This window comes from Leptosomus discolor, chromosome 1 (genome assembly GCF_034619465.1).
Source record: "Leptosomus discolor isolate bLepDis1 chromosome 1, bLepDis1.hap2, whole genome shotgun sequence".
Taxonomy (NCBI): Eukaryota; Metazoa; Chordata; class Aves; order Leptosomiformes; family Leptosomidae; genus Leptosomus; species Leptosomus discolor.
The window spans coordinates 141,686,974-141,972,132 of record NC_141391.1 but is presented as its reverse complement, the minus strand read 5'-3'; the positions used below and the strand labels follow the sequence as shown (position 1 = coordinate 141,972,132).

At 47.6% G+C, this 285,159-nt stretch overlaps 4 protein-coding genes across 5 annotated transcripts; all 4 read left to right on the top strand.

Annotated features, from left to right (window-relative positions):
- Positions 1-76,143: 76,143 nt before the first annotated feature.
- On the top strand, positions 76,144-95,614 carry LOC104353564 (1-acylglycerol-3-phosphate O-acyltransferase Pnpla3). Its single transcript, XM_086466258.1, has 9 exons — positions 76,144-76,330; positions 81,295-81,527; positions 82,294-82,359; positions 85,267-85,476; positions 86,576-86,636; positions 89,829-90,044; positions 91,008-91,140; positions 91,986-92,102; positions 95,323-95,614. Exons 1-9 carry the CDS (start codon positions 76,144-76,146, stop codon positions 95,612-95,614), a joined length of 1,515 nt encoding a protein of 504 aa, XP_086322384.1.
- A 2,858-nt stretch (positions 95,615-98,472) lies between these two features.
- Positions 98,473-116,700, top strand: SAMM50 (SAMM50 sorting and assembly machinery component). The gene is made up of 15 exons (XM_086466248.1): positions 98,473-98,496; positions 100,685-100,795; positions 102,039-102,140; positions 102,914-103,001; positions 104,120-104,226; positions 106,181-106,311; positions 106,530-106,617; positions 107,177-107,305; positions 107,935-108,006; positions 109,142-109,228; positions 111,134-111,204; positions 113,624-113,691; positions 114,485-114,631; positions 115,548-115,689; positions 116,496-116,700. The coding sequence occupies exons 1-15, from the start codon at positions 98,476-98,478 to the stop codon at positions 116,539-116,541; spliced, it is 1,410 nt and encodes a 469-aa protein (XP_086322374.1). The 5' UTR covers positions 98,473-98,475; the 3' UTR covers positions 116,542-116,700.
- A 10,430-nt stretch (positions 116,701-127,130) lies between these two features.
- On the top strand, positions 127,131-186,985 carry PARVB (parvin beta). Of its 2 annotated transcripts, XM_086466224.1 has the most exons (13): positions 127,131-127,245; positions 151,418-151,507; positions 154,344-154,414; positions 162,667-162,769; positions 164,396-164,536; positions 165,386-165,501; positions 171,205-171,263; positions 172,942-172,961; positions 174,718-174,779; positions 176,454-176,522; positions 178,749-178,850; positions 182,226-182,298; positions 186,615-186,985. In XM_086466224.1, the coding sequence occupies exons 1-13, from the start codon at positions 127,131-127,133 to the stop codon at positions 186,689-186,691; spliced, it is 1,098 nt and encodes a 365-aa protein (XP_086322350.1). In that variant the 3' UTR covers positions 186,692-186,985. The 2 variants fall into 2 exon arrangements, with proteins under 2 accessions (XP_086322350.1, XP_009946489.1); XM_009948187.2 differs by lacking the exons at positions 127,131-127,245; positions 176,454-176,522 and having other exon boundaries at positions 151,462-151,507.
- Positions 186,986-198,212: 11,227 nt separating this feature from the next.
- On the top strand, positions 198,213-259,026 carry PARVG (parvin gamma). Its single transcript, XM_086466210.1, has 12 exons — positions 198,213-198,291; positions 198,792-198,856; positions 243,793-243,895; positions 244,921-245,061; positions 245,484-245,599; positions 247,613-247,668; positions 248,555-248,577; positions 250,507-250,568; positions 250,691-250,759; positions 251,920-252,021; positions 256,951-257,023; positions 258,947-259,026. Exons 1-12 carry the CDS (start codon positions 198,213-198,215, stop codon positions 259,024-259,026), a joined length of 969 nt encoding a protein of 322 aa, XP_086322336.1.
- Positions 259,027-285,159: the final 26,133 nt, after the last annotated feature.

Genomic DNA, 285,159 nt, shown 5'->3' with positions numbered 1-285,159 from the left:
CCATGTCCCTAAGCACCACATCTATACGCCTTTTCAACACCTCCAGCGATGGCGACTCCACCACTTCCCTGGGCAGCCTGTCCCAATGTCTACCACTCTTTCCGTAAAGGAAAGCCAATCGAAATCTTCCCTGGCGCAGCGCGAGGCCATTCCCACTTCTCCTGTCACTAGTTACTTGGGAGAAGAGACCAACACCGGCCTCACTACAGCTTCCATTTAGGGAGCTGTAGGGGGCAATCAGGTCTCCTCTCAGCCTCCTCTTCTCTAGGCTAAACAACCCCAGTTCCCCCAGGCGCTCCTCATAAGACCTGTTTTCCAGACCAGTGCTGAGTACAGGGCACAACCCCTTCCCTACCCCTCCTGCTCACACTGCTTCTGATACACGCCAGGATGCTCCTGGCCTTCTTGGCCACCTGGGCACACTGCCCGCTCACGTTCGGCCCGCTGTCGACCAGCACCCCCAGGGCCTTTTCTGCCAGGCGGCTTCCCAGCCACACTGCCCCAAGCCTGTAGTGCTGCATGGGGTTGGTGTGACCCAAGCGCAGGACCCAGCGGCACTTGGACTTGCTACACTTCGTACAGGTGACCTCAGACCATCGACCCAGCCTGTCCAGGTCCCTCTGCAGAGCCTCCCTACCCTCAAGCACATCCACACTTCCGCTTAATTTCGTGTCATCTGCAACCTTGCTGAGGGTGCACTCGATCCCCTCACCCACGTCGTTGAGAAAGATAGCAAACAAGCCCGGCCCCAGTCCCGAGCCCTGGGCAACACCGCGTGTGACTGCTCGCCAACCGGGTTTAACTCCCTCCACCACGACGCTCGGGGCTCCGCCAGCCAGCCAGTTTCTAACCCAGCAAAGACTACACCTCCCTAGGCCACGAGCCCCCAGCTCGTCCAAGGGGATGCTGTGGGAGACTGTGTCAAATGCCTTACCCAAGCCCAGGCAGACAACATCCACAGCTTTTCCCTCATCCCCACGGCGGGTCTCCTGATCGTAGAAGGAGATCAGGTTGGTCAAACAGGACACGCTTTTCATAAACCCATGCTGGCTGGGCCTGATTCCCTGGATGTCCTGCACTTGCTGGTGAGCGCACCCAAGATGAACCGCTCCACAAACCTGCCCGGTACCGAGGTCAGGCTCACAGGCCCGTAGTTCCCCGGATCCTCCTTCCGGCCCTTCTTGTAGATGGGCGTCACATCGGCAAGCCTCCGCTCTTCCGGGACCTCTCCCGTTAACCAGGACTGCTGGGAAATGATGGAGAGCGGCTTGGCACGTTCCTCCGCCAGCTCCCTCGGCGCTCTCGGGTGGATTTCATCCGCACCCAGAGACTTGTGAGTGCCCGACTGGCAGAGCAGGTCATTCACTACTGCTTCCTGGATTAGGAGGGAATCCTTCTGGTCTCCATCCCTGTCCTCCAGCTCAGGGGGCTGATTACCTTCAGGGGCACTGGTCTGACGATTAAAGACTGAAGCAAAGAAGGCATTCAGTACCTCGGCCTCTTCCTCATCCTCAGTGACAATCCAATAACGGATGGAGATTCCCCCTGGCTCTTTTTTGATTGTTAACGTACTTCTAAAAACACTTCTTATTACCTCTTGCAACAGTGGCCAGACTGAGTTCTAACTGGGCTTTTGCCTTCCTCATGTTCATTCGACACCACCTAATGAAATCCCTGTACTCTTCTGGAGTAGCCTGCCCCTTCTGCCAAAGGTGGTAGGCTCTGCTCTTTCTCCTAAGTCCCACCAAAAGCTCCCGGCTCAGCCAGGCCGCTCGTTTCCCCCGACAGTTCGTCTCATCGGCACATGGGGACAGCCTGCTCCCGTGCTCTTAAGATTTCCTTCTTGAAAAACGTCCGGCCTTGCGGGACCCCTTTGCCCTTTAGCACTCACTCCCAAGGGACTTTCTCAACCAGTGTCCTAAACAGGTCAAAGTTAAGAAGTCCATGGGAGAGGTCTTCCTGCCCCTCCTCCTTACTTGGCCAAAACCTGAAAACTCTATCATTTCACGGTCGCTAAGCCCAAGGCGGCCTCCGACCACCACATCACCCACCAGTCCCTCTCTGTCAGTGAACAGGAGCTCCAGCGAGGCCTCCCCCCTCGTGGCCACACTTACCAGCTGCGTCAGCAAATGAGCCTCCACACACTCCAGCAGCCTCCTCGATTGCTGCTTCTCTGCTGCCTTGTATTTCCAGCAGATGTCTGCTAAGGTGAAGGCCCCCAAGAGAACAAGGGCTGGGGATTCTGAGGCTTCTGCCAGCTCTTTGCAGAACACTTCATCAGCCTCTTCATCCTGGTTGGGTGCCCTATAACAGACTCCCAACAGGACGTCTGCCTCGCCGGCCTTCCTCCCCATCCTTACCCATGAACCACTCCAGCACAGTTGTGGAGTTCTGCAGTCAGAACACTCCCCAACATAGACAGCCACCCCACCGCCTTGTCTGCCTTGCCTGTCCCTTTTCAAGAGCTCAGAGCCATCCATTGCAGCACACCAGTCAGGGGGGTCATCCCACCACGTTTCTCTGATGGCAACTACGTCATCGCTGTGCTTGCCCACGCTGCGTGCAGTAGCGTAGATGCACTTGAGCCGGGCTAACGATTTCTCTCCCAGCAGTGGCCTGCCACCCTTAGGCTCAACTCAGTTGAGACCGGTTTTATCCCCTTCCCCCTTCAGATCCAGTTTAAAGCCCTTTCAGTCAGCCCGCCCACTTCATAGGCAAGGATCCTTCTTCCCCTTTCAGACACAGGAACCCCATCCCTTGCCAGCAGACCCTGTGTAGTGAAGGGTTCCTCGATGCATAGCACCAAACAAATAAAACGCACTCGTCTTTTTTTCTTAAAAAAGGTGAGATTATATACATTAAAAACCTACACACAAAAAAACCAATCGAAGCTGGAGTAAACAGGCTCAGCAAACGGAATTTCCTTCGCCAGGGGGGCTGCCTCTGCTGGGGGGGCTGCCTTAGTCGGGCGGGCTGCCTTCGCCGGGGTGGTCGTCTTCACCACGGCGGTCGTCTTCACCGGGGGCGCTGCCTTTACCGGGGGCGCTGCCTTTACCTGGCATGTTGTCTTGGCCAGGGTGGCTGCCTTCGCATGGGCGTCAGCCTTCACTGGGGGGCCAGCCTTTGCCAGGGGGGCAGCCTTTGCCAGGCGGGCAGCCTTCGCCACGGGGGTTGTCATTGCCACTGGTACTGCCTTTGCCACAGTGGCAGCCTTTGCCGGGGGAGCAGCCTTCGCCGGGGAGGTTGTCTTTGCCCGGGGGGCTGTCTTCTGCGGGGGTGATGTCTTGGCCGGGGGGGCAGCCTTCGCCACGGAGGCTGCCTTTGCACGGGGGGCTGCCTTCACTGGGGATGTTGTCTTCGCCAGTGGTGCTGCCTTTACCAGGGGGGCAGCCTTTGCCACCGGGGTTGTCTTTGCCAGCGCTGCTGCCTTCACCACGGGGGCTACCTGTGCCACGGGCGCTGCCTTTGCCACGGGGGTTGTCTTCGCCAGGGGGGGTGTCTTCGCCAAGGGGGTTGTCTTCGCCACGAGGGCTGCCTCTGCCAGAGCGACTATCTTCTGCCTACAGGGCTTGTACCATCCCCACAGACTGGCAAGCGCTCTCCTCCACCAACTCTGCTGGAGGGGCGGCTGGCCGTCCTTGCCAATCTGCCCATGCTCCACCACGACACACAGCGAACCGCTCGACGGACCTGCTGGGGCTGAGAGCGTGGTGGTAGCAGCAGCCTCTCTCCTCTCCCACTCTCGCTCCTCCTGCCAGTCCCTGGTCGGGAGCTGGAACCGCACTTGCTTGGGACGGCCGTTTCTCTGCCCTTCCTTACGCAGCATGGCTACCAAGCCCACTCGGAGACACAGATGCTGCTGCGCTGGCAAAGCCACAGGACACCCGGAAGGCGTCAAAGTACTCCTCCAGCTGCAGGGGTGCGGGAACCAGAAAGCTGCCTCTCTCGCCTCCTCCCACCTCTGCAGTCACCTCAGGAGTGAGGGCACCTGCCGGCCCAGGCCCCTGTGACACCACAGTCCGGGAGCAAAGGCTCCTGGGAAACGCTGCAAGCAGCCAGCGGGCTTCCACATGCAAATGAGCGCAGTGACACCGGCCACCAGCATGGCCTCGGGCCCTGGCCACAGGACCCCAAGGGCACCAACCGGCCCCTTCTCCACCGCCTCTCCTTCCAGAGCCCTCCGCTTCCACGGCCCCCGCACAGGCTCCCAAGAGCACCCATCTCCCACCACAAACCCCCCAGCGCCTTCTCACGCCCTGGGCCAGTTCCAAACACCTCCGGCCAGCGAAGGGAAGTCCCATGGACAACGTCGCCTACCCAGAACCACCAGGGAAACACAGGCGCAACTCAGAACCTCGCTGCTCAGCACCTCTGGTGCAGGGCAAGGATGAAGCTCCAACACACCTTTACAAACCACAGAATCCGCCTGCAAAAGCAAACCCAAAGTACCCACAAGCCCCACTTGCCCAGAACCTACTCCCTCCTCACCACTCAAGACACAACGCAAGGACACACCAGGTAGCATCCCTTCCCCTCTGTCTCACACACGAGCGAGCCCCACCTCGGCCTTGCTGCCACCGACTCTGCAAGCCTGACACACGAGCGCAGGAAACAAACCTGAGGAGAGATTGGGTCAAGCAGCATTACCTTCCCCTCCCCAGAAACCTCACACCGCCTTTTACCACAAAGGTTTCCCGACGCTGCCATCCTCCATCACAGCCCTTAGTCTCTTCTAGAGACCTTTCTGGCTCTCGCTACACGCCTTTGGAAAAGCCCCTGCAAGAGACTGGCGGATCACCACAACCAGCCTGCCTACCCAAGCACGACCAGGGACTCTTCGGCACGCTCCAGGGGGCCACTGCCAGAGCAGAGTTCTGAAGCCAGAACTCCCTTCAAAACCAAACTAGGCCTATTCCCACCACCTTGTTCTGACAGCTCCTTCCTAACGGTGCATCTGAAAAACCTCGGCCCTCAGTAGATGTGCTGCCACCTTCCCCCGACCATGCTGATTTTAAACATGTATTTGACCACGCTTTTGGCAGAGAAAGTTAGTTAACAACGGGCACAACGGGATCACAGCAGGCAAAGAATTTCATAGAGCCATAGAATCACCGTGGCTGGAAAAGGCCTTTAAGAGCGTCAGGTCCAACCGTTACCCTAACACTACCAAGCCCACCACTAAACCATGTCCCTAAGCACCACATCTATACGCCTTTTCAACACCTCCAGCGATGGCGACTCCACCACTTCCCTGGGCAGCCTGTCCCAATGTCTACCACTCTTTCCGTAAAGGAAAGCCAATCGAAATCTTCCCTGGCGCAGCGCGAGGCCATTCCCACTTCTCCTGTCACTAGTTACTTGGGAGAAGAGACCAACACCGGCCTCACTACAGCTTCCATTTAGGGAGCTGTAGGGGGCAATCAGGTCTCCTCTCAGCCTCCTCTTCTCTAGGCTAAACAACCCCAGTTCCCCCAGGCGCTCCTCATAAGACCTGTTTTCCAGACCAGTGCTGAGTACAGGGCACAACCCCTTCCCTACCCCTCCTGCTCACACTGCTTCTGATACACGCCAGGATGCTCCTGGCCTTCTTGGCCACCTGGGCACACTGCCCGCTCACGTTCGGCCCGCTGTCGACCAGCACCCCCAGGGCCTTTTCTGCCAGGCGGCTTCCCAGCCACACTGCCCCAAGCCTGTAGTGCTGCATGGGGTTGGTGTGACCCAAGCGCAGGACCCAGCGGCACTTGGACTTGCTACACTTCGTACAGGTGACCTCAGACCATCGACCCAGCCTGTCCAGGTCCCTCTGCAGAGCCTCCCTACCCTCAAGCACATCCACACTCCCGCTTAATTTCGTGTCATCTGCAACCTTGCTGAGGGTGCACTCGATCCCCTCACCCACGTCGTTGAGAAAGATAGCAAACAAGACCGGCCCCAGTCCCGAGCCCTGGGCAACACCGCGTGTGACTGCTCGCCAACCGGGTTTAACTCCCTCCACCACGACGCTCGGGGCTCCGCCAGCCAGCCAGTTTCTAACCCAGCAAAGACTACACCTCCCTAGGCCACGAGCCCCCAGCTCGTCCAAGGGGATGCTGTGGGAGACTGTGTCAAATGCCTTACCCAAGCCCAGGCAGACAACATCCACAGCTTTTCCCTCATCCCCACGGCGGGTCTCCTGATCGTAGAAGGAGATCAGGTTGGTCAAACAGGACACGCTTTTCATAAACCCATGCTGGCTGGGCCTGATTCCCTGGATGTCCTGCACTTGCTGGTGAGCGCACCCAAGATGAACCGCTCCACAAACCTGCCCGGTACCGAGGTCAGGCTCACAGGCCCGTAGTTCCCCGGATCCTCCTTCCGGCCCTTCTTGTAGATGGGCGTCACATCGGCAAGCCTCCGCTCTTCCGGGACCTCTCCCGTTAACCAGGACTGCTGGGAAATGATGGAGAGCGGCTTGGCACGTTCCTCCGCCAGCTCCCTCGGCGCTCTCGGGTGGATTTCATCCGCACCCAGAGACTTGTGAGTGCCCGATTGGCAGAGCAGGTCATTCACTACTGCTTCCTGGATTAGGAGGGAATCCTTCTGGTCTCCATCCCTGTCCTCCAGCTCAGGGGGCTGATTACCTTCAGGGGAACTGGTCTGACGATTAAAGACTGAAGCAAAGAAGGCATTCAGTACCTCGGCCTCTTCCTCATCCTCAGTGACAATCCAATAATGGATGGAGATTCCCCCTGGCTCTTTTTTGATTGTTAACGTACTTCTAAAAACACTTCTTATTATCTCTTGCAACAGTGGCCAGACTGAGTTCTAACTGGGCTTTTGCCTTCCTCATGTTCATTCGACACCACCTAATGAAATCCCTGTACTCTTCTGGAGTAGCCTGCCCCTTCTGCCAAAGGTGGTAGGCTCTGCTCTTTCTCCTAAGTCCCACCAAAAGCTCCCGGCTCAGCCAGGCCGCTCGTTTCCCCCGACAGTTCGTCTCATCGGCACATGGGGACAGCCTGCTCCCGTGCTCTTAAGATTTCCTTCTTGAAAAACGTCCGGCCTTGCGGGACCCCTTTGCCCTTTAGCACTCACTCCCAAGGGACTTTCTCAACCAGTGTCCTAAACAGGTCAAAGTTAAGAAGTCCATGGGAGAGGTCTTCCTGCCCCTCCTCCTTACTTGGCCAAAACCTGAAAACTCTATCATTTCACGGTCGCTAAGCCCAAGGCGGCCTCCGACCACCACATCACCCACCAGTCCCTCTCTGTCAGTGAACAGGAGCTCCAGCGAGGCCTCCCCCCTCGTGGCCACACTTACCAGCTGCGTCAGCAAATGAGCCTCCACACACTCCAGCAGCCTCCTCGATTGCTGCTTCTCTGCTGCCTTGTATTTCCAGCAGATGTCTGCTAAGGTGAAGGCCCCCAAGAGAACAAGGGCTGGGGATTCTGAGGCTTCTGCCAGCTCTTTGCAGAACACTTCATCAGCCTCTTCATCCTGGTTGGGTGCCCTATAACAGACTCCCAACAGGACGTCTGCCTCGCCGGCCTTCCTCCCCATCCTTACCCATGAACCACTCCAGCACAGTTGTGGAGTTCTGCAGTCAGAACACTCCCCAACATAGACAGTCACCCCACCGCCTTGTCTGCCTTGCCTGTCCCTTTTCAAGAGCTCAGAGCCATCCATTGCAGCACACCAGTCAGGGGGGTCATCCCACCACGTTTCTCTGATGGCAACTACGTCATCGCTGTGCTTGCCCACGCTGCGTGCAGTAGCGTAGATGCACTTGAGCCGGGCTAACGATTTCTCTCCCAGCAGTGGCCTGCCACCCTTAGGCTCAACTCAGTTGAGACCGGTTTTATCCCCTTCCCCCTTCAGATCTAGTTTAAAGCCCTTTCAGTCAGCCCGCCCACTTCATAGGCAAGGATCCTTCTTCCCCTTTCAGACACAGGAACCCCATCCCTTGCCAGCAGACCCTGTGTAGTGAAGGGTTCCTCGATGCATAGCACCAAACAAATAAAACGCACTCGTCTTTTTTTCTTAAAAAAGGTGAGATTATATACATTAAAAACCTACACACAAAAAAACCAATCGAAGCTGGAGTAAACAGGCTCAGCAAACGGAATTTCCTTCGCCAGGGGGGCTGCCTCTGCTGGGGGGGCTGCCTTAGTCGGGCGGGCTGCCTTCGCCGGGGTGGTCGTCTTCACCACGGCGGTCGTCTTCACCGGGGGCGCTGCCTTTACCGGGGGCGCTGCCTTTACCTGGCATGTTGTCTTGGCCAGGGTGGCTGCCTTCGCATGGGCGTCAGCCTTCACTGGGGGGCCAGCCTTTGCCAGGGGGGCAGCCTTTGCCAGGCGGGCAGCCTTCGCCACGGGGGTTGTCATTGCCACTGGTACTGCCTTTGCCACAGTGGCAGCCTTTGCCGGGGGAGCAGCCTTCGCCGGGGAGGTTGTCTTTGCCCGGGGGGCTGTCTTCTGCGGGGGTGATGTCTTGGCCGGGGGGGCAGCCTTCGCCACGGAGGCTGCCTTTGCACGGGGGGCTGCCTTCACTGGGGATGTTGTCTTCGCCAGTGGTGCTGCCTTTACCAGGGGGGCAGCCTTTGCCACCGGGGTTGTCTTTGCCAGCGCTGCTGCCTTCACCACGGGGGCTACCTGTGCCACGGGCGCTGCCTTTGCCGCGGGGGTTGTCTTCGCCAGGGGGGTTGTCTTCGCCAAGGGGGTTGTCTTCGCCACGAGGGCTGCCTCTGCCAGAGCGACTATCTTCTGCCTACAGGGCTTGTACCATCCCCACAGACTGGCAAGCGCTCTCCTCCACCAACTCTGCTGGAGGGGCGGCTGGCCGTCCTTGCCAATCTGCCCATGCTCCACCACGACACACAGCGAACCGCTCGACGGACCTGCTGGGGCTGAGAGCGTGGTGGTAGCAGCAGCCTCTCTCCTCTCCCACTCTCGCTCCTCCTGCCAGTCCCTGGTCGGGAGCTGGAACCGCACTTGCTTGGGATGGCCGTTTCTCTGCCCTTCCTTACGCAGCATGGCTACCAAGCCCACTCGGAGACACAGATGCTGCTGCGCTGGCAAAGCCACAGGACATCCGGAAGGCGTCAAAGTACTCCTCCAGCTGCAGGGGTGCGGGAACCAGAAAGCTGCCTCTCTCGCCTCCTCCCACCTCTGCAGTCACCTCAGGAGTGAGGGCACCTGCCGGCCCAGGCCCCTGTGACACCACAGTCCGGGAGCAAAGGCTCCTGGGAAACGCTGCAAGCAGCCAGCGGGCTTCCACATGCAAACGAGCGCAGTGACACCGGCCACCAGCATGGCCTCGGGCCCTGGCCACAGGACCCCAAGGGCACCAACCGGCCCCTTCTCCACCGCCTCTCCTTCCAGAGCCCTCCGCTTCCACGGCCCCCGCACAGGCTCCCAAGAGCACCCATCTCCCACCACAAACCCCCCAGCGCCTTCTCACGCCCTGGGCCAGTTCCAAACACCTCCGGCCAGCGAAGGGAAGTCCCATGGACAACGTCGCCTACCCAGAACCACCAGGGAAACACAGGCGCAACTCAGAACCTCGCTGCTCAGCACCTCTGGTGCAGGGCAAGGATGAAGCTCCAACACACCTTTACAAACCACAGAATCCGCCTGCAAAAGCAAACCCAAAGTACCCACAAGCCCCACTTGCCCAGAACCTACTCCCTCCTCACCACTCAAGACACAACGCAAGGACACACCAGGTAGCATCCCTTCCCCTCTGTCTCACACACGAGCGAGCCCCACCTCGGCCTTGCTGCCACCGACTCTGCAAGCCTGACACACGAGCGCAGGAAACAAACCTGAGGAGAGATTGGGTCAAGCAGCATTACCTTCCCCTCCCCAGAAACCTCACACCGCCTTTTACCACAAAGGTTTCCCGACGCTGCCATCCTCCATCACAGCCCTTAGTCTCTTCTAGAGACCTTTCTGGCTCTCGCTACACGCCTTTGGAAAAGCCCCTGCAAGAGACTGGCGGATCACCACAACCAGCCTGCCTACCCAAGCACGACCAGGGACTCTTCGGCACGCTCCAGGGGGCCACTGCCAGAGCAGAGTTCTGAAGCCAGAACTCCCTTCAAAACCAAACTAGGCCTATTCCCACCACCTTGTTCTGACAGCTCCTTCCTAACGGTGCATCTGAAAAACCTCGGCCCTCAGTAGATGTGCTGCCACCTTCCCCCGACCATGCTGATTTTAAACATGTATTTGACCACGCTTTTGGCAGAGAAAGTTAGTTAACAACGGGCACAACGGGATCACAGCAGGCAAAGAATTTCATAGAGCCATAGAATCACCGTGGCTGGAAAAGGCCTTTAAGAGCGTCAGGTCCAACCGTTACCCTAACACTACCAAGCCCACCACTAAACCATGTCCCTAAGCACCACATCTATACGCCTTTTCAACACCTCCAGCGATGGCGACTCCACCACTTCCCTGGGCAGCCTGTCCCAATGTCTACCACTCTTTCCGTAAAGGAAAGCCAATCGAAATCTTCCCTGGCGCAGCGCGAGGCCATTCCCACTTCTCCTGTCACTAGTTACTTGGGAGAAGAGACCAACACCGGCCTCACTACAGCTTCCATTTAGGGAGCTGTAGGGGGCAATCAGGTCTCCTCTCAGCCTCCTCTTCTCTAGGCTAAACAACCCCAGTTCCCCCAGGCGCTCCTCATAAGACCTGTTTTCCAGACCAGTGCTGAGTACAGGTGCACAACCCCTTCCCTACCCCTCCTGCTCACACTGCTTCTGATACACGCCAGGATGCTCCTGGCCTTCTTGGCCACCTGGGCACACTGCCCGCTCACGTTCGGCCCGCTGTCGACCAGCACCCCCAGGGCCTTTTCTGCCAGGCGGCTTCCCAGCCACACTGCCCCAAGCCTGTAGTGCTGCATGGGGTTGGTGTGACCCAAGCGCAGGACCCAGCGGCACTTGGACTTGCTACACTTCGTACAGGTGACCTCAGACCATCGACCCAGCCTGTCCAGGTCCCTCTGCAGAGCCTCCCTACCCTCAAGCACATCCACACTCCCGCTTAATTTCGTGTCATCTGCAACCTTGCTGAGGGTGCACTCGATCCCCTCACCCACGTCGTTGAGAAAGATAGCAAACAAGACCGGCCCCAGTCCCGAGCCCTGGGCAACACCGCGTGTGACTGCTCGCCAACCGGGTTTAACTCCCTCCACCACGACGCTCGGGGCTCCGCCAGCCAGCCAGTTTCTAACCCAGCAAAGACTACACCTCCCTAGGCCACGAGCCCCCAGCTCGTCCAAGGGGATGCTGTGGGAGACTGTGTCAAATGCCTTACCCAAGCCCAGGCAGACAACATCCACAGCTTTTCCCTCATCCCCACGGCGGGTCTCCTGATCGTAGAAGGAGATCAGGTTGGTCAAACAGGACACGCTTTTCATAAACCCATGCTGGCTGGGCCTGATTCCCTGGATGTCCTGCACTTGCTGGTGAGCGCACCCAAGATGAACCGCTCCACAAACCTGCCCGGTACCGAGGTCAGGCTCACAGGCCCGTAGTTCCCCGGATCCTCCTTCCGGCCCTTCTTGTAGATGGGCGTCACATCGGCAAGCCTCCGCTCTTCCGGGACCTCTCCCGTTAACCAGGACTGCTGGGAAATGATGGAGAGCGGCTTGGCACGTTCCTCCGCCAGCTCCCTCGGCGCTCTCGGGTGGATTTCATCCGCACCCAGAGACTTGTGAGTGCCCGATTGGCAGAGCAGGTCATTCACTACTGCTTCCTGGATTAGGAGGGAATCCTTCTGGTCTCCATCCCTGTCCTCCAGCTCAGGGGGCTGATTACCTTCAGGGGAACTGGTCTGACGATTAAAGACTGAAGCAAAGAAGGCATTCAGTACCTCGGCCTCTTCCTCATCCTCAGTGACAATCCAATAACGGATGGAGATTCCCCCTGGCTCTTTTTTGATTGTTAACGTACTTCTAAAAACACTTCTTATTATCTCTTGCAACAGTGGCCAGACTGAGTTCTAACTGGGCTTTTGCCTTCCTCATGTTCATTCGACACCACCTAATGAAATCCCTGTACTCTTCTGGAGTAGCCTGCCCCTTCTGCCAAAGGTGGTAGGCTCTGCTCTTTCTCCTAAGTCCCACCAAAAGCTCCCGGCTCAGCCAGGCCGCTCGTTTCCCCCGACAGTTCGTCTCATCGGCACATGGGGACAGCCTGCTCCCGTGCTCTTAAGATTTCCTTCTTGAAAAACGTCCGGCCTTGCGGGACCCCTTTGCCCTTTAGCACTCACTCCCAAGGGACTTTCTCAACCAGTGTCCTAAACAGGTCAAAGTTAAGAAGTCCATGGGAGAGGTCTTCCTGCCCCTCCTCCTTACTTGGCCAAAACCTGAAAACTCTATCATTTCACGGTCGCTAAGCCCAAGGCGGCCTCCGACCACCACATCACCCACCAGTCCCTCTCTGTCAGTGAACAGGAGCTCCAGCGAGGCCTCCCCCCTCGTGGCCACACTTACCAGCTGCGTCAGCAAATGAGCCTCCACACACTCCAGCAGCCTCCTCGATTGCTGCTTCTCTGCTGCCTTGTATTTCCAGCAGATGTCTGCTAAGGTGAAGGCCCCCAAGAGAACAAGGGCTGGGGATTCTGAGGCTTCTGCCAGCTCTTTGCAGAACACTTCATCAGCCTCTTCATCCTGGTTGGGTGCCCTATAACAGACTCCCAACAGGACGTCTGCCTCGCCGGCCTTCCTCCCCATCCTTACCCATGAACCACTCCAGCACAGTTGTGGAGTTCTGCAGTCAGAACACTCCCCAACATAGACAGTCACCCCACCGCCTTGTCTGCCTTGCCTGTCCCTTTTCAAGAGCTCAGAGCCATCCATTGCAGCACACCAGTCAGGGGGGTCATCCCACCACGTTTCTCTGATGGCAACTACGTCATCGCTGTGCTTGCCCACGCTGCGTGCAGTAGCGTAGATGCACTTGAGCCGGGCTAACGATTTCTCTCCCAGCAGTGGCCTGCCACCCTTAGGCTCAACTCAGTTGAGACCGGTTTTATCCCCTTCCCCCTTCAGATCTAGTTTAAAGCCCTTTCAGTCAGCCCGCCCACTTCATAGGCAAGGATCCTTCTTCCCCTTTCAGACACAGGAACCCCATCCCTTGCCAGCAGACCCTGTGTAGTGAAGGGTTCCTCGATGCATAGCACCAAACAAATAAAACGCACTCGTCTTTTTTTCTTAAAAAAGGTGAGATTATATACATTAAAAACCTACACACAAAAAAACCAATCGAAGCTGGAGTAAACAGGCTCAGCAAACGGAATTTCCTTCGCCAGGGGGGCTGCCTCTGCTGGGGGGGCTGCCTTAGTCGGGCGGGCTGCCTTCGCCGGGGTGGTCGTCTTCACCACGGCGGTCGTCTTCACCGGGGGCGCTGCCTTTACCGGGGGCGCTGCCTTTACCTGGCATGTTGTCTTGGCCAGGGTGGCTGCCTTCGCATGGGCGTCAGCCTTCACTGGGGGGCCAGCCTTTGCCAGGGGGGCAGCCTTTGCCAGGCGGGCAGCCTTCGCCACGGGGGTTGTCATTGCCACTGGTACTGCCTTTGCCACAGTGGCAGCCTTTGCCGGGGGAGCAGCCTTCGCCGGGGAGGTTGTCTTTGCCCGGGGGGCTGTCTTCTGCGGGGGTGATGTCTTGGCCGGGGGGGCAGCCTTCGCCACGGAGGCTGCCTTTGCACGGGGGGCTGCCTTCACTGGGGATGTTGTCTTCGCCAGTGGTGCTGCCTTTACCAGGGGGGCAGCCTTTGCCACCGGGGTTGTCTTTGCCAGCGCTGCTGCCTTCACCACGGGGGCTACCTGTGCCACGGGCGCTGCCTTTGCCGCGGGGGTTGTCTTCGCCAGGGGGGTTGTCTTCGCCAAGGGGGTTGTCTTCGCCACGAGGGCTGCCTCTGCCAGAGCGACTATCTTCTGCCTACAGGGCTTGTACCATCCCCACAGACTGGCAAGCGCTCTCCTCCACCAACTCTGCTGGAGGGGCGGCTGGCCGTCCTTGCCAATCTGCCCATGCTCCACCACGACACACAGCGAACCGCTCGACGGACCTGCTGGGGCTGAGAGCGTGGTGGTAGCAGCAGCCTCTCTCCTCTCCCACTCTCGCTCCTCCTGCCAGTCCCTGGTCGGGAGCTGGAACCGCACTTGCTTGGGACGGCCGTTTCTCTGCCCTTCCTTACGCAGCATGGCTACCAAGCCCACTCGGAGACACAGATGCTGCTGCGCTGGCAAAGCCACAGGACACCCGGAAGGCGTCAAAGTACTCCTCCAGCTGCAGGGGTGCGGGAACCAGAAAGCTGCCTCTCTCGCCTCCTCCCACCTCTGCAGTCACCTCAGGAGTGAGGGCACCTGCCGGCCCAGGCCCCTGTGACACCACAGTCCGGGAGCAAAGGCTCCTGGGAAACGCTGCAAGCAGCCAGCGGGCTTCCACATGCAAATGAGCGCAGTGACACCGGCCACCAGCATGGCCTCGGGCCCTGGCCACAGGACCCCAAGGGCACCAACCGGCCCCTTCTCCACCGCCTCTCCTTCCAGAGCCCTCCGCTTCCACGGCCCCCGCACAGGCTCCCAAGAGCACCCATCTCCCACCACAAACCCCCCAGCGCCTTCTCACGCCCTGGGCCAGTTCCAAACACCTCCGGCCAGCGAAGGGAAGTCCCATGGACAACGTCGCCTACCCAGAACCACCAGGGAAACACAGGCGCAACTCAGAACCTCGCTGCTCAGCACCTCTGGTGCAGGGCAAGGATGAAGCTCCAACACACCTTTACAAACCACAGAATCCGCCTGCAAAAGCAAACCCAAAGTACCCACAAGCCCCACTTGCCCAGAACCTACTCCCTCCTCACCACTCAAGACACAACGCAAGGACACACCAGGTAGCATCCCTTCCCCTCTGTCTCACACACGAGCGAGCCCCACCTCGGCCTTGCTGCCACCGACTCTGCAAGCCTGACACACGAGCGCAGGAAACAAACCTGAGGAGAGATTGGGTCAAGCAGCATTACCTTCCCCTCCCCAGAAACCTCACACCGCCTTTTACCACAAAGGTTTCCCGACGCTGCCATCCTCCATCACAGCCCTTAGTCTCTTCTAGAGACCTTTCTGGCTCTCGCTACACGCCTTTGGAAAAGCCCCTGCAAGAGACTGGCGGATCACCACAACCAGCCTGCCTACCCAAGCACGACCAGGGACTCTTCGGCACGCTCCAGGGGGCCACTGCCAGAGCAGAGTTCTGAAGCCAGAACTCCCTTCAAAACCAAACTAGGCCTATTCCCACCACCTTGTTCTGACAGCTCCTTCCTAACGGTGCATCTGAAAAACCTCGGCCCTCAGTAGATGTGCTGCCACCTTCCCCCGACCATGCTGATTTTAAACATGTATTTGACCACGCTTTTGGCAGAGAAAGTTAGTTAACAACGGGCACAACGGGATCACAGCAGGCAAAGAATTTCATAGAGCCATAGAATCACCGTGGCTGGAAAAGGCCTTTAAGAGCGTCAGGTCCAACCGTTACCCTAACACTACCAAGCCCACCACTAAACCATGTCCCTAAGCACCACATCTATACGCCTTTTCAACACCTCCAGCGATGGCGACTCCACCACTTCCCTGGGCAGCCTGTCCCAATGTCTACCACTCTTTCCGTAAAGGAAAGCCAATCGAAATCTTCCCTGGCGCAGCGCGAGGCCATTCCCACTTCTCCTGTCACTAGTTACTTGGGAGAAGAGACCAACACCGGCCTCACTACAGCTTCCATTTAGGGAGCTGTAGGGGGCAATCAGGTCTCCTCTCAGCCTCCTCTTCTCTAGGCTAAACAACCCCAGTTCCCCCAGGCGCTCCTCATAAGACCTGTTTTCCAGACCAGTGCTGAGTACAGGGCACAACCCCTTCCCTACCCCTCCTGCTCACACTGCTTCTGATACACGCCAGGATGCTCCTGGCCTTCTTGGCCACCTGGGCACACTGCCCGCTCACGTTCGGCCCGCTGTCGACCAGCACCCCCAGGGCCTTTTCTGCCAGGCGGCTTCCCAGCCACACTGCCCCAAGCCTGTAGTGCTGCATGGGGTTGGTGTGACCCAAGCGCAGGACCCAGCGGCACTTGGACTTGCTACACTTCGTACAGGTGACCTCAGACCATCGACCCAGCCTGTCCAGGTCCCTCTGCAGAGCCTCCCTACCCTCAAGCACATCCACACTCCCGCTTAATTTCGTGTCATCTGCAACCTTGCTGAGGGTGCACTCGATCCCCTCACCCACGTCGTTGAGAAAGATAGCAAACAAGACCGGCCCCAGTCCCGAGCCCTGGGCAACACCGCGTGTGACTGCTCGCCAACCGGGTTTAACTCCCTCCACCACGACGCTCGGGGCTCCGCCAGCCAGCCAGTTTCTAACCCAGCAAAGACTACACCTCCCTAGGCCACGAGCCCCCAGCTCGTCCAAGGGGATGCTGTGGGAGACTGTGTCAAATGCCTTACCCAAGCCCAGGCAGACAACATCCACAGCTTTTCCCTCATCCCCACGGCGGGTCTCCTGATCGTAGAAGGAGATCAGGTTGGTCAAACAGGACACGCTTTTCATAAACCCATGCTGGCTGGGCCTGATTCCCTGGATGTCCTGCACTTGCTGGTGAGCGCACCCAAGATGAACCGCTCCACAAACCTGCCCGGTACCGAGGTCAGGCTCACAGGCCCGTAGTTCCCCGGATCCTCCTTCCGGCCCTTCTTGTAGATGGGCGTCACATCGGCAAGCCTCCGCTCTTCCGGGACCTCTCCCGTTAACCAGGACTGCTGGGAAATGATGGAGAGCGGCTTGGCACGTTCCTCCGCCAGCTCCCTCGGCGCTCTCGGGTGGATTTCATCCGCACCCAGAGACTTGTGAGTGCCCGACTGGCAGAGCAGGTCATTCACTACTGCTTCCTGGATTAGGAGGGAATCCTTCTGGTCTCCATCCCTGTCCTCCAGCTCAGGGGGCTGATTACCTTCAGGGGAACTGGTCTGACGATTAAAGACTGAAGCAAAGAAGGCATTCAGTACCTCGGCCTCTTCCTCATCCTCAGTGACAATCCAATAACGGATGGAGATTCCCCCTGGCTCTTTTTTGATTGTTAACGTACTTCTAAAAACACTTCTTATTATCTCTTGCAACAGTGGCCAGACTGAGTTCTAACTGGGCTTTTGCCTTCCTCATGTTCATTCGACACCACCTAATGAAATCCCTGTACTCTTCTGGAGTAGCCTGCCCCTTCTGCCAAAGGTGGTAGGCTCTGCTCTTTCTCCTAAGTCCCACCAAAAGCTCCCGGCTCAGCCAGGCCGCTCGTTTCCCCCGACAGTTCGTCTCATCGGCACATGGGGACAGCCTGCTCCCGTGCTCTTAAGATTTCCTTCTTGAAAAACGTCCGGCCTTGCGGGACCCCTTTGCCCTTTAGCACTCACTCCCAAGGGACTTTCTCAACCAGTGTCCTAAACAGGTCAAAGTTAAGAAGTCCATGGGAGAGGTCTTCCTGCCCCTCCTCCTTACTTGGCCAAAACCTGAAAACTCTATCATTTCACGGTCGCTAAGCCCAAGGCGGCCTCCGACCACCACATCACCCACCAGTCCCTCTCTGTCAGTGAACAGGAGCTCCAGCGAGGCCTCCCCCCTCGTGGCCACACTTACCAGCTGCGTCAGCAAATGAGCCTCCACACACTCCAGCAGCCTCCTCGATTGCTGCTTCTCTGCTGCCTTGTATTTCCAGCAGATGTCTGCTAAGGTGAAGGCCCCCAAGAGAACAAGGGCTGGGGATTCTGAGGCTTCTGCCAGCTCTTTGCAGAACACTTCATCAGCCTCTTCATCCTGGTTGGGTGCCCTATAACAGACTCCCAACAGGACGTCTGCCTCGCCGGCCTTCCTCCCCATCCTTACCCATGAACCACTCCAGCACAGTTGTGGAGTTCTGCAGTCAGAACACTCCCCAACATAGACAGTCACCCCACCGCCTTGTCTGCCTTGCCTGTCCCTTTTCAAGAGCTCAGAGCCATCCATTGCAGCACACCAGTCAGGGGGGTCATCCCACCACGTTTCTCTGATGGCAACTACGTCATCGCTGTGCTTGCCCACGCTGCGTGCAGTAGCGTAGATGCACTTGAGCCGGGCTAACGATTTCTCTCCCAGCAGTGGCCTGCCACCCTTAGGCTCAACTCAGTTGAGACCGGTTTTATCCCCTTCCCCCTTCAGATCTAGTTTAAAGCCCTTTCAGTCAGCCCGCCCACTTCATAGGCAAGGATCCTTCTTCCCCTTTCAGACACAGGAACCCCATCCCTTGCCAGCAGACCCTGTGTAGTGAAGGGTTCCTCGATGCATAGCACCAAACAAATAAAACGCACTCGTCTTTTTTTCTTAAAAAAGGTGAGATTATATACATTAAAAACCTACACACAAAAAAACCAATCGAAGCTGGAGTAAACAGGCTCAGCAAACGGAATTTCCTTCGCCAGGGGGGCTGCCTCTGCTGGGGGGGCTGCCTTAGTCGGGCGGGCTGCCTTCGCCGGGGTGGTCGTCTTCACCACGGCGGTCGTCTTCACCGGGGGCGCTGCCTTTACCGGGGGCGCTGCCTTTACCTGGCATGTTGTCTTGGCCAGGGTGGCTGCCTTCGCATGGGCGTCAGCCTTCACTGGGGGGCCAGCCTTTGCCAGGGGGGCAGCCTTTGCCAGGCGGGCAGCCTTCGCCACGGGGGTTGTCATTGCCACTGGTACTGCCTTTGCCACAGTGGCAGCCTTTGCCGGGGGAGCAGCCTTCGCCGGGGAGGTTGTCTTTGCCCGGGGGGCTGTCTTCTGCGGGGGTGATGTCTTGGCCGGGGGGGCAGCCTTCGCCACGGAGGCTGCCTTTGCACGGGGGGCTGCCTTCACTGGGGATGTTGTCTTCGCCAGTGGTGCTGCCTTTACCAGGGGGGCAGCCTTTGCCACCGGGGTTGTCTTTGCCAGCGCTGCTGCCTTCACCACGGGGGCTACCTGTGCCACGGGCGCTGCCTTTGCCGCGGGGGTTGTCTTCGCCAGGGGGGTTGTCTTCGCCAAGGGGGTTGTCTTCGCCACGAGGGCTGCCTCTGCCAGAGCGACTATCTTCTGCCTACAGGGCTTGTACCATCCCCACAGACTGGCAAGCGCTCTCCTCCACCAACTCTGCTGGAGGGGCGGCTGGCCGTCCTTGCCAATCTGCCCATGCTCCACCACGACACACAGCGAACCGCTCGACGGACCTGCTGGGGCTGAGAGCGTGGTGGTAGCAGCAGCCTCTCTCCTCTCCCACTCTCGCTCCTCCTGCCAGTCCCTGGTCGGGAGCTGGAACTGCACTTGCTTGGGACGGCCGTTTCTCTGCCCTTCCTTACGCAGCATGGCTACCAAGCCCACTCGGAGACACAGATGCTGCTGCGCTGGCAAAGCCACAGGACACCCGGAAGGCGTCAAAGTACTCCTCCAGCTGCAGGGGTGCGGGAACCAGAAAGCTGCCTCTCTCGCCTCCTCCCACCTCTGCAGTCACCTCAGGAGTGAGGGCACCTGCCGGCCCAGGCCCCTGTGACACCACAGTCCGGGAGCAAAGGCTCCTGGGAAACGCTGCAAGCAGCCAGCGGGCTTCCACATGCAGATGAGCGCAGTGACACCGGCCACCAGCATGGCCTCGGGCCCTGGCCACAGGACCCCAAGGGCACCAACCGGCCCCTTCTCCACCGCCTCTCCTTCCAGAGCCCTCCGCTTCCACGGCCCCCGCACAGGCTCCCAAGAGCACCCATCTCCCACCACAAACCCCCCAGCGCCTTCTCACGCCCTGGGCCAGTTCCAAACACCTCCGGCCAGCGAAGGGAAGTCCCATGGACAACGTCGCCTACCCAGAACCACCAGGGAAACACAGGCGCAACTCAGAACCTCGCTGCTCAGCACCTCTGGTGCAGGGCAAGGATGAAGCTCCAACTCACCTTTACAAACCACAGAATCCGCCTGCAAAAGCAAACCCAAAGTACCCACAAGCCCCACTTGCCCAGAACCTACTCCCTCCTCACCACTCAAGACACAACGCAAGGACACACCAGGTAGCATCCCTTCCCCTCTGTCTCACACACGAGCGAGCCCCACCTCGGCCTTGCTGCCACCGACTCTGCAAGCCTGACACACGAGCGCAGGAAACAAACCTGAGGAGAGATTGGGTCAAGCAGCATTACCTTCCCCTCCCCAGAAACCTCACACCGCCTTTTACCACAAAGGTTTCCCGACGCTGCCATCCTCCATCACAGCCCTTAGTCTCTTCTAGAGACCTTTCTGGCTCTCGCTACACGCCTTTGGAAAAGCCCCTGCAAGAGACTGGCGGATCACCACAACCAGCCTGCCTACCCAAGCACGACCAGGGACTCTTCGGCACGCTCCAGGGGGCCACTGCCAGAGCAGAGTTCTGAAGCCAGAACTCCCTTCAAAACCAAACTAGGCCTATTCCCACCACCTTGTTCTGACAGCTCCTTCCTAACGGTGCATCTGAAAAACCTCGGCCCTCAGTAGATGTGCTGCCACCTTCCCCCGACCAGGCTGATTTTAAACATGTATTTGACCACGCTTTTGGCAGAGAAAGTTAGTTAACAACGGGCACAACGGGATCACAGCAGGCAAAGAATTTCATAGAGCCATAGAATCACCGTGGCTGGAAAAGGCCTTTAAGAGCGTCAGGTCCAACCGTTACCCTAACACTACCAAGCCCACCACTAAACCATGTCCCTAAGCACCACATCTATACGCCTTTTCAACACCTCCAGCGATGGCGACTCCACCACTTCCCTGGGCAGCCTGTCCCAATGTCTACCACTCTTTCCGTAAAGGAAAGCCAATCGAAATCTTCCCTGGCGCAGCGCGAGGCCATTCCCACTTCTCCTGTCACTAGTTACTTGGGAGAAGAGACCAACACCGGCCTCACTACAGCTTCCATTTAGGGAGCTGTAGGGGGCAATCAGGTCTCCTCTCAGCCTCCTCTTCTCTAGGCTAAACAACCCCAGTTCCCCCAGGCGCTCCTCATAAGACCTGTTTTCCAGACCAGTGCTGAGTACAGGGGCACAACCCCTTCCCTACCCCTCCTGCTCACACTGCTTCTGATACACGCCAGGATGCTCCTGGCCTTCTTGGCCACCTGGGCACACTGCCCGCTCACGTTCGGCCCGCTGTCGACCAGCACCCCCAGGGCCTTTTCTGCCAGGCGGCTTCCCAGCCACACTGCCCCAAGCCTGTAGTGCTGCATGGGGTTGGTGTGACCCAAGCGCAGGACCCAGCGGCACTTGGACTTGCTACACTTCGTACAGGTGACCTCAGACCATCGACCCAGCCTGTCCAGGTCCCTCTGCAGAGCCTCCCTACCCTCAAGCACATCCACACTCCCGCTTAATTTCGTGTCATCTGCAACCTTGCTGAGGGTGCACTCGATCCCCTCACCCACGTCGTTGAGAAAGATAGCAAACAAGACCGGCCCCAGTCCCGAGCCCTGGGCAACACCGCGTGTGACTGCTCGCCAACCGGGTTTAACTCCCTCCACCACGACGCTCGGGGCTCCGCCAGCCAGCCAGTTTCTAACCCAGCAAAGACTACACCTCCCTAGGCCACGAGCCCCCAGCTCGTCCAAGGGGATGCTGTGGGAGACTGTGTCAAATGCCTTACCCAAGCCCAGGCAGACAACATCCACAGCTTTTCCCTCATCCCCACGGCGGGTCTCCTGATCGTAGAAGGAGATCAGGTTGGTCAAACAGGACACGCTTTTCATAAACCCATGCTGGCTGGGCCTGATTCCCTGGATGTCCTGCACTTGCTGGTGAGCGCACCCAAGATGAACCGCTCCACAAACCTGCCCGGTACCGAGGTCAGGCTCACAGGCCCGTAGTTCCCCGGATCCTCCTTCCGGCCCTTCTTGTAGATGGGCGTCACATCGGCAAGCCTCCGCTCTTCCGGGACCTCTCCCGTTAACCAGGACTGCTGGGAAATGATGGAGAGCGGCTTGGCACGTTCCTCCGCCAGCTCCCTCGGCGCTCTCGGGTGGATTTCATCCGCACCCAGAGACTTGTGAGTGCCCGACTGGCAGAGCAGGTCATTCACTACTGCTTCCTGGATTAGGAGGGAATCCTTCTGGTCTCCATCCCTGTCCTCCAGCTCAGGGGGCTGATTACCTTCAGGGGAACTGGTCTGACGATTAAAGACTGAAGCAAAGAAGGCATTCAGTACCTCGGCCTCTTCCTCATCCTCAGTGACAATCCAATAACGGATGGAGATTCCCCCTGGCTCTTTTTTGATTGTTAACGTACTTCTAAAAACACTTCTTATTATCTCTTGCAACAGTGGCCAGACTGAGTTCTAACTGGGCTTTTGCCTTCCTCATGTTCATTCGACACCACCTAATGAAATCCCTGTACTCTTCTGGAGTAGCCTGCCCCTTCTGCCAAAGGTGGTAGGCTCTGCTCTTTCTCCTAAGTCCCACCAAAAGCTCCCGGCTCAGCCAGGCCGCTCGTTTCCCCCGACAGTTCGTCTCATCGGCACATGGGGACAGCCTGCTCCCGTGCTCTTAAGATTTCCTTCTTGAAAAACGTCCGGCCTTGCGGGACCCCTTTGCCCTTTAGCACTCACTCCCAAGGGACTTTCTCAACCAGTGTCCTAAACAGGTCAAAGTTAAGAAGTCCATGGGAGAGGTCTTCCTGCCCCTCCTCCTTACTTGGCCAAAACCTGAAAACTCTATCATTTCACGGTCGCTAAGCCCAAGACGGCCTCCGACCACCACATCACCCACCAGTCCCTCTCTGTCAGTGAACAGGAGCTCCAGCGAGGCCTCCCCCATCGTGGCCACACTTACCAGCTGCGTCAGCAAATGAGCCTCCACACACTCCAGCAGCCTCCTCGATTGCTGCTTCTCTGCTGCCTTGTATTTCCAGCAGATGTCTGCTAAGGTGAAGGCCCCCAAGAGAACAAGGGCTGGGGATTCTGAGGCTTCTGCCAGCTCTTTGCAGAACACTTCATCAGCCTCTTCATCCTGGTTGGGTGCCCTATAACAGACTCCCAACAGGACGTCTGCCTCGCCGGCCTTCCTCCCCATCCTTACCCATGAACCACTCCAGCACAGTTGTGGAGTTCTGCAGTCAGAACACTCCCCAACATAGACGGTCACCCCACCGCCTTGTCTGCCTTGCCTGTCCCTTTTCAAGAGCTCAGAGCCATCCATTGCAGCACACCAGTCAGGGGGGTCATCCCACCACGTTTCTCTGATGGCAACTACGTCATCGCTGTGCTTGCCCACGCTGCGTGCAGTAGCGTAGATGCACTTGAGCCGGGCTAACGATTTCTCTCCCAGCAGTGGCCTGCCACCCTTAGGCTCAACTCAGTTGAGACCGGTTTTATCCCCTTCCCCCTTCAGATCCAGTTTAAAGCCCTTTCAGTCAGCCTGCCCACTTCATAGGCAAGGATCCTTCTTCCCCTTTCAGACACAGGAACCCCATCCCTTGCCAGCAGACCCTGTGTAGTGAAGGGTTCCTCGATGCATAGCACCAAACAAATAAAACGCACTCGTCTTTTTTTCTTAAAAAAGGTGAGATTATATACATTAAAAACCTACACACAAAAAAACCAATCGAAGCTGGAGTAAACAGGCTCAGCAAACGGAATTTCCTTCGCCAGGGGGGCTGCCTCTGCTGGGGGGGCTGCCTTAGTCGGGCGGGCTGCCTTCGCCGGGGTGGTCGTCTTCACCACGGCGGTCGTCTTCACCGGGGGCGCTGCCTTTACCGGGGGCGCTGCCTTTACCTGGCATGTTGTCTTGGCCAGGGTGGCTGCCTTCGCATGGGCGTCAGCCTTCACTGGGGGGCCAGCCTTTGCCAGGGGGGCAGCCTTTGCCAGGCGGGCAGCCTTCGCCACGGGGGTTGTCATTGCCACTGGTACTGCCTTTGCCACAGTGGCAGCCTTTGCCGGGGGAGCAGCCTTCGCCGGGGAGGTTGTCTTTGCCTGGGGGGCTGTCTTCTGCGGGGGTGATGTCTTGGCCGGGGGGGCAGCCTTTGCCACGGAGGCTGCCTTTGCACGGAGGGCTGCCCTCACTGGGGATGTTGTCTTCGCCAGTGGTGCTGCCTTTACCAGGGGGGCAGCCTTTGCCACCGGGGTTGTCTTTGCCATCGCTGCTGCCTTCACCACGGGGGCTACCTGTGCCACGGGCGCTGCCTTTGCCGCGGGGGTTGTCTTCGCCAGGGGGGTTGTCTTCGCCAAGGGGGTTGTCTTCGCCACGAGGGCTGCCTCTGCCAGAGCGACTATCTTCTGCCTACAGGGCTTGTACCATCCCCACAGACTGGCAAGCGCTCTCCTCCACCAACTCTGCTGGAGGGGCGGCTGGCCGTCCTTGCCAATCTGCCCATGCTCCACCACGACACACAGCGAACCGCTCGACGGACCTGCTGGGGCTGAGAGCGTGGTGGTAGCAGCAGCCTCTCTCCTCTCCCACTCTCGCTCCTCCTGCCAGTCCCTGGTCGGGAGCTGGAACCGCACTTGCTTGGGACGGCCGTTTCTCTGCCCTTCCTTACGCAGCATGGCTACCAAGCCCACTCGGAGACACAGATGCTGCTGCGCTGGCAAAGCCACAGGACACCCGGAAGGCGTCAAAGTACTCCTCCAGCTGCAGGGGTGCGGGAACCAGAAAGCTGCCTCTCTCGCCTCCTCCCACCTCTGCAGTCACCTCAGGAGTGAGGGCACCTGCCGGCCCAGGCCCCTGTGACACCACAGTCCGGGAGCAAAGGCTCCTGGGAAACGCTGCAAGCAGCCAGCGGGCTTCCACATGCAAATGAGCGCAGTGACACCGGCCACCAGCATGGCCTCGGGCCCTGGCCACAGGACCCCAAGGGCACCAACCGGCCCCTTCTCCACCGCCTCTCCTTCCAGAGCCCTCCGCTTCCACGGCCCCCGCACAGGCTCCCAAGAGCACCCATCTCCCACCACAAACCCCCCAGCGCCTTCTCACGCCCTGGGCCAGTTCCAAACACCTCCGGCCAGCGAAGGGAAGTCCCATGGACAATGTCGCCTACCCAGAACCACCAGGGAAACACAGGCGCAACTCAGAACCTCGCTGCTCAGCACCTCTGGTGCAGGGCAAGGATGAAGCTCCAACACACCTTTACAAACCACAGAATCCGCCTGCAAAAGCAAACCCAAAGTACCCACAAGCCCCACTTGCCCAGAACCTACTCCCTCCTCACCACTCAAGACACAACGCAAGGACACACCAGGTAGCATCCCTTCCCCTCTGTCTCACACACGAGCGAGCCCCACCTCGGCCTTGCTGCCACCGACTCTGCAAGCCTGACACACGAGCGCAGGAAACAAACCTGAGGAGAGATTGGGTCAAGCAGCATTACCTTCCCCTCCCCAGAAACCTCACACCGCCTTTTACCACAAAGGTTTCCCGACGCTGCCATCCTCCATCACAGCCCTTAGTCTCTTCTAGAGACCTTTCTGGCTCTCGCTACACGCCTTTGGAAAAGCCCCTGCAAGAGACTGGCGGATCACCACAACCAGCCTGCCTACCCAAGCACGACCAGGGACTCTTCGGCACGCTCCAGGGGGCCACTGCCAGAGCAGAGTTCTGAAGCCAGAACTCCCTTCAAAACCAAACTAGGCCTATTCCCACCACCTTGTTCTGACAGCTCCTTCCTAACGGTGCATCTGAAAAACCTCGGCCCTCAGTAGATGTGCTGCCACCTTCCCCCGACCATGCTGATTTTAAACATGTATTTGACCACGCTTTTGGCAGAGAAAGTTAGTTAACAACGGGCACAACGGGATCACAGCAGGCAAAGAATTTCATAGAGCCATAGAATCACCGTGGCTGGAAAAGGCCTTTAAGAGCGTCGGGTCCAACCGTTACCCTAACACTACCAAGCCCACCACTAAACCATGTCCCTAAGCACCACATCTATACGCCTTTTCAACACCTCCAGCGATGGCGACTCCACCACTTCCCTGGGCAGCCTGTCCCAATGTCTACCACTCTTTCCGTAAAGGAAAGCCAATCGAAATCTTCCCTGGCGCAGCGCGAGGCCATTCCCACTTCTCCTGTCACTAGTTACTTGGGAGAAGAGACCAACACCGGCCTCACTACAGCTTCCATTTAGGGAGCTGTAGGGGGCAATCAGGTCTCCTCTCAGCCTCCTCTTCTCTAGGCTAAACAACCCCAGTTCCCCCAGGCGCTCCTCATAAGACCTGTTTTCCAGACCAGTGCTGAGTACAGGGGCACAACCCCTTCCCTACCCCTCCTGCTCACACTGCTTCTGATACACGCCAGGATGCTCCTGGCCTTCTTGGCCACCTGGGCACACTGCCCGCTCACGTTCGGCCCGCTGTCGACCAGCACCCCCAGGGCCTTTTCTGCCAGGCGGCTTCCCAGCCACACTGCCCCAAGCCTGGAGTGCTGCATGGGGTTGGTGTGACCCAAGCGCAGGACCCAGCGGCACTTGGACTTGCTACACTTCGTACAGGTGACCTCAGACCATCGACCCAGCCTGTCCAGGTCCCTCTGCAGAGCCTCCCTACCCTCAAGCACATCCACACTCCCGCTTAATTTCGTGTCATCTGCAACCTTGCTGAGGGTGCACTCGATCCCCTCACCCACGTCGTTGAGAAAGATAGCAAACAAGACCGGCCCCAGTCCCGAGCCCTGGGCAACACCGCGTGTGACTGCTCGCCAACCGGGTTTAACTCCCTCCACCACGACGCTCGGGGCTCCGCCAGCCAGCCAGTTTCTAACCCAGCAAAGACTACACCTCCCTAGGCCACGAGCCCCCAGCTCGTCCAAGGGGATGCTGTGGGAGACTGTGTCAAATGCCTTACCCAAGCCCAGGCAGACAACATCCACAGCTTTTCCCTCATCCCCACGGCGGGTCTCCTGATCGTAGAAGGAGATCAGGTTGGTCAAACAGGACACGCTTTTCATAAACCCATGCTGGCTGGGCCTGATTCCCTGGATGTCCTGCACTTGCTGGTGAGCGCACCCAAGATGAACCGCTCCACAAACCTGCCCGGTACCGAGGTCAGGCTCACAGGCCCGTAGTTCCCCGGATCCTCCTTCCGGCCCTTCTTGTAGATGGGCGTCACATCGGCAAGCCTCCGCTCTTCCGGGACCTCTCCCGTTAACCAGGACTGCTGGGAAATGATGGAGAGCGGCTTGGCACGTTCCTCCGCCAGCTCCCTCGGCGCTCTCGGGTGGATTTCATCCGCACCCAGAGACTTGTGAGTGCCCGACTGGCAGAGCAGGTCATTCACTACTGCTTCCTGGATTAGGAGGGAATCCTTCTGGTCTCCATCCCTGTCCTCCAGCTCAGGGGGCTGATTACCTTCAGGGGAACTGGTCTGACGATTAAAGACTGAAGCAAAGAAGGCATTCAGTACCTCGGCCTCTTCCTCATCCTCAGTGACAATCCAATAACGGATGGAGATTCCCCCTGGCTCTTTTTTGATTGTTAACGTACTTCTAAAAACACTTCTTATTATCTCTTGCAACAGTGGCCAGACTGAGTTCTAACTGGGCTTTTGCCTTCCTCATGTTCATTCGACACCACCTAATGAAATCCCTGTACTCTTCTGGAGTAGCCTGCCCCTTCTGCCAAAGGTGGTAGGCTCTGCTCTTTCTCCTAAGTCCCACCAAAAGCTCCCGGCTCAGCCAGGCCGCTCGTTTCCCCCGACAGTTCGTCTCATCGGCACATGGGGACAGCCTGCTCCCGTGCTCTTAAGATTTCCTTCTTGAAAAACGTCCGGCCTTGCGGGACCCCTTTGCCCTTTAGCACTCACTCCCAAGGGACTTTCTCAACCAGTGTCCTAAACAGGTCAAAGTTAAGAAGTCCATGGGAGAGGTCTTCCTGCCCCTCCTCCTTACTTGGCCAAAACCTGAAAACTCTATCATTTCACGGTCGCTAAGCCCAAGACGGCCTCCGACCACCACATCACCCACCAGTCCCTCTCTGTCAGTGAACAGGAGCTCCAGCGAGGCCTCCCCCCTCGTGGCCACACTTACCAGCTGCGTCAGCAAATGAGCCTCCACACACTCCAGCAGCCTCCTCGATTGCTGCTTCTCTGCTGCCTTGTATTTCCAGCAGATGTCTGCTAAGGTGAAGGCCCCCAAGAGAACAAGGGCTGGGGATTCTGAGGCTTCTGCCAGCTCTTTGCAGAACACTTCATCAGCCTCTTCATCCTGGTTGGGTGCCCTATAACAGACTCCCAACAGGACGTCTGCCTCGCCGGCCTTCCTCCCCATCCTTACCCATGAACCACTCCAGCACAGTTGTGGAGTTCTGCAGTCAGAACACTCCCCAACATAGACGGTCACCCCATCGCCTTGTCTGCCTTGCCTGTCCCTTTTCAAGAGCTCAGAGCCATCCATTGCAGCACACCAGTCAGGGGGGTCATCCCACCACGTTTCTCTGATGGCAACTACGTCATCGCTGTGCTTGCCCACGCTGCGTGCAGTAGCGTAGATGCACTTGAGCCGGGCTAACGATTTCTCTCCCAGCAGTGGCCTGCCACCCTTAGGCTCAACTCAGTTGAGACCGGTTTTATCCCCTTCCCCCTTCAGATCCAGTTTAAAGCCCTTTCAGTCAGCCTGCCCACTTCATAGGCAAGGATCCTTCTTCCCCTTTCAGACACAGGAACCCCATCCCTTGCCAGCAGACCCTGTGTAGTGAAGGGTTCCTCGATGCATAGCACCAAACAAATAAAACGCACTCGTCTTTTTTTCTTAAAAAAGGTGAGATTATACACATTAAAAACCTACACACAAAAAAACCAATCGAAGCTGGAGTAAACAGGCTCAGCAAACGGAATTTCCTTCGCCAGGGGGGCTGCCTCTGCTGGGGGGGCTGCCTTAGTCGGGCGGGCTGCCTTCGCCGGGGTGGTCGTCTTCACCACGGCGGTCGTCTTCACCGGGGGCGCTGCCTTTACCGGGGGCGCTGCCTTTACCTGGCATGTTGTCTTGGCCAGGGTGGCTGCCTTCGCATGGGCGTCAGCCTTCACTGGGGGGCCAGCCTTTGCCAGGGGGGCAGCCTTTGCCAGGCGGGCAGCCTTCGCCACGGGGGTTGTCATTGCCACTGGTACTGCCTTTGCCACAGTGGCAGCCTTTGCCGGGGGAGTAGCCTTCGCCGGGGAGGTTGTCTTTGCCTGGGGGGCTGTCTTCTGCGGGGGTGATGTCTTGGCCGGGGGGGCAGCCTTTGCCACGGAGGCTGCCTTTGCACGGAGGGCTGCCTTCACTGGGGATGTTGTCTTCGCCAGTGGTGCTGCCTTTACCAGGGGGGCAGCCTTTGCCACCGGGGTTGTCTTTGCCAGCGCTGCTGCCTTCACCACGGGGGCTACCTGTGCCACGGGCGCTGCCTTTGCCGCGGGAGTTGTCTTCGCCAGGGGGGTTGTCTTCGCCAAGGGGGTTGTCTTCGCCACGAGGGCTGCCTCTGCCAGAGCGACTATCTTCTGCCTACAGGGCTTGTACCATCCCCACAGACTGGCAAGCGCTCTCCTCCACCAACTCTGCTGGAGGGGCGGCTGGCCGTCCTTGCCAATCTGCCCATGCTCCACCACGACACACAGCGAACCGCTCGACGGACCTGCTGGGGCTGAGAGCGTGGTGGTAGCAGCAGCCTCTCTCCTCTCCCACTCTCGCTCCTCCCGCCAGTCCCTGGTCGGGAGCTGGAACCGCACTTGCTTGGGACGGCCGTTTCTCTGCCCTTCCTTACGCAGCATGGCTACCAAGCCCACTCGGAGACACAGATGCTGCTGCGCTGGCAAAGCCACAGGACACCCGGAAGGCGTCAAAGTACTCCTCCAGCTGCAGGGGTGCGGGAACCAGAAAGCTGCCTCTCTCGCCTCCTCCCACCTCTGCAGTCACCTCAGGAGTGAGGGCACCTGCCGGCCCAGGCCCCTGTGACACCACAGTCCGGGAGCAAAGGCTCCTGGGAAACGCTGCAAGCAGCCAGCGGGCTTCCACATGCAAATGAGCGCAGTGACACCGGCCACCAGCATGGCCTCGGGCCCTGGCCACAGGACCCCAAGGGCACCAACCGGCCCCTTCTCCACCGCCTCTCCTTCCAGAGCCCTCCGCTTCCACGGCCCCCGCACAGGCTCCCAAGAGCACCCATCTCCCACCACAAACCCCCCAGCGCCTTCTCACGCCCTGGGCCAGTTCCAAACACCTCCGGCCAGCGAAGGGAAGTCCCATGGACAATGTCGCCTACCCAGAACCACCAGGGAAACACAGGCGCAACTCAGAACCTCGCTGCTCAGCACCTCTGGTGCAGGGCAAGGATGAAGCTCCAACACACCTTTACAAACCACAGAATCCGCCTGCAAAAGCAAACCCAAAGTACCCACAAGCCCCACTTGCCCAGAACCTACTCCCTCCTCACCACTCAAGACACAACGCAAGGACACACCAGGTAGCATCCCTTCCCCTCTGTCTCACACACGAGCGAGCCCCACCTCGGCCTTGCTGCCACCGACTCTGCAAGCCTGACACACGAGCGCAGGAAACAAACCTGAGGAGAGATTGGGTCAAGCAGCATTACCTTCCCCTCCCCAGAAACCTCACACCGCCTTTTACCACAAAGGTTTCCCGACGCTGCCATCCTCCATCACAGCCCTTAGTCTCTTCTAGAGACCTTTCTGGCTCTCGCTACACGCCTTTGGAAAAGCCCCTGCAAGAGACTGGCGGATCACCACAACCAGCCTGCCTACCCAAGCACGACCAGGGACTCTTCGGCACGCTCCAGGGGGCCACTGCCAGAGCAGAGTTCTGAAGCCAGAACTCCCTTCAAAACCAAACTAGGCCTATTCCCACCACCTTGTTCTGACAGCTCCTTCCTAACGGTGCATCTGAAAAACCTCGGCCCTCAGGAGATGTGCTGCCACCTTCCCCCGACCATGCTGATTTTAAACATGTATTTGACCACGCTTTTGGCAGAGAAAGTTAGTTAACAACGGGCACAACGGGATCACAGCAGGCAAAGAATTTCATAGAGCCATAGAATCACCGTGGCTGGAAAAGGCCTTTAAGAGCGTCAGGTCCAACCGTTACCCTAACACTACCAAGCCCACCACTAAACCATGTCCCTAAGCACCACATCTATACGCCTTTTCAACACCTCCAGCGATGGCGACTCCACCACTTCCCTGGGCAGCCTGTCCCAATGTCTACCACTCTTTCCGTAAAGGAAAGCCAATCGAAATCTTCCCTGGCGCAGCGCGAGGCCATTCCCACTTCTCCTGTCACTAGTTACTTGGGAGAAGAGACCAACACCGGCCTCACTACAGCTTCCATTTAGGGAGCTGTAGGGGGCAATCAGGTCTCCTCTCAGCCTCCTCTTCTCTAGGCTAAACAACCCCAGTTCCCCCAGGCGCTCCTCATAAGACCTGTTTTCCAGACCAGTGCTGAGTACAGGGGCACAACCCCTTCCCTACCCCTCCTGCTCACACTGCTTCTGATACACGCCAGGATGCTCCTGGCCTTCTTGGCCACCTGGGCACACTGCCCGCTCACGTTCGGCCCGCTGTCGACCAGCACCCCCAGGGCCTTTTCTGCCAGGCGGCTTCCCAGCCACACTGCCCCAAGCCTGTAGTGCTGCATGGGGTTGGTGTGACCCAAGCGCAGGACCCAGCGGCACTTGGACTTGCTACACTTCGTACAGGTGACCTCAGACCATCGACCCAGCCTGTCCAGGTCCCTCTGCAGAGCCTCCCTACCCTCAAGCACATCCACACTCCCGCTTAATTTCGTGTCATCTGCAACCTTGCTGAGGGTGCACTCGATCCCCTCACCCACGTCGTTGAGAAAGATAGCAAACAAGACCGGCCCCAGTCCCGAGCCCTGGGCAACACCGCGTGTGACTGCTCGCCAACCGGGTTTAACTCCCTCCACCACGACGCTCGGGGCTCCGCCAGCCAGCCAGTTTCTAACCCAGCAAAGACTACACCTCCCTAGGCCACGAGCCCCCAGCTCGTCCAAGGGGATGCTGTGGGAGACTGTGTCAAATGCCTTACCCAAGCCCAGGCAGACAACATCCACAGCTTTTCCCTCATCCCCACGGCGGGTCTCCTGATCGTAGAAGGAGATCAGGTTGGTCAAACAGGACACGCTTTTCATAAACCCATGCTGGCTGGGCCTGATTCCCTGGATGTCCTGCACTTGCTGGTGAGCGCACCCAAGATGAACCGCTCCACAAACCTGCCCGGTACCGAGGTCAGGCTCACAGGCCCGTAGTTCCCCGGATCCTCCTTCCGGCCCTTCTTGTAGATGGGCGTCACATCGGCAAGCCTCCGCTCTTCCGGGACCTCTCCCGTTAACCAGGACTGCTGGGAAATGATGGAGAGCGGCTTGGCACGTTCCTCCGCCAGCTCCCTCGGCGCTCTCGGGTGGATTTCATCCGCACCCAGAGACTTGTGAGTGCCCGATTGGCAGAGCAGGTCATTCACTACTGCTTCCTGGATTAGGAGGGAATCCTTCTGGTCTCCATCCCTGTCCTCCAGCTCAGGGGGCTGATTACCTTCAGGGGAACTGGTCTGACGATTAAAGACTGAAGCAAAGAAGGCATTCAGTACCTCGGCCTCTTCCTCATCCTCAGTGACAATCCAATAACGGATGGAGATTCCCCCTGGCTCTTTTTTGATTGTTAACGTACTTCTAAAAACACTTCTTATTATCTCTTGCAACAGTGGCCAGACTGAGTTCTAACTGGGCTTTTGCCTTCCTCATGTTCATTCGACACCACCTAATGAAATCCCTGTACTCTTCTGGAGTAGCCTGCCCCTTCTGCCAAAGGTGGTAGGCTCTGCTCTTTCTCCTAAGTCCCACCAAAAGCTCCCGGCTCAGCCAGGCCGCTCGTTTCCCCCGACAGTTCGTCTCATCGGCACATGGGGACAGCCTGCTCCCGTGCTCTTAAGATTTCCTTCTTGAAAAACGTCCGGCCTTGCGGGACCCCTTTGCCCTTTAGCACTCACTCCCAAGGGACTTTCTCAACCAGTGTCCTAAACAGGTCAAAGTTAAGAAGTCCATGGGAGAGGTCTTCCTGCCCCTCCTCCTTACTTGGCCAAAACCTGAAAACTCTATCATTTCACGGTCGCTAAGCCCAAGGCGGCCTCCGACCACCACATCACCCACCAGTCCCTCTCTGTCAGTGAACAGGAGCTCCAGCGAGGCCTCCCCCCTCGTGGCCACACTTACCAGCTGCGTCAGCAAATGAGCCTCCACACACTCCAGCAGCCTCCTCGATTGCTGCTTCTCTGCTGCCTTGTATTTCCAGCAGATGTCTGCTAAGGTGAAGGCCCCCAAGAGAACAAGGGCTGGGGATTCTGAGGCTTCTGCCAGCTCTTTGCAGAACACTTCATCAGCCTCTTCATCCTGGTTGGGTGCCCTATAACAGACTCCCAACAGGACGTCTGCCTCGCCGGCCTTCCTCCCCATCCTTACCCATGAACCACTCCAGCACAGTTGTGGAGTTCTGCAGTCAGAACACTCCCCAACATAGACAGCCACCCCACCGCCTTGTCTGCCTTGCCTGTCCCTTTTCAAGAGCTCAGAGCCATCCATTGCAGCACACCAGTCAGGGGGGTCATCCCACCACGTTTCTCTGATGGCAACTACGTCATCGCTGTGCTTGCCCACGCTGCGTGCAGTAGCGTAGATGCACTTGAGCCGGGCTAACGATTTCTCTCCCAGCAGTGGCCTGCCACCCTTAGGCTCAACTCAGTTGAGACCGGTTTTATCCCCTTCCCCCTTCAGATCCAGTTTAAAGCCCTTTCAGTCAGCCCGCCCACTTCATAGGCAAGGATCCTTCTTCCCCTTTCAGACACAGGAACCCCATCCCTTGCCAGCAGACCCTGTGTAGTGAAGGGTTCCTCGATGCATAGCACCAAACAAATAAAACGCACTCGTCTTTTTTTCTTAAAAAAGGTGAGATTATATACATTAAAAACCTACACACAAAAAAACCAATCGAAGCTGGAGTAAACAGGCTCAGCAAACGGAATTTCCTTCGCCAGGGGGGCTGCCTCTGCTGGGGGGGCTGCCTTAGTCGGGCGGGCTGCCTTCGCCGGGGTGGTCGTCTTCACCACGGCGGTCGTCTTCACCGGGGGCGCTGCCTTTACCGGGGGCGCTGCCTTTACCTGGCATGTTGTCTTGGCCAGGGTGGCTGCCTTCGCATGGGCGTCAGCCTTCACTGGGGGGCCAGCCTTTGCCAGGGGGGCAGCCTTTGCCAGGCGGGCAGCCTTCGCCACGGGGGTTGTCATTGCCACTGGTACTGCCTTTGCCACAGTGGCAGCCTTTGCCGGGGGAGCAGCCTTCGCCGGGGAGGTTGTCTTTGCCCGGGGGGCTGTCTTCTGCGGGGGTGATGTCTTGGCCGGGGGGGCAGCCTTCGCCACGGAGGCTGCCTTTGCACGGGGGGCTGCCTTCACTGGGGATGTTGTCTTCGCCAGTGGTGCTGCCTTTACCAGGGGGGCAGCCTTTGCCACCGGGGTTGTCTTTGCCAGCGCTGCTGCCTTCACCACGGGGGCTACCTGTGCCACGGGCGCTGCCTTTGCCGCGGGGGTTGTCTTCGCCAGGGGGGTTGTCTTCGCCAAGGGGGTTGTCTTCGCCACGAGGGCTGCCTCTGCCAGAGCGACTATCTTCTGCCTACAGGGCTTGTACCATCCCCACAGACTGGCAAGCGCTCTCCTCCACCAACTCTGCTGGAGGGGCGGCTGGCCGTCCTTGCCAATCTGCCCATGCTCCACCACGACACACAGCGAACCGCTCGACGGACCTGCTGGGGCTGAGAGCGTGGTGGTAGCAGCAGCCTCTCTCCTCTCCCACTCTCGCTCCTCCTGCCAGTCCCTGGTCGGGAGCTGGAACCGCACTTGCTTGGGACGGCCGTTTCTCTGCCCTTCCTTACGCAGCATGGCTACCAAGCCCACTCGGAGACACAGATGCTGCTGCGCTGGCAAAGCCACAGGACACCCGGAAGGCGTCAAAGTACTCCTCCAGCTGCAGGGGTGCGGGAACCAGAAAGCTGCCTCTCTCGCCTCCTCCCACCTCTGCAGTCACCTCAGGAGTGAGGGCACCTGCCGGCCCAGGCCCCTGTGACACCACAGTCCGGGAGCAAAGGCTCCTGGGAAACGCTGCAAGCAGCCAGCGGGCTTCCACATGCAAATGAGCGCAGTGACACCGGCCACCAGCATGGCCTCGGGCCCTGGCCACAGGACCCCAAGGGCACCAACCGGCCCCTTCTCCACCGCCTCTCCTTCCAGAGCCCTCCGCTTCCACGGCCCCCGCACAGGCTCCCAAGAGCACCCATCTCCCACCACAAACCCCCCAGCGCCTTCTCACGCCCTGGGCCAGTTCCAAACACCTCCGGCCAGCGAAGGGAAGTCCCATGGACAACGTCGCCTACCCAGAACCACCAGGGAAACACAGGCGCAACTCAGAACCTCGCTGCTCAGCACCTCTGGTGCAGGGCAAGGATGAAGCTCCAACTCACCTTTACAAACCACAGAATCCGCCTGCAAAAGCAAACCCAAAGTACCCACAAGCCCCACTTGCCCAGAACCTACTCCCTCCTCACCACTCAAGACACAACGCAAGGACACACCAGGTAGCATCCCTTCCCCTCTGTCTCACACACGAGCGAGCCCCACCTCGGCCTTGCTGCCACCGACTCTGCAAGCCTGACACACGAGCGCAGGAAACAAACCTGAGGAGAGATTGGGTCAAGCAGCATTACCTTCCCCTCCCCAGAAACCTCACACCGCCTTTTACCACAAAGGTTTCCCGACGCTGCCATCCTCCATCACAGCCCTTAGTCTCTTCTAGAGACCTTTCTGGCTCTCGCTACACGCCTTTGGAAAAGCCCCTGCAAGAGACTGGCGGATCACCACAACCAGCCTGCCTACCCAAGCACGACCAGGGACTCTTCGGCACGCTCCAGGGGGCCACTGCCAGAGCAGAGTTCTGAAGCCAGAACTCCCTTCAAAACCAAACTAGGCCTATTCCCACCACCTTGTTCTGACAGCTCCTTCCTAACGGTGCATCTGAAAAACCTCGGCCCTCAGTAGATGTGCTGCCACCTTCCCCCGACCAGGCTGATTTTAAACATGTATTTGACCACGCTTTTGGCAGAGAAAGTTAGTTAACAACGGGCACAACGGGATCACAGCAGGCAAAGAATTTCATAGAGCCATAGAATCACCGTGGCTGGAAAAGGCCTTTAAGAGCATCAGGTCCAACCGTTACCCTAACACTACCAAGCCCACCACTAAACCATGTCCCTAAGCACCACATCTATACGCCTTTTCAACACCTCCAGCGATGGCGACTCCACCACTTCCCTGGGCAGCCTGTCCCAATGTCTACCACTCTTTCCGTAAAGGAAAGCCAATCGAAATCTTCCCTGGCGCAGCGCGAGGCCATTCCCACTTCTCCTGTCACTAGTTACTTGGGAGAAGAGACCAACACCGGCCTCACTACAGCTTCCATTTAGGGAGCTGTAGGGGGCAATCAGGTCTCCTCTCAGCCTCCTCTTCTCTAGGCTAAACAACCCCAGTTCCCCCAGGCGCTCCTCATAAGACCTGTTTTCCAGACCAGTGCTGAGTACAGGGGCACAACCCCTTCCCTACCCCTCCTGCTCACACTGCTTCTGATACACGCCAGGATGCTCCTGGCCTTCTTGGCCACCTGGGCACACTGCCCGCTCACGTTCGGCCCGCTGTCGACCAGCACCCCCAGGGCCTTTTCTGCCAGGCGGCTTCCCAGCCACACTGCCCCAAGCCTGTAGTGCTGCATGGGGTTGGTGTGACCCAAGCGCAGGACCCAGCGGCACTTGGACTTGCTACACTTCGTACAGGTGACCTCAGACCATCGACCCAGCCTGTCCAGGTCCCTCTGCAGAGCCTCCCTACCCTCAAGCACATCCACACTCCCGCTTAATTTCGTGTCATCTGCAACCTTGCTGAGGGTGCACTCGATCCCCTCACCCACGTCGTTGAGAAAGATAGCAAACAAGCCCGGCCCCAGTCCCGAGCCCTGGGCAACACCGCGTGTGACTGCTCGCCAACCGGGTTTAACTCCCTCCACCACGACGCTCGGGGCTCCGCCAGCCAGCCAGTTTCTAACCCAGCAAAGACTACACCTCCCTAGGCCACGAGCCCCCAGCTCGTCCAAGGGGATGCTGTGGGAGACTGTGTCAAATGCCTTACCCAAGCCCAGGCAGACAACATCCACAGCTTTTCCCTCATCCCCACGGCGGGTCTCCTGATCGTAGAAGGAGATCAGGTTGGTCAAACAGGACACGCTTTTCATAAACCCATGCTGGCTGGGCCTGATTCCCTGGATGTCCTGCACTTGCTGGTGAGCGCACCCAAGATGAACCGCTCCACAAACCTGCCCGGTACCGAGGTCAGGCTCACAGGCCCGTAGTTCCCCGGATCCTCCTTCCGGCCCTTCTTGTAGATGGGCGTCACATCGGCAAGCCTCCGCTCTTCCGGGACCTCTCCCGTTAACCAGGACTGCTGGGAAATGATGGAGAGCGGCTTGGCACGTTCCTCCGCCAGCTCCCTCGGCGCTCTCGGGTGGATTTCATCCGCACCCAGAGACTTGTGAGTGCCCGACTGGCAGAGCAGGTCATTCACTACTGCTTCCTGGATTAGGAGGGAATCCTTCTGGTCTCCATCCCTGTCCTCCAGCTCAGGGGGCTGATTACCTTCAGGGGAACTGGTCTGACGATTAAAGACTGAAGCAAAGAAGGCATTCAGTACCTCGGCCTCTTCCTCATCCTCAGTGACAATCCAATAACGGATGGAGATTCCCCCTGGCTCTTTTTTGATTGTTAACGTACTTCTAAAAACACTTCTTATTATCTCTTGCAACAGTGGCCAGACTGAGTTCTAACTGGGCTTTTGCCTTCCTCATGTTCATTCGACACCACCTAATGAAATCCCTGTACTCTTCTGGAGTAGCCTGCCCCTTCTGCCAAAGGTGGTAGGCTCTGCTCTTTCTCCTAAGTCCCACCAAAAGCTCCCGGCTCAGCCAGGCCGCTCGTTTCCCCCGACAGTTCGTCTCATCGGCACATGGGGACAGCCTGCTCCCGTGCTCTTAAGATTTCCTTCTTGAAAAACGTCCGGCCTTGCGGGACCCCTTTGCCCTTTAGCACTCACTCCCAAGGGACTTTCTCAACCAGTGTCCTAAACAGGTCAAAGTTAAGAAGTCCATGGGAGAGGTCTTCCTGCCCCTCCTCCTTACTTGGCCAAAACCTGAAAACTCTATCATTTCACGGTCGCTAAGCCCAAGACGGCCTCCGACCACCACATCACCCACCAGTCCCTCTCTGTCAGTGAACAGGAGCTCCAGCGAGGCCTCCCCCCTCGTGGCCACACTTACCAGCTGCGTCAGCAAATGAGCCTCCACACACTCCAGCAGCCTCCTCGATTGCTGCTTCTCTGCTGCCTTGTATTTCCAGCAGATGTCTGCTAAGGTGAAGGCCCCCAAGAGAACAAGGGCTGGGGATTCTGAGGCTTCTGCCAGCTCTTTGCAGAACACTTCATCAGCCTCTTCATCCTGGTTGGGTGCCCTATAACAGACTCCCAACAGGACGTCTGCCTCGCCGGCCTTCCTCCCCATCCTTACCCATGAACCACTCCAGCACAGTTGTGGAGTTCTGCAGTCAGAACACTCCCCAACATAGACGGTCACCCCACCGCCTTGTCTGCCTTGCCTGTCCCTTTTCAAGAGCTCAGAGCCATCCATTGCAGCACACCAGTCAGGGGGGTCATCCCACCACGTTTCTCTGATGGCAACTACGTCATCGCTGTGCTTGCCCACGCTGCGTGCAGTAGCGTAGATGCACTTGAGCCGGGCTAACGATTTCTCTCCCAGCAGTGGCCTGCCACCCTTAGGCTCAACTCAGTTGAGACCGGTTTTATCCCCTTCCCCCTTCAGATCCAGTTTAAAGCCCTTTCAGTCAGCCCGCCCACTTCATAGGCAAGGATCCTTCTTCCCCTTTCAGACACAGGAACCCCATCCCTTGCCAGCAGACCCTGTGTAGTGAAGGGTTCCTCGATGCATAGCACCAAACAAATAAAACGCACTCGTCTTTTTTTCTTAAAAAAGGTGAGATTATACACATTAAAAACCTACACACAAAAAAACCAATCGAAGCTGGAGTAAACAGGCTCAGCAAACGGAATTTCCTTCGCCAGGGGGGCTGCCTCTGCTGGGGGGGCTGCCTTAGTCGGGCGGGCTGCCTTCGCCGGGGTGGTCGTCTTCACCACGGCGGTCGTCTTCACCGGGGGCGCTGCCTTTACCGGGGGCGCTGCCTTTACCTGGCATGTTGTCTTGGCCAGGGTGGCTGCCTTCGCATGGGCGTCAGCCTTCACTGGGGGGCCAGCCTTTGCCAGGGGGGCAGCCTTTGCCAGGCGGGCAGCCTTCGCCACGGGGGTTGTCATTGCCACTGGTACTGCCTTTGCCACAGTGGCAGCCTTTGCCGGGGGAGTAGCCTTCGCCGGGGAGGTTGTCTTTGCCTGGGGGGCTGTCTTCTGCGGGGGTGATGTCTTGGCCGGGGGGGCAGCCTTTGCCACGGAGGCTGCCTTTGCACGGAGGGCTGCCTTCACTGGGGATGTTGTCTTCGCCAGTGGTGCTGCCTTTACCAGGGGGGCAGCCTTTGCCACCGGGGTTGTCTTTGCCAGCGCTGCTGCCTTCACCACGGGGGCTACCTGTGCCACGGGCGCTGCCTTTGCCGCGGGGGTTGTCTTCGCCAGGGGGGTTGTCTTCGCCAAGGGGGTTGTCTTCGCCACGAGGGCTGCCTCTGCCAGAGCGACTATCTTCTGCCTACAGGGCTTGTACCATCCCCACAGACTGGCAAGCGCTCTCCTCCACCAACTCTGCTGGAGGGGCGGCTGGCCGTCCTTGCCAATCTGCCCATGCTCCACCACGACACACAGCGAACCGCTCGACGGACCTGCTGGGGCTGAGAGCGTGGTGGTAGCAGCAGCCTCTCTCCTCTCCCACTCTCGCTCCTCCCGCCAGTCCCTGGTCGGGAGCTGGAACCGCACTTGCTTGGGACGGCCGTTTCTCTGCCCTTCCTTACGCAGCATGGCTACCAAGCCCACTCGGAGACACAGATGCTGCTGCGCTGGCAAAGCCACAGGACACCCGGAAGGCGTCAAAGTACTCCTCCAGCTGCAGGGGTGCGGGAACCAGAAAGCTGCCTCTCTCGCCTCCTCCCACCTCTGCAGTCACCTCAGGAGTGAGGGCACCTGCCGGCCCAGGCCCCTGTGACACCACAGTCCGGGAGCAAAGGCTCCTGGGAAACGCTGCAAGCAGCCAGCGGGCTTCCACATGCAAATGAGCGCAGTGACACCGGCCACCAGCATGGCCTCGGGCCCTGGCCACAGGACCCCAAGGGCACCAACCGGCCCCTTCTCCACCGCCTCTCCTTCCAGAGCCCTCCGCTTCCACGGCCCCCGCACAGGCTCCCAAGAGCACCCATCTCCCACCACAAACCCCCCAGCGCCTTCTCACGCCCTGGGCCAGTTCCAAACACCTCCGGCCAGCGAAGGGAAGTCCCATGGACAATGTCGCCTACCCAGAACCACCAGGGAAACACAGGCGCAACTCAGAACCTCGCTGCTCAGCACCTCTGGTGCAGGGCAAGGATGAAGCTCCAACACACCTTTACAAACCACAGAATCCGCCTGCAAAAGCAAACCCAAAGTACCCACAAGCCCCACTTGCCCAGAACCTACTCCCTCCTCACCACTCAAGACACAACGCAAGGACACACCAGGTAGCATCCCTTCCCCTCTGTCTCACACACGAGCGAGCCCCACCTCGGCCTTGCTGCCACCGACTCTGCAAGCCTGACACACGAGCGCAGGAAACAAACCTGAGGAGAGATTGGGTCAAGCAGCATTACCTTCCCCTCCCCAGAAACCTCACACCGCCTTTTACCACAAAGGTTTCCCGACGCTGCCATCCTCCATCACAGCCCTTAGTCTCTTCTAGAGACCTTTCTGGCTCTCGCTACACGCCTTTGGAAAAGCCCCTGCAAGAGACTGGCGGATCACCACAACCAGCCTGCCTACCCAAGCACGACCAGGGACTCTTCGGCACGCTCCAGGGGGCCACTGCCAGAGCAGAGTTCTGAAGCCAGAACTCCCTTCAAAATCAAACTAGGCCTATTCCCACCACCTTGTTCTGACAGCTCCTTCCTAACGGTGCATCTGAAAAACCTCGGCCCTCAGTAGATGTGCTGCCACCTTCCCCCGACCAGGCTGATTTTAAACATGTATTTGACCACGCTTTTGGCAGAGAAAGTTAGTTAACAACGGGCACAACGGGATCACAGCAGGCAAAGAATTTCATAGAGCCATAGAATCACCGTGGCTGGAAAAGGCCTTTAAGAGCGTCAGGTCCAACCGTTACCCTAACACTACCAAGCCCACCACTAAACCATGTCCCTAAGCACCACATCTATACGCCTTTTCAACACCTCCAGCGATGGCGACTCCACCACTTCCCTGGGCAGCCTGTCCCAATGTCTACCACTCTTTCCGTAAAGGAAAGCCAATCGAAATCTTCCCTGGCGCAGCGCGAGGCCATTCCCACTTCTCCTGTCACTAGTTACTTGGGAGAAGAGACCAACACCGGCCTCACTACAGCTTCCATTTAGGGAGCTGTAGGGGGCAATCAGGTCTCCTCTCAGCCTCCTCTTCTCTAGGCTAAACAACCCCAGTTCCCCCAGGCGCTCCTCATAAGACCTGTTTTCCAGACCAGTGCTGAGTACAGGGGCACAACCCCTTCCCTACCCCTCCTGCTCACACTGCTTCTGATACACGCCAGGATGCTCCTGGCCTTCTTGGCCACCTGGGCACACTGCCCGCTCACGTTCGGCCCGCTGTCGACCAGCACCCCCAGGGCCTTTTCTGCCAGGCGGCTTCCCAGCCACACTGCCCCAAGCCTGTAGTGCTGCATGGGGTTGGTGTGACCCAAGCGCAGGACCCAGCGGCACTTGGACTTGCTACACTTCGTACAGGTGACCTCAGACCATCGACCCAGCCTGTCCAGGTCCCTCTGCAGAGCCTCCCTACCCTCAAGCACATCCACACTCCCGCTTAATTTCGTGTCATCTGCAACCTTGCTGAGGGTGCACTCGATCCCCTCACCCACGTCGTTGAGAAAGATAGCAAACAAGCCCGGCCCCAGTCCCGAGCCCTGGGCAACACCGCGTGTGACTGCTCGCCAACCGGGTTTAACTCCCTCCACCACGACGCTCGGGGCTCCGCCAGCCAGCCAGTTTCTAACCCAGCAAAGACTACACCTCCCTAGGCCACGAGCCCCCAGCTCGTCCAAGGGGATGCTGTGGGAGACTGTGTCAAATGCCTTACCCAAGCCCAGGCAGACAACATCCACAGCTTTTCCCTCATCCCCACGGCGGGTCTCCTGATCGTAGAAGGAGATCAGGTTGGTCAAACAGGACACGCTTTTCATAAACCCATGCTGGCTGGGCCTGATTCCCTGGATGTCCTGCACTTGCTGGTGAGCGCACCCAAGATGAACCGCTCCACAAACCTGCCCGGTACCGAGGTCAGGCTCACAGGCCCGTAGTTCCCCGGATCCTCCTTCCGGCCCTTCTTGTAGATGGGCGTCACATCGGCAAGCCTCCGCTCTTCCGGGACCTCTCCCGTTAACCAGGACTGCTGGGAAATGATGGAGAGCGGCTTGGCACGTTCCTCCGCCAGCTCCCTCGGCGCTCTCGGGTGGATTTCATCCGCACCCAGAGACTTGTGAGTGCCCGATTGGCAGAGCAGGTCATTCACTACTGCTTCCTGGATTAGGAGGGAATCCTTCTGGTCTCCATCCCTGTCCTCCAGCTCAGGGGGCTGATTACCTTCAGGGGAACTGGTCTGACGATTAAAGACTGAAGCAAAGAAGGCATTCAGTACCTCGGCCTCTTCCTCATCCTCAGTGACAATCCAATAACGGATGGAGATTCCCCCTGGCTCTTTTTTGATTGTTAACGTACTTCTAAAAACACTTCTTATTATCTCTTGCAACAGTGGCCAGACTGAGTTCTAACTGGGCTTTTGCCTTCCTCATGTTCATTCGACACCACCTAATGAAATCCCTGTACTCTTCTGGAGTAGCCTGCCCCTTCTGCCAAAGGTGGTAGGCTCTGCTCTTTCTCCTAAGTCCCACCAAAAGCTCCCGGCTCAGCCAGGCCGCTCGTTTCCCCCGACAGTTCGTCTCATCGGCACATGGGGACAGCCTGCTCCCGTGCTCTTAAGATTTCCTTCTTGAAAAACGTCCGGCCTTGCGGGACCCCTTTGCCCTTTAGCACTCACTCCCAAGGGACTTTCTCAACCAGTGTCCTAAACAGGTCAAAGTTAAGAAGTCCATGGGAGAGGTCTTCCTGCCCCTCCTCCTTACTTGGCCAAAACCTGAAAACTCTATCATTTCACGGTCGCTAAGCCCAAGGCGGCCTCCGACCACCACATCACCCACCAGTCCCTCTCTGTCAGTGAACAGGAGCTCCAGCGAGGCCTCCCCCCTCGTGGCCACACTTACCAGCTGCGTCAGCAAATGAGCCTCCACACACTCCAGCAGCCTCCTCGATTGCTGCTTCTCTGCTGCCTTGTATTTCCAGCAGATGTCTGCTAAGGTGAAGGCCCCCAAGAGAACAAGGGCTGGGGATTCTGAGGCTTCTGCCAGCTCTTTGCAGAACACTTCATCAGCCTCTTCATCCTGGTTGGGTGCCCTATAACAGACTCCCAACAGGACGTCTGCCTCGCCGGCCTTCCTCCCCATCCTTACCCATGAACCACTCCAGCACAGTTGTGGAGTTCTGCAGTCAGAACACTCCCCAACATAGACAGCCACCCCACCGCCTTGTCTGCCTTGCCTGTCCCTTTTCAAGAGCTCAGAGCCATCCATTGCAGCACACCAGTCAGGGGGGTCATCCCACCACGTTTCTCTGATGGCAACTACGTCATCGCTGTGCTTGCCCACGCTGCGTGCAGTAGCGTAGATGCACTTGAGCCGGGCTAACGATTTCTCTCCCAGCAGTGGCCTGCCACCCTTAGGCTCAACTCAGTTGAGACCGGTTTTATCCCCTTCCCCCTTCAGATCCAGTTTAAAGCCCTTTCAGTCAGCCTGCCCACTTCATAGGCAAGGATCCTTCTTCCCCTTTCAGACACAGGAACCCCATCCCTTGCCAGCAGACCCTGTGTAGTGAAGGGTTCCTCGATGCATAGCACCAAACAAATAAAACGCACTCGTCTTTTTTTCTTAAAAAAGGTGAGATTATATACATTAAAAACCTACACACAAAAAAAACAATCGAAGCTGGAGTAAACAGGCTCAGCAAACGGAATTTCCTTCGCCAGGGGGGCTGCCTCTGCTGGGGGGGCTGCCTTAGTCGGGCGGGCTGCCTTCGCCGGGGTGGTCGTCTTCACCACGGCGGTCGTCTTCACCGGGGGCGCTGCCTTTACCGGGGGCGCTGCCTTTACCTGGCATGTTGTCTTGGCCAGGGTGGCTGCCTTCGCATGGGCGTCAGCCTTCACTGGGGGGCCAGCCTTTGCCAGGGGGGCAGCCTTTGCCAGGCGGGCAGCCTTCGCCACGGGGGTTGTCATTGCCACTGGTACTGCCTTTGCCACAGTGGCAGCCTTTGCCGGGGGAGTAGCCTTCGCCGGGGAGGTTGTCTTTGCCCGGGGGGCTGTCTTCTGCGGGGGTGATGTCTTGGCCGGGGGGGCAGCCTTTGCCACGGAGGCTGCCTTTGCACGGAGGGCTGCCTTCACTGGGGATGTTGTCTTCGCCAGTGGTGCTGCCTTTACCAGGGGGGCAGCCTTTGCCACCGGGGTTGTCTTTGCCAGCGCTGCTGCCTTCACCACGGGGGCTACCTGTGCCACGGGCGCTGCCTTTGCCGCGGGGGTTGTCTTCGCCAGGGGGGTTGTCTTCGCCAAGGGGGTTGTCTTCGCCACGAGGGCTGCCTCTGCCAGAGCGACTATCTTCTGCCTACAGGGCTTGTACCATCCCCAAAGACTGGCAAGCGCTCTCCTCCACCAACTCTGCTGGAGGGGCGGCTGGCCGTCCTTGCCAATCTGCCCATGCTCCACCACGACACACAGCGAACCGCTCGACGGACCTGCTGGGGCTGAGAGCGTGGTGGTAGCAGCAGCCTCTCTCCTCTCCCACTCTCGCTCCTCCCGCCAGTCCCTGGTCGGGAGCTGGAACCGCACTTGCTTGGGACGGCCGTTTCTCTGCCCTTCCTTACGCAGCATGGCTACCAAGCCCACTCGGAGACACAGATGCTGCTGCGCTGGCAAAGCCACAGGACACCCGGAAGGCGTCAAAGTACTCCTCCAGCTGCAGGGGTGCGGGAACCAGAAAGCTGCCTCTCTCGCCTCCTCCCACCTCTGCAGTCACCTCAGGAGTGAGGGCACCTGCCGGCCCAGGCCCCTGTGACACCACAGTCCGGGAGCAAAGGCTCCTGGGAAACGCTGCAAGCAGCCAGCGGGCTTCCACATGCAAACGAGCGCAGTGACACCGGCCACCAGCATGGCCTCGGGCCCTGGCCACAGGACCCCAAGGGCACCAACCGGCCCCTTCTCCACCGCCTCTCCTTCCAGAGCCCTCCGCTTCCACGGCCCCCGCACAGGCTCCCAAGAGCACCCATCTCCCACCACAAACCCCCCAGCGCCTTCTCACGCCCTGGGCCAGTTCCAAACACCTCCGGCCAGCAAAGGGAAGTCCCATGGACAATGTCGCCTACCCAGAACCACCAGGGAAACACAGGCGCAACTCAGAACCTCGCTGCTCAGCACCTCTGGTGCAGGGCAAGGATGAAGCTCCAACACACCTTTACAAACCACAGAATCCGCCTGCAAAAGCAAACCCAAAGTACCCACAAGCCCCACTTGCCCAGAACCTACTCCCTCCTCACCACTCAAGACACAACGCAAGGACACACCAGGTAGCATCCCTTCCCCTCTGTCTCACACACGAGCGAGCCCCACCTCGGCCTTGCTGCCACCGACTCTGCAAGCCTGACACACGAGCGCAGGAAACAAACCTGAGGAGAGATTGGGTCAAGCAGCATTACCTTCCCCTCCCCAGAAACCTCACACCGCCTTTTACCACAAAGGTTTCCCGACGCTGCCATCCTCCATCACAGCCCTTAGTCTCTTCTAGAGACCTTTCTGGCTCTCGCTACACGCCTTTGGAAAAGCCCCTGCAAGAGACTGGCGGATCACCACAACCAGCCTGCCTACCCAAGCACGACCAGGGACTCTTCGGCACGCTCCAGGGGGCCACTGCCAGAGCAGAGTTCTGAAGCCAGAACTCCCTTCAAAACCAAACTAGGCCTATTCCCACCACCTTGTTCTGACAGCTCCTTCCTAACGGTGCATCTGAAAAACCTCGGCCCTCAGTAGATGTGCTGCCACCTTCCCCCGACCATGCTGATTTTAAACATGTATTTGACCACGCTTTTGGCAGAGAAAGTTAGTTAACAACAGGCACAACGGGATCACAGCAGGCAAAGAATTTCATAGAGCCATAGAATCACCGTGGCTGGAAAAGGCCTTTAAGAGCGTCAGGTCCAACCGTTACCCTAACACTACCAAGCCCACCACTAAACCATGTCCCTAAGCACCACATCTATACGCCTTTTCAACACCTCCAGCGATGGCGACTCCACCACTTCCCTGGGCAGCCTGTCCCAATGTCTACCACTCTTTCCGTAAAGGAAAGCCAATCGAAATCTTCCCTGGCGCAGCGCGAGGCCATTCCCACTTCTCCTGTCACTAGTTACTTGGGAGAAGAGACCAACACCGGCCTCACTACAGCTTCCATTTAGGGAGCTGTAGGGGGCAATCAGGTCTCCTCTCAGCCTCCTCTTCTCTAGGCTAAACAACCCCAGTTCCCCCAGGCGCTCCTCATAAGACCTGTTTTCCAGACCAGTGCTGAGTACAGGGGCACAACCCCTTCCCTACCCCTCCTGCTCACACTGCTTCTGATACACGCCAGGATGCTCCTGGCCTTCTTGGCCACCTGGGCACACTGCCCGCTCACGTTCGGCCCGCTGTCGACCAGCACCCCCAGGGCCTTTTCTGCCAGGCGGCTTCCCAGCCACACTGCCCCAAGCCTGTAGTGCTGCATGGGGTTGGTGTGACCCAAGCGCAGGACCCAGCGGCACTTGGACTTGCTACACTTCGTACAGGTGACCTCAGACCATCGACCCAGCCTGTCCAGGTCCCTCTGCAGAGCCTCCCTACCCTCAAGCACATCCACACTCCCGCTTAATTTCGTGTCATCTGCAACCTTGCTGAGGGTGCACTCGATCCCCTCACCCACGTCGTTGAGAAAGATAGCAAACAAGCCCGGCCCCAGTCCCGAGCCCTGGGCAACACCGCGTGTGACTGCTCGCCAACCGGGTTTAACTCCCTCCACCACGACGCTCGGGGCTCCGCCAGCCAGCCAGTTTCTAACCCAGCAAAGACTACACCTCCCTAGGCCACGAGCCCCCAGCTCGTCCAAGGGGATGCTGTGGGAGACTGTGTCAAATGCCTTACCCAAGCCCAGGCAGACAACATCCACAGCTTTTCCCTCATCCCCACGGCGGGTCTCCTGATCGTAGAAGGAGATCAGGTTGGTCAAACAGGACACGCTTTTCATAAACCCATGCTGGCTGGGCCTGATTCCCTGGATGTCCTGCACTTGCTGGTGAGCGCACCCAAGATGAACCGCTCCACAAACCTGCCCGGTACCGAGGTCAGGCTCACAGGCCCGTAGTTCCCCGGATCCTCCTTCCGGCCCTTCTTGTAGATGGGCGTCACATCGGCAAGCCTCCGCTCTTCCGGGACCTCTCCCGTTAACCAGGACTGCTGGGAAATGATGGAGAGCGGCTTGGCACGTTCCTCCGCCAGCTCCCTCGGCGCTCTCGGGTGGATTTCATCCGCACCCAGAGACTTGTGAGTGCCCGATTGGCAGAGCAGGTCATTCACTACTGCTTCCTGGATTAGGAGGGAATCCTTCTGGTCTCCATCCCTGTCCTCCAGCTCAGGGGGCTGATTACCTTCAGGGGAACTGGTCTGACGATTAAAGACTGAAGCAAAGAAGGCATTCAGTACCTCGGCCTCTTCCTCATCCTCAGTGACAATCCAATAACGGATGGAGATTCCCCCTGGCTCTTTTTTGATTGTTAACGTACTTCTAAAAACACTTCTTATTATCTCTTGCAACAGTGGCCAGACTGAGTTCTAACTGGGCTTTTGCCTTCCTCATGTTCATTCGACACCACCTAATGAAATCCCTGTACTCTTCTGGAGTAGCCTGCCCCTTCTGCCAAAGGTGGTAGGCTCTGCTCTTTCTCCTAAGTCCCACCAAAAGCTCCCGGCTCAGCCAGGCCGCTCGTTTCCCCCGACAGTTCGTCTCATCGGCACATGGGGACAGCCTGCTCCCGTGCTCTTAAGATTTCCTTCTTGAAAAACGTCCGGCCTTGCGGGACCCCTTTGCCCTTTAGCACTCACTCCCAAGGGACTTTCTCAACCAGTGTCCTAAACAGGTCAAAGTTAAGAAGTCCATGGGAGAGGTCTTCCTGCCCCTCCTCCTTACTTGGCCAAAACCTGAAAACTCTATCATTTCACGGTCGCTAAGCCCAAGACGGCCTCCGACCACCACATCACCCACCAGTCCCTCTCTGTCAGTGAACAGGAGCTCCAGCGAGGCCTCCCCCCTCGTGGCCACACTTACCAGCTGCGTCAGCAAATGAGCCTCCACACACTCCAGCAGCCTCCTCGATTGCTGCTTCTCTGCTGCCTTGTATTTCCAGCAGATGTCTGCTAAGGTGAAGGCCCCCAAGAGAACAAGGGCTGGGGATTCTGAGGCTTCTGCCAGCTCTTTGCAGAACACTTCATCAGCCTCTTCATCCTGGTTGGGTGCCCTATAACAGACTCCCAACAGGACGTCTGCCTCGCCGGCCTTCCTCCCCATCCTTACCCATGAACCACTCCAGCACAGTTGTGGAGTTCTGCAGTCAGAACACTCCCCAACATAGACAGCCACCCCACCGCCTTGTCTGCCTTGCCTGTCCCTTTTCAAGAGCTCAGAGCCATCCATTGCAGCACACCAGTCAGGGGGGTCATCCCACCACGTTTCTCTGATGGCAACTACGTCATCGCTGTGCTTGCCCACGCTGCGTGCAGTAGCGTAGATGCACTTGAGCCGGGCTAACGATTTCTCTCCCAGCAGGGGCCTGCCACCCTTAGGCTCAACTCAGTTGAGACCGGTTTTATCCCCTTCCCCCTTCAGATCCAGTTTAAAGCCCTTTCAGTCAGCCCGCCCACTTCATAGGCAAGGATCCTTCTTCCCCTTTCAGACACAGGAACCCCATCCCTTGCCAGCAGACCCTGTGTAGTGAAGGGTTCCTCGATGCATAGCACCAAACAAATAAAACGCACTCGTCTTTTTTTCTTAAAAAAGGTGAGATTATATACATTAAAAACCTACACACAAAAAAACCAATCGAAGCTGGAGTAAACAGGCTCAGCAAACGGAATTTCCTTCGCCAGGGGGGCTGCCTCTGCTGGGGGGGCTGCCTTAGTCGGGCAGGCTGCCTTCGCCGGGGTGGTCGTCTTCACCACGGCGGTCGTCTTCACCGGGGGCGCTGCCTTTACCGGGGGCGCTGCCTTTACCTGGCATGTTGTCTTGGCCAGGGTGGCTGCCTTCGCATGGGCGTCAGCCTTCAATGGGGGGCCAGCCTTTGCCAGGGGGGCAGCCTTTGCCAGGCGGGCAGCCTTCGCCACGGGGGTTGTCATTGCCACTGGTACTGCCTTTGCCACAGTGGCAGCCTTTGCCGGGGGAGCAGCCTTCGCCGGGGAGGTTGTCTTTGCCCGGGGGGCTGTCTTCTGCGGGGGTGATGTCTTGGCCGGGGGGGCAGCCTTCGCCACGGAGGCTGCCTTTGCACGGGGGGCTGCCTTCACTGGGGATGTTGTCTTCGCCAGTGGTGCTGCCTTTACCAGGGGGGCAGCCTTTGCCACCGGGGTTGTCTTTGCCAGCGCTGCTGCCTTCACCACGGGGGCTACCTGTGCCACGGGCGCTGCCTTTGCCGCGGGGGTTGTCTTCGCCAGGGGGGTTGTCTTCGCCAAGGGGGTTGTCTTCGCCACGAGGGCTGCCTCTGCCAGAGCGACTATCTTCTGCCTACAGGGCTTGTACCATCCCCACAGACTGGCAAGCGCTCTCCTCCACCAACTCTGCTGGAGGGGCGGCTGGCCGTCCTTGCCAATCTGCCCATGCTCCACCACGACACACAGCGAACCGCTCGACGGACCTGCTGGGGCTGAGAGCGTGGTGGTAGCAGCAGCCTCTCTCCTCTCCCACTCTCGCTCCTCCCGCCAGTCCCTGGTCGGGAGCTGGAACCGCACTTGCTTGGGACGGCCATTTCTCTGCCCTTCCTTACGCAGCATGGCTACCAAGCCCACTCGGAGACACAGATGCTGCTGCACTGGCAAAGCCACAGGACACCCGGAAGGCGTCAAAGTACTCCTCCAGCTGCAGGGGTGCGGGAACCAGAAAGCTGCCTCTCTCGCCTCCTCCCACCTCTGCAGTCACCTCAGGAGTGAGGGCACCTGCCGGCCCAGGCACCTGTGACACCACAGTCCGGGAGCAAAGGCTCCTGGGAAACGCTGCAAGCAGCCAGCGGGCTTCCACATGCAAATGAGCGCAGTGACACCGGCCACCAGCATGGCCTCGGGCCCTGGCCACAGGACCCCAAGGGCACCAACCGGCCCCTTCTCCACCGCCTCTCCTTCCAGAGCCCTCCGCTTCCACGGCCCCCGCACAGGCTCCCAAGAGCACCCATCTCCCACCACAAACCCCCCAGCGCCTTCTCACGCCCTGGGCCAGTTCCAAACACCTCCGGCCAGCGAAGGGAAGTCCCATGGACAACGTCGCCTACCCAGAACCACCAGGGAAACACAGGCGCAACTCAGAACCTCGCTGCTCAGCACCTCTGGTGCAGGGCAAGGATGAAGCTCCAACTCACCTTTACAAACCACAGAATCCGCCTGCAAAAGCAAACCCAAAGTACCCACAAGCCCCACTTGCCCAGAACCTACTCCCTCCTCACCACTCAAGACACAACGCAAGGACACACCAGGTAGCATCCCTTCCCCTCTGTCTCACACACGAGCGAGCCCCACCTCGGCCTTGCTGCCACCGACTCTGCAAGCCTGACACACGAGCGCAGGAAACAAACCTGAGGAGAGATTGGGTCAAGCAGCATTACCTTCCCCTCCCCAGAAACCTCACACCGCCTTTTACCACAAAGGTTTCCCGACGCTGCCATCCTCCATCACAGCCCTTAGTCTCTTCTAGAGACCTTTCTGGCTCTCGCTACACGCCTTTGGAAAAGCCCCTGCAAGAGACTGGCGGATCACCACAACCAGCCTGCCTACCCAAGCACGACCAGGGACTCTTCGGCACGCTCCAGGGGGCCACTGCCAGAGCAGAGTTCTGAAGCCAGAACTCCCTTCAAAACCAAACTAGGCCTATTCCCACCACCTTGTTCTGACAGCTCCTTCCTAACGGTGCATCTGAAAAACCTCGGCCCTCAGGAGATGTGCTGCCACCTTCCCCCGACCATGCTGATTTTAAACATGTATTTGACCACGCTTTTGGCAGAGAAAGTTAGTTAACAACGGGCACAACGGGATCACAGCAGGCAAAGAATTTCATAGAGCCATAGAATCACCGTGGCTGGAAAAGGCCTTTAAGAGCATCAGGTCCAACCGTTACCCTAACACTACCAAGCCGACCACTAAACCATGTCCCTAAGCACCACATCTATACGCCTTTTCAACACCTCCAGCGATGGCGACTCCACCACTTCCCTGGGCAGCCTGTCCCAATGTCTACCACTCTTTCCGTAAAGGAAAGCCAATCGAAATCTTCCCTGGCGCAGCGCGAGGCCATTCCCACTTCTCCTGTCACTAGTTACTTGGGAGAAGAGACCAACACCGGCCTCACTACAGCTTCCATTTAGGGAGCTGTAGGGGGCAATCAGGTCTCCTCTCAGCCTCCTCTTCTCTAGGCTAAACAACCCCAGTTCCCCCAGGCGCTCCTCATAAGACCTGTTTTCCAGACCAGTGCTGAGTACAGGGGCACAACCCCTTCCCTACCCCTCCTGCTCTCACTGCTTCTGATACACGCCAGGATGCTCCTGGCCTTCTTGGCCACCTGGGCACACTGCCCGCTCACGTTCAGCCCGCTGTCGACCAGCACCCCCAGGGCCTTTTCTGCCAGGCGGCTTCCCAGCCACACTGCCCCAAGCCTGTAGTGCTGCATGGGGTTGGTGTGACCCAAGCGCAGGACCCAGCGGCACTTGGACTTGCTACACTTCGTACAGGTGACCTCAGACCATCGACCCAGCCTGTCCAGGTCCCTCTGCAGAGCCTCCCTACCCTCAAGCACATCCACACTCCCGCTTAATTTCGTGTCATCTGCAACCTTGCTGAGGGTGCACTCGATCCCCTCACCCACGTCGTTGAGAAAGATAGCAAACAAGCCCGGCCCCAGTCCCGAGCCCTGGGCAACACCGCGTGTGACTGCTCGCCAACCGGGTTTAACTCCCTCCACCACGACGCTCGGGGCTCCGCCAGCCAGCCAGTTTCTAACCCAGCAAAGACTACACCTCCCTAGGCCACGAGCCCCCAGCTCGTCCAAGGGGATGCTGTGGGAGACTGTGTCAAATGCCTTACCCAAGCCCAGGCAGACAACATCCACAGCTTTTCCCTCATCCCCACGGCGGGTCTCCTGATCGTAGAAGGAGATCAGGTTGGTCAAACAGGACACGCTTTTCATAAACCCATGCTGGCTGGGCCTGATTCCCTGGATGTCCTGCACTTGCTGGTGAGCGCACCCAAGATGAACCGCTCCACAAACCTGCCCGGTACCGAGGTCAGGCTCACAGGCCCGTAGTCCCCCGGATCCTCCTTCCGGCCCTTCTTGTAGATGGGCGTCACATCGGCAAGCCTCCGCTCTTCCGGGACCTCTCCCGTTAACCAGGACTGCTGGGAAATGATGGAGAGCGGCTTGGCACGTTCCTCCGCCAGCTCCCTCGGCGCTCTCGGGTGGATTTCATCCGCACCCAGAGACTTGTGAGTGCCCGATTGGCAGAGCAGGTCATTCACTACTGCTTCCTGGATTAGGAGGGAATCCTTCTGGTCTCCATCCCTGTCCTCCAGCTCAGGGGGCTGATTACCTTCAGGGGAACTGGTCTGACGATTAAAGACTGAAGCAAAGAAGGCATTCAGTACCTCGGCCTCTTCCTCATCCTCAGTGACAATCCAATAACGGATGGAGATTCCCCCTGGCTCTTTTTTGATTGTTAACGTACTTCTAAAAACACTTCTTATTATCTCTTGCAACAGTGGCCAGACTGAGTTCTAACTGGGCTTTTGCCTTCCTCATGTTCATTCGACACCACCTAATGAAATCCCTGTACTCTTCTGGAGTAGCCTGCCCCTTCTGCCAAAGGTGGTAGGCTCTGCTCTTTCTCCTAAGTCCCACCAAAAGCTCCCGGCTCAGCCAGGCCGCTCGTTTCCCCCGACAGTTCGTCTCATCGGCACATGGGGACAGCCTGCTCCCGTGCTCTTAAGATTTCCTTCTTGAAAAACGTCCGGCCTTGCGGGACCCCTTTGCCCTTTAGCACTCACTCCCAAGGGACTTTCTCAACCAGTGTCCTAAACAGGTCAAAGTTAAGAAGTCCATGGGAGAGGTCTTCCTGCCCCTCCTCCTTACTTGGCCAAAACCTGAAAACTCTATCATTTCACGGTCGCTAAGCCCAAGGCGGCCTCCGACCACCACATCACCCACCAGTCCCTCTCTGTCAGTGAACAGGAGGTCCAGCGAGGCCTCCCCCCTCGTGGCCACACTTACCAGCTGCGTCAGCAAATGAGCCTCCACACACTCCAGCAGCCTCCTCGATTGCTGCTTCTCTGCTGCCTTGTATTTCCAGCAGATGTCTGCTAAGGTGAAGGCCCCCAAGAGAACAAGGGCTGGGGATTCTGAGGCTTCTGCCAGCTCTTTGCAGAACACTTCATCAGCCTCTTCATCCTGGTTGGGTGCCCTATAACAGACTCCCAACAGGACGTCTGCCTCGCCGGCCTTCCTCCCCATCCTTACCCATGAACCACTCCAGCACAGTTGTGGAGTTCTGCAGTCAGAACACTCCCCAACATAGACAGCCACCCCACCGCCTTGTCTGCCTTGCCTGTCCCTTTTCAAGAGCTCAGAGCCATCCATTGCAGCACACCAGTCAGGGGGGTCATCCCACCACGTTTCTCTGATGGCAACTACGTCATCGCTGTGCTTGCCCACGCTGCGTGCAGTAGCGTAGATGCACTTGAGCCGGGCTAACGATTTCTCTCCCAGCAGTGGCCTGCCACCCTTAGGCTCAACTCAGTTGAGACCGGTTTTATCCCCTTCCCCCTTCAGATCCAGTTTAAAGCCCTTTCAGTCAGCCCGCCCACTTCATAGGCAAGGATCCTTCTTCCCCTTTCAGACACAGGAACCCCATCCCTTGCCAGCAGACCCTGTGTAGTGAAGGGTTCCTCGATGCATAGCACCAAACAAATAAAACGCACTCGTCTTTTTTTCTTAAAAAAGGTGAGATTATATACATTAAAAACCTACACACAAAAAAACCAATCGAAGCTGGAGTAAACAGGCTCAGCAAACGGAATTTCCTTCGCCAGGGGGGCTGCCTCTGCTGGGGGGGCTGCCTTAGTCGGGCGGGCTGCCTTCGCCGGGGTGGTCGTCTTCACCACGGCGGTCGTCTTCACCGGGGGCGCTGCCTTTACCGGGGGCGCTGCCTTTACCTGGCATGTTGTCTTGGCCAGGGTGGCTGCCTTCGCATGGGCGTCAGCCTTCACTGGGGGGCCAGCCTTTGCCAGGGGGGCAGCCTTTGCCAGGCGGGCAGCCTTCGCCACGGGGGTTGTCATTGCCACTGGTACTGCCTTTGCCACAGTGGCAGCCTTTGCCGGGGGAGCAGCCTTCGCCGGGGAGGTTGTCTTTGCCCGGGGGGCTGTCTTCTGCGGGGGTGATGTCTTGGCCGGGGGGGCAGCCTTCGCCACGGAGGCTGCCTTTGCACGGGGGGCTGCCTTCACTGGGGATGTTGTCTTCGCCAGTGGTGCTGCCTTTACCAGGGGGGCAGCCTTTGCCACCGGGGTTGTCTTTGCCAGCGCTGCTGCCTTCACCACGGGGGCTATCTGTGCCACGGGCGCTGCCTTTGCCGCGGGGGTTGTCTTCGCCAGGGGGGTTGTCTTCGCCAAGGGGGTTGTCTTCGCCACGAGGGCTGCCTCTGCCAGAGCGACTATCTTCTGCCTACAGGGCTTGTACCATCCCCACAGACTGGCAAGCGCTCTCCTCCACCAACTCTGCTGGAGGGGCGGCTGGCCGTCCTTGCCAATCTGCCCGTGCTCCACCACGACACACAGCGAACCGCTCGACGGACCTGCTGGGGCTGAGAGCGTGGTGGTAGCAGCAGCCTCTCTCCTCTCCCACTCTCGCTCCTCCTGCCAGTCCCTGGTCGGGAGCTGGAACCGCACTTGCTTGGGACGGCTGTTTCTCTGCCCTTCCTTACGCAGCATGGCTACCAAGCCCACTCGGAGACACAGATCTGCTGCGCTGGCAAAGCCACAGGACACCCGGAAGGCGTCAAAGTACTCCTCCAGCTGCAGGGGTGCGGGAACCAGAAAGCTGCCTCTCTCGCCTCCTCCCACCTCTGCAGTCACCTCAGGAGTGAGGGCACCTGCCGGCCCAGGCCCCTGTGACACCACAGTCCGGGAGCAAAGGCTCCTGGGAAACGCTGCAAGCAGCCAGCGGGCTTCCACATGCAAATGAGCGCAGTGACACCGGCCACCAGCATGGCCTCGGGCCCTGGCCACAGGACCCCAAGGGCACCAACCGGCCCCTTCTCCACCGCCTCTCCTTCCAGAGCCCTCCGCTTCCACGGCCCCTGCACAGGCTCCCAAGAGCACCCATCTCCCACCACAAACCCCCCAGCGCCTTCTCACGCCCTGGGCCAGTTCCAAACACCTCCGGCCAGCGAAGGGAAGTCCCATGGACAACGTCGCCTACCCAGAACCACCAGGGAAACACAGGCGCAACTCAGAACCTCGCTGCTCAGCACCTCTGGTGCAGGGCAAGGATGAAGCTCCAACACACCTTTACAAACCACAGAATCCGCCTGCAAAAGCAAACCCAAAGTACCCACAAGCCCCACTTGCCCAGAACCTACTCCCTCCTCACCACTCAAGACACAACGCAAGGACACACCAGGTGGCATCCCTTCCCCTCTGTCTCACACACGAGCGAGCCCCACCTCGGCCTTGCTGCCACCGACTCTGCAAGCCTGACACACGAGCGCAGGAAACAAACCTGAGGAGAGATTGGGTCAAGCAGCATTACCTTCCCCTCCCCAGAAACCTCACACCGCCTTTTACCACAAAGGTTTCCCGACGCTGCCATCCTCCATCACAGCCCTTAGTCTCTTCTAGAGACCTTTCTGGCTCTCGCTACACGCCTTTGGAAAAGCCCCTGCAAGAGACTGGCGGATCACCACAACCAGCCTGCCTACCCAAGCACGACCAGGGACTCTTCGGCACGCTCCAGGGGGCCACTGCCAGAGCAGAGTTCTGAAGCCAGAACTCCCTTCAAAACCAAACTAGGCCTATTCCCACCACCTTGTTCTGACAGCTCCTTCCTAACGGTGCATCTGAAAAACCTCGGCCCTCAGGAGATGTGCTGCCACCTTCCCCCGACCATGCTGATTTTAAACATGTATTTGACCACGCTTTTGGCAGAGAAAGTTAGTTAACAACGGGCACAACGGGATCACAGCAGGCAAAGAATTTCATAGAGCCATAGAATCACCGTGGCTGGAAAAGGCCTTTAAGAGCATCAGGTCCAACCGTTACCCTAACACTACCAAGCCCACCACTAAACCATGTCCCTAAGCACCACATCTATACGCCTTTTCAACACCTCCAGCGATGGCGACTCCACCACTTCCCTGGGCAGCCTGTCCCAATGTCTACCACTCTTTCCGTAAAGGAATTGTTCCTAATAGCCAATCGAAATCTTCCCTGGCGCAGCGCGAGGCCATTCCCACTTCTCCTGTCACTAGTTACTTGGGAGAAGAGACCAACACCGGCCTCACTACAGCTTCCATTTAGGGAGCTGTAGGGGGCAATCAGGTCTCCTCTCAGCCTCCTCTTCTCTAGGCTAAACAACCCCAGTTCCCCCAGGCGCTCCTCATAAGACCTGTTTTCCAGACCAGTGCTGAGTACAGGGGCACAATCACTTCCTTACCCCTCCTGCTCACACTGCTTCTGATACACGCCAGGATGCTCCTGGCCTTCTTGGCCACCTGGGCACACTGCCCGCTCACGTTCGGCCCGCTGTCGACCAACACCCCCACGGCCTTTTCTGCCAGGCGGCTTCCCAGCCACACTGCCCCAAGCCTGTAGTGCTGCATGGGGTTGGTGTGACCCAAGCGCAGGACCCAGCGGCACTTGGACTTGTTACAATTCGTACAGGTGACCTCAGACCATCGAAAAAAACTTTCAGTAAAAATCTTCACTTATACTGTTGCATGCCTGGAGTGGGGGAAAAAAAGAAGTGGCATTTCTTCTGAGCTAGTCTAGAATTATCTCCCCTCTTCTGTGGAGCATCCAGAAATGATTGAACACTTTTGCTGTGGTAGGAAAAAATCTGTTGTGTTCAGAGAAAAAAAAGGAAGAACTTTCTATAGGAGAGTGAATCCTCTGCCTGGCACGTGTTGCAGTCCTTATGAGCTTCCTGTGATCTTGCTGTATTTCCTGGGAATAATCAGTTTTAGCCTCATCTCTTGTGCAGTGAGATATGTTTTATCCCCTTTTAGAGGTGGCAAAGAAGGGGTTGACCTGATAACTATCAGGAGTGCAGTGTCTTACTCCACACATCATCTTTTGCTGAAATGAGGAGCACAGTTCAGCTAGATAAATTTTCTTTCTTTCAGTAAAGAAATTTTTCCTAATATCCAATCTAAATCTCCGCTGGCACAGCGTGAGGCCATTACCTTTTGTCCTCTCATTAGTTACTTGGGAGAAGAGAGCAACACCGGCCTCACTACAACTTCCTTTTAGGGAATTGTAGAGGGCAATCAGGTCTCCTCTCAGCCTCCTCTTCACTAGACTACACAATCCTAGTTCCCTCAGCCGCTCCTCATAAGACCTGTTTTCCAGACCCTTCACCAGCTTCGTTGCCCTTCTCTGGAAAAGCTCCAGGACCTCAACGTCTTTGCCAGCTTCTCAGTTGTGTTCTTTTGACTGCTTCTGTGGATGCTCATTCACCTTGCAAAATAGACCATGATGAGATAAGACAAGCTGCAGTCTTCTGTAAGTTCAGAGTTTTCACTGGGTGGAGGAAATAAAAGGTGTGGAGGTGTTGACAGTGCTTAACTGAGAATGATCTTCTGTTAGGGAGTCATGATTCTAGTTGGCAGAATATCAGTGAATGAAATACAGAATTTATACAGAATAAGATTTTTCTTTACAAGAAAACCAGAAATACATATGTATTAGGAATAATACAACACAGAAGTATTCCCCATTGGTACTGCAGGGTACTGTTTGTTTGACCTAAAGTCTGAGCACTACTGACAGGCCACAGTAAATGAAAGAGAACTGAGAAATCTTGGCAAAAATGGAAAAAAATCTCCTGTCCATTCCATTCTGGGAAAATAAAAAGATTTTATAATCTAATATTTAATTGTTAGTAGATGGTGACCAGGATGGCAATACTGAACAAATTTCCTTAGGTTTATTTGGAAACCAGTTCAGTTGTCATTCGGTTATCTCTTGCTCTTTTTAAAGGTGATGTGGGCATCTGAGGAATTAGTCGCTTAGCTGCAACTGGAAGATCACAATGAGATGTAGGGACAACTTCCTTTTTTCCACATTTTCTGTGGATGTTTCTTAGGCAGCTGAATTGGAAGTATGCACACTTTCTTCAGAGCTAGGAAGCAGTATGTTATGGCTTCAGTCAGGAGACTTGGTAAATTTTGAGGACAGCTTTGGTTTGGTTTGATTTCTCAGAAAGTGAAAAGCAATAATGGTGTTGGTTTAAGCAGAAGACTGGGACTGAAGTTCTGGATTCACTAAAGCTAGCAATAGATAACAAGGAAGGGAATGGATGCATCCTGTCAGTAGGGGACTCACAGCCAACTCACGAGATTAAGAGTTGTAGGAATGTGTTTTATCAGTGTTGGTTGCATTTTGAAAGGCTTTTTGAGGTCTTGAACTGAGAGCTGACTGAGGTCTCTACAAATCAGGATGAATAAAGTGCTTGTCAGCAGTTTGGAATATGTATTGTTCAAGCTGTGTACAATGGGCCTCTATCTAACATCGGACCTTTTGTACTTCTAGGATTCACCAGTGAGTGATTAACAGCTGGACAGCCAAGAGCTTCTAGGTGGACCTTCCCATCAAACTATGGGGGAAAAAAAATCACACATGCTCCTTCTGTTGGACAATGTATTTGAATGTAGATTATATGAAACTGTGTTTTACAAAGTGACTGGTGACTTTAGACTTGTAACTTTAGACTGGTAACTTTAGACCTTTTCAAACAAGCTACACCGCTACCCCACCAACTCAGAAACTGATCCAGGAAGAGCGGTTTGTCTCTACATGCTCCTTGAAAGAATTATAGAATTATAACTAATCTCAGTTGACCCATCAGTGGTGACCTACATGAAAATCTTTTTAGCTGTAGGTTCAATAAACCTCTTAACACCTCTTTAAGAAGGCATCCATGAAAAGTTTTTTTTCTGGATTTTTAATTTTCCACAGGGCAGATGGCCTTTGGAGTATTGATGTCAAGAACTGGCTTTTACAGCTTACCTGTTGCTAATAGGTATTTTCTATGAAGAGAATAGATTGCTTGCACCTGACAACAGGAGAAGGTGCCGTATTTATCAATGTTTCCACTTTGAAAAGCCTTTTGGCCAGATTAACGGGCACAGAGCTGCAGCACGTGCTGGAGAAAGGCTGGAGTGCTGCCTGGTGTTATGGCAACAGACTAAGGAGTCTGCTGCTTGCAAAGAAAAAGGGCAAGGAAGAGGGGCATTCAAGGACAGGCAAAAGTGCAAGTGGTAGCAGTCCTAACACCAGGAAGATAGCAGATCTGGTAATATAAACCCAGCTGATGTCACCTTCTCTTCTAGTAGTTATTGTAATGAATCACGGAAAAGAGCAGCTGATGACTCCTGAGCAGGTGCTGCAGCTTGGACAGCTACCTGGTGTCATGAGGGGTTACGCTGCTTTGTTGCAACAGGCTTCCTAAGCCTAGAGGGCAGAGTCAACTGCAAGACAGCGCTCCCAAGACTGATCTTGTCTTTCTCTCTGACCTTCACCGTGTCCCTTGTTTATCTTTTTCTAGCTAGACATGTCCCTAGGCCGGCTTCCTGGCTTCCTACATGCACCAGTATGCCTTAACTCTCTAACTTTAGAGCAGACAGCTGACAAGTACCTCTTTAAGAAATAACCTCTCATCATGTCTGGATAGCAAATAGAAAGGGGAAGGAACCTTTACGTCAGTTGTTCCTTATTATAATCTTAATTATGTTAATAAACATACCTCAACCTCAGCAACTATTAGATGTGAAATGCAGCCATTAAATGGATGCCTATAGAGCTTTGGATATGGAAACACTTCCTGTAGGCTGCAGTATGGTCTCCTATGGTCTCCTGTATGCTTGTCTATAGCAAAAGTTTGAGATTTGCCAAGATTGAATGAATAGCCCAGTAACAGCCAATGGGCATGGACTGAAACAAATTGTATTCACCTTAGTGACAGCTAATCAAGACTGAATCTTGGTATTTCCAGAGGGTGCAGCCTCTTTGGGGCCAGGATTTCCATGGCCCTACACAGAACAGCATACTCTTGGTACTCATAAAAAGGCTGAAAAATGTAAGCAGACACCAAGGTTAGAAAGTCTGTCTATAAGCATATACATATCTACGTAGTTAAACCACCTATGCTAATAGTTTATGGTAGAGTAACACCTCAGTTTGTAAATCTATGATGCAGTGAAAGACTTAAAATTATATTTCAGTGCTTATGCTGTTAGTTGTTCTGTAGATATATGTATTATTTTTTTGTGGCACGATGGAGGTAGCCAAAGCCGCATGGAAGTCTTCTCTGAATAGAGAGATATCAAAATATGTGCCTTAAATTATGCCAGAAAAATAGCTTACCCTGATGATACACTGAAAGTCCCTGTGCATAAGGCATGATTATCTAGCTGAACTTTGAAATGACCCCATGAAATCACGCTAAGCTTCTAGTTCTGCTTGGCAAATTTAATGGAAGGTAAAGATTAAAGCTACCAAATGCATTGTCCTTTTGTTTTGTGAACAAGCAGAAATTGTGCTTATTGAGATTAAAAGAGGTCATCCAAAGATAAGATTGCTTATCCCAACCACCTGTACTCTTTCTTTCTTCCTTCTAGTCTCCCAGTTAATCTTCACTTATACTGTTGCATGCCTGGAGTGGGGGAAAAAAAGAAGTGGCATTTCTTCTGAGCTAGTCTAGAATTATCTCCCCTCTTCTGTGGAGCATCCAGAAATGATTGAACACTTTTGCTGTGGTAGGAAAAAATCTGTTGTGTTCAGAGAAAAAAAAGGAAGAGCTTTCTATAGGAGAGTGAATCCTCTGCCTGGCACGTGTTGCAGTCCTTATGAGCTTCCTGTGATCTTGCTGTATTTCCTGGGAGTAATCAGTATTAGCCTCATCTCTTGTGCAGTGAGATATGTTTTATCCCCTTTTAGAGGTGGCAAAGAAGGGGTTGACCTGATAACTATCAGGAGTGCAGTGTCTTACTCCACACATCATCTTTTGCTGAAATGAGGAGCACAGTTCAGCTAGATAAACAAGTTTGGGATTGTGCTTTTCCTAGGTGTGTGTATGCACACTAAGGAGGGCTGAGTGGGAAATCTGTGAGCAGCAGGCTGGCAGAGAGCGACGGGGCTCCCTGGAAGAGAAGTGGATAGAAATAAGGAATTTTCTTATTCAGAACTTGACTCCAGTGAGATTAAACTTTATTCTTTGCTTTTGAAACTGACTGAAGCAAACAAACCTTGTTTCTTGGGTTGGCAAAGTCAATATTTAATTAGGGAAAGGACAATCCTTGTATTTACTCCTATTTTTGGAGTAATATAATTTATTCCACATGACAAGTTAGGGCCAGATTTATCTGTGGGTAAAGTTGAAGTTAAGAGTTTCTCTGATTGTACCAGCTGGGGATTAAGATCAGAGTCTGGTTGTTTCACAACATAACTGACATGTCACTCCACAGCCAAATTCCCTACAGCAAGCCAGCATTCAGCAGCTGGGAAAGAAGGGGGAGAGTGGTGAGTATGGCATGGTGGTGTGACATGTGGCCTGGATTACTAATTTAGATTAGAGTAGGAAGAAAGGGATTTTGTGCCTCCCCAGTACATGGGCAAAAACTTAAGGCACAAGAAAGTGACAATTACTGTTTTGTACACAACTTGAGATGGTTAAAAATGTAAACAGAGGTCAAGGACAATAGAAAAGGCTTCTTCAAATACACTGCAGACAACACTAACACAGGGACAATATAGGCCCACTGTTAAATGAGGCAGGTGCCCTGGTGACAGAGGATACAATGAAGGCGGAGCTACTGAATGCCTTCTTTGCCTCTGTCTGTACTGCTGGAGACTGTCCTTAGGAGTCCCAGATCCCTGAGGCCCCAGAGGAATTCAGGATAAAGGAGAAATTTGACTTGGTTGATGAGGACTGGGTTAGGGATCAATTAAGCAAGCTGGACATACATAAATCCATGGGCCCTGATGGGCTGCACCTGCAGGTGCTGAGGGAGCTGGCGGAATTCATTGCTAGACCACCCTCCATCACCTTTGGTAAGTTGTGGGGAACAGGAGAGGTGCCTGAGGACTGGAGGAAAGCAAACTCCAGGCTTCAAAAAGGACAAGAAGAAGGACCTGGGTAACTACAAACTGGTCAGCCTCACCTCAATCCCTGGAAAGGTGATGGAACAACTTATCCTCGGTGCTGTCTTTAGGTGTATCAAGGACAAAAGGGTCATTAGGAGCCGTCAACATGGTTTTACCAAGGGGAAGTCATGTTTAACCAACCTGATAGCCTTTTATAAAGATGTAACCAGGTGGATAGATGATGGTAGTGCAGTGGATGTGGTTTATCCTGATTTCAGTGAAGCGTTTGTCACCGTCTCCCACAGCATCCTCGCAGCTAAACTGAGGAAGTGTGGTCTGGATGATTGGGTAGTGAGGTATATCAGAAGTATCAGAAGTATTAGATATCAGAAGTACATCAGAGGGCATCTGTATGTGTCTGGGCTATACAGAGGGCAGATTTGTGTGGAGAGGGGAAGGATGGACCAAAAAAAATGCACCCTTTTGTCACTCTTTTGTACAGCAGAGACAGAAACTGCAGAAGACTATAGACCTCTCACAGAACTGAAGGCAGATACAGCAGCAGTCTGGCTTACATGGCATGTTTTTTGGGGGAATGGCAAAGGGCAGAGGAGGTGAATGTCAGCCTCTTCCCATGCCAGAGGCAGCTGCCTGACCCACTAACCAGCTTTGGCTGGCACTGTGCTGTGCCCTCTCCCTTGCACGCCCAAGGGAGGGAAGCAGGGGCTGCCCACAAGTCACGAGATGAGATGATTACAAACGTGCCTCAGCACCCACAGCCTCGCTGCCCTGACTCCCATCTTAAGGTGAAGCTATGCTACAGACAGAGCCAATCCACCAGCTGGATCCTGCCAATAAAGGAAAGACTGCCTCTGGTACGTGCTTAGCTGTTCCTTGCGAAGCCTATTCAGCTTTCTAACCCAGCAAGCGATTCACTTTTGTCTTTCTGAATTTAACTAATTGAATTAGCTAAGCCTAGGATCAGAGAAGTGGCAAGAGAAGGAAAGGAAGGTGGAGAGCACACAAACATGGAAGCAGAGGAGTAAGGAGCAGAGAAATCAGGAGCAGGACAAGGGGCAAAGGGATGAAATATGGAAGTAGCAGGAAGTGAAGACTCCTTGGTCTTGCAGTACAGAAGATCTGGGAAAGATGTCAGTACTCCTGGTCCAAAGAAACACCTACCATAAGCTGCATAATTACTTATTTCAGAATAAGAAATATTACAAATAAGGATAAAATAGTGAGGAAGATCACAGAGAACAGGGTGTCCCTTTACATGAAAGGTTTGAGCAAATCTGACTGAGAAAATAGATGAAGTAACCAAAAAGGGGACCAAGAAGTGGTAAACAACCACCCATACGTCCTGGGAATACATTCACATACTTCTGTTGTGAAAACAATGGGCATCTGTAGATGCCTATGGCTATCATTAGAGTGAGGAAAGGACAGTTGGTTTAAGGTGAATAAAGGCTGTAATGTCCTATATGTGGCTCTCAGTTTAATTGTCACTGTCCTTGTCTGTAAGCACAAGTGAAGATCAAAGGGAGGATTATTCAAACTTTTGTGATTTAAAGTTTGGCCAAAGGATGAATAGATAAAACTAAAGTTTTATATAATTTCCAACTAAATTACAGACAAAAAACAGAACCAGTTCTTCCTTCAGAAAACTCAATCTCATGGAAATAATAAATCACAGGAATGTGACAGTGAAATAAAAATTTAGCAGAGCATCATCACAGTGTATGAACTGACAGTGTTGGTTTGGGAAATCTGCTTCAGTCTTCCCGAATTTAGTCAAAACTCTTCATATGAATTTATTTTCTCCAACGACAAATTCTGAACATATATGGTTATCAGAGTAAAATCTTTATTATAAAATATGTATTGCTATGGGCTATTCATTTAACATTAGACAATGAGCCCTGTAGTATGAATTTGACTGAACTGATTGACTCAGGAGCAGAAAAATGTAAATGTACAATGAGAATGTGCATGCAATTTTTTCTTTAGAAACAACAAAAAATTCTGTAGCCGTCAGCACTGACCTATAAAAATAACTTTAAAATGACCTCACTCTACATACAAAATCAAATTCCAAGATGAGCTATGTGAGTTAGTTTCAGAATGATTCAGTTATAATGGGATGCTTGTATTTTAGCAGATAAATCTTGGGATGGGCTGCAATTTAGACAACTTTGGTCACCACAGTGTTTTAAATGAGGCCTTCAGTCCCTTCCTGTGGGGGCCAAAAGAAGTTTCTCGAATCATGCAGACCGTGATGCTGATGTTGCTTATGCAAATTGTCTCTAGCTGAAGAAGTAACTCGAGTCACATTTTAGTTGTAAACATTAATGGCTGGCGGGGGGGGGGGGGGGGGGGGCGGGGAATCTATCTTTCTATCTTTCAGTTGTCATCTTATGTGCTTTCAAATCCCTCATTAATTTGTGCTGCTGAGTTGCTTATAGGATTGTTGCACAACGGTGTGAGAGAAGTGGTAAGTCCTGACAAATGTTTACTTTGTATAGAGATGATTGTTTAACTGTTCCTTCACCACCACATCCTACACTGTTGTGTGAAACCCAGGCCTTAATTCTCTGAAGCCTTATGTCCATGCTTAAAGACTCCAGGGTCTCTAGTCAAACGGAAGACTTTCACTGACCTCACTTATCACTGTAAGATTGGAGTGTGAGTTTGAATGCACTATGAGAAATTCCTTTTCATACAATTGTTCTAAGATTGATAAGGAGTTGCATTGGTCTGAGCATAGTAATACTTGGCTGGGGACACTGGGCAAATTCTCAGCGTTGTGCATATGAAAGACCACTAATGTGACTACACAGATGCGCTGAATTTCTGCTCTCGCTGTCTGCCCCCGCCTTTGTTCCTCCTCTGTGCTATTTTCTTCAATCAAAGATGGAGCAAGAGCCCCCTTCTCTTCTTTAGCAGAAGAAGAGAATGGGAGCAGTCCCCATCCTGTCATTCACCACCCAGGGTAGCATGTTTGCTCAGGATCACAGCCCCCTCCTCATCTCAAACCACACTGCAACATGCAGCCTCACTTCTAGTTACCCCTGCTTCTCAGCTGAAGTTCAGCATAGTTTCACATAGGTGGCATGTTTCCTTTCAGTTAATCACTCCTGTCCTATTCTGTGGGTATAGAAAAACACTTTGTCTTTCTGGTGCAAATTTTATACTATTTTTCTCACTGAAAAGCATCGCTGTAAGAGGGACCACTCAATGTAAAAGTGTTATTCAAGCAGAGCAGTTTACTGATTTCTAAAATTAAATGCAAATTCACCAGCAGATTTGAAATGTGAATACAATGATTTGCAGTAACTGAAGATCTGGACCTGGCATTTATTTTTAAATCCTAAACCAATGGATAAGGAGTTGTTGATTTATAAGGGCATTTAAACAACTGATGGCACTGGAAGTCTACAGTAATTTTCTTGCTGTTTGTGAACTTCTGTAGGATTCCTGGACAAGTTGGGAGGTTAACAGGTTCTCATTCTCTGCTGTATAGATTATTTGCCTAGTAAACAATTAGATCATATCTAGTGCCATCTAGACGAAAATGAAATAGTAATTAGACCAACAAAAGGAATTAAATATTGTTATATTTGTCATTTCATCAGCTTTGTTGAAACACTTGATCCCCTGGGGTAAAATTTAAAGCCTAGACTTAAGGCTGTGCCTAAATTTCCTGTGCAACACTTGGGAAGATTGGTGAATTCTTCAAAATGGGATTCACGACAGCCAGGGCCTTGCACAGTTAACTGCCAAAAATAACTGACAGGAGGATGATGAGGATGGATGTTTACTTTAAGCCAATGAGAGATGCACAGCTAAGATGCCTTCCTCACTGATGTTAAATAGCATCCTTCCTCTATAAACAAAAAGCTCTCTATTTTTGTCAAAGCAGACCTATAGGATGAAGAGCTTTCCCCAAGTCCTCCTCCTTGCACTATAATTCCATGATTAAAACAAAGGTCCAGGCTGAGAAAGGTCATTTATGACAACTCCTGTAACACAGCTGGTTGGCCCATAGGTGAAGCTGTAGCCAGCTCTGAGGGTTTCAGCCACCCTGCTCAAGCTACGTTCTGGAATAGCTGCTCCAAACTTCCAGCTCCACAAACAGGGTCCTCGGAGACCTTTTGGGAAAAGGCAGACTCTCTAAATTGTCTCTTCTTTCTTTCCTCCTCATTTTTAGGAAGCCAAGAGGCTACAGAATTAATTTAGTGTAACTGGCCACAATGGGCAGTGGCCGGTTTTCCAACATCTTCACTACACAGGGATAACTTGCATTAAGTCCCTCAGACCTCCAGTATAGTTGAAAGGTCCCTAAACACTGTGCAGCAGCATACAGTGTACATCACTCCCATCTATGCTGCCTCCTCTCCCACCCCCAGTCTCTCAGCTCCCCTCGCCCTCTCTTAAGTGACCCTGGGTCACCTGGCTTACATAAGCAGCAAGGAAGCTTGTCCATGGTGAGGCGGCGGGTAGTTAGCTGTTCAGCAGCAGAATGGTTTAAGTTGAGAAACACCCCAGAGGAAAAAAGTTATGTCCGGCAGCGTAGTTCTGTCAGCCAGTCCACTGGGCTTGGATGCTTGTATGAGCACAGCCAAGGGTGGCAGAGGGCTGGCAGTGACTGCTCAGGTTGGTATTGTTGCCCAAAAGCTCACTAGAAATTTTTGCTTTGCAAGATAAACTACATGAACTCCTTTGGGCAACTTTCTGTGGCACTTGTGAAGTCCTTTCTCCTTTTGTGCTGGCATTATACGGTAGTGTCACCCAGCCTGTGGCTTGGTTTAGCCATCCAAAGGTGCAGCTCTTTGGTATAATTTTCTTCCCTTCTCCAACTGGAAGGAAAAAATCCAAGAATTTCAAATCCCTGGTATTTAAAGAATCAAGGGAACCAGGACTACTACACAAAAGCCTACATTTATGCACAGTGCATATGTTTATATCCCACCCACACACTCTGCTGACAGCACCTTCACCTATGTTCAGCTCCATAATCTCTTCTCCAGAATTTACCGCATTGTCAAATGTTAAGAAGGGGCTAATGCATGCTAAGCGGCTTACTGGTTACTATGTACACAGGCAATAATTTCCTTGTATTACAAATGTTAGTTCCACACTGTTCTCACGAGTTTCCACCTCTCAGGGGTGCAGAATGAAGGAGCAGAACAAGCTGTTCGTGTCCACAGTTTCTCTGCAGAATGGGAACGTCTGTAAGTAGGTGAATATAAAATAATATTAATGTGTATTTCCTGGCTGATGGATCATTGTGCTGCAAGCCAAGATTAAAACTGCATCATAACTCTTGCGAAATATTCTGCCAGATAAATTGTTCCTTATGCACGTATCTATCTGTAGGATAATTCCCTAAATTTTATTGATCTTAAAGCTGGGAAGACAAATACCAGGTCTTTAGAGCAATAACATGTTTGACGTCTTTTCTTAGGTCAAGACCAAGGAGGAGGCTTTGCTGAGAATCTGTCTCAGCAGCTGTTGTAAGGTGCCAATTATTAGGCCTTTTTATGACAAGATCTTAGGTCTTTAAGATGCAACATCATTTGCCACCCAGCAATTACCAGATATAGCAATATCCACAATTGTAGTTAAAAATAATATAATTAATTTAGAAATTACACAGCCTAAGAGAGAAAACTAGCTCCATTACAAACAGAAAAAGGAACTTGTACTCTGCAAGACAAGATTTGAAAAATCTGACTCCAGTGGCTATTCTATTTCCCCCCCAGATTGTTAGCCATACTCTTTTTTTTCTTAGTTTTCTTTCTTAAAAAGTAATCCTTCAAAAGTAACTAAGAAAAAAAAGCTGAGGTTGCAAGTTAGCAATGGGCATGGTCATTGCTGTATCTCATTTCTAGGATATATAAAGCTGTAGGGGATCTTTTGCAATAAACTCTTGCCACATATCAGGCCACAAAGTTATGAAACAAAAATAATGTGAAAATATAAGAAAATGGACCATGTTCACATGTATATTTGTTCCATGCAATAGTTTTGAGATTAGGAAGAGTGAAGGCAATGGTTGTGATATCGAGCCTGAGAAGCAAATTGTAACTCTCAGGATTTATCTGTTTGAGAATGAAAAACACAGATCACACCAAGGAATTCAAGATATGAAAATTCATTGCTTCTCCTACCAGAACCAGTTACACTGGTTTCCAGCCACCCTCCAGTATGAAAACACGCTAAGTGCTGGAGGATTGTTCCTGCTTTTAGAAATAAATGGACAAAGCACGACTCTGGTCACAGAATTCAGGTGGATAGCTCTGGGTTACTGGTGAGTGGATCACACGCACCGTGGATTAACTACACCCTTACCAGCAGCACAGTGATGCTGAGTGCACGATGTATACAGTGTGCCCCTTGCACTGTGCTCTTCTCTACCCACTGCCATCTAAAACACGTTACGTGCTTGAGAGAGACCTGTTTATAAACAAGTTGGTCAAAGGCAAATGCACTCGGTATGTTTTGTTAGTTAACACGTTTTGTTTCATCTTTTCTAAATTTGGATTACCACGTTTCTCCTTCCCGCATCACTTGGAGTAAGCAAGGGTTAGCAGCAGAATTAGCATTTCAACAGACAGAATTTTTAGGACATGGGATGCACCTAGATCTGAGAACCTCCCCTATATTTTGAGGTTCAGCAATAGTTGCAGAATAGTTTACACAATAACCAGAGAAAGTACTTCTGATATAGCTTCCAAAATGAAGATTCCAGATATTTCTACAAGCATACAGCTTGAAACAGGACCTCTAAAGAGATTTTTCTAAAGTTAGCGTTACTACCCCCGTGCTTCCGCCATATTACAGAGAAAATAGGGGTCTACTTCTACAGAATGACTTCGTGTTGGATCCTAGCAAAAGGCACGTGAAATGGATGCTTGATTTTTATTTCCTTTAAAAGAGATTATGGCAGAAGCCTACAGAAAACTCCAGAGGTTGCTTTATCTATCTGGCTTTAGATTCTGTATTGTTCCTTTCATACAGATCTTCACAGCTGATTTCCTTTTGCCCAAATTTGAACCTGTTAGTCCACAATCACTACTAAAACTCAGAGAACAGACCTCTTAGCTTAGTTCAAAGCAATCATCAGGAGTATGGTGTGAAGCTTGGAAGCTGCACTAAAATTGCTCAAACCATCAGCATCTACTGTATTAGATGTGTACAAAACAACTTTTGATATCATGCTCTTAAATTTCTACAGCTTTACTATGTGCTACCATAATCACTTAGGAACACAATCACCAGACTATTAACCCAACCCCCAAAATCTTACTCAAATGCTAGATCAGGCCCAAGGGAAAAGCAGGTCAGTAGCTTTCACTAAAATGACCTACTTTCCATCTCTTGCCACAGAAACCTGAGAGTAGTTAACTTGAGACCTTCGCATGCTTAAAGGGCCATGATAGGACATGCCAAGAGAAAAAAATCCCCACAAAGTGCCTGTGTCTTTGATGGTTGATATCACTGTTTTGAACAGAGCTGGAAGCCAATAATGGAACAAGAATGATGCTTGTGCCAAGTAGTTTCTCTGTGAGGGTATTTCAGTTGGTGCTGCAAACAGGTTAAAAACTGTGAAAACTTACTTTGACCAGGAAAATTTACGTATCCTTTCTCCGCCCCTCCTCCCCAGTGTACAGCCCTGTGGCAGAAGTCGGTGAAGAAAGCGGAGCAGTGTGCATGTGGGGACTTGGCTCAAGGAATGTAATGGGATTCCTTGTCCAGGTTATGATCAGTGTTTGTCCTCAGCTTACCTCCCGCTGTAACTCAACGCTTGTCTCTTCCTGCCCTGTGGTTTCTTGTGCGTTTTAAGCAGTGAAGGCTGTTCAACAGTCTTCTGGCCACCGATCCAGTAGGATTCCCCTTATGGTCTGCCCATGTAGGATGATCATACAGGATGACCATACAAAAGGAGTAAAATTAATCTCTGTTACTGATTATCATTTCTGTGACAAATCAGCACCTTCGGGGGAACATAAACAGGGTTACCCAAGTAACAAAGACAGCATAGCTCATACTCTTTCTCCCCTGCATGCATTGAAACAAGAGGGGTAAACTTGCAGCATCCCATATAAGAGATCTCAAAGGAAGTGTAAGCAATCCCTTGGTTTTGCTCTTTGGATCCTTTGAAGGAGAGGAGAAGGCAGCTTTCTGCCATGAGACAAGGTTGTATTATTCACCAAAGGCTCCTAAACTGTGCCAACAAATGCTTTGTGTTTCTTCAGCAAATTTTCATGGTTAGAGCATTCCCAGAAAGGTGTTAGGCAGAGATGAGGTTTTGATGTGTTTAGGTTTGGTAACTTATCACTTGATAAAGCCAAAATAATGTCACACACACATGTGTGATAGACTGCTCTAGCAAATGAAGGCAATTTTCCTGGGCTCCAGAAATTCTAGTAGGTACTTTGTCATCCTTCTGGAGAAGTACTAGGCTACTGATCTGGCTTAGCACTCAGTAAATCAGTCTCCTCTTCCAACTTTGAAACTGGCCTTGCTGAGTGATACTGGGCCGATTTCACTACTGTATCCCTTTCCACTTCCCTCATGAAAATGCCTATCGTGATATATCAATCTCTTCTAAAATGCCTTATGAAAAGTGATATATCAATGATTACTAATGAATCCCTGAAAGTTAAAAAGATCATAGAAAAAATTAGCTGTTTCCAAGCAGGGCTCAGCAATCATCTCTTGGAGCTCATATCCTTCTCTTTGCGATGACAGAAATTCTCATCAGATTTCCGAGGCTGGCCAGGATCTCAGACCTGATGACTTGCCACCTGTCCAGTAGTGCTCTTGTTACCTCCTGCTGGTGCTCTGTCCTACGTGGCTCCTTTTCCTATCAATTATATGCCTTCAGCTAGCCTAGTACTTAAACGGTACCTTTCCTCTAAGGAGTTAAAGGCGCTTCACAAGTGCACTATCTGTTTCTCTCTTCTTTTATGATAGATTTTATTTAATCTGTATCTTAGGAAAATGGCATGCCTATATCCTCATAATTAACTTGGTAGCTAAGTGGAAAGGATTAAGGGAGAAGCTTTTGGTGGTTAAATGATGGACAAGTGGCACGCCTGTTAAATTTACGTGCCAGACGTTGGGTGGGGTTGGTACCTGTTTACAGGAGTTTGTAAGCTGCATGCAGGTTTCCTGGTAGACTGTACCCCCATCAAACTATCTTTGATTTTCATCACGTGTCCCTTCAGGCCTTTTACTTCATATTCCTGCAGTTATGGGGAAACGGTTATGGACTGGATTCAGGAAAAGATTCAGGATATGTCTGCAACACAGATTGCAGCATAGTATATGTAGTGATACTGGAGATAAATGGGACAATCTTGAAACTGCATGTTGTACAACTGCAGTAGGGTTAGTTGGTAATGCCAGTGACAAGGTTGCATCAGCTTTCTCAGATGTCCCAGGTTTTAGAGCTAGCTATCCTAAACAGCTATGTGCAGGGCAGCTAAACCTGTAATTGGAGTTAAATGAATAAACTGAAAAATATTAAGGAAAAAAAAAAAAAAAGAAAGAAAAAGAAGGGATTAGAACAGGTTTTGGGAGGAAGGACAATTATCTTTATAGGCCTGGAGATAAAAGGGAGATGAGATAGCCAGTGATTAGGCAAAGGTTCAGTGTGTCAAACTAATCTACCTTTTTGATGAGACAGCTGCTTTTCCTGGGAAGGGAAATGGGATCCATCCTGTCTATATGCACCTCAGCTGATTTTTTTCTGCATGAGAAGCTATTTGCTAAGCTGGAGATGATGTAGTGAAGAAATTGCAAGATCTGTTAGGGAGCAGCCCAAGGAGATAAAAACAGGTTTGAAAAACAGTAGGCATACACTGGGAGTCCAGTGTTGGGAACAACCTTGGTGTTGTGTACTGGGGAATTGCAATACATTTTAAAAAATGATGTAAGCTGAGATGGGGAGGGACCTGGATTTATCAGCTGATCATAATGATTGTAAGTAATCAGAATCAGTGATTCAGCTTCCCTAGCAAAGGCTGTGTAAGGCTCTAGTGAAACCCCGTCTGAAGGACCGGTTGCAGTACTGGTCGGGGAGCATTTGTAGCGCCTTTCTCATGAGAGGAAGCTAGAGGAGCTCAGCTCCCCAAGTATCACAGAATGAGAGTGGGCAGGGAGTAAGTCTTATCACTCCAACCATTGTCAGTGACATACAGGAGATATTAATGTAAAAGGACAAAGTACAAGAGCAGATGGTTATGAACTGGCCATGTACCATTTTACAGTAGAAATAAGACTCCTCCTAACTATTAAGGAAATGAGGTTCAGGAATAGCCTTCTAGTGACAGTTTAGGGGTAAAAAATATTTTTAAATGGAACTGATCTCTACCAGCAAAATTGAGATTAGCCCTGAAAAACCTATTGATGGGATAATGCTCTGAAAATCCCCTCTTCCCCTGCCATTTGTGTCTCCCCAAGAAATTTCTGCAGATCTTCAGAAATGTCCCACTCTGAACACCTCAGTGTCTCTTTTCCAAAAACACGGATTAAAAAATGGTATTGTCCTGCACTTAAGCTCTGAGTAAACAATGTGACAGCACACACGGAGAGAATACAAAATACAGCAGAGCTGGCCCTTTCCTTTAGAAGAGAACGGAAAAAGGTAGGGGTCACAGTCACCTCTTTAATGAAACGGGACTCTTCTAGGAAGTGTGGGATGTGGTTCCATCTCCCTTTTCAGCTCCCTCCTTCCCTGTGAATTTAAATGGGTTCAGTCTCGTGCCTTCCTCTTCCCTAAATGAAGTGACTAAGTGACAGGCAAGACTGGGATTAGGACACTCTCTGCTCTGGTCTTCGAAATGGTGAGACGATGAATGGAGGAAGACACACAGCCCAACAAGGCAGAGGTGGCTAGAGAGCTAAGTTAGAGGTGGGAAAACTGGCAGTATGGCCCAGTGCTTGCGGTGCTCACTTAGAGGGCAGAATCCCGAGTTTCTCATCACAGTGTTTTGCCTGAGACTTGTTCCGAATCTCCCTGGTAAAACTATCTAGTGATTGCAGAGTATGGCTTCAAGCCCACTCGAACTGAAAAAGAGTTTGGCTCCTGCTCTCTCTTCCTGGCAGTGTGCTTTCTATAAATAAATAAAAAAATAATTGCACAGCACAACCTCTCCTTAGGTGTATTTGGAAAGTATGAGCTCCTCTCAGACTCTTTTGACATGTTTTTAAATCACATTGTTAGGATATGATGGTGCATGAAAGTAGCTAAAGAGGTTTTGTGCAGCCCTGAGTGAGGCAATTAAATCCTAGAGGATTTCAGACATGCTGTTCTCCGGGGTTTTTTTATAGACCAGCTCTGCTGAGCTCCCCACTGGGCAAGATAATTGTTGTGAATTCCCTTCTGAGCCACTCAATCTCCACCAGCATTACAGCAGGAGCCTAATGGAAACTCTGAAATTTGTGGTGATGGGGTCACATACAAATACCAGTTCCTCTTACAACTTTTAGAGAAAACCAGCACCTTTTACAAGGAGCTAAACCCTGCCTGGATGCGTTCAGACGCATTTAAGATTTCCTGAGGACTTGAGCAGAGAAACATTTAGGGCACGTCTCTGGCCTGCAATGCAGCACGCCACAGAAATACCTGAACTGGTGATGAGGAAAATAGTCTGCAGAGCTGAAAGCATGACGGTATTGGTATACTGACACGGACAAGAGTCAGGGCTGATTGACACCAACACAGCGCCTGCTTCATACAAGCATATTGCATAGCAAACAGATCTTGCACAGTGCCGTGCTAATAAATCTATGGGCCTGCTTGCAGCTCAGTTAGACATCGTGATGCGGCACTGCATGAAGCAGTTCTGTAAAGGCAATTGCAAGTGATGATACTAATTGGTTGGTGCCAATTGCTCTGTCAGCATCCTTTGGTTTTTCTGGAGGTCTTCAGGTGCTTAAAGGTGCCATTATGAGATCTCCAAAAGTCCCATTGGTACCTGACGCCTGGTTTTGATGGATCAGTCAGCTGGGTGCTGTTGAAACTCTGTCAGATGACACTGTTCTAGACTTCGAATGGCATTTAGCTGCTTTGCTTGTACTTCTGTCTGTAAAATGTCAGTAGAACATGAACACAGAGTTCATGTTGTGTAAGTTTTAACAGTTTAAAGTACTCGGAGAAAGCCAGATTGTTCTGTAATCTCCCCTTTATAAGCCTAGTATTATCATCATTAATTTCCTTCTCTTAAAGTTTATTAGAGGATTATTAAACATTGCTTGTTCTTACAGCAGGTCACGAAATACAGATGACTGTACACGCCAGCACGAAACATCCCCCTGAGCCTTGGATAATCCGGGTCATTGCTAAACCCGCACCTCCCGCTGCCCGCACGGGAGCTGCGCCGCGTCTCGACACCCCTCCGCGACCGGCGGCAGCAACAGACCCCGGCGCCGCCCGCCTTTCTCACCCGAACACCCAAAGCCGCGTTTCCGCCTTGCCCCAGCCCGGCCGACAGCGCCTCACCCAACCCTGCCTGGGCCCCTAGTTCGCGGCGCGCACGGCCCTCAGTGGCGTGTGCGGGACGGGCCCCGCGGGACCGGTTCGCTCGGGGGTAGGGAGAAGCCAGCCGCCCCACGGGGCGGGGAGCCAGGGGCAGGAGGGGCAGGAGGGGCGGGACGGGCAAGAGGGGCGGGAGGGGCGCGGGGGCCCGGGGAGGCCGCCCTGGGCGAGGGGCCGAGGGGGCCGAGGGACCCGGGGCCGCGACTCTCGCCCGGCCACGCGCGGCGCCGGTCACGCAACGCCGCAGCCTCCCGGCGCTCGCCCTCTCTCCGCGGGGGGGGGGGGGGGAGGGGGCAGAGCGGGAGGAGGCGTGGCCTTATTTGCATCTGCCCTTGGGTTGGCTGGGGCGCCCTGGGCCACCGGGGCGGGGCGAGCGGCAGCGCGGGATTGGCTGCTGCGCGGGCCGGCGGCGCTGGGCGCGGCCGCCATGTAAGCCGGGGGAGGGCGGCCGCGCCGCTCGCGCCCCGGTCGCTCAGTAACGGCGGCGGCGGCGGCGGCTTCTGCGGGAGCTGCGTCCTGCCGGGCGGCCCGCGCGCCGCTCTTCGCCCGCCGGTGACGATGCTGGACCGCGAGCGCGGCTGGAGCGTCTCGTTCGCCGGCTGCGGCTTCCTGGGCGTCTACCACATCGGCGCCGCCACCTGCCTGCAGGAGCGCGCCCCCCACGTCATCCGCGACGCCCGGCACATCTACGGCGCCTCCGCCGGGGCGCTCGCCGGCGCCGTGCTCGTCGGAGGCGGCTCTCTGGGTCAGCGGCTCCGCGCCTCTGCCCCGCCGGCGGCGGCGGCGGCGGGGGGCGGGGGCTGAGGCGGGCTGAGGGGAGCGGGGCGATGGGAAGGGGCAGGTGTGGTGGGGCGGCGGGGCCGGGCCGGCCGCCGTTGCGGTGGAGGGCGGCTGCGGCGCGGCCCCGGCCCCGGGGAGCGCCTTGGCGCGCCTCCGCCGGCGCTGGGGGCTGGCGAGGACAACCGCGGCATCGGCGGGGGTGGGCTGGGCTGCCCTTCCCGGCGGGGCTGGCTCTCTTGCTCTGTTTCTCGTTTTTTGGCCCCAAAGTGGACCTCCTGTGCCATGAAATCCGAAGGGGTTACGTGGCCTTGTGGGTGCCGGGATGCCTTTTCTGCTATTCCCTTACGTCTCGTGCCGTGCGCGTATTACCTCCGAGTAAAATACAGAAAAAATCCTGTGTTTCCTTGAGGGTGGGGGAAGAGGTGGGGGGGTAAAGTTAGCATGTCTTCACCGTGGATGGATATTTAGCGACCTGCCGGGCTCAAGAAATGGTCCTGCCGATGCCTCATCCGATTTCAACACTTGTGTAGCCAAATAGTGGGGGTTTACTACCCAGGTGCAGGTGCATGTGTCCGTCTACAGAGTTTCCGTGCCTCCCGGCCTCGGAGTTGCAAACCCCGCGTTGATGATAACTCCTCTTACCTTCGTGTGGAGTAGAGGAATTAAAAACTGTTGGGATAGCGGGAGGTACTTGCATGCTGACACTCTTCAAAGCAAGCAGACCAACCCTGTCATCGGTTTGAAACAAAATATTTATGCTTTATTGGGAAGTAATGCATCTCTTCTGCAGTTACCTTTGCACATGAAGCTTTAGTTGGCTTTAACGTGCTTCCACTAAGCTTCTCCTTTCTTGGGGTAGGGCTAAGAGAGTTAAGGTCATGGCTTAGGTTAGCTTTAACATGCTTTTCCTTTGTAATCTGTGCGCAGTGTATATTGCATAGGTCACTTAGGTATATGATTAGGAACAGTGGATTGATTAAAATCACTGATTTTAATTGTGATTTTAAGTAATAGAGTTAATCTTGTTTTGTATTTATACCAGATAGAAGATGTTAGTTTGCAACTAAATATAGTATCTCTTGTGAAAGAAAGTGCTTATTTTCTAGCAGTAGGAAAATTATACCTTACTTATACCTATTTAGGGCTTGTGAGAACCCAAATATACTTTTATCTTGTGAATCAAACATACTAGGCATTAAAGCAAGCTTGATACAAGTAAAATATGAAGGTGTTTAGGATAGGGATTGGGATGCAGTTAAAGTGTATGAAATATCTGGAAATCTGAAAATGGTTTTCCCTTTAAACCAAAAAAATGCACTAAGAGCTTGGCTAGTTTCAACACTGATTGTTTTTGTTAACAGTACCCTTAGGTGTAGAACTAGAGTGCTTTGTAAATTCACACTTCATTTTACTTATAGATGGAGGAGGAAAACAGTAAGTACTCATCTTGGATTTGGAGAGGGTTTGGGTTTTGCTTTTAAATTTCTGAGGGAACTCACTGACTAAAATGGATAGAAGTTCTCTGTATGTGCGAGAGAATAATGCTGTGAAATCCTTGTCCCTGCTGCTTAGCCACTGATCTCTGTCACATATGCTTAATTTCTTCAAAGCTTTAGCAGTAAACTTGTGCTACTTCAACTTTTTAATTTAATTTTGCTGTAATGTCCTAACATAATACACTTGAGTTGTTATGAGCCTAATACCAGCTTTTAAAACAAACTATTTATCCACAATATCTACTTATTTTTAGAATGTATCCAATTTTAAGTCCTAAGTCATCGTAAATGACTTAAGAAGGAAGCTGCTTTAAATATTTGAAGTGCTCTTAAGCACAAAAAATGTATATTGTTTACCTGAAAGTACATGTTATTAACAGCTTTTAAAATTTTTAGCATTTTAACAATTGAGACTTGCAGACTTCAGATTACTCCCTTGTCTTTCCCTTCTCATACACCAGTTGAGATTTTTTGCTTTTCTCTAATAGAATAGCTAGTATGTGTGTGATCGCTGCCCAAGGTACTGTATTTCGTGGGCAAGTGTATTTCTTCTGTAAATTTAAAAAAAATAAAGCCACTTGGGAATGTTACAGACAATTCAAAACCAGCCACGTTCTAACATCTGTGAGTCATTGTGAATTAATCAAGCTAAGAGTTATTCCCATGTTAATTATTTATCTTTTTAGCTGTTAATTTTTTGTGAGTTTGTGTGAAAGCAGAGGATTGTAAATAACCTCTAAAGAAACAGTATGCGGTGTAATAATTTGCTATATTTCATTAGTTCGTATTGTACGCCTCCCTTGCCTTGGTATACTTTAATATGCAGGTTTGGTTATTTCTGCAGTTGTGGTTATAAATCCCACGTGTTTTCACAGTTGCATTTCACTGTGGGAAGACAGAGCTAGACTCTTCTCGGAGATGGGTAGTGGAAGGATGAGAGGCAGCAGACACAAGCTTGAACGTGGCAAATTGTCATTAGGTGTAAGGAAAAGTTACCATGAGGGTGGTAAAATACCGGAGTAGGTGCCCAGAGAGGATGTGGGACCTCTGTCCTTGGAGGTGTTCAAGACTTGACGGGACCCATCCCTGAATTAGTATGCTGCTTGGTGCACGTAAAGCTTATTAATTTTTTTCTATTTTTTCCCCTATAGACTGCCTCAAATGTAGAAATTCTTACATTTGAGGTAGTCTATAGGGAAGACTACCCTATAGAGTGGAAGAGATGGATAAACTGTGAAATTAAATTTCATTTTGATGGGTAGTTATTTTCTGAAAGAAAGTTGAAACAAGAGAAGTTCAAATCCAAACTGTTAGAGGTTGTCAGTTTTGCAGCTCTTTAACGGGGTGTGTAAAGTGAGCTGATAGTTGCCTGATTTTTTTTTTTTTACCATGAGAGGTAAATAATCCCAATGCAAGGTTAGTAGAGGGCACTGATTTACTTTATTTTTTTCTGCAGAAACAGACCTGCAGTGCAAATCAGTAAAGATGGTACCGTACTTGAAACTTAAGTAATAGCTTGAGCTTCAATTTCATGGGATGCTAGCTAGAAAAAGAGGCAAGACCTGGCAGAGAAGTGAGAGAGTGTGTATTTGTTTGTGTGTCCATGCACCCAGTGCTCTTGGCCTGTTTTTTTAAAACTAGCAATTTACTTGCTTGGTGCATAAGTTTTCAAGAATGTACTTATTTTGCAGAAGGAAATTAATGCATGCACTAAGGCTGCTATTCCTGGACAGGGTTCTAATAGTTCAGTGTCTCAGACTGCTGCAATGTGCCCAATTTCTCTCTTTAGAAAGTTTAGAAGGTTGAACATTACTAAATTGGTTTATTTTAAAAAAAAAAAAGGGGGGGCGAGATGGTGATTTAAAAAAATAAAAGGACCTAAAAAATAGAACTGCTAAAACTGTTTACATAACTGCTTTTGGAAATTCATCACTTGCCAGAATGTGTCTTGTGCCATTTTTTTAATCACATGTAAAATGTGTTTTACTAACATAAGCATATGTTTGACCATGAACAGAGTGCTATGTCTGAATTGTCTGCTGTCTTCTGGGCTGGGAGGTGGGGTCAGGCTGCTGGCATCAGTAGTCTCAGGGCCCAAGGCTTCACTCTGCAAGGGTGGAATAAAAAAAAATGTCATGGTAAAAATTGAGTATGTCCGATACCTCAGATTTTTTGAGAGATACTAATTTGAGCATAGACTGTTGTTGTACTGTGCTGAGAATGAGAAAGGCTTAGGTATTGCTATTTTGTGTGTGTGGGAATAACGTTGTAGAAAGATAGTGGTTTTGGAAATTAAACTGAATTCAAAGGCTTAAGCCAAGTTGTTTCCAGGGCAGTGCTGACATTTAACTTGGTAAGTTGAATCCTCTCTCTCTTCTAGAATGAGTCTGTGTAAGTTAAAATATGCAGGTTCTGAAAAGATTTGTGGATGACCTTGTAGTGTGTCACTCGGGTTAATAACCTGTTACTTTGACCTTCCTCCCCAACCCCTTTCCTCTACCAAGTTGATGAGCTTATCAGGTAATTTCCTTGAAGCGTGCCCTGGAGAAACATGACATTAAAAATTCAAACAAAATTTTGCAGGTGGATGAGCTGCTCTGCTTACTATGACTAGGGATGTGCTTGCTAAATTTATTTTAGTGTTCTTTGGGAACAGTCGTGTCTTCTGTAGTGGCTTGATCTAGTTCCCAAATGCTGATTTAATTGGCAAAAAAATCATTACATGTCTGTTATGTATTGGTAAAAATGCACCCATTTAGGTGGAGGCCTGTGTGAGAGGCGTTACAGATCTCCGTGTTCCTTACCTACTGCTTTAAAAACTTTGCTCCTGACATTCCTCACCGTAAGTTCACATTTAATTTTTCCTTTATTGTATTTATGTATAAATGAAGACTTATACATAAATACAATAAAGGTGCCCTCATGCCTTAAGGCTTGTTAAAGTCCAAGAAGTGTTACTGGCTGTGATGAACCCAGGTGCTCTGCTTCTTCTGCAGGCATCCTGTGGACCTTAAATCTGTGCGTTATGCACTGTAGTTTTTATGGATGTTACATATGGAATATGTCCATACATACATGCTTACGGAAGGTCGCTCATCTTTGTTTTTTCTTAAAAAACGTGTTTCTGGAATGAATAATTCCTAGTGGAAGAGTCTTATGGTTATTTTACACCTAGAGTCTATATATAAATAACATATAAGTAACTTAGTGGCTGGGTCTTCGCCAGGAGTTCTGTTTGAAAGTCTAAAGTGACTTTTTTCCTCAGAAAATTCCTGAACTCTGTTAAACACCAGCAGACAGTTATTTTATCTGTTAAAAGCTCTTGAATTTTCATGTTAGCAGTTAGAGCTCTAGACATGCTTTATTATTGGATGTGTGTTTTATGTTTTTTGACTTACCTTCTATTCTTAAATGAAATACATTTTATTTTCAGCTCAAGCTTGTGCAGACGTTCTGGCATTAGCCAAAGAAGCTAGGAAGCGAAATCTTGGTCCTCTTCATCCTTCCTTTAATGTGGTAAAGATAATAAGAGATGGACTGATGAGAAACCTTCCAGAAAACACTCACCAGTTGTCATCGGGCAGACTGTGTATTTCACTAACGAGAGTGTCAGATGGTAAAAATGCATTGATATCTAATTTTAACTCTAAAGAAGAAGTTGTCCAGGTATGTTTATTTCTGGCAACTTTTAAAAGTTTCTATAATCTTAAATTTGTTTGATGTCATCCACTGGATTTCCATTTAAAACATTTTAGGATATTGTGACTTTAACAGTATTTAAAAGATTAATTCAGGCTTCATTACACTAAATTTACTTACTAGTTTTCCCAGTCAATGTATCTGCAAACGGTTTTAGCAATTAGGTGTGAGGGATCAAACTTAAAAAGGGTGCCTTTAAAGTGCAGTATCTAATGAAACGATATCCTTCATGAAGAACTTTTTTTTTAAGGTAATTCTTATAAAAGTGGTGATCAAGACACAGTCAAAAATAGCTTTTTAAGGTTCTTAATATCAGTTACAAAGCTAGTTTAATATGATCCCAGAATGGTAATATTTGTGTCCTCAGTTACTTTGGTTACTGAACCAAAAGTACAGTTTGAGTGAATGATCATAAAATTTTTCTTGCAAATTAGCATTTCTAGAAACGGTCTTTTAGTAAGTCTTAAAGTTTGGGTTTGTGTTTTGTTTTTTTTTTTTTTTTTTAGATGGAGTGTGGTTTCTTTCTAAAAAGGAAATGTGGAATACCCTCATCTTGTTTGAAGTCATGATCAATAATAGCTTTTTCACCCCTTTTTATTCAAATGTACTTGCTGGGGATTTTTTTGGTTGCTTGCTCGGTTGTTTTTGCTAACATCTAAAGAGATAATGATATATGATAATTTCAATTATAGAACAGTTACCATTTAATTTATATGGTCTCATTTTCCTACAGGCTTTAATCTGTAGTTCATTTGTCCCTATTTATTGTGGCCTAATTCCACCGTCATTTAGAGGTGTGGTAAGTCTTTATTGTTAAGATCTGAAAATAGTTCTAGCTATCCTGAAAATATTAAAAGGCAGTGTATGGCTTTTTTTAGTTATCCTACTGCACAATAAATACCTTCATTATAGCTTCTAGTAATGTAGCTCTATCTTACAACTTTTCAAAAGAGCGAGGAAACTCTAAATGTCCGGAGGATCTGTATGTATATTTCTTCTCTACCCTGCAAAGTACACACAAGCACACTCTTTCTCTCTTTAATTTCTTGCTTGCTGATGGAGTAATTAAAAGAGGATATTCTAAACTATCAAGTATTTAACTTAAGGATAAATGTTTGTTGAAGAAAGTGATACTCATTTACTTGCACAAAATTATAGGAAGGGTCCCTTATACTGGTTTAGTGTTGTTTTTTTTTAAAAAAAATCTTGTAAAATAGTTTATTGTCTATCTTTGTGTTCTTGCTGTAGGTGGATCTGTCTTAAAACTAGATTAAAGTTCCATGTTCAGTTAGATATAAATGTTTTCTGTCGTTCGTATGCAGTGTGAGAAAGGCTGCTTTTTAAAGGTAAAGGGTCAGTACATTAGTCTGTTCTATTGCTTCACAGGAACTGTTGGTTACAAAACCTCTTAATACTTCTTGGCTGTAGTGGGCTTCCTGAAATCCCCCATTAAAGGGGCAACAACTGCAGAAAAGTTAGTAGAGTTTGTTGTAGGTGTTTTGATTAACAGGTCTGGAAGCAGACGTGCATTTCAAGACAAGACAGTGACATTCGTGGTGTTTTGTTATAATGTTATATTAACTTGCATTTGTTTTCTTTCCAACTTTGATGCTCCACAAAGAGAGGGGAAGAATGTTGAAAGAAAACTTAGAACATCTTTAACAGTGATTGATTGCAGACTGTTCTCAAGGCAGTCTGGAAGTGCTAAAAAGTCAAGGATAGACATGGAATGTATTTTCTTCTTCATGCTGAAATTTAAGCAGAAGCGATTAGGACGGTATAGGGATTTTTCTTTATCTGTACTTCTAAACCTTGTATGTCTCCTTAAACTCTTCCAGATTAAAGGTGTTATGAAAACAGGACGTTGGACTGAATCCAAGGTTTAGGTGGATCCAGGCTAATCTGGCTATTTGGTTCTTGTCACCAGACAACAATGTTATTTTAAAAGGCTTAGTTCGGAGTACAAAAACATACAAGTGATGCTTTATTTGGTCCTATGTTGAAGGAAGGGGAATGAAGGAATCATTGTTTCCTTTTGATCTTTGCAATTATTTTGATATGATTTTAATGCTTAAGCAGCATTTTTGATGTAACTTTGTGAGAATACTACAGTTGCACATGCTTGACATGACTCCTGTAGGGTTTAAACACAGCAGAATGTCAAGTATGTAAACTTGTAGCATCGTGTTATTTACTGGCTTGGTGCTTCGTGCATGTATACTTTAAATCAAAGACTTAAGATAACTTCCAGTAGCTATATCTAACTGCCAGCTGTGAAGGTTTTGGATGTGGTACATTCTGTTGGGGTTTTTTACCCCTTTCAAACACAGCAATGGTTTTAGATTAAAAAATTGTTAGAGGGAACAGATAGGCAAAAACTCGAAATAATTAAAACTGCTTACCTCAGTAGAACAGTGATTCAGATGTGTACTTCTGCCTTTAAATAATTTCATGAGAAGGCTGCATTCTATGGCTCCTCCTTTGCCAGACTTGTTGTATTGTACTTTATTCTTCCACAAAGGACTGGGTGATTGCACGTGTACCTTAGTGATTGCATGATACACCTATAAGAAGTTTGTCAGTAGCTGGTGGCTGTGTGTTGCTGGGTCTGAGGAGTGTCCAAGTTAGCCGACAGGTAGGAACAGGCTGTTCTGGGAAGTGTGTTGGATAAATTGCTCAGAGCTGTCCTCTGCCTAATTCCTAATCTGTTTCTCGGAATGTTCAGGAAGTGAGTATCACGGCAGATGAAATTGGTAATCCAGGTTGCTCCTGCTCAAAACACCTGCTCTGTTACCTTTACCTTCTACAAGGACCTACAGATTATGTCTCTTGCCTAGTTAGGAAAAAGGAAACTGCAGCCGTTAAACCAGCAAGGCTGGTAGTGTGGAGTGGTCTTCTGCCACTGTCAGAACAAACTGACTACAATTGGTCCTGCTGGAGAGATGGCTGTTGTGCTTGACTGGAGGAGTTGCCTTTGGCCCCAGCAGCTTCTGCACTATAGATTAGTTACCCTGATAGATCTTGGATCTTAAAGCGTGTGAGGTGATGCTGCACTAAAACTGCAGAAATGGGCAACTGACCACGAAGGAGACAGAAGCATAACCTGGAACAGCTTCTAAACTTGCACTCAAAGCAGAATAGAGAATCCACAACTGTTGCAAGGTTTCTGAAGCGTTATCCATTTTTACTTGCAGTTTCTTTACGACCAAATATTTTTAATGCTTTTCTATCAAATTCTAATTACTAGGAGTAATTTTAAGTTACTTTTATTTTAACTGAATGGTTTAGTATCATGGAACTTGAGCTTTGAAGTCTAGACCTATTCTTTTATTCATACGCTTTCTGAAGAAGTACCCTGGTAGCTGTTTGGTTGGTGCTCTCCTTTGAGGAAGAAGAGACAGCTGTGCTCTTTTTCTCTGCGTATTGTGTAGGATTATAATCTTTAAAATGGATTTGTTTTTTTCTTAAACATCCATAAAAATCCCAAATAGTATACTCTTAGGCTATCTATAGAACTATAGGTAGGAATATTTTCTTTTTTAACTGGCATTAGAGGACAAGGCATGCTATTCAAAATGTTCAGCCCAGGAGCTTAGGCAGAGCCTCTTCTGTTACAGTCTTAAATGCTATTTAATTCTTGCATGAGAGATCTGCTTGTTGGAAATTTTCAGCCTTTGAGAATTCTTGTTTCTCTTCATTTTTGTAGCGCTATGTGGATGGAGGAATCAGTGACAACTTACCTCATTATGAATCTAAGAATACCATCACAGTTTCGCCTTTTGCTGGGGAGTGTGATATCTGCCCAAAGGGGAATTCTGCCAACTTTCATGAAATGAATGTGACCAACACCAGCATTCAGCTCAGTTTGGGGAATCTTTATCGTTTAACACAAGCACTCTTTCCACCAGAACCTAAGGTAAATCACTGCCTTTGTGTAGTTACTAAACCATCTTTTCCTATAAAAGCCTTCGTTCTGCAGAAAGCTACAGTAATCTTAGCATCTCATCTAGTCATATAAACTTTTCTGGTGACATTTCTCTTCTTGTTTCTATCTTTTCATAGTTTATCTTCATTGTCCGTATTTTTAGTCTTTCTCAGACTAAAAATGCATGTCCTGCTATTGGACTTCTGTATTTATTTGGAGTTAGCACCGGATTCTATCACACAACCAACATTGGTAAATTAATAACTGTCAGTTGGTAGTCCTTTCATGTTTACCTGCTAACCTGGTGCTTCAGAACTTAGAAGTTCTAAAGCTTCATGGTTTTGTAAAGTTCTCAATTAATACTTCATGCAGGCAAATTGCCTTTAAACTTTGCTGTTAATTGCAGATCTGAGGAGGGAAATGCTCTTGAATTGCCATTGTGGAAGCTGAAAAAATGAAAACAGACTTTGCCAATTGGCTTAGGATGTACTAAAGAGAAGTAATTTTCCTGACTGCTGTAGATGTGGGTTTTTTTAATTGAGGGCTTTTTGACCACTTGAAGAATAATGTTAAGTTCTACTTATGTAGGCTTTAAATTTTTTTAATTTTTTGTGTCTAGGACTACTGTGTAGGTGAGATGGTGTTGCTTTTGGTGAAAGGTGTTTTCATATGGAAGACTAAGTCTGAGTTTGAGAATTGCACAGCTGACTTTTCATAGTTGTGGGAAGTGGGAAGCACTGGAAGGGAGGGAGGGGAATTGGCATACTCCAAGGCACCCTGGTTCATTGTTTCATCTGCTGAAAGGCTAGTCAAAGAAACAAAAGGGAAGCAAATTCTTGTGAACTGTTAGAATGCTGTCCTTTTAGGTGAATAATTCTGTGCATCTGTAATACTGAAAGGTAAGTTCATGTATGCAGGATCATGTATGCATCATCACAGTAGCCATATTAACAAGAATCTGTAGAATTATAGAAAATGTAAATTTTTATTACAACAGTGGAGGGTGGATGGAAGTGGCTCTTCATTCTGCAAACTGTCGATAAGTTGAATCTCCTTTTATTTGTCTGACTCATTTACCGTGTGCTTGCAGGTACTAGGGGAGATCTGTGAGCAAGGATATTCAGATGCTCTTAAATTCCTGAAAGAGAATGGTATGTTACACTTGTGGATAATTATTGATGATGTGGTCTTAACCTGAGTTTAAAAAAAAAAAAAAAGGGTGAGGGGGTTGTATGTAGCGAAGAAGGGGCTAGGTCTTTGAGGTTTTTGAAGGGATCATAGTAAGTTTAGTTCTTGTAGAAATCACATAGTTGCAGTAACTGTTCACCTGAGGCAAGTTGTGCTGCCACACAGAAATTGGACTTTTGGGTTTCTGTCAAATTTGTGCAAAGTGAATGTTAAGGTATTGTTAAGTGTAATTACCAAAGAATTCCAGTTCTAGGGAAATCATATTACTAGTTTCTTTTGTGTTAATCATGAAGGATAGGAATAGGTTATTGTTTCCCACTCCTATGAAACATGTGTTGTCTTATCACCTCCTATCTGCTATCATACAAATGAATTTCTAGGTAAAGCCTTGCAGTCCAGAACTGGGAGATGGCTAACAACAATATAAACTCTGTGTCAGACAAATCCTTAGACTGTATCATGAAGAACTTTAGCAGATGACTTGTAATGTAGCAGATGTTGGGACCCAGATAAGTTATTAGGAAGAAGAATTGAAAGTTGCTCTGTTCTACTCCTATAATTCTAGTAACATTTCATATTAATAAATCAGAGTCATAGAATCATTAAGTTGAATAGACCTTTTAAGATCATCAAGTCCAAGTGTTGACCTAATACCACCACGCCCACCACTAAACCATATCTCCAAGTGCTACATCTACATGTTTTTTGAACACCTCCAGGGACAGTGACTCCAGCACTTCCCTGGGCAGCCTGTTCCAATGTTTGACCACTCTTTTGGTAAAGAAATTTTTCCTGATATCCAACTTAAACCTCCTCTGGCACAGCTTGAGGCCATTTCCTCTTGTCCTATCGCTTCTTACTTGGGAGAAGAAACTGATCCCCACCTCACTACAACCTCCTTTCAGGTAGCTGCAGAGAGCAATAAGGTCTCCCTTCAGCCTCCTCCAGACTAAACAACCCCAGTTCCCTCAGCTGCTCCTCATCAGACCTGTTCTCCAGACCCTTCACCAGCTTTGTTGCCCTTCTCTGGACACGCTCCAGCACCTCAGTGTCTGTCTGGTAGTGAGGGGCCCAAAACTGTACACAGTATTAGAGGTGTGGACTCACCAGTGCCAAGTACAGGGGCACAATCACCTCCCTACTGCTGGCCAAGCTATTTCTGATACAGGCCAGGATGCTGTTGGCCTTCTTGGCCACCTGGGCACACTGTCCGCTCACGTTCAGCCCGCTGTCGACCAGCATCCCCAGGGCCTTTTCTGCTGGGCAGCTTTCCAGCCACACTGCCCCAAGCCTGGTGTGCTGCATGGGGTTGGTGTGACCCAAGCGCAGGACCTGGCACTTGCCCTTGTTGAACCTCATAGCCTTGCCCTCAGCCCATCGACCCAGCCTGTCCAGGCTCCTCTGCAGAGCCTCCCTACCCTCGAGCAGATCAACTCTCCCACCCAATTTGGTGTTATCTGCAAACTTACTGAGGGAGCACTCAATTCCCTCATCCAGATCATCGATAAAGATATTAAACAATACCAGTCCCAGTACTGAGCCCGGGGGATCACCGCTTGTGACTGGCCACCAGCTGGATTGAACTCCATTCACCACCACTCTCTGTGCTCAGCAGTCCAGCCAGTTTTTAACCCAGCTTAGTGTGCACCTGTCTAGGCCATGAGCTGCCACTTAGAGACGAAAAAGGTAAAGACGGTAACTTGATATTATCATGAAGCTAACCATGTGTTAAATCTGCCTAGCCCCTGTAGTCTTGAGATGCAGAAGCAAATTGGTGCTGGGTCACATTAGAGGAACGGAAGCTGAAATATGTTTGCACTGTTACAGCTGCAGTATTGCAATGCAGTTACAGCTTGATGTGCTCACTGCTTGTACTCTGTTATAACTAAACATTAAATAGTCAAGCTTTCTTGGAACAATTTTCTTCACTGTTAAAAGAATGTCACGGTTCTGCTGAAGAGTTTGATTTTTCTAGTAATAGTATTATTTAATGAGGGAGTTTTGCTTTATACCTTTTACCAGATAATTAAAAGCACAAGCTATACAAAGAGCCTATAACTTGTGGTTGTCTGTGCTAAGATGGATTCTGTTGCTGTACCACACCCACAAGTTTCCTGTGTGCGTGTTTCCATCTGACACCAGTATCTGAGATTCCTTGCAGGTTTCCTTGGTGTCTGACCCCATGTCATGTGTATTGCACTCTTGTCCTCCTTTTTCACAGTACTGATCCTGTGATCATCTTTGTTCTTATTCTGTCACAGGTTTGTCTTGCTTCAAGCTTAGTCAGTGATAATTATAGCTTTTCCAAACTCATTCGTTCTGCATCGCCTTTCTTGTTATATTATTTCAACTGTAGGAGTTAATTTTCCACCCCCAGTCTGTAACTCTTCAGATAACTTTTCTGGTAAATTCACAGTATGTTCTTCTGACACTTGTCTTTTAGGAGTAATTGTAAGTAGGGTACAGATTCTGTTGTACGTAGGTATGGATCCCAGTCAAATGTGTTAGTCTTTCTATATAAATGAATTTATAACGATTTTCTGGAAACTGACTATAAATATGCTTGTTGTATCTCTGTGCTCATTATGTACTGTTTGTTTCTAAGGTAGTTATCAGTGCTATTTCTTAATTGGCACCAGTTTTGCAAGGCAACCAATATTGGTTTAGATCTGTACTTTGGATATATTTTAAAACAATATTGTACCCTACTCGCTTTCCTTCTCCACCCTGTTGTAGTAATGCCTCAGAGTACTCATGTGATACCTGCCGTGTCAAATTTCCCAAATGTTTCATGTATTTTAGGTGTTTTCTTTCAAATAAATATTAGATCAATTTTCCTCCTCTCCTCTAAATAATTTACTTTCTTGCTGGAAAACAACTTTGTTAAATTACTGTGTTTCCGGTGCAGTTTCAGTTAGTTTTGTTCACTCTTGCCTTTTCTTTAGAACCTGTTTTAAAGTGAGAGCTAAACCTGCAAAAGATTATTCATCGGTGTGATTAAATGTTTGTGGGATTATAAGAGTGAGCATGTTTGACGTTGGGTAGATAATGATCCCTCAGGATAGGCCTTTGTGCACATACACAGAGTACAGGTACTGTACAGGTGCTCTGAAGACCGTGGATCAAGCCTAAGTGGAAGCTCTTGACTCTTTCAGGTATTCTGAATGACTCAATTTATATCCACTTGTCCTTCACAAAAAGAAATCCTCATGAGGCTGCGCAATGCATTGACCATATGAAGAAAAAAAAATTGTCAGAAAATAACAGAGTAGAAACTTTGAAAATGGAAGCGCTTAATGACCAGCTGAAGCAAAATCCATGGCCTTTGGAAAAGAGCATATTTGAGAGCCTACCTCCTAGACTTCGTAAAGGTACATTATTCAGACTTTCATGTAATTTTGAATGGCCAACTTTGATTTCCACCCCGCCTCCCCCTGCTTACTCTAGCATAAGATGCTATTTCTTATAACTGCCTTTCAAATTAAAGACTAGCCCAACCCAAAAAAGTTCTTTAATTACTTATTAAATATGAACCTGTGCATTTTGATTTAGCTACAGAAATAAGATTGAAGCAGGAGGAAGGAGCTACATTCAACACTGCAGCATCGTGAATTGAATTCTCATTTGGTTTTGGACAAACTTTGTATGTGCACAGTATTTTTGTAAGCATATATTTCACACTGAAGCTGAACCTCAAATCCAAACACTGGTTATCTCCATCTTGTTTTAAAAACAGACTTCTGTAGACTTCTAATTCTCTGGCTTTCCTGGTTTTTTAATAAGCTGTTAATAGACCAAGCCCACTTTTGGTATTTCCTTAATCTATAACTTTTATCAAGGTTTTTTTGTGGATGCTGATGGGTATTTTCAAGATCTGGAATTTGTGATCCCAGTGACCTAGGAGAACAAGATTTGAAGTGTGATATTTCTTGTGACTATATGGAACAACTGGAATATGCAGAACTCTAGAATTTAAACGAACTCCTTAGTTACAGAGTTTCTAACAAGACAGGAGTATTATCTAAAATACATAAGTATTTTTGGAGAGGTGAACTTTACATCCTCTTATTATAAATTAATTCATAGACTTACTGCTTAAAAGTTCTGGGTAGTGCCTTTTGTCCCTGTGGTATGAGTCTGTATTTCCCATATTTTAAAATAGCATAGAGAAGGTTTATGGTAAGAATGCCTTGAGATGAATTCTTCCATTTTTCTATCTAAGCCTTATTGAGTAACACTTGATAATGCTGACTGAAGATCACCAAAGTTTGAACAAATTATTGAAACTGTTTTCAAATAGTCTAACATCTTTTTCAAAAATAATTATTCTTAAGCACTGCAGGAAGCTTGCAAAGAACAGAATGGGTTCTACGCTCAGTTCTCTAAACTCTTCCCAATGCGGGTGATATCCTATCTGATGCTACCATATACACTACCAGTGGAGTCTGCTTACTCTGTTGCTTTACGGTAAAGAACTCTTAATGAATTTCTTTCTGAAGTCAGGAGTGAAAACCAGGTTGTGCTCTTGAAACAGGGCTTAATTTTATAAGTGTTTCATTTCTCATAAAAGAGAAATTATGCTAAATGAATGCACCATGAACCCTAAGCTTTATGCTTGCTTAAGAGAATTCCAGTCCTTGAACAACAGATGTCATTACTATCTTTAGCAAATACTTTAAAAATCAAATGTTCAGTGAATGGAACCACACAGAATTCCAGTAAAATATTTCATTTCTGTGGCACTTCTGTGCCATTTTTTGGTGGATGGAGATGAAGCAGGTTTCAATAGAATTTTAATGTGTTTTTTTCCCCTTCATCCCCCTCTGGCATAACTGACTTCTGTCAAGAGCATCATAAGGGAAAAAGTATGTTTGTGACATTGTTCTGTTTCTGCCTTCTATTTGTTGTTCCATTGTGCTTTTCTTTTGTTCGTCTTTCCTCTACCATCGAACTTTAAACTGACCAGAAAGTTTCCACCACAGAGAAAGAGGTCTCGGACAGGACTTTTCTGCAGGCTTCCTAAACGTTGGTCACCAGGTGTGGATTGCACATGCTGGTCAGGTGCTCTGCATAAATCAGAGATGCAGTTGTCCGTCCTGCCATTTTTTCTTAGCTTGTAGAAAAGCAATGAGTGGGCTAGAGGGAAATTTAGAGAGGTTGGAAAGATCTGGAGACTTTGATGGGGGATTTAACTTGGGGAAAATGAAAGCTGTGTTATTTGGTTGGATGTTGGACATGGTATGTAAGAATATAATGCAGGTGAGATCTACGGCTTTCAAAACAACAAGTGTATTTTTGTTTTTTGATTGTAGATTAGTAAACTGGTTTCCTGACATGCCTGCTGATGTTCGGTGGATGCAAGAACAGCTTTGTCAGATTGCTGGTACAGTTTATTCCCAGGCTAAAAGCAAGCTATTCTGTACATCCAGGTAAAGTGGAGTGCTGCTGGATGCAAACGATGCATTTTTAGAAATTCTCTCTTTTGTCACAACTTCAAGTACTAATAAGTTTCTCTCTTAAAACAGGGTTTGATAATTTTCTCAAAGGTAATGCAAACCAGTTCTCACTGCTTCTAATCCTTAGCATTGTTTCTTAAGTATATTTTCTGGTGCTTTTTGTTTCTAACTCATCAATGACTGCTACACATTGTAGATGAAGAGGTGCTGCTGGTTGGCAGGCTTATGCTTTCGGGGGAGAGGGGTGGGTTATGGAGCAGGCATTGGACTGAGAACAGAGAACTTGTCTCCTCTGCTCCACAGTAGCTGGAGCGATCAGGAGGAAAAGGTTGCTCAAGATGTTCTAGATCAGATGTAGCAGGTAGGAACTGGAAAACATTGGGAGAATTGCTAGATTCTTAGGAGTCTGGACAGGGAAGGTTGTAAGACTGAAAGTAAATTAATATGAAGGACAGTCTTGTAAGATAGTTGGGAAGAAATAACACACATGGAAAACTTTTAGGAACCTGTAATTCTGTGGAAGAGAAACCTCTAACCTGATTCTAACTAGGTTCATTTTACTTCTCTTACCAAACTGATGTGAGATTCAGCCTTTCAGAATTTTTACTTCTGTTAAACTTTGTAGCACTGTGTGTGGAGGAATTGGTGACAACTCACCTCAGTATGAATCAAAGAATACCATTACTGTTTCACTTTCTGCTGGGGAGTGTAGTATTTGCCCAAGGAGCTCTGCGAACTTTCACAAAATGAATGGAGGCTAATATTCAGCTTAGACTTCCGTGCTAGAAAATGGACTTTGCTGGAACAGAGTTGCACAGACATGTCAGAGTAGTGCTATAAACAGAGAAACAACGTTGCTGTCTGAGGTCCAAATGCTTGTAAATACGATGTCTCCTAAGATTTGGTCTGAAAAGGTATAAATTCAGACTTCTGCAGAGTAGGTCATGTCTATTTTACTGTAATTTTTCTGATGATTGTCTCAACTCCTGGAGTTGCTGGGTAGGAGGTAGAAGAAGGGGGAGAGAAATTAGCCCAAAAAGCTATTAGCAGTGAACAGAATTCTTAAATGCTTGATAAAAGCTTCTGAGAGAGCGCTGTAGCACTGGACTCATGACTGCAGCAGTCATTTCAATGAAAGCATTGCCATGTTCTATATACAGCACGTTTTTAAAATAAAACAAAAAATACCCTTTTATTTGAGCCATAAGTCTTTGAGCTTTTGCCTTCCTGATCTTTTTGCCCTGGCAATGCTATGCATTGGCCAGTCAGCCATGCAGGTTTTGATATGTCTGAGAAGAACTGCTTGCTCCTGCTTCCTTCTAAGAAGTTGTGCCAGGTTCTGGATTGGCATTGTGAAAGATCCGATCCATGTGCTCCATCCCTTAGAAGTACGGAGTAGTCAAACTTTTCCTGTGAAGATTCTGGCTTAATGGAAAACTTAATGAGGTTCACCCTTGGGTTTCCTTCCCCCTTTGGAAGTATTAAATGGTGGCTTTAATATTAGGTTGTAAAGATAACTTCCTTTTTACAATATTCCGTTTTATCCAAAGTTCAGAAGCATTTAATTCTTGGATACAAACAGCCTCTCTTCTCCTTTCCTGAAATCAGTTAAAGCCTTTTCTTGTACAACATTGGTTAGCTTTTAATGCCATCTCTCTGAGCAGAAATGCAGTTCTTGATATAGATTTGCTATCACCTTACTGTCATCTCTTCAGTTATTTGATACCACATGTAATCCAGTGTCCTCTTTTCCTTCTTTTCTTAATGATATTTCTGACTCCTTTCCACAATAAATTTGGGTATAATGATTTTCCTGCTTTTAGCCTTGTTTAGCAGCTTCTTGATGTTGCTTATATTCCATCCAGGCTTACCAGTCTTGAGACTCTTCATCTGAAATGGGCATTTGGAAGGCACACAGTCACAAGACTGTCTCAGATGGAACTTCTCAGAGGGGTTATTTGGTCACTGACTCATGATTAACCAGAAATACTGTTTTCTCTTCTTGTGGAAAGAGCAAGCTCTTGGCCATAAAAACTGAACATGGTGGTAATGTGGCTTTTGCTCTGTGCTTCTATGATAACTTCAAGGTGATCAGCTCCCACTGAATTGTTTACACTGTCGAACTTCTAAGTTTTCTGAAGCCTTCCTTTTAAGTGGATTCCCTCTTCAGGTAGCTGGGTCCCAAGGCTCTGTATGTAGAACCCTGCCCTGTATTCTGCAGGTGACTCTTTGTGGGCTTGTCCTTTGTTTCAACATCCACTGAGAACTTACTGCTGCTTTTGCAGAAAGTAATCCTCCCCCCTCGCCTTTTTTTTTACACTCTTCCCCTTATGTCATCAGGTCTAGCTTCTGTTTTGGAATCAACCTTAAATCTCATGAAAATTTGCACTGTTTACAGTTTGAAAATCCTTTTAGGAAACTTAACCTGATGGATGATATCTTCTAGTGCACCTAAACTTCAGGTATGGAAACTGGTGTTGAAGTGTGTGTATGGCTAGTTGGGTTCTTTGTGTGTGAGAGGGGGCGTTGCGGGTTGTTTTGGGTTTTTTCCCAAAAGCACTGCAAGAGAGGAGAGTGAGCTTTAAAAAAACCAACCAAACAAACAAAACAACCAACAACTGGGTATTCTTGGTGACAGCTTTAGTCTCCTGTTTTTCAAATAGGAAAAGACTAACCTGGTGATTCAGGTGCTGTTTTAGAGCGTAGGAAAGATCTGTTCAGGTTGATGGTAGCTGGCTGTGAAGTGGAATGCAGAGATGGCATTTGGGAAGTTGAACAACTATTTTTGCTACACAACTCGAGACTGTTGTTGTTGATGTTCAGTTAGTGCTGTGATGGGTAAATTGGCAAGTATTCCAGGTGGATAGCTGGGGGCAGATCAGGACTATTTAAGAGGTAATGTACAGACCTGGGTCTACTCTTCTGAACTCATCAGAATGGTGTGACTTTTAGTGTAAGTATCTTATACCTACTTCTGAGGACAACACATAATGGCAGAGTGCCCCTCTTTTAGACATGATCGTTTCAAGATCCTTTTCTTGTTGTCCCATATCTGAACCCGCTAAATGCATTTAGAATTAACTAATTTCCTTAAGTGTTCTTCCTTGTGTGAAGATTCCCTGCCAGACATCTGAACAGTAAGAGAAGTGTCTTTGAAACACTAATATCTTTCTCTTGTTCTTTTTTTAAACAGGAAAGACAATTATGCATCACTAAGAAAATGTCAAACTGTCCCGTCTGCTATGGAATTTCATTCTTCATACTGCCACCTTAAAATGCCTCACTCTTCTGGGGACCTTGAAACCTGGCTCTGGGAATCTTCATGCTTCATGCACTCAGCTGTGAAAAATGCTTCTGCTATCATGCAGGAGCGTTCAGACTTAAACTCCTGTCCTAACTTTCTCCCAAATTCTGATGAGTCTGGGTTGGAAATAGATTTTGACTCTTCCTCAGAGACAAGTTTCCAGACTGCTCCAGAGTATTAATTTGGAAGTAAGTTCCACAGTTCCCAGAATTCCAATTTGGCAGAGAAATTTAAATCCCGAAGGACTAAAATTGACTTTGTTTATTGCCAATAAGTCTCAGAAAAGTAATTGTTTACAGTTTCCTGACAGATCTGCCTTGGGAATTCTTCTGTTCTAAGGATTTTAAAAAGAGTGGCTGCTATACTAAGTAACAGATTTCAATTCTGTCGAAGCACCAGCTCAATCAACTGTAGTAAGACTTGCAGTAAATGGTGTGTCTCTGGAAATTTTTTTTTTAAAAAAACTACTTTCAGAATAAAAATGTAAGTTCTGTAAACAGTTAGACAAACAAGCATTGATAACAAAAGATTTTTAAAAATACAATTCTTAACAGTATTATGTGCTAGGATTACTTTTATAGCACTTAGATGAAATTGGACTTTCACTTCATAAAGGGAAATACACAAATGAGCTTTTTAGTGGCCTCCAGTGTCCATTTGCCTTATGTTTAAATGTACTGTTGTGTTCATGGAAAAGTTGTCTGCATGACATACTGTAGGAACAGCATTATTCTACGTTGTAGTATGTATTCATATTACTTCTCTCTGGCTCCTTCCCTCTTGAAATACTTCAAGGGAAAAAAAACATAAGAAATGGGACATATTCTCCTTGAAGTGTAAATAGATACGGTTTCAGTAATTTCAGAGGACGCTTTTTTTTGGTACTTAATAAGGGCTTAATCCTTGACCAAGTATTGAAAAATAGGTAAAATAGACACTGTGACTAGTAGCAAACAGTAACTTGAGAAGGTGGTAAACTTCACAGATGATGTTAACAAAAATCAACATATAGCAAGTGGTGAAAGATGTTTAGGTCTTCTCTCTGCTGCCTGATTGTTCTCAATCATTTCCCCCCCCCCCCCCCCCCCCCCCCGACTTGAAATTTTCTTTCCCTTCTTTCACTTTCCTTTTGATAAAGGAGGGAAGAAAAAAGGGGTCCCTCATGTCTCAATGAAGTGTGGTAACCCAAAGGAAGCTTTCAAAGACTGATTGTTAGAAGAAGCAAAGATTTAAGATTTAGCAGAAGTATCTGTATCCAGGGAACTGTGCAAATAACAGATTGAAAGTCAGCCAAGTAGTATCTGTATTGAGCAATGAGCATTTTGAAACACTTTACAGAGGTTCTGCATAACTTTAATATAAAGACAACGCATTAGTGTATGAATACACCAGGAGAAGTAAATAACTTAAGATTAACTACTCTTTTGATGGTTTGTTACAATGTCCTGTACAATCTTTTAAAGTAGAAGGAAGCAGTGATGGCTTTAAAGTTGAGGTTGTGCATGTGCTTAGGGGTGGGGGGGTGACATTTGAAAGCTGCTAGTTCAAGAATGTGAGTTCTGTGGAACACAGATGCAGCCCAGGGAAGAGACCTTAGATGCTTGCTGAGAGTGTCTTGTGCAAGGAGAAGCGGTGATTAGATTGTGATACTCAGGAGAGGGAACTTTGGAGTGTGAACTTTGGCTTCAAGAAGTCTGTCAAAGAGCAAAATGTAGCATTTCTGAACTGGACCAGCCTTTAACTGGTTTCTCAGTTGTGATTTCCCTAAGCTTGAAGTGCTAAACTTTACAATACTAAAATTGTTTTTAGAATGGTGGGGGATGTCAAGCTATCCATTTCCATACTACAGAAGTCTGGTGCTATTTTACTTCAACTCTTTTGTTCATTTCTTCTGTGTATGTGTCTTCAAATTTGTGAGAAAAGTTGGAAATGTTACTCTAACTACAATTAAAAGATACAAGATCTGTTTTATATTGTCTCTATTTATAACTTTAAACTTTCTATAAAGTAATTTTATAATGTTCTGCAAAATGTTTTACCTGTATGTGTTAGAATTTAAACAGGAACACCAAGTTTTGCCTCCTTTCTGTGTACTGGAATAGTTCTGTGAACATTTCAATCAACCTTAACCACTTCTGTTGTGCACATCTCCTCTTTTGTCTCCTTTTTCTAAAATAAAAAGACAGTCTTTTCTGTTACGATGTTCTCTAAGCTTTCTTGAGTAATTCACCTAGAGTAAGTTAAATCAGAATGCGTTAGTTTCATTGGGCATTTAAAAGATACAATCTTTCTTTAAAGTTGAAGCTTGAGCAATGCTTATTTAAAACCAGCTTTCTTTGCAATCTGTTAGTTTACCAGTAACTTGAATTTCAACAGAAACAATTCAAAACCGGAGGTTATTACTGTGGGTCTGGAAGAAGAAAACATTGTCTTCTTTCTTAGCTAAAACTCAGTAATTTCATGGAGTCACAGAACGGTTTGGGCTGGAAGGGACCTTGAAGATCATCCTGTTCCAACCCCCCTGCCATGGGCAGGGATTCCCCTCAGACCAGGTTGCTCCCAGCCCCATCTAGCCTGGCCTTGGACACTGCCAGGGAGGGGGCAGCCACAGCTTCTCCGGGCAACCTGTGCCAGTGTCTCACCACCCTCACAGCGAGGAATTTCTTCCTGAAATCTAATCTAAATCTCCGCCCTTTCAGTTTGAAACCGTTACCCCTCGTCCTATCACCGCCCTCCCTGATCAAGAGTCCCTCCCCACTTTTCCTGCAGGCCCCCTTGAAGGACTGGAAGGCCGCTCTAAGGTCTCCCCGGAGCCTTCTCTTCCCCAGGCTGAACAACCCCAACTCCCTCAGCCTGTCCTCACAGGGGAGGTGCTCCAGCCCGCTTCCTCCCGGCAGGAAGCACACCCTTCGCCCCGCCTCTTCCCTCTCCTCCGACCAATGGCAGCGGGGGCGGGGCTGCCTGTCATGGCCGCCCCCGTGCTGCGGCCTTGAGCGTTAACGGCCCGCTGCCACCCGGCCGCCGCCGCCGCCCCTTGCCGCCATGGGCACCGTGCACGCACGGGTAAGCGCTGCGGGGCAGCGGGGGGGGGTCTGCAGGAAGGCGGCCGGCGCTCGTCCCCGACCCGGGCCTGGTCCGAAGGTCGCCGAGGCGACCTTCGGGCCAGGCCCGGGTCGGGGGCGAGAGCCGGCCGTGCTCCTCCGCTGGGGTCCAGGTGGGCTCTGGGCTTGCTCCGGTAACGCCCATAACTCCCATCCTGACAGGGGCGTGCGCGGGGCCTGGTTGGTGACAAAGCGGTGGGGGGGAAGGGGCCCGGCCGGGCCCCGCTGCTGCCTTCTCGGTGCTCGGAGGCGCTTTGCCTTCTCTTCCCAGGTCTTTCCATCTTCCCTGAAGGCGGTCCCGGGGTGAGGGTTGGAGAGGGAGGGAGGGAGGGAGGCGGGGGGGGGGGGGGGGGGGGTGGTGTGTGTGCGCGGCTGGGGGCTGGACTGGTTGAATGAAAATGGAAAAAAAAACCCACAACCAAACAAAAAAAAACCCCGAACCAAACCACGACGCAAGGAGGAACTGCCCCAGGACTGCAGGTCGCAGGGTGAGACGTGGAGGTTGTAGGTTTGCACTTTCCCAGTAACCAGCAGTATTGCTAGTGGTGTCTCAGACCTGGGGAGCCTCATGAACAGGAGTGTAAATTTCCAAAGCCATACATCGTTGTTTAAAGAAGGAAGGTAAAGTGTTTTCTGTGGTAAGACAAGAAGTAGTAGTGATAATGGCAGCAGGAAAGAGTGTGGCTTAACCATCAGAAAATAGTTTTAAAGAGTAAGGATGTGTTCACTTTGAAATACTTTATGTAGGCAATGAATTCTCCGTGCCTCAAGGCTTCATTAGAGGAGCACATCTCAGGATATTCTACACAACCAGTCTGCTCTAACAAAAAGTATAAGAGCTGTGTGAGACAGGTTATGAGAAAGTCAAGCTATAAAAATATCAGTGTAATGTAGAAAATGTCAGTGGTGCTATTGACTGTAAAGCAAAGGAATCACAGAGCAAATGTTAAGTCTGTGCTGTGAAATACCTTGTGGATTTGGCTTAAACTACTTTCCCCTTAAAACAACTATGGGGAGCCTGCATAGGGTGTTTAAAGCTGTGAGGTAGGTAATTCTGATACGATTAATGAGTGATTTATTTGGGGGCTAAGAATGGTCTGGGTGATTCCTCAAGATCCCAGGTAAAATACCTCTTTTCTGTGAGCCTGTTGAAAACGAGCAGGCTTTTACATAGACTAAGGAACAGCTGCAGGGGGCTGTTAATGCTCTGGAGTATCTAATTACTGTGACTAATTTAAGTTCTGTTTCAAATTTTTTTCTGGTATTCTTGATTTTATATCCGTCTGTAGCATAAACTGATACACAATATCGTCTGGATGCAGAGTGTTTTGTTCTTGCCTGAAAATTATTGGGAGTGAGGGAGAATTCTGTCTTAAATTAACTTGATTCTGATCTGTAACAGCAATTTACTATTCCAGCAGAACAGCTATCCTTAAGTCATGCAGCAAGAACTGTATTAGTGACTTAAGACTGAAAGTAGATTTACTGAGTTATCCAATCCTGACCTCTGCTTTTGCAGGTAACTCTTCATTCACTCATGCTTGAATCTGTTATCTTCTGATAAGTCTTATTTTAGGGCTCTTTCAGGTATAGTAAGTAAAGTTGTGCTGTGATGGAAACCAGTTTGGTTAAAATGTTCACCTCTCATGATAGGGCCTGAGGTTCTTGAGCATTACTTGGAAGGTTACTTTTAAAAGAAATATTAAAATGTAAAAGAATATAAATCTATGCCAAGCAAAGTAACATGCTGAAAACACCCTTTTAAAAAAAATTGTTCAACATTCACACTTCTCTCCCTCCCAAAAACCCAAAGTAAGTGGTGACACCCTGATGAGATATTTTTTTTTAAGAAGGTAGAATTCATCTTTAACACAGGAACGGAAATAAGGTTATTGGAAGAGTGCAGAGGGGTTTTTTTTGAGAAATCATTCAACGTGGAAGCTGTTCAGCTTTCATTAAAAATTTCAGCAAGCAGGTAGGTAACAAGCGTGGTGGTAATTCCCCTCATTTCAGTTCTCCTCTTTTGCTTTTTTCCCCTTAGGACCTGATGAGCACAGCGTCAAGAACCATAGGTTTTTTTTTCCTTTGCTAAAGGCATAAATCACAAATCTGCCTACTGTATTAAATGTGGTTTTCTTTTATGCTTTCAGAGTTTGGAGCCTCTTCCAATGGGTGGGCCTGACTTTGGTGCCTTGGGAGAGGAAGCTGAACTGGTTGAAGTTGAACCTGAGGCCAAGCAGGAAATTCTTGAAAACAAAGATGTCAGTACCTGAACAACAGCCTGATGTTTTTTTCTCAAGAGTAATGTCTTGGCACCCTTGCTTGGTTCTTTTTCCTCAGGGAACTTTCTAAACTGTGGTTTCAGATGTGAAAGAATTAGATTTAGTGCTGTGAATTTAATCTGGTGTTGTCTAGTTTGTGTCCTTTTTTTTTTTTCCCTACCACAGGAGTTGTTATTAAAATTCAGCTTTGAGCTAATAGACCTGTTTCCAGGTGCTACTTTCCCCTCTCTCGTAAGAGATTGCCGTTTGCTGCAAGAAGCAAACCAAGCAACTGTCCTTAATCTGCTAGAGTGCAGTATTAGCTAGGTTAAACTGCCACGGCATGAATTATGTTGCTAAGGGAAATACTAGCTTCAGCAGAGGATGGTAACTTATTTTTAAAAAAAATATTTCACGCGTAAGAGCATGTCTGTCTTGGCCCAGACATGTTTAGCCATGTTAAAGGCTTCCTTTCCCTTATGCTGTTCAGAGTCATCCTCACTACAAGCTTGGTAATAACATTTGTTTTTTATTTAGTTCATGATGTATATATTCTGATAGGATTTTTTAGTGCAATTTGCAGTAATGCTAGGGGTTTTTTGACACTTTTTTGGTCGCTTTTGACAGTGACAACTTTTTTTGGACACTTAATCCTAAAATTATAATACACTGAAAAGGTTGGAAAAATAAGGGAAATGCAATCGCTGTAGTCCATTTGTAGTGGCTAACCTGGAGTGTGTTTGCTCTGATTTTTAAGATAAAATTGTCTCAGATGATTGTATATCAAGATGAATGATTTCAAGAAAATATAAAACCTCACGACGCTAGTGGTGGCAAGATGCATTTTAAACTACAATGCTCCAGTGGTTGTAATAATTTTAATAGTTAGAGTTTAAATATTATGGCTTGTGGGTTGGTTTTCTCTTTTAACTCTTTGCTTATGTGTAGCTGATACTAGAAATAGCTAACCACAGCTAACTACATGTTTTATCTCGCATGTCTTAATGTCTCAGTGCATATATTCTGCAGTGACTTATTTGTCCATACAACACTTAGGACAAAAATCCCAGCAGCTACAGTCTGTTACTGTCTCTTCTGCTACAACTAGTGTTAGCTTTGGTGTTACAGTTGTATTTTCTTTCATTTTCGTGTTAAGGGAACGACTTTCCGGAATTTTGATGACTTTGATGCTCATTACTACATGGAAATTCAGTATTTGTGTTGAACCATCTGTTCTGTTTAGGTGGTGGTTCAGCATGTGCACTTTGATGGACTTGGAAGGACCAAAGATGACATTATCATGTATGAAATCGCTGATGTTTTCAAGGCTAAAAATCTCATTGATGTAAGTACTGTAGTGAATATCAGACCTACTGTTTAAAAATTCGGGTTACGATTTTTTCCTCTTTTTCCCTGCTTTGGGCTCCTCCCTTCAGACATGGGGCAACTTTGTAAGTTTTGTGATGACTTTAAACTTGTGAAAGGAAGCCAAACTTAAATAGGAAATACTGGAAGGTACTGTATTTTCTGATGTGTTCAGCTCAAAGGTGTTGTGAGATGAGAAGCCGTACTCTCAGATATTTTTTCAGCTTCCTTCTTCCCATTTGAAAATTGCTAACTGTGTAGGTGACACTTTCAGTTAATTTGCTTAAGATAAGTTATTTGATCTCAGCACAGATAACTGATGCCAGTGTCCACAACGGATCACAGTGTGAGTTAGGCTGTGTGTCCTTGTCCTTTTAGGTGGTGATTCCTTCTGGAGTATGGCTGGCAATTAGACCTGTAAATTGGTCTAAATTCAAACAGATGAGGGTGTTTAGGTTTTTTGTTAAAAGCATGGGCCCCATGAATAGATGTATAAGTTTTAAGTGCTGAAGCCTATTTGAATAATAGGTCTAAGTATTAGGATGCAAACTAGGAGAAGGTAGGAATTGAGCTGGATGCTCTGGGTTTAATGTATTTCTTTACATATTAAAGTGTTAAAGCGGTTGAAGGCCCATATGTGTGTCTTTGTATACAAAATCTGTGAATATTGTATGATTTAGCCGCATTTTATCTATTTTATCCTAGTTATATTTTGATAACCAGAAAGACTGAGCTACTTATCTCATCCTGTAGGTGATGAGAAAATCGCATGAAGCTCGTGAAAAGTTGCTTCGTCTAGGAATCTTCAGACAGGTAGAGGTTCTGATTGATACCTGTCAAGGTAGGTATTGCCTCATTAATCCTCACCTTGTTCCTCATGCACCCATAGCACATGCATACCTATAATGTATATTTTCCTGTGTAATAGGTTGGACTTTTTTGTGTGTATAACTACTGTCTCATACACCTTCATTGTATTCTAGATATACATGTAGGTGTGATATATATAGGAAGGTATGTGTTGATATGCATTACCCATATGCAGAAGACGTATTTGCATTTGTCTATATATGTGTATGTAAATATTACTTGTATGCGTGGAAAAATGAGTGAATTTCCAGCACTAAAAAAAATACAGTACGCATCCCTTAATCCAAAGTTTCAGAGGAACACTTGAGGAAAAGCTTGAAAATGTGTCCTGTGCTTCCATGTATTACACATCCCATAACTGACATTATATCAGCTCATCCTTGGTGCTTAAGGAAATACTAGTAGTTCTGTCAGTGCTTGTGATTAAAAATTGGCTTATAGGATATATGGGGCAGGTGGATGTGTGCGGGTTTCACGGTAAGGCTCAGCTGGCATTCCTGGGCTTGTGGTTGCTTTTCAAACTCGTTGCTGTTCTCTTCAGCAGAGGAAAGTTGTGTTGTTGAGAAGGAAACGCAGTGCAGTCCCACAGGTTGCTGGTGACAGGATGCTGTCCTGTTTGCTTCAAGCAGAATTAGGTACCCTTGGCAGCTGTGTTTTGGACCAGCTGCCATAGCCAGACCCCTGAGGGAACTGGGCAGATTCTGTTGTTCAGCACTTACCTGCAGAGTGCTGGGAGCTCTGCTCTAGTGATGGCGTTCTTCTTGCCATGTCAGGAGCACTTTAATTTCTGTTTATTCTAATGTAAGAATTTGCATACATCTTTGGTTTTAGTGGTAGGTAACAAACAAGTGTTACTATTTCATAATTAAACTAACGTGTTGGTGATTAAAGCCAGTCATGCTGTGGTTGAACCAAAATCTGCACTCCTATCCAAACCACGTCTTTTTGTCAAGCCATTTTTCTTTGTAATGTAGACTTTTTATTATCATTTCATTCAACCAGTTTTCAAATAATTCAAGTCATTTTCTGTCTGCATTTTTTTAAATAGCTCTTTAGAGAGAAAATATCTTTGTTTGTTTGTTTATGTAGGAGATGATGCCCTTCCAAACGGTTTAGATGTAACCTTTGAGGTAACAGAATTGAGAAGACTAACTGGAAGCTATAATACTATGGTTGGCAACAATGAAGGCAGTATGGTATGGATTATTTCAAGTAATTGTTAATCCCTTTTGATATGCCTCTTTCGTGTTTCAAACCTAGCAAGGAATTTAGTGATTAAATAGATGAGGACTTGATCCAAGCCAAATTATTTCTTGATCCAGCTTTAGTAAGGCTTTGCTAGACCTTTGTCTCTAAAGAGTCTTTGTATTAGTCAGGCTTCCATTCAGCAGAAGCCTATTTTGAGCTAGAGAAGAATGCTTTAGCTTCCAACTCAGGATGTTAATTTTTTAATTCTTAAAATGACTTAAATTATTTCTTGATAATATTTAAGACGCTTTATCTACTGGAGAGATTAGTAAGGAATTTGTCATTTATTCTCTATGAGATCTATTTGAAGTATTTTTTGTCTCAGTTGAAATGCTTTACGTTTGAACTAGAAATTTTTCTTGGTTTTCGCTATTTTAGCCCCCGTTACCAGTTATTCTGGGCTGCAAAATGCAAGGTTTTCCAGAACCCTACAAACTCTGGAAGTTGTTTCCATTTGGCTCAATTATGGATGCATCAGCTTAAAATCTTGTGTGAAAAATACTTACCAATTGACAGGAAAAATAACAGCCGTACTGTTGTTCCGTTAATGTGCTTTTAACAGAAGTGCTGGTGTAAGTAGATCGTGCTTTCAGGTGCTCATTCCTGCACCCCTTCTGCCTTCTCATGTGCACGGTGCAGCTGTGCCTGGGGCTGGTAGATAAGCCAGATCAAGGGACTCATCCTTTTCTTCTTAGGGGTATTTTTAACCTGGATAAGATACTGCATGACTCAGGTGATGGTGTTTTGCAAGTGCAGGGAGAATAGGAACTAGGTGAGTTGAGAGCTGCTTATGCAGCTCTGCTGAGAGCAATGTCCAGGGTGTCGTGGCCTGAATGAAACCGGTGGGGAATCCTACTCGTTGGTTCTAACGCCTTTGAAAACAGTCTGAAAGCTACTTTGGTTTCTTTTTTTGTACTCAGCTTCCCCTTCTATTTGATTTTAGTTTGTTACAGAGAAGTAAAATGTTTGAATGATATAAAAGCATGATCTGTATACACTGGTATTGGCAGCAGAGATTATGTTTCCTTAAGAGTCGAGTAGCTTTGACGTTTATTCTAATCCCTTAAATTCATCTGAAGCCTACAGACCTAATATTTCATACTAATAGCCCTTTCTCTTAGTTGGATAATTGCATAGTAGCCATCATCACAAAGTTCAGGTGACTCGTTTGCTTCCAGTAGCTGTTAGACAAAAGCAGTCAGGATTTGGTAGCTTTGTTACATTCTTTTAAAATAGAACCGCAACAACAGAACAGTCCTGGTAGTGTCTGTGCTTGGGGGAAACCTGCTCCATCCTTTCTGCCAAAGGGCCGAGACCCGCCGAAGGGGTACGAGGAATTTCTATCAGAACAGGCAAAAGCGTTTAACTAGTTTCTGGAGAATTGTAATGGGATGATGTACTGCCGTCAGGACTGATTGCAGAAATACTCAAAAATACAGGGGAGTGGGTCTGTACCGATAATTTCCCATTGGCTTATTGCTGTGGTTCCGATGAACCCTACCTGACAGGTAGTTTTCCTGATGATCAGCTGGAAAGTCTGCAGTTGCGGAGCAGCTCTTTATTATGCCAAAGACCTGTTCTCCTCAGCTTTGAGACTGGCCGGGAGATTTTACCTGAAATAATAGCAGCACTCATGATACAGTGAGAATGCAGATTAAGTCAGCAGCTACTGGACAGCAATAAAAATCAGATAATTAACTGTAACTTGTGCTATTGTGGTGGCCTTTGCTGCCAGTGCAAAGAGAAGTCTAACTTAAAAGAAAACACATTCAGCTGCAACTATTTTTAGTGTCTTAATTTCTCGTTCTCATGGTAGATGTGCTTGTCTTCAGCATACAATTAACATGCAAGACAGCAAACTATATGAAAAGAGTGAGGCTGGGTTTTTTTTGTTTTCTGTAGGTGCTTGGGCTCAAGTTCCCAAATCTCTTTGGACGTGCAGAAAAGGTAACCTTCCAGTTCTCCTACGGAACAAAGGAAACTTCATATGGCTTGTCATTCTTCAAACCACAGCCTGGAAACTTTGAAAGAAAGTAGGGGATGCGTTTTTGATTTTTTTTTTTTTTTTTTTTTTTTAGTGAAGGACTATAAAACAATGAATAAGATATTGAGTTATGTATTAAATGTATTCCTTCCCTGAGAGTCTGTTAATAATGTAGAAGAGCTGGTTTCTGAAGTTTTTGTGATAATTTAAAACTCCACCTGTGTAAATAGTTTCATTTTCAGACTTACAAGTAATGTTGTGTTTCAGTTTTTCAGTTAACCTATATAAAGTAACTGGACAGTTCCCTTGGAGCTCTCTTCGTGAAACTGATAGAGGAATATCAACAGAATTTAATGTAAGTGTAGCACAAGCATTTGTGAAACATATGCTTGCTTCCTTTACGTTTAATTCAGGTCACAGCTGGCTGTTCTAAATACTTGGTTTGCTTTTTTAATGGTTGAAACACTTGTGCACAGGGCTAGCTTGTCATTGTTTGAAGGAGGTCAACAGTTTTAAAATAACAGAGATAATACACCTTAGTCTTTTTGTTAAATTCAATCTTATTGTGGCTGTATAAAAATACCAATGTCTTTTTCTCCTAATTTTTAATGTTTAAAGTGTCATTTCATAGAGGCAGCTGGTTTCCTAGCTCACTGTATCAGCCCAATTCAAGATATTTTTCATTTGGGGTGGATTAAGTAGTGTGCATCTGCTTGGAGAAACTCTCTTGGCTGGAGCAGAATTAGCATTACTCTGAGATGAAAAAGGGTTTCTGTCTGATCCAGGAAGTTTGGAAAGAAAAAGAGTAGATTCGTGTATAAGTAGACTTTAGAGACAAAGATTTTTCAGGGAAATGTTTATTTTAATTTTGTAGCAAAATTTTTTTCATGTCTTACTCAATTCTTTGTTTGTAGTTTCCAATCTGGAAGACCAATCACACTCTGAAGTGGGAGGGTGTGTGGAGAGAGCTTGGCTGCCTTGCTAGAACAGCATCCTTTTCTGTTCGAGAAGAAAGTGGACACTCTCTCAAATCTTCTCTATCTGTAAGGCTTTTCCCTTTTTTAAAAGGCATTATTTTGAGTCATTTAATACTTACAAATGATACCAAAGGAGCTTTTTGTCTTAGTAGGTATTGTGTTTTACTTCAGGCATGTTTTGCTGTGTTTGGGCATTCACACAGGGTCATCCAGGAGGTCCAAATAGAAACTGTGTTTTCATAGCTGACTCTTGCGCAATTTTGACTGTTGCTTAGGCTGGCTTGGTCCTTCTGCAGGGCTTCCCTCCGTGTCATCTCCTGTCTCTTTTTGCAGGATTGTCTTGTTTTGTAGAAGACAGGATCAGTAACTTCCTTTTGTAGGAGATAAACTATTTGCAGGTTGCTGTCACAAAATTGTTGATTTACACTGGGGCATTGTAGTTGCTATATTTCTGGAGTGTACCATGGACAAAAAGTGTATATATATATATATATATATATGTATATTTGATGTGGCTTCTAAAGTCAGAACTAAGTTAGTCTGTAGGTACATTGTTCCCAAATCCATAGAGCTACAGTAGCCTTAGCTGGATCTGTCTTGCACTGTATGCACAGTTTTTGAAGGAAAATATTAGTGTCACTGTGTGCTATTCAACAGGTGTGAGAACCTGAAAATAATTATTTGATTCTTTTCAGCATGCTATGGTAATTGATTCTCGGAACTCTTCAATCTTGCCAAGAAGAGGTGCTTTGCTAAAAATTAATCAGGTAGTATTAAGTTACTTATACTATTACTGGGTTTTATCTGTAAGTGTGTTTGACTAAGTCTTAATTCATCTAATCGATGTTCATGTTAAAAACTTCTAAAGTTAGAAATTAATAGTAAATTGACTAGGAGACAGTGATGGTCAGAATGAACTTTTTATCTTTACAGTGTGCCTTTTAAAACCTTTTTTGTGGTGGCAAATTTTCATTTGTATACCATTGGTCAAACAGCACAGCCATTTTATCTCACCAGTAGCATTACATTATTTATTAGCTGAGATACATTATCCCTGACAGTATTTACGCTACACTTTACAGTAGGTATTAGTCCTTGTTTTCTGACACTGTAGTGTAAGCCTGCCAGACTGTGGTCCTGTTGCTACTTGCAAAGTTTGTAAGTCTTAGAATTAAAAATGAAAGGCTGGGTAAAAATAACTCTGAAAGGCATACACATGTATCACGTTGGCACAGAAAATGGTTTTCACTCTTGTTAGGCTCAGAGCTTGTAGAAAAGCTGGCTTTGCTGCTGTATGGGTTGATACTTCAGAAGCATTAACTTCCGCAGTGCTTTAGCAGCAGATTGCTTTGAAATGCCGTCGGAACTAGAAGTGCTACTGTTCCTGTAAGCAGCAGTGAACTGTTCTGCTTCTGAGTGAGAAAAGAGGTTATAACTCAGGGTTTAGTTAACATATCATTTGTTAGATGCTGCCTCTGACACGTGATTCAGTCACTTCACTTGTTATTTTCAGCTAGCACTGCTGTAATGCAACTGGCTGGCTGGTTCTTCAGCACTGCTTTAGTACGTATGAAATCTTCTCGGATCTAGGTAATGGCAGTAAGAGTTTTGAGTTTGGGTGCTGGATTTTCGAGCTCCATTCCATTTTGCCATCATGTACAAAACAGCTTAGAAAGCAATACCTTGGTTTAATATTTTGAGGAGAAAATTGGAGCTTGTTGTTCTCAGAAACATGTCATGCATGGTTTTTCATTGGTCCAAAATTCAGGTGTCTCTCCATACCAGTGTATCTGTATTTGTTGTACAGAAAGCACTGCTTCTGCTGATGCAGAAATGATGAACTTCTAGAGGGAAGAAACATGTAATATCCGTTACAACTTTCATAAATTTATGTCTTTGCAGGAGTTGGCTGGCTATACAGGTGGAGACGTGTGCTTTCTAAAAGAGGATTTTGAATTTCAGTTGAATAAGCAACTTATCTGGGATTCGGTAATGTTTTTAAAGATGTTTAGTAATTGATCTGAGTTAGCAAATGAGGTTATTGAATCTGTGTCTTATGATTTTTCACCGTGGATTAGAAAAAGAAGTGGAAGATGGGTGGTGTGGATATCTTGATTTGTGTTTTTTTGGAAGTGAAATGCTCTTTATTTTTAACCTGACGTTCCTGCCATGTACAGTCCCTTGAGAAGCGGGCATTTTGGAAAGAGCGACTTGTTTGACAGTTAGCCATGTGAACTGTTTTCCTTTCAGAAGTAATGTTGGGCATGTCTGTTCTTTCTTAAGAGTGATTTTTTTTTTAAACTTATTACAGCCTTTGTTCTGTCTCTTTCACCTGGTTATGAATACTCTGACTAATCTTGGTTTAGTTTTCTGTTATTTTAAATTATGAATATATGACTGCTAGTTTTGGTATCATAGCATGTAATTATTCTTCTATGTAAAGTGGTCAGGAAAGAGTGGAAAGACTGATTTCACTACAACGTGAAGCTTGCGCTACAACATTTTGTGCACAGTGAACAATTTAAGTTCCAATAAGACACACACGTGGTACCGTGAGAAGTTTATATGAGAGCGCAGTCTGCCGGCCCGTAGGCAGAGCACATCACAGATTTTACGGTGTGGTGTCTACGTTAGTACTTTGGTTTGGAGTCACTGCGTGGTTTTGAAAGAAATTCTTGTATCATCATCACTTAAAGTCTTGGTTTGGTTGGCAGAGGAGTTCTTGGGTGTAGCAACTAGATTTCCTTCCTCTGAAATGACACCGGATGACTCCACTCCAAGTTCATGTTTAATGAACTTCAGCTTCTTATGAGAACGTAGTTTCAGGCAGCTTTGACAGTGTAGACCTAGTATTAGGTAGAAATAGTGTTTTTTTCTGCTTAGTGAAATAAGAATTTCAATATATCCAGGAAATATTTCTCTCTATGTTTAGAAAGAAGTCGTTTATTACATGGAGATGGTGCAGTAAGTTGTTGTTTCATCGCTGAATGGAGAATTAAACAGCAACTTCCATTATGAAGATTTAAAAATCAGAGGTTACAATAATTTGCATCCCAACATATTAAAAAAAAAAAACCCTACAAAACCAAACCAAAACAAAAAAGCATTAAGAAGATCTCTGCCTCTTGATAGCTTTTTAAAAAGTACTGGAATACTGGTAACCAGACATGCATGTGCCGCCTGATGACTTCTCATCGGCTAATGGCAGGGGAGGCACCTGGGGCCTCTCAGGGCAGAAGGAGAGGGGGGCGTGCTGCAAATTTAGAGATGTTATCCAACACCTTTAGCCTGGGTATTGACAGTACACCTCGCCATCTGGCAGTCGTAGTTCTACTTCGTACACAGGCAGCAAGCAAAATGATTGCGTGTATTTAATATAGTGATTTGGCTCACAAGAATTACCATATAGATAAGCAGTAATGCTGTATGTGTATTTGATGTCAGTGTAGTGAATTGCAGAAGGTAGTTTCATTTAATTATAAGGAAAATTTACAGACAGGTAATAATTGTACATTTTTGGTAGCCATTTGCTGGACTTAGCCTCCTGTGGGTTTAAAATTACCAGGAATAATTGATGTCAGCAGTGTTGTCTTGTTTCAAGACATGAAAATTTATAAAATAGGAGCTGTGAAAAAGGCACTTGGTTCAAATGGGCTGTATTGACTTTTTTGAGATGCAGCACTGCATAAAAGAAAGAGGGCAGCAATGATCAAGAGTTTCCTGAAAATAGCATTGCTGATGGTGTGATGCCCATGCATACACTGGGATCATCTGTGACTTTCTGTCAGACTGACAGGAACTCTGCCTGCTACTGAGCGATGAAATTTTACTAATACTGTTTTTAGGGAAATTAAGTAATACATGTTAATAAACAACTTCTTTTTCTCTCCAAAGGTTTTTTCTGCATCACTTTGGGGTGGAATGCTAGTACCTATTGGAGACAAGCCATCCAGTATAGCTGACAGGCAAGTTTTTAAAATGTTTCTTAATTTTTTTTCAGTCAACCCAGGTAATGTATAAAGAAAACTCTATAGTAGAAGAGAGAAGCAGTAGTAGTTCTGGTTCTGAGGAGGAGGAATGTTTCTCATTAGCTTCAGTTGCATGTTAGTACTCAAGCCATGCATTCTGGGTTTGATTTTCATATTGGGGTAGCATAAATTTATAATTTACTATGTAGTAGCTCTATCTGCCAATATTTATGGTTGCAAAATGGTATTACAATCAGCAAAATTTTGTATCAGGCATAAGTAACACTGTAGGTATTTTTAGAAATACAGCCATATTGTAACTATGTTGGCTTTTTAGACAATTTTGCCCTCTAACACCTATGTTTAAAGGCCGCTATCAGAAGCCACTTAGACTTAAATTTATTTACAATAAATGCTGAGCGTTGACCTCACATGATAGATATTAACTACAGTATTTCTATCAAAATTATTACAACAGACAGAATCAGACAGTATTTTGGTTCTTCTTCAGTGCTGGGGATCCTTCTGTTTTGATCTTTGTAAGTAATGGAAGAATGATTTTTATTTTTAGTACTTCCATTTATTTTGAATTTTTTGCCAAATGCATCAGGATTTTGATTTAGAATCACAGAATCATAGAATAGTTTGGGTTGGAAGGGACCTTTAAAGGTAATCTAGTCCAACCCCCCTGCAGTGACCAGGGACATCTGTAGCCATATCAGGTTGCTCAGAGCCCCGTCCAGTCTGACCTTGAATGGGATGAGGCTTCTACCACCTCTCTGGGCAACCTGTGCCAGTGTTTCACCACCCTCATTGTAAAAAATTTCTTCCTTATATCTGGTCCTAATCTTTTAGATTAGGCAATCCTAAATCCTACTGCAACAGGCCCTGCTAAAAAGATTGCCCTCACCTTTACTGTAGACCCCCTTTGAGTACTGAGAGGCAGCAGAAGACTATAAGGTCTCCCCGGAGCCTTCTCTTCTCCAGGCTGAACAGTCCCAACTCTGTCAGCCTGTCCTCACAGGGGAGGTGCTCCAGCCCCCTGAGCATCTTTGTGGCCTCCTCTGGACCCACTTGAGCAGGTCCATGTCTGTCTTGTGCTGGGGGCCCCAGAGCTGGACGCAGCACTGCAGGTGGGGTCTCACCAGAGCAGAGCAGAGGGGGAGAATCACCTCCCTTGACCTGCTGGCCACGCTTCTTCAGGGTGCGATTGGCTTTCTGGGCTGCGAGCGCCCATTGCAATTCAGTCTTTCACCCACCAGCACCCCCAAGTCCTTCTTGGCAGAGCTGCTTTTGACCCATTCATTGCACAGTCTGTCTCTGTGCTTGGGATTGCCCTGACCCAGGTACATTTAGATATAATGTAGATATTTTTTATGTAGATGGTTAAAATAATCTATTCTTTAGATATTATTTTTATATATTGATATATATAATATGTAATACAATATAGAATAAAAAGCATATTATATTTAATAACTAATGTTACGTATTTGATGTAAATATACATAATATAAAAATATATGTTAAATAATACATACTCTATATGAAATATATATATTAGTCGGTTATATAACATATCTATATTATATGTTACATAATACATACTCTATATAGGGTATTATATATGTAATATGTAACATACGTGTCATATAACATTGTATATATGATATGTTACGTAATACATGCTCTATGTAGGTTATATATAATATATAACATATTATACATGTTATAACTGTATAATATTATATGCTACACCATATATCATATGTATTATATATTGGATATTACATATATAATATATAACATATATTATATAACTATGTGTTACATAATAAATATATAGTATATATGAATTTATTTAAATTTAAAATATATTTATATATTAACATATAAAATATATTACATATTATGACATTTAATATATAAAATATATTACATATTTTATATATAGCATATTACATATATAATATATAACCTATTGTACATTAAATAACATGTTATACATATGTTATATATATTACATAATACATATGATATTGGATATTACAAATATGTGATATATATATTATATGTTATATAATATTATATCAATATTGTATATTATATATTATGTTATATAATTCATATTATATAATGTAACATTTTAATTAGTACATTTTAATACATAATAAATGTTTATATAAAATAATATATTTTATATTATATATTTAATATAGAGTAGGTATAATCCTATAATAGAGAATTTAGATATAATATCATATTTAGATATAATTTCTTGTGTTTCTTTAAGTACACTTTACTCAACCAATTACGAAGTTACCTGTAACTCTGAGGAGCAATGTTAGAAGTATGGCTCGATGTTTTCAAATACGTCCTTTTGAAGCATTAGATTAAATTTGCCTGTATTCGCTAGGTTTTACCTTGGTGGACCAACGAGTGTGCGTGGATTCAGTATGTACAGCATTGGACCCCAGAGTGAAGGTCTGAAACTTTTCAATCCCACTCCTCTGTAAATATTCAGTGTGTAACTAAGAATCAGATTCTGTCCTTAAGCTTTGTGTAGCTTAAAAATCGTTGCACTCACTTTGACTCTGAGAAGCGTTCTGTCTTTGGTCTGTCGTTATTAGTTCACAACAGAATAAAGCCTGGTCGTTCTTAGTTAAAGCCATAAGCTGATTTTGTAAACCTGTCTGTGTGGTCAGACGTGTATGCTTCCAGTATGTCACGTTAATCAGTAAGCAGCCCTCAAGCTGAAAAAGTTCCCAAAAGATGGCTATAGCAACAGTCACACTTGTTTGATACAGCATATGATCAGTTAGCTTAGGGGAAAGGTGATCTGATCAACAGAGGTGTTTGGAGAGCCAGGAGCTTCCTCAGTTCTGTTCCTTACTCTGCTGCTGACTTGCTGTTACCAGTGGATTCAGGATATTTTAAAGCTACTTGCTTAGTTGTATCAATTTCCCTTTTTATCACCAAGGCAGGTATTTCAGAGGTGTTCAGGAGGCAGTCTCTGATGAACCACAAGTAGGTGCATGCCTCAGGCTGTTCTGGTGAGGGAATGAAGAAAAAGGGCCCTTCACTTGGAAGGTTTAAACGTTGTGGACGTGCTGATTTTTTACTAGGTAGTGGTGAGGTTGGAGAGAGCTAGAAGCAAATGGCAAGAGCTGTAAAGGGTCGAAGTGCAACGTACAACAACTTAAGGATGTGTTCTTGTACTGGTTCTTTTAATATATTCCATAGTAAATGCTTTTATTCCAACATTTTACTTAAATAGGTGATTACTTGGGAGGAGATGCCTACTGGGCTGGAGGCCTGCATCTGTACACCCCTCTCCCTTTCCGGCCAGGCCGGGGAGGGTTTGGAGACCTTTTCCGAACACATTTCTTCCTTAATGCTGGAAACCTCTGCAATCTGAACTATGGTAAGGCTCAATAGAATTGCACATAACAAAACCTACTTCTCTCTCTCTATATATAAAAGCAAAAAGGAAGAGGAGAGCAGTTCCGTGTCTGTTTACCCAGAAGCAGTTTGTTTACTGTGTATATTTTGGTGCCTGTCAAAAAGCTGCTGCCGTTGACTTTTGTAGTTGACAGATTGCCAGTACATTTTTAGCGCTCCCTATAAATTCTAGCACAACTTGTAGGCAAGAGAGCTCGGGTGGTAACAGTAGTATCTGTGGACTGGTGATGTTCGCAGACCAGTGTGGTAATTGAGTAATACCTGCTGTCTTACACCGTTCTGAAGGGAGTTTGGAAGTTGATGTTTTAGTGGGATTCTAATGTTTATGGGGATGAACTAAATAAAAAGCAGTGGCGTTAGAATGTGGATGAGGGCGTGGTGGCTGATGTGACTTTTTTTTGACATCCCCAACTTTTTTTAAGATAGATTTCAGTGTAGTAGTGTATGACTTTTCAATCACTTTTGGAATATATCTCTTTGCTGTCTGTCTCACTTGATGGAACAGAGGCGGCATCCATTATGGGAGGGAGACACTTCATGCACAATTGAAAAGCAGATTAATCAACTTTAATAGACACCCACTATTTAAGTCTTTAGTACTCATTTCCAGGTTCATGCAAGTAGGTACCCTGTGGTGGGAAATGAAGATCAACCAGCAATCCAACTAAAATCATGCCAGTTTGAGTCCAAGGTACTACTTGGCATTTATGGGAGCTGCAGGTAGTAAATAAATTGTGAATCTGCAGGAGCTGCGGGTAGTAAATAAATTTTGAATCTGCAGGAGTTGCTCCTAAGTAATCTGTCTTCTAGCTTTGAAAATTAGCCTTTGAGCACCTCGACAGTCTACTTTGGTGGTTCTTCTGCTCTTTTGCTTTCAGGTGATGGTCCCAGAGCTCATCTGCAGAAGCTGGCAGAGTATATCCGATGGTCTTACGGTGCTGGAATAGTGCTCCGACTTGGAAACATTGCTAGATTAGAACTTAACTACTGTTTCCCCATGGGAGTACAGTCTGGTGACAGGTGTGGGTTTTACACCAATTTCTTTAGTAGTAACTGGTTTTAAAGCTTACTGCACTTCTATCTGGCATTGTCAGAGAGAATTGCTGTCGTTTCATTTTGTTTGTTCTGTGCCAATTTAGAGATTTTTCAGCACTTGATGCTCTTCTTTCAGCTCACTCTATTCATGTTGGTTTCACAGTACTTCTTGGTTTAAGGCTCTTTTTCTCAAGTTTCAAAGTTCACTGAACTTGAGATCAGCTGTTGAAATGTATGAATAGCCGTGTATCAGGTTTTATTTCTTAGGGGAAATGATCACTCAGACAGCTCATGGGATTTTCTTAAGCCTTCCAAAAACAAATGATTGGATAAATACAGAGTTTAATGTCTTTGCTTGAAAAATGAAAACAAGTTTAGCTATAAAGGGGGAACAAATTAATGTGTTAGCAACCAATTACCCTACATCAAGCAACTATTATAGTACACAGTAAAAAAGCTTCAGGGGATCTGTTCTTGCCTGTGAATACTGTGTGAGATCCTCTATTTCGTACAGGAGTTGAATTGTGTTTCTACTTGTCATTCATGCGAAATGTGAATGAATAATAGCAGTTTGAAATTATGGGCCTTATTTTGCAAATGTAAATATTTTACAGATGTAAATAAGGATGACAGATTGGCAAAGCGTTTGTTTAAAAGAGCCTTTGTCAGCTAAAATTTGAATTGGAACTTTCCATAGATTGAAAACCTTGGGAATTTGGGGATAGGGAGAATGGATTTTGATTTCACCAGTACCATATATATCATGTGATTTATTATTTGTTTCTTTTCAGGATATGCGATGGTGTTCAGTTTGGAGCAGGAATCAGATTTCTATAAAACAGAAACATTTTACATCAGTATATGGATAGTGCTCGGTAATTGAAATCAAGACTGTAATACAGCTCGATACGGTCTAACTTTTGTCTTGAAATACAGATACACATCTGAGTGATTTACCTCTCAGACTCCACAAGAAACTACATTAAAGAATTATGCTCTAAAGGTTCATTGTACCTCTGATTCTTATCGAAGATGGGAGAGTGTTTGTAGGATTCTAGCTATTTTAACTTACACCTTTTCGTTATTAGTCGTTATTTGAAATATTAGAGAGTTGTGTCAGAAACTAGCTCTTGGAAATGGTTCACATGATTGTAATTGCCATTGGCCTGGGCAGCCTTTGCTCTTCCAAGCACAATTCTCACAAGTGTTGGGATGACTGAGTGTGAGTACGGCTGGAGTGGAAATTAAGGGGGAAAAGTTCTTCTCCATCATCAACCTCTGTGCGCAAATGACCTTGAAAAAATTCTGTTATGTGCCAAAAATTATTTTTTACAAGTAATGGTTGTAAGTGAACCAAAACGCTCTGATTTGAATAGATTTCACTATTGTAAATCATCTCTATTTAAAAGCCTCCTACAATCTGAATTGCATACTGTAAAAATTCAAGTCAGCTGTCTAGGACAGTAAATTCAAGAATAACTTGGAAAGGTTCAGGGTTCTTAACTCTGAGGTGGTTTTGAGTGGTTTAGTGCTCTCAGTGAAGCCATTGATTTGGGTCTTGCAAACATCTTTGTGTAGCAGTTGCAAAAAGATGTGTAGACATGATCATGCGATACTACCTGATTTGCTTTTGTGAGGGGTACACCTCTGCTGACTTCTTTAGATGCTAATTCCACTTAGAGGTGACCCCCTGCTCTATCGCTTGGCATATATTCCAGTTTTTATTATAAGGTTGGACTAATTCACCAGTTTAGTCCTAACAACTCACCTTTGAAGTCAGTCACATATTAAATTTTTTTATATGTATCAATCCTGAATTGTCAACCTAAGGGAATATGAACCTAGAATCCACTTTCTCTGCATCTAAGTTTTTACAATTTTTTGTTATTAAGTGTTGGCAAATATAAAATCATAATGCGAAGAAGATTCTGGGAGAGTCAAACAGAAATACACAAGCCATTGTACTCCTGATTTCTTCTATTCAGCTAAAGACATACTTCGCTGAACGCTGTCAGGACTGGCATGAAATCTTGTTCCCAGTCAGGTTAGCACTGAGACTCACTCTCTTTAAAAAGCCACGGTGTTACACATTGCTTTAGCATTGGTATATATTGCTGTGGCTGTAACTAAATCTGTTTCTGTTGATAACTCGCTTTCTAAAATATGAAGGCTAGAAACTAGTCTGCCTAGTTCTGCAGAGCCCCGCCTCACTAAACATCCTTCCCTTCTTACAAAGTTGCAGCAACAGGCTCACAGATGCTCAGAACAGAAAATTGTGTGAATGACAGCAGTCAGGTCTGTTTCAAATACCAAAATGAAATGCGGAAAACCTTTTTCAGTGTGTGTATCTAATAGCTACTGTAGCAAATACGTATTTAACAAGGCATTTCTGATGATTTCTTGTTGTTATGAGATAAAATATGACACTATGTTAAGAATGTCAACAAATGTTACTAGTTTTTCTCCAGCACTATCTACATTTTGACATATACAAATATTTTTAATGGGAATGTTTAGATACCAATACTGTTAGGATTTTCTCATAGGAGTTCAAAGTTTGTTTTGGTCCTTTGGGTAAAATTAGATGTTTTCTATTGCCTTAAAGACTCTTTTTTTTTGGTGCACGTTATTTGTTACCAAAGTGTAGTACATTAATACTACATGAGAGCACCCTAAGCGAGTATCAGCTGGTCATTTCAGAGGGCATAGTAGTCTTCTGAGTTGAGCAGGCCTACAGAAACAGCCTTAACCTCAGCCTGCACACTAAGCAGCAGCAAGTCCACAATTAAGTTTTGAGATAACTGTGATCTGTATGAGAAATAGGGGATGTATCAGGGAAACTGCTGAAGGCTGAAGAGACCTTTCCAGCACATGTGCTGAGAGACCTCGCTGTATGGCACACCGTAGAACTCACCAGTAAGAATAAAGAGAGAAAAATCACCTTACGTGGGCCTTTACCTGGGTCACTGTTTCCCTACCTGTATCACACTACATCGAAAGATAACGTTCTCTTACGGCGTGTAACAAGTGCACAAAAGCTATCACGGTGTATAAAGTATTCTGGTGTTCCTCTGGAAGCAACATCTGGATTGTGTGGTTACTTCTATAGAATATTGACATAATTAATATATTCCCATATAAAATTTGTTGCAGAGGCTCTAATAATTAGGATGGCTAAGACAGAAATCAGAATCCCACTAGAAGCTGCTGTAGTGCTAAGCAGACTCAGTGGCAGAGCAGCTCTGGACAGATCTGAAGCAATTCTCCCCTTGGCTGATTGCATTTCTGGCCAGAGTGTATCTGTGAAAGGATCAAAGGCGTAAGGATGGCCTGCAGTCGTAACTGATTCGAAAGCGTGGTATTTGCTTAAAGGGGTAGTTTTGGATATCACTTCACCTACTGAGTAGTGAAGATGCTCTTGCTCTTATAGCCGTGCCCACCGTTAGGGACGGTAAGGTGGTGATAAACGCCTCCAAGCGGTACGCCTGCGATGATCATCCATGTGCTTGTGGGCTCTTTAATTTAATGAGAACGTTGCAAATACCACCTGAAGCACAGAGTTTCTTTGGCTGCATTGTTATTTATTGCTTACAGTCCTTTCTAGGGACTAAAGGAGGCCTGGGGAGGAGAGGAGGGGTTTTTGGGACGAGGGCTGAGCCAGTGAGACGGCAGCAACAATATGTCAGAAGTGGGGCTAGTACTTGTATCACCATCTATAAGACTGTGAGTTATTTCTTGGAGCTGTTCCACCTACATAAAAACATTGAAAATGCTATTTATATTTGGGCAATCTGGGGGTATTGGGTACTGCTCATGAGTAAGCTGCTAGGGAGCTTTAGGGGAAGGCAGAAGAGGAAATTGTGAGGTTAGAATGTAAGGGGCGGGTTTGCTGTCTTACTGTTAAGAGCATAACTGTATTTGATTTAAAAATACAAGCTTTAAAAATAAAATATGACACTGACCTCTATAATACGGAAACATGCTTCAATGTAAGTATGTTTGCTGTTGTTCTGTGCTTTTTTAGTACAGGTCTCTAAATAATCCTCTTTTCAGGAGGATTTTTACACAACTTCTCTACCTTGGAAAGGTTTTTGAAATAGTGTCATTGAATGTATGTTCTATGGCAGTAGTGCTAAATTGCTGTTAGCAACTGCAGTGCTCTGGTATGCTTTTAACTTAATTGGGATGAGACTTCATGCTGGATGAATTCTGTGCAAGTTGGAGCATTTGGCTTTCTTCTGTTGTTAAGCAAAAAATGCAGCCCGTCTGCAGCTGGTAGAGCTATTGTCTGTGTGGAATAAATGGTCTTTTAAAAAGTTTTTCAGCTGAATAGAATACATAATAGAAATTATTCTGAAGCAAATCGGTAGCATCAGTTAAGTGGTACACTTCTGCATCAATATTAAATAAGTAACATTATTTATTTAAAAAAAAAAAAAAACAAACCCCAAACATAAATTCCCCCCAAACATGTTTTCACTCATTTGGTAGACCAGGATTAAAATTAGCTATAACTGTCTTGTGTCTATAAGGTACCTATCACCTTAGAAAAATCAGTAGAAGTATTATTGTAATGGAACAAGACTGTATGTAGTGATTTTCTAGTTTAACAAGCGGCTTGTTTTGCTTTGCTTCAGTATATGAAGAACTGTGAGAGACCACATATTCAATGTCAGTGTTATTTTGTGATACATCTACTTACAATAATCTCATGTAGTCTAAAATCTTGAACACAGTATAATAAAATGCTCTAAGGGTACTGTAGAGGAAACAGAACACCTCTACAGAAAAAGAAGGCGAGCAATGTGAAAATGGGCAAATGTGAATTCAGACTTTAAAATGTTCAGCTAAATATTAAAGCTAACAGTTCGGGGCTGAAGTTAAAGATTTCAAACTGGGTTTAGTCTTTCCAGGGTAATTCTCCAATTGTGAAGAGACATGTTTATGCTCTGACAGATTTCTTAATGAATATACACTCAGAGGAGTCACATCCCTGAGGAGAGGTGGGGTACCAGAGAGAATTTTCTGGGATGTAGAGCGCTGGCGTATCATTCAGTATGGAAGGTTTAAACAAGTAACGCAGCTGGCCTTCTCTATACTTGTCTTCAGACAGAGCACGCGCTTCAAACTGCAGGCCATTCAGCTCGTGCAGCAGCAGCAGCTGTGTCACTTTTAATGGCCATCAGCCAGTTCAGTTATTAAAGACTAACACACACTTGATGAACAGTACTGATACAAGCTGTCCGTTTCCTATTTAGAAGAGCACTGTTTGAACCACTGTGATCTGACTCAGAATGACTCCAGGTTTTGTTTTGCTTTTCTTGAAGTGTAATTTTACTTTCTGTTGCCATAGGCTCTCTCTGTGGCTCAAACAACCCGGCCTCCTTTTGCTTTGCAATAGGCTGACATACTTTTTCTACTTTCACTACAAATTTAAGCATTTCTTTATAAATACGTAGGACAGCAAAGTTGGAGATTAATGGATCTCTCTGGTTTTATTTCAATTATTGAAAGATACTTGCTTATAAGTGGTTACATTGAGTGCTGTACTTGAAGCTTCATATGCTGCTTGGACTGTGTGTACAGCTTGTGAACCAATTCATGTGCTTTCTTGCTTCAAGTTTATACTCAAAGATTTTCTGATTATAATTTCATGAAGACATTCAGGTATAAAACAAATTGATTTTTATTTCTTTTCCCCCAGAGGTGGTTGGATAAAATGCTTTTTCCACACTGCCTTAAAGATAAGTGTAACCGAAGACTTCAGTATGACTTTTACTAAACGAAACATCCACTCTGCTAGTCCTGCTGCAGATCAACACTTACGCGTGCTTTAGTGTTACTAGTGCTTGTCATAGGGAGTCATTTTTGCTGCATTGGAAATGAAGCTTGCATCTGTGAAGTGTCTCGTTTGGCCTGTACCAGGAGAAGGCAGTTGACTTCCTTGCTAATTATTCAATTTTGCAAAAATGTATAATGACCTTAAATGAAATGGGCAATTTAAGCAATGAATGTCTTTCTGTGTACATCTTCAGCATAATTAAAGCTACTCCGTTTTTTTAATTGGCTTTTCCCCCCCTCCCTATTATTCCTGAAGTATTGATTATGATGTTAACTTACGACTTAGAAAGAACTGCAGGGACTGTTCTTCTTGTGGTGTGTGCCTGGTCTGTGTCTTGGTGCATTTGTTGCGTGGGAGGTAATTTTGCCACCCGTGCTTCTGTTGTACACACAAGTCTCATAGGTCGTGTAAATTCCACTCTATGAAGATTTTGAGAGCATTCCTCCAAAAAGCTGGAGGAGCTGTATTCGAATTAAATTATTTAAGACATCATGCAACTTTTCAATGCTGGCAATACTGGCACTGCTGCTGTCAAACGCTGCAACGACACACTTTACTGGCAAACCCAGTAGTGAAGGAGAGTGGCAGCTGTGGTTTTGGATATGTAGACACAGAACTGTGTGAAAAATGCATGTATTCATACTGTGTGTGAATCTGGATGGCAAACTGGGTGTGCATCTCATTAGCAACTCCAGGGGTTGAAATAGTCACTAGAAAAATGCGTAATAGTTGAAGTGTAGGTATTTGAGCAAAGTAGAATAGCTGAAGTTTTTGGTATGCTAATCCACTTTTTCCACTAGCAGAAGCACAGGGAGGAACTCTCTCTTGCACAGGAAATCAACATAAAACATTCATTAGGTATAGCCTGAAACCTCAGAATCATTTAAGTGAGGTGCAGATTTGTAACTGGTATTGATCCCCAGCCTCAATAGCTTCTCACAGTCTAAAAGCCTTTGCTATGGGCAACACACTGTTGTTTCAGGAAATAGAATTTATTTGTTCCTCCAAAGAAGCACTATCAATAAAAAACCATCATTATCATTGCCTTTATGGGCAAACACAACACAGGCTTGTCTTGCTGTGAGGTTTAAAGACCAAGTATTTGCAGGGAGGAGGTTATTTGACTAAAGCTGGGGCAGTAGGCTCTAATTAAGAACAAACCATTTTAAGTTTCAGGTTTACTACACGTTTAAAATCAGCATAGCATAAAGTTCACAGCTTTTTAAAGGCTGTGTTATCTATGAGCTAAGGCAAACATTTCTGTAACAAAGCAAGACATGAGTGTCCTGGTGGAGCAGTAACCTTTAAATCTGAGCTGGTTAGGGAAGATGTGAGCATGTGAGATTATCACAGTGCTTCGTACATGGGAGCACGGAGCTGGGACGATGCAGAACGAGACTGTGTGATGCAACTTGCATCAGGTATGCACTAAACATTTAGTGCAGACAGGCCTTTATAAAATCCCTTCTGTGTGCTCCATGCAACAGACCACAGCACGTTTCCTTGTATCCTGCAATAACATTAGGTCAGGATGGAAAGCCATTGGCAGGTTTGGGACTTGCTAAGGAAACGTGAAGAGAAGTTGAGGGAATAACCAATATCTTGAGGAGGATTTCCACTTACTGAAATTGATTTCTGAAATCGGGAGAAAGAAACTTTGGAAGGAATGAGGAAATAGATTTAGTGTAAGTTTCAGGGTACCTTATTGATGAGTACTTAAGGCAAAAAATTATGCTTTAAAAAAATAATTAGACTGCAAATGTAGGGCATATTTATCTGGACACCAATTTAACAAATGGGCACTTAAAGCTCTCTGGTATCACCTTCCGCTTGTGCAGCACCTCAACTTGACAGAGTGGTTCTTTTCATTCTGGGCAGTGCCACTTACATACTAGGGCTGCATCTGGGTCAATTATTAAACTGTTTTGCACCCCTCCGAGACAGTCCATGGGTTGAATGAGTGGTTTGGTCAGTGAATGTCATTCCCTCAGGTGGCTGGAGCCTTTGCTGTAGTCTACAGTACCCCAGCAAGATGAGGTGGGCGCCAGTGGTGTGGTCTGGTCTGGGAGATAGACCTACTGGAATCTGGAAAGCGTGCAGAATGCACTGTTGATGCAACGGTGCCAGGGTACGCCTTGTTTGTATGTTCTTTGTCATAGTTCTCACTGCTCTTTACGCAAATAAAATAGTGAAGTTTTATAATTGTTTACATGATGGATTCTGTGATCAATTAGAGTCAATCCGTGTGTTGCACTCAGGCCTGGGCCAGATGTGAGGGACTGCCGTAACGTACACCGGGGCTTGCTGTGTTCCCTGAAGTTCTCAAGCATAGTGCAGTTACAATTTTGGTTTTGCCTTACTTGTTTTTAGAGAAGTCATACTTTCTTCAGAGAGGCTTTGCCCAGGATTTCCTGAGATTTTTTGGTTGTCACCAATCCATTCTTAAGCTCAGTGTTCCCAGGGCTCCTGAGTAAAGCAGCTCAGCAGGGCAGGATCACCACTCAGCCGCCTGGCTGGTGGAGCAGGCCACGAGAAACATGGCTTGCAGGAACAGCTAATGCTGCTTGCACAGCCAGTGAGAGTGACCATTACGTTAAAATCCACAGTATATATGATTTTGTGAGATATTTAAATGACATGGTAACACATAACTTAATGATAGTATGGGGCTGGAGGAAATTACGGATGTGGAAATACTGCTTACATGATGAGGAACCCCTGGTCTAAGCTCCCTGCAATGCAGGACTTCTGAGATGTAGAAACAGCACTCCTGGTTCTTGGTTCCTTTTGCCAATGATGCACAGCGATGCTGCGGGTGATTTTGGACCTCGCTGCGCTGGAGCAGTAGGTGGCTTGGGCAGAGGAATGTTATAAATTTAACATCTAATCCATTAAAGGCAAATATTAAAAGTAGCCACAGGTCCTACTCCAAACCTGTCACTACCCCTCAGTTCTACACTTTGAAACAGTATTTGTCTGTTTGCCACTCTCCTGTTGATTTGCAAAATACAACAGAAATGGTGCAAACGTATGGTTCGGATGCAGAAAGAAAACCAATTAGAGAAACGGGTGAGGAAGCATTGTTGTTTTCTTGAATGTTTCATTAGCTACTGTGTTAAATATTACTTTCAACAGGGAAAAGCAAAATATTTTTACATAAAAATTTACAGATTTAATACAAAAAATATACAGATCTTAAAGTGCAACATAGGTAAATTAACAATATATTTAGAAACTGCTCCATGTTCTGCTAACAGCAGTTATGACAGAAATGCAAAACACTCGGTCTCTTAAAAATTCTATCAGGCAAACTCAAACTGCATCCTGCGCTGTGTAACACTTCGGACAAAAAGCCGCATTCCACTTCCAACACCCTCCTGTTTTGGGTTTGTATTCTGAAGGATTCTCCACGGCTGCCATCTCATTTAATGAAAAGGCATTTTCATGAAGTGCTGAGTTTCGTGCAGCTTTTCTTTTCTCACAGTTTAGGGCAGCCCTGCTCCGTTTTGACTGGTATCATACTCTCAACAGACATGGTGGGGTAGATGCTGGGTGCAGTGGGTCCCTGTGGCCTGTGACTGCAGGGTGAGTTACAGGCTCTTGATTATCAAGTTCCCTGCAGTGCCTCAGCTGGTGGACTGCACTGCCCGCTCCTGAAATGCGTAGTTCTTCTTAAAAAGCATCTGAACTTCCCATTACTGCTGTTCTGCCAGTGATGGCAGCAATACCCCTCCTGTTCTTTGGTAATATCGCTATAATTGCAAAGCTGGATTGAAATGTATCAGTCCAGTCTGGCACCTTCCTCCGAAAGCATCATCTTAAAAAAATAAAGTACAATTAAAAAAAGTTAGTGAGTGCTTTTGAATGTATTTAGAGTTGCATCCCCAAAGAATTAATGTCTAGTCAAAATAAGTCATAATTCCATCATATACCAAGCTGCAAGTTCATGATAACCTCCAGTTCATAGAAGTCCACACTGCTGTCCAAAGGGGTCTTTTCAGCCCCAGTCATGTGTTCCTTCTGCTTCCCTTCTGCTGGCACTTGCCCTTGGGTGACTTCACGCTCAGTCACACTGGAAAGATGGGCAGGGTGGGTTTGGTTTTGGTTTGTTTGTGGGTTTTTTAATTAGTTGCTGAAGTGCCTGTAGAAAAGCAACAAGCAGCTGCAGGTTGGGGACAAGAGCAGGTCTTCGTGACAGAGGGGATTAGCCTGGGTTAAATCTCTTACGAAACTGCACACTCAGAAAAGTATCTCTGCTATTGTATGCTCTGGATGTGTCATGCAGTGTTAGTTCTGTGTCAGGTCAAGCATGAAAATCTGTCCTGTAAGCTGGGTGTGCAGATCCTCTGCCAAGTTGCGTTGATTTGAATGTGGTTCTTTGTTGGGGCAAGGGCTGCTGACAGGGAGCCACTTGCAGGAGCACGGCCAAAGGTTGTGCATGACTTTAGGTACCCAGTAGTCTCATTAAAGTCAGTGGGACCACTTCAGGGGCTTAAAGTTAAGCAGGTGCATGAGATTTTGCAGGATCAGAGCCTAACACTATAAACTCTTCAGGATCTGTTTTTAACGTGGATTCCACAAAGCCCTTATCATGCTTCTGGGTACTATAAAATAGTAAGTAGTCTTTGATCTGTGGGATCAAAACCAACTTTCTGGTTTTGGCTGTCCGTGTGTGCATACGCTGCGCTGACGGCCACAGTGGTGCCTGGAGACCTGGGGGGTGGTGGCTCCCTTCTCAGAGGTGTCTGCAGGCCTCAGTACGCGTGAGTTTGGTGAACGTGGAGCCTCCAGCCCCCTTCCCCTCAACCTTACCGCAAGGGAGATGGCAAACCTGAGAAGCAACGTGCCAGGAGGAGAAGGCAAGCTAGTCTGACAGAAGAGGTGCTTGGCTGCAAAATTAGGAGGCAAATCTGAATGTAGCCAGCAAGGAACTGTAAGCAGAGCCCTGACGAATGGCACACGCCAAGAGTTCGCCCTCAGTTTTGTCCTCTGGTCTGGCTGTGACCCGGTGCCTCGGCCTGGGCTGCCACCGCCCCCCGCCGGCCCGTCACCCCCCACACCCGCCCGCCCCCCGGGCCCCTCTCTCGGCCGTCGCCCACGGCCGAAAAGGGAACCGCACGGCGCTCTACAGGTGAAACCTCGGTGCTCGCCCGAGGCCGGCTGGGTGCCGGCAGCCCCGGCGTTAGCCCTGGGCACCTCCCCGGGCCTGTCACCGCCCCGCGGCCCCTCGCCGGGCGGAGGTGACGCCGCCGAGCCCGGGGGGCCTCCGAGGCGGCGGGGCCGGGTCGGCGTGGCGGCCCGCCCCCGCCTCCCGCGGACTTCCAGGCCGTGGCAGGGCGCTGTGGCCGCCGGCAGCGGCTCCCAGCCCGCCCCCTGCCCTCCGTGCAGCTCCGGCTCGCACCCCCCCACCCCCCCCCCCCGCCTCCCGCCGCCGGCTCTCCCCGCTCGGTCGCGGCTGGTCCGGTGATTCACCCGCTCCGGGGCTTTGTTCGGCTCCGCGGGCCGCTTCAGCCAGCCCCCGGGCAGGGCAGGGATCGGGCAGGACGCGGGCAGGCTCCCCCGGTGAGCCCGTCTGGCCAAGCCGATGTCCGCCGCGCCCGTCCGATCCCCGACGCTGCGGCCCCACAGGATGAAGAAAGACGAGTCGTTCCTGGGCAAGCTAGGCGGGACCCTGGCGAGGAAGAAGAAAGCCAAGGAGGGTGAGTTCGCCCGCGCCGAGGGGAGGAAGGAAAGTGCACCCCACCGGCGCCACTGGCAGCGGCTCCCCCGTCCCGTCCCGTCCCGTCCCTCGGCGGGAAGCCTGCGGCGGGAGCAGGCGGCAGGCTGCGGGGCAGAAACCCCCTTTGTTCGGAGGAGGCAGCTCCGCCCGGGGAAGGGGGCCGCAGCGGGGGGCGGGGTGCCTGCTCTCTGCCCCCGCAGCGGCGGCAGCCCCGGCGGGGAGCCGGACCTCGCCCGCCTCAGCCCGGCCGGGTGGCGGCGGGAGGGCGGTTCGTGGGGGCCCGAGCGCCGCGGGCGGCTGTCGGGGGGCGCTTGGCAGCAAGGGGGGGTGGGGGGCGGGGGGTCCCTGCGGCTGGGAGCGCCGGTGTGGGGTAGTCGTTCACCGGTCGTGCCTCGGGGCCGGCCGCGGGCTTGGCTGCTCGCACCACCGTTGCCCGGCTCCCCTTTTCGGTTGTCCGCCGCAGCTGGGAAGGGAACCCCAGAACCCGCTTTCTGCTGTCACATAAACTTCTGGTGACCAAGGAGACTGTGGGCATCGTTTTGCCTAGTTTGAGTGTTGAGGGAGCCACGAGGGAACGACTAAATCCACCCGTGTTTCGTTCCAGGCCCGCTTCACCCATAGGCTTTATGTTGGTGTAGAATCTTTGCCCAGAGTGTTTTTCATAACCAAACATATTCAGCAAAACCACCCAGCCCTCGAGAACCACGGTTTCTCGTGGGTGCGCCGGGGTATATCGGCTGTGTTCATTTGGGTTGTCACCACCGGTGCCAGCCGGGCAGAGAGGCGTGAGCCACCCCCGTTGGCGTGGGGAGCCTGGAGAAACTCCCTCAGCCCAAACCCAGTGGACCAGCACCTGCGTTGGGGTGGCTCAGCCCCCGCTGTGCCCACACTTCTGCCGCGGCATGGGGCAGAGGCCTCTGCCTTGGCGCCACGCCCCCAGCACGGCCGTCCCGCGTGGGCACGCGTGCGAGGCGTCCCACAGCGGTCTGCTCACACCGGGGGCTGTGCGGAGATAGCGCTGTTTACTCTCAAGCAACGCGACTTTTTTTTTTTTTTTCCTTTTGTAGATAGGGAGACAGCGTCTTGCCACCAGACGTGATAAAGATGGTCCATCTCTGTATACACAAAGCGTACCTTTCTCCTGAGTGTTGTCTCCAAGGATGGTGTACTCTGTCCTCCTCTGCTTCCCCGACTGACCAGATACTGGCTTCTGCAGAGAAACTCTTCCTCTGTGTTATCCCCAGACTGTTGCTGTCTGCTAGCGGGAAATCTGGGCATCTTTGCATTACGGTTTAATGCAATTTTGACTTTCTGCCTGGTTAAAACTGGCCTTGGTTTTGTTCTAGCGTCTCATGGGTGTAGGGTAGGGACGTGATTTGAGTTTAAGCCTCCTTTCAGCTGGCTATTGAGTGAGCACATGTTTTATCCATATTGAGTCTGTTAATTGCCAGCAACATTGAGAAGGCAGCTTTTTAATATTTAAAAATAAAATACTTGGCCTCAAAACCTGCCTCGGGGTAATTGCTTCCCTTTCCTTCTGCTGGCTGTTTTGTGTGGCTTACTGGTATTTCCTTTATTATCTATTTTTGATCAAGTTTCTCTGACGTGGCTCTGCTGAGGAGCAGCAGAAGTGGTCGTGTCTTCCTGATGATCTCCTTTTTTTCTGAAGGAAGGTGGTGGAGAAAACTCACCTCCAGCGGGGGATGCCGACCACACTCTCAGAAAGAGGGTATTTCATTCAAAGGTGGCTTCTGGGCTTAAACAGGTTGGCAGCATCCCTTCTTAAATGAGAAAGTTCAGCATCACCAGGCAGTGTTTTTGAGGCAACCGCTTTCAGCAGAGGCCACCCACTCGTTTTGCTGAGTTTGCCTGTTATTTTGCCTACTCTTGTGGCCGCAGCTCCGCTTGGTGATGGAAGGGCCCATTTTGGTTACTGCCCTCGGTGATTAGTGGGGAACTGCTGCTGCAGCGGTGTCAAGCATGACAGTCACGCTTCTGTCAGTGTGACGGGGAGGAAACTGGAACATGTGAGGCAGCTTTTAGTTTGAGTATTCCTTCCAGTCTGACAATGTGAAGGGAGGAAAGACCATCTGCAAGCCCATGGAGCCAGCTGTTGGGTGTGACACGCTGTGGTGCTGCAGGTGCCCAAGTACCTTCGTCATAAGGGGAGATGGCTTATTACCCTTTTGGGTTTTGCACTTTCTTTGTGGGGTAGCTCTCAAATGCAGGCTGACCAGACCTGAAACTGGAGGGGGGGGCAAGGGCTAAGCAGTGATGAGGTGGTGGGGTGGGGTCGGCACCAGGGGCAGAGGGGCTGGTCTATGGCTTGTGGTAGGACCTGGGCAGCTGCAGAAACGAAATCTTTCTATGTGAGTGCGAAGCAGAAGTAAATTGGAAGCTCATCTGAGTGGCGTTCCTTGAATGAGTTGATAGACCATATAGGAGCCATGTGGTCAGCTTTTTGTGTGTGCTTGGGAACCGCTCTGCCCTCTGGGGATTTCCTCCCTCTGTCCCTCCCTCCCTCCAAGCGGTTTCTGCTGGGTTTCCCTGAGGGGACCAGCAGAGGTCAGAGTGATCTTCCCGGAGTGAATACCGCCCTCTCCAGCAGCTGCTCTTCACAAGAGCAACTGGAGATGCAGGCTGCTGATTTGCCACAACCAAAAATCATTCTTGCCACTAACAGCATGAAAAGCAAGAAACCCAGAGGGCTTTTTACACATACTTCTTGCTTTTGCTGCCTGTCTTCTGTATTGTAGCGTAAATACGGGACTGCCATCACCATCTCAGCTGTATTCATAAAACAACCTTTAACCTGGCCTGTGCAAGAGCTGTAATCCAGTTGTATCAATCCTTTTCATCTTTGTGCACGTGTTCTGAGCCACGCAGCTCAAAGATCTTTATAATGATACTGAAAAAGTTTTCATTTCATACTTACCTGGTTTTCTTTTTTTAATCGTGGGTGGCAGCCATGTCATAAATAACCGTGATGTGGGGCGACCAACCCATAAGCAACTAATTTAAATATTTTTTTGTCTAACTACTTTATAACAAGCTGCAATCTATTTTTAGAGAGGCTGTATTGGGAGAGGAGGGTTCATTAGGCTTATCAAGGCGGCCAGCGTAAGCTCATACCCATGCTTTATGCCAGGAGGGTAGGTAAGGTTCCTGGGTACGTTGGTGATAGTCACTGTGGCAGTATTTGAAGTATGTACTGTAGCATGTAAACAACTCTGCTGCTGCTCTTGCTTTAGCAGTGTGGCCTGACATAGTGCTTTGTAAGTGGGTGCTGGCAGGTGAGGCAGGATTAAGACCTCAGGTCAAATTTGTCAGTGTTTTAAGTCAAATTCTATAGGTTGCTTCACTGCTTGGGGAAGACTTTGAGCTTCTACCTCAAACCTCTGCTTTATACTATTACACCTTGTATTTGTGTTTATGATTTTTTTTTCTGGCTGAACTGACTTTTTAGGCAGCTCTGACTTAAAAGAAACAGCAGCCACTGTTGTTCGCGGGGAAGCCGTTTTTACCCTGGTTTCCTATGGAAGTATGGGGTGGGTGATCTCACTGTCTGTTTGGCTCCTCCCTTCCTCTTCCTTCCCAGGAATGTTTTTAACCCATAGTTTGGCTAAGAATGCCCCTGAGAGAAAACTACCAGTCTTAAGGATTATTAAATGACTGCAGATTGTGTCAAAATGGGTCTCCAGTGAGTATATAGAAAGACCGTAGTTAAGTCCCGCAGCAGGAAAACCTGCAGATGGGCTCAACCCTTACATGCTACTAGAGAGCCCACATGGGAGGGACAGCCAGAGGTCTGTGAAGAGAGCAGTGCATGGAGAGGTGTGTTCTTCATCTTACAATCATCCTTAGAAAAGCAGGATGTGTTAGTTCCAGTGCTCGTGTGACCACTTGGTTTTTACACCCCCCCCAACCCCACTGCTCCGCCTCCATTAGGCTATGTGGAAATGGGCAAAAATCAGTTTGCCTGATCTTACTGTGACATGGCACTGGCTTGGTGTACCTTGGGCTTTCAAGATGTGCCACATCTGTACTGTGATTAATAAACTTATCATACCTGTTCAGGAGCTCCAAAATCCACTTTAAATACTTTAGGGAACTATTTGGGGTGCTGGCAGGGCTCATAGCAGGATGCAGTTTGTAAGCTAGATGATCCCTTAGCTTCTTTTTCAGACCCTGTAAAAGATACTGTTTCAGATAGTGCTGTGTTTTATATCCATCTATAAAAGGAACTTAAAAAAAATCTCCCCTTTCCTGTCAGTCAGTGGTATCTTTGTACTGAAATAAAGGAGGGGGTTTGCTGCAAGCTTTGCTCCAAGCCGACTTGCAAAGCTTTGTTTTCCTCATAACACACTGTATGAAAGATCTGTGCAGCAGGTGTTTGGCTAAATAAACCTTCTATTATTGTACCTCTGTGTGTGCGTGTGTCTATATAGCCAGTGTGGAGGAGTCAGTGAGAGAAATACAGCAGACTTAATTGCTTAGTGTTGTTTCCCTGTGACACAGTTGAGGGTGGGCTTAGGGGTGAGGAAACTGCTCCAGAAAAGAGCGATTTATTGTACCTGATGAATCAATAGGACAGGGGGAAAGAAGGAGAGATGGCAGTGCTGCAGAGGGTAGAATTGTTGTAACAGCAGCTGAATAATATGAAGATTTTACTCATATCAAGGGAAGTTAAAAGTATTGTTCTTGGGGTCTGTGGCTCGGCGTAACAGTGAGATGGCATGGCTGTGAAAAGTTTACTGTTGCATTTGCCTGCGGGCACACCGGTTTGCAAAATAGCTTGGTGGATGCACGTGTCACTAGATGGCAAGGTTTTTCTCCCAGAGAAAGGTGGCAGTTGTTTCCTCCATTTTGCAGGGAGAAAAGGTGGAGGGTGAGGAAGTGAAGTGGTTTGTTCAAGGTCATCTGGCAAGTCAGTGACCAAGCCAGGGAAAGAAGCTATCTCCCGAGTCGTCTCTGGTGCCGTGATCCTTAGGCAAAGGAGCTGCGTAATCTGCCCGTTTCCCACAGCTGTACCGTGCTAAAACCCATCTCCAAATTGTTCAGGCAGGACTGCTTGTACTGCCTGATCCACTTTGGCTTTCTGGAGGGAAGAACATGGGGAAATAATCTCAACAACAGAATTAAATTAGAAGAAACCATTTCTTTATCATTCCTTTGAAACTGATGGGGCTGCTTGTGTGGGTAATTGCTCTCTGGAGGAAAAAGAGGTTCAAAACCAGATCTACTTCATTGCCTTTATATTGATGAACACATCTCAAGTCTCTAAGGCATCCCTTTTGACGCAACAGGATAGGAGAATTTGACTTGCTTAGAAAATGGATCTCATCTTTCATTTGAATATGGTATACTGAAAATACTTGAAATATCTTTTTAATGCTACCTGTTATGCAGTCTCCAGAGGTGTGTCTGTATAAACAGTCTGCAAAAAATTGAACTTCTCTGTCTCCATGTGCTGCACCTTTGCTTTAGCCACTGCCTAATGGCTGCTTGCGACTTCTAACAAATGTATTTACCTTTAAAATGATGCTGAAAGATGCCTGTTCAATAGATCTTAAAAAGTTGTAAAACTGTAAGGAACTCAATCTTCATTCCCCTTGCAGGTATCACTCATGTTGGTGGTATTTGCCCAAGATTTGTCCCGGTCACAACCATTCCTGGCCATTGCAGGTTGTGTTTCATGCTGGCTGTGCCCATGTATCCTACTTTATGAACTGGTGCTGGTGGAGTAATTGCTGTAACCTCTCTGATGTGGAAGATCTGGGACTTTGGCATCACCTAGTGCCTAGAAAGCTCAGGGTGGAGGTGTGCCACTGGTGTGGTGCCTGCCCTCCAGCTTTTGTCCTGAGACATGTCTGCATTTCTGACTAGCAGTGCTGGCTAGTCTTGTGGTATTTCTTAGCCAACAGGAAACTTCATGAGCAAATCTGTCTCTCCCAGATCTTGAGGTGCAATCTGAGATAAGCTTTGACTGGTTGCTTCTTACTGTCTCCTGACCTGATACTCAATGTATTTTTAAGGCTCTTCCTTTCAATAGACTGGTGTGGGAGCTCACCCCCATCTTAACATACTTTCCATGCTCATAATGTGTGGCAATGAATTCTTAGTCAGATGGAGAGACAAATACAAAGTATGGGATCCTGGTTCACGCGAGTACATTTGCTGCAGTCTGAGAGGATACTTGGCTGGGGAAGCGTGTTTGTGCATTGTAATGGGCTACTGCTGCTGAAATATCCAAACAGAAGGTGAGATGTGTGCTGGTTAAGCAGAATTGCTTGCTTGTTAAGAGAGGAATATGCATATAACTATATTGAAGCTACGTACCGTTCCAGATAGATGTATATATCCATAGAAAGACTGTGCAGACATATGCAAATTCAGGTTCAATTTATTATCCTTTCTACTAACAGTTTAAACAGAGAGAGATCTAAGTTTCCAGTTGGAACCTGTGTAGCCTAATTGCTGAGTTTCTCCTGTAGGGCGCAGGCATACCTCTGACCAGGTCTGTTTTCAGTTTTGCTAGAGCAGTGCCAGCTTGGGTTCTGACACTGTGTTCTATTCTGGAAAAAGCTGTACGGTGTCAGCGTCTCAACCGAAATGAACTTTACATGCACAGGAATCATCCTTTTAACAGTGTCATAAACCCCACATTTTTCTCCTGTAACTGTAGCAAGGCTAGCATGGTTCGCCCAATGCAGCTTTAGGCACAGTCTCTTGGTGAGACAAGAGTGTTGAATTACAACTGAAAGTTTTCTTCCAGACAGGATGGAGCAACATATGTGGAATAGCTCTGTAGCTCTTCAGTAGTGAACTGAAGAAAGTAACTTGCTTTTATTTAAGAAAAACAGATGTTTCAAAGTTGTTTTATTTTCAGAGTTGTAATCATTAAAATAAGATTCACTGTAGGAACGCTGTAATGCTTCATCATAAAACCTTAGCGAGGTGGTTACCAACACTTCTCATTTTCCAAAAGCGGTTTTGAATTTCTTAAAAATACTAATGCAAGGATTTGGAAAGGGACTCCTTTTCTCCCTTAAGGTCTACCCTTACTCAAAAGCAATTGTTCAATGATACCTTTTTTCATTTCTTCTAAAGGATTTATTAATGCTAACATCTTGGGAGAGGCTTCTAGAAGCTGGCGTCTGGCTGTTTCTCTTTTGAGGAGCATGTGGATGAGCCCTGTGAGACTGATGTATGGAGGGCTGCATGTGGACCTGATATGAATGGGGGGAGCTGCAGTGTCACGAATTCATGCGAAGTCTGTGCAGATGCTTTTTGCTGGACGATGTGGTGGCAGGATTCTTGGTCCCACTGGTGGATCAGTGCAGGGAGATCAGGCTGTATTCTGCAATGCATAATCATAAATGCATTAATCATATTGCCTTAACTGCTTGTGTTTTTAAAAGTTTTGATATTTAGATTTCTTTATTAATATAAATGCACCCTACTGATTTACACGTTGGCAATATAGCCGTCCAGAAGATTCAGTACAGTTATGCATAACAGTGCTAAATGTTGTTTTACGTACTTCGAGAACTGTTACAGGCCAGCTGATGCAAAACCAGATGAAGCTGGTGGAGTTTTCCAATGCACTGCTTTGAGCTTTGGATCATACTTTGATGTTAGGAGATTTGGGAGATTAGCTGGCAAGCTCTTTCCATTGCGAAAGCGTGTCAGAACAACTTGTTGCTAAGGGATCCAGGGTTATCTGGTCTGTGGCAAGACCAGTGCGAGGCAGTCTATTAGTTGCAGGAATTGGTGTTTTAGCAGTTACAGCTTTGCTGTTCAACTGGGGAAGAAATCTAGTGTGTGTACCTTATGCATACAAGTGTCATAGACACAGCTGAGGAGATTCAGGTTTGTAGCTGTGGAAGTGACAGTGTCACTTTGGTACTTCAAAGGTGCTCATGAGGGATTTGGATGCTAAATTGCTCTTAGTTTTCAAAGGGAGACAAGTGTACAAATGTCTTGGGCACCACTAGAAATCTTGGCCTGCACATACATGCCTGAGATGTTGTCTGTGTCAGGGGTCCTGGGACATGATGTCTTGATGGGGACATACGACCATACAGACACACTGAGATGTGTCATAAGGAGGAAGAGTTTTTCTGCCTCACTTAGAACATCGTCTGTTTGTGATCCTTGTCACCCTTGCTGCTGGTGGTAATGCAGGAGGCTGTCTGGGTACCTTCTTAACCCTGGAGTCTTGTTCCCTTTTTGGTGTTTTCAGTCTGTCCATGTTCTTGTGCTGGTAGGGCAAGGTCTTCACTGCAGCAGTGGGCTAAGGGCTAGCCCTCACAGTTGTTTTAGGAGACCTGGAGGCCAGCAAGAAAGAAGGAGGGGAAGCCTTGTTTCCCCGAGTCTTCTCCTTGTGCCGACATCTGCGGATTACAGCAATCATGACTTCAGCAAACCCCCAGATTCTCTGAACTAATGGGATCTATGTATTGCGTTGCAGAAGCCATCTACTTGAAAGTCAACCACGTGGCTCCAGAGAAAGATCTGACCTGTGCCAGTCTCTGGACGTGACCAATGGCACAGGCTCTGTTCTGGTCAGCCGTCATGATGTCCACATGCCTTACTCTGCACAGCCTTCTAAAGGAGCTCTTCTGCATGGTGACTTTGGTAGTTGCTTATCCCCTCCCTTGTATGTCCTCTGCCTGCTCTGCGAAATGTGTTATATATGTGCATTGTTGCTGATGAAGCTCAGTTTTTCTCCTCAGGGCGCAGCAAAATGAACTGATGCTGTTGTCAGAGTTGTTTACTAACTTGCAAAGCGTGCACGTCTGCGGCATTTCCCCCAGGGTCTGTATGGCATACATGGACTGGCCTTTGCTTCACGTGCCCTCCCGGCGGATGCGCTGTACCTGCCTCTGGTTGTTGTCGTAGGCTGCATCAGCACTTCTTACCCTGGGCTGAGGGGTGGGCGGTGGGGGGAAGTTTGGCGTGTGTTGTGGTGAGAGAAGTGGAAGGAAAGAAGAGGCAGGGTGAGCAGTGGGGGAGCCCCGCTTTTCAGGGGGCTCTTGCAGGCTGCCCTCAGGGGGAGTGCTGGATCCTGGGACCTCTGCTGCAGGACAGGCTGCTTGGTGGTGGTGCATGCCCTCTCCACCATCGCAGCGGGGGCTCTGTGCGGGGGATCTAAACCAGCAGTTCTTGTGTGGGTGACAGTGGCTCCTGTTTATCTTTGGGGGTGGGCTGAGCATGGAGGGGAAGTGGGAACCTCTGTGTTGCACAACTAATAGGTCAGTGGCAAAGTGACCTCTCCAAGGTGAAGCGTATTCTGCTCAGGTATAGATTTCCTAATTTATACTCTTCTGTTGTCCAAGTAGAAAGCTGCAACCCCAGGCTCGTGACTGCTGTTGTGTATGTCTAGTTTAGCTAACATAAGTGGTTCCAGGGTTTTGTAATTTGAATCTGGTTTAGTCTTGCTCTGAAAACCAGATGTGGAGAGAACGTGCACACCTGGCAGCGTGTACTGGCTGAGAGTAGTGGCTCCATACTCTTTGGGCTCTTAAATCACTGTCACTTCCTTCTGAAGGAACATATATCTGCACAGTGGAGCTTCTAATTATAAATCCTGTACACACCATTTGTTTCTGTGTACCTGCTGCAGACCCCTCTCCAGAGCCCTTAGGCTGAAAGAGGAGGCCATGGGATGGGATTCTGGTTTTGGCTTTGCTAGTGGTGAGCACCAGGATCATTGGGAATTCAGTTTTGCCTCACGGTGATTGTTTCTCCAAGTTAAAAAAGGCTTCTTTATAATCCCCAAGACCTGTCTGGCAATCAGATATAAACTCTTATAAAATCTCTTTTCAGTGTATGCTGCGTTTTGGTTATAAAACAAGCAAGCTGTTCTGGCTCCTGGAATTCCAGTTCCTTCTTTAGTACTTCTTTCATTGCGTGGTTGAACCATAATGAAATCCACTGAAAAAGGAAATAGTGTATTTTCCATTATAGCTGCCATATGGCCTTATTGCTAATTTTTAATTAGCTGAGATGGTTGCATACACAATTTATTTGGTGTAAGGAGACAGAGCTGGATGAGGAGGAGAGCTATTCTGGTATCTATGTAGAGGCACAGTGTCTTTTTTACTGTCTTTAAATAAAAAACCATGTAATCCTCAGAAAGTGTCTTTCCACTAGATCTGTTTGGCAGATGCATGCATCTATGTTGTTAAACAGATGCAGACACTTCCGTCATTTTAAAATAGAATAGTGTTGTTTGCTCTCTGGCTTGCCTAATCCAGCCAATGGATTTAGAGGCTTTGCAAAATTGACAGGATTTTCTTTAGAAATGGTAGAATAGGAGTAAGTACCAGGGCATCCGGGCTTTCCTTTTCTGCTTAATATTCCTTCTCAGGAACAGGGTTACAAAATTGTCCCTCAGGATTACTCTTTGCCTTCTTCCTTGCCTCCCAATATTGTTAGAGTGAATTGATTCCACTGGAAAATTAGGCAGGCTGCAAGAACGCTAACACTATAGATATACCTTGGACCTGTACTGAATTTTGTCTGACAGGGATCTTGACTCTTTAATTAGGTAATTAAATAAGCATGTATAATGGAGCCCTATCATTGGGAAACTGGATTTTAATTGGGTGCAGGATATCATGCTCCAAATGGTCCTGCTGTGCCAGGAGCAAACCAGATCTGCTGCCTGCATAGCAGAGCTGATGCTGTCTGCCACACAAACTGATAGGGTTTTTTTTTGCATGTGGAAAGGGAGAAACAGTCATGACCGACCTCATCTAATGTGGCAATAGTCCAACTTCAAGCTGGACTTTGGCAGGTCCTTCCAAGCAATGTTTCTCTGATTCTGTGGAGCTGGGTTTTTTGAGGGTTCCTTGTCAGGGAGAGAGACAGATGATAATGGGAAGGGAAGAGGGACTGGCCTTAGTATACACTCTCTGCTGTATGATTGGAGGAGAAAGGTATATATTTGTTTCCAAGATGTGTCCAGGATAACTGAGTGTGAGTTTTTGCTCTTGCTGCTCACACAGATTCAGACTAATAGTTTCCCACTCGAGCATTTACGCTGTGCTTAATTAGATTGCGTCTTGCAAATACCCACTTTTACTGTGGCACTGCAGCTGTAGCTGCATTAACACAGTGAGGGGCCATAGTGTAAATTATCACCTTGGGTACTCAGTATCATTTCGCTTCATATCATTTAGTTTAAAAAACTAAACTGTGGTGGCTTTGCTCTGCTGACATCAGTAGTAAGAGCAGTAAGAAGGCTAGGGAGCTATGCTTGACCAAGCCATGACTCTGACATTTAAGGTGGTTGGTTGTTTTATACTGTCTTTCCAATTGTATATTTCTGATCACTTAATCCCTGTTGTTTACAGGTTAACAAGCAGATCACAGATACCAACGTTTGCCAGGCTAGTTCAGCACCTGGTAAAAAGCCTTTCTCCATCAGCTCTTTAACCAATGAGGAGCACGTGTGGATTTTCTTTTCTGTGGACAAACTGGTAAAACAAATTGTAATTTTTAGTGAGTGACTTTTCTTCCCATGAGTGGTGTTATGTGCAGATGTTGTACCATCCAGAATCTTCGTAGAAGGTGTCCTCACCTGGTTCCTTCACTTGCTAAACAAATGTGCTGTTGATCCAGTGGTTGTTAAGAGGTTTCTTCAAGAATGCAAACACAATTACTTTGAAACTGTCTGAGCTGGGGAATTCCGCTTTTCTACTGAATGCATGGGAGGTGGGCACTGTTGAACCAGGAAGGCTGAGTAATTTGGAGTGTCGCACCATAGCTGGCTAGATGTGAAGAAAGATTTTGTAGATATTACATTGGAAGAGTAAAACCAGAGTAACTAATCCCCATGCAAGAAAAGGGGGGAAAAGATCCTCATGGCTGCCGGTGACACTGCCCCTATGTCGTGTGTTCTGTTTGTCTCGTGGTCTGTCCTGGGATGTGTCCTGTTTAACACCTTCATCAGTGATTGGAGGAGGCGATGTTGTGCATGCTCGTACAGTTTGCAGATGGCACCAAACTGAGTGACCAGCTGATACACTTGAGGGCAGGAGAAATGGGCTGGCAGGAACCTTCTGAAATCCAACAAGAGCAAGTGAAAACCCCTGCAATGGTAGGGGCTGCACACTGCCTGCCTGCGGGGCAGCGAGCTGACCACCAGCTAGCAGTGTCCCTTTGTTATGAAGAAAACCAATGATATCCTGGACTGTATTATGAGAAGTATAGCCAGTAGATTGAGCAAAGCAATTATCCCCCTCTACTCAGCACTCCACAGCTGATACGCTGTCCTGTTTTGGGCTCCTTAATACAGGAAAGACATGGCTAAACTGGAGCACCCTCAGCAGTGGGCCACCCCTCTCTGTGAGGAGAGCTGAGGATGCTGGGCTTGTTCAGCCTGTGGAAGAGATTGCTTAAGGAAGATCTTTAATAAGCAGTCTGCTGATAGCTGTGAGGAGATTATTGAGAAGATGGAGCCAGGTTCTTCACCGTTGTGCATAGCAGAGAAGAGAGACAGTAGGTATAAACTGAAATGAATTAAGTTCAATCTGGACAAAGGGAGAAACTTTTTCATGCTGGGGACTGTGAAGCAGTGGGACAGGAAGCCTAGAATGTTTGCGCAGCCTCCGTTTTTGGAGATTTCAAGGCGCGACATGATAAAGCCCCAAGCAACCTGGTCTGATCTCAGAGCTGACCCTGCTTTGAGGAGGAGGGTCAGCTGGAGACCTCCTGAGGTCCTTTCCACCCTGAATTATCCAGTGATCTTATGCTGCTCCGTGGCAGTTTAGACTCTTCAAAGGCTGGAGTAAGGACATTTCTTAGATGGTGTGAAGCCTGTGGATTAATGATTTCTGAGCATGTGAATATAAGGGAGTGCAGTGGAACTGTGCTTCTCGTCAGGGTCCTTTTACTGGTTTTGCACTGAGGTACTAATAAGAGTACAGTTTTTTTTTTCTGTCTTTTTTGCCTGTTTAACCTTCTAGTGAGGAGGAAAGCAAGCATTCCACTGGGCTGCTGCTTTGGGTGCTGCTTTAGTGAGGGTGAGTCAGAGAGGCTGTGTACTTAGCTATTTTGGGACTGACCAGTAGCTGAGCTTGATAGTCTTCAAGATGTCTAGCCCCACTGAAACACCACCTTGTTTAGCTCATAGGACCTGGTATTATCAGTGCAAAGGCTTTACAAGAGACCACAGAAAGCTAGAACTGCAAATCGTGTAAAACTTTGGTGTGCTGACTAAGTAAACAATAACAGCTGCAGGTCTTTTTGATACTTGCTGAAATGTGTCATTTTCTTGTGCTTTGGACTTGTTTTGGTTTGATTCTTGGGCTGGCTGTTGTTTCATGGTTGCATATTGTTATCCCTTGAAGGCTGTGTTTGGGAGGCTGAACTGGAATGGCAGTTGGAGGCCTGGGCTCCGCTCTTTCTATGTGGTCTTCAGCCGCTCTGTTAGAAGATGGTGGTGTTTATTTCTTAAACCTGGCAGAGTTAAACATCCAAATGCTTTTATGGCAGCCACTATCTTCACTGTTCCGTCCCCTCGTGGACTGGTTTTTATCTGACTGTGGGCTTTGAGTTCCGGACTTTCTTTTAGTGTGAGGTCTGTAGTGCTTATCACTGAAGTGCTTGTCTGGGCAGTCTCCCCTGGTGCTCAAAGCAACAACTAAAATAATTTTCCACATGTGACTTGTTTGGAAACGAAGTTTGGAAAAGTTTGAGAAAACTTTTTTTTGTATTTTGCAGCATCTGCTTGTATAGTGAGATATTTCAGTTCATTTTCAATACACTGCTTTACTGCCCTGAATGCAGGTGGGACACAAGAAAGGTAGAGCTGGGCATGAGCAACATGAGTATATGGTACTCTGAAAGCTGTGTGTTGATTGTTTAGGTTAAAGCTTCTAGTCTGGAATGCTGCGTATCCCTCCCTTGGTCCTGTGCTCTTGAACTGAAAACTAGTGTTTACTAACAAACCCTCAACGAGTGTGTTTCAAGTACAGTTGCTGTATATGACTGTTTTTCAGGGTTTTCCTTGTCTTTCTGGATGACATTTGGGCAACTCCAGCGATTAGGCATGTGCGCTTTTTGTGGTTTGCAGGATCATTTATCTCAGCTTGTTCTTCCTGTAGAACCATGTTGCACAAGCAAAAAAAGTTGCTTTTTTTTGCATTGCAAGTCATAGCTGTAGCCTCCTTTCCATTTGCATGAAGCTTGTTTGTTGAGCTCTGTACTATCAGCTGGAGAAGACGGTGCCTCTTGCTTACTTCTTGTGCTCACCTGCCATCACTGCTATCAGAAGTGAGTCTGTTACTCTGTGCTTCTCTTGACATGTTCAGAAGAACAAGCAACATCAAATGTTTCCATATTTTCACAGTAGACTGCTTTTGATGGTGGTTGTTAACCTTTTCGTGCCTTTGGAAAGGGTTGGGTGGAGGATCTGGGGAAAGCAGTAAGCTGAAGCAAGTAAAGCTGCTTGGGCAGTTAACTAAGGGGGTTTCATTCAGGTGCCTACAAATGAAGTGTCAGACCATGAGAAGGAGGTGGAAAGAAGTCGGTGGAAGGGTGGAAACCAGCTCAGTTGTAAAATGTGTTACCAGGAGCCACAGTATTGACTTTTTTTTGATGCTGAGTATTCTGCTTGATAGAGTTTGCACAGTTAGATTTGTATGTGGGATCAGAGGTAGAGCTTGTGGGAGGTAGTAAACTGAGGTACTCTTTTTCTCCCAGATTTCTTCATGATGCAGAAGACAAGAATTGAATGAATGGACTAGGCATCTCTATTCCAGAGCAATGCTATTAGCTCTGCTTGTGACAGCTTCTGCTGTCTCTCCCTTGATGATTTGCTTCGGCTGGAGCCATCAAACATGGATACCTTAAGTACTGAATTGATTCTGGTTTCTGGAATTGCTTTTGGTTAAAGGAGTCTTGTTGGTGCTTGGCACCTTGTGGAAATCAACCTGCTTCACTGGGGATCTCAGACTGAGTTCCTAGACTGTGAACATGCTGTTCCCTACCTGCTTGTGCCCATCAGCTTTGGTTGTAGGAGTGCACAGAAGCCTGGGGGAGTACTAAGCACTGTATAGTGGAATACAGTATTTTATGGTGAATTGATGACAGTAAATTTAAAATGCCTTACAGGTTTTCTACTGGAGGTCGATATAGGCCAGAAGTTTCCTTCAGTCCTTTCCTTTTCTTATCAGGCTTTTTCTTTCCCTCCATTCTCATCAGGTGGTTTTGACTCCACATCCTTCTTTCAGGTGGAAGCTGTCCTGGTGCTCATGCAGCATGCTTGGGAGAACATAATCCTCCACCATTGCTTTGTGGGAAAAAATGAGCTTTTGTATGCTGTGTTGGAAGTGTAACTGTGCAAGAGGCTGGGAAAGTACGTTTTCCCCATTTTCAAGTAGAACTTGTGTGCAAAGGGAGAAGTGTAGCTTTCCCTAGTTGCTTTCGGGGTCCTCTTAAGCTGCAGTTACTACCTGTGATGTTTGAGGCAGCAGCCTGCCTTTTCCCTGTCAAAAAAACCTGTGGAACTGAAGCAATTCGTTTACAAGTTCAGGACAAAGCAAATGCCAAAGGTATGCCCAATTTATATCCTGAAGTGTAGAACCTATATAGTTTTGATGCATATTATGTTAGTGCTTAGGAGAGCTGAATAACAGGTAGACACTTTTAGAAAGTATTTTATTTTTGCCTTAGAAATAAAATGCATGCTTGAAGGCTTGGGACCCTCTATTTACCTGAAGCATTCTTCCATTTATTGACAAGGCTGTGCAAAAGCTAGTGCAAGAGGTAGGAAATGGGGGAGAAAAATCTCTTGTCCATGAAATGAATGGATACACGATGTTAAGTTGTGGGGTCCTGCTCCTAGCCAGGTGCTGGTTCCAGACCTCAGAGTGCACACCGTGTCTAAGCGACACCGAGCTGTAACAGCCAGTGTGGATCCTGAGAATGCTGCAGCACATTACGAGTAACGAATGCAGCTTGTTGACCTCTTCTTGTTCATCTTCATGAAGGGAAGTTTTATTCCATTTCGGACAGGGAGGACAAAATGTCAGAACTGTTTGCTGGGAGCTACTTAAAAATATACTTACACCTTTCAGGCATGAAGGAAGGTGATTAAAAAAATGTGCCATTTTCAAAGCTGTGGGATTGCTGTTGTAAGGTCCATGCAGGGAGACTGAAGCAGAGATGACTAGGTTGGTAGGTCAGTATGTCTGCTTGGTATCCTGCTGGGTGGCTTTTTCTATACTTGAAAACCTCACCTAGGTGGAACTTTATAAATATTTTAAAACATTATTCTTTCCACACTCTTATTTCCACTAGTTGGTATTTTTTTTTTTTTTTTCCTCCCCAACATTAGTGTTTGTGTATCTACACAGTGAAAATTAACTTTATATTTTCTGCCTTTCTTATCTGGTTAGTTTTCAGGCACCCTGTGTACTCATTCTGTGCCATAATAACCACTGGTGCCAGCAAAAGGGAAGGGGTGAGTGGCAGCTGGGGGTGGAGGCAAAGTCTGGAGTGCCTCTTTGCTGACAGCATGGATGCCTGCCTGATGAAGACAGCTACATAACTATGGCTTAAGACAATAATGAAAGAAACGAGGAACAGGAACTTACAGCAAAACGATGAATCCCAAATTTGGCCTGTAGTTTTAGTTCCATAGCTCTCTGTATGCTTCTGTCAAAGTTTGCATCTTGCTTTTTTGCCTTGCAGAACCTATTTTGAAGGATTCCTAGTTAAGTATTGACTAAGGGGGTGTTAGACCTGTTACATGAGCTGAGCAGGAGGCTAAAAGAGCTGGGGAGCTAAATGCTGAGATGAATTCTGCTCTGATCCTTTGGTATCTGTGAGACTTGAATGCGATTAGTATGACTGCTGGAAAGAAGACCTGAATGTTAAATATGATGGCTCTGTGTTGGTACTGTGAGCTCACGTTTGCTTTTATCACTGTCTGTTTATGCCCAGGCAGCTGTGGGTCAGCTCTGGCTTTGTCAGTTGCCGTCAGAGCCGGATTAATACTAGAGGGGGGATCTATCTGTTCAGTTATTCCAGCAGCGTAACAGCAGAGGTAGTCCTGCTTTGCTGGCTGTGGTGTTGTCCATGGCTGAAAGACTAAGGTGAGGCTGCCCAGTGTGGCAGAGGCAGGGTGAGGACGTGATCCTCTGTCCTCCTCGGCAGCATCAGCGCTGCATTTGCAGGGCCTTGCAGGGAGCTCGAGCAGAAAACTGTTTCAGCGTGCAGCAGCTTGCTTTTTGTAGGATTCAGCTTTCTTGCTGAATTAAAGTGGGCCACATAACTGGCTGAAGATGTGTCTGCTTAGTAATTACAGAGTCTCTTTTTGTTTGATTTGGTCTTCAGTTGCCAGTGCTGGTGATGTTGAAAGCCACTCGCGGCTGCTGCGGTTTCTTCAGTGCTCCTCTCTCCCAAGCTGCTGCATCTCTGCCTGTTCCTGTCCTGCCTCAGCACACCCTTCCTTTTGCAGAAGGGCTGGTACCTGTGCAGGGCTTGGGCAGGACAGCTGTAGGTGTGTTAATATTGGCTATCTCAACACAGATGTCACCCATCAAAAAATGCAAATTCCCCCCCCCCACTTGATAGAAAGGTAAGAATTTTCATGGGTGAAAATCTGAAAGCAGTATTTTGCCCTCACAAACAAAACAAAGCCCCAGCTTCTCATAAACATTTCCAACTGGCTCAAGTGTTGAATATGCTGCTATCATGCTAGATACATATTTTACCCTTGGCAAAAATAAAGGGGAGATCTTTGTTCTGGCAGTCACAGAATAGATCACTCGTCTGTGTAAGTTTAACACATCCGTAGAAGCAAGCTTGGCTTGCTTTTTCCAGCTAAACCAAAAGCATTATTACAGCCCTTTCCTAAAAGTTACCTTTAGCTTTACTTTTCCTGTTGTTTTTTTTTTTTTTTTTGGTTTTTCCATTTCTTTAAGTGACAGAGCCTGGCCATTGTGAGTGCCTTGTCTGCCTACTGAGGCATATAAATAATTTGCTTTATTACCACAATTCTGCTTTGAATGCTGTCCCTTGATACAGTGCCTTTATGTGGGTTTGATCAAGTCTTTGCCTTTGATCTGCCTGGGATTATTAATTCTCTATTATAATTAATGGAGGCTTTGTCTTTCTCCTGCAGTCTCTATCAAAAGATCTTAGAGCCTTTTGTAAATGTTAAGCGATTAGTAATGCAGCAGCAGGCTGGTGAGTTGTGTGTGTGGTTTGTCTCTAGAAAAGAGACAAAGACTCTCAGTGTATCAGCACGCATTATGTTTGAGGCTGGTTTTGAAATCTTTCAGTGCAACAGTTTTTCTTGGAAAATGCCCATTTTTGTAAAACTTTTCTTATGTTCCTAGAAGGCTTACAGTTTTGAAGATGACTTTTCATGAAAGAGTTTGAGGTGTCGGGTGGAAATTCTGCACGTGCATGGCTGCGTGTGTTGGTCTGTGACAGGTAAAGAGAGGAGCAGGCTAAGAGACACTGCAGGGTCTTTACCCATCAGGGACTTGTTGCTTTCTGGTCTGATACCTCCTGTGGGAAGTGGGAGCTCCAGCAGATGTTTGGTCTTTTATGCAAGGGTTGGCTGCTTCATCAGGGGGATTTGTCCTGTGGCCAGGTCTCACCTGAAATGTGAGTGAATGAGGGTTGTATCACTGGTCTGAATGGGGTAGAAATGGTCTTGCATATGGACTTTGTATTTTGCATGTGATTATCTGAACTCAGGATATAAGTTGCAGGCAGGTGAGTCACTGTCTGAAAAAGTACAGCTGGTCATAGTTTTGTTTCTGGGAAGAGCAAGGAAACTTGGGAAGCAGTAAGACACAGGGAGCAGGAAGAGAGCTTCCCGTGCAGTTCGAGTTACATGGTCATTGCACGTTTCCCGTCTGTGTGCTGCTCCGACCAAAGAGGATGACAAAGTTACTTGAACAAATCATCTGTAATGAAGCCAAGAGTAACAAAGCTGTCTAATAGCTTCCAAAGTTAGGGTTTAATCACGAGGTGGAAGTACATCACGTAAAAGTTGTGGTCAGGCAGCACTGTGGAGCCAGCTTGGCACTGGTTGAATGTGAAGGAAAGCACCGTATCCAGAAACCCGTGATTAGTGTCATGACAGCTGCTGCTTTCTGCAGGGTGGGATTCAGCCTTGTAGTCAGAAATAACTAGAGCTAAAATTAAGTAGCATTTACCATATGTTTTTGTAATAGGCAGAGGCTTGCAGTCAATTTTTTAATAACAAGGCAGCAAATGGTAAGGACTTAAGAGGTGAATTGTGCTGTTGTTGATACCTTTGAAAATTATGCTAAAATTATTAGGAGTGAAGGTAGAAAGGATCAAATTGTTAACTTGACATCAGCTTGCTCTTTCTTATAAAAAGGAGAAAGCAGGGACATCTCTTTTTTTTATAGTACTGCTGACTTTAAAGGCAGTTTCCTGACTTGTGAGAAATCCTTGACAGCTCTGGTGTCAGCTTTCTGCAGCTAATTGCTCCTGTTCTGTGCAGTTTGCCTGTAATCCCATGCAGTGGAACAGCCTGCCTGGCTTACAGATGTAGTGCTGTATAGCATGTGTGCATGTGATCCAGTCATTATATTAATTTGTTTGAAAGGCCAGCACAGCTTCCAGTGTGACTAAATCACGTTGACTGCTGACGCTGCCAGGAGGTTGGTACAACATTGGAGGGCTGCCAGGAACCCTTGCTGCTTTCCTGGGGACCAGTAGAGAAGTGACCTTCTACTTGTGAATTTAAATTTCTGGTTTAGGGAAATACTCAGGGTTTTTGCTGAGTGCCTTGGCCACTTTCCCATCCCTTGTTACATTTGGATTTTGCTAGTGCTGGCTCATGGGTTACTGAAGCGGTTCAGAGGACCAGTGCTGCCTGTTAATTGAGGATCTGCTCAGAGAGATCTCCAGCTGGAAGGGAGGGAGGCTATAGCAGACATCTGGGAGAAATCATGGTTAGTTCTGCCAGATACCTTTCCAAGGCATCGTCTTTCTATGCCTGGAGTTACGTCTGACTTGTCCTGTGTAAGTTTACAGCTGAGTCACTTAAACCATCGGCAAGTTTTATGTTAAGGCTGTAACCATTTAGCAGAGTCTGCGTTGTGGGTCGAGGTGGGGGCAAACTCTTTTTGTGGGCAGGAGAGTATTCCCTGGATGCTGGGGCTGCTCATGGGAGTTCTGCTGGCATGTCTGAGGGAGAGCTCTGGCATGGCGTGATGTGGTGAGCCTGTGGGAGCAAATGAACCAGCCCGGGGCCACAGAGGAAAGGTTCTGCTGGGGACCGGCCCAGACTAAGTGATACTACTCCAGTCTGTACTCAATTTCGTGCCCCTTCCTGTTTTCCCCTACTGCAGGTTTCCTCTGACCGATCTATGAAATGAAATGATCAGGCTTTAGAGAAAGATGTTTTACACGGATCTCATTTAGAGAGCAAAGAACTATGCCAACACAACAGGGGAAGATGTTTCCTGAGGGGAAGGGAAGGGGAAAAGAAGGGGACCTGTGAATGGGCAGGTGGAGAGCAGGCAAGGAGCAGTTATACTTTGTGTGGGACCTACCATAACTATAACCTGTTGTGCAAGTGCACCTCTGCTCTACCAGTAAAATGCCCTCTTGCATGGATGGCTTGTTTGATGTAAGGATCTGGTATAAATCCTACAGCAAATCTGCTGTTACTTATACAAAGTCGAGGAGGTTGGCGTTTGCCAGTCGATTAATATCCATAATCTTTTACAGTACTTTGGGTTTGTGAAAGCATGGGCTGAAAGCCATTCTTTGTTGTAAATTTGCATTTAAACACCTACCAGGTACTTCTTAGAAATGTACTTGTTGTTCCATCCTGACTCTTACTTTAACTGCCTCCCCTTGCTTGTTTGTGGGTTCTCTGCTTTTTTTCCAGTGTTGTGGCTCAGTTTCCTTTTCCTGCTTCTGTTTCTTTGCTCGAAAGTGATAAGTGAGTACTGGGGGCAACGAGCAGGGAAAAAGTCCTCAGCATTTGTTCAAGCGCAGCGTGAAAGGGTGCTGGAGTGCATCAGGTGTTGGGAGTACCCTGGCAAATTTATGTTCCTGAGCGCAGTTGCTTCTTCTGCATGGTGGCTGTTGCTCTGTGAACCTGTGTGTTCCTGGGGCAAGTTTTCATGGTGGGGAACCTGACTGTGCTTTGGCCAGAGAGTGGAGATGACTTTTGCAGGAAGTTCCTTGCAGAGAAAACACCGTCTCTGAGGTGCCTGCTCTTAGGTGGCCAGCAGCAGGCCAAGGGAGGCACTTGGCTATCTGCAGAAGCAGCAAGGATAGGGAGGGATTCCTGGCTGGGAGTCAATGGCCAAGTGCTGTGTCCTCCCTCCTGGCCCCCCCTGCCCCGCCACCTAGCAGCTGGGAGGCTATCTTAGTGCCTCCTCCTGTGTCAGCATGCCCAAATTAACGTAGGTTTGGCAGTCCCGAGGTGGCAGCCCCTTATCCAGTTGCTGCTGCTCCTTCAGCATTCAGACGACCTGTCTGTGCTGCTGGGGCTGGGATGGCAGGGCTCCTGTGTAAGAGGCGCAAAAAAGGAGGTAGGAGACATGACGTTTGTAGCAAGGATCTCTTCCTAAGCTGTCTGCCTAGGACGTGATGTAGGGGCTCTCTGTAAGCAGGGCTCTCCCTAGGCAGCAGGCTTTGGGAGGCTCTCTGCTGACATAGCCGTGCTTTGCCAGGAGCTGTTGGAGAGGATCTTTTGATCCTGTGGGATCTGGCCCAGCCGCACTGGATCTGAAGGCAAGTGTAAGGGTTACCCCTGGCTCTTCATGTCATGAGGGATGGCGGCTTAATACAGAAATTTGCATTAATGTTTTCTTTCAGTTTAGTAAATTGCTCAGAAACAAGGTATTTTTGTGAGGAAGAGTGGAGATCATTCTTATATTAAAAAAAGAGAAAGCTCAAGTATATCATCTTAATTGAACTTTTGGGAATAAAACTAGTTTAGATGCATTTAAATTATTCTGGTTTCAAATGTGTGCAGCATTTTCTTTGTATAGCATACCCTGAATACAGTACCATGTATTCACTGCCCAGAGGAACTTAGCAGGTCTCTTCTGCATTTACAGAACATTAGAAACAGAGATGCCCTGACCTTACTGAATGCTTGGCGTTCCCAAAATGACAGCAATGGTATAATAATGAAAAAGGAGTTACATCTAGAAACAAGGCTGGAACTTCCAAAAGGAGTCTGATTTAAGTGGAATTTAGGCATTTATAGTCCTAGCAGGGTTTTAAAAATCTTACGTGTAATGTCCAGTTTCCACATGATTTTTCTTATGCCTCCTGGTGGCTGTATGCCTGTTGGCATCACATGTAGGAGCTGCTTGGGTGAGAAAGCTCTAGTTGGGCATAATGCAAACAGGGCTGCATAAGGCATGCTGTTAGAGCTGTTTTGGTCTGTTGCATGAGGCCTCTTAGCTCCCTGACTTTCATTTGGACAGTTTTCCAAGGAAATGAGAATGAGTCCAGAAAAGGTGTAACTGAGAGATTCTTTAACAACAACTTTATTCAGGAGGGTGGATCTCAGCCTGCAGACATTGTATTCTGTTTGCAGTGGAGAATGTTGTTCTCTTCCCTCCTCTTTGCAGGAGGTACACAATACGTAAAGCAAGCCGTGCTTACTGCTGGCAGGCCCCCTTCCCCCAGGTTTTGTGCCATGTTAGCTCTAACCAGCTGCTCTAACAAGGTTCGTAAGCCATAAGGTCTCAAAATATGAGACTAGTGTTTCTTGCATGCAGAACATAAGAACAGCATTTCATAACTGAGGATTTTAGTCATGTTCAGTATCACGCTGTGAACCAGAATTAACTAACATCTTGGAACGGCAATTAAGAAATGTGGTCACTTGTTTTACGCACCTATTTCAGGTATCTGAGAGAAGGAGTGAGGATTGTAGTGTATTCTTCTTCCTTGTCCTCCTCTGGGGCAGTAGGATCTCTGCGTTTTCCTTTTCTATCGAGCAAGAAAAAAACAAGTACTGATGCAGGATTTTGTAACCTTTGCAGATGGCATGCAAGTGATTAGTCTGTGGTTTGATTTTCCAGTGGGAAGGGGGAATCGTGACTGTTCTTGAAGGAAGTGCTTGGTGGGATACTGTGACTATTAGTTAACTGTTCTTCCTTTTCTTTCCCCAGAAAAGTTAGTCTAGCAGATCTTACTTATTTGGAAGTCCTCAGACCTCTCCCAAAGGAGACTGCAGTACCACAAATGCTGCCACAAATGATCTTAGCCCATGCTAACACAGAACTGTAGCTGAATAGATGGGGCTGTTACAGTGCCTTTGTATCTCCTATTTGAAACACATGTTTTATTTATTATAGTAAATAATCATTATCTGAGTTTAGGGGGAGATGTGCCCTGGAGAGTGTAAAAGTGCTATAATATTGCTAATGCTTTTCTTACTGTCAAGCTCTGTGAAGATAATGAACTATTCATTACTTGTTCTCAAGTTCAGTTCCTCCCATGTGTCAAGACATAGGGAAGTATTTTGATACCCATTTTATTGATGAAGGGTACTTTACTGACTTTCCCAAATGAGAGTTGTAGGTTTAGGACAAGAGCTTGAAATCACAAATCCCAGATTTGTATTAGCTAGATCACACTACATCTATTTTTCAGTCAGCAGCAATGCTAGAATTAAATACATTTTCATCTTTACTTGATAGGTCTCCCTGGGATTCTCTGAGGCTTTTAATAAGGCCAGTAGCAACTTGCAGTTTCTGGTGTTCTGCAGCTGGAAAAGGTGGTGATGAGTGGTGGTCGTGCTATCAGAAAAGGAGTTTGTTTTTACAGATTGCTGTCTACTCTAGGTCTGGGCTGTCATGCAGGCAAAACTCACCCCCCTTCCTTCTGGAGAAACAAGCACTCTGGAGTTGTTCTTACCACAGAATTGGGTTTCTTGCAGAATATTTTCGTCCAGTTGTGTGGTGGCTCAGTTTAATGAGATGCTATAAAAGGATGTTACTTTGATTTTATTTTCCACTGCAGCTGCAGTTCTTAATTCCATCAACTGTGGGCCAATTTTGAAATAGATCTACCAGATGTTTTCTCTTATTATGAATACCCTCTTCAACCCCTACATATCTGCAAACTTTGCATTCATTACAGTCTTACTCTTTTTTCCTTCTATTCAGTGAGTGACCTCCAAGAAGAAGGTAAAAATGCTATCAATGCACCAATGAACCCAAGCACCGTGGACATCCATCCAGAAGACACACTATTAGGTAAAGTATTCATGCTACAGACCTCGACTAAGCGATTATTAATGAAGTTGGCCACTGTGACCCCCATGTCCATTGCTTTACTGTTCAATGTGGATTGCTCAGTTGAAATTGAGAGAATTGGGAGAGAGAATTGGGAACTGTAGCATATGACGTGTAGACTAGAAATTAGAAGGGCTAAAATGAAATTTCAAGAGCAGTGCCAGCTGTGCAGATACACTTGAACTAGGTAGTTTATGGGAAAGTAGACTTGTTCCATGAATTGGCAGAGAACTTTAGTTCTTCTGTCATCATCCTGAATGTAGACAGAAAGTTGAGGTTTGCAAAGAAGTAGATGGAAATTTGTTGAATGCTGAATTTGTCTGCTCAAGATTTACTTCAGTTCCATTAACCCATTGGTCAAGTGCATCTTGGACAGCCTTCTTTGGTAAGGAAGTTCTGTCTTCTTTCTCTGGCTGTACAGATGGGGAACTGAAGTGCAAAAGGATCAACCTACAGAAAGCCTGTAGCAGAAGTGTGTGTCATGGTTCGTGTGGAACCCTTAGACTGCCTTGTCTCAATGTACATACCACACTGTTGTTAACTAGTGCATGCCGTGTTCCTCCTTGGGTTACTGCTGCCACTTTGCAAGTGACAGTACAGCAAAATGGGACCTGATACGGGATGAACAGATAAGCATATAGGCTGCTGAAACTAATAATTAAATATGATTACAATAGAAGTATGTAAAACAAGCAATGCTTTATAGAAAGAAGGTCAGTGTTAAAATTCCTGTTCTCTCTGTTCCCTGCCTCCCGGAGACCTACAAGAGCAACAGGTTAATTTAATACCAAAAAAAGATTTAAACTTGTTGGAATAAAACACCTTTTTGTTTCCTGGCCATATGGCTCTCAATCTACGGAATTAGCTGAAGCAAGCTGTCATGGAGACGAATAATAAAACCGTAAATTAGAAACAAAAAAGTGTTAGTCATTTAGACTTTCTGATTAGAAGAGTGGTAGGAAATGTAAAGTACTGTTCTTCTGAGATAGGGGCAAAGTGTTGATTGCTCTGTGTATATGTATGGATCAGGAGTGTCTCCAATGATTTCTTCTGGGTACCACTAAAGGTGTGCATGACTTTAGAGAAGATGCAGGACCACTCCTGAAGGCCTGTCATGCAAAGACATGATCACTGGTGAACCTTAAGCAAAGTTCTGTGGTCAATCATATACTGTTATGGGTCAAATCTTGTTCAGGGTTTCAGTTAGCCACATTTTGGGTGTGTAGTGGGTGTTGCTTCCTTATGGCTAGACTGCCTGACTCATCCTAGGCAGTAATGAGGAAGTAAAGGAACAGGGAGGGGGGAAAGCGTAGGTTTTTTCGTAGGTTTGTGGAAACTTTTCAAGTATGTTCAGATAGCGGGGTCTTATTTTTTTAATAAAGATAAGGGGCCCTGGAAAATGCTGAACCCCAATGTCTGGGTGAAGTCTAAGGTAACTGGTTGGATGGTATAGTCTGTCTTGTACCTAGGATGTGCGAGTGTCATGTTTTCCATCTGACAGCAGTGAAGTCTAGCACTGCAATAGGAAGTCACTGTAGGCTGGTCATTGTCGGGTTGTAAAGGGTTCCTTTATGCAGTGTGGCAATGACCTGACCAATGGTCATACCAAAACTCCTCCTTTGTTGTCATGCTGGAAGGAATTAAAAAAATCAGTAGGAAAACAGGATTCCATATGGCCTGTCTAGACTCAGCTAAAGATAATTCCGTGGGGTTTATAAATAACTATATGGGTGACACTGTCACCCATCCTTGTGTTCCTTTTGTGTAGTAGCCAGGGTTTGCTCTCCACTGAAAGGAACGGATCTAACCTAGATCACAGGTACCACTTGGCTACTAAAAGAGCTCAAATGAAGGGTGGAGGGGAGAGGTCTGCCACTTGAAAGCAAGCACCAGAATGTAAAATATGAGACTTGCTCCAGCTGCTTCCTAAATACTAGTATCCATGTCTACGGTAGCATATAAACATGCACATGATGCATTTGTCTGTGTGTGCTGTTGTGAAGATAAATCTGCCAAAGGTTGTTTGATTCTTAGCCTCACTGAGCTCAACATTCTGTATCAGTTCATCCCTTCTAAAAATAATCTTTGTATTCACGCCTTTTGTGATTGTCCTGCTGGCCACTGGAGAGCGTTTCTCACATCTCTCCATCTCTCAGCAACAGAAGGAATAGAGGACTTTACACTTGAGAAATCTGTTTTATGTTCTTCCCTTGTGCAGAAGTACAACTGATATGAATGAGGGTAATTTTCGTTCTCCAGCTTAACCAGAGGTTAAGGAGTTCATGCACTCAGGGCCACATGTGTGACCAAGTTTCAGGGAACCAGAGAGTGGAGGCACAAACTGTCAGCCCAAGTCTCAGCAGTTGCACTGAGTGTAGTGCCATAAGCTCGCTATACTTTTCAAGGTGGTGTAATCTGGGCCAGGTGTTTTCAAATAGAAATTAAATACAAATTGAGGAGAGGGAGAAAAGTAGTTGACTGCACTTTTTGGCATGTTAATGTTAACATACCTCACAGGGTACAGAGGACAGTGATTTTCCTGACGTATTTTGCATACATCAGGGTCTGAGCTGGGGAAGGTCAGTGGAAACAGTGTGATTTTAGGGAAGTTAGGGCTGTGTGTCTCTAAAAATGCCTAACACTTGGCTCATCGGATATTCCCTTGCTGAAATGATGACTAGGCACTGTCATTTCTTGATCAGCTGACAGGCCACTTCATGATTGGGAATTGTTGCAGTATTTCAGCAGTGTACATTTGAAGTGGATCTCACTAAATTTTCCCATTTTACTTGGACAGAGGAGAATGAGGAGCGCACTATGATTGATCCTAACTCAAAAGAAGACCCTAAGTTCAAAGAACTGATCAAGGTAGGAAATCACTATTCTGTTCTTCGTCAAATCTTTAATTACTGAGCCGGAGTTATTTACAAGCTGGTTACCAAGAAGACAGTTGAGGAATAACAACTTGTTACTGAAGTGTACCTGTGAAAAAAAACATTGTCGGCAAGGTAAGGCTAAAAGCAGCAGTAAGAGACACAAGAAAAGGCTGACTGTCAGAGTGCTCGTGGTAGTTACGGAGTAAAGCTCCGTTGTCCATTTATATCCTTGTGGTTATCACAGTGACAGTCAGTAATCTACTGGCAGCCACTGCACATAAACCTACATTCCTTCTGTTTATGAAAACAGGGAAGGAGCTTTGGAAAGCATTAGTGAGATTTCAGGAGAAGAAAGAGTAGGACTGAAATGAGCAAGGGCATGGTAAGGGACAATGAGGAGTCCTCTGGTGTTTTAGGGAAGTTGGAACTGAGATTCTTCTTGCCCTGTATTCTATTGGGTTTTTTTAAAAGAAAAGTCCTCAGTTCAACTGTGTGCTGGGGCAGGGGCCAGATTCTCCTGAGTCTATATTGTCACTGGAGACACCTGCCCAAGTTGTTGACAATGGTGTTCCCAGCTGCTGATGTGAAGTGTGGCTTCCAGCCTCAGCAGTGCTCATAGTTTCTGCCAGGTATGATGGAGGTTTTTATCTTGAGGAACTAGTATTTAAGGAAAACTTTTCTATGCAGTAAGTTGTTGAGGTTATCATAGTGAAAGCTTGAGGAGGAAGAGAAGGTATGGCAATTCTGAACAAATGTGATCTTTTTCCAAGACGCATTTGTGCGTGTGTTACACTTCCTGCTACGCTTCCTCTTTATTATTTTAGAATTATTTTTTAAAAATATTTTTGTTAGAAACAGCAATGCATCTGTAGCTGGGTGGGTCTGAAAACTTTGGATAGTGTATACCATCTCCAGATAGGCGGCTGAGCTGTGGCAGATTCCTTTTAGGATAACTTTTGCATCCTGGCTGCACTCATACGCTTCACAGTTTGCCTCTGCAAACTGCTTACCTGGTAAATCTTTAAAAGAAGCTCAGTGATCTGTTATTAACGCTGCAATAACATGTTTAGGATTACAAAACTGCATCAAACCGAGTTTACAAAGGTGCTGTGCTCAAATGTCTTTGTTATTCTAATTCACCCGGAATGCATTGTGGTTTTAAATTAAGTGAATTTGCACATTCTTTCTTTGTTAGTACCTAAATCCATTAATTCTCTCAAAAGGTACAGTGGTCTTGCACCAGTCTTTCAAAATGCACTGTGGTTTCTTTGCTGGTGGAGCAGCAATATTCTGGATAATTCAGCTGAACTAAAGTCGTTGCAGTGAAGGAACCAGATGCACTCTGTGATGCAGGAGACCTGATACCGAAATCAAAATTGCTTTTAAATTGGGAATTTTGCTGTTGGATTTAATATGAGTTGGTGAGTTTTCCCTGGAAGTTATAGTCTAGCAAGGTTATGTTTTACAGTTTAAAAAACTGAAAACCTTTAGGAGCAATGAAAATTGGGGCTAGAACAGCACTCAAGAATGTGTCTGAGAGCTTACAGTGCATTGCAGAATCAGGCTCTGGTTCACTACACTGGGTTACACTTGAATGAAGGGAGAGTAACATATTACCAATTGAACTGGAGCAGCTGGTGCAGGGAACAGCGTGTAGCTGGAGATTGTTTCCTTGGGATCATCCTCAAAGGAGAGATGTGTCCTGTAGAGTGCCTACTTGATAATTATATAATTTAGGTAATTGCTGAACATTTGCATACCTCTCAGCAGTTGAGAGTTTTTACAGAGATTCAGATAGAGAAATATTTAACACTATGTTGGTGTGAATCTGTAAGGCAGGGAGAGGTTTGAATTATGTTGGCAAAACCTATGTTATGCCACAGAGTTTGAATAATTCAAAAAAAAAAAAAAAAAAAGAGCAGTTTATGCCTTGTTTTCTGTTCTTCAGTGGTTAATGAAATTTTCCAAGAGCCCCAGTGCTGGATGAGAATTATCTGTGCTAAGTGCTATACAGCAGCAGCCAGCAGAAGAGACTGCCAGCCTCACAGACCTTGACATGAAAGGTCTCCAAGGACTGGCAAGGAATGAGGAGTTGAATAGATGGAGGTTTTTGTAGTTCCAAGTGGTTCTCTTTCTTTTCCTCTCAGAGAGGAATGTGTCAATAGCAGCGATAGAGCCTCATGTCTTTTGAAATCTGGCCATATGACATAGTTTCATTGGTGGCAGCCCAAATCTCTTTCAACACTATTAGACATGCCAATGGTTTGCCATCACTGATTTTGAGTGTTTCTGTTCTGTCAGTCACATGCGGTTGGGTAAATGGATCTCAGTGCAAAGAAGCAGCAGAGATATCTGTTGCTGACGCTGCTTTAATGTGTCTTTGTCTCCACAAAATGTTGGTTTAATTTCTGCTAGCCTCATGCCATAGGAATTATATGCATAGTGGACTGATCAGTGCAAGCTTGTGTGAGCGTTTGGAAGTGATTTTGACAGAACTGTTGTAACTCTGGAGAGACAGATTGCATAGCATTGTGGTAACATGGAGAGACCAACAGAAAACAAAAAACCCAACAGCAAAAAGCCTCATTCTTCACTCTTATTAAAGCAAATATACAGTGAATCCCCTTGTTGAAGGCTGCTTGGTTGGGCATGCTAAAATACCTGCTTTAAGTCCTCCTTTAAGATATGAAATTCATCAGGAACTAGAATTATGCCTCAACATGTTGTCTGTTATCATCATTGATGGTATTCTAAAAATAGTTGGCCACAATTTGTCAATATGAAGTGTTCAACTAAGTTCCCTCTGTGGCCAGCAGCTTTTTTTTCCTCACTTCATTTGCTCTGTGTGTAGTCAAACACAGTTTGGTACATGGCTGAACAGACCTAAAGCTGGAAATTCAGATCAGGGAAAGAGACATGAGATATTGTTTTATTTATATATATGTATACATAATTTATTGACAAAGTACTCCTGGTGTCTGAAATGTGTGAGCTTCTTTTACTCCTTGCCCAGTATTTGCCAAGTGACAAGTGCACTACTAACTAAAAGTAAGCACTTGAATTATAAGTTTGGGCTTTTTTGTGATCAGATACGGACGTATCCTGTGATGTATTGTTTCTTCTTGTATACTTCAGAGTCAGATTTCTAGTCTATGTGCTATTGTGAATCTGTTTAAAATTCAGTTTCCTTTAATATAAAGTTCCCTTAGTTGGTCCATGTCACTAATTGTAAAGAGTGTTTGGGGGTTCTTCTGTCTCTCTTTGGAGTACTTGGGGGGAAAAAAAAAAAGGAGGCTGATCTGTGTGTGCTTTCCTTGTTGATTGTGTGTGTTTCTTTGTGTATTGAATGTAAAGGTGGAAGGAATCTTTTTTTCCCCTTTCTGGTTCAGATATGGCCGAAGGGTAAAAGTTTCTAAAGCTTCATTGCTGGTTGTCACCCTCGACATAATTAGAGTTAATAGGCTTAGGAACTGAGTTGGAGACTTTGAAAACATATTTTAACATTTCACATAAGTGGCAGATTTCCTAGGGTTTTCTTACGTATTTTGGTAGGAAAAGTATGAAGAAGAGCGTCTGCTAATTGAATCAAAAATTTTAGAACAGCAGTTTGCAAGAACTAGGTCCCGACTGAAAGTGCCTTGCCTTGCCTTGACAAAAGACGGCAAGTCACAGTTGCAAGATGCTTTTCCTCCCTGCAAAGCCTTCTGTAAGATCGGCTGATACTGCAACGACTTTTCGCCTTTAAAGCCTCATCTAAACTTAATACAGATCCAAACACTGCTTCTCTAGGTAATGCCTGAAATGAGTAAACATTCTCATTTGTAGTAAATCGTTCACTGTCCTAGAAATTATCACCTTTTTCCATGTCTAATTTGATGGCTTTTTTAAATTCACTGCGGTGAAGAGAAAACCAAAATGAAGCCACTGTCGTTTTGGTAAGGTTTCACACGTGGCCAGGTGAAACTATGCTTCCTAAGTGCTCTGTAGTCTGCTTTTGAAAACAAGAAGCTTTCTCTTTGTTTAGAGGCTGCCAGTGCTTTGTGCTTAGTCAATAGTTTCCAGGCCTGAAGGTGAATTTTTAGTATTAATTTCCATACTCAATCCTGAAGACAGTTAAACTTTCATACCTTTGATCTCTGCTTCCTAAGTCTCTCAGAAGTCAGGGGGGAAAGGGTCATTGAAATCAAAGTTTTCTTTCTTTGCTGTTTTTGGTGACTGGGCTTCCTGTTTTCCCATTGTGCCAGATGTGTTCATGTATTTTGTCTTGTTTTTAATTTTGTTCATTACTGTGTAATGGTGACTGTGGGGTTCTTATGCCCTTGAACTCTGCAGATGAACTCTGAATGTGCCTCACTGCCATGGGAGCAGCCAGCCTGCAGAACAAAAATACTTCACTGAGCTGGTACAGTTTGATGTAAAAATCCATCTTGCATGAACTAAAAACACAAATCAGCCAAGCAGACTGATTTTTCCTTCTAGATTTCTAGCACTCTTTTGTTTCAGCTGTCTGCCTCATGGTGAATTTCAGTTTTCTGCCCAGTGTTTAGTAATGCAACATGGCTCATTTAACCAGACATATGCATTTGTCCTAAAAATTATGTGGTAAATGGATGTGTCAGAATTTAAAGCACCACTGGAAATTTTACAACTACAAACGTGTGTGTCTGAGCATTTGACGCAGTTCAGAGATGTTTTATATGAGTATGGATATGCTTGAAAGGGCAGGCATGGTTTTGAGGACATGGGGATATTATATTAAAGTGCTGCTAATCCCAAATACAAGGGAAGACTACAGAAAAGCAGCTTTTTATGAAGGTATGACAAGTTAAGTGACCTAACAAATACTTCCATGTACCTGCATCTGTTTTGTGAGCCTCCCAAGCACTGAACAGGATGAATCTCAGGTGCACTGAAGATCATTAGCTATATGTGGGATCTTCTGGTGTCTTCACCAGATACTGTGTGTAAGCAGAGGCATGGCGTTATGGCTGACACTGGGAGAACAGCTGTTGCAATAAAACACTTCAGTCCTGCGGTATTTCTCTTACACCCATTATTTACTGCAGCAATTGTAGCCTGAGTTAAGAGGCAATATTGAACTGCAGGTGGATGAAACGCAGGCACAGAAATGAAGGAATGGGTAGAAGAGCGTGAGACCAGACAGATCGAAGTTAAGCGTGTCTGCTTCCCACCAAGTACTCTGTGCCTGCATCAAGCTGTTTAAATTTTCAGACATTCAGGTTATTGAATATGTTCTGCTTCTGTCTTTACATGGTAGAGCAACTACAAAGAACTGGAGAGCTGAGTTTCTAAGAGTAGAGAGACAGAAAGTATTTCTGAGTGTTCGTCATTTCTATAAGCAATATGGTGCTTTATTTCCCTTGTAAAAGTTAAAAAAAAAATAAAATTCTGCGCAGAAAGATTTTTCCAGGCTCCTAATTAAGCCACAATCAGGAAATCAAGAGGTGGGACAGCAGACTTTTGGGTTTTGTTTGTTTATTTTTTAATTACAGCACTTGTCAATCTTCAAGGGCTGTCAAAAAAAAAAAACACCTGGATTTTTTTTTCTTAAATATAGATTGTGAATTCATTTTTTCTAGCAAAGCTGGCATTGTAATCTGAATACTAAAGAAGTTAGAATGTTCTTTGGGGTACATTCAGGTTCTGAACTATTAAAATAATAAGATAACTATGGCTAGACCTTGTTTAATTTGTAACTCTTTTATGCACATTTTTTGCCAACAGCTTTTCGGTGCTAAATTTCTCTTCCAACATTTAAGTAGCACATAGTGTAAGTACTTCCCTTTATGAACGTTGTGATTCTTGTGTACCTACACTCTTGGGAATGAGATGTTGGCTCCAACATTAGAAGGTACTTACAGGCTTTTATTTTTAATTCCTTGACGTTTTCTAGATTCTGACTTCAATATCATTCAGCACAGGACAGACGAAATAAAAAGTTTATTAATGGTTTAAAATAGTTTAGCATCCTGAGTCTTCCTTTAACAAAGCTTCTGAGAACTTTTGGAAATGTGGCCACTTCCTATAGGGACTGTAATGGGATCTGGTGATCAAATGATAATTTCGGCTGAACTACAGATTTGTGAAAGTCTGCTAAGTAGATCGCCTGAAAGACCCAAATCTTCTGTGACTGATTTCTTCATTTGTTTTTCTGTTGATGTCTATGTGTGTCAGACTTGTATAGTTTTGGAATTGGGCAGTCATCTTAATGACAGGCTTCAAAAATCTCTTTCTAGATGAACTGGGACAAGAAAGTATTGTGTTATTTAGGTCTCACTTTTCTATATCACTGGTGAACACTTTTCAAGGTGAAAGATGGTATCCCCCTTCTCATTGTCTTCCAGCTGTGGTAATCCTTTGCTAACTCTCTCTCCAACCCTTTACCATAGGTGTCCTTCTGTCCCCTGAAAAAGATTGAAAGAGATTGAAGTTTTCTCTCCAGATGTGTTCGTTGTTCCCCAGCTGTGGAGCAGTGGTGGTAGCTGTAAGCGCAGAGTGGAGGCCCTCTGATAGAGTGAATGGCCCAAGTGACAGATAAGGTTCCTGCAAGATCCCAGGGGAGCAGTGGGGCAGTAATACTGGTGCAGAGCATGTGCTTGTATATCCACATCTCTCTTCAAACGTCACCTCCACTTTTCTTTTACCTGCTCTAGAGAAGACCGCTTTTGATAAAAGGTGCTGATAGTGACTAATGAATAACTTAGCAGAAAAGCTTTATTTTGAAAGAAAGCTCTTTAGAGGGGTCATTTTTATTATTGAGATTATTCATCCCTCTGAGCATCTTAGAGGGCAGAAGTGATTTACTTACATGACCATTGATGCTGATACTTGTTTTCCATTAGTTGACTAGTTGCCATATCACTGGCTAAAATTTGCTGCTTACACTAATTTTAGAGCTGAGTTTTCAGCCGTGCAATTTTCAGCATGCTGTGGAAGTACTAAAGATATAGGTTAGAGGTACGTGAAGCGTTAGTATTTAATGTTTGGATTGTAAACTTCTTTGTGGACACTAAGCATAGCAAAACTTAGTAGCCAGGCTGAATTACTTAAATGTCCTTGTGACCAACATATTCAAATGCTCGTGTTTACTAGGATTGCCAAGGTGGGTGTTTTTCAGTGCAAGACTGTCTATATTTTGTTTATTTGCTTTCATTTCACAATCTCTTGTATATTAAACCCCCAAAACTTACTTAGCCATCATGACTGCCAAGAAGAGGCAGAAGTATGGGATCTAACCAGAAAGTGAATTTAAAGAATCCACAATTTTATATGAAGCAAATTAAAAACTGCAGAATTTTAAAATGAGGCTCATTGCTTTAGGTGGCTCTAGTTAACGGCTTTTGTGTGTCTATGATTGGCAATACTCTTCTCCTCTTACAGAGTCAAGGATTTAGCAGGGTTTAACATTGCATCTCTTCCCACAGAACTATATTATTTTTGCAAAAGAAATTTAGTTTTCCAAATAATAAACTAGAGGAAAGCATCACTGCCAGCTTCAAACAGTCAAGGCTGTTTTTCCTGTAGCTGTTTGGAAATTATTTTCTTTGGCACCTGGAAAACTTAACCCAGTTCCTTTTCTTTGTAAAAGTTCTTTATGTTCATTCCTGTTTTGCAGGTGTTTGAATGATTTTTATATTGATGGTAGTCAGCATATGGGGACTATTATATATGTTGTAGAATGGTTATCAGGCCCATTTGACCAAAATTTTAATTCCAGACTTCTGTATTCTGCAACAGCCTAAGAGAAAATGCCTCGTCCTGTTGCTGATGGCAGGGATCTAGCTAGTGGGTCTGTTTAGACCTTGTTGGTAGGAGCGTTGACTCTTTCCCCTATGAAGCTCTTTCTGACACACCGCTTGCATCTGGTCAGGGAAGAGATCATGGTGGGAGTGTGGGACTATTGTCATCTATCGGGAGGTCTGCTGTGAAACAGGTAAGACACGAATTTTGGGACCTGGAGAGCATAGATACTAGCAAAAGTTATTGTTGCAGGGCTGCTAGTTGCTACTTGCTTTAGAATTGGTGCAATAAGGAGACATTTTAATGAGGAAAAGTAGAGGGCCCTAAAATTGCCATGCTGCAAGCCGTCTCTCTGTTATTTCTCTGTAACTTGGAAATACGTAATATGATTACTCTTGCTCTGTTTTGTATTCCTGATTACTGCCTTGAATGGAAGGAACATATTTCAGCGGTTTTTAGACATTTGCCTCCTTTTTCTGCTAGGTTCTAATTGACTGGATTAATGATGTGCTGGTGGAGGAGAGAATCATTGTCAAACAGCTTGAAGAGGACCTTTATGATGGGCAGGTGCTGCAAAAGCTGCTGGGTGAGTTCACACAAGAGAAGGCGGCCCCAGAGACTGGAAGGGGCCCAAATCTCTTCCAAAGCTGCAGACAGCAGCAGGTCTGTGCAGTAACTCACCATCTCACCAGGGATACAGTTTGTTTCGCTGATAGCTACAATGTCAGATTCTCCATCTGTTCTTCTTAGGCTCTCTGCTGAAAGGGGGGGGAGATGCAGTTGATTCCTAGGTATCTGTTTCACGGACTAAGTATAGTCCAGACAGCTGAAATGTGTGGCAGAAAAAAGATGAAGACATTCGTATTTACAGTGGGGGACCAAGCAGAAGCCGTGTGGTCCAAAATTTTGTCTGTGTAGTTTGCTTCTGAAAGTTTTTGGGCTGAGAGCTTTTTTGGGATCCTGCTAGAATTACTTTAAGGGGGGGAAAATGAGAAAGAGAGAACGTGTGGCAGGAGGAACATACTCATAATGTGCGCTTATGTGCAAGTAATTCACAAAAGGATGTACTCAGTTAAACAATTGTGCTTTTGCAACCCCCTTACGTCTTTGCAATGTGTGTGCATGCAAGAAGCACAATGGAGAAAACCTTATGATGGTGTAGTGATTTATGGGGGTACTTTTAGCAAACCAAGAGAATTGAAGCTTCAAATGCCATTGTAAGTCCACACTTTCTTGGAGACGGATAGTCAGACTGCTCTCAGTTTACTTATGACATGTTTTCAAGAGTGGGCTGGGGTGTGGGACGCATTTGTCAGAGTGGGGCAAGAGGACCTAGTGGTGTGAATTCCACTGGTGCTAACGGATGCTGCTTACTCATTTTTCTGCATATGCTCCTTAAATAACAGGTCTGCAGCGTTTTGGTGAACATTCACAAGCTTTTAAAATTGTTCAACAGCAATTAACTTTATATGCAACTAAAACTCCTCAAAAATAACTTGAGGAATCAAATAAGAGTACTTTTAACACTGCTTGGTTAGGCTGCAGCTGGGACCCTCCTGCATTAGTTCATTTTTAGAAGTAATCAACCATGATGTGACAATGTCATAAAAACATGACGTGATTGTACCAACTTACTTCTTTCTTTGGATGAGTTCTAGTAAGCCAGTACAAATCTGTGGGTCATGAGAGTCTATGACTCTTGACGGTTTGAGGAGGCAAAGTTTGCTTTAGCTTAAATTCGTACCTTTGCCTAACCTGAAACAAAGCTTATCAAGCTAAAGTAAATGTTCATGTTATTTCCCCTTTGTTGTCCTAAATTAAATATTAGAAAAGTCCATTAAACCTGTGCAGATTCCTTGTGTAGTGAAGCCTGTGTTGTGCCAAATGCTTTTCATCAGTGAAATAATATGGGAAGTACAATAAATATTATTGCTAGCTTGGTGCCTATCTGCAAGTTGTTACGTATTTTGATACCTGATTGATGAGCATGTTCTGCCAGACCTTACCAGTTTTCTGTCATAGGTTTTATTGGAATTGACACACTTTGAGAAGTTTGCTTTCAGCTGTTTTGCTTTCTGAGAAAAATCATTCTCTTGGAAAATTTCTAGCAGAGTCCAGCTCTGCCCAGTGCTCTGTCCTCTTTATATGCGCCCAGGCCCTTGTTTAATCTGATTTTGCCCGTTGCTTTTGTTGTTCTTTTTTTCAAATACAGAAAAATTGGCTGACCGTAAACTGAACGTGGCAGAAGTGACGCAATCTGAAATTGGTCAGAAACAAAAGTTGCAGACCGTCCTGGAAGCTGTCCATGATTTACTCCGACCCCATGGCTGGACAATCAAGTGGAACGTTGACTGTAAGGACTCTGTTATGCTTTCTGTCTCAGCTTCGCAGACAAGGGGGGTATGAGAATCAAGAGGTTGATCATATTCTCTGTGATGCAGTGTCTTTTTAAAAACTACTTATTTATTTGCATAGAGGGTGTTACCACATCCATGTATGGATTGTAACTGGTACCTTGTTCTGTGGTACATGGCTATGGGGTAATTGAAGTAATTTGTTCTTTTAAGAATATGCTTTCATTAGAAAGGTTTGTGTTCACTTTCTGTATTTGCATCCCTACAGATATGAGGAATGTGTTAGTCATTCAAGTACTAGGGGGTGGTCTAATCCTTCAGGCCATCACAGTGAGAGTAAAAGGATCCTGCATCCTGCAGGAGGATACAGCTTCTGACAGGCTAAGCAGAAAGTGCCCTCTGTTCAAGCACAACCTGTTACAATCTGAAAGTGAGAATGCAATTTGAGAAGTCCCTTCAGCTAGGTAATGGGTGGGATTAATCTCTCACTTCTAGGAAAACTTGTGTTAACACATTGGAAGTCTGCTAAAAGCAGAATTCTCTAGTGTTCTCCAGTACAGCGGAAGGCAAGTGATTTGAGTCTGCTTGTCTTCGTTGACTGGAGAGGGAGCTGAAGTGTTTGGACTCATAAGTTAAGCATGTAATTTAAAGGCAGGGTTGAATCTAGGCTTTGCTACCTGTAAAATTATATTGTAGGCCTTGTTAATTTAGGAAAAAGAGGAAGAAGGATAAAAAGGACAAAGACTCTATTCACCAAAGACATTTTTCCTACCTTTTTATCAGAGCTGTTTGTTTAAAATAAGGCCTCAGTACTAATTTATTGGCTTCATTTTCCTTGTTCCCTGCAGCAATCCACGGCAAGAATCTGATTTCCATTCTTCACCTTCTGGTAGCTTTGGCAATGCATTTCCGGGCTCCCATTCGACTGCCTGAACATGTGTCTGTACAGGTGGTAGTTGTACGGGTGAGTATGAACTTACAAGAGAAATTGATCAGAACAATCGTTGTTTATCACTCTGATTTTGCAGTACTGGGCTGCTCCCGTCCATTGCCCCCCAATCTCTTGTTGTTTAGAAAATTCTTGTCTCAATTGTTCAGTGAGTCCCAGTCCTGGGAATGCATTTTTGATGTGCTTAAATGTGATCCCGAGACTATTGTATCTTTAATATATTTTGGACCACTATTTGCTACTGCATTATCAAGCTAAAAACATGTGATGGGTTGTTGTATAAGAGAGTTGTGTCTGTGGTTTCTGGCACTTTAGTAAATGGTTTTTGCCATGCATTTTTTTGTAGAGAAGCCATTGAAACATAAATGGCACAGAAAGGAGTTTCAGCATGTAGAATCTCCCTAGTCTGGGAAGCCTGTTACTGATGTTGTTTTCCCCCAGTGACTTATTATGCAGATTTAGACATGTTGTTTTTGTTGGCACGCTAATAGACTTTCATCATTTCTTTCACAGCCTTGTGTTTTTATTAGCTTTCCTTAAATATGAAGAAGACATCTGACCTGAGGAACCCTGGCTTCTTTCCTCATGCTCTAGATACTGCTCTAGTTGTTCCTTTCTCTGCTTGATATTGACCATTTGCTTTCACTTTACAAAGACTCTAGTTTCAGAGCATATGTACTCTTGCTTTTTATTTCACCTTCTATCCCAGCTGAAGCTTCTGAGGCAGTACAGTCTGTAGCATGCGAACTCAGCTTTTCTCAACAGCTGTTGAAACACCAGGCAGAGCTCTTCCAGCTGGCACCCTGATCGTGCAATGACTGTTTGCTGTGGTGCTCAGCGCTGTCGTTGCAAGGCAGGCTCAGGTGCTGGCAGCAGGCTGTCGAAGAGCTTTCTGTACGTACCATTTACTGTTGGAGCTGTCAGGCTGTAGCAGATTTCCTTTCAAGAATAAAGAAGATAAAGTGATCTTGGATTCTGTTTTGCAAATGTGGATCCCCTTGCAAGATGCCATTGCAAGGTGGTTGATTAGTCAAACCCGATTTTGCTCTACATGTAAATAATGGCATTTTCCAGGCTGCCTGCCTGAATGCTCTGGAGGTACAGGGTGTGATGTAAATGAGTAATTGATGGATACTCCCTGGCTCACAATAAATGTATGTATTAACTTTAAGAGGTGATTTTGAACTTCTTTCAGGCTGCTGTAGTTCTTTGATTTTAAGAATGGTGAGTTAGGTATAAAGTAACATGAACGTAAATAGGAGGCTAATTTCTTTTTAAATTTCTTTTAACTGTCTTGGAAATGTAAGGAGGAAAGTGTAAATATAAAGTGGTGAACAGTCCTCTGACACCCTGATGCTAGAAATCTCCTTCTGCCTAGTACAGTGAAGTGCCTTCTGTAACTGATAAGTCAGAATCACCTCCCCCCCGCCCCGCCACCTTAGGTAAAGAGGTAAAGCCTCCCTTTCGATGTCCTTAATTCAAGCTTCAGGACCCTCCACCTCTGTAGCACAGGGAAGGCTTTGGAGAAGGTGTTTTCACATCTTTTCCCTGTTGAAGGGATATAGAGAAGACACCTACTGAAAGCATCTGGTTGCCAGAGTCCCTGCATCTTGAGACTAGACAAGGCTGAGGTGAATACAGGATGGGATAAAGGCTGACAGAAGCTAGGGAAAGAGAGAAAGAGCAGCTCCTGTGTCCCCAAGGGAGTGCCTGAAGGTGTTGGAGCAATGGTACAATGAGCTTGAGAGTCTGTAAGCTCTTGCTCTTGGACCTAGAGCCTGGAGTTGTGGAGTTGGTTATGGCAACTGCTGGCTGTGAGCCTTACCTCAGTTGGCCCTGTGCAAGAGGAGGCTTGTTTGAGCTCCCCTATCCCACTGCTAGGAAAAGCTTGCAACTCTTCAGCTTTGCTTATTTAAATGGAAAGCAAGTCACAGTGTAAACTGAAGCATGTTTCTTCTGGAACAATAACTTTTGCCTTATAGTTTGGTAGATTGAATTTTTGTAGTTCAGCATCCATAATCGAGTCTAAAAATACATGCTAGTTCAGTAACACAGATCTCTCTAAATGGATTTTATTTAGCCTGTGTTACACTAATGACAAACAGAAGAATGGTAATGAGGTTAATACTATTCAAAATCCAAGTAAGAAAACTATTATTCAGAAGGTTATTATTATTATAATGATCAATTTATTGTTAAATTATCTCTTATTACAGATCCCAATAATGATTAGGGTTCTGTCAAACTCAATCACAATTAACATAAGATGTCTGCTCTGAGAGGTTTTAGTTTAAATGCCTCTTCTTGCTTGAATATGCGTTTAAGGGGATTAATCAACAGTTTGTTGAGTGACTTCTTTGTAAACTTTGCAGAATTGACCCTGCAGCAAGAAAACCTTTCAAGATGTTGTGGAAGTATTGTGCAAGAACACATCCACAGTGAAATTTTCAAAACTAGTTAAGCCTCCCTTTCATGGGTGACTTTGGCATTTAGGATCATCATTATTGACTTTATTGAACTGTCTTCACACTGTGCAGATGCTTGAGGTGCTTCTAGCCCAGAAGGGCTGTGCTTACACTATGAAAGTAAGAGTCATACTAGTTTAGCAAGTTACTGCTTAGCCAGGTTGTGTGCATTTCCATAGCTCATCCCGGAGCAAAGCAGAATACCTTATTAGCTTGTGAAAGTGTTGTGGGCTTTTTTGTCTCTAATTTTTGGTGTCCTGCTCCATAAAATGAGATAATATGGCAGCACTGTGATACGTGGAAATTATTTATCAAGATCTCCACAGGCTGGTGGTGATACTGCCCTTCCCTTAAATTCTGCCCTTCCTTTAGCGAATTGAGGTGACAGACTGAGACTTTCCTAAGGTACTCTATTTTTTTTAAAAATTAAAAATAGTTAATTTAGAGCCTGAGAAAGGTCTGTAGCTGGATCTGTATCTGTCAAACAATACACTGTCATTTTTTGGTCCTGCACTGTATAGTTTGCTCAGAAACCCACAAGCATTTTGGAAGTGACTTTCTGCTTTACCTTCCTTGGCATGAAGAACCTTTACCTATCTGTCTGTCAGTATTACCTAGAACAATTACAAGACTAACCTAGCAGAAAACCACTTTTGTTTATATTATAATGGGCACCATGAAGTAGCCCCTCTTACGAGTAGAGTTCCTGAAACCTAGTTACCTTAAAACCTTTTTGAAATCAACTTCCAGAATTGGTTTTCTTGTGAAATAGAAAATTTTTTAACCATGGCAATGTATGTCCAAGCTATACATGAAGTGTCCTAGCACTACAACGGTTTAGGTGGATCTTCTAGTTAAGATCCTGTTGATAGCTACTCCCAAGTGCTGAGTTAGGAGTTGAAGATGATAACGTTTTAGTATTGGTGTCACTCAGCATGTGCCTGTCGTTCCAGCCTTCCCCAGTGAGAGCAGGGAGGAGAGAAACTTTGTGGTTTCAGTGCGTGCTTCCAGTGAGATTCTTCTTCCAGCTGGCTCTACTGCTTGATATTTGAAATGTAAACTCGCATGATGAAAAAATACCCTAATTCAGGAAAACAAAGACGTTCTCAGAAATAAGTGTAGAAATCGTTCTTAAGTCTCACTGTGTTGTTTTTTTTTACAAGGCTTGGGAATTACCATCTTTTGCACTTAGCTGTCCTCACCCTCATTTTTAAAACTGCAGCATGTCCCACTGTAGTGCTGCTGGGAGATCTGAGGTGTTTTTACAGTAATTCCCTTGTAGTCTGAGTTGCAGACTGAAAGGTCAGAGGCAAGGCTGGGTGAAGAATAAATTTATCTGGTGGCAGTGATGCAAGGAATCAAAGTTTTGTCAAAGAATGACATTTACTTTTGGATTGCAAGGCCAAGGGACCCAGGCTTGCTGTGCAAGCAACATGCTCAGCTGCCTAGGAGGGGGCTATGCAGAAATGCTGCTGTTTCCACCTATTGGGAAGTCAGTGTTGGTGTCCATTCCTCTTTCTTATCAGGCGTTTGGAGGCATTATTCACTAGTCACCACTTACTGAGTTTTTGTTCACAGTTTATAGCATCTTCTCCCAGGGGTGTCTGAAAGATCCAGAAACCTGTGTTAATGAAGCAGAGACGTGGTGGGTTGGAATAAAGACAACATTGTTTTGTGTGCAAGAAAACATTGTGCTGTCAGATGCTTCCTCATTTTTCCATCCATGCTGTCATCCTGGCTTGTTTCACCAAACCTTCTGGCACTGCTCCTGTGGCTCCCTTGCGGGAGCAGGATGAGATGTATGCATGGTAGGGAAGTGAGGGGCTGTGAAGACATGGCCAGCTGGCGGCATCCAGCACAGGGTCCAGCTCGGGCACGGAGCTGTAACAGCACAGCAATGGGAGACTGTGTCTCCCACCGTGCTTTCAGCCAGGTGCCCTGGGTGGTGGCTCAAGAAAGCAACGCTGCCTTCATTCATTGAGTAGGGAGTGGAAGGGCAGGAGTTCTTACTGGGTTTTAGATTTCAATTTTTATTTCTCAGATTGCTTCTGGGGAAGAATGTGTTTCTCTTCAAAGCTGTTCTCCCTAATAACTTCTTGTCTGGGGTTCAGTTGGTGAAAGTGATTGAGATGGCATATGCGTACAGAGCTTGTGCATGGGGGGTGGTTTCCCTGCTTACCTGAGCTTGATTAACCCTGCTGTAAGTCATGCTGACAGACCCATTTCCTAGATGGCTGCTGAGATTGATGGCTGCTCTTTGTGTCAGCTTTTTAAGCATAGAGAAGGGAGGAAAGAAATTCCTTCGTTCAGGCATAAGGCTATATCCCATAGTTTTAGAAGGGACCCATGGAGATGTTAAGTAGGCTTTTGACTCGGTTAAAAGCACTTCCAACCTCCTGGAGGCATGTGCCATGTCTCCAAAACTCTGGAGAAGCTCAGAAACATTTGACCCCACCCGTGTCAGGGTGTCTGTGTCTTAACAGAGCTGAAGAAGCTGTTATAAAGCTGTTTTGAAACTGAGTCTCACCACATACTAACTCTTTGTTTGGTAGGAGACTCCTTATTCATGCAGAAAATTATCCCAAGGAGAGAAAACCCAGGAACAGGGAAATACTATTTGTTATGAAATCACTAGTTGGGCTTTTTATGCTCCCTATGTTTCTTTGGTGGATGTGTTCCTGACAGGTGTGTGGCTGGTGGCGTCAGTAACATGCCTGCTCTAGGAAAGCCGCCCTTATGCCCCGAGAGCTTTGCTGGCACACCGGAGCCCTGGCCTGGGGGCAGCTGTCCATGTTATTTCAGCCCCAGACCTCTCCAGAGGGCTAGGCTGCCAATTGTGTCAAACTGGTGGTTGGCACCGTGACATGAAAGAGTGCCCTTGGGGAATTTAAGACGGCGCCGACAAAGTCTCTCTAGTTTGTGTTCCAGGCACGATGTTGACTCTGGTCTCAGGAGGAGAATTGTTAGCGAGTTTGTTGGCTGCAAATATATATATGTGTATATATATATATACACACACACACATATCCATTTCCCAAGCATCCATTTGGCTGTCAGCCTGATAAATGCCACTATTCTGGGAGTAAGCCCTCCTGTGTCAGCTCTTTCACCTCCACCTCTACAAAACTTAGCGAGCATACTTTACCCAGTTTTGTCCTCTGGGATTCTGAAAGATGCTGAGTACTGCAGAGGCGTTAATGAGCTTCACCTTTACTAATGCTGTCACAGTTTCTAACTCCATCTTCCTTTTCAGAAACGTGAAGGCCTCCTTCAGACCACTCATGTTACAGAGGAGCTGACAACTACGACAGAGTAAGCACGAAACACTTTAGCTTTGGAGTGTGTCTGTGGTGCATGATGTGAGACTGTTTACAAAGATGAAAGAGAGACTTCATGTTCCCCCTGCCCTTACTGGGGTGCTTTTTTATCTATTTAGAGATAACTTGGTCTCTGGAAATATGTTACAAAGGAGAAAAGTGTCTTGTTGACATTCTTGTATTACAGAAGGTTTTAACTGAGTAGTTCATTGAAAGTGACCTTTGTGGGACTTTTTTTTTTCCACCTTCCTTCTGGAGGTAGCTATATATAACTAATTTCTGCCCAGTGCTGTTGCCTCTCTCAAGTGGAGGGCTAATGTAGCTATTTTGGGGAAGAATTAGTTTGACAAAAGACAGTTCTTGGAAATAAACTTCTCAAAACTGAAGTGATACCCTGTTAAAATTGTAAGGAGAGATGATTTCTGTTTTCAGTAGTACCTGAAGACTACAGCTCAGCAAAAATAAATTAAATAAATAAACCTCTTCCCTCTCCAGTTTTTGCAACAGATTACTTTGCTTTATGTTTTTACAGTCCTTTTTATAAAGAGAAGGCTAGACATGCACTTTGGCTGCAAATAAAAGCTGAGATTTTCCTTCACGTGGCCTGAAGGCAACTCTGAGGGGCTTACATGAGCCCTTCTTCAGTTTATCAAGTGTATTGGCTTCCTGTGGAGTTGGCTCAGCTTTCCATGACTTTGAAGATAAATGAAGTACCATTTGGCTAGCTCAGTGGGGAAGATCTTTCAGATGGAAATGCTCAAAAATGAGATCATAACATCTCTGTGTGGACATTAAAGATCCCATAGTGGTTTTCGTAGATTCAGAGCTCTGCCTCAGGTTTGTGGGCCAAAATTCCTCCCCTCGCTCCTATGCTCTGAACAATGTAGTTAGCTTGTCCTCTCCTTCAGATGTGGTTTGTAAGATGTGATCTGCGGAGTGGGGTTTAGGCATTTTTTAGCAGGGAAGATGTTTACAGATTTGCATGTGTGTTTATACATGTATTTTATTAACTTATGTAACAGTACACAGTATTAAGAGCTTTACTGTTTAATGTGTTGCATACCCAGATGTAAATATAGCTGCGTAAAATGCTATGATCAGCAGAATCCAGAATTCACTGAATACTTTCAAATTCCTTTGTGCAAATCAGCGCCTGATTCTTAGCTGATAAACGTCTGCATAAGCCTGGTGATGTCACTGGCTGTGTATATAATTCATATGTGGCAGTTTTATTTACATAATATCCAGATATGATATATGTTTTGTGTCTTCAGAGGAAACAGCTTAAAGTGAGATAGATAGCCTTGCTCCTTCTGAGCCGTGTGGTGTAGCATCTGATGACTATGTTTGTGGAAACTGTACACAGAAGTACATTTGTTCATTCACTCTTCATCATAAAAATAGTTATGTGTAAGAAATCACAATTGTGTGTAAAACATAATCGTGCATTTCCATTCATTTCAAATGTATCTCTCTTGACATCACTGGTGGTCTGCTGGGCACATTCCTGCAGCAAGTTGGGTCTGGTCTGTGACATGCTCAGCCTCCTGACTTGATAGGAGTGGTTAGCCCTTGGCGTCTTGCAGGAAAAGGCCCATTAAGCCCATGGTCTTGTCTTTTCAAAGTGCTTATTCATGAACTAACCCAATATTGTTGAATGTTCTGACTTGCAGGATGATGATGGGAAGATTTGGTAAGTTACAAAAGTGACTCTGAAATTTTTTTAGATTTATGTCAGGCCCAGAAATCTTGTCTGTTTTCCTTCAGCAGATCAAGACAATGGATTGAGCAATTCTACAGGGTTGGAATGTATTACGGGGGCAGGTTTCCTTACTCCACACAGATGTGGAGTGTAATGGGAAGAGCCAGATCATCCAGTGTATTGCTAGTGCTCTTTAGACTGGTCTCTGTTGGTTTGTTTTTATTTGTAAGTAATGAATAGCAAAAATGCTGCACAGGGCAGTGTTTCCTGGTACCGTTGTTAGTGGCTTTCAAGTAAAAATCTTTGCAGCCCCCGGCAATAAGAGTTACACCTTCTTCATAATGTGACCATTAAATTTATATGTAAATGAATATATGAAAATTACTGGAGCAAAGGTGTATGGTACAAGGTCTAAGAAAGCTCTGTTTATGTGTTATTTCAGCGACTAGTCAGCCCTCTCTAATTGCTTTGCATGGAGTATCTTACCTGCTCCATGTTCGCTAGATTTTAGAGTATACACCTTACCAACCGTAGCTCTTGTCTTCTAAACAAAACCAAATTATTTTGTGTTGCTGCTGAGAGACTTCTCTTTTTGTATCTAATTTTGTTAGTGGCATTAAGTCAGTTCTTCTCACCAAAGAGATGTGGTCTTCTGTAAGAGCTATGTGCTATGAAGAATGAGTAAATTAGTTTCTCTCTTCCCCAGTTATAATATGTGAACACTACCATTTCCCCTCTTGCAGAGTATCTACATTAATAAGGTACTTGGAAAATAGGTAGTATCAGGGGGCTATAGGGGCTACATAACATGTCTTCAGATACCAAAAGAATTTGAATTATAAACATGTTTGTTTATTTAACATTAGAAAACTATTAAAATGTGCTCTGTAAATAAGAATTTGAACTTGGAAAAACTGTTAAAAACTGTGTTGAAAATTTAACAGCTTAAAACCTGCATACTTTTCCAGCATATTTTATTTTTTTATTTTATTTTTTTTTTTAAATGCAACTGCAGTTGATTTGATTTCTCATTTTTTCTTGTGTTACCTGATGATGACAGTTGTCATCTGAAAAACTCAAGTGTTTGGAAAATTTCTGTCAGCCCAAAGCCGCCATGATGTGAAATGTTGCACTAATATAGTCAATTTGGGAGATTTTAGATTGAATAAGATATTGTTACACAATGCTTTGAAGGTCTAAACATAATTTAAATCTTCATACTGTGTATAGGCTTTGCTCTTCATACACTGCTGAATCAGATTTCACTCATGTTTGGTTTTAAGCTTTACTGAAGTTAGAGGTACTCCCAGTAATTTTAAATTAACCAAATGAATATCTGGTTTTGACACTGAGTGGTGGATGCAACCATAGCTATTATCACTGTAGCTGTAGTGCACCAAAACCAGGTGATGTTTCAGTGGCTCATTATTTAAGTTAGGATTGAGGCATAGTCAAAATTTTTCATTTTAATTTTTCTTCCACCTACATTTTGTGTACAAATTATGAATGGCAGACAAGGGAACTCAGTGAATGATATGGTTGTTTTCAGTTACCTCTGAAATTCCCAAGGGAGTTTGCTCTGACATTCAGTTAGATACCAAAATAGGGTGATAATTGTTAGCTTGAGTCTGTTGCATGGCTTTCTGAGAAAGACCCTTAAGCTTGGGACACATAACCTGCTTGCCATACTTGGATGTTGGAGGTATACTGATTTTTTTTTTTCTTTTTTTTGCCCCCCTCAAACCAGAGCGTGATGCCTTTGACACACTCTTCGATCATGCACCAGACAAACTCAGTGTGGTCAAAAAGGTAAAAAATAAAATTCAAGTTTTATTTTCTATATTGTTTTTTTTTTCTTATGCTTTTGGAAACATATCCAGAAAGATCTGGAAAACAGCAGAAGATTCTGAAATAGTGAAAAGGGTGTGTATCCCCCAAAGATCACTATTTCAAAGCCAGGTGATACCTGGATTCATTGGCTTCTGTGAGGCTTGTCTCACTACTCTGGTGTACTGGCCAAGACTTTTCTAGGTAGCGCTGCTAGATTCAATCAAGACAATGCAGGTTGGAAGAAGCTGCTCTGCAAAGTGTTCGCAGTGGTACAGATCGTTCTCACTGGACCGTACTCACTTTTCCATCCCAGGTGCTGTCCTCCAGCGAGGAGGGGCTGGGCTGTAGGCTAATGAGCAGCTGGCAGTGGTGACCCCTTCACTAGGGTCAATGCCAGCCAGTTGTGCTTGTGTCTTCAGCGTCAGTCTCCCCAAGAAGCACTCACTGTTTGCTTTTCAGCTCATTCTTGTACTAAAGGTGATCTTCTGCAACTGGAAGATATTTTCCACAATACCCTGAAATGTGATTCTCCCATAAAAAAGTTTGCGAAATGTAAAGCTTTTACAGAAAAGTTGCTTTTGTCCTAGGGCTCTTCTACTTAGCCCTAATTCATGTGGTCCTCTGGTCTGTCCTCTAAGGCTCAGCATCATTGCAGAGCACACCTGTGCAGTCATATTCTTGACATGGCTCTTTGTGCTAGACAGAGCAGAGGGGTAAAGTAGCTGTTGATCTCTGCCAGCACTTGTTAGTTTTAGAGAACCCATAAGGAAGAGACTCCGTGTTGTTCCATCAACTAGTTTCAGTGTGTCTGTTAAGCTATTTATTAGAACAGATCAGTGTTGTAGTTTGTCCCTTTGCTTCATATAAAACAGAGGATGTATGTGTTTAAAATAATGCTTTGAAGTCTGTGGAAGATTTTATCTTTCCAGTCTGAAATGTCTTCTAGAAGAGTGTTTTTAAAATTGATAGAGAATTAAGCTAACTCTATCCGTGCAATAAAAGTGTTAAACACCCAACTCTGTGTCCCTTTCGGAAGTGTTATAAGCAGGCTGGCAGATTTCTGTGCTTCAATACGTTAGCATGTATCTGGCTTATAGTAGCAGGATCTTGCATGTCTGCTTCCTGCGGGAATGCCAGACTTGGGTTGCGTCCTCACTGTAGTTTGCTAACTGATGTGCACACGTCAGTCCAGGAACAGAAGTGTGTGCAGAACAGTGTGCTGTTAGCATCTTCTCTTGGGAGTCTTAGCTCGCTGCTGCTGATGCCTTGCTTCCAGGCAGTGGATCTTTCCAAGAACGTGAAGAGATTAGTGTGGACACTAAATGCACCTACTGTTTGCTTCATTTCATGAAGAACCTACAAAAGAAAAATGTCATCACAGCTTTTTACCACTATGCTGAAGTATGCTTTAGGTGCTAGGAAAAATAACTAGTAAGCTGTATGTAATAGCACCATCTGGTGACTTCTGGCATATGGTGCAACAAAAATGACTGTATGACAGTTTTCAGTTTTATGTACTTACTTATGCAAAAGCAAATAGCACACGTGTATTTATCAAGCTTAAAAAAATGTCCTGAAATATTATGTTAACCCTTTCACACAGGCACTGACTGTGGCATCTAACATCACTGATTCTGGTGTTTTATTTTATAGTCTCTGATCACCTTTGTGAACAAACACTTGAATAAACTGAATTTGGAAGTGACGGAGTTAGAAACCCAGGTACAAGACTTTGTCTTTTTTGTTTGTAACCGTAACTGTGTGAATTGCAAATCTAGGCCCTTGCTTTGTAAAAACTTGTTATGGAACTGTTTATCGTTGGGCATGTCAATTTACGGGATCAGGGCTCTGTCTTTTAAGTAGCAATGACATTCATGGATGCTTGCTTCCTTTACTCATGTTTATATGTACTTCATATTGGTGTTGATTTGTACTATAAGGTGAAAGTCATGGTTGTTTAATAGGGTCATATTATTGACTGCAGAATATGGCTGGATTTTAGGGCAGCTTGTCTCTCGGATCAAAGTGGAGTGCTGCAAAGCAATTGGCATAGTTATGGATGGCTAGTGGGTTGTGTCTTTTCTGTCTGTGAGGGTTCTTAATAGCTGGCTTCCTGGGGCTCTCGGGAAGAGTGTGAACTGCACTGTGCAGTTCGTCATAAGAGATACCAGTGCTAGCTTTGATGGCATCAAAGTGGGACTGGAAACAATTTTGCTGTTGCAGCAAAGGCCTTCATATCCTCCTCTTTACCCTGCTATCTTGCAAGCACATGCACTGTGCTTGCTTCTCCGCAGTGTGGCTTAACTACTCGGAGCTCCTGTACGGCAGTGGCTTGACTGCCAGTGGTGTCCAGGTTAGTTTGTTTAAAGCTAGCGGAGGTGACTGTCAACCAGCACCGTACGCCTAGCGCGGAACTGGGTGCTGAGTATCTTTGGAAACCTTAAGTAAGTGTGAATTTCAATAGCAGTGGGGTAGTACTCACTTTACAGATAAAATTAAGCAATTTTCAGGCATGGGTTTGTCTAAGCAGAAGCAGATATTCTTTCCGGAGTCCACTGAACTGTGGAGAGGTGGTTTTCTTATTGTCCCAGAAAAAAAATAAGCATGGCATCTAGAGAATTATACCAGGAGTATGGGTAATTGGTTTGAACCTGGCTTAGTTTAATACCAGTCGTTCACTGCTATTTTATAGCTTTGCTGAAATAAATGGGTGACTGAGTCTGATCTGTCACAAGAAATTGTTGCTTAATGCAGTGGAAGTACCCACTTTTTTAAAAGGTTAGAGGATGTCATGTGCACCGTATCAGGATCACGAGCGAGAAGTCTGTTAGAAATGCATAACATTACCCCCCTTAGCCAGTAAGTAGTTGACCTATCTGATAGGAATACTGAATAGTATTGCTGAAAGTGTTTAGTGTATTATTTAGTATATACTGAAACTGTAAACAGTCTGTTTTGACTTGGGGAAAAAAAAAAAATCTTTTGTGAAGTTAAACTTCCTACCCGTGACAGGGGAGACTTAATTTCAAGTTCTAATTAAGGGCAGAGATTTGCTTGTCCAACACACATGACTTAAGAGGGATTGTGGTTGAAATGACCAGGTACTGTAGGAGTAGGACTGGGAGTATGTAATGTGCAAACATGTTTCCCAGGAAGTCTTTTTTTTTTTTTTTTTTTTTTTTTTTTAATCAAAAAAACCTTAGTGAAATACTGTAGTGAAGTTGGCAAGATTCCTCAAGCAAATAAAATAAATACGAGGAAAAGCAAGGGCAGACATACTACTCTAACATCACCCCAAAGTATTCAGTAGCCTAGTAAGTAGGTAGCTGGCTGGAGATAAAGATCTTGTTTCCAGTCCCTGCCTCTTCAGACCAAATACTCTGCACAACTAAGGAGTACAAATTCTAGATAACTCCCAGGTAAATTGCCTTTACTTTCTTCTGCTTAGAGCTATTTACTGTATGTAAGTAATTTAAATGGTCGTTGACACATGATCTTGCATGGGTTAATGCTATAGCAATAGCTGATGGGCTTCCTTGTTTTGCTGAGGAAATGAGAGTAGGGGAAATAATGCTACCAGATGTAGGGAGAAAGCCTTGTATCCTGCGTTTTTCTTTTTTTTTAGAGAACTGACAAGAAAGCAGCTATATCAACAGGCTCTTAAGAAAAGACTGATTTAGCTTGCTTGGCTGCAGTGGTGATTGCAACGGTATAGGTGAATCCAGGGAGCAGATGAAACAAAGCCCTGAATGTGTGTTACGCTTGCTGTCGGTTCCTTGCCGTGCCTGAAAGGAGCAGTCTGTGACTCCTTACGCTTCTATGCTAGAAAACAGCAGTGGTAGAAATCAAAGTACATAATTTGGGCCAAGCATTCTTTGTTCTTGCTTATGAATGCTTATTTGAAAACAGATGCTTTCACCTAGGAACGTCATCAGTGTTTCTGTTTAGTTTGCAGATGGTGTTTACTTGGTTTTGCTCATGGGTCTCCTTGAAGACTATTTTGTTCCACTTCACAACTTCTACTTAACACCTGAAAATTTTGATCAAAAGGTGAGTGGAAACTCCAGATTATATTCTTTTAGCTGTTTCCACATGGTATTTTGCAGTCATTGTGTCCTTTCTCTTTGTGCCCAGTAAATCAGAACCTGGTATATTCTCTTCAGGAGCTGTAGCAAAGATGCACTGGCTGTGACATTTGATAGTTAATACCACTGAAAGTTGCTTGTGAAATGAATGGGTAAATTCACTGTAGTTAAGGAAGAAAGATATTCTGTTACTAGTATCAAACGACACATAAAGCTCCTGAATATCCAGAACGAAAAAATCAGTAATAGGTGCTTTGTACTGTAGAGTACTTTGCATAATCAAAGTGGTTTATTAAATTCTAGTACTGCCTGAAGTGTTTTCGTGCACAGGGATGCCTTACTGTGCTAGACAGCAGAGCTGATGCCTGGCCTTGTCTAATATGTACTATGTAAATAGGCAAGAAACACAAAAGGTGAGAGGTGGAAAGCTTTGCTTTAGCTGCATCCTATACACTGGGATTGACATGGAGATAGAGCTTCTTCCTAAGGTCATAGAATGTCATCCCTAAAAACTGCCACCTCATCTCATTGGTATCAGTTGCCTGATACCCATTAGTTCTTTTCCTGTAGTTTATTTAATGTTCCTACAAACCAAGGGAATAGATATCATTACTTGATATGTAAATGAGATACTGTAATAGAAGAGGTGGTACCTGGGCCATGATCTTTGGTTGATCTAGGGTTAGAAACTATGTGTTGGGTGCTCACAGGTAACATGGTTTGGAGCTGATCTAAAGCCAAGATGGATGCCTTGATCCTGCCAAGGAGGGAGCATGCAAAAAGTTTCCTGTCTGAAGTCAGTTTGTGAGTGCAGACATCTGGTTCTGTGTCCAGTTCCTGGCAGGATCATTGCCAACATTGCTGACTTTAACTTTTGAGACGATGTGCTAGCTTGTCTTTTTTGGATATTTCTTTCTGTTTGGTGAGGAGTGAATGACTTACTGCCTAACAGTGTCTCAGACAAAACCAGCTTTGAGGAAGAAGAGTGGATTCTTTGCATTCTTAGATTGTCTTACTCATAATCAGGGCATTAGAGATGGAAGGAGATGAAATAAGTATCTTGCTCTTAGTCCCACACTTGTTCCATTGTCCTATGTCATTCCTAGTGTTAACAATGAGAACAGTGCTTAACACGTATTGTATTGTCATAATCAAAAAGTTTGCCTTTTTCTGCAGTTCTTCCTGAGCAAACATGCACATCTGTGTATATGTGGTGCCTGGTATCAGAATACTCTGAGCCTGGTTGTGCTGGAATAATGCATCTGCCCCCTGCTTTTTATTCTGCCAGATTCTGCGGTGAAGAGGAAGCAATTATGGTGTTGGCTGAGCTGGAGCAGGAGATGGCTAGGTCAGGAGTGGAAACGTTGGCAAAAGTTAGAAGATCGAATGCTTTGTAAGGCGAGGGCTGTTTAAAATGGAGGGGTTTTCACAATGGCTTCAGCGCAAATTGTTGCTGCCAAGCACCCCTCAGCAAAGGTACCTGCTCTCTGAGGGGTTCGACTTGCCGTCGGTAGAATAACTCAGCTTTGCCTGGGTGGATCATATCAGCATTGCAAGAGGAAATTGAGCTGCACCAAATGAGTGCCGTTACAGACAGCTAACATGCTGAGCTGGTTCTATAGGTTATATAGGGTTTGTTGACTTCCTCAGGAGGTGACTGGTTGCTATTTCGGAGCTTAAAGGGGCTCGCTAAAGGCAGGAAATTGGACTGTGGTAAGAGGGGCTTCTTTAGGTGTTAAGTTTGGGGATAGGATGGGGATTAGTTCGTTTTGAATGTTGTATACTGCACAAGAACTTGCTAGAGCAGTGGGAAAATGACTATCTGTTACGTATCTATACAAGCTGTCCTTTATACCTTTCTCTTGCTTTTTTATCCTAGTATCTTGAATTTTCAGCCTTATAGAAATACAGGATGCTGAGTTGCCACCAGCACCTGTTCAATTTTGTTGTTAACGGTTTGAATTCATAGATTATGCAGTATTCCTGAAGTAATGTTGTGGTTTTGTGTGGAAACTCTGCCTTGAGGAAAGGGGATTTGTAAATCAAAGAAGAAGAGGTAAGCTCTGTGGTTTAGGGAAAGGAAAAAATATTTTCGTCTTGAAAGTGATTGGTTTTGTCACAATGAATAAGGAGGAACTGTAGCAGGTAAAAATTGATTAATAAAGTCGTGAGCAATAAGCGCCAGTGAAAGGGGCCTTTCTTCCTTGTTGTAGGGAAGCTTTGTATGCCTAACTCCATGATTTTCAAGATGAGTAGCTTTAATTAAATCTCTCTCCCTTGCTATGTATCTCCAGAACTGTCATTTGCAGTAACAAAAATGCACAGAATTCATAATCCAAATTACCTTGCTTAAGTTTCAGTAAGCGTGGATGAAAAAACTGCTTTGCAGATGTCTTTAAACCATAATGTTAGCTCCTCAAAGGAGAGATTAAAAGAAGACACCCACTTTCTTGCATTGTTGCTTTTGGTCCATTTTCTTTCCTCTGATTTTATATTCATCTGTGATCCTTGGTGGCTTGTTCAGAAAGCACTTTCTGTACAGTTGTGCCTAGCTTGTTTTGCAAGTTCACTGCACAGTCTTTCTAGGAACTGACACCACCAAGCGTTTTTTGAAGCATTTGCTTCATTAGAGAAACTTAATTTGACTTTTATCTCTGTTTTCAAGTAGAGGAAGCCAAAGCACCAAGAGACTAAGGGATTAGCACAAGGTCATGTATCAAGCAGCCTGGCTCCTTGGTGATGTGATTTTGATGTTGCTTGATATGCAGATAATAATAATGCAGAGAAGACTAATGTTGTTTGAAAATTATTCCATTTAGTGTCCTTATTCTTCTTTCTTACACACTCGTATCTTATTTTCTCACCTCTGTTCAGTTATGTCACTTCTGCTGCATTCCTTGTTGCCTGCATGGCGAGTGGTCTCTTGCCTTGTAATTGGAAATGGTAGGGGTACTGGCAGGGAGAACTCAACAAAATGCAGGTCTGTTGTAGTTGTTGCTGGGAGCTCTCCGGCCTCTGCCATAGAGACTGAGATCAGGGCTTAATGGGGTTTCCTGGTTCATGTGGTACCCAGTCACAGTTTTACACTTGAAATTTGGAAATCTTAAATTACTTCCTTTGTATCAAAGGAATATTTGCACTGTAGTGATACAAGCTTTCATTTCTTAGTCTCTCGTACGTACTTCCTGCCATGCTTAAACATGTAATTGTTTAATATTTATTTAAATACAACTATCATTCTGTATGTCATGTATAGAGAGAATAAAGTGTTTTTAAAATTTGGTTAAAGGTTTTTAATGCCTGTATAACTTTGAAATTCTAAACACTTTACGTCTTTCAGGTCCATAATGTTTCCTTTGCTTTTGAGCTGATGCAAGATGGAGGGTTGAAGAAACCAAAAGCTCGCCCTGAAGGTATGGACATGCTGTGTGGCTTTAAATTGTATATAAAGACATAATTGCAGGTGCATTTCAAGTGCAACTCCATTCAAAGACAGTAGCGGTAGTACCACAAAGTGGAGCTGTAAATGTGCCCCTTGACAATTTTCCAAAGGATTCGTTGTCTGTGTCTGGGGTATATCCTTACCTGTGTTTCTTGTCTGGAATAGATTCACTGAGGTGTACAAGTCTCGCTTTAGTGAATGATTCAAGAGCTGTTCAGTGCTTTATTATAAATTCAGCTGGTATTCTCAATAACCATAAAAGCAGGAAGCTTTTCATGGCCTAATTCTCGTAATTCTTACAGCTAGTTCTAGTTTGGGCTCTCATGATCAGTTTTCAGTAACAGATAACTGAAAGACTTTGGGTTTTATTAGGAGAATTGGTAGTGAACTCTCTTCTTGATTTAGGTGGACTTGGAAGTCAGAACTGAAAAGTGTAAAAACTAGGTGTTTCTTTTTAAGACACTGAACCAGGAAATTAATTAATGATGAGATCTGCATTGTTGCTTGCACTAGGGATAAAAAGAGGAATGAAAACTTTATGACTGCTAAATGAACAATTTTTAATCCTGATGTTACAAACTACATATACATTAGAGGTTTCCGCAGAACAAAGAAAAATGAGGAGCCCCCAAGAAATGTTCACTCTGACTTAAAATGAGACAAACTGGTGACAGTAAATAGATTAACAAATAGTGAAGCTGATTATAGTGGGGAAAAAAGGCAAAAGGCAATATTAAATGTGTATGTATCCTATCAGTGCTGTTCTTTTAAATTTGGGGATGAAAAGTGTTCCTGAAGAATTCGGTGAAACAAGACACTGACTTGGGAAAGTAAAGGAGTGTTCTGAGTATTGGAGCTGAGTCAGTGGGTATATGAGGGGGATGAGGAAACTGGAGAAGTACGAATGCACAATCAAGAATGACAGGTTTTTGAGTGGAAGAGTTAAAGAGAGTGCAGTAGGAGACCAGGCAAGCTAGATAAGCCTGTTTTGAGAGAGAGAAAATATTAAAAACCTAGGAGAAGACTTCTCTGTTGAAAGCTTGTCCTTTGTTTTTGATTTTCATAGGTTGATCTAACAGAGGAGATTACCTTCCCATGAGGCTATCTATATCCTTACACTATCATGAGTGGTAGAACACTATAGCAGATCTTTTGTTCGCTCTGGACAAGATGTGTAGATTCAGTAAGCAGTGGAATATGTTTAAGTGTTTTACTGATTGAAAATTTAACTATGAATGGAAGTTAGAGAGCCAAATTAGCTCATAGAACATTTGTTTTCATTTTTTTGCTGCTGCAGGATGTATGGTCTCTTGTGTGTATTCCTTCCTCTTCTGTGTATGTACCAATTCCTGGCAGCAGAGCTTCACCGCTGTTGGAGTGAGTGTGCTTGTGTGGTGTCTGTGTGGCTGGAATTGCCTATAAAACTGACTGTTGCTGTTGAAAAGCTGCTCCTGTGGAGAGGACAGTAACGTCTTGGGCTTTGCTTGTCACTGTAGTTTCATTGAATCCTCTGTAGGATCTTGACAGTCAGTAGAGTCATGTAATACGTGTTTCTTAGAACAAGATTTCATTTTGTCATAGACTCTGATGCTCTGCAAAAAGTGTTATGTATAGTATACTCTGTTAATGCCATACTGATCTATTGTTCATTCCTAAATAGGCAGGAAAACCTGTTAGGTGAATCCATGTTCTTTAGCATGAATTGGGTAGTAAATGCCTCTTGAATTAGCCGTAGGACTTCCATGTAAAACGTTGTCCAGAACAGAACATCATAGGTTTTATTTCTATAGCCCATGCTTTCTGCGATGCTTGCAAGAAAGAGGTCTTGTTTAGTTAGTGTGATGCATCTCACATCTCTTTACCGTACTCTTTAATGCAGCAAACAAAAGCATAACAAGGTCTGAAAGTTAGGAAAATGTCAAACTAGAATTACAGTGTAACTTTTGCAACAGTGAAGATAATTAACCATTGGTCTGAATTATCAAGGGATGGAGGTGGAATTTCCACCACTGGAAGATTTAAAAAGAAAAAAAGGAAAAACATGCAATGTTTAGCTTAAATTTTAATTCAGCCACAGATTGGTTCTTAAGATCAATACAGGATTTCCAAGGTAATGTTCTCTAAGGACTGTTGTAAATGAGATCAGATTATTTGACCACAATAGTTTCTTCTGACTCTTAAGTCTACACGTCATTACACTGCCAGATAAAAGAGCTGGGTCCATTCCTTCTTTTAGTGATGGGCCCTCCCATTCCTCTCATTCCTCAGGATAATCACCAGGGACGATCAGCAGCCAGTACCTAGCTCACATTGCTGTTGGAGATTAGTAGGAGTCAGCCTTAAATGCCTCTGTGAGGGCAGATGGGACTGTAGCTGCCCAGCACAGTGCTGCAGGTCTGGACCCCCTTCCAGCTCCCGCTTGGCCTCTTTCTGGTGCCCTTAGCTGTTGCTCTGGCACTTCACTGCCTCTTACTCGTAGCTGCTCTCTCCTTGGGTTGCGCCCTGGTTTCCTAGCTGTGCTTCTAACTTCCAGCGATGATTCTGCTCTGCCCTCGAGATTTCTGTTTCTCTTCACTAGCATCTTGATCTTGGTTTATAGCATAGGCAGTTCCTGCCTCTGAACTGATGTCAGCCAAGAGTCAGGAACTGAACTCTGCCAGACTTGGTCACGCTGCTTCATGCCGTGTCAGCTGAGGTGGAGGTTACGGTGGTCAGGGAAAAGACCTATCCTGCTTTCAGTGGGAAGCTGAAAATGTGTAGCATGGGGAAAAGAAAACCTTTTGGCCTTGAGGAATGGGTCAAATACACACTACAAATCTCAGACTGCTACAGAGCTGTCTGGGCCAGGTGGTTTTTTTTTTTTTTTTTTTTTTTTGCATTTTCATAGTGCCAGCAGTATTTTGTTTAATTGTTTAGCAAAGAAAAGTGACTGCCAGCATCAGTGGGTCAAATCTGCTGGTAGTTGTCTATTTTCCAGATATTTGGCTTTATTTCCCAGCTTCAGAAATGCATGGCTGTTGCAAAGTTTTGTTTCCCATGGCTAAATTTGCGTTTTAAATCCATCTCTGGGGGAACTAGGTCTTGGTACAGAGGAATCAGTGCTGGTTCTGGCTGTTACCTTACGGAGAATGCTATGTTATTAAGCAACTTTCTATGATACCTGCAGGAATTAGAAATGTGTTTCATATTTCAGTTTTCCAAGTAAGACATCTCTTTTTTTCAGGGTGTATCACTTCACAGCAGTTAGGATCTTTCCTTTCTTTGGGGCAGGAGAAGATTCTTTTGCAAATGCAAAATACACAATCATAAATGAAATAAGAAAAATAATATAGGAAAAAGGGTAGAAAGTTGAGAGATTACTGAAAATACCAGATGAAATGTGTGGGGTTAGAGTGTTACCCGGTATGGGAGGGGGAGGGAAGGGCGGAGAGGTCCTGGCAATGATTCTTCAAAACAGGTAGTAGGTGTTTCCCCTGGACCTCACATTAATTGTATTTCATCTGTTAACTGTTTGCTGTCTTCCTAGTTCTTTGAATGATTAATTATCTGTTCTTCCTTACTTCGGCTTCCATGTATATTGTTTACTCTGTATTTTTTGCTTCCTGCTTCTCCTTTCTGGCATATTATATCCAACCTTTCTTTCCACCTCTTGAGCCTTCTCTGTGCTATGCCTCCCCCCATAGTCCCTGGATTACATGTCTGTGGTATTTCCTGGCATTTTATTATAGTAATAGGTTGGGAGGTGCTAGCAAAAAAGCTTTTTGTTGAGAACTGTTCCAGACCTGTTCCCTGGCCTAGCATGGTAAGAAGGTGTATGAGGTAATAGAAAGCTTTGAGTCTGCTAGAAGAATTCAGGCTTTGTTTATCTGTGGCCTGTATCATTGCAGAGTTGTGGATGTGTGGGATTTGGTGTCTCATATGATGAGATACCTGCCGTGACTACTTGTTTGCCACTTCTGTGGCCAGTGAAGTCATCAATAGTATTTCCCAAAGCCTTTATCCCAGGTCTCAGACAGAAGTAGACTTTCCTGTAACCAATTTTATATGAGGAAGGGGATTGTCTTTCTTTCATTTCCCAAAGAAGTTAGCTGTGACTGTATTATTGTGAAGGTGTTTTGAAGGACATTTAAAAAACTTGACTTTTTAATCTTTAAGAGATCAGAACTCTGTGGAGTGAGTTTTTTCTTGCTGATCCCACTGGCTCAGATATGTAGGGACTTCTGTTCCTTTGAGGGCAAATGAAGTAGAACAAAAAGCAAATTAAGGATTTCTCCTTTTCTTCCACAGATGTTGTCAACTTGGATCTGAAGTCTACCCTCAGGGTTCTGTACAACCTGTTCACAAAGTACAAGAACGTTGAATGATCCTGGAAGCTGCTGGGGTCTTCATCCTTCCAACCTCCTTAGGCAGAAACTACAATAAACACACGCTCTGCACGCTCCCGTTGTGCCTTATGCTGTACTTCATGCATTCTTTCTACAGTTGATGTGGTCTCTTTGTAGCTGTTTGTATGACGATCCCACTAAAAATAATGCATGTGTATTCTCTAGGTCACTTGAAAATGTGTAGATATTTCACACTTTTACCAGAAGATGCTGTTGGGTCTGTTGTTTCTTATGATTAACAAATGTTCTTTTGATAAAGGAAATACACCACTAACTAGTAAGCGGGGAAAACATGAGACCTTCCTCATGACTGGAGACTCTTTGATTCTACAATAGACTTGCTTTTTCATGCTCCCTGGCTGCAATTGGCATTTGATGATTTTCCAGGCTTAAGTGTTAGGAATAGAAAATCAGCATTGGAATTTGTTAAGAAGCTGAGCCTTTTCTTTCAAATAAGGTTTTGTGTGTTCTGTTGGGTGCGTGGAACTGAGGGCGATCACAGGCACTATCTGAAGCTAATGGCAGAAGCTTCAGTTTTTGTTTAACCTCATGCTACTCAGTGTTATTTCCATTCAGTGTTTACACAAAATAGGTCTTGCAATGGGATGACCAGCTAATCTTTTGATGTCTGGCTTTTATTTCATCTCCTTTCTATGTGAAATTTGGTTGCTAGAGCCACTGTCATCCATTAAGCACAGAGCTTCAATGAGATCAGTCAGGAGCTGGTCAAATAGGCACAGGCTGGATTAATGCATTTTGCTCCCGATCCTTTCTGAAATGCACATGGGGAATAATGAACTTGGCAGTTTAAAGGCTGATTCTTCGTTTCATGTAGCTGAGTTAAAGGATCAGATTCATTCCTGTTGGAGTTATTGGCAGCTGTACGGATTTGGGAGTCAGGTTTTTATAAACAAAGTTTTATGTATTTTGTTTCCTAAAGAGTAAAACTGAATTCCTCTGTAAATAAGAGCTTGCCTATACGTACAGATTGCACTGGGCTATGGAAGGCATGTGGTATACATAGTGCAAGCCAATGGTTAGCACTCAAATGTGAAGCTCTTCAGTGATTAGTTATTCTGATGAGTAGATCTTCAAACTATTTTAGTCGAATTGCTCTGTGCCATCCCAGGACATACTCGGCTAGGCTCTGGCCTAGACCTGTAGTCTTTTAAGTAGTTACGGATTTTAGTGGGAATCTGTTTTAAAAAAGGATTGCTAGATTCATCCAGTAGACTCTAGTTACCTCATAGTACCTGACAGGTTTCATCTGTAGAGCTGTTCCTGGCTGGTGATATGCTAGGTACGGCAGTGTGTACAAGGAGGCTGTGCTGGAACGTGAGCCATCTGAGTAGATTTTTGAGGAGAGCTGTGTGAAGGAAATGGGGCTGTAATTTCTGGAGTAAATTATTTGTGGAATATGCATATAATAGGACTTCTTTCCTTGGAGTGTGTAGGGGAGAGATCTGACTGCTTTTATGTATCACAGCAGCAACTTTTTTTTTTTTTTTATGGGCAGCCATGATTTTGTGTGAAACATTAGGCAGTGCCCCAAAGAGGAAGCAGGTAATATTGCTCTGTTCCATGGGCTCACTTGAGTCGTGTTGTAAGTAGGCATCTTCTTCCACTAAAAATGAATTTCTTACACCAAACATTATTTACCTGTCTGAGTTCAAGAGGAAATGCTATTTGAGTGGTATAATTTTACAATTAGGATTTTCTCCTTCCCTCGTTAAACGTTTTTTAATCTCAAAGGGAGAGAAATGGGCTTCTGCTTCTTTGTTTCTTGGTTTTGGGTTCTGAGTTCTAGTATTTGAATTATTTGGGTCATCTCCCCTCCCACCTCCAAAACAAAGATGGAAGGAAGTTGCCCTTTCGTTTCATGAAAAATTCAGATCTCATCTACTCTATAAGGTTCTGTGGGGAGTCATTGCTTGCCTGTACTTCAGGAGGGAGCTGACCTCTCGCTGTTTATGCAGAGCCTAGAACAACTGGACTTGAATTTCAGATGGGGCCACTAGACTCTCCCATGATGCTGGCAATTATTACAGAGGAGACTTGCAGAGGCACTAAGGCCTGCTGGGTCAGCTCTCCTGGCAAGTTAATAAAATTGGTCTAACTTTCATGCTGTGAAATAGGGGTATCATGAGGCTGCAAGGCAATTGAACTGAAAGGTCTCTCCAACTTTCAGTTTAATGCAGTGGGAGACAAGTCTGTTAGAGAGCTGTGATTGCATGCACCTCCCTTTGGGTGATGTGGAAGTGCCAGTGCTGTTTATATTCTCTGAGTTGCTGGGAAAGACCTCCAGAAAATCTATTTTTTGAAATTGTAAGCAATATTAATATCAAAACCAAACAGAAAATAACAAGAGGAGATTGTTAAGAGCAGTTTGGCTTTGGGAGGGGGAATGGCTATTTCTGAGATGAGATTATACAAACTGGCATCTTCATTGTGCGTGAGCAGATGTGAACATACCACCAGATCTTAAAAAGAGTCTCTGTTTTGTTCAGTTATGTGTTTCTGGTCACTCTGGAGAAAGCTGAGCCCCTGCTCTACAACCTGAGGCATGGGTTCCCCTTAGCATTCCTTACATTACTATCCCTGTCAGTCAAGACTGCGGGCTTGGTGCCCTGAACAGGTTGGTGGCAGGTGTCATACCCAGTTTTGTTACATTTTTAAGTCTGTTGGTAGATGTTGCACAGGGAAAATACATGTTTCATTCCTTGGCTCCTTGCTGTGTAGCCAGGTCACTCTTCCTGTAGACGCTGTATTTATTGTTAACCAGATTGGGAGCAGAGTGGATTTAACTGAACTGGAACTTCATCCCAATCAGTCCAGTTTCCAGGAAGAGCAATGTAGGTAAAGCTTCTCTAAACACCTGCCTTTGTCATGCCTTTCTGTTACGTATGTATGATACTTACTTCTTTTACTCTCAAAAAGATCTGTCAATGTTAAAAATGTTATTCATGAACTCTTTGTATTACTGGAGTTTTAGATACGTTCCGTGGGCGCCAGTGGGGTAGATGTGAATCCTGTTGATTTCACCTGGAATGCTGAATGCTCTACAGCATTAAATCTTCCACATTTAAAAGTGCTTAACGAACATCTGTCTTTTCTGGTCCATACAACCTGCCTTTTAGGTGCATCTGCTTGACATACCAGTGAGCTGTATTACCACAGAAGCAGCCCAGGTACTCCTGAGCTGCATCCTGTTTTTCAAGATGAAAAGCCAACAGTGGCAGATTTTTTTACATCAGTTTAAACCTTGTAGGATTTCTTACCCCTCTTCCCCACACCCCAGTGCTTGCAGTATTAATGGGTTTTTTAAGAATCTTTTCTACTGTTTTTAACAGTGTTTACTCTGTATTTCTAATTACTGAAAACCAGCCTTGCGGATAAAATTCTGGACTTGTCATATGCTGGAGACATCCAGCTTTGTGACAAGAGTTGTGTACTGTAAGCAAGTTACAATGCAATGCTATGTTTGCTAAAAATCACAGCAGGAGTGTTATGCATGGTTTGTGACAGTTGTACTATTTATTCAAATAAATAAATAATGCCCAGTTGGTTTTCTACATCTTTTTTTTTTTTTTTTTTTTTTTGCTAAATGGGGAAGTCTGTGGGAAGAACTTTTGAAAGGTGAGCTTCAGCCGTCTTCATCAAGGGTCCTAGATATATGATGATCAATGCAGACCTAGCAAAGCATTGATCTCGGGTTTCTGGCCCTGGTACAGGTGGTGAGATTGTGTGGGCAAACACAGATGAGATCTTCTGTAGGCTTCATCAGCCACTTGTTTTAAAAATTATTTTTATATTACTTAGCTACCTACTGGACCTCATCAAGTTGTTTACTTTTTTCCTTTCACAAGAGAAAAGTAACTGAATTATGTTCTCTGATACCATTAGAAGACCTCTTCGACACTTGGGAAGCCAGAAGCCCAAGTAAGTCTCGAGTGACATTGAAAATGCCTGTGTGCATATCTTTGCTCTGGTATGGAGAGAGCATAGAGTGGCTCTCCAATAAAGCAAGGCCGTGTGGAGAAGCAGGAAAATGCATTATCAGAACTTGTTATTGGTGGGAGTGCTGTTGATTCCTTGAATTGTTCTTCAGTGGCTATTTTTATGTGAGGGCCAGGTGTGTGTGTGTGGGTTTGTGTGCATAAGGTGTGTGCTTTGGGAATGTACAGAAAGACTGGCAGGGAGAGATGGGCAGGAAATCAAATGCAACTCTGATGCGGAATTTACTAGTACTGTTCTTCAGAAGACCGGGTACTTCATGCACTGGTGGCAACGTCAATTTTTGGAGGAAAGAAGATGCTTGTCTGTCACATGCATTTCAGACTTGTTCTTTTAGCGCTGATGTGCTGAATTGTGAACAATGCTTTCAGGAAAGAAATCCTTTGAGTTGCCAGTTGAAGTAGGGAGAGACCTAGTAATTACAGATGGATTTCCTAACGTTTAATTCTTCCTGCTCCCTCTGCCTGCTGATATGAAACTGGATTTGTCCGAAGTTCCCAATAGCATCTCCAACTATACCTTCCTTTTATTTTTCGCTCACTTTGTTTCTAGGCTGTGGTATGGACTTCCGTATAGTTAAGAAGGTACTCTGGGTCTTTGCTATTTTGATGTATTGTTGTGCTTGTAATCTGCTTAGAAAATACAGTTAAGTTTGCCCTTTGGTTAAGGATTTTGGGTTACGTTCTGAGTTACTAAGGATTCATGGCAGCTGGAAATCTGTTTTCAACCCACTTTCCTTTATCCCATTTAGCTCATGCTGAACTATCCATTCTTGTTTATGGCATGGAGCTAAACACAGGAGTCAGTCAGTCCCTTAACAGCATTAAACTAGACCAGCTTAATTAGTGTGGTTGTGTACTGTCTCATTCGGGGATTTCATGGAGGACTGCAGAATTGCTTTTGCTTTATGGAGGAGTTAACTAATGTAACTGGTACCTGAAAGATATGTCCAGGGAAAGTTGTTGCTGTAGGGAGGTTTCTGATGGAAAAGGGAAGGAAGAGCAGCAGCACTGCCTAGTGGAGATAACTTGTCTCAGATGGGAATTTTGGGCCCTGGTGTGGCTAACTAGCTCTCACTCTCTAAGGACAACTGAGTTAATGTCATTCTGCCTAGGTTTCTTCTTCTACCAGGTAGGTAGGGTAGTGCTGATCAGCTTTATAAAATGCCCAAAGGACCATGAGAAAAAGATGTAATGTAACGTGATGGTTTTGTCTGTTGTTGACTGTTATTATTACATGCAAAGAAAAAGTGCACTGTGGGTCACCCCAGATGCAGACTAGCAATAGTCATGCCATACAGTACTATGGAAGAATGATCATATCTTTCTAATACTTTCTGGTATTTCAGGAGTTGTGAGGTTGCATGTTTCCTGCATTTGTATTTCTGTTTATTTTAGTCTCCAGCAGGGACCAAGCACATAGACAATTACGTTCCGGATATGGCTGTGGTTTCGTTTTTAAGAGTAGTCAGTACCGTGCGGCACAACTTCCCTCTCGCCCGCTCTGCGTGCTTTGTGCTGCCCTGCATGTGAGGCTGCAGCTTTGGCGCAGGACGCTCCGAGCCTGGGGGTCAGTCCCCTCTCCCCATAAATTTCATCGCACCTGCTCTGAGAAGATCTTGGAAGAACTTCTGGAGAATTACTGAAGGAAAGAATAGTAAGTTTGGGAAAAGGGACTCTTTTTGGGTGCTTTTAAAAAATTATTATGTTTTTTAACTGTAAGACTTTCTGTGTCCACGTGGATTGTTATTGCTAAGATGACATCTCTTCTGATGCTAATGAGCAAAAATGGTGCTTGAAAGGTCTGGTACTAAACAAGGAAATTAAGTTTTAAACTGGGCATGCAATGCATATTCTCTTTTTTTCTTATTTGTTTTTCAATTCTTGTTTTCTGAAGGCAGAAATACTACTGTTAACATTCCCACTTGTTTTTTGTTCCCTCCTTTGTGGGATCTATTTAAACCTCTTTCCTAGGAAATGTGTTTGAGCACATGGGGAGTAGGGCTTTTGTTTTTTCAAACAGGAAATAGAACAGTTGAAACAATTTAGTAACATCAATAAGTACCTTGTGTATATTCTACTGCTAGTTTGTGTGCCAGCAACCACTGGTAGCTCATTAATGCTTTATATCGTATATCGGGGATATCTGGGAGCCAGACTGTGTGAAGACTTGTGGAGGAAAAGTGAGCTGATCTGACCCACTTAGAGAATTAGTTGTTTTATCAGTAGTTGTGGCATTGCAACATGGTGCAATAGTCTTGGCCTAAGAAAAATTCACTTGTTGGCTGCCTCAGCAGGTGACAGAGGAGAAATTAATCACCCATTGACTTTAAAACAGACAAGCCTCTGATATCTCTGATGTTGTCTCAGTAACAGAGAATGAAGGCTCAAATGATGCCATTTGAATAGTCAATAATTAAACCTCAGTTGTATTTAAAAATGTCATCATGAAATGCCTCTACAATCAGTATTCAAGCAGTTGTCTCCTACAATGATCTCTTCTCAAAGTACTGATAAATAACACGTGCAGGAGGGTGGAGGCTGGAAAAAACAGCATGTCAGTCACAGCTCTGAATAGAAAATTTGAACGATGGGCTGCAGAGGCTGATTGCAGCAAACATGGAAGCTTGTGTGCGAGAACCAAATCTTCCATCCCTTCCTATTTATTATTAAACAGCTAACCCCAAGAAGGAGTCCTAACCCAGTCATGTTCCATTTTATGTTGTTTCTGCAGTATTTTATTCTTTGAAAGGCTGCTGTCTAGGATCAAGCCTCACAGAAATGAAACTTGCCACATGAAGGACTGCTCGCGAATGCTAATTATTAATAATAAGCAGTGTGTCTATTAAATGCTAAGGAAATGCGGTTCTCAGGCTCTGAAATGGCTGTGGGAAATCAATGTAGGTAAATGTGAAGTGAAACACACGGGGGGAAAAAACAATACTAGCTCTCCAGATAAGTGATGGGCTCTAAGCGGAGAGTTGCTATTTAGAAATAAGATCTTGGGGATATAATAGATAGTTCCATTAAAGTGTCGTCTTGGCACTCAGCAGTGATCAAAAAAGCAAACAGTGTTAGGAATAAGGAGGAGAGGATTGAAGAGCGATGCAGTGAACAACAAGAGGTTGCAGCACGCCTCCCTAAATCTGTGCAGATCTGGTTCCCAGTGCTTCAAAAAGGCTGTGATAGCACTGGAAGGAGTTCAGAAAAGGGCAACTGGGATGATCAAAAGTACTATGGAGTGGTTTCCCTGTGAAGGATGACTAAGATGTAGGAGGCCGTGCTTCCTCAGTTTCAAAAAGAGCTGACTGTTGAGGGTCTAGGATAGTAATACAGTATTAACATGGAGTAGGAACACAGTGGTGGGAAGAATGTGGATAAGTCTCCATTGCACTGTGTGTAGTGGGGAGCTTCAGGGGAAGGTGGCAGGTCAGACACGCAACAGGAGGTGGTGCTCCCTGCAAGGTAAAGCCACGCTCTTCAGCTCCTCACTGCTCAATGGTGGGAGATACACACAGTCAAGGGGTGAATGCGAGGGTCGTGGGAAGTAAATGTGTTGAGATGTTCTAATTACCAGGACCCAGGTTTGATTTAGGAAGGCTGAGCTGCAGGCTGTTAGAGTGGTTTAGGGAAGTATCTGCTTCACTGTTTATGGTTTTTTTCACCCTAAGCTTCTGCTTTTGGGTGCTGTAAGGGACTGAATACTAGGCAAGCTAGTCTTACTCAGTATGGCAATTTTAAGACTCTGACTGAGTAGGACATACAGAGCTGAGGCCTTAGAGGATATTGACTTATGCTATTGCAAATTCTTAATTTCAGGCCTTTTCTTACAGGCTGCCAAATTTTAAAGAGTGGCTTCTGATGTTTGAATTCTTTGGCCAAACAGAGACCACTTTGATGTGTATATAGTGAAAGGAAGTAAGAGATACACAAGATAAGTATTGCAGCAAAGCTGAGTTAGTATAATTGTTGTGGATTACACAGGCGATTACAGAAGACTTATGTGCAGGACTTCCCAAGGCATAACAACTGCCAGAAATCTAATTTAAAAGTAAGTTGTCCTTAGGTTGATCTGTATTAATTAACTTTTCTTTCTCAGTTAATTTTGTCTGGGCAGTCTCAGATAGTTCAGCTGTTTCTCAGGCACTAAATGACTCAGTTTCTCCTGTCTTACTTTACCAAGCACCTTTTTAGAGACAGCATTCAGTTTTGCAGCCACCATAATGAAACTAATTCTATCATGACCCTTTCCCCTAGTGGCTTGCTGGGAATTTTGTACCTAATTCATTTTACCAGACTGCTGTGCAAAAGCATCCAATCTCTATATTCTACCAATATTCTTGGCTTCACAAAATCCATGTTAAAATACATGTTCATAATGCACTTTGACTGAAGCCTTTAATAAATATGTGGGGGAGGGCCTGCAGAGCAGCACCATGCTGCTTGGCATATAAAATTATCAAGGAGAGAAATGTCATCTCAGATATCTTCTATGGGCAGTGTGCAACAGCATTTGCAGCAACTGCCTGGCTCCACAGTGTTTATAGGGCTGGGTCATCATATCATCTCACTGCAGGCACCTGCGGTAGCAGCTGAGGCTGTCTCTTTGGTGACAGAATGGAGGTGGTAACTGAAAAAAGCAAGCCAGGGCTAGACCCTCGTTTAAATCCTCTGGATTGCTCTTTAAAGGTGCCATGTCTCCTCATTACATAGGGAGCCTTGAGGGACAGGGTACCTAATACGGGCGTCTCAGGTAGACAGTAGGAGTCTTCACCTGTGTGAACCACTAACATGGGTCATCTTGCTTTCTGTTAGAAAAACCAAAAGCAGTCAGCTTCCCCTCTTCTAGAATGGCCCTGCAGCACTGAACTTCAGAGAGAAGAGAGAGCATTTCCCATCCGCAAACAGGTAGCACTCCCAATTAGAGAGCAGAACAGCAGTCCATCCTGCTGGGTACCCTGTGTCCAGCAGCAACTGGGATTTGATGATTCAGAGGAGTGTAAAAAGTTTTCCTTGGCACCGTATTGTCTCCTCTGCTCTGGCTTTCATAGATTTTAGGACTGTTGGTAAAGATGAGATCTCTTACTCATGGTGGTACAGATGCTGCTGTGATACAAACCATATGCTGCTATGACTGTCCAGGGCTCAGAGCTGTGATTCTTCTGTAGTTCCTTTCACTGTATTTGTACAGTTGCAGTATATCATTCTTGATTCCTTGCGCTTAAATCAACGTATGTTTGGTGTAATAAAGAGCCATCTTCTTGCATGGCTGGATGGCTGGGCCCAAAGAGTTATGGTGAATGCACTTAAATCCGGTTGGCGAGCAGTCACACACGGTGTTGCCCAGGGCTCAGTACTGGGGCTGGTCTTGTTTACTATCTTTCTCAACGACATGGGTGAGGGGATCGAGTGCACCCTCAGCAAGGTTGCAGATGACACGAAATTAAGCGGGAGTGTGGATGTGCTTGAGGGTAGGGAGGCTCTGCAGAGGGACCTGGACAGGCTGGGTCGATGGTCTGAGGTCACCTGTACGAAGCGTAACAAGTCCAAGTGCCGCTGGGTCCTGCGCTTGGGTCACACCAACCCCATGCAGCACTACAGGCTTGGGGCAGTGTGGCTGGGAAGCCGCCTGGCAGAAAAGGCCGTGGGGGTGCTGGTCGACAGCGGGCTGAACGTGAGCGGGCAGTGTGCCCAGGTGTCCAAGAAGGCCAGGAGCATCCTGGCGTGTATCAGAAGCAGTGTGAGCAGGAGGGGTAGGGAAGGGGTTGTGCCCTGTACTCAGCACTGGTGAGACCCCACCTTGAGTACTGTGTTGAGTTTTGGGCGCCACAGTATAGGAAAGATGTTGGGGTCCTGGAGCGGGTCCAGAGAAGGGCGACGAAGCTGTTGAGGGGTCTGGAAAACAGGTCTTATGAGGAGCGCCTGGGCGAACTGGGGTTGTTTAGTCTGTAGAAGAAGTCTCAGGGGAAACCTTGTTGCTCTCTATGACTACCTGAAAGGAGGCTGTAGCAAGGTTGGTGTCGGTCTCTTCTGCCAAGTAACAAGTGATAAGATAAGAGGAAATGGCCTCAAGTTGTAGCAGGGGAGGTTTAAGTTGGACATTAGGAAGAATTTCTTCACAGAAAGCGTTGTCAAGCACTGGAACAGGCTGCCCAGGGAAGTGGTGGAGTCACCGTCGCTGGAGGTGTTGAAAAGACGTATAGTTGTGGTGCTTAGGGACATGGTAGTGTTAGGTTTGCCGTTGAACTCAATGATCTTAAAAGTCTTTTCAAACTTAGATGATTCTACGATTCTATAATATAGTTTGTAAAAGAGACTATTCAGATTCTAGTATCTGTAACTTTTTATTGAATTTTAGTCTTTGCGAAGCTGAAGGATCCTAGTCTTTTTAGTCTTGTGGTCTTCACTGAAAAACCTTTACGTGAACATTAAGATTGCAAAAGTAAGCACTTGAAACTGAACATTTTGTACCATGTAAGCTGCCTGTAGACCCTGGCTCTGTCTTTTCTGTTGTCTGTGTAGGCAGCATGGTACAGCCTTAATACCCATGGTTAAAAAAATCGGAGTCATCTCTGCTTGCACTGTGGTTTGAGTCATGGTTTCTAGAAGAGTGAGAAATATTATTGCCAGCCCGTTATTCATAGATAGTTGCTGGTGATAGAGATGAACTCTCTAGGATAGCATGTATGCAGTCTCTCCACCCAGCTCTGACAACCCCATGCCTTTCTCTGACTTCTGCTGTCCTCCAACATGACTCCTAGCTGTTTTGGAAAACCAAAACCTTGCCCATAGTTTTGTGTTTGTTGACAAGTTATTTTCACCACTGTGTTGTGTATTGTCATTCTGCTTGATTTGAGGACATCTGGGTTGGGAAGGGAAGTCGTTCTCCAATCTGTGTTTAAAATAAGAAAAATCTTTGAGAAATCATGCAACTTAATCTAACGTGAAGATGGGATTGTCTACCCAGAAACATGTCATTGTTTCCCCACAGCTGTACCAGTTGGCCTAATAAAGGGAACTGCTTTATTTGTATAAGCCTGTATTTATAAGTTTGTCTAAGTAATTTAACTACTATATTCTTGATTTAATGCTTTTTAAGTATTGGTCATTTTTATAGCAGATATCCATTGATACCTAGGAACTGAAAGCTTTTTCATTTCAATTGAAATAGGATTTTACAGATCTAATTCAGATGAAACAGAATTAGATGGAATTAAGGCAAGTTTTAGTACTTCAGGGCTTTTTCCCTACATTTTGATGATTAACAGAAAAAAGGAAAGTTCTTTTTAAGTTATTTTTCTTTACACACATTTAAATACATTTTTGAATTTCTTAAAAAGCAATCTACCAGTTGTGAAATAGTAACCGAAAAACCCCTTCAGTTTTTTTGTTTTCTTCTTAGCACTAATTTTGATCTTTACATGTCCTTACTCATGTTGCTTTTCCCCCCATATTTTTTACCAGTTTACCCGGAGTGAGAAAAGGCAATGGATCCACACTTTTTAAATGTGTTTACACAGCCTGCTGCACTTAATGAATTACTAGCTGAGAATGTCATCACTCAAGGTATGTACTTTATGAACCGGGACAGAAAAAGGTCACAAGAACAACCTGAAGAAGTATGCAGAAAATGTGCAGTATGAATCATACATTTTTCAGCAGTTGTCCCATGGTTTTATCAGCAGCGAGTAAGCTCTGTGCGTGTAATTTGGCTGCTGATTCTCTAGAGGCAGATCATGAAGAAGTTACACAGATTCTAGCTGGTTCTTTAACTGAAATTTAAATTTCGCACATAAGGGTCTGACCAAGTTTGTCTTCCTCTTTCCAGAATTGTCTGTCTAGATCTTGCTTATTTGAATTACATTGAAGCATAATTTCCAACAGCAGTCTTAATAGTCTGATATACCATTTTCTTGCTCATAAGGAATTAGTTAAAAAAATTACAGTGTTTCTACATATGACAGTTAGTGGTATTGGGTAATATTAAACTGATAGCAGATTTTACAGCAAACTTGCATTAGTCATATCTGATACTTGTAATGGATTGTGTTTGCTTCCTTTCATAGGTGAGAAGAAGAAACTCATAAAACCGACCTCAAGCAACAATCCCAAATTGGAAGAATTAAAACTGGTACCATTTCTTTTACTATATTGTTTAACCCTCACCTCAAGTTGTTTTAACCTGTTGTGTTAGTGCTCAGCCCTGTAAATTACCCAACTCTGTGGCCCCAGTCCCCTACTCTCCATTGATGGGGATGAGCTCTGCTTTTGGCACTTGGACTGCACACAAGTAAACCAGAGCTTTTGCTTAAGTGCCAAGACGGCTGGGGCTGTACAGAACGAAGCTTCAAATGCCTGCATCACCCAAGAGTGATCACTGCTGTGTGTAAAGTGGAGTGTAGATTTAAAAACTGAGTTTCTTATCTGATACCTCTCCTAACCTTGGACATGTGGGTGAGCAACACCAAAAGTACCCGATTGCTACTTCATTGTAATGATAGTGTAATAGCAATGAGAATCCAGCTGGAACTGTGGACCATGACTGAAAGCAAGCCCACATCAGCATTTGCTGTGACTAAAGAGAGATGTTCAATACGTGCAAGTTTTCTGCCCTTATCCCATGATAACAAGCGTGCTGATTTGCAAGAGTCTTCTGTCTTCTCCCTCCAGTGGCAGCTGGCTTGGCTACGATGCAGGCTGACGAGGATAGCATAGAGCAGAGGGAGAAGGGGTGAAGGGTATGCGAATCACCAAGAGTTCAGGAGAAGAGCTTTCAGGCTGTTGTATGGTACATTGTCTGCTTGAGGTAACTGTGAAAGATGAATGCTATTTCACAGGAAAGTACTTTAATTCCAAATAATTTTGAAAATCTCCCCTGTGCATTTAGTCACCGTGTTTCTCTTAATGGCACAGCCCAGGGAAAGGCTAGCATACTGAAATTTCCTGGAAGGAAAGTGGCGTGTCTCTTAGCAGCACTTCTTACATTATGGAGATAATAAAATTGTTATAAATATTATGAAAACCAGCTTAGGCTATGTGCTGATGTGTGTATTATATGGCATTCATAAATCCATAAATATGTGCGTTTATATATTATGTTTTCTTAAACCTTTGTGCACATTTCATCAAAAAGATTTAATTTTTGTGTCAGGCATTCACAATGTTTTTATACAAAAGAGAAGATCTGAAAGGTGGTGCTGCAAAATGCAATTATGTTGTCTACAGAGACACTGAATTTCTTTCCAGACTGCCAAAAATGAAGAGCTTTCCTCAGTTTATGAAGATTTCTGTAAGCTTCAGTGCTTAATCTATTTCCTGTCAGAGACTCCTGAAACAATGTTTTTCACTGTTTAATTACTTCTCTTGCGGTGACAAGCAGGTAGAAATTTGGTCCAAAGGGAGGCAGTCCTCTGGGTGTCCTATGATGCCACTGATTGAGTGTGGCAAAGAGTTCATGGCACTTCTAGACAAGAGCATGAGATGGAGTGGTGACAGGGGGGGTATCTTCAAGGGAAGAATAAGGAAAACAAAGAAACTGATTTAGGAGAAAGACCCTGTTCCGCTGCACTTTCATTTTGAGGTGCCTTTGGGGAGCTACAGAATGTGAAATGGCTAACTGTAGTCACTGTAAATACCAAACTGCATATAAAATACAAGATGGTTCAATTATGTACATGCAGAGTTACAGGCTTGGGGCAGTGTGGCTGGAAAGCCGCCTGGCAGAAAAGGCCGTGGGGGTGCTGGTCGACAGCGGGCTCAACGTGAGCGGGCAGTGTGCCCAGGTGGCCAAGAAGGCCAGGAGCATCCTGGCGTGTATCAGAAGCAGTGTGAGCAGGAGGGGTAGGGAAGGGGTTGTGCCCCTGTACTCAGCACTGGTCTGGAAAACAGGTCTTATGAGGAGCGCCTGGGGGAACTGGGGTTGTTTAGCCTAGAGAAGAGGAGGCTGAGAGGAGACCTGATTGCCCCCTACAGCTCCCTAAATGGAAGCTGTAGTGAGGCCGGTGTTGGTCTCTTCTCCCAAGTAACTAGTGACAGGAGAAGCGGGAATGGCCTCGCGCTGCGCCAGGGAAGATTTCGATTGGCTTTCCTTTACAGAAAGAGTGGTAGACATTGGGACAGGCTGCCCAGGGAAGTGGTGGAGTCGCCGTCGCTGGAGGTGTTGAAAAGGCGTATAGATGTGGTGCTTAGGGACATGGTTTAGTGGTGGGCTTGGTAGTGTTAGGGTAACGGTTGGACCTGATGCTCTTAAAGGCCTTTTCCAGCCACGGTGATTCTATGGCTCTATGAAATTCTTTGCCTGCTGTGATCCCGTTGTGCCCGTTGTTAACTAACTTTCTCTGCCAAAAGCGTGGTCAAATACATGTTTAAAATCAGCATGGTCGGGGGAAGGTGGCAGCACATCTACTGAGGGCCGAGGTTTTTCAGATGCACCGTTAGGAAGGAGGTGTCAGAACAAGGTGGTGGGAATAGGCCTAGTTTGGTTTTGAAGGGAGTTCTGGCTTCAGAACTCTGCTCTGGCAGTGGCCCCCTGGAGCGTGCCGAAGAGTCCCTGGTCGTGCTTGGGTAGGCAGGCTGGTTGTGGTGATCCCCCAGTCTCTTGCAGGGGCTTTTCCAAAGGCGTGTAGCGAGAGCCAGAAAGGTCTCTAGAAGAGACTAAGGGCTGTGATGGAGGATGGCAGCGTCGGGAAACCTTTGTGGTAAAAGGCGGTGTGAGGTTTCTGGGGAGGGGAAGGTAATGCTGCTTGACCCAATCTCTCCTCAGGTTTGTTTCCTGCGCTCGTGTGTCAGGCTTGCAGAGTCGGTGGCAGCAAGGCCGAGGTGGGGCTCGCTCGTGTGTGAGACAGAGGGGAAGGGATGCCACCTGGTGTGTCCTTGCGTTGTGTCTTGAGTGGTGAGGAGGGAGTAGGTTCTGGGCAAGTGGGGCTTGTGGGTACTTTGGGTTTGCTTTTGCAGGCGGATTCTGTGGTTTGTAAAGGTGTGTTGGAGCTTCATCCTTGCCCTGCACCAGAGGTGCTGAGCAGCGAGGTTCTGAGTTGCGCCTGTGTTTCCCTGGTGGTTCTGGGTAGGCGACGTTGTCCATGGGACTTCCCTTTGCTGGCCGGAGGTGTTTGGAACTGGCCCAGGGCGTGAGAAGGCGCTGGGGGGTTTGTGGTGGGAGATGGGAGCCTGTGCGGGGGCCGTGGAAGCGGAGGGCTCTGGAAGGAGAGGCGGTGGAGAAGGGGCCGGTTGGTGCCCTTGGGGTCCTGTGGCCAGGGCCCGAGGCCATGCTGGTGGCCGGTGTCACTGCGCTCATTTGCATGTGGAAGCCCGCTGGCTGCTTGCAGCGTTTCCCAGGAGCCTTTGCTCCCGGACTGTGGTGTCACAGGGGCCTGGGCCGGCAGGTGCCCTCACTCCTGGGGTGACTGCAGAGGTGGGAGGAGGCGAGAGAGGCAGCTTTCTGGTTCCCGCACCCCTGCAGCTGGAGGAGTACTTTGACGCCTTCCGGGTGTCCTGTGGCTTCGCCAGCGCAGCAGCATCTGTGTCTCCGAGTGGGCTTGGTAGCCATGCTGCGTAAGGAAGGGCAGAGAAACGGCCGTCCCAAGCAAGTGCGGTTCCAGCTCCCGACCAGGGACTGGCGGGAGGAGCGAGAGTGGGAGAGGAGAGAGGCTGCTGCTACCACCACGCTCTCAGCCCCAGCAGGTCCGTCGAGCGGTTCGCTGTGTGTCGTGGTGGAGCATGGGCAGATTGGCAAGGACGGCCAGCCGCCCCTCCAGCAGAGTTGGTGGAGGAGAGCGCTTGCCGGTCTGTGGGGATGGTACAAGCCCTGTAGGCAGAAGATAGTCGCTCTGGCAGAGGCAGCCCTCGTGGCGAAGACAACCCCCTTGGCGAAGACAACCCCCGCGGCAAAGGCAGCGCCCATGGCACAGGTAGCCCCCGTGGTGAAGGCAGCAGCGCTGGCAAAGACAACCCCGGTGGCAAAGGCTGCCCCCCTGGTAAAGGCAGCACCACTGGCGAAGACAACATCCCCAGTGAAGGCAGCCCCCCGTGCAAAGGCAGCCTCCGTGGCGAAGGCTGCCCCCCCGGCCAAGACATCACCCCCGCAGAAGACAGCCCCCCGGGCAAAGACAACCTCCCCGGCGAAGGCTGCTCCCCCGGCAAAGGCTGCCACTGTGGCAAAGGCAGTACCAGTGGCAATGACAACCCCCGTGGCGAAGGCTGCCCGCCTGGCAAAGGCTGCCCCCCTGGCAAAGGCTGGCCCCCCAGTGAAGGCTGACGCCCATGCGAAGGCAGCCACCCTGGCCAAGACAACATGCCAGGTAAAGGCAGCGCCCCCGGTAAAGGCAGCGCCCCCGGTGAAGACGACCGCCGTGGTGAAGACGACCACCCCGGCGAAGGCAGCCCGCCCGACTAAGGCAGCCCCCCCAGCAGAGGCAGCCCCCCTGGCGAAGGAAATTCCGTTTGCTGAGCCTGTTTACTCCAGCTTCGATTGGTTTTTTTGTGTGTAGGTTTTTAATGTATATAATCTCACCTTTTTTAAGAAAAAAAGACGAGTGCGTTTTATTTGTTTGTGCTATGCATCGAGGAACCCTTCACTACGCAGGGTCTGCTGGCAAGGGATGGGGTTCCTGTGTCTGAAAGGGGAAGAAGGATCCTTGCCTATGAAGTGGGCGGGCTGACTGAAAGGGCTTTAAACTGGATCTGAAGGGGGAAGGGGATAAAACCGGTCTCAACTGAGTTGAGCCTAAGGGTGGCAGGCCACTGCTGGGAGAGAAATCGTTAGCCCGGCTCAAGTGCATCTACGCTACTGCACGCAGCGTGGGCAAGCACAGCGATGACGTAGTTGCCATCAGAGAAACGTGGTGGGATGACCCCCCTGACTGGTGTGCTGCAATGGATGGCTCTGAGCTCTTGAAAAGGGACAGGCAAGGCAGACAAGGCGGTGGGGTGGCTGTCTATGTTGGGGAGTGTTCTGACTGCAGAACTCCACAACTGTGCTGGAGTGGTTCATGGGTAAGGATGGGGAGGAAGGCCGGCGAGGCAGACGTCCTGTTGGGAGTCTGTTATAGGGCACCCAACCAGGATGAAGAGGCTGATGAAGTGTTCTGCAAAGAGCTGGCAGAAGCCTCAGAATCCCCAGCCCTTGTTCTCTTGGGGGCCTTCACCTTAGCAGACATCTGCTGGAAATACAAGGCAGCAGAGAAGCAGCAATCGAGGAGGCTGCTGGAGTGTGTGGAGGCTCATTTGCTGACGCAGCTGGTAAGTGTGGCCACGAGGGGGGAGGCCTCGCTGGAGCTCCTGTTCACTGACAGAGAGGGACTGGTGGGTGATGTGGTGGTCGGAGGCCGTCTTGGGCTTAGCGACCGTGAAATGATAGAGTTTTCAGGTTTTGGCCAAGTAAGGAGGAGGGGCAGGAAGACCTCTCCCATGGACTTCTTAACTTTGACCTGTTTAGGACACTGGTTGAGAAAGTCCCTTGGGAGTGAGTGCTAGAGGGCAAAGGGGTCCCGCAAGGCCGGACGTTTTTCAAGAAGGAAATCTTAAGAGCACGGGAGCAGGCTGTCCCCATGTGCCGATGAGACGAACTGTCGGGGGAAACGAGCGGCCTGGCTGAGCCGGGAGCTTTTGGTGGGACTTAGGAGAAAGAGCAGAGCCTACCAGCTTTGGCAGAAGGGGCAGGCTACTCCAGAAGAGTACAAGGATTTCATTAGGTGGTGTCGAATGAACATGAGGAAGGCAAAAGCCCAGTTAGAACTCAGTCTGGCGACTGTTGCAAGAGATAATAAGAAGTGTTTTTAGAAGTACATTAACAATCAAAAAAGAGCCAGGGGGAATCTCCATCCGTTATTGGATTGTCACTGAGGATGAGGAAGAGGCCGAGGTACTGAATGCCTTCTTTGCTTCAGTCTTTAATCGTCAGACCAGTTCCCCTGAAGGTAATCAGCCCCCTGAGCTGGAGGACAGGGATGGAGACCAGAAGGATTCCCTCCTAATCCAGGAAGCAGTAGTGAATGACCTGCTCTGCCAATCGGGCACTCACAAGTCTCTGGGTGCGGATGAAATCCACCCGAGAGCGCCGAGGGAGCTGGCAGAGAAACGTGCCAAGCCGCTCTCCATCATTTCCCAGCAGTCCTGGTTAACGGGAGAGGTCCCGGAAGAGCGGAGGCTTGCCGATGTGACGCCCATCTACAAGAAGGGCCGGAAGGAGGATCCGGGGAACTACGGGCCTGTGAGCCTGACCTCGGTACCGGGCAGGTTTGTGGAGCGGTTCATCTTGGGTGCGCTCACCAGCAAGTGCAGGACATCCAGGGAATCAGGCCCAGCCAGCATGGGTTTATGAAAAGCGTGTCCTGTTTGACCAACCTGATCTCCTTCTATGATCAGGAGACCCGCCGTGGGGATGAGGGAAAATGTTGTCTGCCTGGGCTTGGGTGAGGCATTTGACACAGTCTCCCACAGCATCCCCTTGGACGAGCTGGGGGCTCGTGGCCTAGGGAGGTGTAGTCTTTGCTGGGTTAGAAACTGGCTGGCTGGCGGAGCCCCGAGCGTCGTGGTGGAGGGAGTTAAACCCGGTTGGCGAGCAGTCACACGCGGTGTTGCCCAGGGCTCGGGACTGGGGCCGGTCTTGTTTACTATCTTTCTCAACGACGTGGGTGAGGGGATCGAGTGCACCCTCAGCAAGGTTGCAGATGACACGAAATTAAGCGGGAGTGTGGATGTGCTTGAGGGTAGGGAGGCTCTGCAGAGGGACCTGGACAGGCTGGGTCGATGGTCTGAGGTCACCTGTACGAAGTGTAACAAGTCCAAGTGCCGCTGGGTCCTGCGCTTGGGTCACACCAACCCCATGCAGCACTACAGGCTTGGGGCAGTGTGGCTGGGAAGCCGCCTGGCAGAAAAGGCCGTGGGGGTGCTGGTCGACAGCGGGCTGAACGTGAGCGGGCAGTGTGCCCAGGTGGCCAAGAAGGCCAGGAGCATCCTGGCGTGTATCAGAAGCAGTGTGAGCAGGAGGGGTAGGGAAGGGGTTGTGCCCCTGTACTCAGCACTGGTCTGGAAAACAGGTCTTATGAGGAGCGCCTGGGGGAACTGGGGTTGTTTAGCCTAGAGAAGAGGAGGCTGAGAGGAGACCTGATTGCCCCCTACAGCTCCCTAAATGGAAGTTGTAGTGAGGCCGGCGTTGGTCTCTTCTCCCAAGTAACTAGTGACAGGAGAAGCGGGAATGGCCTCGCGCTGCGCCAGGGAAGATTTCGATTGGCTTTCCTTTACGGAAAGAGTGGTAGACATTGGGACAGGCTGCCCAGGGAAGTGGTGGAGTCGCCGTCGCTGGAGGTGTTGAAAAGGCGTATAGATGTGGCGCTTAGGGACATGGTTTAGTGGTGGGCTTGGTAGTGTTAGGGTAACGGTTGGACCTGATGCTCTTAAAGGCCTTTTCCAGCCACGGTGATTCTATGGCTCTATGAAATTCTTTGCCTGCTGTGATCCCGTTGTGCCCGTTGTTAACGAACTTTCTCAGCCAAAAGCGTGGTCAAATACATGTTTAAAATCAGCATGGTCGGGGGAAGGTGGCAGCACATCTACTGAGGGCCGAGGTTTTTCAGATGCACCGTTAGGAAGGAGCTGTCAGAACAAGGTGGTGGGAATAGGCCTAGTTTGGTTTTGAAGGGAGTTCTGGCTTCAGAACTCTGCTCTGGCAGTGGCCCCCTGGAGCGTGCCGAAGAGTCCCTGGTCGTGCTTGGGTAGGCAGGCTGGTTGTGGTGATCCGCCAGTCTCTTGCAGGGGCTTTTCCAAAGGCGTGTAGCGAGAGCCAGAAAGGTCTCTAGAAGAGACTAAGGGCTGTGATGGAGGATGGCAGCGTCGGGAAACCTTTGTGGTAAAAGGCGGTGTGAGGTTTCTGGGGAGGGGAAGGTAATGCTGCTTGACCCAATCTCTCCTCAGGTTTGTTTCCTGCGCTCGTGTGTCAGGCTTGCAGAGTCGGTGGCAGCAAGGCCGAGGTGGGGCTCGCTCGTGTGTGAGACAGAGGGGAAGGGATGCCACCTGGTGTGTCCTTGCGTTGTGTCTTGAGTGGTGAGGAGGGAGTAGGTTCTGGGCAAGTGGGGCTTGTGGGTACTTTGGGTTTGCTTTTGCAGGCGGCTTCTGTGGTTTGTAAAGGTGTGTTGGAGCTTCATCCTTGCCCTGCACCAGAGGTGCTGAGCAGCGAGGTTCTGAGTTGCGCCTGTGTTTCCCTGGTGGTTCTGGGTAGGCGACGTTGTCCATGGGACTTCCCTTCGCTGGCCGGAGGTGTTTGGAACTGGCCCAGGGCGTGAGAAGGCGCTGGGGGGTTTGTGGTGGGAGATGGGTGCTCTTGGGAGCCTGTGCGGGGGCCGTGGAAGCGGAGGGCTCTGGAAGGAGAGGCGGTGGAGAAGGGGCCGGTTGGTGCCCTTGGGGTCCTGTGGCCAGGGCCCGAGGCCATGCTGGTGGCCGGTGTCACTGCGCTCATTTGCATGTGGAAGCCCGCTGGCTGCTTGCAGCGTTTCCCAGGAGCCTTTGCTCCCGGACCGTGGTGTCACAGGGGCCTGGGCCGGCAGGTGCCCTCACTCCTGGGGTGACTGCAGAGGTGGGAGGAGGCGAGAGAGGCAGCTTTCTGGTTCCCGCACCCCTGCAGCTGGAGGAGTACTTTGACGCCTTCCGGGTGTCCTGTGGCTTCGCCAGCGCAGCAGCATCTGTGTCTCCGAGTGGGCTTGGTAGCCATGCTGCGTAAGGAAGGGCAGAGAAACGGCCGTCCCAAGCAAGTGCGGTTCCAGCTCCCGACCAGGGACTGGCGGGAGGAGCGAGAGTGGGAGAGGAGAGAGGCTGCTGCTGCCACCACGCTCTCAGCCCCAGCAGGTCCGTCGAGCGGTTCGCTGTGTGTCGTGGTGGAGCATGGGCAGATTGGCAAGGACGGCCAGCCGCCCCTCCAGCAGAGTTGGTGGAGGAGAGCGCTTGCCGGTCTGTGGGGATGGTACAAGCCCTGTAGGCAGAAGATAGTCGCTCTGGCAGAGGCAGCCCTCGTGGCGAAGACAACCCCCTTGGCGAAGACAACCCCCGCGGCAAAGGCAGCGCCCATGGCACAGGTAGCCCCCGTGGTGAAGGCAGCAGCGCTGGCAAAGACAACCCCGGTGGCAAAGGCTGCCCCCCTGGTAAAGGCAGCACCACTGGCGAAGACAACATCCCCAGTGAAGGCAGCCCCCCGTGCAAAGGCAGCCTCCGTGGCGAAGGCTGCCCCCCCGGCCAAGACATCACCCCCGCAGAAGACAGCCCCCCGGGCAAAGACAACCTCCCCGGCGAAGGCTGCTCCCCCGGCAAAGGCTGCCACTGTGGCAAAGGCAGTACCAGTGGCAATGACAACCCCCGTGGCGAAGGCTGCCCGCCTGGCAAAGGCTGCCCCCCTGGCAAAGGCTGGCCCCCCATTGAAGGCTGACGCCCATGCGAAGGCAGCCACCCTGGCCAAGACAACATGCCAGGTAAAGGCAGCGCCCCCGGTGAAGACGACCGCCGTGGTGAAGACGACCACCCCGGCGAAGGCAGCCCGCCCGACTAAGGCAGCCCCCCCAGCAGAGGCAGCCCCCCTGGCGAAGGAAATTCCGTTTGCTGAGCCTGTTTACTCCAGCTTCGATTGGTTTTTTTGTGTGTAGGTTTTTAATGTATATAATCTCACCTTTTTTAAGAAAAAAAGACGAGTGCGTTTTATTTGTTTGTGCTATGCATCGAGGAACCCTTCACTACGCAGGGTCTGCTGGCAAGGGATGGGGTTCCTGTGTCTGAAAGGGGAAGAAGGATCCTTGCCTATGAAGTGGGCGGGCTGACTGAAAGGGCTTTAAACTGGATCTGAAGGGGGAAGGGGATAAAACCGGTCTCAACTGAGTTGAGCCTAAGGGTGGCAGGCCACTGCTGGGAGAGAAATCGTTAGCCCGGCTCAAGTGCATCTACGCTACTGCACGCAGCGTGGGCAAGCACAGCGATGACGTAGTTGCCATCAGAGAAACGTGGTGGGATGACCCCCCTGACTGGTGTGCTGCAATGGATGGCTCTGAGCTCTTGAAAAGGGACAGGCAAGGCAGACAAGGCGGTGGGGTGGCTGTCTATGTTGGGGAGTGTTCTGACTGCAGAACTCCACAACTGTGCTGGAGTGGTTCATGGGTAAGGATGGGGAGGAAGGCCGGCGAGGCAGACGTCCTGTTGGGAGTCTGTTATAGGGCACCCAACCAGGATGAAGAGGCTGATGAAGTGTTCTGCAAAGAGCTGGCAGAAGCCTCAGAATCCCCAGCCCTTGTTCTCTTGGGGGCCTTCACCTTAGCAGACATCTGCTGGAAATACAAGGCAGCAGAGAAGCAGCAATCGAGGAGGCTGCTGGAGTGTGTGGAGGCTCATTTGCTGACGCAGCTGGTAAGTGTGGCCACGAGGGGGGAGGCCTCGCTGGAGCTCCTGTTCACTGACAGAGAGGGACTGGTGGGTGATGTGGTGGTCGGAGGCCGTCTTGGGCTTAGCGACCGTGAAATGATAGAGTTTTCAGGTTTTGGCCAAGTAAGGAGGAGGGGCAGGAAGACCTCTCCCATGGACTTCTTAACTTTGACCTGTTTAGGACACTGGTTGAGAAAGTCCCTTGGGAGTGAGTGCTAGAGGGCAAAGGGGTCCCGCAAGGCCGGACGTTTTTCAAGAAGGAAATCTTAAGAGCACGGGAGCAGGCTGTCCCCATGTGCCGATGAGACGAACTGTCGGGGGAAACGAGCGGCCTGGCTGAGCCGGGAGCTTTTGGTGGGACTTAGGAGAAAGAGCAGAGCCTACCACCTTTGGCAGAAGGGGCAGGCTACTCCAGAAGAGTACAGGGATTTCATTAGGTGGTGTCGAATGAACATGAGGAAGGCAAAAGCCCAGTTAGAACTCAGTCTGGCCACTGTTGCAAGAGATAATAAGAAGTGTTTTTAGAAGTACATTAACAATCAAAAAAGAGCCAGGGGGAATCTCCATCCGTTATTGGATTGTCACTGAGGATGAGGAAGAGGCCGAGGTACTGAATGCCTTCTTTGCTTCAGTCTTTAATCGTCAGACCAGTTCCCCTGAAGGTAATCAGCCCCCTGAGCTGGAGGACAGGGATGGAGACCAGAAGGATTCCCTCCTAATCCAGGAAGCAGTAGTGAATGACCTGCTCTGCCAATCGGGCACTCACAAGTCTCTGGGTGCGGATGAAATCCACCCGAGAGCGCCGAGGGAGCTGGCAGAGAAACGTGCCAAGCCGCTCTCCATCATTTCCCAGCAGTCCTGGTTAACGGGAGAGGTCCCGGAAGAGCGGAGGCTTGCCGATGTGACGCCCATCTACAAGAAGGGCCGGAAGGAGGATCCGGGGAACTACGGGCCTGTGAGCCTGACCTCGGTACCGGGCAGGTTTGTGGAGCGGTTCATCTTGGGTGCGCTCACCAGCAAGTGCAGGACATCCAGGGAATCAGGCCCAGCCAGCATGGGTTTATGAAAAGCGTGTCCTGTTTGACCAACCTGATCTCCTTCTATGATCAGGAGACCCGCCGTGGGGATGAGGGAAAATGTTGTCTGCCTGGGCTTGGGTGAGGCATTTGACACAGTCTCCCACAGCATCCCCTTGGACGAGCTGGGGGCTCGTGGCCTAGGGAGGTGTAGTCTTTGCTGGGTTAGAAACTGGCTGGCTGGCGGAGCCCCGAGCGTCGTGGTGGAGGGAGTTAAACCCGGTTGGCGAGCAGTCACACGCGGTGTTGCCCAGGGCTCGGGACTGGGGCCGGTCTTGTTTACTATCTTTCTCAACGACGTGGGTGAGGGGATCGAGTGCACCCTCAGCAAGGTTGCAGATGACACGAAATTAAGCGGGAGTGTGGATGTGCTTGAGGGTAGGGAGGCTCTGCAGAGGGACCTGGACAGGCTGGGTCGATGGTCTGAGGTCACCTGTACGAAGTGTAACAAGTCCAAGTGCCGCTGGGTCCTGCGCTTGGGTCACACCAACCCCATGCAGCACTACAGGCTTGGGGCAGTGTGGCTGGGAAGCCGCCTGGCAGAAAAGGCCGTGGGGGTGCTGGTCGACAGCGGGCTGAACGTGAGCGGGCAGTGTGCCCAGGTGGCCAAGAAGGCCAGGAGCATCCTGGCGTGTATCAGAAGCAGTGTGAGCAGGAGGGGTAGGGAAGGGGTTGTGCCCCTGTACTCAGCACTGGTCTGGAAAACAGGTCTTATGAGGAGCGCCTGGGGGAACTGGGGTTGTTTAGCCTAGAGAAGAGGAGGCTGAGAGGAGACCTGATTGCCCCCTACAGCTCCCTAAATGGAAGCTGTAGTGAGGCCGGTGTTGGTCTCTTCTCCCAAGTAACTAGTGACAGGAGAAGCGGGAATGGCCTCGCGCTGCGCCAGGGAAGATTTCGATTGGCTTTCCTTTACGGAAAGAGTGGTAGACATTGGGACAGGCTGCCCAGGGAAGTGGTGGAGTCGCCGTCGCTGGAGGTGTTGAAAAGGCGTATAGATGTGGCGCTTAGGGACATGGTTTAGTGGTGGGCTTGGTAGTGTTAGGGTAACGGTTGGACCTGATGCTCTTAAAGGCCTTTTCCAGCCACGGTGATTCTATGGCTCTATGAAATTCTTTGCCTGCTGTGATCCCGTTGTGCCCGTTGTTAACTAACTTTCTCAGCCAAAAGCGTGGTCAAATACATGTTTAAAATCAGCATGGTCGGGGGAAGGTGGCAGCACATCTACCGAGGGCCGAGGTTTTTCAGATGCACCGTTAGGAAGGAGGTGTCAGAACAAGGTGGTGGGAATAGGCCTAGTTTGGTTTTGAAGGGAGTTCTGGCTTCAGAACTCTGCTCTGGCAGTGGCCCCCTGGAGCGTGCCGAAGAGTCCCTGGTCGTGCTTGGGTAGGCAGGCTGGTTGTGGTGATCCGCCAGTCTCTTGCAGGGGCTTTTCCAAAGGCGTGTAGCGAGAGCCAGAAAGGTCTCTAGAAGAGACTAAGGGCTGTGATGGAGGATGGCAGCGTCGGGAAACCTTTGTGGTAAAAGGCGGTGTGAGGTTTCTGGGGAGGGGAAGGTAATGCTGCTTGACCCAATCTCTCCTCAGGTTTGTTTCCTGCGCTCGTGTGTCAGGCTTGCAGAGTCGGTGGCAGCAAGGCCGAGGTGGGGCTCGCTCGTGTGTGAGACAGAGGGGAAGGGATGCCACCTGGTGTGTCCTTGCGTTGTGTCTTGAGTGGTGAGGAGGGAGTAGGTTCTGGGCAAGTGGGGCTTGTGGGTACTTTGGGTTTGCTTTTGCAGGCGGATTCTGTGGTTTGTAAAGGTGTGTTGGAGCTTCATCCTTGCCCTGCACCAGAGGTGCTGAGCAGCGAGGTTCTGAGTTGCGCCTGTGTTTCCCTGGTGGTTCTGGGTAGGCGACGTTGTCCATGGGACTTCCCTTCGCTGGCCGGAGGTGTTTGGAACTGGCCCAGGGCGTGAGAAGGCGCTGGGGGGTTTGTGGTGGGAGATGGGTGCTCTTGGGAGCCTGTGCGGGGGCCGTGGAAGCGGAGGGCTCTGGAAGGAGAGGCGGTGGAGAAGGGGCCGGTTGGTGCCCTTGGGGTCCTGTGGCCAGGGCCCGAGGCCATGCTGGTGGCCGGTGTCACTGCGCTCATTTGCATGTGGAAGCCCGCTGGCTGCTTGCAGCGTTTCCCAGGAGCCTTTGCTCCCGGACCGTGGTGTCACAGGGGCCTGGGCCGGCAGGTGCCCTCACTCCTGGGGTGACTGCAGAGGTGGGAGGAGGCGAGAGAGGCAGCTTTCTGGTTCCCGCACCCCTGCAGCTGGAGGAGTACTTTGACGCCTTCCGGGTGTCCTGTGGCTTCGCCAGCGCAGCAGCATCTGTGTCTCCGAGTGGGCTTGGTAGCCATGCTGCGTAAGGAAGGGCAGAGAAACGGCCGTCCCAAGCAAGTGCGGTTCCAGCTCCCGACCAGGGACTGGCGGGAGGAGCGAGAGTGGGAGAGGAGAGAGGCTGCTGCTGCCACCACGCTCTCAGCCCCAGCAGGTCCGTCGAGCGGTTCGCTGTGTGTCGTGGTGGAGCATGGGCAGATTGGCAAGGACGGCCAGCCGCCCCTCCAGCAGAGTTGGTGGAGGAGAGCGCTTGCCGGTCTGTGGGGATGGTACAAGCCCTGTAGGCAGAAGATAGTCGCTCTGGCAGAGGCAGCCCTCGTGGCGAAGACAACCCCCTTGGCGAAGACAACCCCCGCGGCAAAGGCAGCGCCCATGGCACAGGTAGCCCCCGTGGTGAAGGCAGCAGCGCTGGCAAAGACAACCCCGGTGGCAAAGGCTGCCCCCCTGGTAAAGGCAGCACCACTGGCGAAGACAACATCCCCAGTGAAGGCAGCCCCCCGTGCAAAGGCAGCCTCCGTGGCGAAGGCTGCCCCCCCGGCCAAGACATCACCCCCGCAGAAGGCAGCCCCCCGGGCAAAGACAACCTCCCCGGCGAAGGCTGCTCCCCCGGCAAAGGCTGCCACTGTGGCAAAGGCAGTACCAGTGGCAATGACAACCCCCGTGGCGAAGGCTGCCCGCCTGGCAAAGGCTGCCCCCCTGGCAAAGGCTGGCCCCCCAGTGAAGGCTGACGCCCATGCGAAGGCAGCCACCCTGGCCAAGACAACATGCCAGGTAAAGGCAGCGCCCCCGGTAAAGGCAGCGCCCCCGGTGAAGACGACCGCCGTGGTGAAGACGACCACCCCGGCGAAGGCAGCCCGCCCGACTAAGGCAGCCCCCCCAGCAGAGGCAGCCCCCCTGGCGAAGGAAATTCCGTTTGCTGAGCCTGTTTACTCCAGCTTCGATTGGTTTTTTTGTGTGTAGGTTTTTAATGTATATAATCTCACCTTTTTTAAGAAAAAAAGACGAGTGCGTTTTATTTGTTTGTGCTATGCATCGAGGAACCCTTCACTACGCAGGGTCTGCTGGCAAGGGATGGGGTTCCTGTGTCTGAAAGGGGAAGAAGGATCCTTGCCTATGAAGTGGGCGGGCTGACTGAAAGGGCTTTAAACTGGATCTGAAGGGGGAAGGGGATAAAACCGGTCTCAACTGAGTTGAGCCTAAGGGTGGCAGGCCACTGCTGGGAGAGAAATCGTTAGCCCGGCTCAAGTGCATCTACGCTACTGCACGCAGCGTGGGCAAGCACAGCGATGACGTAGTTGCCATCAGAGAAACGTGGTGGGATGACCCCCCTGACTGGTGTGCTGCAATGGATGGCTCTGAGCTCTTGAAAAGGGACAGGCAAGGCAGACAAGGCGGTGGGGTGGCTGTCTATGTTGGGGAGTGTTCTGACTGCAGAACTCCACAACTGTGCTGGAGTGGTTCATGGGTAAGGATGGGGAGGAAGGCCGGCGAGGCAGACGTCCTGTTGGGAGTCTGTTATAGGGCACCCAACCAGGATGAAGAGGCTGATGAAGTGTTCTGCAAAGAGCTGGCAGAAGCCTCAGAATCCCCAGCCCTTGTTCTCTTGGGGGCCTTCACCTTAGCAGACATCTGCTGGAAATACAAGGCAGCAGAGAAGCAGCAATCGAGGAGGCTGCTGGAGTGTGTGGAGGCTCATTTGCTGACGCAGCTGGTAAGTGTGGCCACGAGGGGGGAGGCCTCGCTGGAGCTCCTGTTCACTGACAGAGAGGGACTGGTGGGTGATGTGGTGGTCGGAGGCCGTCTTGGGCTTAGCGACCGTGAAATGATAGAGTTTTCAGGTTTTGGCCAAGTAAGGAGGAGGGGCAGGAAGACCTCTCCCATGGACTTCTTAACTTTGACCTGTTTAGGACACTGGTTGAGAAATTCCCTTGGGAGTGAGTGCTAGAGGGCAAAGGGGTCCCGCAAGGCCGGACGTTTTTCAAGAAGGAAATCTTAAGAGCACGGGAGCAGGCTGTCCCCATGTGCCGATGAGACGAACTGTCGGGGGAAACGAGCGGCCTGGCTGAGCCGGGAGCTTTTGGTGGGACTTAGGAGAAAGAGCAGAGCCTACCAGCTTTGGCAGAAGGGGCAGGCTACTCCAGAAGAGTACAGGGATTTCATTAGGTGGTGTCGAATGAACATGAGGAAGGCAAAAGCCCAGTTAGAACTCAGTCTGGCCACTGTTGCAAGAGATAATAAGAAGTGTTTTTAGAAGTACGTTAACAATCAAAAAAGAGCCAGGGGGAATCTCCATCCGTTATTGGATTGTCACTGAGGATGAGGAAGAGGCCGAGGTACTGAATGCCTTCTTTGCTTCAGTCTTTAATCGTCAGACCAGTTCCCCTGAAGGTAATCAGCCCCCTGAGCTGGAGGACAGGGATGGAGACCAGAAGGATTCCCTCCTAATCCAGGAAGCAGTAGTGAATGACCTGCTCTGCCAATCGGGCACTCACAAGTCTCTGGGTGCGGATGAAATCCACCCGAGAGCGCCGAGGGAGCTGGCAGAGAAACGTGCCAAGCCGCTCTCCATCATTTCCCAGCAGTCCTGGTTAACGGGAGAGGTCCCGGAAGAGCGGAGGCTTGCCGATGTGACGCCCATCTACAAGAAGGGCCGGAAGGAGGATCCGGGGAACTACGGGCCTGTGAGCCTGACCTCGGTACCGGGCAGGTTTGTGGAGCGGTTCATCTTGGGTGCGCTCACCAGCAAGTGCAGGACATCCAGGGAATCAGGCCCAGCCAGCATGGGTTTATGAAAAGCGTGTCCTGTTTGACCAACCTGATCTCCTTCTATGATCAGGAGACCCGCCGTGGGGATGAGGGAAAATGTTGTCTGCCTGGGCTTGGGTGAGGCATTTGACACAGTCTCCCACAGCATCCCCTTGGACGAGCTGGGGGCTCGTGGCCTAGGGAGGTGTAGTCTTTGCTGGGTTAGAAACTGGCTGGCTGGCGGAGCCCCGAGCGTCGTGGTGGAGGGAGTTAAACCCGGTTGGCGAGCAGTCACACGCGGTGTTGCCCAGGGCTCGGGACTGGGGCCGGTCTTGTTTACTATCTTTCTCAACGACGTGGGTGAGGGGATCGAGTGCACCCTCAGCAAGGTTGCAGATGACACGAAATTAAGCGGGAGTGTGGATGTGCTTGAGGGTAGGGAGGCTCTGCAGAGGGACCTGGACAGGCTGGGTCGATGGTCTGAGGTCACCTGTACGAAGTGTAACAAGTCCAAGTGCCGCTGGGTCCTGCGCTTGGGTCACACCAACCCCATGCAGCACTACAGGCTTGGGGCAGTGTGGCTGGGAAGCCGCCTGGCAGAAAAGGCCCTGGGGGTGCTGGTCGACAGCGGGCTGAACGTGAGCGGGCAGTGTGCCCAGGTGGCCAAGAAGGCCAGGAGCATCCTGGCGTGTATCAGAAGCAGTGTGAGCAGGAGGGGTAGGGAAGGGGTTGTGCCCCTGTACTCAGCACTGGTCTGGAAAACAGGTCTTATGAGGAGCGCCTGGGGGAACTGGGGTTGTTTAGCCTAGAGAAGAGGAGGCTGAGAGGAGACCTGATTGCCCCCTACAGCTCCCTAAATGGAAGCTGTAGTGAGGCCGGTGTTGGTCTCTTCTCCCAAGTAACTAGTGACAGGAGAAGCGGGAATGGCCTCGCGCTGCGCCAGGGAAGATTTCGATTGGCTTTCCTTTACGGAAAGAGTGGTAGACATTGGGACAGGCTGCCCAGGGAAGTGGTGGAGTCGCCGTCGCTGGAGGTGTTGAAAAGGCGTATAGATGTGGCGCTTAGGGACATGGTTTAGTGGTGGGCTTGGTAGTGTTAGGGTAACGGTTGGACCTGATGCTCTTAAAGGCCTTTTCCAGCCACGGTGATTCTATGGCTCTATGAAATTCTTTGCCTGCTGTGATCCCGTTGTGCCCGTTGTTAACGAACTTTCTCTGCCAAAAGCGTGGTCAAATACATGTTTAAAATCAGCATGGTCGGGGGAAGGTGGCAGCACATCTACTGAGGGCCGAGGTTTTTCAGATGCACCGTTAGGAAGGAGGTGTCAGAACAAGGTGGTGGGAATAGGCCTAGTTTGGTTTTGAAGGGAGTTCTGGCTTCAGAACTCTGCTCTGGCAGTGGCCCCCTGGAGCGTGCCGAAGAGTCCCTGGTCGTGCTTGGGTAGGCAGGCTGGTTGTGGTGATCCGCCAGTCTCTTGCAGGGGCTTTTCCAAAGGCGTGTAGCGAGAGCCAGAAAGGTCTCTAGAAGAGACTAAGGGCTGTGATGGAGGATGGCAGCGTCGGGAAACCTTTGTGGTAAAAGGCGGTGTGAGGTTTCTGGGGAGGGGAAGGTAATGCTGCTTGACCCAATCTCTCCTCAGGTTTGTTTCCTGCGCTCGTGTGTCAGGCTTGCAGAGTCGGTGGCAGCAAGGCCGAGGTGGGGCTCGCTCGTGTGTGAGACAGAGGGGAAGGGATGCCACCTGGTGTGTCCTTGCGTTGTGTCTTGAGTGGTGAGGAGGGAGTAGGTTCTGGGCAAGTGGGGCTTGTGGGTACTTTGGGTTTGCTTTTGCAGGCGGCTTCTGTGGTTTGTAAAGGTGTGTTGGAGCTTCATCCTTGCCCTGCACCAGAGGTGCTGAGCAGCGAGGTTCTGAGTTGCGCCTGTGTTTCCCTGGTGGTTCTGGGTAGGCGACGTTGTCCATGGGACTTCCCTTCGCTGGCCGGAGGTGTTTGGAACTGGCCCAGGGCGTGAGAAGGCGCTGGGGGGTTTGTGGTGGGAGATGGGTGCTCTTGGGAGCCTGTGCGGGGGCCGTGGAAGCGGAGGGCTCTGGAAGGAGAGGCGGTGGAGAAGGGGCCGGTTGGTGCCCTTGGGGTCCTGTGGCCAGGGCCCGAGGCCATGCTGGTGGCCGGTGTCACTGCGCTCATTTGCATGTGGAAGCCCGCTGGCTGCTTGCAGCGTTTCCCAGGAGCCTTTGCTCCCGGACCGTGGTGTCACAGGGGCCTGGGCCGGCAGGTGCCCTCACTCCTGGGGTGACTGCAGAGGTGGGAGGAGGCGAGAGAGGCAGCTTTCTGGTTCCCGCACCCCTGCAGCTGGAGGAGTACTTTGACGCCTTCCGGGTGTCCTGTGGCTTCGCCAGCGCAGCAGCATCTGTGTCTCCGAGTGGGCTTGGTAGCCATGCTGCGTAAGGAAGGGCAGAGAAACGGCCGTCCCAAGCAAGTGCGGTTCCAGCTCCCGACCAGGGACTGGCGGGAGGAGCGAGAGTGGGAGAGGAGAGAGGCTGCTGCTGCCACCACGCTCTCAGCCCCAGCAGGTCCGTCGAGCGGTTCGCTGTGTGTCGTGGTGGAGCATGGGCAGATTGGCAAGGACGGCCAGCCGCCCCTCCAGCAGAGTTGGTGGAGGAGAGCGCTTGCCGGTCTGTGGGGATGGTACAAGCCCTGTAGGCAGAAGATAGTCGCTCTGGCAGAGGCAGCCCTCGTGGCGAAGACACCCCCCCTGGCGAAGACAACCCCCGCGGCAAAGGCAGCGCCCGTGGCACAGGTAGCCCCCGTGGTGAAGGCAGCAGCGCTGGCAAAGACAACCCCGGTGGCAAAGGCTGCCCCCCTGGTAAAGGCAGCACCACTGGCGAAGACAACATCCCCAGTGAAGGCAGCCCCCCGTGCAAAGGCAGCCTCCGTGGCGAAGGCTGCCCCCCCGGCCAAGACATCACCCCCGCAGAAGACAGCCCCCCGGGCAAAGACAACCTCCCCGGCGAAGGCTGCTCCCCCGGCAAAGGCTGCCACTGTGGCAAAGGCAGTACCAGTGGCAATGACAACCCCCGTGGCGAAGGCTGCCCGCCTGGCAAAGGCTGCCCCCCTGGCAAAGGCTGGCCCCCCAGTGAAGGCTGACGCCCATGCGAAGGCAGCCACCCTGGCCAAGACAACATGCCAGGTAAAGGCAGCGCCCCCGGTAAAGGCAGCGCCCCCGGTGAAGACGACCGCCGTGGTGAAGACGACCACCCCGGCGAAGGCAGCCCGCCCGACTAAGGCAGCCCCCCCAGCAGAGGCAGCCCCCCTGGCGAAGGAAATTCCGTTTGCTGAGCCTGTTTACTCCAGCTTCGATTGGTTTTTTTGTGTGTAGGTTTTTAATGTATATAATCTCACCTTTTTTAAGAAAAAAAGACGAGTGCGTTTTATTTGTTTGTGCTATGCATCGAGGAACCCTTCACTACGCAGGGTCTGCTGGCAAGGGATGGGGTTCCTGTGTCTGAAAGGGGAAGAAGGATCCTTGCCTATGAAGTGGGCGGGCTGACTGAAAGGGCTTTAAACTGGATCTGAAGGGGGAAGGGGATAAAACCGGTCTCAACTGAGTTGAGCCTAAGGGTGGCAGGCCACTGCTGGGAGAGAAATCGTTAGCCCGGCTCAAGTGCATCTACGCTACTGCACGCAGCGTGGGCAAGCACAGCGATGACGTAGTTGCCATCAGAGAAACGTGGTGGGATGACCCCCCTGACTGGTGTGCTGCAATGGATGGCTCTGAGCTCTTGAAAAGGGACAGGCAAGGCAGACAAGGCGGTGGGGTGGCTGTCTATGTTGGGGAGTGTTCTGACTGCAGAACTCCACAACTGTGCTGGAGTGGTTCATGGGTAAGGATGGGGAGGAAGGCCGGCGAGGCAGACGTCCTGTTGGGAGTCTGTTATAGGGCACCCAACCAGGATGAAGAGGCTGATGAAGTGTTCTGCAAAGAGCTGGCAGAAGCCTCAGAATCCCCAGCCCTTGTTCTCTTGGGGGCCTTCACCTTAGCAGACATCTGCTGGAAATACAAGGCAGCAGAGAAGCAGCAATCGAGGAGGCTGCTGGAGTGTGTGGAGGCTCATTTGCTGACGCAGCTGGTAAGTGTGGCCACGAGGGGGGAGGCCTCGCTGGAGCTCCTGTTCACTGACAGAGAGGGACTGGTGGGTGATGTGGTGGTCGGAGGCCGTCTTGGGCTTAGCGACCGTGAAATGATAGAGTTTTCAGGTTTTGGCCAAGTAAGGAGGAGGGGCAGGAAGACCTCTCCCATGGACTTCTTAACTTTGACCTGTTTAGGACACTGGTTGAGAAAGTCCCTTGGGAGTGAGTGCTAGAGGGCAAAGGGGTCCCGCAAGGCCGGACGTTTTTCAAGAAGGAAATCTTAAGAGCACGGGAGCAGGCTGTCCCCGTGTGCCGATGAGACGAACTGTCGGGGGAAACGAGCGGCCTGGCTGAGCCGGGAGCTTTTGGTGGGACTTAGGAGAAAGAGCAGAGCCTACCACCTTTGGCAGAAGGGGCAGGCTACTCCAGAAGAGTACAGGGATTTCATTAGGTGGTGTCGAATGAACATGAGGAAGGCAAAAGCCCAGTTAGAACTCAGTCTGGCCACTGTTGCAAGAGATAATAAGAAGTGTTTTTAGAAGTACGTTAACAATCAAAAAAGAGCCAGGGGGAATCTCCATCCGTTATTGGATTGTCACTGAGGATGAGGAAGAGGCCGAGGTACTGAATGCCTTCTTTGCTTCAGTCTTTAATCGTCAGACCAGTTCCCCTGAAGGTAATCAGCCCCCTGAGCTGGAGGACAGGGATGGAGACCAGAAGGATTCCCTCCTAATCCAGGAAGCAGTAGTGAATGACCTGCTCTGCCAATCGGGCACTCACAAGTCTCTGGGTGCGGATGAAATCCACCCGAGAGCGCCGAGGGAGCTGGCGGAGAAACGTGCCAAGCCGCTCTCCATCATTTCCCAGCAGTCCTGGTTAACGGGAGAGGTCCCGGAAGAGCGGAGGCTTGCCGATGTGACGCCCATCTACAAGAAGGGCCGGAAGGAGGATCCGGGGAACTACGGGCCTGTGAGCCTGACCTCGGTACCGGGCAGGTTTGTGGAGCGGTTCATCTTGGGTGCGCTCACCAGCAAGTGCAGGACATCCAGGGAATCAGGCCCAGCCAGCATGGGTTTATGAAAAGCGTGTCCTGTTTGACCAACCTGATCTCCTTCTATGATCAGGAGACCCGCCGTGGGGATGAGGGAAAATGTTGTCTGCCTGGGCTTGGGTGAGGCATTTGACACAGTCTCCCACAGCATCCCCTTGGACGAGCTGGGGGCTCGTGGCCTAGGGAGGTGTAGTCTTTGCTGGGTTAGAAACTGGCTGGCTGGCGGAGCCCCGAGCGTCGTGGTGGAGGGAGTTAAACCCGGTTGGCGAGCAGTCACACGCGGTGTTGCCCAGGGCTCGGGACTGGGGCCGGTCTTGTTTACTATCTTTCTCAACGACGTGGGTGAGGGGATCGAGTGCACCCTCAGCAAGGTTGCAGATGACACGAAATTAAGCGGGAGTGTGGATGTGCTTGAGGGTAGGGAGGCTCTGCAGAGGGACCTGGACAGGCTGGGTCGATGGTCTGAGGTCACCTGTACGAAGTGTAACAAGTCCAAGTGCCGCTGGGTCCTGCGCTTGGGTCACACCAACCCCATGCAGCACTACAGGCTTGGGGCAGTGTGGCTGGGAAGCCGCCTGGCAGAAAAGGCCGTGGGGGTGCTGGTCGACAGCGGGCTGAACGTGAGCGGGCAGTGTGCCCAGGTGGCCAAGAAGGCCAGGAGCATCCTGGCGTGTATCAGAAGCAGTGTGAGCAGGAGGGGTAGGGAAGGGGTTGTGCCCCTGTACTCAGCACTGGTCTGGAAAACAGGTCTTATGAGGAGCGCCTGGGGGAACTGGGGTTGTTTAGCCTAGAGAAGAGGAGGCTGAGAGGAGACCTGATTGCCCCCTACAGCTCCCTAAATGGAAGTTGTAGTGAGGCCGGTGTTGGTCTCTTCTCCCAAGTAACTAGTGACAGGAGAAGCGGGAATGGCCTCGCGCTGCGCCAGGGAAGATTTCGATTGGCTTTCCTTTACGGAAAGAGTGGTAGACATTGGGACAGGCTGCCCAGGGAAGTGGTGGAGTCGCCGTCGCTGGAGGTGTTGAAAAGGCGTATAGATGTGGCGCTTAGGGACATGGTTTAGTGGTGGGCTTGGTAGTGTTAGGGTAACGGTTGGACCTGATGCTCTTAAAGGCCTTTTCCAGCCACGGTGATTCTATGGCTCTATGAAATTCTTTGCCTGCTGTGATCCCGTTGTGCCCGTTGTTAACGAACTTTCTCAGCCAAAAGCGTGGTCAAATACATGTTTAAAATCAGCATGGTCGGGGGAAGGTGGCAGCACATCTACTGAGGGCCGAGGTTTTTCAGATGCACCGTTAGGAAGGAGGTGTCAGAACAAGGTGGTGGGAATAGGCCTAGTTTGGTTTTGAAGGGAGTTCTGGCTTCAGAACTCTGCTCTGGCAGTGGCCCCCTGGAGCGTGCCGAAGAGTCCCTGGTCGTGCTTGGGTAGGCAGGCTGGTTGTGGTGATCCGCCAGTCTCTTGCAGGGGCTTTTCCAAAGGCGTGTAGCGAGAGCCAGAAAGGTCTCTAGAAGAGACTAAGGGCTGTGATGGAGGATGGCAGCGTCGGGAAACCTTTGTGGTAAAAGGCGGTGTGAGGTTTCTGGGGAGGGGAAGGTAATGCTGCTTGACCCAATCTCTCCTCAGGTTTGTTTCCTGCGCTCGTGTGTCAGGCTTGCAGAGTCGGTGGCAGCAAGGCCGAGGTGGGGCTCGCTCGTGTGTGAGACAGAGGGGAAGGGATGCCACCTGGTGTGTCCTTGCGTTGTGTCTTGAGTGGTGAGGAGGGAGTAGGTTCTGGGCAAGTGGGGCTTGTGGGTACTTTGGGTTTGCTTTTGCAGGCGGCTTCTGTGGTTTGTAAAGGTGTGTTGGAGCTTCATCCTTGCCCTGCACCAGAGGTGCTGAGCAGCGAGGTTCTGAGTTGCGCCTGTGTTTCCCTGGTGGTTCTGGGTAGGCGACGTTGTCCATGGGACTTCCCTTCGCTGGCCGGAGGTGTTTGGAACTGGCCCAGGGCGTGAGAAGGCGCTGGGGGGTTTGTGGTGGGAGATGGGTGCTCTTGGGAGCCTGTGCGGGGGCCGTGGAAGCGGAGGGCTCTGGAAGGAGAGGCGGTGGAGAAGGGGCCGGTTGGTGCCCTTGGGGTCCTGTGGCCAGGGCCCGAGGCCATGCTGGTGGCCGGTGTCACTGCGCTCATTTGCATGTGGAAGCCCGCTGGCTGCTTGCAGCGTTTCCCAGGAGCCTTTGCTCCCGGACCGTGGTGTCACAGGGGCCTGGGCCGGCAGGTGCCCTCACTCCTGGGGTGACTGCAGAGGTGGGAGGAGGCGAGAGAGGCAGCTTTCTGGTTCCCGCACCCCTGCAGCTGGAGGAGTACTTTGACGCCTTCCGGGTGTCCTGTGGCTTCGCCAGCGCAGCAGCATCTGTGTCTCCGAGTGGGCTTGGTAGCCATGCTGCGTAAGGAAGGGCAGAGAAACGGCCGTCCCAAGCAAGTGCGGTTCCAGCTCCCGACCAGGGACTGGCGGGAGGAGCGAGAGTGGGAGAGGAGAGAGGCTGCTGCTGCCACCACGCTCTCAGCCCCAGCAGGTCCGTCGAGCGGTTCGCTGTGTGTCGTGGTGGAGCATGGGCAGATTGGCAAGGACGGCCAGCCGCCCCTCCAGCAGAGTTGGTGGAGGAGAGCGCTTGCCGGTCTGTGGGGATGGTACAAGCCCTGTAGGCAGAAGATAGTCGCTCTGGCAGAGGCAGCCCTCGTGGCGAAGACACCCCCCCTGGCGAAGACAACCCCCGCGGCAAAGGCAGCGCCCGTGGCACAGGTAGCCCCCGTGGTGAAGGCAGCAGCGCTGGCAAAGACAACCCCGGTGGCAAAGGCTGCCCCCCTGGTAAAGGCAGCACCACTGGCGAAGACAACATCCCCAGTGAAGGCAGCCCCCCGTGCAAAGGCAGCCTCCGTGGCGAAGGCTGCCCCCCCGGCCAAGACATCACCCCCGCAGAAGACAGCCCCCCGGGCAAAGACAACCTCCCCGGCGAAGGCTGCTCCCCCGGCAAAGGCTGCCACTGTGGCAAAGGCAGTACCAGTGGCAATGACAACCCCCGTGGCGAAGGCTGCCCGCCTGGCAAAGGCTGCCCCCCTGGCAAAGGCTGGCCCCCCAGTGAAGGCTGACGCCCATGCGAAGGCAGCCACCCTGGCCAAGACAACATGCCAGGTAAAGGCAGCGCCCCCGGTAAAGGCAGCGCCCCCGGTGAAGACGACCGCCGTGGTGAAGACGACCACCCCGGCGAAGGCAGCCCGCCCGACTAAGGCAGCCCCCCCAGCAGAGGCAGCCCCCCTGGCGAAGGAAATTCCGTTTGCTGAGCCTGTTTACTCCAGCTTCGATTGGTTTTTTTGTGTGTAGGTTTTTAATGTATATAATCTCACCTTTTTTAAGAAAAAAAGACGAGTGCGTTTTATTTGTTTGTGCTATGCATCGAGGAACCCTTCACTACGCAGGGTCTGCTGGCAAGGGATGGGGTTCCTGTGTCTGAAAGGGGAAGAAGGATCCTTGCCTATGAAGTGGGCGGGCTGACTGAAAGGGCTTTAAACTGGATCTGAAGGGGGAAGGGGATAAAACCGGTCTCAACTGAGTTGAGCCTAAGGGTGGCAGGCCACTGCTGGGAGAGAAATCGTTAGCCCGGCTCAAGTGCATCTACGCTACTGCACGCAGCGTGGGCAAGCACAGCGATGACGTAGTTGCCATCAGAGAAACGTGGTGGGATGACCCCCCTGACTGGTGTGCTGCAATGGATGGCTCTGAGCTCTTGAAAAGGGACAGGCAAGGCAGACAAGGCGGTGGGGTGGCTGTCTATGTTGGGGAGTGTTCTGACTGCAGAACTCCACAACTGTGCTGGAGTGGTTCATGGGTAAGGATGGGGAGGAAGGCCGGCGAGGCAGACGTCCTGTTGGGAGTCTGTTATAGGGCACCCAACCAGGATGAAGAGGCTGATGAAGTGTTCTGCAAAGAGCTGGCAGAAGCCTCAGAATCCCCAGCCCTTGTTCTCTTGGGGGCCTTCACCTTAGCAGACATCTGCTGGAAATACAAGGCAGCAGAGAAGCAGCAATCGAGGAGGCTGCTGGAGTGTGTGGAGGCTCATTTGCTGACGCAGCTGGTAAGTGTGGCCACGAGGGGGGAGGCCTCGCTGGAGCTCCTGTTCACTGACAGAGAGGGACTGGTGGGTGATGTGGTGGTCGGAGGCCGTCTTGGGCTTAGCGACCGTGAAATGATAGAGTTTTCAGGTTTTGGCCAAGTAAGGAGGAGGGGCAGGAAGACCTCTCCCATGGACTTCTTAACTTTGACCTGTTTAGGACACTGGTTGAGAAAGTCCCTTGGGAGTGAGTGCTAGAGGGCAAAGGGGTCCCGCAAGGCCGGACGTTTTTCAAGAAGGAAATCTTAAGAGCACGGGAGCAGGCTGTCCCCATGTGCCGATGAGACGAACTGTCGGGGGAAACGAGCGGCCTGGCTGAGCCGGGAGCTTTTGGTGGGACTTAGGAGAAAGAGCAGAGCCTACCAGCTTTGGCAGAAGGGGCAGGCTACTCCAGAAGAGTACAGGGATTTCATTAGGTGGTGTCGAATGAACATGAGGAAGGCAAAAGCCCAGTTAGAACTCAGTCTGGCCACTGTTGCAAGAGATAATAAGAAGTGTTTTTAGAAGTACGTTAACAATCAAAAAAGAGCCAGGGGGAATCTCCATCCGTTATTGGATTGTCACTGAGGATGAGGAAGAGGCCGAGGTACTGAATGCCTTCTTTGCTTCAGTCTTTAATCGTCAGACCAGTTCCCCTGAAGGTAATCAGCCCCCTGAGCTGGAGGACAGGGATGGAGACCAGAAGGATTCCCTCCTAATCCAGGAAGCAGTAGTGAATGACCTGCTCTGCCAATCGGGCACTCACAAGTCTCTGGGTGCGGATGAAATCCACCCGAGAGCGCCGAGGGAGCTGGCGGAGAAACGTGCCAAGCCGCTCTCCATCATTTCCCAGCAGTCCTGGTTAACGGGAGAGGTCCCGGAAGAGCGGAGGCTTGCCGATGTGACGCCCATCTACAAGAAGGGCCGGAAGGAGGATCCGGGGAACTACGGGCCTGTGAGCCTGACCTCGGTACCGGGCAGGTTTGTGGAGCGGTTCATCTTGGGTGCGCTCACCAGCAAGTGCAGGACATCCAGGGAATCAGGCCCAGCCAGCATGGGTTTATGAAAAGCGTGTCCTGTTTGACCAACCTGATCTCCTTCTATGATCAGGAGACCCGCCGTGGGGATGAGGGAAAATGTTGTCTGCCTGGGCTTGGGTGAGGCATTTGACACAGTCTCCCACAGCATCCCCTTGGACGAGCTGGGGGCTCGTGGCCTAGGGAGGTGTAGTCTTTGCTGGGTTAGAAACTGGCTGGCTGGCGGAGCCCCGAGCGTCGTGGTGGAGGGAGTTAAACCCGGTTGGCGAGCAGTCACACGCGGTGTTGCCCAGGGCTCGGGACTGGGGCCGGTCTTGTTTACTATCTTTCTCAACGACGTGGGTGAGGGGATCGAGTGCACCCTCAGCAAGGTTGCAGATGACACGAAATTAAGCGGGAGTGTGGATGTGCTTGAGGGTAGGGAGGCTCTGCAGAGGGACCTGGACAGGCTGGGTCGATGGTCTGAGGTCACCTGTACGAAGTGTAACAAGTCCAAGTGCCGCTGGGTCCTGCGCTTGGGTCACACCAACCCCATGCAGCACTACAGGCTTGGGGCAGTGTGGCTGGGAAGCCGCCTGGCAGAAAAGGCCGTGGGGGTGCTGGTCGACAGCGGGCTGAACGTGAGCGGGCAGTGTGCCCAGGTGGCCAAGAAGGCCAGGAGCATCCTGGCGTGTATCAGAAGCAGTGTGAGCAGGAGGGGTAGGGAAGGGGTTGTGCCCCTGTACTCAGCACTGGTCTGGAAAACAGGTCTTATGAGGAGCGCCTGGGGGAACTGGGGTTGTTTAGCCTAGAGAAGAGGAGGCTGAGAGGAGACCTGATTGCCCCCTACAGCTCCCTAAATGGAAGCTGTAGTGAGGCCGGTGTTGGTCTCTTCTCCCAAGTAACTAGTGACAGGAGAAGCGGGAATGGCCTCGCGCTGCGCCAGGGAAGATTTCGATTGGCTTTCCTTTACGGAAAGAGTGGTAGACATTGGGACAGGCTGCCCAGGGAAGTGGTGGAGTCGCCGTCGCTGGAGGTGTTGAAAAGGCGTATAGATGTGGCGCTTAGGGACATGGTTTAGTGGTGGGCTTGGTAGTGTTAGGGTAACGGTTGGACCTGATGCTCTTAAAGGCCTTTTCCAGCCACGGTGATTCTATGGCTCTATGAAATTCTTTGCCTGCTGTGATCCCGTTGTGCCCGTTGTTAACGAACTTTCTCAGCCAAAAGCGTGGTCAAATACATGTTTAAAATCAGCATGGTCGGGGGAAGGTGGCAGCACATCTACTGAGGGCCGAGGTTTTTCAGATGCACCGTTAGGAAGGAGGTGTCAGAACAAGGTGGTGGGAATAGGCCTAGTTTGGTTTTGAAGGGAGTTCTGGCTTCAGAACTCTGCTCTGGCAGTGGCCCCCTGGAGCGTGCCGAAGAGTCCCTGGTCGTGCTTGGGTAGGCAGGCTGGTTGTGGTGATCCGCCAGTCTCTTGCAGGGGCTTTTCCAAAGGCGTGTAGCGAGAGCCAGAAAGGTCTCTAGAAGAGACTAAGGGCTGTGATGGAGGATGGCAGTGTCGGGAAACCTTTGTGGTAAAAGGCGGTGTGAGGTTTCTGGGGAGGGGAAGGTAATGCTGCTTGACCCAATCTCTCCTCAGGTTTGTTTCCTGCGCTCGTGTGTCAGGCTTGCAGAGTCGGTGGCAGCAAGGCCGAGGTGGGGCTCGCTCGTGTGTGAGACAGAGGGGAAGGGATGCCACCTGGTGTGTCCTTGCGTTGTGTCTTGAGTGGTGAGGAGGGAGTAGGTTCTGGGCAAGTGGGGCTTGTGGGTACTTTGGGTTTGCTTTTGCAGGCGGATTCTGTGGTTTGTAAAGGTGTGTTGGAGCTTCATCCTTGCCCTGCACCAGAGGTGCTGAGCAGCGAGGTTCTGAGTTGCGCCTGTGTTTCCCTGGTGGTTCTGGGTAGGCGACGTTGTCCATGGGACTTCCCTTCGCTGGCCGGAGGTGTTTGGAACTGGCCCAGGGCGTGAGAAGGCGCTGGGGGGTTTGTGGTGGGAGATGGGTGCTCTTGGGAGCCTGTGCGGGGGCCGTGGAAGCGGAGGGCTCTGGAAGGAGAGGCGGTGGAGAAGGGGCCGGTTGGTGCCCTTGGGGTCCTGTGGCCAGGGCCCGAGGCCATGCTGGTGGCCGGTGTCACTGCGCTCATTTGCATGTGGAAGCCCGCTGGCTGCTTGCAGCGTTTCCCAGGAGCCTTTGCTCCCGGACTGTGGTGTCACAGGGGCCTGGGCCGGCAGGTGCCCTCACTCCTGGGGTGACTGCAGAGGTGGGAGGAGGCGAGAGAGGCAGCTTTCTGGTTCCCGCACCCCTGCAGCTGGAGGAGTACTTTGACGCCTTCCGGGTGTCCTGTGGCTTCGCCAGCGCAGCAGCATCTGTGTCTCCGAGTGGGCTTGGTAGCCATGCTGCGTAAGGAAGGGCAGAGAAACGGCCGTCCCAAGCAAGTGCGGTTCCAGCTCCCGACCAGGGACTGGCGGGAGGAGCGAGAGTGGGAGAGGAGAGAGGCTGCTGCTGCCACCACGCTCTCAGCCCCAGCAGGTCCGTCGAGCGGTTCGCTGTGTGTCGTGGTGGAGCGTGGGCAGATTGGCAAGGACGGCCAGCCGCCCCTCCAGCAGAGTTGGTGGAGGAGAGCGCTTGCCGGTCTGTGGGGATGGTACAAGCCCTGTAGGCAGAAGATAGTCGCTCTGGCAGAGGCAGCCCTCGTGGCGAAGACAACCCCCTTGGCGAAGACAACCCCCGCGGCAAAGGCAGCGCCCATGGCACAGGTAGCCCCCGTGGTGAAGGCAGCAGCGCTGGCAAAGACAACCCCGGTGGCAAAGGCTGCCCCCCTGGTAAAGGCAGCACCACTGGCGAAGACAACATCCCCAGTGAAGGCAGCCCCCCGTGCAAAGGCAGCCTCCGTGGCGAAGGCTGCCCCCCCGGCCAAGACATCACCCCCGCAGAAGACAGCCCCCCGGGCAAAGACAACCTCCCCGGCGAAGGCTGCTCCCCCGGCAAAGGCTGCCACTGTGGCAAAGGCAGTACCAGTGGCAATGACAACCCCCGTGGCGAAGGCTGCCCGCCTGGCAAAGGCTGCCCCCCTGGCAAAGGCTGGCCCCCCAGTGAAGGCTGACGCCCATGCGAAGGCAGCCACCCTGGCCAAGACAACATGCCAGGTAAAGGCAGCGCCCCCGGTAAAGGCAGCGCCCCCGGTGAAGACGACCGCCGTGGTGAAGACGACCACCCCGGCGAAGGCAGCCCGCCCGACTAAGGCAGCCCCCCCAGCAGAGGCAGCCCCCCTGGCGAAGGAAATTCCGTTTGCTGAGCCTGTTTACTCCAGCTTCGATTGGTTTTTTTGTGTGTAGGTTTTTAATGTATATAATCTCACCTTTTTTAAGAAAAAAAGACGAGTGCGTTTTATTTGTTTGTGCTATGCATCGAGGAACCCTTCACTACGCAGGGTCTGCTGGCAAGGGATGGGGTTCCTGTGTCTGAAAGGGGAAGAAGGATCCTTGCCTATGAAGTGGGCGGGCTGACTGAAAGGGCTTTAAACTGGATCTGAAGGGGGAAGGGGATAAAACCGGTCTCAACTGAGTTGAGCCTAAGGGTGGCAGGCCACTGCTGGGAGAGAAATCGTTAGCCCGGCTCAAGTGCATCTACGCTACTGCACGCAGCGTGGGCAAGCACAGCGATGACGTAGTTGCCATCAGAGAAACGTGGTGGGATGACCCCCCTGACTGGTGTGCTGCAATGGATGGCTCTGAGCTCTTGAAAAGGGACAGGCAAGGCAGACAAGGCGGTGGGGTGGCTGTCTATGTTGGGGAGTGTTCTGACTGCAGAACTCCACAACTGTGCTGGAGTGGTTCATGGGTAAGGATGGGGAGGAAGGCCGGCGAGGCAGACGTCCTGTTGGGAGTCTGTTATAGGGCACCCAACCAGGATGAAGAGGCTGATGAAGTGTTCTGCAAAGAGCTGGCAGAAGCCTCAGAATCCCCAGCCCTTGTTCTCTTGGGGGCCTTCACCTTAGCAGACATCTGCTGGAAATACAAGGCAGCAGAGAAGCAGCAATCGAGGAGGCTGCTGGAGTGTGTGGAGGCTCATTTGCTGACGCAGCTGGTAAGTGTGGCCACGAGGGGGGAGGCCTCGCTGGAGCTCCTGTTCACTGACAGAGAGGGACTGGTGGGTGATGTGGTGGTCGGAGGCCGTCTTGGGCTTAGCGACCGTGAAATGATAGAGTTTTCAGGTTTTGGCCAAGTAAGGAGGAGGGGCAGGAAGACCTCTCCCATGGACTTCTTAACTTTGACCTGTTTAGGACACTGGTTGAGAAAGTCCCTTGGGAGTGAGTGCTAGAGGGCAAAGGGGTCCCGCAAGGCCGGACGTTTTTCAAGAAGGAAATCTTAAGAGCACGGGAGCAGGCTGTCCCCATGTGCCGATGAGACGAACTGTCGGGGGAAACGAGCGGCCTGGCTGAGCCGGGAGCTTTTGGTGGGACTTAGGAGAAAGAGCAGAGCCTACCAGCTTTGGCAGAAGGGGCAGGCTACTCCAGAAGAGTACAGGGATTTCATTAGGTGGTGTCGAATGAACATGAGGAAGGCAAAAGCCCAGTTAGAACTCAGTCTGGCCACTGTTGCAAGAGATAATAAGAAGTGTTTTTAGAAGTACGTTAACAATCAAAAAAGAGCCAGGGGGAATCTCCATCCGTTATTGGATTGTCACTGAGGATGAGGAAGAGGCCGAGGTACTGAATGCCTTCTTTGCTTCAGTCTTTAATCGTCAGACCAGTTCCCCTGAAGGTAATCAGCCCCCTGAGCTGGAGGACAGGGATGGAGACCAGAAGGATTCCCTCCTAATCCAGGAAGCAGTAGTGAATGACCTGCTCTGCCAATCGGGCACTCACAAGTCTCTGGGTGCGGATGAAATCCACCCGAGAGCGCCGAGGGAGCTGGCGGAGAAACGTGCCAAGCCGCTCTCCATCATTTCCCAGCAGTCCTGGTTAACGGGAGAGGTCCCGGAAGAGCGGAGGCTTGCCGATGTGACGCCCATCTACAAGAAGGGCCGGAAGGAGGATCCGGGGAACTACGGGCCTGTGAGCCTGACCTCGGTACCGGGCAGGTTTGTGGAGCGGTTCATCTTGGGTGCGCTCACCAGCAAGTGCAGGACATCCAGGGAATCAGGCCCAGCCAGCATGGGTTTATGAAAAGCGTGTCCTGTTTGACCAACCTGATCTCCTTCTATGATCAGGAGACCCGCCGTGGGGATGAGGGAAAATGTTGTCTGCCTGGGCTTGGGTGAGGCATTTGACACAGTCTCCCACAGCATCCCCTTGGACGAGCTGGGGGCTCGTGGCCTAGGGAGGTGTAGTCTTTGCTGGGTTAGAAACTGGCTGGCTGGCGGAGCCCCGAGCGTCGTGGTGGAGGGAGTTAAACCCGGTTGGCGAGCAGTCACACGCGGTGTTGCCCAGGGCTCGGGACTGGGGCCGGTCTTGTTTACTATCTTTCTCAACGACGTGGGTGAGGGGATCGAGTGCACCCTCAGCAAGGTTGCAGATGACACGAAATTAAGCGGGAGTGTGGATGTGCTTGAGGGTAGGGAGGCTCTGCAGAGGGACCTGGACAGGCTGGGTCGATGGTCTGAGGTCACCTGTACGAAGTGTAACAAGTCCAAGTGCCGCTGGGTCCTGCGCTTGGGTCACACCAACCCCATGCAGCACTACAGGCTTGGGGCAGTGTGGCTGGGAAGCCGCCTGGCAGAAAAGGCCGTGGGGGTGCTGGTCGACAGCGGGCTGAACGTGAGCGGGCAGTGTGCCCAGGTGGCCAAGAAGGCCAGGAGCATCCTGGCGTGTATCAGAAGCAGTGTGAGCAGGAGGGGTAGGGAAGGGGTTGTGCCCCTGTACTCAGCACTGGTCTGGAAAACAGGTCTTATGAGGAGCGCCTGGGGGAACTGGGGTTGTTTAGCCTAGAGAAGAGGAGGCTGAGAGGAGACCTGATTGCCCCCTACAGCTCCCTAAATGGAAGCTGTAGTGAGGCCGGTGTTGGTCTCTTCTCCCAAGTAACTAGTGACAGGAGAAGCGGGAATGGCCTCGCGCTGCGCCAGGGAAGATTTCGATTGGCTTTCCTTTACGGAAAGAGTGGTAGACATTGGGACAGGCTGCCCAGGGAAGTGGTGGAGTCGCCGTCGCTGGAGGTGTTGAAAAGGCGTATAGATGTGGCGCTTAGGGACATGGTTTAGTGGTGGGCTTGGTAGTGTTAGGGTAACGGTTGGACCTGATGCTCTTAAAGGCCTTTTCCAGCCACGGTGATTCTATGGCTCTATGAAATTCTTTGCCTGCTGTGATCCCGTTGTGCCCGTTGTTAACGAACTTTCTCAGCCAAAAGCGTGGTCAAATACATGTTTAAAATCAGCATGGTCGGGGGAAGGTGGCAGCACATCTACTGAGGGCCGAGGTTTTTCAGATGCACCGTTAGGAAGGAGGTGTCAGAACAAGGTGGTGGGAATAGGCCTAGTTTGGTTTTGAAGGGAGTTCTGGCTTCAGAACTCTGCTCTGGCAGTGGCCCCCTGGAGCGTGCCGAAGAGTCCCTGGTCGTGCTTGGGTAGGCAGGCTGGTTGTGGTGATCCGCCAGTCTCTTGCAGGGGCTTTTCCAAAGGCGTGTAGCGAGAGCCAGAAAGGTCTCTAGAAGAGACTAAGGGCTGTGATGGAGGATGGCAGCGTCGGGAAACCTTTGTGGTAAAAGGCGGTGTGAGGTTTCTGGGGAGGGGAAGGTAATGCTGCTTGACCCAATCTCTCCTCAGGTTTGTTTCCTGCGCTCGTGTGTCAGGCTTGCAGAGTCGGTGGCAGCAAGGCCGAGGTGGGGCTCGCTCGTGTGTGAGACAGAGGGGAAGGGATGCCACCTGGTGTGTCCTTGCGTTGTGTCTTGAGTGGTGAGGAGGGAGTAGGTTCTGGGCAAGTGGGGCTTGTGGGTACTTTGGGTTTGCTTTTGCAGGCGGCTTCTGTGGTTTGTAAAGGTGTGTTGGAGCTTCATCCTTGCCCTGCACCAGAGGTGCTGAGCAGCGAGGTTCTGAGTTGCGCCTGTGTTTCCCTGGTGGTTCTGGGTAGGCGACGTTGTCCATGGGACTTCCCTTCGCTGGCCGGAGGTGTTTGGAACTGGCCCAGGGCGTGAGAAGGCGCTGGGGGGTTTGTGGTGGGAGATGGGTGCTCTTGGGAGCCTGTGCGGGGGCCGTGGAAGCGGAGGGCTCTGGAAGGAGAGGCGGTGGAGAAGGGGCCGGTTGGTGCCCTTGGGGTCCTGTGGCCAGGGCCCGAGGCCATGCTGGTGGCCGGTGTCACTGCGCTCATTTGCATGTGGAAGCCCGCTGCTGCTTGCAGCGTTTCCCAGGAGCCTTTGCTCCCGGACTGTGGTGTCACAGGGGCCTGGGCCGGCAGGTGCCCTCACTCCTGAGGTGACTGCAGAGGTGGGAGGAGGCGAGAGAGGCAGCTTTCTGGTTCCCGCACCCCTGCAGCTGGAGGAGTACTTTGACGCCTTCCGGGTGTCCTGTGGCTTCGCCAGCGCAGCAGCATCTGTGTCTCCGAGTGGGCTTGGTAGCCATGCTGCGTAAGGAAGGGCAGAGAAACGGCCGTCCCAAGCAAGTGCGGTTCCAGCTCCCGACCAGGGACTGGCGGGAGGAGCGAGAGTGGGAGAGGAGAGAGGCTGCTGCTGCCACCACGCTCTCAGCCCCAGCAGGTCCGTCGAGCGGTTCGCTGTGTGTCGTGGTGGAGCATGGGCAGATTGGCAAGGACGGCCAGCCGCCCCTCCAGCAGAGTTGGTGGAGGAGAGCGCTTGCCGGTCTGTGGGGATGGTACAAGCCCTGTAGGCAGAAGATAGTCGCTCTGGCAGAGGCAGCCCTCGTGGCGAAGACAACCCCCTTGGCGAAGACAACCCCCGCGGCAAAGGCAGCGCCCATGGCACAGGTAGCCCCCGTGGTGAAGGCAGCAGCGCTGGCAAAGACAACCCCGGTGGCAAAGGCTGCCCCCCTGGTAAAGGCAGCACCACTGGCGAAGACAACATCCCCAGTGAAGGCAGCCCCCCGTGCAAAGGCAGCCTCCGTGGCGAAGGCTGCCCCCCCGGCCAAGACATCACCCCCGCAGAAGACAGCCCCCCGGGCAAAGACAACCTCCCCGGCGAAGGCTGCTCCCCCGGCAAAGGCTGCCACTGTGGCAAAGGCAGTACCAGTGGCAATGACAACCCCCGTGGCGAAGGCTGCCCGCCTGGCAAAGGCTGCCCCCCTGGCAAAGGCTGGCCCCCCAGTGAAGGCTGACGCCCATGCGAAGGCAGCCACCCTGGCCAAGACAACATGCCAGGTAAAGGCAGCGCCCCCGGTAAAGGCAGCGCCCCCGGTGAAGACGACCGCCGTGGTGAAGACGACCACCCCGGCGAAGGCAGCCCGCCCGACTAAGGCAGCCCCCCCAGCAGAGGCAGCCCCCCTGGCGAAGGAAATTCCGTTTGCTGAGCCTGTTTACTCCAGCTTCGATTGGTTTTTTTGTGTGTAGGTTTTTAATGTATATAATCTCACCTTTTTTAAGAAAAAAAGACGAGTGCGTTTTATTTGTTTGTGCTATGCATCGAGGAACCCTTCACTACGCAGGGTCTGCTGGCAAGGGATGGGGTTCCTGTGTCTGAAAGGGGAAGAAGGATCCTTGCCTATGAAGTGGGCGGGCTGACTGAAAGGGCTTTAAACTGGATCTGAAGGGGGAAGGGGATAAAACCGGTCTCAACTGAGTTGAGCCTAAGGGTGGCAGGCCACTGCTGGGAGAGAAATCGTTAGCCCGGCTCAAGTGCATCTACGCTACTGCACGCAGCGTGGGCAAGCACAGCGATGACGTAGTTGCCATCAGAGAAACGTGGTGGGATGACCCCCCTGACTGGTGTGCTGCAATGGATGGCTCTGAGCTCTTGAAAAGGGACAGGCAAGGCAGACAAGGCGGTGGGGTGGCTGTCTATGTTGGGGAGTGTTCTGACTGCAGAACTCCACAACTGTGCTGGAGTGGTTCATGGGTAAGGATGGGGAGGAAGGCCGGCGAGGCAGACGTCCTGTTGGGAGTCTGTTATAGGGCACCCAACCAGGATGAAGAGGCTGATGAAGTGTTCTGCAAAGAGCTGGCAGAAGCCTCAGAATCCCCAGCCCTTGTTCTCTTGGGGGCCTTCACCTTAGCAGACATCTGCTGGAAATACAAGGCAGCAGAGAAGCAGCAATCGAGGAGGCTGCTGGAGTGTGTGGAGGCTCATTTGCTGACGCAGCTGGTAAGTGTGGCCACGAGGGGGGAGGCCTCGCTGGAGCTCCTGTTCACTGACAGAGAGGGACTGGTGGGTGATGTGGTGGTCGGAGGCCGTCTTGGGCTTAGCGACCGTGAAATGATAGAGTTTTCAGGTTTTGGCCAAGTAAGGAGGAGGGGCAGGAAGACCTCTCCCATGGACTTCTTAACTTTGACCTGTTTAGGACACTGGTTGAGAAAGTCCCTTGGGAGTGAGTGCTAGAGGGCAAAGGGGTCCCGCAAGGCCGGACGTTTTTCAAGAAGGAAATCTTAAGAGCACGGGAGCAGGCTGTCCCCATGTGCCGATGAGACGAACTGTCGGGGGAAACGAGCGGCCTGGCTGAGCCGGGAGCTTTTGGTGGGACTTAGGAGAAAGAGCAGAGCCTACCACCTTTGGCAGAAGGGGCAGGCTACTCCAGAAGAGTACAGGGATTTCATTAGGTGGTGTCGAATGAACATGAGGAAGGCAAAAGCCCAGTTAGAACTCAGTCTGGCCACTGTTGCAAGAGATAATAAGAAGTGTTTTTAGAAGTACGTTAACAATCAAAAAAGAGCCAGGGGGAATCTCCATCCGTTATTGGATTGTCACTGAGGATGAGGAAGAGGCCGAGGTACTGAATGCCTTCTTTGCTTCAGTCTTTAATCGTCAGACCAGTTCCCCTGAAGGTAATCAGCCCCCTGAGCTGGAGGACAGGGATGGAGACCAGAAGGATTCCCTCCTAATCCAGGAAGCAGTAGTGAATGACCTGCTCTGCCAATCGGGCACTCACAAGTCTCTGGGTGCGGATGAAATCCACCCGAGAGCGCCGAGGGAGCTGGCGGAGAAACGTGCCAAGCCGCTCTCCATCATTTCCCAGCAGTCCTGGTTAACGGGAGAGGTCCCGGAAGAGCGGAGGCTTGCCGATGTGACGCCCATCTACAAGAAGGGCCGGAAGGAGGATCCGGGGAACTACGGGCCTGTGAGCCTGACCTCGGTACCGGGCAGGTTTGTGGAGCGGTTCATCTTGGGTGCGCTCACCAGCAAGTGCAGGACATCCAGGGAATCAGGCCCAGCCAGCATGGGTTTATGAAAAGCGTGTCCTGTTTGACCAACCTGATCTCCTTCTATGATCAGGAGACCCGCCGTGGGGATGAGGGAAAATGTTGTCTGCCTGGGCTTGGGTGAGGCATTTGACACAGTCTCCCACAGCATCCCCTTGGACGAGCTGGGGGCTCGTGGCCTAGGGAGGTGTAGTCTTTGCTGGGTTAGAAACTGGCTGGCTGGCGGAGCCCCGAGCGTCGTGGTGGAGGGAGTTAAACCCGGTTGGCGAGCAGTCACACGCGGTGTTGCCCAGGGCTCGGGACTGGGGCCGGTCTTGTTTACTATCTTTCTCAACGACGTGGGTGAGGGGATCGAGTGCACCCTCAGCAAGGTTGCAGATGACACGAAATTAAGCGGGAGTGTGGATGTGCTTGAGGGTAGGGAGGCTCTGCAGAGGGACCTGGACAGGCTGGGTCGATGGTCTGAGGTCACCTGTACGAAGTGTAACAAGTCCAAGTGCCGCTGGGTCCTGCGCTTGGGTCACACCAACCCCATGCAGCACTACAGGCTTGGGGCAGTGTGGCTGGGAAGCCGCCTGGCAGAAAAGGCCGTGGGGGTGCTGGTCGACAGCGGGCTGAACGTGAGCGGGCAGTGTGCCCAGGTGGCCAAGAAGGCCAGGAGCATCCTGGCGTGTATCAGAAGCAGTGTGAGCAGGAGGGGTAGGGAAGGGGTTGTGCCCCTGTACTCAGCACTGGTCTGGAAAACAGGTCTTATGAGGAGCGCCTGGGGGAACTGGGGTTGTTTAGCCTAGAGAAGAGGAGGCTGAGAGGAGACCTGATTGCCCCCTACAGCTCCCTAAATGGAAGCTGTAGTGAGGCCGGTGTTGGTCTCTTCTCCCAAGTAACTAGTGACAGGAGAAGTGGGAATGGCCTCGCGCTGCGCCAGGGAAGATTTCGATTGGCTTTCCTTTACGGAAAGAGTGGTAGACATTGGGACAGGCTGCCCAGGGAAGTGGTGGAGTCGCCATCGCTGGAGATGTTGAAAAGGCGTATAGATGTGGCGCTTAGGGACATGGTTTAGTGGTGGGCTTGGTAGTGTTAGGGTAACGGTTGGACCTGATGCTCTTAAAGGCCTTTTCCAGCCACGGTGATTCTATGGCTCTATGAAATTCTTTGCCTGCTGTGATCCCGTTGTGCCCGTTGTTAACGAACTTTCTCAGCCAAAAGCGTGGTCAAATACATGTTTAAAATCAGCATGGTCGGGGGAAGGTGGCAGCACATCTACTGAGGGCCGAGGTTTTTCAGATGCACCGTTAGGAAGGAGGTGTCAGAACAAGGTGGTGGGAATAGGCCTAGTTTGGTTTTGAAGGGAGTTCTGGCTTCAGAACTCTGCTCTGGCAGTGGCCCCCTGGAGCGTGCCGAAGAGTCCCTGGTCGTGCTTGGGTAGGCAGGCTGGTTGTGGTGATCCGCCAGTCTCTTGCAGGGGCTTTTCCAAAGGCGTGTAGCGAGAGCCAGAAAGGTCTCTAGAAGAGACTAAGGGCTGTGATGGAGGATGGCAGCGTCGGGAAACCTTTGTGGTAAAAGGCGGTGTGAGGTTTCTGGGGAGGGGAAGGTAATGCTGCTTGACCCAATCTCTCCTCAGGTTTGTTTCCTGCGCTCGTGTGTCAGGCTTGCAGAGTCGGTGGCAGCAAGGCCGAGGTGGGGCTCGCTCGTGTGTGAGACAGAGGGGAAGGGATGCCACCTGGTGTGTCCTTGCGTTGTGTCTTGAGTGGTGAGGAGGGAGTAGGTTCTGGGCAAGTGGGGCTTGTGGGTACTTTGGGTTTGCTTTTGCAGGCGGCTTCTGTGGTTTGTAAAGGTGTGTTGGAGCTTCATCCTTGCCCTGCACCAGAGGTGCTGAGCAGCGAGGTTCTGAGTTGCGCCTGTGTTTCCCTGGTGGTTCTGGGTAGGCGACGTTGTCCATGGGACTTCCCTTCGCTGGCCGGAGGTGTTTGGAACTGGCCCAGGGCGTGAGAAGGCGCTGGGGGGTTTGTGGTGGGAGATGGGTGCTCTTGGGAGCCTGTGCGGGGGCCGTGGAAGCGGAGGGCTCTGGAAGGAGAGGCGGTGGAGAAGGGGCCGGTTGGTGCCCTTGGGGTCCTGTGGCCAGGGCCCGAGGCCATGCTGGTGGCCGGTGTCACTGCGCTCATTTGCATGTGGAAGCCCGCTGCTGCTTGCAGCGTTTCCCAGGAGCCTTTGCTCCCGGACCGTGGTGTCACAGGGGCCTGGGCCGACAGGTGCCCTCACTCCTGGGGTGACTGCAGAGGTGGGAGGAGGCGAGAGAGGCAGCTTTCTGGTTCCCGCACCCCTGCAGCTGGAGGAGTACTTTGACGCCTTCCGGGTGTCCTGTGGCTTCGCCAGCGCAGCAGCATCTGTGTCTCCGAGTGGGCTTGGTAGCCATGCTGCATAAGGAAGGGCAGAGAAACGGCCGTCCCAAGCAAGTGCGGTTCCAGCTCCCGACCAGGGACTGGCGGGAGGAGCGAGAGTGGGAGAGGAGAGAGGCTGCTGCTGCCACCACGCTCTCAGCCCCAGCAGGTCCGTCGAGCGGTTCGCTGTGTGTCGTGGTGGAGCATGGGCAGATTGGCAAGGACGGCCAGCCGCCCCTCCAGCAGAGTTGGTGGAGGAGAGCGCTTGCCGGTCTGTGGGGATGGTACAAGCCCTGTAGGCAGAAGATAGTCGCTCTGGCAGAGGCAGCCCTCGTGGCGAAGACAACCCCCTTGGCGAAGACAACCCCCGCGGCAAAGGCAGCGCCCATGGCACAGGTAGCCCCCGTGGTGAAGGCAGCAGCGCTGGCAAAGACAACCCCGGTGGCAAAGGCTGCCCCCCTGGTAAAGGCAGCACCACTGGCGAAGACAACATCCCCAGTGAAGGCAGCCCCCCGTGCAAAGGCAGCCTCCGTGGCGAAGGCTGCCCCCCCGGCCAAGACATCACCCCCGCAGAAGACAGCCCCCCGGGCAAAGACAACCTCCCCGGCGAAGGCTGCTCCCCCGGCAAAGGCTGCCACTGTGGCAAAGGCAGTACCAGTGGCAATGACAACCCCCGTGGCGAAGGCTGCCCGCCTGGCAAAGGCTGCCCCCCTGGCAAAGGCTGGCCCCCCAGTGAAGGCTGACGCCCATGCGAAGGCAGCCACCCTGGCCAAGACAACATGCCAGGTAAAGGCAGCGCCCCCGGTAAAGGCAGCGCCCCCGGTGAAGACGACCGCCGTGGTGAAGACGACCACCCCGGCGAAGGCAGCCCGCCCGACTAAGGCAGCCCCCCCAGCAGAGGCAGCCCCCCTGGCGAAGGAAATTCCGTTTGCTGAGCCTGTTTACTCCAGCTTCGATTGGTTTTTTTGTGTGTAGGTTTTTAATGTATATAATCTCACCTTTTTTAAGAAAAAAAGACGAGTGCGTTTTATTTGTTTGTGCTATGCATCGAGGAACCCTTCACTACGCAGGGTCTGCTGGCAAGGGATGGGGTTCCTGTGTCTGAAAGGGGAAGAAGGATCCTTGCCTATGAAGTGGGCGGGCTGACTGAAAGGGCTTTAAACTGGATCTGAAGGGGGAAGGGGATAAAACCGGTCTCAACTGAGTTGAGCCTAAGGGTGGCAGGCCACTGCTGGGAGAGAAATCGTTAGCCCGGCTCAAGTGCATCTACGCTACTGCACGCAGCGTGGGCAAGCACAGCGATGACGTAGTTGCCATCAGAGAAACGTGGTGGGATGACCCCCCTGACTGGTGTGCTGCAATGGATGGCTCTGAGCTCTTGAAAAGGGACAGGCAAGGCAGACAAGGCGGTGGGGTGGCTGTCTATGTTGGGGAGTGTTCTGACTGCAGAACTCCACAACTGTGCTGGAGTGGTTCATGGGTAAGGATGGGGAGGAAGGCCGGCGAGGCAGACGTCCTGTTGGGAGTCTGTTATAGGGCACCCAACCAGGATGAAGAGGCTGATGAAGTGTTCTGCAAAGAGCTGGCAGAAGCCTCAGAATCCCCAGCCCTTGTTCTCTTGGGGGCCTTCACCTTAGCAGACATCTGCTGGAAATACAAGGCAGCAGAGAAGCAGCAATCGAGGAGGCTGCTGGAGTGTGTGGAGGCTCATTTGCTGACGCAGCTGGTAAGTGTGGCCACGAGGGGGGAGGCCTCGCTGGAGCTCCTGTTCACTGACAGAGAGGGACTGGTGGGTGATGTGGTGGTCGGAGGCCGTCTTGGGCTTAGCGACCGTGAAATGATAGAGTTTTCAGGTTTTGGCCAAGTAAGGAGGAGGGGCAGGAAGACCTCTCCCATGGACTTCTTAACTTTGACCTGTTTAGGACACTGGTTGAGAAAGTCCCTTGGGAGTGAGTGCTAGAGGGCAAAGGGGTCCCGCAAGGCCGGACGTTTTTCAAGAAGGAAATCTTAAGAGCACGGGAGCAGGCTGTCCCCATGTGCCGATGAGACGAACTGTCGGGGGAAACGAGCGGCCTGGCTGAGCCGGGAGCTTTTGGTGGGACTTAGGAGAAAGAGCAGAGCCTACCAGCTTTGGCAGAAGGGGCAGGCTACTCCAGAAGAGTACAGGGATTTCATTAGGTGGTGTCGAATGAACATGAGGAAGGCAAAAGCCCAGTTAGAACTCAGTCTGGCCACTGTTGCAAGAGATAATAAGAAGTGTTTTTAGAAGTACGTTAACAATCAAAAAAGAGCCAGGGGGAATCTCCATCCGTTATTGGATTGTCGCTGAGGATGAGGAAGAGGCCGAGGTACTGAATGCCTTCTTTGCTTCAGTCTTTAATCGTCAGACCAGTTCCCCTGAAGGTAATCAGCCCCCTGAGCTGGAGGACAGGGATGGAGACCAGAAGGATTCCCTCCTAATCCAGGAAGCAGTAGTGAATGACCTGCTCTGCCAATCGGGCACTCACAAGTCTCTGGGTGCGGATGAAATCCACCCGAGAGCGCCGAGGGAGCTGGCAGAGAAACGTGCCAAGCCGCTCTCCATCATTTCCCAGCAGTCCTGGTTAACGGGAGAGGTCCCGGAAGAGCGGAGGCTTGCCGATGTGACGCCCATCTACAAGAAGGGCCGGAAGGAGGATCCGGGGAACTACGGGCCTGTGAGCCTGACCTCGGTACCGGGCAGGTTTGTGGAGCGGTTCATCTTGGGTGCGCTCACCAGCAAGTGCAGGACATCCAGGGAATCAGGCCCAGCCAGCATGGGTTTATGAAAAGCGTGTCCTGTTTGACCAACCTGATCTCCTTCTATGATCAGGAGACCCGCCGTGGGGATGAGGGAAAAGCTGTGGATGTTGTCTGCCTGGGCTTGGGTAAGGCATTTGACACAGTCTCCCACAGCATCCCCTTGGACGAGCTGGGGGCTCGTGGCCTAGGGAGGTGTAGTCTTTGCTGGGTTAGAAACTGGCTGGCTGGCGGAGCCCCGAGCGTCGTGGTGGAGGGAGTTAAACCCGGTTGGCGAGCAGTCACACGCGGTGTTGCCCAGGGCTCGGGACTGGGGCCGGTCTTGTTTACTATCTTTCTCAACGACGTGGGTGAGGGGATCGAGTGCACCCTCAGCAAGGTTGCAGATGACACGAAATTAAGCGGGAGTGTGGATGTGCTTGAGGGTAGGGAGGCTCTGCAGAGGGACCTGGACAGGCTGGGTCGATGGTCTGAGGTCACCTGTACGAAGTGTAACAAGTCCAAGTGCCGCTGGGTCCTGCGCTTGGGTCACACCAACCCCATGCAGCACTACAGGCTTGGGGCAGTGTGGCTGGGAAGCCGCCTGGCAGAAAAGGCCGTGGGGGTGCTGGTCGACAGCGGGCTGAACGTGAGCGGGCAGTGTGCCCAGGTGGCCAAGAAGGCCAGGAGCATCCTGGCGTGTATCAGAAGCAGTGTGAGCAGGAGGGGTAGGGAAGGGGTTGTGCCCCTGTACTCAGCACTGGTCTGGAAAACAGGTCTTATGAGGAGCGCCTGGGGGAACTGGGGTTGTTTAGCCTAGAGAAGAGGAGGCTGAGAGGAGACCTGATTGCCCCCTACAGCTCCCTAAATGGAAGTTGTAGTGAGGCCGGTGTTGGTCTCTTCTCCCAAGTAACTAGTGACAGGAGAAGCGGGAATGGCCTCGCGCTGCGCCAGGGAAGATTTCGATTGGCTATTAGGAACAATTCCTTTACGGAAAGAGTGGTAGACATTGGGACAGGCTGCCCAGGGAAGTGGTGGAGTCGCCGTCGCTGGAGGTGTTGAAAAGGCGTATAGATGTGGTGCTTAGGGACATGGTTTAGTGGTGGGCTTGGCAGTGTTAGGGTAACGGTTGGACCTGATGCTCTTAAAGGCCTTTTCCAGCCACAGTGATTCTATGATAAGATAGTAGGAGGGGAAGCTGAATATGATTACATTTGGAAGGCAATAGCAAACTTCTCAATGTATGCCTTTTCTCCTTTCCCTATTTACTCATTTTTAGACAGCAGTCTTCTCTGCAGCTTAGTGGGGCCCTGACAACTTGACTGAAAGCAGAGTTCTGTGAGATGCAGGCTTTGGATGTGGCTGTTTGAAGCTAAGAGTACAAAGGAGGGTTCTTACAGACCTGTACTCAGTAATACTTTCTGGTTTTCTGGATTCTATGTTGTTGCACTATTATGTTTGGCATACCGCTCTATCCTTCACACGTCTAAAGCATTGCCACATCTTAACCTGCATACTTTGGCTGTGGAGTACAGCTTTCTGCTTTTAAAATTATTTGTACTTCTTAACTGAGGATGTATATTACAAATGCTTTGATGGCTTATCATTTCAGGTAAGTGCTGGTGCCAGGCATTTTTGTTTCTTGTGCAGTTTCAAGAATCTCAGAGAGATACTTCTTTTTTTCAAACTACTTTTTCCATTTTTTTTAGTGTTGGCTAACGTACAGGGTTCTGCTATAATTTTCTCCTCTGTTTACAGCAAGTGAGAAGGATATTATCCATACAACAAACTCCAGACACTCATTTGTATCATTAACAGCAATATAATACCGATCCCTCTTTCAAGAGATTCTTGTTAACAGCCAGCTGGGGCTTCTGTTTATCAGTTCTGCTTCAGCATGTCATCTTCCCTTTCTATCAACATAGGTGAATAAAACACATGCTTGGGGAAGTGCTGAGGAGCTCCTTTGGTTTCCTGTGTAGTAGCGTGCTGCTCAAGGAAGGGGCTGCAAGGCCAAGGGATGTAACTGGGAACGGGGTTCCTTTCCAATTGTAGCCAGCTCTTGGCTTCCGGAGCAGCTTCCCCTTGGAAATACTGGAAATGGTCTATTAGATATTGGAAAGGGCGATGGGGAGACTGCCATGTAAGAAAGTGAAAGAAACAAAATGCGCCTTTTTTTCCCCAAAAAAAGATATTTGGAGACAGAATTGGAACAAAATTGCAGAATTTGGTACAAAATTGCAGAATGAAAAACAAAAATAGGAAAGGAAAGGGAGGAGTGCTAGTAACATGGATGATTACAAGAAACAAGCAACAGAATGAGTGAAGCCTCTTTTCTTACAAACTTTTGTCTGACAGTTGGATTTGTGTGAATTCTATGATGTCTAGTGAAGGCAGGGGTTGGGAAGTGTACTCTGAAGCCTTTTCCTGGATGTAAGTCGGAATAGGTCTGTCTCTCCACTTGTCTGACTATTTCGACAAAATTTATAGTAATATAACTTGTGAGACTTATATCTCACTTGAAAATTAGGAAGAACTAACTGATACTTAAGTTCCCTTTAAAAAAAAACAACCAAAAAGCACAAAGGAAGTAGCGGTTGAAAGAAAACCAAGATATGAGATAAGGGACTAAAGAGCAAGGTGAAATACGATGTATCACTGAGTTCAATACTGTCTAAACAACAAGAATGTAATTGCCAGCTGCTTTGTTTTCCTCTGCAGTTATTGATTGACTGGATTAACACAACTCTGAAAGAGGAACACATAGTAGTTAAAAGTCTGGAAGAAGATCTGTATGATGGGCTGGTCCTTCATCATCTTTTGGGTAAGATGCTGCTTGTATTTTAGCTCACAAAAACATCACAGAGGAACTTCCAGGTCAGAGAATAAACCTCATGAATTGCAATAGCAGTAATCTGCTGGATCTCGCTAATGGAGAAAGCACTGCACTGTGAACCGTCTGTGATAACTGCGATTCTGAACAAGTGCCTGATGATCCACTATTGTTTTTATATAATTGTTTTTCTTCTAAGAAAGTCTTTTTGCCTTCTAGTTAACATAATAAAAAGGTTAAATTTGAAGTGTGAAATTACAGTGCCTCTGAAGGGAAGGAGGGCTTCATAAGCCAGGAGCACTAAGATGACTTGTGATGCTAACAGAAACATTGGATGGAATCAGCACTATAATTCATATGTTTTCCTGCTTTAAAAAAAAATAGTAAAAGATTCTAGGTCTAAAGCACTGGGCTGGAACTGGAACAGATGAAAATGTAAGAGGTTCTGTATACTATGAGGTGTTTGTATAAAGATATGACATCTTGGAACAGCCTGTTGGTCTATTTCTATTTCTCCATCTCTCCTGTCCCTATTTCATTTTTCTTTCACCTTTCACTCTCTTTTGGGATGTCTTTCAAATCATATCTCCTTTTCACCAAGGCTGCAGGCAGCTGCATAAACAGGATTGGCTTATTTTCATAGTTTACTCACCTGAGCAATGAGCTGGGATTTCTTCTGTATATGTGAGTTGATACAGCCTTTGTGCACTGTCTACAGGAAAGATTCACTTGTTGGATTCCTATAGCTTCCACTAAAAAGGAGAAATGTGGAGTGCTAGGGTTGGGGGATGCTGCTGCAAGGAAGGACTCAGTCCTCTGCCTTTTGCAGAGCTTCACTGATTTTACTGAGGCTTTCAGAGAGTGCGGGAGTTTAACAAGGCATACAGCTGTGGGATGTTGGTCTGTGGAAGCTAAAGACTTTGTGCTTTTGTCATTTTATGTTTCTGATTTATTTTTATTTTTTTCCTATGGTGGTGTTAAAATACATCCTTCTTCGTATGAACTCTCTGTCAAAGAAAACCTAGGATCTCTCAAGCTGGATGTTCACAAGATCGCATTAACAGAAAATAAACAGCGACAGAAACTCTCTGTGATTCTGGAAGCTGTGGCTAAGTGTTTGCAACTGGAAGAAAGTCAGCTGAAATGGAGTGTGGAATGTAGGTGCAGAAGTGAAATTGTAGAACATTATCCATCACGAGGCTTCCTCTGCTATAAGGCTGCTATGAGGCAAAGGGGTGCCAGAACAGAACATTAAACAACCTATTTTCAGTTGCTAATTGAATGAAAAGTGGGACAGGAATATCTGACCCTAACTGGGTCATGCAAGCTGCGTTCCCATAGTGTGTGGCTTGTGGACCTCTTAACAGCCCTCAGTGTCCACGTGTATGTCTCACAAAAAGGACTTTTAAGGTGTGGTATTGCTGAATTGTTATACTATATAAACCCCAATCTGATGTCTCACCTGTGTTATGGCCCTCCATGACTTTGGGATCCTCTGCATAGGGAGAATTTATTATATTAGAGTGAGGTTTACATGTTTTGCACACTAAACATTGTTTTCTTTCTTTACGTGGAATAGCTATCTTCACAAAGGACTTACTGAGCACACTGCATCTTCTGGTTGCAATAGCAAAGCACTTTGAACCTAACCTGGCCATGCCTCCAAATGTTAAAGTGGAAACAATCACCATTGAGGTAATTATAGTTTCAATATTTGTTACAGTAGGTCCTAGAGACCTTTCACAAGACTGATTTGCTTAGAATTAGGGAGAAATGCCTGTGCAGCTGTGAAAGACATCTTTTCTGTGAACAATGCCTTTTATTTTCTCTGTTTGCTGGACCAGACTATCATTTTGTTTTCGGTTCTGATGGTGCATCTTTAAAGGGTAGAAACACAATGCTGTCTTTTCTCCTTCATCAAAAAAGGAATTGTCCAAACTGGAAACAGGTGTTGATCTCTGTAAAGAAGACAAAGAAGAAATTCTGCTGTTACTATCTCTAAGTGTTTTAGAATAGAAGCCTGCACTTATAAATCGTGACATTGGTTTAATGCTGAGGATTTATTTCTTTAGGGGAAGGGAGTTTTTACTCCACTTCCATGGGGTCACATTTTGGTATTTTTCTCTACAAGCTGAGATCTGTATGCTTTCTTCTTCTATTTTGTTTCTTAAAGTCAGTTCTGGGACTTTAGGAGAACATCAAATATCCTACAATTTGAGATGTAATTGCAAAAAGTAGCACTGTTGTGTTACAGTTTTAAAAGAGGCTTTGCAATTCAGTGGTGTTGGGACTCCAGCACCTGGTCTGTGTGGCATGACCTAGCGCTCTTCCCTTTTTGGAGGGTCATAACTGGAAATGAAATGAAGCATGCCCTTGGGCTATGTGTGTTTCTTTAGGAGGCTTAAAAGAGTGTCCTGGAGGGACAGATTCTTCTGGAGCTTACTTCTGCAAAGGTAGCCGTTGTGGCCCTGTCTCAGCTGAGCACTTCAGCAGAGTCGTCATCTCTCTGGTATCTAATGGGAGTCCAAATTGTGCATCGCTGCCCATGCTCCTGGGTGGGTCTGATCAGTGGCAACCCAGACTCTGAGGAGAGCAGCTCCCCCGTTTAGTGCCTTATGGGGCTGTGAGTGCCTTAGCTGTGCAGAAATTGGTGGGGATTATCTGTGAAACTGCAGCGTTGGAAAGAGCTGTTAACCCTGAGAGAGAGAGAGAGGAGCGGCAATGGAGATAGTGGGGTTGTGGTAGTGAGCTGATTCTCTGTAGGAGAAATTGATGCCCCTGATAGGAATGGTAATCGTTAGGTCAAAAGTGAGGAAAGCCCCTGAAGGCACAGCTCAGAAGAGGGGTCGGGGGCAGGAAGGAGGAAATATTGAGGCAGCCCAAAGGAGACCAGAGAAGACCTGGCCTTTCTGCAAAACATGCCTGCAGGAAGGACCTGCCTTTGCTCTGGTGGGGCTGGGTGTACTCCTCTTTCAGTGATGAGTTGACCCGAAGGATTTGACTCAGTATGTAAACAGAGGGTGTTTTTCCCTGCCTGAAAGAGGAGAGCGGCAAACACCAAAAACTTTTCTGTGAATAGAGATGTTTGCCAGGTGCCTGAATAAAGCAGCATCCTCTCCTGTCTCTTCAGACTGTCAGTTGGGTTGAAGCACTGGGTTTTTTTGATGTTTTGTGGAGTACTAAGATTTATATAGAGGAGCAAATATATAAGCACATAAGCAAAGATCCCAGGTGGCTTCAGAAACAGTAAGAATTGCCAACCTAAATCTAAGCAATCCACCAAACCTAAGTCCTCTGCAGAGGGGATTCATTGGTGGGTGGCAGACTACGGCATGAGGTCGTTATAAGGCAGAGGTGACCACCTCCAGCCTGTAAAACTGAAGAGTTCTTAATGCAGTGAGGTGCACAAGGAAATCATTGCCTGCCCAAAGCAGCTTGATGTCAGCCTCTGAACTTCACCAGCTGAGGGACAACATGCTGCTTCTTTGGCTGCCTCTGATGGGGAAGTAGGTAACATCTGCTTGAAGAAGGAAGAGAACAGAAGGGAGCAACAAGCTCTCAAAATACCTGTACTAATTGTACTAGACTTCTTGAATGCATGTCTTCTGGCAATCATTTAAGGCAGCAAACAGTTCATGAAAGCCTCATTAATGCTTATGATTTTTTTTTGTGAAATAAACCCAAAACTATTTATTGTCTTTTCAACAGAACACCCACAGAGGATTAAAGACAGCAAATGCGGTGGAATATATCACAGAAAACAAGTAAGAGGGGATATATCTGTTTTTCACACTGTCAATCAGAAAGGAAATATTGTGGGTGTTTTCCCCCTTAGAAAAAATAGTTGGGATCATGATGATGACAAAAAAGCGTAAACCCCAGCATGCATATGCATGTGAATTGTTTCTCTGATTTCTTTCCTTTACTTTTTCCCCTTCAGATTTGGTATTATGGTGTAATACCCTTCTCTACTCTTTATATAAACTTCTCTAAAACAATATGAATGACTATTTCTGAGGTTTAGTGTTTGTCGTTGCCATGAAATATAATAACAAATATAGTAACAGAAATTGAGTACTCTAAATTTACCTGTCCCAGACTAAACTGACATTTTCTAAAGCCACAGTGGTTTAAATCTACTTTTAATTTATTGCTATTGTGTCATTAAATAAAGAGAAAGGAGACAGTTCTTTTCTTATTTTACTGTAAAAAAAAGGTTTGAGTTTGCTGAGTTTATGAGGTGCTGTTATTATTAAAGGAGTTAAGTAGTAGGATTCCATTTATATACTGAGAAAATATGGACATCATGCCAGGAACTAGAAACAGATTTTCCTACTATCGTCTTTTGTATGCTAGAACATCTTCAAACTCTAATATCATGAGCAGCTTATTGGGAGAGGATATTATGAATTGTGCTTATAAAATAAATATTCTGATCTGTGGGCAAGTTAAAAATCTCGTATACTTCCAAGAGTGTATACAGATACGCAGTGTGCTTAATCTCTGTTGGAAAGTTACTCTGACATAATGTGCTTTGTACTGTATCTCCTGCTTTACAAGATGGCTGATGGCCCAGATAAGCTTTGCTTATGAGTAAGACTAGTTCTGCTGAATGCTTTTTCTAATTCTTACTTTTTATTGCACTTCCAGAGAGAATTTAGAAGCTCAGTCAAGTAAGTACCGGCATTGCTAAGTTCAGTGTTTTGCTAGTATGTGCTATTATACACTGCATTCTGATCCATTTTTACCTTATGATAAAGTCAATGTGCTCCCACTAGAGCTAATGGAGATTCATGGCTTTCCCCTAGTGTTTTCCCCAAAATGTCTTCTGCTAATGTTTGTTCATGTCAACACAATATAGTTTGGAAATTGGGTGGTCACCTTGCCCGTGGACTGCAGCCAGCAGATGGGAGTTGAGATAAGAAATGAAGCAGTGGGTCGATGACACAACAGAGAAGACCTGGCTGGGGGCAAAGCATGTCTTTGATTTACACATTGACCTCATCCACTATGTTGGAACTATTTGTGAGCACAATGGCTTGAGAATTGTGCTTGTTGTTGCTCCCACTTTCAATGTTGTTTCCTTTCTGCTGTTTGCAAATAAGATTTTGAAACCTATGTACTTGATTATGGATGGCAGCTCAGTTAAACCAACGTCCCCAGAGTTTTTATCATTAGGGCTTTTGAGGGTGGTGAAACACTTGAGGTGAAAAATGTCCAGGTGTGTAGAGGCTGCAGAAGGTCTGGGCACTGCTCAAGCTTCAGTATGAGCTGCTCTTCCTTGCTGCAAAGGAGCACGTTGCATCCCTAGTGAATCAAGGCAACCGTTTTAATTCTCTGCTGTGCCCTTTGTGTTAGTATTTTCATCCTTCACAGAGGTGCAAACTATATAATTTAATACGTATTTATCACTTGTTCCACTGAGTGGTCTCTAGTGTGGGCTGAAATTGTGAAAAAACCCCAACCCTGTAATTAGATGTCTCTTCCAGTGGGCTGATTCTACTGGGAAGAGAAATCTGCAATTCAATCTTCAAAGTGCTCTATTTTTGACACAGCTTGCTTAACAAAGAGAGAAATCCCAAAGCATGGCTCCAGAAGAGGTCTCTCTAGTTTGTGAGACCATTGGAGGTTTCAGACTGTTGCTCAGTGATTTCTTTGATGGATTCACCTGTTATTCCCTGGCATTGCTCCTCTAGCAACCCCCTAACAGGGACAATGGAGAAACCCGAGGAAACTTTCTCAGTGGAGGCTTCTCTCTTGCTGGCTTTTGGGAGGAATCTTCCTTAAGCAAAGCTGCCTTTGCTTTCCTGCACCGCAGAAACTGGTTCTCCATATAGTTATGCTGCCATCGTGCCCTTGAGTTTTAAGGATGTTTCAACTGCTTTGTTCATGCTTGAACCAGAGCAGTCTTGTGGCTGGGTTACCGTGAGGAGATATATCCTGCTTTCACGAAACCTGAGGTGAAAATGGAGGTGAGGGTGGGCATTCACAAAGACTTCAATGAATCTCTTTTCCTAGGCAACCTTTAAACTCATGCTGTTCTCTGGTGCAGATTAGCTGGCACCAGCTCAATACCTACCTTTAAACTGGATGGCAGCACTGGTCATTTTTGAGGTCTGTGAATTTTCAGAGGAAGGGCAGTGTCTCCAGCCCTAATATCTAGTTTGTGGATTTTTGAAGAAAGGGGGCTGATGTAACTGTTGGTGGACAGCAGAAAAATGTATAGCTGTTCTTCTCTGCTTACAGTATTTTATCCCAGAGGTTCAGGGTTAAAAAAAAAATAACTGAAAAGAGATAAACTGTAGAGATGTGAAAATTAGCCATTGCTCACACTAGTGGCAGCACAAATCTTGAGAACCTCTGCAAGGCAAAAAATACAGAGCTGAATGAAGTAAGTTATTTTCCCTGATGTAGTTAGGCTGAAAGGAAGCCTGTCACCCTGTCCTCTGATAAATACAAAAGCAGAATTTTTCCCCATCTCCTTACGACTCTTTTCCTCCTTGGCTTGTAAGGTGTGAACACCTTTCTCCTTCTGGAGCCACTTTAAACCTCTGATCCTGTAGTTATTCCAAATAATACCAATTAATGTTGTTTTGATACAGAAGGTGATGCCTTTGATGAATTATTTAGCCGTGCTCCCGATAAACTGGATGCTGTAAAAAAGGTAATTTACTTTTTAATTTAATTTAATTTATTTTTAAAAATTTACATCAAAATTTGTAAGATAAAACTTAGTTCATTACTTCACTTTTCTTCCATCCTTTCCTCTCTTTCTGTTTTCTTTAGGTATTTTTGCAGTTTGTCAACCAGCATGTTGGAAAATTAGGATTAAATGTGAAAGACATCGAATCTCAGGTAGCCTGCTCTAAGCTGCATGTTAACCATGTTTTGTCAGCCATTTGACATTTCCTCTCACCATTTGGATTCCTCATTTTTGTTGTAGTAATTAGAAACTTGGCAACAGATTCTATCTTCGGGTTAAGATATCAGGCTTCAGTCTCTGAACTTTCTGAAGCTAATAAGTAATGAAAAAAGAATAGCTTTGTATTGAATGCTGCCCTTGCAATGCTACAGGGAGTAATTTTCGGAGTCTGCCCAACTCTTATGGGTGCTCTTTCTGTCAATTAAACCAAAAGCCAAGTTGATCGCTGGCGCGTAGTGATTTTTAATGCCGGATTTGCTTCACTGTAGGAAGGCCTGATTTTCATTACATTTCAAAATCCCACCCTCTGAACATTGAGCTTCTTTAGAGTCCGTGAAATTGCAAGAGAAGTGGTCATGAGGCACCTGGGGATCACCTGCCTGGGCATTGGTGAAGACAGGCACAACCGCGCCTTGGTTGTCCTCCTCCACTGCCGCTGCCCCCGGGGAAGGTGGATGGTGGCTTACGCGGAGCTGGGGAGCTGCAGCATCCTCCCCGCGCCTCTCTGGGGAGGGAGCAAGCGATGGGAAATGAGCTCAGAGATATCCCTCATGGCTTTTTCTTCCCTGCTTCTGCAGACATGCACGCAATAACTGTGGGAGAAATCAGCCCACAGCTCTTGGCTTTGCTTGAGGCATTCAAAACCTCAGTGCAGTGGCAGTGCCTGTGATTTATGCCACGCGGATGAAAAGCGGAGCCGTGCTCCGGTGCTTTTCTGGGTTGTCCTGCTGGACAATGGTGAGAAAGGAAGTTTTGCAAGTGTTTTGTCATAAATCTCAGGCACTAGGTGCAGTTTTCTTTTATTTATTGTTATGCGTTTGTCACTTGTGGCCATCTGAAGTCTCTTCGCATCTGGAATAGTTTGTTTTAATAGCTGTCCTTTCCCAAGGTTGCATTTTCACTAATACGAACTTGGGAGCCTTATGTAACTAAAACACAAAGTTCACTGTAGCACAGGTTGAGGGAGCTGAGTCATTAGGCTGTCTGCTTGCCAGCGTACCATTTAAATTCCTTTATGGCTAGAATGGCATTTATCGGAATAATTTACTAAAAGCCAACTTAATAAATAATATTCAGATCATTCTTCATCTAGTTTGCAGATGGAGTTATCTTACTTCTGTTAATTGGACAGCTGGAGGGTTACTTCCTGAATTTAAGGGATTTCTTCCTGACTCCAGCCAGCACCACGGAGATGGTAGGTTGTTATTTAATTACTTAGAGCTTGAGGCCTCAAACATCTTGTGTATTTAATGCTTCCGTATGTCAGTGAAGAGCTCTGCCTCTTGCTTTAACTGCTGCTGTGTATGAAGTCACATGCATGCACAGTGTTCGCAGGATAGTGATTTGGGACAGTACAAATGCAGGCACTTGATGCTGTTAAAGTACCCTGGAACAGGTTGGTGTCTTCTTCAAAATAAATTATTATCTCATGAGACGCAAGTTATTGTTACTTGCATTTATTTGGCTTCTGAAGCCTTCTGGTGAAATACAGAGGCTCTGTGTGGCAGGGAGTTGGTATGCTATCTCCTACAGGTCTGTCCTGCAGACATTTTTAAGTGGATGACACCTCTTTCATAGCAGAACTGGATCCCTATAAGTTTCCTTACACTGTCCTAAAAATATACCTTAATCAAGGCATGACCAGGACGTTTTGAAGGCCCCCCCTCCGTGCTTAGGAAGCTTCTGAGAATTTACATCTTTTCCTCCCCCAAGGCTGGGAGCTGTAACCTACACAGCCAGACTTGCTTGACTCCTTTTTCAACCTCTACCGGGCAGATTTCATCAGTGCTTTAAAAGAAAAAGGTGGCATCAGCCAGAAGGTAGCATATGCTGGGCTGCCGGTGTAAATGCCTCCTCCACAGCTCTAGGATGTTGAAATATTTTGAAATATTCAAGATATTTTCAAATTGTCTCTGGTGTGGGTAGGGATTTTTCATTTTGGTGACTGAATAGCTGTGAAAATCTTGAAACTGTAGCTGTTTTTCCTGGGTTATATTAAATTAGATCTCTCAAGGTGAAATGTGTCAGATCCTTTTTCTCGAGAACTGTCTGAGAAGGGAGTCTCTCCTCTGGCGTGGTTTGCGTTACAGCTTCCCCGCACAGTTGAGGCTTTCATCTGATTCCCAGCCTCACTGCAGTTAATCTCCCTGGGCAATATTTACATGTAATGAAAATTCTCAGAGGTCCTGTATTAATTTATAAATACTCCTGTGGAGCTTTTCATCAAACTATTTAAAAGCACAATTGTCTGAGATGTAAGTTCAGATTCTGCAAAAAATTCATTGCTGTCAGTTGATGACTGTTTAAGGTATTAGGAAAATGCAGGTTTTTTAAAGTCTAAGAATAGGGAAAATGTATTTTGAAGGGTTGAATCAAACCAAATCAAAGCATTTCCTTGCAGTTCTTTTTCTTCCGTCTCTCCTCCACTCAGTTTTCAAAATTGTTTGCACCGGTCCTTTGCCTGGGAAATAATTTTTAGCGTTTCCATTAAATTTATTCAGAGGAAGTCAATGAATATTTTTTTAATTTAAGATTTCATAGATAACCTTTTTCTTTTTGGATCAGTCCTATTCAAGCCTCACAGATCTCTTTCAAGAACTAAGATACCCTTACGTATTAGGTACAAATCAGAGCTCACACTTTCTAGTTTTTACCCTGCACATGCTGGTCACTGGCATCGGAGAAGAATATAGTGGGATTTGGTACTGGTTCAGTGCAATTCTCTACATCCTAATAATTTCATTTTAGCAAAGTTATATCCGAGTACTGGACTTACTGTTGAATAGTTTGCCAGAGTGGTACTTACCATTTGTTTATCCTCTGATGTTCATTGCAAGATGAAAAACGGGATGACAATATAACTAAAAATACTGAGAGACCGTAGTTCAACTGTCATTTGTACATAAAATATGTCTTTAAATTCCCCTGTGCTTTCTAACTCCCTGTCATTTTAGACATTAATTGGTACGGTAAAGTATGAAAATGTAACCTTTACTGAGATTTAAAACACGTCATTTGTGTTATAAAAATGGTGACAACCACACACACCATTATGATTGGTTTGGTGCATCAACTTTCATTCAAGCTGAAAGCTCGTGGTTCAAAGCTGGTGCATACACTTCATGAATCGCAAGGAGGGGAAATTGAGATGGAAGCAGTGATACTGAGGAGGAAATAGAAACAAGAAATAGGGAGCGCAGGAGCCTGTGTTAGAGGGACAGGAGGGGTGAGGAAAGCAGGAGCAGAAATTTGGGAGGTGACCCGCCTACAGGTGCAAGAAAACAAAACTGCACGTGGGTAGCTTTGTTGCAGGTTTTTGGGATATTTATTACCAAAAAATGAGTTTTACAAGTAACTGTAAAGAAAGTCCAGCTCTAGGTGCTCAGGTGTATAGAAAGGTGTGTGCTCAGAGGTAAAGAATATAATCACAAAAAAGGTCAGGCTAAAATTAGGGGTGAAGTTTGTGCAGTCAGGAGGTGAAGATGATGATGAAGGGCCCCTGTGCTTGTTAAAACTGCAAACTCAGTACTTTTGCCAAAACAGGCCCAGAGCTGAAATACACCAAATGTCCTGACCTAGAGAACTGTCCAGCTGTTTTGAGTCTGGAAGTGCAGCTGGATGAAACAACTTTTTATTTCTAGGTTGCCTTTCTTTGGTAATTACCAGTATTTCTGTCTGAAGATTTGTTTGGAAATCTGCATGTTATCATTCCTTGCAAATCTTATACACATTACAGGGAGGGAAATGTGCCCCTTCTACCTATGCTGGTTCATTAAGGAAACATTTTACCAAGGTGAAGTCATGTTTGACCAACCTGATAGCCTTTTATGAAGACACAACCAGGTGGATAGATGATGGTCATGCAGTGGATGTGGTTTATCTTGATTTCAGTAAAGCATTCGACACCATCTCCTACAGCATCCTTGCAGCTAAACTGAGGAAGTGTGGTCTGGATGATCGGGTAGCGAGGTGCATTGTGAATTGGTTGAAGGAAAGAAGTCAGAGAGTTGTGGTCAATGAGACAGAGCCTAGTTGGAGGCCTGTATCTAGTGGAGTCCCTCAGCGGCTGGTACTGCGACCAGCACTATTCAATATGTTCATCAATGACCTGGATGAGGGAACCGAGTGCACTGTCAGCGAGTTTGCTGATGACACAAAACTGGGAGGAGTGGCTGACACAGCAGAAGACTATGCTGCCATTCAGAGAGACCTGGACAGGCTGGAGAGCTGGGCAGGGAGAAATTTAATGAACTACAACGAGGGCAAGTGTAGAGTCTTGCATCTGGGAAAGAACAACCCCATGTACCAGTATAGGTTGGGGACTGAGCTGTTGGAGAGTAGTGTAGGGGAAAGGGACCTGGGGGTCCTGGTGGACAGCAGGATGACCACGAGCCAGCAATGTGCCCTCGTGGCCAAAAAGACCAGTGGCATCCTAGGGTGTATCAGAAGGAGTGTGGTCAGTAGGTCGAGAGAGGTTCTCCTCTACCTCTACTCTGCCCCGATGAGACTGCATCTGGAATAGTGTGTCCAGTTCTGGGCCCCTCAAGAAGGACAGGGAGCTGCTTGAAAGAGTCCAGCGCAGAACCACAAAGGTGATTAAGGGGGTGGAACATCTCACTTATGAAAGGCTGAGGGAGCTGGGTCTCTTTAGCTTGGAGAAGACTGAGGGGTGACCTCATTAATGTTTATAAATACGTAAAGGATGGGTGTCAGGAGGATGAAGCCGGGCTCTTCTCGGTGATGTCCAATGACAGGACAAGGGGCAATGGGTGCAAGCTGGAGCACAGGAGGTTCCACATTAACATAAGGAAAAACTTTTTCACTGTGAGGGTGACAGAGCACTGGAACAGGCTGCCCAGAGAGGTGGTGAAGTCTCCTTCTCTGGAGACATTCGAAACCCGCCTGGACATGTTCCTGTGTGACCTACTCTGGGTGGTCCTGCTCTGGCAGGGGGGTTGGACTAGAATCTCTTTCGAGGTCCCTTCCAAACCCTAACATTCTGCAATTCTGTGATTTGATTTATTCATTCCGATCAGAAAATTGTGTAGATCTGTATGAGCTTAAGCTCTCCTGGCTGATGATTATCAGAGGAAGAAAAGAAGCCTGAATCCAAACTGTCAGTCTTAGTTACTTGTAAACCAGAGAACCAGGTAAAACATAAATCTATTGCTTCACTTCAGAGCACACGATTTTTGCTTGGCTTATGCATAGAGGACCCCTGCGCTTTTGTCAGAAGATAATGGGGAACAGCACAGCAGCAGTTATGACGTGCCTCCCAAAGGATAAGTTGCTCAGTAGCCTAAGGAATGTGCAAAGACGCAGTTTGAACTTCGTTCAGGTCTTGTTACTTCATTACAGGAAGGGAGATTGCTAATTACCAGCCAAGTAAACAACTGCCCTTAAGCTGTTAAAAGCTCGTAATGGGATGTTATATTACTTTAAAAAAATCATTCATGGCTACTGCATATGCATGTGATGCTGCTTTTATGTGGGGAAGGGAGAGAAAATGCAGTGAGGAAAAATTGGGAAAAAAAAACCCAGCCTTCATTTGTGGATATGTGCTTAATTTCTCATGAGTAATATTAAAGACATCATCACTACAATTGTTGTGTGTAGAAATCTGTATATGTTAAAGCATAAACTTCTAGCTCACAGATAGAGCTGATTGGAAGATTTCCAATCTTTGTAACTTTGAATGAAATATGGAGAACTTTTTCCTTATGTATTTTTTGTTTGTTCCAAATGTGGTAAGCTTGTGGGCATTATTAAAAAAATATAAATTCCATGCATCTATTTGATCCAGTTATGAATCTAGCTTGTTTTCCCTGTAGAAACATCCATTAACACAAGACTTTCACATGCAAGGTCTATTTTTAAATAAACAGATTCCTCTGCCCGCCTCATGGGATATGTTTTGTTGGAGATGGATTTTACATCCAATTTTATATCATAATTGGTAGGAATTCGGAAGAACACTCCATCAGAACTAAGGAGATGAATATGAGTACATATTCATGAATCAGTATCTTCCACTACCAGAGAAATACCTTTTAAAACCTAGTCACTGCATCGTTGGGTGGGAAATATTTTCTGTTACATTGATCTCTCCCTTTCTCTTCAACAGCTTCACAACGTTAACCTTGCATTGGACTTGCTGGCAGATGGAGGCCTTCTTAATTTTTCTGTGAACTCTGAAGGTGAGTCATGACACGAAGACTTGTCTGGAATAGAATCACTAATATCCTGGCTTAGGAAAAGTTAGGGTAATTGAAGAAAGTAGATTCTGCAGTGTGATGCTGACACATTTCATTATATGGCTGCCTCATAGCTCCTCATTCAGAATGAATAGTAATAAAGTTGAGAATTGTTTTGAACAATCTTTATTTCTATATTAAAATGTTGGATTGTTTTAAGTTTAGTAACTTTACACTAAACTTAAACTTTACACTTAAAATAAGTCAGTATTTGTTAAAGATTTAAAACAGTGGCAGCTTCTAGAGAAATTGCAGCAGCTGAACTGGAGGGAAAGCTGTTTTTCTATCTCATACAAAGTTTTAGTGTGTTAAAACCAACCTTGATTCATGTGGGAAGATACCTTGCAGAATATTCCTGAAAATCAGAAACACTGACCACTCTATTCAAACCCAGAAGAGCTGGTGGGTCAGAATCCTGAATGTGAAATTCATAGGTGTTAAGTTTCTGTTCTGCCTAGTTCAGACCTGGGAGCTTAATCTTGATCTCCTACATCCCAATGAATGCTGAGTCAATGTACATGTATGTTCCTCTCTCCTGCTGCACCAAAAAAAAAAAAAAAAAAAAAAAAAAAAGTTTCCTTTGGCTAATCCAAATTTTCCAATTAAAAAAATGCTCTACAGAAAAATTTTTGACCAGCTCTTGGTGGGATGAGGGGTGTGGTTACATTAATGGGTGGTGCTGTGACTGTTTGGCCTCACCTCTTGCAGGGCGTGTAACCTTGCCCTATTCCTCTATCAAGCTCAAAAGCTTGTTGTTGAATAAGGAAAATTTCTATTAAAAATAGAAAGCATTATATCTTCCTCTGTTAGTTACTCATAAACAAGTGGGCACATTTGTTTAGTACGTAACCCATGGCATCCTGGACAGGGAAAGATAGAATTTAGGACTTTCCTTGGTTTTTCTTTTGTTTGTTTTTCCACTAATGCTTTGGTGATGTTGGCAGTTTGCATGGTGGGCATGCACGAATTGTGGTCTTTTTGCCATATTGCATAGAGCTACGAGTTTGGAAAGCTATTTATGTTAACTCTGAAAAGAGTAGTCTGCCTGAGCTCAGGTCTCTGTGCTGAGATCCACCTTTTGTACAAAAGGAGATAAACCTGCGCATTCTTTCCTTCCCTCTGGCTGCTCTGCACTGCCTCAAATACAGAGTTGATCAGTATAAGGAGTATTGGTGCCAACATCCACAGGTCCTTTAGCTTTGCTGGGAAAATCCTCAGCTAGTGATTGAACTTAATATGATTTAGGGATACTTATTACAGCTACACTATTTAGACTGTTCAAGGATCTCGTTTACTAGTGTTTCATTGTTAGTATTTCTCCCAGTGATTTACAGCACTATAAGAAGAAAAGCAAACCCTCTAAAGCAGTTAGCCTCTTCCATTGCAATTATTAGATACAAGAGCAGTTTGTTTAGCCAAGAACGTGGAAGCTGAAAACTAAATGAAAAAAAGAAAACAGTCAACAGCAGCAAAACATGATGGAAACATTAAAACCAGAACAGAGGGTCAGGTAATTCCCAACATGATTCCTGCCATAGAAGAATCATAAAAAAATAAAGCTGTAAAGTCCTATTAAATTATCTACTCTGTTCTCTGCTAGTGAAGAATTGTTTCTTACTATGCAGTATTTATCCTGTCTTCCAGCAAGACAGTGCAGTGAAGGTCCTTTTGCCTTAAGTTCATTTAATAAAGAAGTAATTTGCTAGCTCTGTAGTTCCTGTGTTGCTTCTTGTTACAATTAGATTGGCTAAGTTCATGTTATAATTGGTGAAAGGTGGAAGATTGTCTTTGGCAGCAGCAGTCTCTTTCTATTCCAGGCATTGCTAATACTTCCCATCTGGTTTTGCTGTTTCTTTGTATCCACAGATATTGTGAACGGAGATATGAAGACTACAATGCGGATTCTATATTGCTTGTATTCCAAATACAAGACCAAAGAAACATGAAGAGCAAGGCCAAGAGCTTGGTTTTTGTTCATTTTGTGGGTTTTTTCTTCTTCTCCCCCCCACCCCCCCGAACCCCAGCATATCATGGTCTGATTTTTGGATTCCCAGCTCTGTTTGCCACTGTTTATGTGTATGCACTTGTGTTTGACTCTTGCTGTATTAACGTTGTATATGCAAGTATGTATTCATGCAAGGTTTCACATATACAGCCTGAGTAACTATGTTTTATGTTTTATGTGTGTGTCTAGGGCCAGTGTACTGTGTAATTCTGTGGCTGTAGCTCTTGATCCAGACCCTGTCTCTCTGGCCCCCCCTCATGCTGCAAATAAACACACAATGTGTGTTTATTCTAGACTCTGCATGCTTTGCTTCTGGAGGTGAATTTGGAAGCTATTACTGCAACCTCCCCACTTCGCTGCTTCTGATTCACTCTGGAGACTAGAAAGGTGAAAGACCCACCATGGCATCTCTGGGGAGATTGCAGACACAGCTGAAGCTCAAGTTCAAAACCTTCTTTACACAGGCGCCAGCTGATGTCACACAGGAGGATGTGGACTGGGCACCAAATGAATAGGTAGCTGAAATGAAATCTGAACTTATCAAGTGTTTGGTAAAAGTTTCACCATTTGCCTGCTCGAACATGGAAAAGGGACTCAGAACAACATGCTGGTGTGAGACTGTGCAGTAACAGAGGGGTCTCCTACACAGCCGTGGAAAGTTGCCCTTATTTCAGTGCTAAGCTAATGCCAAACTGTGGCCAGCTCAAGCCTGTTGCAGCCCTAATGTAGTGTCTGACTAGTGTGAACACTGATCCTGTGTCAAGCATGTTGTAGGAGTGACTAACATGGCCACACTTTCTCTCTGGTAAGAGGTAGAGAGATGCTGGCTTTCTCTGCAGCCAGCAGAAGCAGAGGCCATCGTGGGCAGCAGTAGTGAAACTCTCCACTGTCAGAAGTGGCAGAAGCTTATGCGTGCTGCAGGGACTCTCAAACTCCTCTGAGACTCTCTTAGCCGAATTTGTCCAGCAACCCTCCCCAAGCATCCCAGCAGCTCCCTCTGGATGCAGCGAGGCTAGCTGTTAGCTGTCACCCTCAGTCTTTCTCAGGGGTTTTAAATCAGAACTCCTTCAAAACCTCCATCTACTCCCTTGGCCTTTAAAATTATGTAATGTTTGCGTTGCATTAAGCTTGAGATCTAATTAAAAAAAAAAAAAGTTTTGATATTATTTTGGCTTCCATCTAAACTGATTTAATTTCCTGTCATCAATGGCTCTAACATTTGATCTCTGATATGATCCTCCATCTGTGTGTTAATGGGAAACCAAAGCTCGCCTAGTGCGAGTGCTGACATTTACAGATGAGAATTTGTTGTGTCTACCTCTGGATCATGCAGCCTAAGAAAGATCCTTGGATAGCAGTGCTGATAAGTCTTCGAGTCCTGCCTTTGAAAATGGTAATACTGTTCAGCTGCTGGAGGAAAGAGTTCTGCAAACTGCCCTGAGCCTAATCCTTTTTGCACCAATAATTACCTTGCTACGTTTTTACAGAGAAAAATCCATTGTGTGGTGCCAATGAGCTACAAGAAGACCAGCTTGCTTTCCTAGCAAGTGTTAGTTGTGTGTGCTGTTTTGAACAATTTAGGTAAAGAATATGTGTTTTTTCGTGTGTAGGTCTCCATAGGTATCTTGCTTTATTACTTAATGGGCTTCAAACAAATCGACTGGGGGACTTGAAGAGTTTGTTCTTGCTTCACAGATCCCTGCTGCCATTGCTGTAACGTGGCAAGCGGGTTGTAGAATAAATCATTATTGAGCAGATAAAACTGGGATGTGGCTTGTGGAGAGCAGGGGCGACGGGGAGAAGGGCGTTTGGTGGTGATACGGTTGCAACGTGGTCTTTCCACTGAGTAAGCCAACCTGAATCTCTTCCCTGGTCCTGGTGACCAGAAGTCATTTCCAGTGCGTGACATTAGGCATAAACTAGAGGCTACAAAAAAGTCAGTGGTGGGGGAATTAGCTGGTGCTGCCCTGGTCAGATGGTTATTACTGGTGAAGGAACCAGTTGGACTTTTCTCTGCATGTTCTGAGTTTTGTGTTCCGCTCCTCCAGCATAAGTAAATCCAGCGCTTGTACTTCTGCAGATTCCTGGCAGGAGAAGTCTCGTTCTTGATATTTAATAGATGAAAATATCATATTCCCTCCCCAACACCAGCTTGCCTAAACCTGTTATGAACAAGTCATTCTTTTGAAAATATACAGGGGAAAAAATGACAGCTAATGTGCTTGAATCAAAAATAAAGCGAGACCAAACCCGAATGTTTTCATCTGGTTTTTATGCTGTGAGCCAATTTATAACATGCTTGATGTCTCTGAACACTTTGATAAAGAGCCTGTGTTTGATTCCTAAAACACGCTACAGAATTTTACTAATCCATCATACAGGCACCCACTCCAGTAATTGGCGTCGAATATGCAAGTGCACTATTTACATTTGAGATGTAGTCACAGACTTGGCATAGTTTTAATAGTAAATATAAGATGACAGAGCTAAGAACACTCCGACAGTATGAAATGGGGGAAAAAAGAAATACTTATTAGCATTCTCAGAAGTTACTTTTGCCTTACATCAAGATAAGCTGTTTCCCTTTTCTCTTATAATGAAAAACAAAGCCACTTACTATTTAAGCTGGCAAATTAACTATGATATTTTGAATAAACTGAGATTTCTCTATGCGAACCTGTTCATTGACACATAATTAAGTTTACAATTTTCATGTTTAAATCCTAGCTAGTAACCTGTTTGTGATGGAAAAGCGTGGTGGCCTATTGAGGTGTTGGGGATTTGCATCATGCTGTGTTGCTGTGTGGCTAGATACGCAAGTTTAACTGTGATGACCATTCAGTTTTCCCAAAGAGTCATTGACTGACTGTGTCATACTCTGTTTCCAAGGAAGAACATGCAGTCTGTTTATCTTTTCAATAACCGTTAAATGGTCCAAGAATTTCTGAGCCAGAGAAGAGCCCTACAGGAACTTCTGTTGTTATCCTTATCTCTAAGGTAAGTGGTGAGGTGGCTTTGTGGCAAGGCAATGGCCAGGATGTGGAATAGATCTGAAGCGTTTCTGAGTTCTGCTTGCTGTCATCTATCTGTTGTCCTGTCTTTCCAAAACACACAGTCTTGTAGCTATAAAGATGTCTTTCCAGAGGCAGAGTGGCAAGGGTCTGTGCAGAAAAGTGCAGGTGGAAAGGCCGGAGCTGCCATGATGACTTCAAGGGAAGCAATGGATGCACAGAAATTTTTGTTAAATGGGATCAAGGGACTGAGAGAGGCACTGGCTGTAAACCTGGGAAAGCAAACAGAGAATCTTCTCTGCTCTCAGAATTCCTTCTTCTTTGGAAGAGAATGACATTGCTATTTTTTCATTACCTCATTTGGCTACAGGCCTCTAACTGGGACCTTGCTGGTGTGCCTATCTGGGAACTGGCCAGTTAAACTCCAGAGGGAAAATGCTGGCAGCCTCCAAATGTGTTTCGTGGGTGGGACCAGCACCTATACTTCTCTGAGGTGGAGCCTATTCTTAGTGCCTATCCTTTTTTTTCTTTCTTTCTTTTTTTTTTTTGTTTTTTTTTTTTTGGTTGTTTTGTTTTGTTTTGTTTTGTTTCCCTCTTTTCTTCTTTTCCTATGGTTTCTATTGTGTTGCTTCTTGCAGGGAGACATCCCCACGGTTGCTTCCGAAAGTCTCTTCAGCAATCAGGCTTTCAAACCATGAAAGCAGCTAATTCAAATTCTTCCTCTCCGTGAGCTCAAAGGAGGTGTGTGTGTTTGTGTCTGTTTGAAGGGATTTTGCTGTTCTTTCTCTTACAGGCTGCTAAAATTTCCCCAAAGAATAAAAGCCATTGTCAGTTTTTACACAAGTCACTTTTTTTTTCTTTATAGTCAATTAATATTATAATAAAGGATAGATGAAAGTCTTACTTTGGAGAAAAAAAATAGTGTGTATGAACCCTTCTGCTTGCTGTGGAGATGGATGGATTTCCTGTGCTATTCAGGATTTTCTAGGATGGTGGCAAGGTGAGCAGGACACAAAGAGTAAGCTATGAAGAGATGAGTTTTGAGACTAGAGATAATGAAATCAAGAGAGCAGTACTGTAGACTGGAACACCCCTGTTGTCCCATCTTCTTCATCAGCCAGTTGTACTTTCTAGAACTTAAAAATGGAAAAAACCAACCATCTCACAACAAACCACCTCTGTTTCTTCGGCATTTTGATTTGAACAAAGTGCATCAGGGCACCTTCGACATTGACTTTTACCCTTAGCACTGCAGATTTCTAAGGCTTTTCCCCCACGTCATTCCATTACAACTGGAGTCCCCTAAGACATTCCGCTCCAGCCACTGGCTGAAATTGAAGTTTTTAAGGATTTTATCCACTGATGCCCTTTCTCAGGCTGTACTTAACAAATTTCACACACCTTGACAAGAAACTAATACCATAGTATGAAATAACAGGTAAATATTAGAGGACAAGGGAGGATCTTGGTCAAAAACTGATTAATTTTATCTGTAGAACAGTAGCTGGATGCTTGGATGGGAACTATCTAAATTTGGGTCCTAAAGTCTTGCTGTCATGAAATGCTGGGGAATTGCAGTTCAGGTGCTTCATGCTGTCCCCTGCATCTGTATTCCATGTGCCTGTCAGGCTTTACCTCCTGTAGAGAGCTGCAGTCTTCATTGGGCTCTTCCTTACGCTGTAGGGAGCAGAAGCTCCATGGCCATTGAGTGGTTTAGTTTCTTAGGAAATTTCTTAGGAAATGGAGCCCAACTGCGGAGCTGTGCCCATGATGGCAAATGGAAAGTTGAAATATGTGAACTGAAATGTCTATGCTGTAATGAAAATATGCTCTTTTTTCCATCTTTGTTCATCTTTTCCCCACTTAACTCTCCCTCCTCCCCTTATTTTTTATCTAAAGCACCATTTGCCCATTGGGGAAGCATTTTATTTTAATGAAGAAATGTCAACCATCAGATTCAATCATCACTTTCATGCCAGGGCAGTCTGTGTCTCAGGATCCTAAACTGCAGAACGTACTTTCAGTGAAATGTCCAGGGGGGCGATGGGAGCTGGTTTGTCCCTGAGCTTGGATGTATTTCAGGACCACCTGTCATGTCATTCAGGTGCCAGCCCCAGGCCAGAGAACGTAATAAATATTTTAATGTCTGTAAGCACAGTGCTAGTCACACTTTTAGGGACTAAAAGCCAGGAAAAAGAAAATGTATAGAGTCCAAAAGGCATAAATTTCAAAGTAGTTCTTAGCATGGGTGTTTCTAGTAGAAATGCTATTGCAAGCAAAATTGCATGACCTTAAGTGCATCTAATGAACACACTTCTGTTACATGTTAGAAAAAAGTTTAGAGAGTTTGGACCATGTTAAGTTATACTGTCATAGTAATATAGGGAAGTCTTTGTGGAATCAGATCTATGTATTTTGTCAGGTTATTCTACACACACCAACTAAAATTATGCAAAATATTACAGTCTCCTTCTAGCGTCAGACTATTCTATGTGTTCTTCCCTCTGCATATTTCAATACTTTGGCATTCTGACTCCTTGCTCCCCAAGTTTTCCTCCCTCTTGTGACTCCCGCATGCTGCTGGCCCAGGTGGTCAGCTGCCTTCCCACAGCGCCTGCTCCTTCCCTTCTCCATGCTCAGAGCTGCAGGGCTGTCACTGGGAAGGTACCTTCTAAAGAAGTCATATTTGCAATGCAAAAAAGCTGTGAAAAAAAATCTGGAAACACCAGCTGGCTGCTGTATATAAGAATTGAAAATGTTTCTCAGTGGTATGCGAGAAAATTCCTTTGTCCTTCCTCCAACATAAGTCAAAGATAGAAGATAGTGTTTTGACTGACCCAGTATATTAAGGATGAAAAAGTACATCCAGATCACACTAATAAGTTAATTTTCCATCCCCATTTTACCTTTCCATGCATGACAGCTAGGATTTGTATGTGTGTAGTTTTCCTGGATGTGTTTTTGGCAGGAAAATGTTGAGTAGGGAAATTTTGAAAATTTCTGATTGGTTGAGAACTCCAGCAGATCAAATTCCCCTGATGCAGTTGTTGTATGCTGGGATTTTTTGTGGTCATGCGTGGGATTTCTGGATACTGGTCTCCCAGTTGGCACTAGTGGAAATGTACCCTCTGCTATATTCTCATGTGTAGCAGTGTAACTTCTCCTGGATGTGTCAGGTTTGTGGTGTGCAAGTAGAATTAGGTATGTGTAGGACATACCTCATAGTTGTGACACCTCAGGTTTGCCCTGTGTGCACTCTGCGGGTTTTGCGCACATACTTCTGTATAAGAACTATAGTTGTGATCATGGCCTTCGTCAATAGCAGTGACAGAAGGCTGGACATCTCTTAGGGCGAAGCTTGGAGATTGTTTTGTGTACAGTTACGGCACAGATCAGAGGAATACAGCTCTCAGAAGAATTTTCCAAATTAGTGTAAGAGAAATTTAAACATGTAATTTCTATATGCAAATACCTGTAAAACGTGCATCCTAGTAGCATTACAGAACTTGAAGAGCCACAGGTTTGATCTCAGTGCTTTTTTAGTCCTTAAAGTTACTCATGAGATCACCAGCAAGATATGCTTTGAAAAGACTTTTGATGCTCTTGACAGTGTAGAGTCTGTCTGGAAGGGCAATTTAGTCTTACAGGGCAAGGGTTTTCCTGGGATCTTGAACATGAAGCCAAAAGGGCAAGAACTGTTGATAGAATTTCTTATAGGGGATCCCCACTGTAGAAATGTTGACTCTGGCTTGCTGCTAAGTTTAGAAACCATGTAAAACACGTACCATGCACTTTACACAGAGCAGATGGTACAACAGGCTTTACTGGTTCCAGTGTGTCAAATAACAGATTGTCTAGAAGAGTTTGCTTGCTTTTGGCAGACAATTTAATTCAGCTCATAGTATGTTACTGAAGTTCACTGTGCATCTCTGCAAAAGTAGGCAGCTAACACATTTTATGTCATCTGCTATACCAAAAGTTTCTTAAATAATAATAAAAAAATGTTAGAAGTTGTGTCCCTGCTTGTTCTCTTGAGCGGAGGTGGGGAAAGGACTCTTAAGTGTGCGAGTAGGAAAAAGCAATCTGAAATCCATGAAACTGATTCATATTCGAAAGCCACAATCTCTTTCCAGTTGGTACAAAATTATATTTGCATTCTCTTTTTAATATACCTCTTGAAATAATTCCTCCCTTTATTTTGGAATGGGAGAAACATGAAAATCTCAGAACTTACTGGAAAAATAATTTCTACAAACTTTTAACATCTACACAGAACAAACTATTAGGTTCGGTCCCAGCTATGATCAGACAGATTCAATAAACTGAAGTATTGTTTAATCTTAACAATAAGAACTGAGCATACACAAACATGGATGTTAAAGTACTAATAAAGATAACCATGTACAGCTTGATCATATTGCAAAGGGATCCTAGGAAGGACTATCGTGTTCAGGTCCCTGTATCTCATTGCATGTTCTTCTCTTCTCTGAAACAGTTTCTTGAAAACATCGTAATATAATCCAGGCGAAAGTACTTGGTTGAGCTGGCTGTCACCCAAACTGGTCTGGTATGCTCAGCAAGCAGGTCAAGGCTTTACATCCAAGTGACTTGCTCTTGCAGTGGTCTTCTGGTTTTGATGGATGGGTGACAATCTGAAACTACTGTCAAGTTACCTGCTTGGTATTAAGCTGAGCTAATATATTGAACATCCCAAAGACTGCATAGCAAGATCGTGTTCACAGGTGATATCTGAGGAGCTTAAAGTCCTGCAGACTGTGGTTTTATGTGATTCCAAGGGGTGCTAATGTCTTTAAAAATGGATTTTCTTGTTAAAAAATATCCTATCTGTAGCTGTGAATCACTGTGCATGTTTCACATTTCATTCACTTGTTGCACATTTTGCCTGTGAAATCCATTTGCCAAGGTGTGTCTTCTGTGAACCCATCTGTGCCAAACTCAGAAGATGAGAGTCAGTACTATTACCGAGTTCTTCAGTATGAGCCCTAAAAACTTGTAATTTTTCTTCTGCAGATCACTAGTCCAGTCACTACCTTGGCCAAAGTGGTGGCCAGCACTGTGTCAGATGCTGTGACTTGTCTGTAGGTGTAAGGTAAGACTTGTGTTGGCAGGGACAAGGGTGGGGGAAGGGGGTATGTTGGCATACTCACTGCACACAATTCCCACAGGCCTCGGAGTTTTTCAAGACACAGACGACAGCAGGTTCCTTCCCCGCAAATCCAGCCCATTGACAGACAATGCTGTTGCCAGCTGGCATGGTTTTATTATGACTTTATTATTAATCATGATTTGCCAGTTTTCTCTTGCTCAGCCTGACTGCCATTTCTCGTTATCAGCAGTGGAACTGCCAGTGCCCCCAGTGGGGCGAAGGGGACTACCGTTTCCTCTAGCCCTTTGCCATGGTCGTTGCCAGCTCTTAGGGTTTCCAGGGAGAGTGAAACCTGCCTGGAGTCTGCAGCTCTGTGGGTGAGGGGAGGTGATCAGCATCTCTGTGAGGATACGACCTGTGAGCACCAGCAAAGACCCCGTGACAGATGTGGGTTGTGGCAGGTCAATTATGGAAGTAGATTTAAGGGCTGCAAGAAATTGCAGAGGAACCTGTTACCTGGAGAGGGAGAATAAGGGGGCACAGGCAGCCTGGAGGAGGAAGAGAATTGGCTGGGACTGAAGGGGAAAGCTGGAAAGTGCACAGGGAAGATTCGTATTTTCTCAGCAGTGTCACAGTTCTTCGTGTCTTACCTTCAGAGGAGATGGTGACTGCAAGAGGATGCTAATACAGGCAGGAAACCTGCCCAAACCTTGACCCAGCAGGAGCAAGCTAGGTGGTTGGGCACCTTCAAGTTTAGGTCCCTTAGAGCAAAGGGCTCAGTGACCAGCAGGCCGAACAGTCTGCTTTAATGTCAGCTTATGCCGGCTACTAAGATCCTAATCTTGTACTGCTTCTGCTGGTGCAGAGCCTGAGAAAGATGGTCTCAGACCCGAGTCTTTGCTGGGGCCCTACCGTATATAAGCTGGCACTTACATTATGTGCTCATAACTACATCATTTGGGGAAATGATGGAGGGCAACCAGTACTTCCAAAGAAATTTTGTAATGGATCGGTAATCAAGCATATCCAAATTGATCAACAAACAACCTTATTGAGCATACTGGAAAATTCTCTGTTCTCTGACTTCTCACTGCCTTGCTCCTTGTGAGTTTATTCCTACAGAAACTGGTATGAAATACTGCCAGTGCATAACTGTTAATACACAGGCAGCTTTGCACAGGAGTAAATGACCACACAGTATTGAGGGCAGAAAAGAAGAAGTGTCTCAGAGGCAACCGTGTGCGAGAAGAGATGGAGTGTGTGCTGGGGCAATGCCTTCCCTCGTACCCCCTCTACTCAGAGGAGGCATTGTCACTGTCCAAAATTTGTGCTTTCTGGGTCCTGTGGATGGTTTTTTTCAAGACGCCCACCATTGACTTAACTGTGAATTCAGTGGGAGTTAATCCAAATTAGAGCGTTTCGGAAAATCCTTTTCAAAATATGTAGTCTGCCATTCACGGGGATGGTGCCTGGATGCTTTCCAGAGCAGCTCCCAGGCCAAGCAGGATTGTCACTGAGTGCTTGTGAGAGTGGCAGACTCCACCCGTGGGACACAAATGAAAACAAGGGTGGGATGAGTCTGGGAGCTGCGTGTTGACCTGTTATGGGGAGAGCTACGGACATGTGTGTTGGAGGTGATCCCACCTCCTGGTCACAAATTTCCTCTGGAACAAAATCTATTATAAACTCATGGCTCTAGAAAATCCTTTTGTTGCTGGCCTGGAGCCAGTCCAATCAAGAAACGCTCCTTTGCAATCCTAGTAGCAGCATGAAATGTTCACTTCAATTTTGCTCATAAGCTATTTTTGATTAACTGCAGACATTTGTGCTGACTTTTGAGCGGCAGCCTCTTTGCATACTTATCCACATTTGCATGTAGCAAAGGGTATTTGAGCACGAACAAGGATATTTCCTTATTACTTTCCGATATCTCAGATTTCCTCTCATCCGAGCACAGAAGCAAATCCAGTATTAGTGGTTTAAGAATTAATTGTCTATCAGGGAGCTGAAGCAAACAGTTTATGGAAATCCTGCTTGCATTATCTTTGGAGAAATGACTGTGAACAACCAATACTTCCCAAGGAAGGGGGATGGTTTTTAACTGATTGATAATCAAACATGGCAAAATCCATCAGCAAATAGCCTGACTTGGTGTACTGGAAAATTAACTAATAGCTGGAGTTATGCTCCTCTCCCAAATTTTTCTTTCTGTCATTTGACAGCTCTAATAATCCAATTGCTGCAAGTTTAATTTAATATTTATCTTTCTGTGAGGATGTGTTTTAACGGTTGCTTTGACTTGCTACCCTCTAATGAGGATTTTTATTTTTATTTAAAAAAAGGAAAGTGCTTTGCAAACTAGAATGATTTCATAGCAAGGAAAGCCAGTGTTTCTGGATGAGGCGATCCTTGTACCCTGCTGGGCAGTGGTGGTCGGGAGCTGCCACATGCTGCAAGCAGGTACAGCTGGTGGTGGTCTCTGCAGGAAAGCGTGGATCACAGCCCCACAGTGGGGGCCAGGCCCCGCTCCTGCGGGGAGAAGGTGACTCTGGGGAGATCCTGCTGCTATGGGGGTCCCTGTGGCCCTGGCTGTGGGTAGGGATGGAGGAAGAGGAGGGGTGCTGGGGTGAGAGTAGCTGAAGAGATGTGAGCATAGTTAGCGCGTCCTTTGGGCACTGTGCTGCCCAAATCCTTGCTTGATTTTGGCCAGGACAACCCAGTGTGGCTTCCTGACTCAGGAACCGGTTAATGGTGGTGTTTACTGGGGATGGGTAGAGACAGCCACGGGAAGCAGCCCTCCTGCCCCCATTCCCTGACCAGCCACCTCCCTAAGCAACCATTGTCGTCTTTCTCATGTAAGCAGGCTCGTTTCCAACCAGGAGCGCGTGTTCATGGAGGCGTGTGATTCACGTTGTTGAGTCTGCTTGTAGGGAAGACACCAGGCTCAGCTCACTGCTCCACAACACTCACCTATACCGGGGAGCAGCTCTGCTCCTCCGGAGACCTGGGATAAAACCCCTGCAGCTCCCTCCACCTCTGAAACAGCTCTTAAAGTTATTGCTTCTTGTTTTCTCCTTCGTTTATGTTTTATTTCTTTTAATTCTGGCTTTTCCAAAGGTCTCTACCTTTGGCACACAAGCCACCATTTGTTTTGCTGTGCAGTGAGCGGCTGCTGAGCCTCAGATGAGGCTCAACTGGGGTGAAGGCATTTACTGTAAAGCCACTGGCATGTCCCTGGAGCACGGTGAATGTCAAGCCATTTCAGAACATAACTGGCTCTCCTAGACAGAGCTGCTGGGGGTCTGCACATAGAGCATGCTCCTCGGGAGCTGTCCTGGGGTGTTTATCCAGGTGGGCCGTGAGTTTTCCTGGTACATGGGGTGGGGGACATCCACCAGCTCAGGAGTCTTGATAGGTGCACAAAGAAACAGATCAAATAACTTCTTTTTCAGATATTTTTATTTTAGGGTCTGTTACTTTTTATTTTTAATGTTCTTTCATTAGGTATCTGTAGTGTCTGTGTGTGGAATCTGTGCATATGTGTGCTTATCTGGCTTTCTGCACACTAAATTCTGTACAAAATTCCATTTCAAAGTGCCTAAATGAACACAAAGACTAAATTGTGAATAATCCAGTAAATAAGCAATTTCAGTAATCATTTTCTGATACGTGAAGTGAAACTCTGAACAAACACATGCTAAATTAAAGAACTTTTCTTGAGAGTGGGGGAGAGGTACCAACTTTACGTAAAGATTGTATTTAGTGGCAAATCCACATCTTTCTATGATTATAAGTCAAGGCAGAGTTACCCTTTTTACATGCAAAGAAAAAGAAAAAAGTACTAATGTAAAACAATATCTCTTAACAGAGTTACTTTACAGCGACTGTGTTAGACACTTGAGGGACAGCTATATTCGGGTAAAATCTCCTTCTGCCCTTCTGTGATGAGATGGCTTGTGCACTGGCACATGAAAGATCATGAATCTTTCAAAGCGAACAGTTGTGTCCTAGAGAAGCTGTGGCTGCCCCCTCCCTGGCAGCGTTCAAGGCCAGGTTGGACGGGGCTTTGAGCAACCTGGTCTAGTGGAAGGTGTCCCTGCCCACGGCAGGGGGTCAGAACTCGATGGTCTTTAAAGTCCCTTCTAACCCACACTGTTCTATGATGATTCTATGAAAACAACCCCCTGCAAATGAGAAATTAAGGCAGCCCTACTATGTGTAATAAAACAGAAGTGGAAAGCTTTGCAACCTGCTGAGATAAATGTTTTCAAGCCTGGGAAATTCATAAGGCTGGAAATACTGTGAAGTCTAAGCAAGCTGATTGAGACAGTTACTATATGAAGATTATTTTTTTTAAGGCACAGTAGTCATACTACCAGCCTTTCTTTTGTTTTCCAGATTCCAGTGTCTGAGGTATATTCTGATAATTAACATGGGCAGAACCATTGTGATAGGGATACCTTTGTATTCGCTTAAAAAAAAAGAAAAGGCCAATAAAAAGCCTTTGAATTTTATTTTTTTCACTAACATTCTAGAACGATTGCTCAAGTAGATGGGGGAGCAAGTGACAGCACATCTCAGATAATGGGCCTAGAAAAATAACCACAGAATCATATAATGGTTTGGGTTGGAAGGGACCTTAAAGACCATCTAGTTCCAACCCCCCTGCCATGGGCAGGGACACCTTCCACTACACCAGGTTGCTCAAAGCCCCATCCAGCCTGGCCTTAATGCTGCCTTACTGGCAGCAGTAGCAACTTGCTCCCAGTAATTCCTAATAGAAATATCCAGGCTTATATGCTTTCAAATGATACTCCACTGGCTTGCTATTTAAAAAAGGTGTGGAGGGGACAAAAGCTGCTAACCTTTCTTTCCCTCTCAGTGTCTAATGCCATTACAAAGTTATTTGTGTGCATTTCTTCACCTTTTTTTTTCTGTTTTGTTTGTTTGTTTTGGTTTGTTTGTTTTGTTGTTCCACCCCCCCGCTCCATTTAAGCTTTGCACCTAATCCTAGACCATGCCAATAAATGCACTAAGATGCAGAATCTGGCTACGGATTTTTTATTTTGCCTGACTTTGCCTTGTCCTTCTCTCTCTGGTGCTATGTGGGACTCGGGCCAGAGGAAGAAAGAAATGTGGGGGTGCAAAAAGAGGGATCTCTGACATTGCCACTGTTGTCCTGAACTTCTCCCAGAGCTTTTGTGGGGCCAAAGAGAGGCAGCTCACCTCTTCCATGCCTCTGTCAGTATTTTAGAGGGAGAATTGTCCCTCCCTCAGCTGTTTGAACCCCAGGTGCTGTGGTGCCACTAGAACAAGGGTTTCTGTTCCTCTGCTTTCATCCTGTCTCTCTCTCTTAATATTTCTTTGCTGGAGGAAGTGGACTTGTTAAGTGAAACATCTTTCTTAAACAATCATCAAAAGATCATGCAAGGGAATGGTTAAGATGGACAGTGATAGCTTTGCGGCTTGCAGCTTTCTTAACGAAGTCTTTACAGATGAAAGGCTGAAGTTTTGTGTCTTATTGCTACTAAGTGGCTAAGATTTAAACACTGAAACAAAACACCATGTTTTAGCACTCACACTGCAGAGTGAAATAACATAGAAATATTCTATAAATCAAGAAGACCACCAGTGGGGGCTTACTTACTTTCTGTAGTCCAACAACCCAGCTTGATACAGTTTGTGCAAGTTATGGATGCTAGGTTTAGCCTCAGTATGATAATTCAAGCTTACCAGTATTGGAAACCGCTACAGATGCTATAAGTACTTGAACATGATGAGAAGATGCGAAAGCACTTCCTGAGTATTTCTGCCTCTATTTTTTAATAAAATCGTCTGTGACAATCATCTGGTAATGATACATAACATAACTTGGTGGAAGGATGTAATTGTGTTGGTGTCCATACTGGGCATAGGGTCTAGCCTCAGGTGCTTGAGTTTAGCCCTGGAGCTGTGCATACACCGATCTTTGCGAGAGCACAGCAACCAAGATTGTATCTGTCTGGTGTACATCCAAGTGAATTCACCCTGGCCTCTGGCATTGCTTACATGGTGTGAGGAACAGGACAGCCTACAGCTTTAGCTGAGAGTCTCATTGCAAATACATTATGTGGCTGTTTTGTACTGGCTGGTTGTGTGTTGGTAACCACTCCATAAAAGGCCCAAGATTTTACTACCTATCAATTTGTGCTTTGTGTCAGCAACAGGTGGTTTGACTAGAATTGGCCTTTTTTAGACTTAGCCCTCGTTTTAGGGCAGGGATGTTTGTTATTATTTTACCACAAATGTTTTTCTTCTTCAGACTGCTGGAAGATGCTCTGCACCTGAAGGAGCAAGAAGATTCAGCTGGAAAAGATTTGCACTTTACTATCCAGGAAAGACAGAAGCACTTGTAATTTAATGGAGTTACTGACTTATTTAAAGATTCCAAAAGGTACTCACTTCCTTGAGGTGGATGCTGTTTTAAGTAGTTCTTTCCAGTAATCAGCTATTTAGTTAAAAAATAATTTAACCATGTCAGCCAGGTGTTGCCAAAGCACAACGTTTTTTTCTGGTGTGGTTCACATCCTGCAGGAATATTTCCGCTGCATTGAATACATGGGATGTCTGACTGTGCTTCCTGACTTTTTTGCCATGAGGTCAAAAAGATGTCAGCATTGATATCCCTTTCGCCTGCAAAACTGTAATCAATTAAAATAGGCAAATACATCTTACGGTGAAGCAGTCTTTTTGAGTAGGAAATGTGTACTAAGTTTACCTCCTTTACTCTAGTCCTGACCATGCACAGGCATGAGGGCAGTGCCCGACATTTCATAGGCTGCACCAGAGGCCTTGTTTATTGCTACTGATTTCTTTCAGGGAAGCATGTAGATTGCAGCATTGCCCCGCAGAATAAGAACCCCACGAGAGACAGGTGAACATAGGATTAATGTTTCACAACAGGAAGCTGTCAGAGTCTCTCTGCAAATGAAAGAACTAGATATACAAACCTCAACCACAAAAGAAGCAGCCTAGCACACTTTGACCTAGCCCTCCTCCCATGTGCCTTCGTTTGTTTTTTGTTTTTTTTTTCAAGCTGGCCAAAGACTAAAACATCTGCCTGCGTCTCTTAGAAAGTAGTGGTGCATAACACTTTCTGCAGCAAGCTTCAGAGGATGGCTGGCCACAAGGCGATTTATCATTGGAATTTGTATAGCTGTGCTTGTTTACACATAAAAAGAAAAGCAAATGTATCTGGAACTGGTCATATACATATATCTTTCTAATGAAGAACATCTTGTAATTATGCTGGAAAATTGTTTCTGAATCAGAAAAATGAGTGCTCTGCCAGAGATCTGGTACTCAAGTGGATGTGGTGAAGCAAAAAGATACTGTCACGCTAATACTTCAGAAAAGCGGGAAGCCTGAACCCAAAGTGCACCTTTTATGGTCAATAGCTCATAGTAAGGAATATTTGCATTTTATAGCAGGGGTGTGGAAAGGAAGGATATTCTCATATTTATGGGTGGATATTAAATGGTTTATTTGCCTTCTTTTTAGGCTGAAACTTTATTCTTTTGCCTTCCCGTTGCAAACTAGATCAGTTGATGCTAGAGCTATAAAAACTAAAAGGACAAAACCATAGACTGGTTTAATTGAGCAAGGCAAACTTAACTTCTATATCACAAATAAATAAACTATCTATAAATCACTGGAAAAGAAAAAAACTGTTTACAGATAGTGTCACAGAAATAGGGCTGCTCTTAATGAAAGGCTTCTGAAGGAAAACTTACTTTGAAATGCTGTGTTTGCCTATTAAAAGAAAATTAATGTAAAATCATGCAAAAATAACTTTATTTTTATCTTTGCTCACTAGTTTCTTTCCTCCCCCTTTTTTTCCCCCTGCTCCTCCACTTTCTTTCCCTAGAGACAAATAAAAAACCCTTCTCTCACTGCCTGTTCCCTTCATGACCCAAGTGTTAAATAAAGGGAACTCAAGTTTTCATTTGCAAACCCCTCTCCTCCATGAGAGGAGGAGATCTAAAGAAAATAAACTGTTTCTTTTTAAGGTACTTTTAAATTCTTGGTCAAAAATTTTTCAAAAGGGGATTTTTGTGGGGAGAATAAAGATTTCTGGGCCAGTTTGTGTAGCGAAAGGGCAATGTGGAAGGGGCACATTTGATTTCTTAACATCTCTGAAGGGGCTTGGCAGCTGACAAGTATTGAGGGGGAGCAGAAACATCAGTGATGGCTGGTGATGGCTGAGGAAGGGGCAGGGACGCTGCTGCTCGTGGAAGAAACGATGCAGACAGCCAGTAAACACATAGTTGTTTTGATGAGAAAGCAAAAATATAGGAAAGGGAAAGAGGGCTGTAGCTCCAAGACAAGAGCAAAGGTCTTGTCTGGATGCACATATCTGAACTAAGCGTTCCAGCATGGTGGAGCGTGGCATTACAGAACAAGGCTTCAAAGCAGGGAAAGGAGGCAGAGGCTTAGATGTGTGGGATTCTTCTTGTTTCTACTAGACTTTCAGGCTTTTGCAGCTTGACAATATAGAAACTCGGTACTCCAGAAGAGAAGGGTGTTAGGAGAAGGACAGGCCGGAAGAATATGGCTTGGTTGTTGACTGTTCTTCATTAAAAAAACAGAAGCTTCTGGTGAAAAACAGCTGTGTAGTGGAGACACCAACTTCCTTCACACTGCACAAGTGTGAAGGGCAGGCTCTGCAGTACCACAACGAGTGCAGAAAAGCCAGGTAGGACAGTACATGGAGCCCTGGTTTTCACTTGTGTGTGTCCACAGTCCCCAGACTGACCACTTGGTGTTGAAGCTTGGGCAGTGCTGGGGCACTTGTTCTGAGCCTCCCCCACAGCCTGGAAGGTGAACTGTTTTCTGCATGGATTAATACTCCCGAAAGACTGCAGTTTGGGTGAGGGACTATAGCTAGTGCCTGTTAGTGTTCCTCTTTATTTCCATATTCTTGTATTAGATGGAGGCATGAGAACTAATTGCACCATGCAGCGAACCATGGCCACCTCAGCTGCACTGGTGTCGCTCTCTGTGACCATGGGCAAGCCGACTGCGGATATACCTGTGTAGCACAGAATGGAAAAAAGCAGGCAGGAACACAGGAGACAACCTTCTGCTATCTGGTGAGTGGTGTGCTGGTGGCCAAGGGTCTTCTGGGCTGGAAAGCAAATGGCTGTATGCTGGAAACTGTAGTTTTTATTCACAGCTCGTTAAAGCCATACTTCAGGGGATTTTCTGAGTGAATGTGGTTTTTATCAACAAGTGAATCATCAGAACAGTCTGCAATGTGCCCTGGGAAAGGTAGTGCCTCTGCAGCTGCTGGAGCATCCCCACCAGAGGCAGTGTGGTCAGTGAAGACAGCCTGCCCAGGCAAGTCACAATAAAGTGGTGGGCCACAGTTTGTCTGTGGGGCTGAGGGACAGCTGATGCTGAGGAGTGACAGCATCAGGTGAGCATGGGGATAATGAAGTGTGAGGAAGGTGCAGCCTGAATGCTCTGTGTTAGGCTTTCTGATGGTTTTTTGGCTTACCTTAATAAAGAGCAACAGAAAAGGCAATCTCACTCTTCATACCTGCTTCAGAGTCGAGTTCCCAAGCCCGCATGGACAAAGGATGTGGAATATGGCTCAATACCTTGCTGGACAGAGGGAAAAATCCCAAAGAACAAGTTACCTCCAGCAAAGCATTGCAGAATCTCTCCTTTCGGCACATTTTACTGCCAGAGGACTGATGGGGACTCAAAGAGCTTCCCCTACCAGTCCAAATCCTCCATGTGGAATGAGACCTACCTCTACTAATTACTCAGCAATACTCTTCTTTTTCTGGGGCTCATGGCAGCTTCAGACAGTTGGTTCCTTCTGGCATAGTATGAGGCCAATTTTCCAGCCATGCTGTGGCAGTGACCGAGCTGCACATCACTGCTCCCCTTGGCTTTGCTGAGACTTTGCTGGCTCATTACCATACGCATTTTCCTCTTCTATTACAAGTCTGTTCATTTGCTCCCATTTACAGTCCTTGTTTTCAGTATCCAAATGGCAAGGATGGAGGACTCCCTGGAGTGGCTAACCACTGCCAAGCTCCCTATTATCATTTATATTTGTTTAGTAATTCCCAAACACAAGCACTTTACATGACAAATCCCATTTTTCTGAGGCCCCTAAAGTGCTTCAGAATTCCAGTTAACTGATCTGCACAATTTTTCCATCAGGTAACTCATGAATGTTATGTCCATGCTATTTATTAGCAACCTGTTGAAGACAGAGGCTTATTGTACCTACTTCTCCTTCGACCTTTTATTCAAGTTACTTTGATTGTGTACCCGACCCAACTTTTTTAAGTAGAGATGTTTAGAACACCTGCCTTCTACTCACTGAGTATATTCCAGGGCTTTTCACCTCTGAACGTGGCCTGCTTAGAGGATTTCACCACAGAATAAAATTATAAAACTCCTTGCCATATGTATATACACATATGTATATATATTACACCCTATCATGACAAAATTGTTCCCTGGCACAGCCTGATGAGCTGCTCTGTGCTAAATGTTTGAGACAGGGGGGCAGAGCCATTCCATGGGGCAAATTGCACCATTGTTCTGTTTCAATTCAATATTTTATCAAAATTTTCTTTTGCTCAGTTCCATTCCACTTCCTCCAGTGATATTGCTCTTTGCAGTTCTCCACTGTTTGTCTTTAATGTTACTTTACGGCTTTTTAGTTTTTCTTGGACCAAGTCAAATGCATTTAAGTAGTTTAATTTTTCTTAAGAAACTAGTCCCATCAGGACCTTAAATTGCTATTTCCTTTTTCTCCAAAACTTTGTTGCTGTGATTTCATTGGTACTTCACAGGAGACTTCACACTTCAAGTGTGATATCTAAGAAGTGAGTAGCTATAAAACATGTATTCTTAGTATAGTGAAGATTAATTGGAAATATCAAATTACATCACAGGACAAGGATTGCTCTGGACACCTGATAGGACTGTCATTGGTGGCATGTTGTAATATAGATCCAAGAAAGCTGCAAGCACCATGTTGAATATTCATGGAATCCACCTGCTGATACCCATGAGAGGAGATTGGATTGTGCAATGGAAGACAAAGAGCCCCTTGTGCTACACAAGCTGGTTGGGCGTGTTGAATTTATATACGGATGTGGTGCTAAAGACTTTGCACAGCAGGAAAAAAATTCACATCCTGCATGTGCTACTGTCACCTGCCAACCAATGGAGAAGTACCTGTAAATTAAAGAGAAATGACTGGGAGTGTTAAAAAGAAAGGGGGAAAAAGAAAGGGTTTAGGGGAATGTTTCTTTTTAATGAAATTCTGTGATTGACTATTTAATTAGGAAATTACAGCTAATTTAGCTGGAAATGGGATTTTGGAGTGCAAGACACCTTAAGGCTTTACAGTGACTTAATCCTTTACTCATTTCTATTCTGGTTGGATTTTTGTTGTTTGGTTGTTTTTTTTTTTTGTTAGTGTAACAGAAGAATAAATCTGTTCCATAGAGAGAAATCACCCTGGCAGTAAGGCTGAAATGTGCCTGGAATTGCAATCACTTGTTACAGCTGAGCTAATCATGATACTTCATCAAATTTCTCATGCAAATAGATATTTTCTCCAATATCTGTTTAAAATAGACTTCTATGCTTATTGACTACAGTGTTAGCCGTGGTGAAAGTGAAAAGGATCCAGACATAAGCAAAGCCAATTACCTGAGGATTCTACCTGTCTGGTCCTGGTTTCTCTGATGCTGAGCCTCTATAGGGAGAAAGATATAACAAAAGGCCTTTCTCGAGACCTGTTCACTCTCAAGGACTTAGGGGCTGAGTTCTGTCCAATTCCTTTGCTAATTTGCAGTAAAATAGTGAAAAAGCCCCAAGTGCTTCAGTTTGCTTATCTTGTAAAATGGATGAACTGATAGGCCTTCAGAGAGGTATTAGCAGTTTGAGTTGCTACTTATGAGGGTTTTTTTTTTAGGTTTTCCAGGTAATGCCAGAAACTACATTCAATTCACTTTTGGTTTGTTTGTAGGTTTCTAATATTCATATAACTTGAATAAGAGTGAAAGGTATTGCTGGTATTCAACAAATGGTGATTACTTACTATCACTGCAGTACTATCAATAATGCACTCTCTCCATCTCCAAAAGGACTCCCTTTTGAGTATATTTAAGCAGGAACGTGCTAAAGCATAACTTTGCATGCCTCAAACACTTCACTCCCATGCTGTGGGAACCCTTCCAACTCATTGGCGTATGTTCAGTTGTCATCCAGGGAAGTCACTTCAACAGCAAAAAGCATATTTCCATGATGATGTCTTATGTCTTAATGAGGACAATGCTTTGGAGTGCTTTCTAAGCCTGCTGTCTTATGGAACTGAGTATTTATAAACGTGCCAGAGAAATAATATCTTGGTTTAGCTCTCTCTTCTGACTCAGTTTTGCGTAGAAATGGCTTGGAAAGACGAATGAAATTTTTGAATACTGAAAAATATCATCACAATCTCAGAAACTCCAAACTGGGACCCCCAGGCATCAGAAGACGGCTCTGGAGTCTTCTCTCCCCCTAAATTCTCAGAGTCTCCTCACCACCGTAATGGTTGGTAGAAATCTCAGGCACTTGAAGTCAGTGTGACAGTCTGTTCAGTGATCCTGGCAGTCATTCAGATGACCACATTCCTAATCTAGAAGTTGGGGTGAACGTGACACTTAACCCATGGCATGCCCTTTATGCAATTTGTGTGTGATCAAACATGGATTTTTATTTATTTATGCATGCATGCATGCTTGTATTTTACCCATGTATATTTTATACATATGTGTGTATAAATACATAAAAGTGGTATTTTATATATAAAATCAATTTGATTTTTTTCTTTAAAAAATCTGTGAAAGTTGTGAAGTATTGGAACAGGTGGGGTCTGTTAGGTTACAGAGGTTCAAAAAGAGGCAGTGATATTCAGCTCAGTAGGAATGTAAGAGTCTTTTGACTTCCATTTTTATAGTTGCATCTAATTGTTGTTTTCCCTGGCCACTTTCACACTGAGTCTGTGGTCATCTGAGGCATGGAAGAGAGTCTGAGTATCAGAAACCTGTGCGGAAGGATGAGGAGCATCCTTCAATGGAGACATCAAGATATACTGCCTGCATGTGCTGTGGTTTTGTTGGGAACTGTGATGATTATTTTTTTTCTCCCATCCTAAGAGTTTTACATTTAAATTTTACCTGTAAAATAAAAAAATTGCTTCAAAATCAAACTAGTCAAGACTCTTTATGAGAAATAGCAGGGTTCATCAGAAAGCTGCAGCTTATTGAGATAACATGCACCAAACTGGGTTTAAGAACAAAAAGTCTTAAAGCTTCAGAGTCAGGGAGTGTGATTGTTTATAAAGCTTGCCTAATTAACATGGAGGCTGCTGCATATAAACTACAGAAAGGCTATCACCATCACATAAGCATTTTTCCCCCTGCTGTACAACTTCAGCAAAAGAAGTTACTGTGCATGTGTCGCTGGTGCATTTGTTGGGTTGTGAATGAATAGATGATTGCCTAATCAGGACAGTGTATTTCTACCCTGGATGTATGAATTCTGGCCTTTCCCATGGAAAACCCTGTAAGAGCTTGGTTTCCATGATTTTTGAAATTAAACTTGCTGACTTCTTAATATGAAATGGTATTTTCACTTAAAAATTGACATATACTGAGTGGCATTTGAAAGGTCTGTAAAATAATTATGCTGATAAAAAATTAAACAGGTTTTTTCTATCTGAAAGAAATACTGCAGGTTGATTGGAAGTTAATTTTTTCTTGTTGAAAAATTTTGTATAACTTTTTTGAATAAACCCAATAATATTGATCTATATATAGAAAACCTAGCTCTGGCCACTAAGGTGTAATAATAGTACTAGTGCTAGTACTAATAGTAGTAGCAGCAGCAGTAGCAGCAATAATAATAATAATAATAATAATAATAATAATAATAATAATAAACAACAAGCAGCTGTTCCTTGCCCAGGTCTGATACTTGGTCATATAAAGGCGGCTTTCAAGGGTTGTCACTAGTTGTGTCCTCATCTGAAACACTGGTATCTGAAACACCTGGATTTGCAGATACACTGAGCACAGCTGGAGTCATGCTACTCTGTGCGTGTATTAATTTTTGTATTAATTCACCAGGTAGAGGCTATTTATTTAAAAATAGATATGGTACTATTGGCAATAATGTCACGGAGGCCCTGTATGAAAACTAATTCATCTGGTTTCAGAAGAAGCTGCGAGCAGTGGCAGCCAAAGCAGGAGGGCTGTCTGTGCGAGGTCTCCTGTGTACGGAGGCCTTCAGAGGTGCCCTGTGGAAAACCTGCATGTGATCGGGTATTTAAAGACTGCATCTTCATGTATGTGTGTAAGGGAGATGAATTCAGATGCCCTTCTATGCCTTCAATTTTACACATCCCAGCTGCTGGCTGCCTGATTCTTTGATTTCTGTAATATTCATTTTAGTATGTTTGTGTGTGTTACGTGGAGTTGTGGAAGAGAGAATGAATCTGTTTCCGTTGTGCACCCTCAGCATAATGCTGATGCAGACCACCAACATGGCTGCGGGTCTACCACAGGGAGTTCTGGGGCTTAATGATGCAGTGGTAACACAGGGTGGTAGCAGTGGGTGAGTACGCTCTATGTGAAGCAAAACCAGTGCAGGATGAGGTATGGTCTCTGGAAAACAGCGAGTCGGGGACTTACAATTCCATCCCTCGTGCTGGAGGGAATCATGATCTAAAATGCACCCACGCTTCAGTCTTCCCCAGTGTTTGACTTCTCTCTGTTGTTGCCTCCCACTCACCCCTGTTTTGGTCTGTCTCTGCCTTCCCACTGACAGTCTCATTCCTACCTAGCCCACCCCAGGCTCCAGATCCCAAACTTCACATTCAGGATCTACACAGCCTGGCTGTCCTCCGCCAACAGGCGTAAAGCCTTCCCAAGGTGGGAACGCGCTTGGTGGCACCAAGCAGACGGTGCACATGTTGGCTGCTCAGCCCTGGAAACTCCGCGAGACGTGATGAGGCAGAGCCTTTGGTAATTTTTTAGCTCTCACGTTGTAGCTATTCTACTGATGGCAAGAACGATATGGGATCATAAAGAAGAACCTACTTCCCTGTTCAGGCTGCCACCCTAATGCAGAAAGTAGCAGTTTTACAAAAAGATCAGCAGAGAAAAACATATTTCCCATTCACAAGCCCACATTTTCAGAAGCAAGTAAATTATCTTGTCTCAAGATTTTGATCTGAAAAAAAAATAAAATCTCTTTTAAGGAAGACAACCAACATCCATCTAGACATCTAACGTGAGACACAGTTCTATAAGCAACCACAAGCAAGGCTCTATGCAGGCGATACTAAACCATTTCTTTAATAGTTGGTATTATCAGCCCTGCCTCCAAGAGAATTGAATGCATAATGTGAGGTTACAGTAGAGCACTATTATTCAGCTGCTGCTGAGACATGGGGAGAGACTACTGGTATTATGCATTTGAATTACGGGGCATGAAGATTAATGATGTGCAAATTAGCAGCATTCTGCTACAAGTAATTTTTGCTTTCATTCACCACTATCATCCCTGAATGCCCACATCTGCTTACGTTTATAATGTCCAAATTGTATATTAAATACCAAATCAGATATTGACTCATCTAATTTTCCATGCTGAAATGCATCTAATACAAAGAAAGTTTTTACTTCTGTGAATCTCTGCTGCCCCGTTGTCGACAATTGGTATATTATACCATTCACAACGTGCAGGTTTATTTAAATTGCGGAGCTTCGTGACTATCTAGCATTCTTTAGCTTTTCAATTAGAGACAAAGTACTAACTCTGTGGGCAGGTTGGTCTGCCTTCTCGGTAATTCTCACCTTATCATTATCATATCATCATGTTTGCTGCACTCCTTAGGGCAAATGGATTTTTTCCTGGCGGATTGCTTTGACAGTCACAATGCAGTATACTGCTGCCAGGCATTTTTTACCTTTTAATGTAGCTAAGAAGTGTCAGTGTCTGCCTTCTTCCCTCTCTTCTAATTAAGTTGTCTGTTGCAAAAAACCCACATTTTTTCATTAGTCTCACTGTTAATCCTTTTTTTTTTTTTTTTTTTTCCCTCCTTTTAATGCCAGGGCAGATAGTGTGTGTCCAAGTGCAGTGTTTGAAAATTCCTGAGGTGTTGATTCTGGCTTTCCTATGTAAAGAAATATCTTGCTCTCTGAAAAGATTAATTAATTTCACTGGGACTACATGGGCATAAGGACTACTCAACCAAGTTCAGGTTAGCAGAATCTGCTTCCTTATGCTACTATTTTTAAAACAAATACTGTTATTTAGCTGCTGCTCATACTGTATCGCTTAAGAAAAAAATATGCCTTAGATGTTAGTGTGTTTTCCTCAGCTCTGATATTTTCTTCACAGGAAGGAGAATTTTTCTAGCCATTCTGCTATCTGTGGCCAGGTTTACCTGGAGTGCTGACAGTAGAAGTCCGCCACTTGGCACCGCCTTGCTTCGGATGCCGTGAGCCTTCTGAACAGCATCTCTCCCTGTCTCTGGAGCCTCTGGGTCTGACAGCTTTAGAGGATTACGTGCTGGCACAAATTCTCAGCTGCTTTCCCTGAGGAATCGGTTTGTTTCATTACCCCTTGGAGAGCTGTGTGACAGCTCTTTCTGTTCCTTTTGCCTCTGCTCTCTCTGATCCTGACACTGACACCTCTCATACATACCCTGTGCCTAGCTGCTCGGACCCTGGCTGGGTTTGTGCCAGCTACTCCTCAGTCCCTGCCTGACCATTCCTTTGGGATCAGGAGCTGGTGAGCTCAGGGATGAGGCTGCACCCCCCTGAGCTGTCCCTAGTAAATGGAAGCCCCAGAGAGCACAGTGCCAGGGAGCAAAGCAGGTGCTCTGCCCATCATCCTGCCCCGGGGCTGGGACAGGGCACTGGTTTGGTGGGATTTAAAGTATCATTTAAAGTAAGTTTTTCATCAATTCTGGCAGGAGTCAAAGCATTAAGATGCTGAACTAAAACATGCCTCAGCCAGTTCTTCAATGATTTGAGATAGTGACTTTGAAAAGGCTCTGAGCAAGTTTAAAAGCCTTCTTCACCCCAGCTGTCTGTGGGTAGTGCAGCTTTTAAAATGGCTATTAAAAGTCACAATACCCAGAGACAACAAAGGAGAAGGAGCATATTTCCTGATACTTCTTTTATGCACTAGACATAAGACTATCATTAAGGTCAGCGAGTTTTAGCTTGAGGAAATACAGAAAATGTTTAAAGCAATGTTTTAATTAAAACAAAATTAGACTGTGTACAATCAGGGAGAATCTACCTGAGACACCAAATCAGAGGTGATAGTAAACTTAAAGAATACTTTTTAAAGGAATGACCTGGATTTAATACCTGCTTTTAACTTTATGGAATGCAGAATTTATAATTTACCATCCTGGGTATAGCTAGTTCTGTGCTAGGATGTTGCTAAATGATCTGCTAAATAAGGAAATATTTGCCATTCACAAGAAATACTGTTGCCAGAAGTTTTAGAAAGAGTAAACCTTGACATGCATCCACCAATGTTCATGCCCTCATGCAGTTTTTTGTTAACTTTTAAAAAAAGGGTTGGGCCTAAATTAGAAAAAATAGGGCATATTTAAATTCACATGAGATAAAGAATTTCAATTAACACACCTTCAGATCCTTGTGGATCATTTAGGTCGAGTAGATTGTATATTAAAATGTGTTATATGGATTGTTAATTGCCAGTTGCCATTTTAGAATCTCTTTTGCAATGTGCTGTGATGACCTGAACTATCCTTTGTTTCTCAGTGAATGTTTAACTTAAAGAGTGGTTATAACATGCTGCAGCTGTTTGTATGGTATGAAAGGATGAGGGATGATGGCTGAAAATGTACACA

Coding starts and splice junctions, on each gene's coding strand:
- PARVB (XM_086466224.1), top strand. CDS start 127,131: ATGTCCGCCGCGCCCGTCCGATCCCCGACGCTGCGGCCCCACAGGATG. Junction 127,246..151,417: donor GAAGAAGAAAGCCAAGGAGG/GTGAGTTCGCCC, acceptor CCTTCTATTCAG/TGAGTGACCTCCAAGAAGAA. Junction 182,299..186,614: donor ACCAAAAGCTCGCCCTGAAG/GTATGGACATGC, acceptor TTTCTTCCACAG/ATGTTGTCAACTTGGATCTG.
- LOC104353564 (XM_086466258.1), top strand. CDS start 76,144: ATGCTGGACCGCGAGCGCGGCTGGAGCGTCTCGTTCGCCGGCTGCGGC. Junction 76,331..81,294: donor CGTCGGAGGCGGCTCTCTGG/GTCAGCGGCTCC, acceptor TTTTATTTTCAG/CTCAAGCTTGTGCAGACGTT. Junction 85,477..86,575: donor TCTTTCCACCAGAACCTAAG/GTAAATCACTGC, acceptor GTGTGCTTGCAG/GTACTAGGGGAGATCTGTGA.
- SAMM50 (XM_086466248.1), top strand. CDS start 98,476: ATGGGCACCGTGCACGCACGG. Junction 106,312..106,529: donor CCTGGAAACTTTGAAAGAAA/GTAGGGGATGCG, acceptor GTTGTGTTTCAG/TTTTTCAGTTAACCTATATA. Junction 107,306..107,934: donor CTCTCAAATCTTCTCTATCT/GTAAGGCTTTTC, acceptor GATTCTTTTCAG/CATGCTATGGTAATTGATTC.
- PARVG (XM_086466210.1), top strand. CDS start 198,213: ATGGATCCACACTTTTTAAATGTGTTTACACAGCCTGCTGCACTTAAT. Junction 198,857..243,792: donor AATTGGAAGAATTAAAACTG/GTACCATTTCTT, acceptor TTTCCTCTGCAG/TTATTGATTGACTGGATTAA. Junction 257,024..258,946: donor TTTTTCTGTGAACTCTGAAG/GTGAGTCATGAC, acceptor TTGTATCCACAG/ATATTGTGAACGGAGATATG.